At 41.7% G+C, this 288,358-nt stretch overlaps 9 protein-coding genes and 1 long non-coding RNA gene across 22 annotated transcripts; 5 read left to right on the top strand and 5 right to left on the bottom strand.

Annotated features, from left to right (window-relative positions):
* The first annotated feature begins 21,238 nt into the window (after positions 1–21,238).
* On the top strand, positions 21,239–52,210 carry PDLIM3 (PDZ and LIM domain 3). 3 transcript variants are annotated; one of them, XM_061404186.1, is made up of 8 exons: positions 21,371–21,561; positions 31,044–31,195; positions 32,435–32,519; positions 40,222–40,289; positions 45,887–46,150; positions 47,634–47,764; positions 49,969–50,080; positions 51,498–52,210. In XM_061404186.1, the coding sequence occupies exons 1-8, from the start codon at positions 21,469–21,471 to the stop codon at positions 51,685–51,687; spliced, it is 1,095 nt and encodes a 364-aa protein (XP_061260170.1). In that variant the 5' UTR covers positions 21,371–21,468; the 3' UTR covers positions 51,688–52,210. The 3 variants fall into 3 exon arrangements, with proteins under 3 accessions (XP_061260171.1, XP_061260170.1, XP_061260172.1); XM_061404187.1 differs by lacking the exons at positions 40,222–40,289; positions 45,887–46,150 and adding an exon at positions 39,669–39,856 and having other exon boundaries at positions 21,239–21,561; XM_061404188.1 differs by lacking the exon at positions 45,887–46,150.
* Positions 52,211–60,842: 8,632 nt separating this feature from the next.
* On the top strand, positions 60,843–76,243 carry CCDC110 (coiled-coil domain containing 110). 3 transcript variants are annotated; one of them, XM_061404182.1, is made up of 8 exons: positions 60,853–60,964; positions 61,287–61,391; positions 68,208–68,263; positions 68,697–68,762; positions 69,907–70,017; positions 70,113–70,172; positions 70,849–72,934; positions 75,749–76,243. In XM_061404182.1, the coding sequence occupies exons 1-8, from the start codon at positions 60,955–60,957 to the stop codon at positions 75,769–75,771; spliced, it is 2,517 nt and encodes an 838-aa protein (XP_061260166.1). In that variant the 5' UTR covers positions 60,853–60,954; the 3' UTR covers positions 75,772–76,243. The 3 variants fall into 3 exon arrangements, with proteins under 3 accessions (XP_061260167.1, XP_061260166.1, XP_061260165.1); XM_061404181.1 differs by lacking the exon at positions 75,749–76,243 and adding an exon at positions 73,236–73,301; XM_061404183.1 differs by lacking the exons at positions 69,907–70,017; positions 70,113–70,172; positions 70,849–72,934; positions 75,749–76,243 and adding an exon at positions 69,526–69,849 and having other exon boundaries at positions 60,843–60,964.
* A 204-nt stretch (positions 76,244–76,447) lies between these two features.
* On the bottom strand, positions 76,448–91,484 carry CFAP96 (cilia and flagella associated protein 96). Its single transcript, XM_061404192.1, has 8 exons — positions 91,142–91,484; positions 88,546–88,731; positions 87,231–87,450; positions 85,718–85,855; positions 85,548–85,623; positions 83,761–83,940; positions 78,289–78,455; positions 76,448–76,689 (listed from the first exon to the last, which is right to left on the bottom strand). The coding sequence occupies exons 2-8, from the start codon at positions 88,643–88,645 to the stop codon at positions 76,641–76,643; spliced, it is 930 nt and encodes a 309-aa protein (XP_061260176.1). The 5' UTR covers positions 88,646–88,731; positions 91,142–91,484; the 3' UTR covers positions 76,448–76,640.
* Positions 91,485–91,572: 88 nt separating this feature from the next.
* UFSP2 (UFM1 specific peptidase 2) lies at positions 91,573–111,082 on the top strand. 2 transcript variants are annotated; one of them, XR_009734021.1, is made up of 12 exons: positions 91,573–91,671; positions 94,587–94,665; positions 97,558–97,741; positions 97,823–97,889; positions 101,623–101,780; positions 102,178–102,370; positions 103,738–103,884; positions 104,592–104,756; positions 104,955–105,079; positions 106,574–106,650; positions 107,548–108,290; positions 110,916–111,082. XR_009734021.1 is itself a non-coding variant. In XM_061404185.1 (12 exons), exons 1-12 carry the CDS (start codon positions 91,669–91,671, stop codon positions 111,000–111,002), a joined length of 1,410 nt encoding a protein of 469 aa, XP_061260169.1. In that variant the 5' UTR covers positions 91,573–91,668; the 3' UTR covers positions 111,003–111,082. The 2 variants fall into 2 exon arrangements, 1 of the variants encoding a protein (XP_061260169.1); XM_061404185.1 differs by having other exon boundaries at positions 107,548–107,672.
* A 62-nt stretch (positions 111,083–111,144) lies between these two features.
* Positions 111,145–113,897, bottom strand: ANKRD37 (ankyrin repeat domain 37). Of its 3 annotated transcripts, none has more exons than XM_061404195.1 (5): positions 113,616–113,897; positions 113,241–113,393; positions 112,349–112,440; positions 111,626–111,829; positions 111,145–111,376 (listed from the first exon to the last, which is right to left on the bottom strand). In XM_061404195.1, coding segments are annotated over exons 1-5 (477 nt in total). In that variant the 5' UTR covers positions 113,643–113,897; the 3' UTR covers positions 111,145–111,375. The 3 variants fall into 3 exon arrangements, with proteins under 3 accessions (XP_061260179.1, XP_061260178.1, XP_061260180.1); XM_061404194.1 differs by having other exon boundaries at positions 112,349–112,521; positions 113,616–113,817; XM_061404196.1 differs by lacking the exon at positions 112,349–112,440 and having other exon boundaries at positions 113,233–113,393; positions 113,616–113,814.
* A 106-nt stretch (positions 113,898–114,003) lies between these two features.
* On the top strand, positions 114,004–145,719 carry LRP2BP (LRP2 binding protein). 2 transcript variants are annotated; one of them, XM_061404190.1, is made up of 11 exons: positions 114,004–115,555; positions 120,711–120,837; positions 121,696–121,808; positions 126,796–126,909; positions 135,782–135,924; positions 136,005–136,110; positions 136,992–137,215; positions 138,599–138,773; positions 140,375–140,487; positions 143,104–143,133; positions 145,366–145,719. In XM_061404190.1, the coding sequence occupies exons 2-9, from the start codon at positions 120,732–120,734 to the stop codon at positions 140,438–140,440; spliced, it is 1,047 nt and encodes a 348-aa protein (XP_061260174.1). In that variant the 5' UTR covers positions 114,004–115,555; positions 120,711–120,731; the 3' UTR covers positions 140,441–140,487; positions 143,104–143,133; positions 145,366–145,719. The 2 variants fall into 2 exon arrangements, with proteins under 2 accessions (XP_061260174.1, XP_061260175.1); XM_061404191.1 differs by lacking the exon at positions 114,004–115,555 and adding an exon at positions 120,023–120,292.
* SNX25 (sorting nexin 25) lies at positions 143,716–235,460 on the bottom strand. Of its 5 annotated transcripts, none has more exons than XM_061404175.1 (20): positions 234,894–235,458; positions 211,090–211,174; positions 207,484–207,700; positions 203,105–203,277; positions 201,213–201,399; positions 183,667–183,737; positions 174,003–174,184; positions 169,618–169,749; positions 167,638–167,910; positions 165,093–165,257; positions 163,698–163,829; positions 160,540–160,680; positions 158,998–159,111; positions 154,248–154,412; positions 152,432–152,549; positions 151,687–152,244; positions 148,279–148,345; positions 145,386–145,579; positions 144,827–144,927; positions 143,716–144,303 (listed from the first exon to the last, which is right to left on the bottom strand). In XM_061404175.1, the coding sequence occupies exons 1-20, from the start codon at positions 235,251–235,253 to the stop codon at positions 144,223–144,225; spliced, it is 3,516 nt and encodes a 1,171-aa protein (XP_061260159.1). In that variant the 5' UTR covers positions 235,254–235,458; the 3' UTR covers positions 143,716–144,222. The 5 variants fall into 5 exon arrangements, with proteins under 5 accessions (XP_061260159.1, XP_061260161.1, XP_061260160.1 ...); XM_061404177.1 differs by lacking the exon at positions 234,894–235,458 and adding an exon at positions 220,667–221,713; XM_061404176.1 differs by lacking the exon at positions 160,540–160,680 and having other exon boundaries at positions 234,894–235,460.
* A 13,482-nt stretch (positions 235,461–248,942) lies between these two features.
* Positions 248,943–255,341, bottom strand: LOC133239885 (uncharacterized). The gene is made up of 2 exons (XR_009734022.1): positions 254,334–255,341; positions 248,943–249,097 (listed from the first exon to the last, which is right to left on the bottom strand). It is a non-coding gene; the product is annotated as an uncharacterized LOC133239885 (long non-coding RNA).
* CFAP97 (cilia and flagella associated protein 97) lies at positions 248,980–267,692 on the top strand. The gene is made up of 4 exons (XM_061404184.1): positions 248,980–250,015; positions 258,324–258,589; positions 263,252–263,402; positions 264,516–267,692. Exons 1-4 carry the CDS (start codon positions 248,980–248,982, stop codon positions 264,644–264,646), a joined length of 1,584 nt encoding a protein of 527 aa, XP_061260168.1. The 3' UTR covers positions 264,647–267,692.
* A 4,001-nt stretch (positions 267,693–271,693) lies between these two features.
* Positions 271,694–275,698, bottom strand: SLC25A4 (solute carrier family 25 member 4). Its single transcript, XM_061404193.1, has 4 exons — positions 275,439–275,698; positions 273,665–274,151; positions 273,019–273,159; positions 271,694–272,138 (listed from the first exon to the last, which is right to left on the bottom strand). The coding sequence occupies exons 1-4, from the start codon at positions 275,547–275,549 to the stop codon at positions 271,981–271,983; spliced, it is 897 nt and encodes a 298-aa protein (XP_061260177.1). The 5' UTR covers positions 275,550–275,698; the 3' UTR covers positions 271,694–271,980.
* Positions 275,699–288,358: the final 12,660 nt, after the last annotated feature.

Here is a 288,358-nt window from a genome sequence, read left to right as displayed (position 1 = left end):
AGAAGGGTGTCTGGAGGATGGATCCAGACACAACAGTGGGGCCTAGGTAGAAAAACTGCTGATCCCCAGCCAGGAGTGTAGCTGATGCTCCAGCCACACTGTCCCAATGTGTGTGCTAAAAGGCAAATGGTACTCATGGTAATGGAAAGAGATGTGTCATTAGAGCTAGAAGGCTTTGGTGTTTTGTTGTCAAGGAGGTTTGTTGTGGGATATTCTTGGCTGAATATAGGCTTAAGGAACCACGAGGAGTAAAAAGTCCAGTCAGTCCCCTTGGGAGGCAGAGATGCTGGTGACCACGGAGACCAGAAGGTGCCTGGACCAGAAGTGCTAGCATCCAGCCCAGAGGCTCCATCATCCCAGGAGCCCCATGGGTCTACCTGTTATTTAAACACCATCACTTAAGTACCAGTGCCTCCTGGAACAAAACAGAAGCAGGTGTTTTCTCAACACCTGTATAAGGACTGCCTTCACGATGAAAGGAAGAGACCAAGAAAGAGCAAATTGGCCAGATTGGTCCTACTGTGTTGAGGGTTAGTGTCTGAAGAAAAGAGACCCAGGCCCACTGCAAAAATAATAACATTAGAAACCTTGGCGCATGTCTGCCCCACATTCTCCCAGCGACAGAGGCCTGGGGGAATCGCTCTCCGCGGACTCCAGCAGCACACTAATGCCAGTGAGAGGGAAGGGCCCCAGGGCACCGGAGCCAGGGGAGCGAGACCCAGTCCTCTCTGTGCTGGGCATCTGAACTGACTTCCCATGGAGTCTCATCTACGTGGAAATTCACATATATCTATTCATTTTCAACACTGCTCTCCTGAAGTTTATAAGTTTATGACTTTATTCTTGACTTAGTCATAAGTACAGTCTGTGCTTATCTGGCCAAGTAACCCCCTCAAGAGAAAAAAAGAAAAAAGGAATGTATGTACTTTCCAGTTTGGAAAGGAATATGTACTTGGTGTACATTAGTCTTATTTATCATGTTTGCTGGCTTTCAAGCCTTTGCTCAGGAACTATAAAATGGGTTTAAATAAAGCAAAAAGGAAATTGAATTCCATCAATCAATACTCTGAAACACAACCAAAATTAGATGTCATAAGGTTATACCATTTCATCACTAATAATTAATATTGTCTGTGCAGGCCTCTTTTGAGAAAATATTTATGTTTTGTTTCATTTCCTAAAAAGAAATTCATCTTCTGGCCTCCCCACAAATTGAAAAGTTATATTGTGAGCTAGAAAAAAACCCGAAAACTATTGTAGCCCCATTTGTTAATTTTAAAGTAAAATCTCTTACAGAAAAATATTCTTCCATCTGAATAGTCAGAAAATAAATTGATTTTTAAGCTTTCTATTTTTCTTCATGAAAAAATCTGACTTAGAGGAACTATAGGCCATAGAACCACTATTTTGCTGAAATCAAAATTCATATTAAACTAATAGTTAAATCAGGAATAATTAAAATGTTTGATGTGCACTTTTTTCTTTTTCACTAAAAATGATCATTTCTCAGAAGATAATAGTTTTTCTTACGCTTCCTTCCTATATGTTAAATAGGGTCTTTGATTCACTCAAGGAATTACAATATTTAGTGATGAGAGACAGGAATTGTGTGGGAACCCAGGAAGGTAGAGCACAGCGAGGGGCCCTTGGGACTAGACTGAGAGTGGTAGGCAGAATCCTAAGGCGGCCCCAAAGACTCCCACTCCCCGGAGTACACACCCTGTGTAATCCCCTCCTCTTGAATGTGGAGCAGTGAGTATGGTAAGACAGTCACTCATGATTACACTGTTACATAAGACACTGAGTAGAAGACTGGAGTGAAATCCCCATGTAGGGCTTGAAGAAGCATACTGCCAAGTGCGGAGATGGCCATGCAGCAGGGAGTGGCAGGCAACTTCTGGGAGCTGAGAGCCTCAGTCCTACAGCCACAGGAACTGAATTCTGCCAACAACCAATGAGCCTGGAAGACCCTGAGCCTCATCTAACCATAGCCCTGCCAACACCTTGACTTCAGCCTGTGAGAGCCTGAGCAGAGGACCCCGCTAAGCTGTGCCTAGACTTTTGATCCACAGAAATCGTGGTAAAATAGATTTCCTTGTCTTAAGCAGCTGAGTCTGTGCTCGTTTGATATTCAACAATAGAAGACTACTGTGTTAGTTACCGTCTTGCCCCTCAGGGATAGCAATATGACGATGCTACCAACCCATGTGCGATAAGCAGCCCACATCCTTGACTCTCTGCATTTTGGCTCCTCGTACTCATGGTTTCTTCAGGACTCTCCTACTTCATGCCCACATATCTGTTCTACTTACGCTCCCACTCATAAGTGAATGCCTCTATCTCATAGAAGCTGGACAGACAAAACAATAAACGTCCTCAAAAGTGCCTTACCTTACTGAAGCACCTTCGTAATGTCAACTAATCCTCAAAACAGCCCTTTGGGGTGAGTGCCATTATTATTCTCACTTTTTTTAAATAAACCAAGGAGTTAGGAGACTTGAGTGGAGATTCCAGGCTCAAACCCAAGACATCCTGCCTGATGTCTTGGACACACAGATACTGAAAACTTCCCAGGAGAGTACTGATAACGTACACTGCATTCTCTCCTCTTGAGACAAACCATGGACAAGCTACTATGGAACCATCACCCAGCTTCTCTAATTATGTTGCTTTTGCATTCCCAGTAGTGCCTGAGTCAGGAAAACCTAGGTATAAATATTTGCTGTCTCTATGACCATGGAGAATGAGTTACTTCGGTGAGCTTCAACTTTCTCAGCTGCAAGATGAAGCTATAGCAGAACTTACTCCAAAATATTTCCATAACACCAACACCAAGACAAGGGCAACCGCCATGTCTTACACCTCTGTAGCTTAACAACAATTAAGCAACCTCTACGTAGGACTCAGACGAATAAGCTACTTAGTTAATTCATATTCTAATCTGAATGGATGTCCATGTGGGTGAGGGAGTTCCCATGAAAGAAAGAACTGACTCTTTTTTATTTGGGAAATAATTTCTCAAGAATTTAAGAGCAGTCAGAAGTCCTTGAAAGAGCATAATAGGAGCGGGTTTGCTCAAGGCACAGGGCAGTCCTACTTTTGGAACTCTATTGAGGGGCCAGCTCATCACCATGAGAAAATTTCCAGAAGGTTCAACATCAAATTTAAACTATGTATAGAATCAAGGTTAAGATAAGAGCATGGACTTCAGAGTTGCATCTACCTGGATTCAAATCTTGCCTCTGGGTATCCCTTGGTGACTCAGTGGTAAAGAATCTGCCTGCCAGTGCAGGAGACAAGGGTTTGATGCCCAATCCAGGAAGATCCTACATGCTGCAGAACAACTAAGCCCACATACCACAACTACAGAGCCAGCACTCTAGAGCATGAGTCTCAACTATGGAGCCCAGGTGCTGCAGCTGCTGAAGCCCCAGGGCCCCAGGGCCCCAGAGCCCATGCTCCGCAACAAGAGAAGGCACCACAATGAGAAACCCCCACTCGCCACAACTAGAGACAAGCTCACGCAGCAACAAAGACCCAGCACAGCCAAAAATGAATAAATTATATTTTTAAAATATCTTGCCCCTGCCATTTATTCCCTGGACTTGCCTCAATAAGTACTTAACATTTTTGTGTCCTGGATTCCTCATAAACAAAAGAAGGATATTAAGTGTTTTCTTCATGGTGTTACAGAGAGTATTAAATGAGTTAACATATATCTAAGTGCTTAGAACAGTGCCTGGATGTGGTAAACTCCTATATATGGCTGAGCGCTGAGAATACAAATGACAAAAAAGGAGGAAGAAAAAAATTAATGTTTATTGAGTGTTCATGAATAAACCACTCTGATAGTGTTTTACATATATTCTCTTAATAACTTTTTATTAGAGACCTTATTAAGTAGATACAATTTGCCCTGTTTTTTAAATGAGAAATAAAGACAGATTAACCATGTTTTGTAAGGCTATAGAGCTAACATGTGGTAAGGCAGGGACTTGAAGTCAAAACTAGGCTTAATCCTGCTTTTGCTATAAACACAAGCTCTGTCCTTGAAGAATGAATAATCCACAGTAAAGGTTCACAAGTAAATGACTAAATAAAATAAGATGTAAGTGCCAAGGTAGAGCTGTATACTAAGTAGAGATACTTATCTACAGGAGTGAGGAGTTCCTTGGGGTGTCAGAGAAATGACATTTGAAACATGAATAGGATTTCTCCAGAAGAATGAGGGCTTTCAGGTGGTAGACGGGGAGAGGAGTGAAATACTCACAGATCGAGATGCACAAAATAATATCTGAAGTGTTGGAGGGCCAGCAAAGAAAACAACCAAGACTGCTGTCTCTGTGAATGGGGACTTGGGTGGCAGTTCAGCGGCCAGCCCACGCAGCATGCTGCTACTCACAGTGATTCCAGGAATTCATCTCTGCCTTCAGTGTCAGCACTTTCTAACTGTAAGCACCAAACTGCTTTGTGTCACTGCCTCTTCCCAGCAGCCCAACCCCAGGCCAACTACACACCTAAACTGCACACATCTTTAGGGTGTTTCTTCTGTCCTTGACTGCTAGCACCCACTGCAATTTGTGTTAGAGCGTGCACTCCTCTCATTGTGTCTCGATTTCTGTTATTCTGCAACAGCTTCCAGAGCCTGCTTCATCAGTTCCACCTGCTTAAGAATTTCTATTTTCCAAAGATTTTTCAGCCCTGCCTCTATTCCAGGCAAAATGAATCTTCTGTATTGTTATTTCCAACAGACCTTTATTATGTTGCAGTGACTGTCTATGTGCCTCTTTACCCTAATGTCAAGTCATTAGAGTAAGCAATGGGTATGTTCATCTCCGATGTCTTGTCCAATGCCTCACATATAAACATTTGATAAATAAATGAACAAATGCATGAATAAGTAATAACTCAAAGGCCCCTGAAGACATTGTAAGAACCTCCATCAGATGGATCCATCCATTCTATCCAACGTTTTCTTCCAATAACCTTCACAAGACAAATTTTAGGCTGGTCTTCTTACTCAGTCTTTCTCCTCCCACTCCAACCATTTTCCAAGCTCCCCACTGCCTCTTCTTTTACCTTTAATCACACAAGATGCGTTTTTCCACCTACCTAGTAGTTTTTGTAGTAGTTCCACCACCTAGTAGTTTTTGCTAATGTTTACCAGCCTGCAAAGCCAAATCTTCTCTTCTCTGCCAACTAAGATCAAACATACTCTTCACAATGTACAAAACACCCAGGAATCCTTCCCTGACTATTTCCCATCCTTGAGACTGTTGTTCAGAATTGTCTTTAACTTTTGAAACCACTAACACTCATTTGACCCATTTACTGATCTCAAGTTGTTTTGTACAACCATATGTATCTTCTCAAAGACAGGGAATGTCATCTTACATTCCATTTTTTTCTGTCATTATCCAATGCGAGACACATAGGAGTTTTTAAAATAAATGAATAATCGAGAAACTGGCAGATTCAGAATGGCTGCTTAAAGGCTAATCTAACACAGTATTATCCAAAATATTTTCAGCAGGAATAATAAACTACTATTCCAATTAAGTATGATATATGGACAGGGAATTTTATGAAAAACCAAGCTAATTTTCTTCTGCTAAGAGAACTGAAATATGACTGACCTTTGCCATGTGTAAGTATTTTCAGAGGAGATGATGCAACATACCTAGATTCAAGGCCATGCAATTGTTCCATGAGCGGATTTTGCTGGCTAGAGAGCTCAACATTTGCTCACAGGCACATAGGCTCCCGAGACTGTAGATTCCATCCACACTCCTGGGTCCAGCTCACATTGTACGTGAACTGCGGCCCTTGCTCTGATCCCTGAAGCTCTGGCTGACGGCCCACCATTTCCATCCAAATCTTCTCATCTGGAATGAGCAGATCCATCTTCTTTGCCAGAATAGGCCTTAGCCCTAAACCAAGTCAGGGCAGCTGTTTGCCAAACTTGGAGATGACGTTTGATTCTAACGATCAATATGGCACTGAGCCACTGAGGAGAAAATGACAGGATGGAAAATAATGACGCCCGATTTCCAGAGGAACAGCCATAATGTATTTTTAAAGGATCTATCTAGTTGGCTTTGGCCGGTAGGGCTTCAGTAAATCTCATCCTCATTTATATTCTTTTTACACGTGTGTAAAGAATGTAAACAGAATATTTAGTTTTACAAAAGTTTCTTTCAATGTAAAGTTAAGTTGGAAGTTTCTTGAAATTAAGCAAATTTTAAACATTTCTAACAGAAACAGAAGAAAGATGGAAAAAAAACAGGAACTGAAGGAATGCTTTATAATTCTCCCTTCTCGATTATTCACTGGTTCCCTCTAGATGCCTAAAACTTCAAAACGTAAGCTGATTATCTGGCCCAAACTGGTCAAATCTCATTCTCAGGTTGCTTTAATCTGAGATTAAAAAGAAGGCCACACTCAATGGCAGGAGACTACTATGTGACTCTGCCCCCACGACTGGGCAGTCCTCCCAGCTTCCCTGTTCTCCCCAGGAGTACCTCACTTGTACACCATGATGCCTTCTTTCATGGTCTGCTTCCTAGAACTGTTTACACTGAAAATGACAGCTTCTGCCAATGTAACATGACGAAGTCAAAACCACCAATGCCCAGAGAAGCTGCTATCACTCCTGCCTATGCCCACTGAGTCACTGATCCAAATAACAGTTCCAAGAAGAGTGGGCAATACAGCTACACCAAGTCGACAATGTGCTTGCTCCCTCCCAGAAGCAATGATATTACTGCTAATGTCTACTTATGTTGTTGGGCCACCAGTCCCCAGGAGTGAACCATGCCCAGCGTTGAGGGTACTGCTGGCTAATGACGTTGCCCTCTGAAGCTACCAGTTTGTTCACACTAGAGTAACTGTCAGTGGTTGTTGTTTAGTAACTAAGTCGTGTCTGGTTCTTCTGTGACTCCATGGACTGTAGCCTGCCAGGCTCCTCTGTCTATGGAATTTTCCAGGCAAGAATGTTGGACTGGGTTGCCATTTCCTTCTCCAGGGGATCTTCCTGACCCAGAGATCAAACCCATGTCTTCTGCATTGGCAGGCAGATTCTTTACCACTGAGCCACCAGAGAAGCCTGTAACTGGCAGTATGTGTCTTAAATCACATTGACATTTTCATGAGATCACTCTTTCTCATTCTTATAACTTCTTGCCTTAGGGCTTTGAAACCCATTGATACATGTTTTGATATTGATTAGTGTGGCTGACCTGAAATGATAACTACTAAGTACAACACCCCCACCCTTTTAAATTCTCCAAGCCAGGCTTCAGCAATACGTGAACCGTGAACTTCCAGATGTTCAAGCTGGTTTTAGAAAAGGCAGAGGAACCAGAGATCAACTGCCAACAACCAATGGATCATCGAAAAAGCAAAAGAGTTCCAGAAAGACATCTATTTCTGCTTTATTGACTATGCCAAAGCCTCTGACTGTATGGATCATGGTAAACTGTGGAAAATCCTGAAAGTGATGGGAATACCAGATCATCTGACCTGCCTCTTGAGAAACCTGTACTCAGGTTAGGAATCAACAGTTAGAACTGGACATGGAACAATAGACTGGTTCCAAGTAGGAAAAGGAGTATGTCACGGCTGTATATTATCACCCTGCTTATTTAACTTATATGCAGAGTACATCATGAGAAATGCTGGACTGGAGGAAGCACAAGCTGGAATCAAGATTGCCGGGAGAAATAACAATAACCTCAGATATGCAGATGACACCACCCTTATGGCAGAAAGTGAAGAAGAACTAAAGAGCCTCTTGATGAAAGTGAAAGAGGAGAGTGAAAATGTTGGCTTAAAGCTCACCATTCAGAAAACTAAGATCATGCGATCCGGCCCCATCACTTTATGGCAAATAGATGGGGTAACAGTGGCTGACTATTTTTCTGGGCTCCAAAATCACTGCAGATGGTGACCGCAACCATGAAATTAAAAGACGCTTACTCCTTGGAAGGAAAGTTATGACCAACCTAGATATCATATTGAAAAGCAGAGACATTACTTTGCCAACAAAGGTCCGTCTAGTCAAGGCTATGGTTTTTCCAGTAGTCATGTATGGATGTAAGAGTTGGACTATAAAGAAAGCTGAGAGCCAAAGAATTAATACTTTTGAACTGTGAACTCTTGAGAGTCCCTTGGACTGCAAGGAGATTCAACCAGTCCATCCTAAAGGAAATCAGCCCTGAATATTCATTGGAAGGACTGATGCTGAAGCTGAAACTCCAATACTTTGGCCACCTGATGCAAAGAGCTGACTTATTGGAAAAGACCCTGATGCTAGGAAAGATTGAGGGATGGAGGAGAAGGGGACGCCAGAGGATGAGATGGCTGGATGGCATCACCGACTCAATGGACATGGGTTTGGGTGAACTCTGGGAGTTGGTGATGGGCAGGGAGGCCTGGCATGCTGTGGTTCATGAGGTCACAAAGAATCGGACATGACTGAATGACTGAACTTAACTTATGGACTTGCACCAAACCTCTGAGTATTATCCAATTTCTTATTCTCTCTTGCTCTGGGATCAATTTCTTCAGAAGGGGTTACTCACCACAACTACCCAACAGGCTCCTCTGTCTGTGGAACTCTCCAGGCAAGAATACTGGAGTGGGTAGCCATTCCCTTCTCCAGGGGATCCTCCCAACCCAGGGATGGAACCTGGGTCTCCTGCATTGAAGACACATTCTTTACAGTCTGAGCCACCAGGGAAGCCCGAACTACATGCAACTACTCTTCATTTAAAAATCCACATAGCACCTAGTAGACAGCAACTAACACTTCAGTGCCTGGTCAGCTCATGAGTCCTTTATATATGCAGACAATCTGGAATTCCATGGCCTGCCTGCTACAACTATGTGTTTTCTTTTTTTAAGAGTATTTACTTCAAAGACAATAAGAATTGGTCTTATCTTTATTGATGCCAAGTGGTGGACAAACCTAGAAGTTCAAAACTTGAGTTCCAAAAAGCATAGGCTATGGACAGGGAGGCCTGGCATGCTGCAATTCATGGGGTCGCAGAGTCAGACACAACTGACCGACTGAACTGAACTGAACTGAACTGAACCAGCTCAATTTTCACTACTGGGCAATTTTGTTTTTCTTTGTTTCTTTTGTGGGTGTCTCTAGAAGTAACTTCACATCTTCTTTAAAGAAGTTAAAACCTGTGTCCTAATTCTGAGAAAACCCACCAAAACCTTAACAGAATATGGTACAGAAAGTTAGTATCAAGAAAAGAAGTTTCGAATTTCTTACAATTCATTGAATACCACAGTAATTAATTGGAATTTGAATTTCATAACCAGATATCACAATGTAAGGATCACAGGACAAGTCTGTGACAAGTCTCTTTGACAAGTCTGTGATAAAGAGTGCTTTTCTAATTTGAGGGTCACAGAGAAAGACCCACAAGAAGATACACTGCTGTCAGATGTGGATGCCCTGCTTATCACTGCTCCACCCACTCCTCATCACAGCTGGAGGACCAGGCGATATGAAAGCCCCCACAGACAGACTAATTCTTCGTCATCTATTTTAAACTGTTTGGTAAAATGAAATCAGACATGCCTGCAATTCTAAGAATGCCTGCTAAGCCTCCCACCAACCTCTCAAGTCAATCACCATTTCATCCACCTTCAAAAAATATTTAGCTAAAGGGATATCTCGCTTCCAGTGGGGCCCTGTGTTATTTAAAAGTATACCATAAGCTATGGGTGGAGATGTGCTAAATTTAACCCAGGAAAGAGAGAGAAAAACTACGGTGTTTTCCTAGGACAAAAGGGTATGTCTCCACTAAACAGATGAGCATGTAAAATATGAATGGCAGGCAGTTTTTATAGTAGAGTCTCTGTGACATCCACAGATGCAGTGTTTTCTTTTTCGTGTTGGCTTCTTTTAAACGTCATGCTGCCAGGTAAATGTACAATTCATTATTTATGTTTCACTTGCAGACTAGCATAATCAAACTGTTTCACTGAGATTTTTAAGAAATACACAATCTTACGAAATATATATATATATATCTTAAGAAATACACAATCAACTAACATTTTTCAATATTTGACACATTTCAAAATAGCTTTTAAATCCTTTCATGGTTTCATTTTCAGGAAGCTTTTAATCTACGGTTGGTCAATTTGCTAGCTGGAGGGTAGAATTTAGGGAAATATAAATCAAAGGATTCAGTTGCCATATTAACAAGCTGGCTATAATCTATTTCATGCCCTCAGACCACTCCATGAGCCCAGCCAACCACCTAAAGTATGCACATACCCAGTAACAGGGAAATTAGACAAAATGTATGTACAGTTTCCCTGATGGCTCAGCAGTTGGTAAAGAATCTGCCTGCAATGCAGGAGATGCAGGTTCGATCCTCGGGTCGGAAAGATCCCCTGGAGGAATAAAAGGCAGCGCACTCCAGTATTCTTGTCTGGGAAATCCCATGGACAGATGAGCCTGGTGGGCTACAGTCCATGGGGTCACAAAAGAGTCGGACATGACTGAGCATGCATGTATGTACAGAACAGCAAAAATGCATAACCACTGATAGAAAACTCCCCAAAGCCCATGACCTCTTGAAAGGAATTCATTTTTTCACCTAAAGAAATGCATAATTATATCTACCTCTTCTAACTTCTAAGAATATAGATGACCCCAAGAATAATGCTACCTACCATTCATTATCCTGAGAACAGAAAATGTTCACCAATTTCATGTGCCTCATTAACTTTCAAGCAAACAGCTCCAAGAAGATAGTACTCCTTGATGTAGGAATTCAGAAAACCTTCAAAGAAGACTACAGACTCTGGCTGAGTATCAGAGTGGAGAGTTTAACAAAAGCATGGAAGAACTCCAGTTGCCTCGCTCATCATCTTTGGTAAGCTGATTAATGACATGTGAATTATGGATCTGATCTCGTTCATGATTCAAGTTAACTTTTTTGTGTGGTAAGGACACTTAATACGAGATCTACCCTCTTAGCAAAGTTTTAAGCGTACAGTATGGAATTGCTAACTAGAGGCACAGTGTTGTACAACAGACCCAGAACTTATTCACCTTACATAACTGAAATGTCACTCCCACTTAACAGCAGTTCCTCATTTCCTCCTCCCCTCAGGCCCCTGTTTCTATGAGTTTCTGTGGGTTTGACTATTTTATCTCATCTAAATTTCCCTCATGCCCTCATGGCTCAGCTGGTAAAGAATCCTCCTGCAATGCGGGAGACCTGCGTTCAATCCCTGGGTTGGGAAGATCCCCTGCAGAAGGGAAAGGCTACCCACTCCAGTATTCTGGCCTGGAGAATTCCATGGACTAGATAGTCCATGGGGTTGCAAAAGAGTCAGACACGACTGAGCAACTTTCACACACAAACACACACACACACACACATACACACACACACATCTAAGTAACATTACATAGTATTTGTCCTTTTGTGACCGGTTTATGTCACTTAACATAATGACATCCAAGTTCATCCAGATTGCAGATTTGGTGGCAGTAGGGGCATTCTCTGTTGTACAATCACCACCACTATTGAGTTCCAGAATCTTTTCATCTCCCCCAAAAGGAAATCCTGCACCCATGAAATAGTCACTCCCCGTTTCCCACAGTCTCCAGCCCCAGACACAACTAATCTGCTTTCTGTCTCTATGGATTTGGCTGTTCTTAATATTCAGATAAGTGGAATCATACAACATGTGGGGAGTGCTCATTACTTGCAGTGGCTGAGAGGAGAAGGGGAGCCAACACCTAGGTCCAAGCCTTGACTAGGAACATTGGGGGTGCTCCTCACCAGAATGGAGGGGAGAGGAAGAGAAAGAGGCAGAGGATTCAAAGTTTGGACAAGCTGAGCCTGCCTTTCTCTGAGGGAAAAGGTTAACAGACACTTCGATATATAGCTCTTACATCCAGAAAAAGAAAGTAATGACAGGATATATATCTCATTGGGGGAGACAGACTTTCATTTTTGTTTCGAAACTCAATTATTTATTATTATCACTCTAACACTTCCTGTAAGTTTAAAAGCCGGGGTACTGACCAGAATTTTAATCTATTATGAGGCCGTATGGTTTATGGTGACACCTCAATTTTCACCTCCCTCTAGGGGCTTACAGGGATTCTCTGTCACCTCTAGAGCTACTCTGCACACTGTCTGTGAACCCCTCCTTGTCTAAGCGTAGACAACATGTATAAGTGCACCACAGGGATACCACATGTACACAAATACTTCCCAGGCTTTGCCTACCTTTACCATGGTCTTGACCCAACACTCTATATCCATGGAGTTTTGTTTGCAATTATAGGAGTACACTAAGCTCTTTGGGGCTTCTGCAGTGGCTCAGTGGGTAAAGAATCTGCCAGCAATGCAGGAGACTCAAAAGATGCAAGTTCAATCCCTGGATAAGGAAGATCCCCTGGAGGAGGAAATGGCAACCCACTCTGGTATTCTTGCCTGGAGAACCCCATGGACAGAGGAGCCTCATGGGCTACAGTCCATGGCGTCGCAAAGAGTTGGACACAGTGGAGTCTTCATTCATACATACATAGGTTCTTTCAGATTTCAGAAATGATCTGAAAGACTTGGTGAAAACTGACCCATCTCAGAAGCCTCTGATCAGAAATCAGTTCCACATTGAGCGCATGGCTTACCTACCCAGAAGGAATCAACCATGCTTCCCATGGCCCCACTCCACCCCTCTTACACATTGGTCATGATGCCTGTAGTCCTTCTGCACATTTATTTCTTAAACATCTACCTTTTAAAAAAAAATTTTTTTTTGACATGCATCATTTTAAAGTCTTTACCAAATTTGTTACAGCACTGCCTCTGTGGTTTGCATTCCAGTTTTTTGGCCTGGAGGCATGTGGGATCCTGGTTCCCCAACCAGGGATCAAACTCACACTCCCTACATTGGAAGGCAAAATCTTTCACTGCTAGACCACCTGGGAAGCCCCAACATCTTTCTTTTTTAGTAGTCTATAAGACGTATACCAAGACCCATGTGTTATTGCCCACTGTCACTCTACGTTCTCATATAGGGACTAAGTGAGTAATTAATCACACAACTGTTAGTAATGTGGCCTAAGAAACTGATTGGTGGTGGTGGTGGTTTAATTGCTGAGTCGTGTCCAAGTCTTGAGACCCCATGAACTGTAGCCTGCTAGTCGCCTCCGTTAATGGGATTTTCTGGCAAGAATACTGGAGTGGGTTGCCATTTCCTTCTCCAAGGGATCTTCCCAACCCAGGGATCAAACCTGTATCTCCTGCATTGCAGGAGGATTCCTTACCACTGAACCACCAGGGAAACCAGAGAAGTTGATCAGATACATAGAAAAGGGTATAAGTTGAACTTGGGACTGAGACCGAGAGAGGAGTGAAGGTGAGTGAATGAGACAAAGACGAAATTGGAACTTATCCAGTGACCATCCCCACCCACCATAAACTACAAAGGCATATACAGTATATAAATATATCTTTTTCTATTAAAAAAAATATATATTTGGAAGGAGGTTCCGAAGCGACTCCAGCCCATTAACCCCTGTCCCTGTCAACGTTTTCTAAACAAAAAGGATGTTGCTACCGCCCAGTACCATGGTTAGTAAACACTTGTGTAGACTAGCCAGTATCATTCTAGCTCAAAATAAAGACTCTTCTTGGGGCCTGAAAGTAGATTTTTATAGGGGCCCAGAGGGCAAGAGGCAAGCAGTCAAGAAACAAAGACAAAACAGAGATCTAGGGGACTTCCCTGGTGATCCAGTGGTTAAGCTTAGGGAATGCAAGTTTGAGCCTTAGTCAGGGAACTGAGCAGAGAAGGCAATGGCAATCCACTCCAGTAATTTTGCCTGGAAAATCCCATGGATGGAGGAACCTGGTAGGGTGCAGTCCATGGGGTCGCTAAGAGTCAGACAGGACTGAGCGACTTCACTTTCACTTTCATGCATTGGAGAAGGAAATGGCAACCCACTCCAGTGTCCTTGCCTGGAGAATCCCAGGGATGGGGGAGCCTGGTGGGCTGCCATCTATGGGGTCACACAGAGTCGGACACGACTGAAGCAACTTAGCAGCAGCAGCAGGGAACTGAGATCTCACACGCCATCAGGACAACTAAACCTATGCACCACAACTACTGAGACCCCTGAGCTCTGGGGCCCACAAGCCACAGCTGGAGAGCTCACACACCCCACGCACAGCCAAAACACACAATAGAACTCAATTAGATACTGCTGCTAAAAATAAATAAAACAAACAAACAAACCCCAGACATCTGCAATAGTCAGTCATGCTAGTTAAGAACTAGGTGCCTCACTCAGGCAGGTACAGAAGCTGGAGGCAGATGGAGAAGCCTATAAAACCAATGTCTGAGCACTCACCAGAGATGCCTCGTTTGATAAACACCATGGACGTCCACCTGGCTATAGCCATTATCAGTAGATAGGCTCAGCTAGCAAGGGCCCTCTCTGCCCCTCAAGAACTCCTGACCAGTGAGGAGCCCTCCATGGTCTCTGAGAGTGTCCGACTCCCAGGTGACAAGAAGCCCTGGGTCCGAGCCGGGCCGGTCCTGAGCGGTCACCAGGCGAGTGGTCCGCGTCCCCTTGGCCGCCCTGCCGTCCGGCCCTCAGCTCCTACACGGAGGTCACCGAGCAGAGGCCCAGGAGCCGTCCGGGCAGGTTGAGTCCCCATCTGCCATGAGGAGATGGTGTCCGCGCACCACACCCGGAAGACAGACACCGGTTTCACCCTTGACCCGGCCAACCTGACCCCTCGGTCGCTGCCTGCACACCTGCGCTCAGAATGCTCGCTGGGGCGGGACCAGGTACCATGCGGCAGGTGCTGGAGCAGAGGCTGCGCCTGGGAGAGCCCGCGGCGCGGTGAAGCCTCCTCGCTTGTCAGGACACACCCAGCCCTCGGCGCAGGCCTTGCGGCACCTGGACTGCTTTTTCCTCCTGCGACCTCCCTCTAGCACCTCACAACCCCGCGGCCTCGCTGGAAAAATACTGCGCCCGACCTCACAGAGCTGAGAAGTTTCCATGCGTGCCGAGAAGGTTCCCGAAGGTTCCTTATGTGCAGAGGCCTGAAGGGGTCGGGGGCCGCAATGTACACAGAGGGTATCCATCTCTTGCCGCAGCCCCTTGGGTTCCAACTGTTCCTCCTCCACCTCTGGTTTCCGGTCACTCCCTTCCCCAGGTTTCCAGCTCTGCGGAGCCCATCTCCGGGCCCTCTCCCTCCATCCTAGCTGATAAGGGAAGCCAGACAGCCATCCAGAATTTTTTTTTTTTTTTTTTTTTACATATGCTATTTTTAAAGTCCTTATTGTATTTGTTAGAACATTGCCTCTGTTTTATGTCTTGGTTTTTTGGCATGTAGGGTCTTAGTTCCCCAACCAGGGATTGAACCCACACCCCCTGCATGGGAAGATGAAGTCTTAACCACTGGACCACAGGGAAGTCCCCAGACTTTAATTTTTAAGTAGGAAAAAAAGCCACAGGCTTTTATAAAACCTCACAGTGAGATTCCAGACCATGAGATGAGCCTGGAACCACTGACATTTGAGAGGCAAATATGGAAGGGGACTTTTGAAGAAACTCAGGAGCTTCCAGTGATACGTGTCAGAAAAAAATCCAGAAAATTCTGGTATCACAAGGTCTAAGAGATGCACAATTTTAACAGAATAAGTAGACCAGAGCCTTCACTGAATTGGTTTTAGTTTGTACCAGGAGCATCCAATTCTACATCTAAAACTTAAGAGGTTTCATTATCCTGGAGGAAGAGCAAGTGTGTGTTCTTTGCAATGGCCTTCCTGTAGTGAGAAGGCTTTCCTCCAACCACAACCGCTTGGCCAGGACTTGGAACCCGGAATGTTCATTCGTGTGACCAGAACACTGGGACAAATGGGACAGAAGTACTCATTTTCCTCCACTCCACACAAGAGGAGGCTGAGCCCATTATTCTAGAACAGCAATAACATTGTCCAAATAATATAAACACAGGTTGTATATACTAATTACTCACTAGTTATTGTCCCCATTTTTCATCTTAAAAGTCTTAAAGAATTTTAAGAAAAGAAAACTTGGGGCCACTAAGATAACTGTGTATGGAACCCAGTTCTATCTGGACTAAACTGATATACCAAGTACAGAACACACACGTTTTATTTGTTCAGACAACAGTCACGCAGCCCAGTGGTGAAGCAGGTGGAAACGCTCAAGGAGATGGCCAAGGCGTCTGTGATAGATTAAATTCTAGCCTTAGTGCTTCCCTTCAAACCTTCTGGGTGACTAAATCCAGGCCAGGCGTCCAGCCATCCAAGTCTAGAGCTCCCTGTACATTTCCCCAGGGTTCCCACTCACTCTGTTCTCATCTGAAATGTTTTTATAGTGATGATAAACTGACTCCAAACAGAAAAGCCCCAAAACACATGGTCTCTGTTACCGAAGCATGGGTTCCAATGTATTTCTACTATAACTATTATCTTGGCTCTTCTAATGGCTCATGAGTGTGTTAAAAAGAGAAATCTAGATAGAATCTGAGGGCAGTTAACCCTACCAAGTAAAATACCATTTGACTGAAGATTAGGTCTTTGATTTCCCAAGACCCATTTAGGCAGGAATTTCTAGGGACCCTGAAACATCAAAAACAGGTTGTGGTGAGCAATATCAACTTTCTGAGGAGTCCTTTTCCTCTGGGATTTGTGACTCCACCTAGGTCCCCAGGGAAAACAAGCTTCTGGCTTCTAAAAGACCTCAAACCATGGCACTGAACGGCCAGTAGAGGTTGTTAGAGGCTCTCTGGGTTGGATAAACCCTAGCAAAGGTGAATTAAGAGGCAACATGAAGGGACTTCCCTGGTGGTCCAGTGGCTAAGAATCCACCTTCCAATGCAGGGGACATGGGCTTCATCCCTAATCAGGGAGCTAAGATCCCACCTGCTGCAGGGCAACTGAGCCCATGCACCACAACTACCGAGCCCACGCTCTAGAGCCAGGGGCCCCCTAACTAGAGAGAAAGCCTGTGCACCACAGCAAAAACCCAGAACAGCCAAAAAGAAAAAAAAAAGAAGCACTATGAAATAATAGAAGAAGCAGGAAGTGGCCGAAAGGGACAGATCTACGCTTGAATCCAACTCTGCCACTTATCAGATATAAGATCTTAGGTAGCTTCCTTATCTTCTCATAGTCCCTATTTCTGAATAATAATTTCAGAATAATATCTATTCTGCAGGATTGTCTTAGGAATCAGAAATAACTAGCCTGTTAAATGCTTAGCACAATGCTTGACACACTCTTCTGATCAAGTTCACTTTGGCAGAACTAGAAACAGGTAAGTAGTCCACAAAGAAAGAAGCTTCTTCCTCAAGCTGCCAGTGCCAGGAAGCAACCTACCCTCACTCGGCTTGAAGTCCACCCAGAAGACAATCTAATAAGGATGGAAATACCCCAGATAAGCGGCTTCAATGGGAAAACATGATAAAAAAAAAACTCTCATGCTCTGACCAACTCTCTTTCTCTATGTGACACTGCAATTTGCAAAGGCCCAAGCATGCAAACGGCAGCCACCAGCAGTAAGAGAGGCTGGTACCCAGAAGTCGCCCCTCTTTGCTGCTCAGCCTATAGTGCCTCAGTTCTTATTTCCAGCATACTGATGAGTCTCTTGATTGTTATTAGTTAATTCAGTACAAACAGTGGGAAAACTCAGTGACATTTCAGAGGGGAATACCAAATGAACTTGAGCTGAACCATCGCATGGTCCCAAGGAGTGTGACGACGTGGGAATGAAACAATGGAGGCTCCTGCCAGCACCGAGGGCAGGCATAGAGCATGGAATTCAGTGTGGTTAATTCTCCAGAGGAGATTTCACAAGGGCCCAAATCCTCCAAAGCATGAAAATCACACGGGCTCTTACCAAAGAGGAAGTCAGATACAATGCAGGGAAGGGCTTGGGAGCACTGGCTGGCTGCCCGGGCCCCTGGATAAGTTGGTTTGTGTGGCCCATACCAGCAAAGACACGCAAATACTTCACCAGCAAGGTAGGGCTGGGGAGACGAAACCCTTGTGAACAATGAGCATAACAGAAGCTGTCAGGGAAGGTGCTTCTTGGTAAGACTATTGTGGAAGGGAGAATCAAGAAGGAACATTGAGCTTCCCTAATCCAACCAATTCCAGTCAAGACTAAAACCTGCTTCTACCTATGGAAGATCCCCTGGAGGAGGGCACAGCAACTCAGTCCAGTATTCTTGCCTGGAGAATCCCATGGACAGAGGAGCCTGGCGGGCTACAGTCCATGGGGTCACAAAGAGTCGGACATGACTAAAGCGACTTAGCACATCGCGGCACACTTATCAGTAATTACGAACCACCCCCTCAAAGCCCTGTACTAGATGGCAGTTTTGGTAAATTCCAATGAAATAGGATGCCTGCCCTGGAGGAACCTATTGTCTGGTTGGGAATGCAAAATAACTCTCAGGAAAATGTCAAACTTGGGACTCCCCTGGTGGGCCAGGGGTTAAGACTCTATGTTTCCAATGCAGGGAAATTCTTGATCCCGGGTCAGGGAATTGAGATTCCACATGCCAAGCAGACAAAAAATAAATAAATAAAAGTAAAACATAAAAACAAAATAAAACATCATCCTTGGAAGATTATGTGCCTGTCAAAATCCAGACTCATCCCTTGTCCCTGTGTTTAACCCCAGCATCCATCACATTAGCAGGTGCTTGGTTATATTGGAGAAGAGCTGAATTCAAAATCAAGATATATTGACAAGAAATAAGAGTTAAGTCAAGAAAATGTCCAGGGAAGATGCTGGTGGCCAATCAAGTCTTCCCAGAAAATGTGGAAAAGCAGTGGGCTGTGATAGAGAAAAGAGGACATTTCCAAATGGATGAACCACACATATGAAGCCACAGTATAAGACATTAGAATCCTATGTGTTGATTTACTTTTTCTTACTTCACGTGTGGTCCACAGACCACCCACAGTGGATTTTGGCCTGAGCAATTGAATTCAGATCTCTGTAGAGTGGAGCCCAGGAGTCCACGTCTCTAATAAGCACCCAGGCTGTCTTGTGCTATGTGCTGTGATGAGTTGTTCAGTTGTGTCCAACTCTTTGAGACCCCATGGACTGTAGCCCACCAGGCTCCTCTGTCCATGGGGATTCTCCAGGCAGGAATACTGGAGTGGGTTTCCATGCCCTCCTCCAGGAGATCTTCCCAAGCCAGGGATAGAACCCAGGCCTCCCGCGTTGCAGGCAGATTCTTTACCATCTGAGCTACCAGGGAAGCTCCCCAGGCTCTCTTAATGCGCATCAAAATTCAGAACCACTGACTGAGGGGTCTCAGACTTAAACACATACTCTTCCTTTAAAGACAGAAAGAGAAGTAGGGAAGGAAGAAAGGATGAAAGAACTGTTTGGGACCAGAAAACACCTATCCGCTAGGATTTTATATAACCCGCCACAGTGGACAAAGTAGTTCCAACCCAGGATTTGTGATTTACATGATTTCTGGGCTGGTTGACTTTGCTCTCTGCTTCCTGAATCTGTCCCCTCTCTGAGTCTTAAAACCACATACAAACAGACTAGGCTGCTAATAAAGCATACTGCAGCTATTCTTACCTGAAGTGAGACAGCCCTGTTGTACTGGGCATGAAGTCCAAGATACTCATCCTTGGGCTTTTTAAGCATTTCATACTTCTCCTCCCTTGTCCCTCCCCTTCTCTTTGGGAATCAGAGCATCCTGGAATATAACACAAGAAATACCCGATTCCACACGGAGCCTAGGCAGGACCCCCCTCAGACTATCCTGGTCTTCAGACCTACACCAGCCACACCCTGGAGTCAGGCAGACCTGGGTTTGTGATCACAACTGTATCACTTATTAGCTATGTGATCTAGGCAAGTCACCTCTAAGAAATTACTTCTTTACCAGAAAAAAAATTGAGAAGAAAAAGAGCAATCTGATGGGCTTGCCATGGGGACGAAGAGGACAGGGATAAAGCAATCAGCGCAGCACCTGGACAATTAAGATGTTCACTGAACACCCACCCCCCCCTCTTTCTCTATACCCAGTTTCATCCTGTTCAGGGGTCCTCTTGCATGGCTCACACAGGACAGTATCAGCTCCTAGGTTTCTGTTACACTCGCCAGCCGTGTGTCAAAAACATAAGTTTACAGACTGAATTTGAGGGAAGTACAATTACTCCAATCAAAATTAAACGATACTTTGAGTATACTGGGGTTCCCTGGTGGCTCAGACAGTAAAGAATCTGCCTGCAATGCAGGATACCTGAGTTCGATCCCTGGGTGGGCAAGATCCCCTGCAGGAGGGCATGGCAACCCACTCAGCATTCTTGCCTGGAGAATTCCATGGACAGAGGAGCCTGGCGCAGGTTACAGTCCATGGGGTTGCAAAGAGTTGGACACGACTGAGCAACTAACCCTTTCACTAACACTTTGAGTATACTGACGAATTAGCTTTTCATATACACTTTTAGATGACCCATTGGATTGGATACCTTTGCATAATATTTTCACTTTTAGATTTCTTCGTTTTTTAAAAAAATAGAAGTTTAATATATTTATATTATCATAGATTACATAAGGGCTTCCCAGGTGGCATTAGTGGTAAAAAAGAAAAACTGCCTGCCAAGGCAAGAGACATAGGAGATGTGGGTTCTATCCCTGGGTGGGAAAGATCTGGAGTAGGAAATGGCATCCCACTCCATTATTCTTGCCTGGGAAATCCCATGGGCAGAGGAGCCTGGTGGGCTAGAGTCCATGGGGTTGCAAAGAGTCAAACTTGACTGAAGTGACTTAGTGCACAGGTACACACGCACATGCGGTGCGGAGCAATGTGCAGAAATAGCTCATTTAATTCTCACAGCAACCCTACCAGAGAAGGACCATAATTCCCTGCAGGGGAAACTGAGGCTTAAGAAATTAAAGTACCTTAGCCAGGGTCACACACTAGTAAGCCATCATTAAAGAACTCAAAATTGCTCAATAACCAATTGCGTTGATGATGCTGGTCTTCTTTTAACTTGAAGTATAGAGGCTGTGGTTTAACTGCTTTTAACTTCCAATGAGGTTCCCTGTGGCTCTCCAAGCAGGAGATAAACAGTAGGACAGGTGTTACTTTAAGAGAGGGATGGGAGTTGTAACCCGAAGCCTCCTCCAGCCTTAAGCCCAAGAAGTCTGGGAGGCTGCGCCCGGGCCGGTGCGTCTGTAAACTCCCGCGGGTCTGGCACGTCTCTTTCTTCCAAAGTTGGAGCTCTCCTTGGTGGGAGGGGGCGGGGAGGAGGGGAGGCCAGTGACGTCACACGGGAGCGGGGATAAAGCTCCCGGTCGCGGTCCAGCGAGGACACTGCCCCGGGAGCGGAGTGGGCCGTGCCGCTCGGGGACACTCGCTGCGGCCCCGCCCGAGCAAGGCCGTGCCAGGAGGCACCATGCCCCAAAATGTGGTCCTGCCCGGGCCGGCGCCCTGGGGCTTCAGACTCTCGGGGGGCATAGACTTCAACCAGCCTTTGGTCATCACCAGGGTAGGTGTTTTCCATCCTTCGGCTGCAAGTCGGGGACTCTGGCGTGCCGGGCCCCCTCGGGAGAGGAGAGCGGCCAGTGTGCCACTGGGGTGTGCTGGGTGGGTCCTGGCTTCGGGTTCACAGGTCGAGGGACGGCAGCATCTTAGCGAACAAAGTTCGGAGGATGCGGAGCGGCTTAGAGAATTAACCACGTCCGCCCTAGTGGTCTCTGTCTGCAGCCTCTTGACCTCCCGCAGTTTTCCGAGGAGGGTGAACTGGCTGCGTGGTTTCCCTTCGAGGTGGGCTGCCTTCTCTCTCTCGACGCCAGGTTTCCTTTCAGTAACAAACGAGGTGGGGATCAGAAAAGCTTTGCTGGAGAGAGATGCGCGTCTGAATGCTTTCCTTGTCTGGATGAAAAGTTCAGGGCGCTGTTCGCAGGGCACCACCTGGGCTGGCCAAGTTGGAATCTATCATATCAGCCCAGACAGGGGAAAAGTTACTAATTTGTATTACTAGGTTTCCAGGCATTTTGAGTAAATACTTTCCAAAGCTGGAACTTGGCTTAGAAATCATCACCTATAACTCAGACTACAAAGAAAACGTGTCGGATAGTTTCCTTCACCTGATGGAGAGCCATCTTTCAGACTAGTAACTCTGAAGATAATACCTCATTATTAAAGCCAAGCTTTCCTTAAACTTACTATTTTCTAAAGTATTGTCCAATTAAGAAAAAAGGAAGTGAAAAAATTCAGGATCTGTCCTGTCAGTAAATTCTAGTTGGTCTAGTTGATTTGTTTCTAACATCGTCTTAACAGAAAATTGTTATTATTTCAATTATCACATATAAATATATATATATATTAAACCTAATTTTAAAACATAAACTTTCAGCATGTTTATATCTTTACTATGCTTTATTTTCTTCCTTACTGCTCATACTATATTTTATAAATGTATACTTTATAATCTGACTCACATAGACTTTGAACAAAGAATTCTAAATTCTGTTCTACTTATGGGTTTTAAGAACCAATGGCTTTTAAAAATATCTCAAAACATACGGATGCATGGAACATTTCAAGCTTTGTTTTACATTTTTTGAAAACATAAACACATCTGACATGTGTTTTCATATGGACATAAGAACTTAACATACTCCCAAAATGTTCCTAAGTAAATTAGGCAGAAAATGGTTCAATGATCTGGGCCAAGCAATGCCTTTTATGGATTTACCAAAGGAAACAATTTCCATTATCTCTACAGAGAAATATTTTTAAAGTTTCTGAAGTATAGTTTTTGAATCCTAACAAATCCTATTTATATTATAAATCCTAACAAATCATATTGTAGTAAATCTTATGGAAACAACTTTGTCACAAAAATCCTTTCAGTGATTTATAAAAGAAGTATTTTTTATTACTATTGCTATACTTGGAATTACTTGCTTTTTACTTGCTATTACTGTGGAACATATCAATATGATTAATCTTATGCTTGAAATGTTGAGTTGTTGACTTTATAAACAATGTTTATTTCAAAGCAGAACTTAACATTTTGCACTTGACTGCAGGAGCTATCAGTAAATATATTTGATATAATGACAACTATTATTTGGGAAGCCAATTCTGTTTGAATTTTTAACTCATAATTAATTTGTGTCACTCACAGTGACACTTGGTTCAATAACAGTGCATATGAACACATACAATTATTTCATTTGACTACTGATTTTCTCTTCAATTAATTTAACTCAAGGACAGCAGGTACCACTACACTGCTTTGTTTTCATCCACTTAATTCATTTCATCCACTTAATTTACCTACAACCTCTTCTTACATCACACCTTATACCACAATTGTTTTAATACACCTGTATCCCAGATTGCATGTTCCCCCGCTTAGGACAACAACCAGCAGATTTAGGGGGCTACTCAGTGCCAAGCACAGTGTCTAGTACCTCTTATGTTACAGAATAAAAGTAGACATGATATGAGTGATTAAGTCATTCACTTTTGAGATAACTTTATAAATGTATCCTAATTGGTGTACCTTTTATTATTCTAATAGGTGTACACTTTATTATCCAAGTGTACCCAAAGCCATTCACATGGTAGATTCTTATTCAATAAATGAAAACATAGTCACTTGAACTTTTTTGCCTTAATGAGCACCTAATTGAGAGTACTTCCACTGAAATTATTAGAATACTAAAAATCATTTGGGGAAAAAGACTAAAAGATATGAACATACTTATCAGTATTACAATTAGGTGGCAGAATAATTGTATTAATTTCATAATTTTTATACTGTGTTAAAAGGTAGTGGATGAGGTTGTGTGTGCATTGGTATACTTTTGCCTGCCATGCACTCTTCTAAGCCTTTCATACCCACTAACTCACTTGAATCTCACAATAATCCTATCAGAGTAGTAGTAGTAGTAGTAGTAATATCCCTTTCTGCAGATGAAGGAAGTAAGGCTTCAAGAGATTTATAACCTGCTGATGACCACGAGTGGTGGGATGGACTTTGATGCAGGTCGACTTGCTTCCAAAGCCTGCATCCTCCAAACACATGAAAGATTCTGCTTATTGTACAGATATTTCCAAAGAGGTACTTTGTGCCATCCAACTCATCACCAGGCGACCTCTTTCAGCTCTACCACTTTCCTCTTTTTCTTCCACTGTCCCCAGTCAAGAGTTCATAAGTTGAAACCTAGTTGTCTCCCTGCTCGATTCACCATGCATATCCTCACCAGCCATCTCTGAGATGGGTGCTGGTTGATCCTATCTTCCCCATTTTTAAAAGTCCTTCAGTGGCATCCCCAGTTTATAGAATAAAATGTGTGGTTTTTAGCATGACATTCACGGCTTTCACCTTCTCTCTCAAGTGTCCAACTTCATTTCCTCCCTCTCTTCTCTCTCCTATCTTCCTCTCACTCCATAAATACATAGTGGGGCCCATACTCGGGACCGCTTATGATTTCTCTAACATGGCTTTGCTCTTGCTATCATTTTTCTCCAGACTTCTCTTCCCCACCCATTACACCATCCTCTGTGCCTCTGGAAACCTATTTAAATACCACTCCTCCAGCCTGATTCTTGTAGCCGTCATTTCATCCACTTAATTACTGTAGCTCTTGACCTACATCTTACATTACTCCTTGTACCACAGTTGTTTGAATATATCTGTATCCCACAGATTGCATGCCCGCCTCTTGGCAACAACCAGCAAATTTGGGGTGGGGGGGTGGCTATTCAGTGCCAAGCACAGTGTCTAGTACCTCATATATGTTACAGAATAAAAATAGACCCAATATGAGTTATTAAATTGTTCACTTTTGACATAATTGTTTTCCTAGTAGGTGCAAGTTATGTTCTCAGAAATATCCCACAATAAATAAAAAGGAAAACTTTTATTGTTCATTGATTTGTTTTATGTAAGTTCTTAAGCACGCAAAGAATTAAAACACCAGTGCCTGTACTGGACACCGGACTAAGTCCCATGAATGAGATATGCTCCTCAAGGCAATTCAATTTTTATCCTACAAGCAATGCCCTCCCTTCCCTTCCTCACACTCTACAAAAGCAGATGATAGCAATGCTACTTAGACAGTGGTCCTCTGCTCCAGCCTCTGCTGGGGAGCATGGTTTACAAAATAACTCTTTCCATCAGTTGAAATTACAATTCACAAAATTAGGACAAAGGGTCCCCACCCAATAATTGTTTACCATCCAATTAATCAGCCAGGTAAAACTCTGTATCATAAAAAAAAAATAGAAGTAAGATAAATTGGGGCTTCCCTGATGGCTCAGATGATAAATCAAATACCCGACAATCTCAAAAAATTTTTTGAGCAAATTGGTTGTGATCCGATTTGTCGGAAAGTAGTTTCTAGGCAAAGGTGCTCTTTACTTGGTGCAATGTGAATTTAAGTTGCGGATGTTTAGCGTGGGAGGCCATCATTACTGCAAACATTGTATACAGCTGGCCTAGGTATTTCACAGAAGTTTAAGGTTCACATCTCTAAGTGAGCAGCTTTTCTTTTTCTGGCAAAAGTTTCTAAGAAATCTCTCTCTGTCTTAAATGTTTGGACCACCCAGAAGGTGGATCTATTATCACAGCCAAGTTACAGACAGTTTGTTTTCACAAATGGTCCAGTTTGGAATAAAGCACAGGCTTCTTTTGTGTACATGATGTAAAATGACTGTATACATCTCCTGCCAGTATGTCTCTTCCCACTGACTTCCTCTTCCCTCCTTTGTATACCGAGCACACCCAGGATTGAGATCACTGTGACTGAGAATGCTGTATATGGACCTGGGTACCAACATGGAAAATGTTAGGCTTTAACACGGAAGAGTACCTTAATATAAACTATATTGGAAATTTGAACTTTAAGAAAGAAATGTTTACAGTTGAATGTGGTCTTTTGCCACGTATCCCTCGGTATCCTTGAGGAATTGTTTCCAGGACTCCACCCCTCTCTCTCTCCAGTCCCCATCACCCCTCAAGGATACCAAAACCCCAGGATGAACAAGTTTTTTTATATAAAATAGTATTTGCACATAACCTAGGTACATCCTCCTGTATACTTGAAATCATCTCTAGGTTACTTATAATACCTAACACAATGGAAATACTATGTAAGTAGTTGCCAGCATGTGGCAAATTCCAGTTTTGCTTTTTGGAACTTTTTGGAATTCTTTTTCAAATATTTTCAATCCTTGCTTGGTTGAATCCTGGATGCAGAACCCACGGATTTGGCGAGGTGACTGTATTTAAGTTTGTTCTAACAGAGACGTGTCTGCATCCAAGCACGAGTTCTTCTGTTCCTGACATTCATACACCCCACTAGGATCTACCAGGTGCAGAATGTATTGTTTGTGTAAAGCGCTGTGGGGGATACAGTTATAACTTAATGAGTTTCTACCCCTCTGAGAAGTTCATGTATCAGAAGAGACATGTACACACACTACCACGATACAACTTGTCCAGGATTCCATGAAAGAAGTGTGACCAAAGAGACAGGAGGAATGAGAGAAGAGAGAGTACCTGCAGGGGTGGCATTGTGGGATAGTGGAGGAGCTTGAGCTACAGAGTTAGAGGAATTTCAAATTTTCACTGGATGTGTGACCCTAAGCACATTTCTTATACTTTCTGAGTATTCATTTTCTCATCTTAAAAAAGACAAATACCAATAGTATAACATTGTTATAATATATAACATAATTATATATAATATAATATATAACATAATTATATATTATATAATATATAACATAATTATATATAATATAATATATAATAGTATAACATGGTTCTCAAACATGTCTGCACGTTAAACTCGCTCAGATAATTTTTGAAAATATCCATGACCAGTTGCTACTTGCAGAGATTCTGATTGAACTAGAAATGTAGATTGCAGCCAGGTGCTGTGGAGGGCTTTCAGACATTGGAGTTTATTTGTAGGCAGTGGAGAACAACTGAACAATGGGATTTCTCACTATTTAGATCCACGCCCCCACAGGACAGCCTTTCAGTATACACTTGTCTTGCTCCATAACCGTTTCAGTCATTTTTATTCTTAACACAAAAATCCCATCAGAACCAAGGACTTCTTTCATGTCTCCCACAGTTAACAGGACCTTATAGATGGTTTACCTGTGATTTAGTTTTTTTTTTCCCGAACAGACCCAAGTAATATATTGATGTGAAAAATAGGAATCATCTGAAGGACTTGTTAAAAGCACAGATTCCCTAGTTCCTCTGTTAGAGCTTCTGCTTCACCATTCTAGTCTTCTGGATTGGACTGGAATCTTTATGTTGAGTAAAGACTCCCCCTCTCCTCCCCCCTACCCAGTGATTCTTCTCATCAGACAAGTTTGAAACCATGTGTTCAGTGACTGGCAGAAATACTGTTTCCAATGATCTCTTGAAGGCTTTTGACTTTTGAGACACTAATGAAACTGAATAATAATCCCCTGAAAACCTCTTTGCCTCATTTTACCTCTCTCTTCTCCTAATTTGGGAAAATATTAAACTATAAGCAGTAATATAAATGAAATGCAAAGTAATAATATAAAGTAACACTGGGAAATTATAGATTCTTGTGATTAAACAGATCGTTTAACTTCCTAAAACCAGGCCAATTTAGGGGTCACTTGCTGATCACTAGCCTTGCTGAACTTGAGACCCAAGAAGAAGGGACGATCCTGTTTTTTCCTTCTCTTTCATCCATCTCTCGACACACTTTTTTTCTTTCTTATCAACTCTCACCTTGGAGGTCCCAGGAAATCAATGTCCAGGTTGAATGCAAAGTCAGACTCTGGTTCCGGCTGCTGCTAAGTTGCTGCTAAGTCGATTCAGTCGTGTCCAACTCTGTGCGACCCCAGAGAGGCAACCCACCAAGGTCCCCCGTCCCTGGGATTCTCCAGGCAAGAACACTGGAGTGGGTTGCCATTTCCTTCTCCAGTGCATGAAAGTAAAAAGTGAAAGTGAAGTCGTTCAGTTGTGTCTGACTCCTAGCGACCCCATGGACTGCAGCCTACCAGGCTCCTCCGTCCATGGGGTTTTCCAGGCAAGAGTACTGGAGTGGGGTGCCATTGCCTTCTCCAAAGAAATAATGTTAGGCTTTTCTAAACCAATATTGAGTATTATATGTAAACCAAATTTAAGTATATTAGAAAAGCTAGGAGAGTCTTTAAAAGCAAACACATTGAGCCATGCTTTCTCATATTTTAACTCAAAGAAAAGCATTCTGGTCTTAGAAGTTTAAAAATAGACTGTATTGATTTTGATGAACTATAGCTAAATAAAATTAAAAGTTTGAGGTTATTTTTATCTCTACAAGCCACACTGGGGATGGAAACTCTTATTCTTCTAACAGTTGTGAGTCTGGGAGAATTTCTAAATGGAAAAATGGCATGTCTCTCAAAAGTTGAGATGTAATAATCTCCAGTTGTCTTCACCCAGGGCCCCATTATCTGTCCCTACTGGAAAATAATCATGATTGCTACTGTGAGATGATCAGAGACATGAACTACGTACAGTAAACATTTTATTGATGAGACTGAAGATCTAGGACACATGAGAATTTGTTATTTTCTTCTTATGAATATAAATTTATATGAATTATTCACTTATACAGGGCTTCCCTCATAGCTCAGTTGGTAAAGAATCCTCCTGCAATGTGGGAGACCTGGGTTCGATCTCTGGGTTGGGATGATCCCCTGGAGAAGGGAAAAGCTACCTATTCCAGTATTCTGAGCTGGAGAATTCCATGGACTGTATAGTCCATGGGATTGCAAAGAGTCAGACACGACTGAATGACTTTCACTTCACTTCATGCAATTATGTGAATCATGGATCTCTCTTAGAGCCATGAAGTTAAATCAATGACTAGTTATATCGATGACTAGATTAAGCAAGTGGAGAAAAAATGAAATAATGACTGATCCTCAGTTAAACATTAGGAATGATCTAATTTATTCCTGGAGCAGTTTGAGGTTTAAGTCAAGTTCCACATATTATCCAGGCTTCCTGTGTAGCTCAGTTGGTAAAGAATCCTCCTTCAATGCTGGAGACCTGGGTTTGATTCCTGGGTAGGGAAGATCCCCTGAAGAAGGAAATGGCAATCCACTCCTGTATTATTGCCTGGAGAATCCCATGGACAGAAGACCTGGCATGGACAGAAGACAGTCCATAGGGCCGCAAAAGTCGGACATGTCTTAGCGCTCTTTCTTTTCTTTCTTTCCACATATTATCCTGCTCTAACCAGTGGGAACTTTCAAAAGGAGCAGTGACAGATTGACATTAATAGCCATCATCTTTGGGTGTGTGAGGACTAGTTCTTTTTTGTTTCACAAGCTCTGATTAAATGTCCATTTCATTCATCTTTCAAGTAGTTATTCATCAGTTCGGAACACTGAGTGTACACTGGGAAGCATTAGGAATATACATAGTATTGTCCTTCAAGAAGTTGAGGTTGGGAAGACACAATACACAAGTAAATAAACAAACATGCAAGAACAAGTTGTCTTCATAGAGGGAACGAATGGAGCGTCACAGCGGAAAACGATGGGGAGGCGCTGGAGACGCTATATCAGAGGTCTGGGGAGATCTCTTCATGATGTTTAAACCTAAACCAAAAGGATGAGAAGGAGCATCAGGGTGACAAGCACGCGGAGCATTTCAGGCAGAAGGAACAGTGTGTGAAAGCCCAGAAGAGGATGCAAGCTTGGCCTGTCTGAGGAGCTCAAAGGAAATCTGGCCGTAGGGCAGTGGATGAAGAGGAGCAGAACGTTGTGAGACCACGCTAGAGAAGTAGGCAGGGTGACACCAAGTGAGGACTATTCGTTGTCAGTTGGGTTTACCCAGAAAAGCTGGGAGTGGGGATAGCAATCAAAAGCATCATTACGCTTGCTCCTTGGAAGAACAGCTATGACGATGTAATCAGTGGCACAGTTTAATTGAAAGCTGCCGTCTTATTAGTTGTTTTCTACTTATTCCATCTCTTCTTCGTTTATGGAGAAGAGACTGTAAGTGCACACAAACTTCTCTTGTGTCTGTAGTTCCCAGGGGTTCTAGACTCTCACTGTTTAACTCATACTTGGCCTTTAGCAATTTGTTCACAATTTTAGCTAAATTCCTCTCAATAGCTTGTACACTTGGCCCCATCTTCCTCCGTGCTCTGGTACAAGTGAGCCCGTACTTATATCTCGTCTTTCCTTGGAGATGCCCATCTTTCCTTAGATTCCAAGCTAGTTGGTTGCCCTGCAACTTCATTCTCTGGAGTCCGTGAGAAGTTATAATTTTGCATATTATCTGGCTTCTTATTAATACAAGAGTGATTCTCTTTCCAGCTTTCTATATCCCACCCAAGTGCATTATAAGGATGCTAAAGCTGTTTTAATTCAAATATAAAAGCACCCCAAATATATTAATAGTAAAGTTATATTCCCAAATAGAGAGTTTGGGGTGACCAAAGACTCTAAGAAAGCAAATTTTTATTTAAAGCAAAAATATGATTCAAACAGGGAGTCATGGAAGATGTTTTCAAAGAGAATTAGAAATGTCACGATGGAGAAAATGTGGTAAGAAGTGGAATTATCTCACATAGCAGGAAAATAGAATACAATTGGCCAATTAAGAATTAAGCTAGATATGATATTTTCTGCAGGGGCCTTCCCAGGTGGCTCGGTGGTAAAGAATCCACCTGCCCATGCAGGAGCTGCAGGAGACTCAGGTTTGATTCTTGGGTCTGGAAGATCCCCTGAAGGAGGAAATGGCAACCTACTCCAGTATTCTTGCCTGGGAAATCCCATGGATAGAGGAGCCTGGCAGGCTGCAGTCCCTGGGGTCACAAAGAGTCAGAGAGGACTGAGCACAGCGTTTCCTGCCCAGTGAAGCATTTAGAATGTTACCAAGGTGAAGTACAAATGTCAGGCACAAAACTCAAGATGCCGCAGGGTGTTGATTTTTAGCTATGCGATGATTTCTTCCAGATCACGCCAGGAAGCAAGGCGGCAGCTGCCAACCTGTGTCCTGGGGATGTCATCCTGGCTATTGATGGCTTTGGGACAGAGTCCATGACTCATGCTGATGCACAGGACAGGATTAAGGCAGCAGGACACCAGCTCTGTCTCAAAATTGACAGGTGATCTTTAATTAATGGGGGTAAAATTTGATCTGTTTTGCAGGAGAACCTGAACCAGAATGATAAATGACTTCATCCTCCCAGTGAGGAAGAATATTGCAGGACCCAGAATTTTAACTGGCTTTTTTATATGTTGGCCACTTTGGTCTGTCCTTCACTGAAGTCAGTCTGGTGGCTGTTAACAAAGGATTCCTAAAAAGAATTCTCTGGAATGTCAGAATAATGAAAAAGGCTAAAAGAATTTTTTTTCCTTCACTAACCCAGTTGGTCGGCCGAGAAAATATTACTGGCCACATAAACACTGAATAGCATGTCTAGCTACACTGCTGTTCTAAACATGGTAGAGAATGGAATGGAATATCCCAAAAGAATCTTCTGCTTGCCAAAGTGTGATCCTATTAAAATCTGGTTGCTAATGTCCTGTATGCTGTTTTCTGTTTTGTACTAAATTCAGCCCGGAAGAATCTCACAAGGTACGAGAGGACATGGGCACACGAGGGTTTTTAGACAAGGAGACATTTCTGATCAAAAACAATATTAGGAATCGAACCTGATCTTTTGCCATCAGACCCGAGATCTGGGACCGAATTCTGAAAAGAATGATTTGTTGCCGTGATTAGCAAGTGTGTTTATCCTGCTGCTGTTGTATCCACAGTTTTCCCTGCTGTGGTCCAGAGGACACAATCCATCGGCCAGTCTGCCATTTCATGGGGTGAAACTGACCCTGTCCCTGAATCTGCATCACCTGTGTTCCTGCCAAGCACATAGTTCCGTAGGGGCCACACGACCCCAAGTAGATACATGAGAAGAGCTGGACGGAGCCCATTTCCTTGATGCCAGCAGCAAATCCACCTGGCACATCATTCACTGCCTCCTGTGGTGCCCTACATAGGACAGGAGGGAAGTTGAGGAGATCCAGGGGGGTTGCCCTGTGGTCATCTGCAGGGCAGGTCGCCAGGATCTCCCTCTCCCGTATGCTTCCCGCATGCATGGCAGACCCGCTTTCTCCAGAAACTCTACGGTGTCCTTGCCTTAGTTCAAGTTGCTACAGTCGAATACCATAGACTGGCTGGCTTAAGCAACAAACATTTATTTCTCACAGTTATGGAGGCTGAAAGTTCAACATCAGGGAGCCAGCATGGTTGGGTTTTCAGGATTCACAAACACAGGAAATTAAAGTGTATTAAAATTAGAAGTCCCATTAGAATTTGGCTTTACGAATTTTATTTTTATTTACAGGGCAGAAGCTCGCTTATGGTCTCCACAGGTAACTGAAGATGGAAAGGCTCATCCTTTCAAAATCAACTTGGAATCAGAACCACAGGTATGAATTTTGGAGTTAAATTAGGGGAAAAGAGGCTTTATCTATGTACAGTCTGCTTATTTTTTCATTTTTCATGATGGACGTCTGCCAAATGACCATGAGGTAACCCAAGAAATTTAAGATGTTAAAACAAAGCAAAACAAAAAAAGGGTCGACCATTTGAAACAGGTGTCTCTAATCTATTAGTTGTTGTGACCTTCAATTCCTCAAGGTCTTCACCCAGCTCTTAGGTTACATCCTTCTTTAATTATCAGTTCAGGCATTCTATAATTAAGTTTACTCTAGGAAGAGAGTTTTGCATTATGTAATCACAATAATATTCTGCTTATGCAGCTGAATTACAAAAGATAAAGGATTTTCCCTTCAGGCAACTCTAACAAGCTAAATTAATCTAATAATCTGATGCTTATCTGACTGTCAACTTTCAAAATTTCCAAAAAAAAAAAACAAACCTGAAATTAAACTGACCCCCTATTGTGTTGTGTGGACAGTATAATCAAGAAAAGGAACCTCTGCTTGGTTAGATGCTCCCCACATTTAGAGAGACAGACAGACATAGTTTGAATAGTCCCTTTTAAAAAAGTATCACTACTAAACTGATTATATCTAATGAAAATGAACTGAAAATATAATTTATGCTTCAGCAAGGTTTCCATTTTCAGGATCATCAACTCCTGAATTTGTCCCTCACATTTTCCACTTGAGGGCCTAAGCCCCCATTCATTTCATTCTTGGTGAAATACATAGAGAGTACATATTACATGTGTCTCATAGGGCTTCTAAAGATTGAAATAGAATAAGATATAAAAATAACTTGGCATATTGAATTCCTCTTAGAGAGATTCAATTCAGTGGCGCTCTCATTATTACTGGCCCACCCCCTCCTGCCAGGCTGCGATCAGAAGGGCTCCTGGCCTTTCCTGACAGTGAGATAGGAGGCTGCCTATGTGACAGAGGCTGAAGGCGGCTTAGCCTGGCGTCAGAGGTGGGTGGGTGAATAACACCTGTCGTCAACATCTTCTTTGATAGAAGAAAAGGTTGGAAGAAGGAGTGAGAGCGAAGTCCTCTAGGCAGAGCGGTCACTTGTGGACAGCCCTTGGCAGTAATGCCCAAACCCACCTGCTTCCTCCAACCCTCATCAGCTCATCACTTAGAGGCAACACAGGAAAACAGAGAGCATGTGGTGCTTTAAAAAACAAACATAAACAAACAAAGAAGGAAATTTAAGGTTCACATACATGCATATATCTACACCCCCATCTCCTATTATCACTAGGGCAAACTGGATAGAATTCTGAATTTCCTTGATCCATGTAGAGGACACATCGAAAATTGTACGGCACCCTTCTGCACATTTCTATTCAAAATTTCTCCTAATTTTTTAAACCCGATTTCATTGATACTAAAATAAGGGACCAACTACACATGTTTGACCAAAGTACCAAATCCCTAGTGATCCCTGATCGTGTTGGAGCACCCACGCAGGCACATGGATGATTCGGCAAGTATGGATTTTATTAAGTACAGGGTAAGCTGAGAGCTTGATGTAAGCCTGCGTTTTTCTATCATCTCCCCAGACCAGACTTGGAGCTTATCTGACCTTTATTCTTTATTGCAGATCCATGAGTTTTAATTTATGACTATGGTTATTCCAAGACTTAATTTTAAAAGATAATCCAAATGTTAAATACCCTGGCCTCTTGTCAATCATTTGTTAGCACATGTGTCCTGCATTTTGGGATCAGACAATATAAATATTTATGATACTACACATGGGGAAAAGATAAAGAATGGGATAGTTTTTATTAAAAAGAAAAAAAAAAAGAGGTGAAGACTGAGTTAAGGGCTACAGAAGTCAGTCAGATGGAGCCTTTGAACATTCCATTAGACTGAGTCATGACTAACTTCTTACTTGCACCCTCTCTCTAAGAGGCTGCTGTTTGAAGAGCTCAGAGATAAGGACCATTTCTGTTCTTCCCCTAAAGGACCAAAATATTCCTACTCCTTATGACCCTCAGCCAGATTTCTGCATGACCAACTCACATAACTTGGCACTTCAGGAAAGACCTTTCCTACAAAATATAGCTAAATTTCAGCATAACCTCTGCTATCTGAAAATTCCATGGCACAAACTGGAACAAAATGTAGGGATAAGTATCAAAGAGTGAATTAACTTGTAGACTGAGACTGAAGAACCGGCCAAACTGTGCTTATGTTGTCTTCTTTTTCTAAAAAAATTAACACAAAGTTATGCAAAGAAATATCTTGCAAACAGATATATTTTCTTTCCCCAAATGAGAACTCTACAAATAAAGCAACCCCTTCTGAGCAATAAAGGTGTGTCAGTCTGAAAAACAAATGCCAGTAAGTCTTTAAAATGGCATTGTATATGAATGGTAAAATGTTGCGTTTGAGTGATATACTAGTTGAGTTCTTGTTTCTCAACCCAAGTCAAACTTCTGTTGTAAGTTATGTGACCTTTGCTATTGAACTAAAACACTATTTTTCATTTTAAAGGCAATATATATTCACTGGTGGGGTGGTGGTGGAAACCATGACACCCTACCATGCAAGTACAGCCACAAATAATAAAATGTTAAATTATTTTTTTTTCAGCTTTTCCCCCTAGGAATAGGTTTAAGCTTTGGAGACTTTTTCTTATACAGTTATAGTAATAAATGATACTAAATTTTAACATCTAGGTTTTTTTCGTTTTTCCATGCTATTATTAAATAGCTAAATTAGCTAAATTTTTATTTTATGAATTTAGACTCCAATCTTAGGCTTAAAATAAACTTTAGAGGTTGTTTAGATCAAGCCCTGGCCATTGGATAAACTCCTTCTAGACAATCCTGAACATGCCTATGAGCAGATGGGTGCATTTTTCTATATAAAGTATAGAAAAGGACAAAAGGTATGTGTTAGAGTTCTTTGTCCTTCTTCAAAGGTTACATTCTCCAATAAGGCATTACCGTCATCTTTGTTTAATATTAGCTGAACTATTCAAAATTATAATGTAGTTATCACAAGACAGGAAAGATGCTTTTCAGAAATAAAAATGCTGTTTTCTAAATGAGAAAAGACTGCATCTGCATCCTTTCCATAAAAGGCTTGACAATAAAAACATACTATCTGCACAGCCAAGTAGGGTACAGAAGTAGGCTTGAAGTTGTCATATTTTCATGAAATAACTTTATTCTGCAGTGTTTTGATAACTGGATGGCAGCCTGCCCAAAACAAGGTTTCATAAAATCCTCGTTTCCCCAAACTCCTCCCCACTGACTTATGGGAGAACACTTGAAACGGATCACTGAAGTGAAAATATGAGTGGTTTTGTTTTTCATTTAAAGGGTGAGCATGAGGATGGGACAGGGATTGTTGATAAATTTCAACCATGATAAAATACAATTATTTACTAAGTGTACCTTGATCTGAGCACTTGCTATAGTTTGTTTCCTAATTTTGCCACCGTTTTTTTCTTATAAGCAGCTCTGCATACTGTCACACATGTATCAGGCATGTTGTGTCAAAGCTGGTTATTGCCTCAGTTCTCAGACCAAATATTTATTCAAGTAAGAGACTGAAAGGTGAACTCTTTTTGAATGACAACATCTCTGAGGTAATTTCAAGGCCTGGGGAGATTGCTGTCAAGAGCTGCATTCTCCCAGTGTCAGCAGATCCCTGTCAAGTTACTTAGCTTTCACTCTGGCAGCTCTAGCATTTCATTAATTCAAAATATTATTCTTTAATATGAAATCCTACCATTTAAAATATTGAAGAATCTAATTAATCGCAATAATTACTTATTGAATTCCTAAGAGATAAGAATCATTTAGATGCTTTTGTCTGGGTAGAAGAAACACAAGAGCTGGACTATATTAACTGCTAGATAAAATTTTTACAGTATTTTTCCATTACTAATGATTTTCCAGGAAAATATAAAAAGGAATTAAAGTAGAATAGCAAGCTTCTAATTGGTCTTATCTTTTGATTCTGTTTGACCATCGATAGTGATGTAAGACTTGGATAGAATGTTGCCTCTCTGTGCCATATTTAAATTTTTTGTTTACCTTTAGTGCATACACTTCATTGTGCTTTTTTGGAATAACTCCAGCAGCCCATAAACTAATGCTTTGCAAAGCCTGAATACAAATGTTTGAAGCCTGTATTAGAAACATTTCCTTTTAGGATCTGAGTAAAAAAGAGAGAGGGTTTTATTGTTTCATTTTAACAAATTACACTTTTGTGACATTTGCAATATATAACCAAAACCGAAAATAGCAACGAAAAGCTTGGAGCTAATTAACTTACGTGCTGCTTTTTGAAGTACTACTAGGGGCTATTATTGCACAAATATTTTCAGAGAAGATGCCTCATTTATAGGTCAGTTGCCATCCATGTTTATTTATCGTTTTAAGACTAAGAAATAAGGGCAGAGATTTTTTTTCCTCATAAAGCCACCACATTATGTTACCTAATTTTTTATAAAATCAATATTACATACCAAGATCTCTCAGGCATATCATTCTTACTTAAAAAAAAAAAAAAAGCTAAATTCCACAAAGCTTGAGTCCTTCAGTACTTCTTTATATGCTCTTTTAATTAACCTGAGAGATTTATAATACACCAAAACTAAATTAGGCAAATAGCCTTCTGTCTTTTTTCATATCCAAAGTAACAAAGGCTTGAATCATGTCTATTGTCATTATTTACAATTATTTCTTTCCCATTTACTTTTTTTCATGCCATAATAATGATTAATCATAATGGTTAATCATAAAACACAGCCAATCCAAATTCATTATTAAATCAGTCAAAGCAATCAGATGGTACCACTATATCAATCTTTGCACACGTTTTCACATGTTCTGGGATTCAGCACTCTTCTAAAGCCATATTTGATTGTTTCAATCATGCTTCTCTCTAATATCAGCAACTACATTGTCACTCAACCAACTCCTAGGCAGTGACCCATTATTCTGGAGATTAAAGATTGAATCAATAAGATATGAGTCAAGTCAATCATACTATAGAATCACAGACCTTCAAGTTCAGGAGGCTATTAAACTATGCTGTCCAAAGTAGTTGAGAGAAAAGCTCTTATTCACCACACTACAGATTTTCAGGTATCATGAGACTTGGGGCAGTTGGAGTCAAAGACTCTGTTAGGGCTAGTGTTTGAAGCTGCACCCCATTTGTCTTGTCATCAATGGCACCCCACTCCAGTACTCTTGCCTGGAAAATCCCATGGATGGAGGAGCCTGGGAGGCTGCAGTCCATGGGGTCGCTAAGAGTCGGGCACAACTGAGCGACTTCACTTTCACTTTTCACTTTCATGCATTGGAGAAGGAAATGGCAACCCACTCCAGTGTTCTTGCCTGGAGAATCCCAGGGACGGCGGAGCCTGGTGGGATGCCGTCTCTGGGGTCCCACAGATCGGACACGACTGAAGCGATGCAGCAGCAGCAGCAGCTACTTTGTAAGTGGGCTTTTTCCAACAGGCCTAAGTGGGGGAACAGGGAGTGTATGTGATGACTGCCTGCTCAGGAGAACCAAGAAGAAGCATTGTTCTGGTTGGGTCCCTGATGTAAGTTGTCGGCCTTCCCCGAAATCCATGCAAAACTGTGGCTCCACCCCTAAGAAAGGAACACAAGCTTTTTTCTAAAAAGCACACTCCCACACCTTACTCGTCTATAATCACAAGGGGAAAATGACACAAATAAGAATATTACTCGATGTTTTTAGTTTTTAAATCAAAATAGTCTCCATTAACATTTCAAGTAATCATAAATGTTTGTACTATTTGAGATCTCTGTGAAACACTGTCGGTGACGTCACAAAAGTAAAGGAGGTTGATGTGAATGTGTGAGTGAAAATAATGTAATGCTATGCTATGCTAAGTCACTTCAGTCGTGTCCGACTCTGTGTGACCCCATAGATGGCAGCCCACCAGGCTCCCCCGTCCCTGGAATTCTCCAGGCAAGAACACTGGAGTGGGTTGCCATTTCCTTCTCCAATGCATGAAAGTGAAAAGTGAAAGTGAAGTCGCCTAGTCGTGTCTGACTCTTAGCGACCCCATGGACTGCAGCCTACCAGGCTCCTCCGTCCATGGGATTTTCCAGGCAAGAGTACTGGAGTGGGATGCCATAATGTAAAGACGGATCTTAACTAATTCTGCCAAATGAGAAAGTTTGAAAGAGAATCAGTTGTGTGTCTTTTAGCATTGGTTTTTGGTTTTCTTCTGTTGCTTAGAAGAAGAAAAAGTTTAGTGACTTGACAAAATTATCCATCTGTATAAAAATTGGAAAATTTGATTCCTACATTGAAAGATAATAACAGAGTTTCAGATCATTCAGGCATGTTTCAAACTCAGAGTTTTGGATTGAAGTTTGTTCTTTTTCCCTGAGCAATAAAGTGAAAATGCTTCCGTAAATCACCTACATTCACTGTCTCTGAATTGCTGACTGAAGTCTTTCTGCAACTAGAGTAAACTTGAACCCACAACATGGAATCAGCACAATAAAAAGGGAGGGTTTTCTGTAAATGTTTTTCCTCTTTCATAATGGAAGTCCTTTAGTTTCTATTATTTTTTCAACATTTAAGGTTATATCTCAATGCAAATTAAGAATGTTGTTTGTTGTAGGAATTAAGAAAAAACAGGAAAAAAAGACTTGATTAGTTACAATGATGCAGGACAGTTATTCATAAATGTTCACTCCCTTCTGATTGATTTAGTCTCCCATTTCCTAAAATGGGGGAAATGTTAAGAGAAATTTTATCTAAGTTCTACTTAAGACAGTGTTACATAGAATCATTTTTCTAAGCCAAAAATCTTATTTTTGACACAAAATTTCTGGATTGAAATGAGTCCTATGAGACTTTCTTAGATGAAGTCAGAAGCGAGCAGACAGGTACAATATTTGCATTATTTTATACTTCAAATAATATCAGTTCCTTTGCACCTTAACATATGGTGACGTTCACAACACATATGAAGTTCATGGCAAATGTAGTCCTCCTTTAACCCTGCCATTAATCTCGTAGTGGATAAAGAAGCCTTGATTAACAAGAGCGATGCTGTTGGTTTGCGCGCTAACGGCTTTGTTGTGCATTCTGTGGCTTTTGTGTATTTTGTCTGCCATTGTACAGGAGTTCAAACCCATTGGTGCCGCACACAACAGAAGGGCCCAGCCTTTTGTTGCAGCAGCAAACATTGATGACAAAAGACAGGTAGTGAGCGCTTCCTATAACTCACCCATTGGGCTCTATTCAACCAGCAATATACAAGATGCACTTCACGGGCAGCTGCGGGGGCTCATCCCTAGTTCGCCTCAAAAGTAAGTATTCCACTTGGTTTCTGGCTGCCATGCTCTCAATGGTGACAGTAAGGCTGATTTTCCTTTCGAAAGTCCAGCTCTTGCTGTTTGATTTTTACTTTCCTGAAGGCACGGATCAGATTTTTCTTTTAAAGACAAGCATCTAGAACATGGTTCTAGGGTCCAGTCTGCCAGTTCCTGAACGTTTAGTGAATAGATGGTTGAGAGGAAGAAATCGCTCTGGCTCCATCATCACCCTTCTTACTCATGTCAATATCTGGTGATAAATAATCCTTTCTGTACAATTGTGCATTTAAATTTATCTAAAATATATATATATCTATTAATCCTACACTGAGGGGCTCTCTAACGCTTTGTTTTTACAGGATGTGAACTACTTTGAACACAAGCACAACGTTCGGCCCAAACCTTTCATAATCCCAGGCCGAAGCAGGTCATAAGCTTTAAGATGGTGAAGTGTGGAGTGCATGCCTCCTTAATAAATCCTACTAATCACCAAGATACATAACTCTTAGGTGTTTGGAGTGACTTTTCTCTTTTTTGAAGCTTACTGCAAAAGCAAAAGAAACAAATTCACCTAGCAGAGACTAGCAGCCAACTCACCTCCATTTCTGAGAGTAAATACTGACAAGATTATACAGCTGTGAAATATTATGCAATCGCTGTGTGTATTTATAACTGATACCCCGGCTGCTCTGAGAATCCCATCCAGAACACAGTGACCTTTGAAGTTAGCAGACATACCCTGTCCCAGGGCAAGATGGCCCAGTCAGCAGGAACAAACATGAAAACCAGCCCCCAGTTGCGAGTAAGGAAGCAGGTGAGGCAAAGGTGGAAAGGCTGGTGCAGCTTTCTGTGTTTGATGCAGTCCATTCATCCCATCTCAGCACCTAGTTCTCACTGTGTCATCAGAGCCTGCTGGGTAATCCCACTCATTCTAGCTCTTACATAAAAATAAATTTGCATTCTTATGGATACTTGTGTGGCTTCCCTGGTGGCTCAGCTGGTAAAGAATCTGCTTGCAATGCAGGAGACCTGGGTTCAGTCCCAGGGTCGGGAAATCCCCTGGAGAAGGGATAAGCTACCCACCCCACACTATTCTTGGTCTTCCCTGATGGCTCAGATGGTAATGAATCCGCCTGCAATGCAGGAGACCTGGATTCAACTCCTGAGTTGGGAAGATCCCCTGGAGGAGGAAATGGGTACCCACTCCAGTATTCTGGCCTGGAGAATTCCATGAACAGAGGAGCCTCGTGGGCTTCAGTCTATGGGGTCACAGAGAGTCGGACACAACTGAGCGACTTTCACACATGGATACTTGTGTGGCTTCCCTGGTGGCTCAGATAGTAAAGAACCTGCCTGCAATGCAGGAGATCTGGGATCAATCCCCTGGGTTGGGAAGACCCCTGGAGAAGGGAATGGCCACCCACTCCAATATTCTTGCCTGGAGAATTCCATGGACAGAGGAGCCTGGCAGGCCACAGTCCGTGGTTCCGCAGAGTTGGACACACTGAGAGACTAACACACATACATACACACACACATACACATGGATACTTGCAAAGGAAGAGGGGCCACTTGGAATGTTTCCACTTGGGGAAAATAAGTATAAAGAGAGAGTTGGTAGGGAGGGAAATTTACTGGGTAACCCTCATGGATAACTGTGCATAGACTGGAATAATAATGAGCAAGATCTCTTCTTGTCTGTCAGAGAAACAGATCATCGTCAGACGATCCTTTACAAATCTTCTCTAGAGACTAAATTCCAACTTACGAGGAAAGAAATGAGCCTCCTGTATTGCCACATCAGGAAACAGTGACTTCAGGAAACCTGAAGTCCTCTGACCTCAGCTCCATCAACCAGCCCAGAGGAAGGAAGTGGGGGTTAGGCTGGATCAACCCTAACAGATCAGTGAACAATGATCTACATCAGGTGTCCCAATTGCTTGTCTGTAGGTGGAGTCAATTCACAATGTTTTATTTAACCCTCCTGTTGTTTAAAAATACAGAATTTAGGTCAGTGCCTTAAGATGGAACATCTACTCTCCATCTTGGCAAAATACCCTTAACTCCCAAGCATATGACACCTGGCCCATTTTCATATATGTGTGACCCTCGTGGCCCCTGGAGACATCTGAGTTTATGCTGCTTGCCATGTATGGTCAGTCATCACTTGATATATGATTTCCATGTGCAGACCTTTCCATGAGCTAGAGTCAGGGCCAGAAAATGACCTCAAAGTAAGCCAATTTTGTGATATCAGACTCAGAAAGAGGAAATGGAGTAAAAGAGCTGGAGAAAGATGCTATTAATAATAAGGCAATGACTACTAAAGACATCTGACCCCGCTAGAATATAAACATATTGTATCTCCACTACCAAGAAATGAGGCTAGGACAGTAAATGCTCAGCAAATGTTAATTAAATAAAGGAACAAAATCTCGAGAGTGCCTAATTAGACTTCCTGATTAGCAAGAAGAATCAGGAGCTGTTATTCCTCCTGCATACTGGCAACTTTGAACAATCCTTTTTGGCTTCTTTTAGTTTTTTCCTCCTTCATATTTCATTCTCCTCTACATCCTTCTCTATTTCCCCACATTCAACAGTTTTCCAACCCCACTCTCAATAACATAAAAAAAAAAAAAAACTGTGTTAGAAGTTAAAATGCTCTTTTACTATTGAATAAATATATATACATACATCTTCCTAAAGAAGCATAGTAAAACAGATATACTTGCATTCTTTTGAGGTTAACATAAATGTAAGCTCACTAACATGAGCTATAGAACTACACGAGGCTTGAGTAAAATGATACATTAGAGTAACACAAATCTTGCTTCTGCTAAAGACCAATTACATTTAATAGCAAAATTCAGGGTAAGTCAGAGATTCAGGCACATAATGCCCTTCTTTAATATTTTCATTTAATTCAAACATGGTGACAATGACAAGCTACTCATAATTTTTTTATCGTAAGGTGCCTTTCAATCTAGCTAAGTTTGGAAGAGGGGAGAGGAAAACCAGATATGAAAGGATTTGCTTAAAAAATAGGTACCAGTAAATAAACCTTAAAAAATTCTAAAATAGCTTCTATTATCCTCCCTGTCTTCCTGTGGCCCCTCACTATTTGCTCTAGCTTCCGAATTTCTTGTTCTTGCCAAATAATTCTTCATCAAGGTGGAATTTTGAGTGGCTTCTTATCAAGCAAGAAGTACACCATTAATAAACAACTTTTGAATCAGATGTAAGTTGGAGATACCAATATAGTCATCTCCCTGGGTCTTAATACTAGTTGCTGCTGCTGCTAAGTCACTTCAGTCGTGTCCGACTCTGTGTGACCCCATGGACAGCAGCCCACGAGGCTCCCCCGTCCCTGGGATTCTCCAGGCAAGAACACTGGAGTGGGTTGCCATTTCCTTCTCTAGTGCAGGAAAGTGAAAAGTGAGAGTGAAGTCACTCAGTCGTGTCCAACTCTTAGAGACCCCATGGACTGCAGCCTACCAGGCTCCTCCATCCATGGAATTTTCCAGGCAAGAGTACTGGAGTGGGGTGCCATTGCCTTTAGGGTTCTTTTCATGGTTTCATCATAACTGACCCATATTAAAAGAAAAGTATTTTAATATGAAAATATGTAAATGTTTAAAGCCAAAACTAACATTAAAAGTTCAGCAAGGCATTTTATAGATCCAAGTGATAAAATACAATCCCGTTAGTGGTTTTTGGACAAGCTACATCTAGAAGCATGTCCCCAAAAGTCCATATACACAGCAGGGAAATGAGTTCTGTGTCTAATGATCTATCCAGTTGTATGATAGTAATTGAGTGTATCATCAGCCTTACAGGTTGCCAAGTCAATAGCTCAATGTCATGAAATTTCAGCAGTATCTACCTTTCCAAGTCACAGGAATAGGTCATGCTGACCCATGATCATCTCCACAGTAACTGGAGTCCATGAACACTATTTTTTAAGCATCAGTTCAAGAGCTCGTTTAAAATCGTTCCAGAAATGTATAAAAAAGATAATTGTCATTTGCTTAGGTTTTATTTCCTATGTGAATAGATAGACATGAGCCCTTAAATAGAATGATTAAGAAACTAGGAAATAGAAGACACAATCTCTGCTTAAACAAAATTATATACACAGACATGCATGTATATAAGAACACTAATAATAGGGGGGAAATTATATTAATTAAAACTATAAAATAAGTTCTATCTGTAAGTTCCGAGTTAACCATAGTTTACATCTCCACTATCTAACACCATGCCTGGAACACAGTAAGGTCAGGGTAGTTATAAAATGCTTGTGGAAAAGGTTCACTATTTTAAGCTCCAGTCTCCCAATACTGAAATTCAGTGTCTCAAACCCCTAAATTACAATTTAATAAACTTCATTATACTGAGGTCAAATCAATATGATCCTGACTGAATTGCACTCTAACTGAAATTTCATTTCTACTCTTTTATCAACTGAAGTCAATTTCAGCAACCAGTATAGTGTTAAGCCTATGAAAATGGTGAATAAACCACTTGATATTTTTGTGTGTGATCAACCAATTTATTGACTGAGTTTCAAACAGGTTCTCAACAGCCAGGAAGTGAAGGATCACGTTCATATTAACCTGCTTCATTTAGTCTGTGCAGGTCAAATTGGATAACACAACACAAAAAAATTTTTTGTAACTTATTTAGTGACATGGGTTGCCCAGACTAACCAGGCTGCAACACTGATGAAGCCAACAAAATCAATCTTCAATATATTGGGTTTGGAGTTTTTGCTCTCTGTATGGGCCTGAGGTTGACATTAATAGCCCTGAAGAGTAAATGCAGGCAGGGGCCATACTTGAGCCCTAAGGGAACACTGACTGAGATAAACACGCCATGTAAACTGTTCTCTGCCTTGAGTTTACAGCAACACTAACTTGCAGACATGATAGAAGCTGACATCAATACTAATGTTTCCTTTGGCTTTGTCTTAAATGACTATGCTTTAAAAAAAAAAAAAAAACCAATATATTCCATTTCTCAAAAAAATGCATTTGTCATGCTGCATTTAAAATGCATGTATAAAAATGACTTTTAGTCATCAGCATGTCAGTTATAACTAACCTCATATCTGTAGAGAATTCTATTCATAGAGTATATGAAGTTTCTGTAGTTCTTCTTAAAATTGCATGACTGGCCTTTCTGATGTTTTAGTAAGTTCCTTTGACTTGACTTTAAAAGGAAATGAAAAATATGCATGAAAATATATATGTGCTTTCAAAATTTTGCAAGAAAATAGCTATGTATTAAAGAAATATATATACATATCTTAGCCCTAAGTTGCATCCAAAGAGTCTGAGATCACTTTATTTGCTCTCTAATTATTAATTTCAAGGTGACAAGCATTTATTGGCTATTTCTAGGACCTATATTAAGTCACCAATTTCTTAAAGTGTAGTCTTCACAAAATTAGAGAACTAAATAGAAAAAGTTAAAATAGTAACAAATATTTATAAAATGTCGTAAAACAGAATCTTTACCAGATAACTTCAAGTTGCCAATTACTTTGAATTAAGCCCAACTATATTTCTGAAAATACTTATTTTGCAATGTTTAGCCTAAATATTTGATTGGATCTTCACACTGCATATTCATATTACTATTTGTGTAGGATCATTCATTAATATTTTAAATACTGCAGCTCAGAAATGTAAAAGGATTCCAGCTAATGCAATTCCCCTGTGCCACTTCCTTTATACACAACTCTTTTCCCATGAAGCTTTCACCTAGCAGAGCATATTTTATAGTACAGCAGAGCCAAGAAATGCGGTATCACCGGTATCTTAATTCTGTGAAACTTTTCTCAATCGTGAATTTTTAAGTGTTCCCTTTCTAAAACAAATTCTAGCCAGAAACAAACATTTCTTTTCCATTTGATTTAATTCACCTCTTACTTTTAACCTCTCTGTACTTGTTCTCTGTGTTCCCCTGTCTGGATTTTCTGGTTCCCGTGTCGTCTTGTGTGTGACGTGGTCATTAACACAGTGGATGCAGCACTCCGTCCGGTGTTGATGGCGGCAGTGGGCGTAGCACCCCTTCTTCTGTCAGTACTCTTAGTACTATTTGCCCAGGTGACTTGAAAGTTGCTGCTAAGATGGCCCCTAACATTCCTTTGGAAATGGAACTTCCTGGTGTGAAGATTGTACACGCTCAATTTAATACTCCCATGCAGTTGTACTCAGATGACAATATTATGGAAACACTTCAGGGTCAGGTTTCAACAGCTCTAGGGGAAACACCCTTGATGAGGTAATAAGAGCCTTTCTGAACCGTGGGCATATTAACTAAACACATGGGCAATGTCGACTTTACTGTTATCTTGTAGCATTGTCTTAATCGAAAGAAAGCTTTAGGCCTTGTGATAATGGTGATTTGAGAAATTAAGCAAGCAGAGTTTTATGTGACAGCAATAAAATGAAATCATGGCAGGACGAAATGTACATGTCTTTTGAAAAACCACAATGTACTTTGCAAATGTCTGGTACAGTACTTCTCAAAAGTGATTTATAATCTGGGATACTGTGTTTCTTCTTTGGGTATCAAAAACTGGGGAAGGGATGGGAGGTTCAGAGAAGTTTTAAAAGAAATGATATCTTTTGTCTCTTCTAATGGCATCTTGTGGAAGAGTTAATTATTTTTGCCATGAGTAAGAGTTTGTAAGTAAATATCTCAGGCTACTAATATAGATATCTAATTTCCATTGGTCTCTATTTTGACTAATTTTTTCTTTATTCATATTTGTTCAAAGTACTTTTCAATTAAAAAGATTTATTAGAAGATAAAACCTTATTACTTCTTTCAATATTATAGAACCATTATAAAGTATTATAATGCTTACAAGTGTTATGTAACAATATCCCAAAGATAGTCCTTGGGATAAGATAATAATAGCATAATGTATTTCAAAGCCATTTGCAAGGAGCTTCAGATAGGTAAGATGATTATTTCCAAATATGATATCGGTAATAAAAATTTGTGCAAATAGCAACTACCTTTTCTAGATAATGCAATTAAATGACAAAATAGTAAAATATTACAGTGCCTGACATGTATTTTTATTGTGGCATTTTTTATTGTTCAACATGAATATATTTGTAGAAAGTTTATTAAAATAAGTCATCTATCATTTTTGTAAATGAATTATAATGTAGCTATTTAGTAGCCTATACAACTGACTTCTGTGTGAAAGACACTATATTATGCGCTTTCAAACACTGGGAAGTTGAATTCTTCCATTTACAGGCAAAATGTTACCTTGATTCAAGAGTTAACAAAACTAAACCATACACTTTTGGTTTAATATCAAAAATGAATCTGAATTTTATTAACATCTTTATGACTGAGATAAACTGGGCTCACTCATGCACTTTCTATCACACGTATGTGGTCTTTTATTTCTAAAAGGTTAATTTTGTTCATATTATAATTATATATCCATCAGACGCACGCATTGTTTTTTAAATTACTATTTCCTAACAACGTTTCAGTTGCCCTCCAAAAGGATTCTTGCACATGGAGAAGTGCTGAAGTGACCCCAGGTTAATCAATGATATTTTTTAAGGCAACCCGTGTGAATTCACATTATACTTAACTGTAATAGAGATTAACTTGAGAATACGGAATCTCTGTTGGGGAGATGCTGTAAATACAGCAGTCACTGCTTATTGATATCTTGTGTCTTCCTGCGCATATGCACGCTCCTGACGCGGCTTCCCGCGGCATGTTGTTTCAGTGAACCCACAGCCTCCGTGCCCCCCGAGTCAGATGTGTACCGGATGCTCCATGACAATCGCAATGAACCTACCCAGCCTCGCCAGTCGGGCTCCTTCAGGGTGCTCCAGGAACTAGTGAACGATGGCGCTGGTGAGCAGTCCGTGAATGTCTGCTGAGACGTTGTTGACAGAGGTTATTGCAAGGGTCAGGGGAGGGGAGGGCAGCAAGCATAATGGGAATGAGAGTCTAAAAATTGATTTTCATCAGTCATCAAATGACTCTTTGCTGTAAAAGGATTTGGTGTTGCCTGGTTTAGGAGGAGAACATCCAGAGCATATTTAAGGAGCCACCAACTTGATGGTAAAAGAGCATCAAAGATAAATCCTATCTCAGTAGTCAAGGGCTAGTTCAGCTTATTGATCATAAAATACTGCAAGATTTCTCAGCCTCCCCCATATCCCAGGCTATCATAATCATCAAATTTTTAGACAACACTGGAATGAACAGCACAGTCCCAAATCCTGTGCTGAGCTGCTTTTCACATGTGATCATTTAATCCCCACAATAACTTAGTGAGGTAGGAGCTGTTATTTCCCCTATTTAACAAAAGAGAAAATGAGGCATAGAGAGGGTGGATTTGCACAAAGCCACACAGCCAGTAAGAAACAGAGTTGGGTCTCCAGCCCACTCCTGGGGTCTTCAGAGTTTATGCTCTTACCAATGGTTTTCCATGTCCAAAAGATATATACTGTCCTTCAGAAGTTGCACAGAAATGCAAAATGCCCCATTAGTATAGCCATTATCAAACAAATGGAAACTAAGTGTTGGTGAGGATGTGGAGAAATAGGGACCCTTGTGCACTGCTGATGGGGAATGTGAAATGGTGCAGCCACTGGGAAAAACAGTATGGTGGTTCCTCAAAAAGTGAAACAGGAGAATTGCCACGGGATCCTGCAATTCCATTCCTAGATGTATACTCAGAAGAACTGAAAGCAGGGACTCAAACCAATACTTATGCACCAGCATCCACAGAAGCATTATTCACAACAGCCAAAAGTTGGGAACAACCCAAATGTCTATTTACACATGAATGGAAAAACATCATGTGGTATATATCCATAAAGTACACTATTATTCAGCCTTAAAAGGGAATGAAAATTCTGATATATGCTGCAACATGGATGAACCTTGAAAACATTCTGCTAAATGAAATAAACCAGGGACATAGAGACAGATATTGCATGATTCCATTTATATGAGGACCTTAGAATAGTCCAGTCATAGCAACAGAAAGTATAATAGAGGTCACCAGGGTCTGGAAGGAGAGTGAAATATAGAGTTAATGTTTCCTGGTTACAGAGTTTCTGTTTTAGATGATGAAAATGTTCTAGAAATAGGTATCAGTGATGGTTGCACAAAATTGTGACCATACTTAATGCTACTGAATTACACACTTAAAATGGCGAAGATGGTCCATTTTATGCTATGTATCAGTTCAGTTCAGTTCAGTCACTCAGTCGTGTCCGACTCTTTGCGACCCCATGAGTCGCAGCACGCCAGGCCTCCCTGTCCATCACCAACTCCTGGAGTTCACTCAGACTCATGTCCATCGAGTCAGTGATGCCATCCAGCCATCTCATCTTCTGTCGTCCCCTTCTCCTCCTGCCCCCAATCCCTCCCAGCATCAGAGTCTTTTCCAATGAGTCAGCTCTTTGCATGAGGTGGCCAAAGTACTGGAGTTTCAGGTTTAGCATCATTCCCTCCAAAGAAATCCCAGGGCTGATCCCCTTCAGAGTGGACTGGTTGGATCTCCTTGCAGTCCAAGGGACTCTCAAGAGTCTTCTCCAACACCACAGTTCAAAAGCATCAATTCTTCGGTGCTCAGCCTTCTTCACAGTCCAACTCTCACATCCATACATGACCACAGGAAAAACCATAGCCGTGACTAGACAGACCTTTGTTGGCAAAGTAATGTCTCTGCTTTTGAATATGCTATCTAGTTGGTCATAACTTTCCTTACAAGGAGTAAGCGTTTTTTAATTTCATGGCTGCAGTCACCATCTGCAGTGATTTTGGAGCCCAAAATTTAAAAAGGAAAGATGCAAAATGTTCTCTGTTCCTTTGGGCATTTTGTAACAGCTCCCTACAACAACAACAGTTTTTTAACTAATTTCGTTTTGTAAGGTCCCATTTCAGAATAAATTATGCTTGAACGAATCCTGGTTCTTTCCAAATGATATTGTGGGTGAAGGCTAAGAATTCCTCAGGTTAAAGTGCACACCTTAAAATAGAAGCAAAGTATAAACCGTAGCCAGCTGCTCCCTGGCCATAAATGGAAGCACTTTGTATTTCAGATGACCGTCCTGCTGGAACTCGGAGTGTGAGAGCTCCAGTTACAAAAGTCCACGGCGGTGCTGGCGGCACGCAGAAGATGCCATTCTGTGACAAATGCGGGAGTGGCATCGTGTAAGTTTCATTTTCAACCCCAAATTCACCACCAGTCTTGGCGTCAGTTCCCTATTTCCTCTAAAAGAGACTTGAAGTTTTACAAAAAACAAATTTCTATTCAGCGAACTGAAATATAAATGTCCACAACATTTAGGGCAGTCTGACCAGAAATCCTTTAGGTGTACCCCCAAATTAGCATAGAATGTGAGGTGGAAATCCTGACTTATAATTTCAGGTATATGTTCATGAAAGGAAACTGCCCCAGAAGTATATCCTAAAAGTCATTTCCGAGAATCATGACTTCACTTCACAAAGCCCTCCCTTTGTTGATGCATAGTCTTTGAATTCTTCCTTTTCTGTATAAACCCAGGAAAACAAATATGGGGGTCATCCAGTTGTTCATTAAAACACATTATCCTTAGTCGATTTCTTAAAGTTGCACAAATACTGAAATATGATTTTTTAGACACAAAGTCAGCTTCCATTTTAAGGGGCTTTAGGTGTAAATAGCCATCCTTGCTAGTTTCAGATCTTCAGGTGAACCAGATCATTTCAGTCCCTCCACCTCCTGGCCCGTGGGAGCATGTCTTCCATCCCCTTTTTCTGTTCCCCTGTCACTAGCTCTCACACTGAGGAGCTATCAGTCGAGTCACCCAGGAGGCATCCCAGGAGGGTGGGGGAAGGAGATAAGCCTGCTTATAGCACAGAGGGGGCTGGGAGACAGAAACTAGCAGGACAGGGGGCTGGGGGCAGAGAGGACCTCGTAACACAGGACAGGTCGTGATGTTACCTAAAGCATTGGGGTGGCCAAGAAGTTTGTTTGGGCTTTTCCATACACCGCAATGGACAAACCCGAAAGGATTCTTTTTGGCCAATCGAACAACTGTTGCTCCAAAGTTGGAGTACACTCTTTTAACAGTTTACTGTCAAAATGCAAGTGTACCCACCCATGAAAATTCCATCTCTGCCCTTTGATCTGTTCTGTGTTCCATAGAGTGGACGCTGGACCACCAAGCTAGACAGTTTAAGCAGAGGGACTTTGGTTGTATAGACAACAACCTTGGTCACAATCCGATTCCTTTGCAGAGGATTATCTGCATCATCTCTCCTGCTTCCAAAGAAACAATGGGGAGAGATCATGAAGTAAGATCCTATCATTTCTCTAAAAAAAAAAAAAGAAAAGAAAATTTGTTTGAAAAAAAAAAATCTGAAAAACATTGACACGTGAACAATGGAGAGAAAGCCATGAAGATTTATTGTTGTCTTGGCTCTCCCTGGCAACTGCATCAGTTCCACAGCTGCGCCCAGTTTTATAGCTGTTCTTTCCTGAATGTGAAACACCTGCCTTATCTATAGTGTTGTCTCCCTTTGGGTCATGTTTTTGGCTCTATGTGTGTGTTTGTGTGTTCACGAGGGTCTCCTTTTTCCCCACCAGTGGTGCGGTTGTGAAAGCGCGGGACAAATACCGGCATCCGGAGTGCTTCGTGTGCGCCGACTGTAACCTCAACCTCAAACAGAAGGGCTACTTCTTCGTGGAGGGGGAGCTGTACTGTGAAACTCACGCCCGGGCCCGCATGAGGCCCCCGGAGGGCTATGACACAGTCACCCTTTATCCCAAAGCTTAAGTCCTGGCAGAACGAGCTCGCACACACCCACGCGCACCCACACAGGCTGGTATTAATGGCTTTGGGGCAGATTTATAGCAAAGTGCTGACGCCAAATCTAGAACCAAGATTTTAGACACTTACTGTATTTTTAGGAGAAAGAATGGGAGGTACCTGCCTGCTGTAACACAAACATGCATTCAACTGTTTGGGGGGGAGCTTAGCAATAACTTAATGGCATTTAAAGCAATAATTTTTTCTTGTCATTCTCCACAGTTTACATTTATATTATTATGACCATCAAACATGTAAACATCAACATATTTGGGGAGTCCAATTGTCTTTCCTTAACCAGCTGATTTTGCAATTCTAGTAAATACCAAATGACAATCTTGTATTCTAACAAAACCTGTAGTGTCTGTTATTTGTTTCAACAATTACAGTGCATGTCAGGGAGAAATTCTCTAGATCTCTCTAGTTTCATATTCAGTCATACTGCTGAATGCAACATAACATAATAAATACATAAAATATTTTAAAAATACCTAATGAAGTGGCACTTGCTGAATTCAGATAAAATCAACATTCCAATGAGGGAACCCAGTCCTAACTTGCCATGTACAACTCAGGTTGTACATGAGTGACAACTCGGATATTTTCAGGAAAAAAATATGGTTTCTTTAATTTTTTTTTTTTTTTTGGTTTCTTTAATTTTTATAACTCATTTGCTCTTTCTTATGAGCCCACAGTTTCTGCTGATTGGAGGGGAAGTTTTAAATTTGCTAGTTAAAGGTGATACAGTCTCAGATTAAAACAGTTTCTGTTGCTTTGAAATAGTCTCTTTCATTTTAAATGTCTCTCAGATAAATATTCAGACTCCATCAAGGCTAGTTCTTTATTCTCAAGGCTCACCACCACCATCTTCTCCTCCCAAAGATGGCACCTCCAAGAGGAGACATTCAGGGGACCCTCTGGGGAGGAAAGGGGTTGCTGCTCTCCTGGGGTCCTGCTTGTATTCTCTGCTGAAAATCCATGGTTCCACTCGTGCTGTTTTCTCAACATAGTTGGAACCAGGCAACAAGCCCAGCTTTACCACCACCTCCAAAAGTCTCTGCTCAGCTTTCTGTGGAGTCATGGTTTCTTTGCATCTCAGACACGAACCCCATCTGGCCCCTGGCTCAGCTCAGGCACCTTGCCCTTCACCATGGTGGTGCCACGGCAATGCCCCCTGACGTGCATGTCTTACCTACTTCCCAAGCTCGTCCCTGGGGACAAAGAAGATGTTACGAAACCGTCCTCTCCAAGTATAAACCATGGGAACCAGCAGGCTGGGGAGGTGGGGACGGTCTTGTCTCACCCCCTTGTCACAAAGCCATGTCTACCCGACTGCAGCTGCTGCCTCTGGGCTGGGAGCAAGGACCCTCCTATTGTCCCAGATGGAAACCAGGGCCTGTGTTGTACTGCTCTGGGATTCTCCTACACTTCTCTGGTTATTTCTGACCCTGACCAGTCTGGGGTTTTGAACTAGTGACACAAGACAGAACAGCTGCCCCACCCCTCGGGCCATTTGAGATGGAAACTGGAACCCCTGCACCAAAACACAAATTCGTTCAAGGAGCAATTCCAAGAAAATAGAAAACGATGCGATCAAAGATATGACTGTATTCAAACACATTACTTTTTTGGTTCAGATGTTATTTTTAAATTTTTTTTTTTCTGGGAAGGATATAATCTTAAAAGTTTGGAAGCTAGAGAGCAAAGGAGTGGTAACTGATTTAGGAAACCTGAGAAAGTTAAAATCCAAAGCAGCAATGGAGAAAACTGAAGACTCAACCCAGAATCTTGAAAAGGCGAGGGAACTGATAACATAGGCATTTCTAGACTAGAGGATAAAGGTGGGGTTAATGATAAGGAGGGTCATGGACAAGCTGTTTGAGAAGCACTTAATCCCCACTGTGTCTCCTCTCTGCCCCTCTCTCACACACCCATAGCCTTTCCTAGTGGAAGTTTGCCTCGTATTATCTGGAGAAAGTAAAACAGCATCTCTGGAGTCAGGAAGCAAAGTTGAAAAAGAAGTTAAATAAGAATGAAAGACTCATGAGAAGAAAAGTGTACATTAGACATTATGCTATACATTAATGCATACTTTATGTTAGGTATCAGACAGTATTTTCCTTAAAATTATATTTTACATATTTTATAATGAAGTTCTTAAGTTCAGATGTTCAATAATGAGGGGGAAAAGTAGTACGGTTTGAAAAATAGTAGTAGTATGGCTCTAATCTGAAATTCTGCAGCCATATGGCTTAAAGCTGCTAATTCAGTCTATGTGACTAAGGTCTGTGATTATTACTGTTTAGTCACTAGGTCGTGTCCAACTCTTTGCAACCCCGTGGACTGTAGCCCATCAGGCTCCTCTGTGCATGGGATTTCCCAGGCAAGAATACAGGAGTGAGTTGCCATTTCCTCCTCCAGGGGATCTTCCTTACCCAGGATCCAACTCGTGTGTCCCGCATTGGCAGATAGATTCTTTACCTGGGAAGCCCCAAGGCTTACGAAGCAAATTCTCAAATCGCATGTCCATTATTTTTAATTAAAATTATTCTTTGATGATTAAATCTAGAATTTGAACATAAAGATAACTTTATGACAATTAACCCATAGAAATGAATGCAATATAAAAATCATTTTAAAACATACAAAGTACAGGGTGAAAATAGCAATGTTATAATGGAAAGGAATTAAAACTTCTTAAAAAAGTAAACAAATAAGAAAGCAATATTTCTCCCCGTACTAACACTTTGTCTTTCAATAATGAATTCACACCTGGGCTTATATAGGAATTCATGCCACAAACAAAGAATGCCAACCCGTTTTTATTTAGCTCTCAGAATACTATATCTTTGGAGAAAACAGATTAGTCACTGTTTTTATATTCATAAGCTTATTAAAACCAGCAGTGATCAATGAAATCATCTGTTTAAGAACTCTAGGCTCATGATTAACTAAATTGCTCTTTTTTCAGAGTAAACCCAGGATAGAGTTGCTACACCCTCTACCAATGGGACAACTGTTTGAATAAAAAACAGTTCTGGTTATCACATACATTTGCACCTGTGTAAGCAAAGTAAAGTTAATGGCTAATATGATATGCAAACAGTTTATTTATCTCTACATAAGATAATCTAAAGTTTGTCTATCACAGGAACATTCCAAGATAGGCAGGATGGAGCTTGGGGGTTCTTCTACTAACAACCTGAGTTGCAAAAGTTTGTCAAGCTGTCCTTTAAACAGATTTGATTCTAGCCTTGAGAAACTACTACTTTATAACCATTACTCTTTATTACCATGTCATCATGGCCTAATGTCCTTTCTTTTGCTTTTTTTGTCCTTATGCTGTGCTATCTGAATCTTAAACATCAAAAACAAAATTTGAGAAAGATTGAGAGCATTCAGATAATTCAAGCAAATAAACCATTTACTTGATCTACATGAATATTTCAAAATAATTGTCTTAAGCTTCTATTCATGTTGGAGAGCACTCAATACTTGGTTGACCCGCTACCAAGTAAGATATGTTGACACTGAACCCAACGAAATGGATTTTTGAATACATTGGCTATATTTACAAACTGACATTTTCAAGCTAGCTAGAATGCTTCATGTGATGAAGGTTAAAACAAAGCACCTATAAGAAGTGGTTGCTTTATCATAATTTCTTTCATTCAAATGTTGTAGTAATGTTATTAATCACACTTCAGAAGAACATAAAATGATTATATACAAATTGTTTCTGTGCCAAGGGCAAGAATATGTTGCAGAGTTTCAGACCTACCTCTTATGAGATCAAATTCCCATTTTATCTCCTTTCCTGAAGTGGAGGGGATTGAAAAATTACCTGTGAATTACCAGTGTGAATTACCTGTCGTGTGTATATATGCCAAAGCGCATGTGTATCTGTGGTTCACTAAAGCACCAAGCTTATGCTACCAATGTTGCATGCAAGAGCCTGCTTTGTGTACCATGATGCCTGGGGCACATGCTGTTCCGCCTACCCCTTCACACATCTGGGCTCCAGATGCGGCTGAGTTCCCGAGGCTTTCAGCCTTGACCCTTCCGGAACCCTGCTTCATGTCTCAAACCTTGTCGCTCCTCCACATGAAGACAGTCCTTGATTCCAGCGCTGCTTCTGCCAGCCAATGGAAAAGACTAATTGCCGCTAACAAGTACTATTAATTTTCTACTGCCCCCTTTATGTCAAATCGAATACTTGTGTTTTGTTCTGAAGACAGCCCTTTAATCTAAAAAAAAAAAAAAAAGACTTCAAGGGCAGGAATTCTAGATATATGGGAAAAGAAAGTTGGAAAAAGAACTTGAGGAATAGAGTAATGGGCATGATCTGGACCAATAAGGACCAAGTCTCTCTCTCTCCTTTTTTTTTTTTTTTGACTATGCTATGGACAGAGGAGCCTGGTAGGCTACAGTCCATGGGGTTGCTGAGGGTCGGGCACAACTGAGTGACTTCACTTTCACTTTTCACTTTCATGCATTGGAGAAGGAAATGACAACCCACTCCAGTATTCTTGCCTGGAGAATCCCAGGGATGGGGGAGCCTGGTGGGCTGCTGTCTATGGGGTCGCACAGAGTCGGACATGACTGAAGTGACTTAGCAGCAGCAGCAGGTCTTTGTTGCTGCACATGGGTTTTCTTTAGATGCTGCGAGTGAGAGGGGACTACTCTATAGTGTGGCACATGGGCTTAGTTGCCCCAAAGCATGTGGAATCTTCCCGGACCAGGGATCGAACCCATGTCCCTTGCGTTGGCAGACAGATTCTTAACCACTGATCACCAGGGAAGTCCGGACCAACAGTCTCTTTGACCTTAGGAAGGTTTGTCCGATCTGTAGAGATGATGATACTGAACTTGGCTCTCTGACAGAGGCTGAAGAAATAGAGAATGTACTTTCTCTGAAATGAGGCACTTCCATTAGATAAGGCTGTGTTTGTGCATCTTACAGAGGGTGCCTGTTTTTCCCACTCAGTCTTTCTGTGTCATGGACTCCTCAGCCTGCATGCATGCTCACATACTCTCCACCATGCTAAAACTCTCTCTTTCCCTTATATCTATTCCTTCTCAAGCTCCCTTGATAATCCTCTATCTCTTTAGTACAGGCAGATCAACTCCACTTTCTGAGTGTCCCCACTACACCACTATTTGTAAGTCCCCTAAGGCAGCAATCAACTTCCTAAGAGCCAAAGCTACTGGCTATTCTTAGTGAGTTGTGGGGTTTATTCTCCTATATAGATGAAATCAGGTTAAAATTAACTCTAAAACATAGCTAAAGATGGCTGTAGATTTGCATTTGCACGTAGTAGCCTTTGAGATGGTCCAGTAGCCATCCAAGACGTAAGTTCCCCTGACCAAAGCACTAACTGACCAAAGCACTAACCTTATGACAATTGCCCAAATTTACCATGTCCCTTGTGGCTCAGCTGGTAAGAATTCACCTGCAATGTGGGAGACCTGGGTTTGACCCCTGGGTTGGGAAGACCCCCTGGAGAAGGGAAAGGCTACCCACTCCAGTATTCTGGCCTGAAGAATTCCATGGACTGTATAGTCCATGGGGTCACAAAGAGTTGGACAGGACTGAGTGACTTTCACTCGCTCACTTGGTCACTTTTTCAAACTACTACAGACCTCAGCTATGATTAATGATAGCCTTGTGATCTCAGGTTTTTAAAAAGCTCTTCTGGAGCTAAAACCCCAGAAGTATTTCAGTCTGGTAATAAATTGCTAAGAATAGATTTGACTAGCTTGTTTTTGTGCAAGCTCTTGAATTTGTTCCAGATTCTTGATTCTGCAGCTGTTAGTCAACAGGTGAAAATGGATTCTGTAAGAAGAGCTACTATTTGAAGATTCTTAAATATTGTGACTCACAGATTAAAAAAAAAAAAATTGGCAGTACAGATTTTAATTCCAACCTTTAGCAATGAGCTTCACAATAAAAAATAAATAAATAAATCAGACATTTTCACAGCAGTTTTCTGGACTGACTGACATGTATGGCCAGAGAAGGCATATCCCCTGACAGAAAATTCTCCACTCTCCACATGATATGAGGTCAAATGAAATAGGAACAGTCTCACCATACTTAGAAAATAGTACAGGTGACATGTGACACCATATCGGGGAAACAAACTTTTAGTTCTAACATTAATATTTATACCTCCTCTATACTTCTGTAAAATTTAGATGAAATGTTGTCCTATATCATAAAACTGTGATTTGCTATGGGTAAAAAATAAATAAATAAATAAATTTGTGGCAAAACTAGGATTTCAGAATCAAGAAGTCTAGCACTGACCAGTTAGGAGAGTTTTTGAAAAGTTCCTAAACCTTCCCATGTTTCAGTTTTTCCCATGCAAATCTGGAAAATAACATTTTTCCATGAAATTCCACACTTCTCAGTACCATGAAGTATAAGCTAAGAATATTTCACCAAAAACTTAATTATTGGGGCAATAATTACACTAGGGAGGGAAAAAAATTGAGCATCCCTCAGAGTAAGTGTTTTGATTCTAAACTTTGCTCACCAATTTCAGCTGGGATGATCAACCTTTTCAGTGTCACAGGCCCAGGAACTATGATAGGTGGGGCCACGAATAATCAGATAAGACTTCCCTGGACATACATTCACAAATGCAAGCAGATCAGATCAGATCAGTCACTCAGTCGTGTCCGACTCTTTACTCCCAAATGTGACCAAATACATCCATTTTTGGGGTGACAGTTTCTCTCCTTAACCATCCAGTTTCTCTCTCTCACCAAAGAACAGAGTCTCCGTGTGTCTCTTGGTGTGAAGCCCTCACAAGGGGCCGCTTCTGAGGGGATACCATTCATATCATAGACACTTTAATTATTAAAGATATTTTTTAAATGTATTATAACTTTGTTGGCTCCAAAGATGAGCTTGTTGTATATTAATGATAATGATTTTTGGACAAATAAATTATTTTTAAAAGTTATTCTTTAGTTTGCAAAAGAGAAATGAATCTTGTAACCAAATGATCTTTTTGCTGCTGCTGCGTCACTTCAGTCGTGTCCAACTCTGTGCGACCCCATAGACGGCAGCCCACCAGGCTCCTCCGTCCATGGGATTTTCCAGGCAAGAGTACTGAAGTGGGTTGCCGTTGCCTTCTCCGAAATGATCTTGTTGACCTAACATCTAAAATCAACTGAACTTCTAAGTAAAGAACTGCTGCTCTCATTGATGAATTGATTGGGAAGTATCTTAAAATTAGAGTAGACATCTACTGAAATTAGCACACTGGCCAACTTTGAGTTTTTGATACTGTAACTCTTATCATCTGCTTTTTATATCCTGTACTGAACGGTATGGTTGAATCATCCCATTTAAATCCACAAGTAATTTCTGTGTGTACATCTGCCATCCTAACCCACAAACATTACACAGACAAATCAGCTATTGTAGAATATTACATTATAGTAATTATCACATTATTAGATATTAATATTTGCTGCTGCTGCTAAGTCGCTTCAGTTGTGTCCGACTCTGTGCGACCCCATAGATGGCAGCCCACCAGGCTCCACCGTCCCTGGGATTCTCCAGGCCAAGAACACTGGAGTGGGTTGCCATTTCCTTCTCCAGTGCATGAAAGTGAAAAGTGAAAGTGAAGTCGCTCAGTTGTGTCTGACTTTTAGCGACCCCATGGACTGCAGCCCACCAGGCTCCTCCATCCATGGGATTTTCCAGGCAAGAGTACTGGAGTGGGGTGCCATTGCCTTCTCCGAGATATTAATATATGATGTTGCATAAAATAAACTATTTTATAGTAATTTCTTATTTGTTATGGAAATTTCATTAGTATAGTGATTAACTTCCTAAAATGTGATGCTTTTTTATGTACATTCTTCCTTCAAAATACTGAAATTTATTCAGAAGAGTAATTTGACAGATACATTGATGAAAACGTTTGCAGCTCTTCAGAAAAAGTTAACTTTGTCACCGTCAATCATCAGTGGAGAACCTAAGTTCTCAAAATTACAGTTTGCTAAAACTGTCTACAACACCACAAGAAAGACTGCCAAATCTTCCAGAGGCCATTTCTATAGGCTAGGAAACAAGAAATTTACAGCTAGCAAACAATGAAACTATGATAAAGAACTTCATTTCCATGAAATCGAGGCACATAATTATTACATAATAAATTATTCCATCATGACTTAAAATTCCTTACTGTGACTTAAAATCTGAACTTTCAATTATTTTATATTCCATCTGTAATGGCTGTTATCACAAAATAATAACATATACTCATGTAATAGTTTCACTTAAAGAGCTCCATTTTCTGATGGGCAAGGGGATTGACTGTGGCCAGAGTCAGCCCGATCTTTACTTGAACAAGCCCCCGTTTCCAAGGCAACAACCATCTTTTACAAGTGGTTTACCCAGGTTCACAGGAAAGCAGCATGCTCTACAAATGAAGATTGGCGCCTCCGCGACAGCTCTAATGTGTACATTTCAATACGCTGGTATTGTAAGTTCATTACTGGCAATAGAGGTCTTTTAACCGCAGCAAACAGATGTCCCTAAGATAGCTTGAATCCCAAGTCGCTGAAACTGACCTGACAGATGGGTTGAAACAAGAGGAAGAGAACAGAATAAAACAATGAAATGGCAATCAGAGAGATCAGAGCAGGCGGGGAGTTCCTAGGTGTCTGTGTCTCTCCAAACACCCGACTCTGTCCACACAACTTAGGCTCAACAGGTGCTGCGTTAAGTCAGAGTCTGATCAATTTCTAGATGAGCAGGGGAGACGCGGGGGGCCGGGAGGGGGGCGCCCTAATGAGTTTGTCACTGGATTTGGGGGGCACAGCGAAGGTGGGTGGAGAAGGTAATGGCAACCCACTCCAGTATTCTTGCCTAGAGAAGCCCATGGATCGAGGAACCTGGTGGACTGCTGTCCATGGGGTCGCAGAGAGTCGGACACGACTGAAGCGACTTAGCAGCAGCAGCGAAGGTGGGACCTTCCCAACACGCGACCGTTGCAGGCGCCGCTCGGGCGGGGCGGGCGTTTGGGATCCGGGGCCCCAGACCCCAGCGCGCATCTTCCTCCTTCCCACCCCCACCGCTGCGCGCGCCCCCACTGCCCCTCGCGTGGTCCCCGCCACCCCGTTGCCAAGCAACGAGATGTCCGGGCTAGAAGCAACCGAGCAGAATGCCTGGGAGGAGGGAAGGCAGTTGGGAAGAGGCCTTGAGTAGCAGAAATGAGCCCGGGTAAGGGGGTGGGACTGGCCTTTGAAGGGGCGCCCTGGGAGGTGGACGGGTACTGGAGAGCGCCGCCTCCCCGACCCCGGCCCCTTCACCCCCAGAGCGAGTCGGGTCTTGGGTGCGGATCTGCAGGACCAGCCGCGCACCTCCGCCGGCCAGGAGGAAGGCATCCAGGCGCCCGCCCAGCCTCCGGCCCAGCGCGCCCTCCGGTGGCCGCTCTGCGCGCCCGCGCCCCGCATCCCCAGGCCTCGTCTCCCTCCTCCCCAGGCCTCGTCTCCCTCCTCCCGGCAAAGCCAAAAGGCTGAGGCCCAGTGCTGTTTTGTTACAGAAAAGCGTCCTGAGGAAGAGGATGAGGTTGACTGCGTCCTCCTTTCAGCATCCAAGATCCTAAATTCTTCTGAGGGGATAAAGGAAAATGGTAGCAGTGAAACAGGTAAAAAAACCTCCGCCAAGCTCGGCCGCAGCAGTGTTTCTGCCTTTTTACTGTAGCAAAACTACAATAAATGACGTAGCAACCCGTACGCAGCCTAAATCCCCGGGCCCAACTGGTGTACTTCCGGTAACTGTTCAGCTGGTACTAACAGTAACTAACACGGAACATTTCCTTTGGGCCACGTACGGTCCTGAGCACTTAAATGGATCAACTTAATCTTCACAACAACCTTATGAAGTAGGTACGACTGTTCTTCTCATGTTACAGGCGAGGGAACTGAGTGAGGCACAGAGAGGTTAACTAACTCCCCCAAGGTCACACAGCAAGTGACAGAGCCAGTATTCAGCAGGGTAGCTGCAAATGTCCAGGCCTTAACACACCTGCTACACTCTTCTGCCTCTCTGAATATCAAATAAGAAGTTGCTGATTTTTATGGACAATCACTAAAAAGGATTCTTTCCAAAAGAACTTTTTATGGTAAATATCTGCGGACTACTGGAAGGCTGTATAGGGAGGGTGTTTGAAATAATTAAAGAGCTGCAGTTTTCAAGCTCCATATAAACCATGAATAAGATGTGTGGGGGTGGGGTGGGGCATCCGAGCACACTGAAGTTGGAGTCTGGCTTCCTCCAGAGAGGCTGGAGGAGGCTCCAGGGCTCTCAGAGGGGCCTGGTGTTCATGAGAGATGTCAGGTGAGGGGCAGAGCGCTGGAGGCGGGAGGCCATCTGTAAACTGATGGGCCACCTTCGGATCTACAGTTGCCCCTAAGCCACGTGGGACACGTGGCCATCCCCACGCAGAGGGGCTGGGAGAAGTAACCGGAGATCTGAGGTCAAGAAGGGTTTGTCCACCTTCAGAAACCAGGGACCTTCACAAAGGCTTTGTCAAGGGCTCTGAAAATAGGGCTGGCACAGCCACACCCTTGTAGACAAAGACAGTGGGATGCCCGTGACCACCAGGATAAGCCATACCTCAGTGGCCCCCACGGGAACAGTGGGCTGACCTGACCCCTCTCCGCTCTTCTGAGCACCGCCCATCTTCTGGGGGGAGGCCAGGCAGGCACCCTTGTGCAATGTGTGGGTGGGTGGGGGTGGTTCCAGAAGTCCTGACCCAGGGAGAAGTCCTCACAGACTGTTTAGACAGTTCCACACCACAGGGAGAGCATGTAAGGTCAGAAGAGACTGAAGGACTTGAATTTGGCAAGACTGTGTGTTCTCTAACGTGAGCGAGATGCAAGGCTCTGGAGGAAAATGCCAGGATTCACAGAAAATGACGTTGCATACAAAATAGCACATAGGCTTGGCTGAGAGATCCTGTCTTACTCACTAGAGCATGGTGCGTATAAGGGCAGGGGCTCAATCAGTGAGAGATATTCCAAGTCAGATGTGATGAAGGATGGCAGGGATCTTCTGCCTAAAGCTAAAGACGAAACTCGGATGTGTGACCCTGTGCCCTGCCCTCTTTCTGTTCTCTTAGCTACATTTCATCATCACCAAGAGGTCTGTTCTTTGGGTGCTGACCAACAGAACATTAACGTGATTTGCATAAATAACACCGAATTACAATGCCCTGCAATAGTTCTCAGGTCTCTGAACTTAAGTAGTTAATATATGAAGTGGTGGAGTATATGGAATGTCAGAGGTGGGTGGGGAGTGGGCAATTTTATTTCAAACAGGATGGGAGGAGACTTCATTAGCAGATGACATCTGAGCAAAGGCCTGAAGGAGCTCAAGGAGTTGTCAGTGCAGATTTCTGGGGAAAGAACATTCTGGGAAGAGAGAACAGCAGCTGCAGGGGCCCTGAGGTGGGAGGAGCCCTGGTATGTTTGAGGAATAGCTAGCGACAGGGGCAGAATGAGCGAGGAGGAGGAGGAGGATGGCAGGAGGGTTCAGAGAGGAAACTGGGCTTTGCAGTTCCATGTAGAATGAGAGGGCTTGTTCTGAGCAAACCAGGAAGCAGTGGAGAACTGGAGCAGTCATCCCTGCTCTCCATCTCAATTAGAAATTTTAAATTTACCAAACCATCATCATATTGATAACATCCTTGCTGCTACAGTAATATTAGTCAAGTTTTCTTGAGTACTTACTGTATACCATGCACTGTGTAAGGCTTTGCCTAGAAACTAGACACTGAGCCCTCACGGCAAGCGTCTGGTGAAGTCAGGCTTCCAGCCCAGGCAGCCTGGCTGCAGAGCTCCCGGGACAGCGCCTTGTGCAGGGACATACCCTCCCCTGTGCCCTACATTTCCCCATAGGAGTTACTCCCGTCCTACACACTCTATCCTCTGTGCCCCTCACTAGAAGGGAAGCTTCACATGGGCAGAGATGTTGCATGTTTTGTTCAACTGTAAGATCGCCAGCACCTTGGACAGTACTTGATAGATAGCGCTGTTCAAAAACAGTTGTTGCATGAATGAATGAAGGCTTGGATGGAGCAGCTCACAAGGCTTCAGAAAACAATTCCTTCTAGGAGTGAATGGGAATTGCCGCAGCAAAATTCAGTGTTTGAACCTGAGAATTAAAAAGCTTCAATTACAGAGTATCTAACATCATATATAGAATTATTACCACATCGCATTTTAAAAATTCATTTGTTCTTCCTGCTCCGTTAGCTACAGCTATGTCCTTAAAACTTTCTCTATACGTTGAATGGGCTGGCCTGGTGGCTCAGTGGTAAAGAATCCACCTGCCAATGCAGGAGACTTGGGTTTGATTCCTTGGTGGGAAAGATGCCCTGGAGAAGGAAACGGCAACCCACTGCAGTTTCTTGCCTGGGAAGTCCCATGGACAAATTTGGTGGACTACAGTCCAAGGGGTCAGACATAACTTAGCAACTAAACAACAAAAATATGTCTACTATGACATAAGCTCCTTTAGACTTTAGAATAAATTCCCCATATCTTTACCTAAATTATCTCAAAAAGCATCCTGTTGCAAACTATCTTGTTTTTAAATTCTGACATTTAAATATGAAACAGCTAGAGAATTTAAATTGAATCTAATCTGAATAATATTTCTTTCAATCTGAATAGAGATTAAGCCTCTTCAGGACTGGCACCACATCCTCTACTTAGTCTAAATACTTCCCAATATTGTACATTTAGCAAGGACTTAATTAAACTGTGACGTGTGATTCTGTTCCCTCTCCTGTGCTTCATTCATAACTTCTCTTCCAATTCTATAATCACAAAATCCTATGTGGTTCTTTAAGTATTGATGAATTTTAAAATTATCTTCCCGTTGGGAGTAAGGGGCAGCCAGTGTCTCTGAAACTCATAAGAAAAATAAAAAGTTCTTTTGATAGCTTTTTAAAATAAATGACTCTCTCTGCCTACCCTGTATCTTCACTGAATCATCAGAACTTTGGTGGAGACAAACACTCACTCACTGTGTTTTACTGTGGTCATACTGTGGATCTCAATGCTATTTGGAAAAGTTACATTATTTCCCCAGAAAACACTTTATCAAGCCCTCTGCAAGATAACTGTTTCACTTTTCTTGTTTTATGAAATCTCCAGCACCTCTCACCACTACCTCTCAATGGGCAACATGATCTCATACTGTATGAAAAAATTAGAAGCAGTCAGACCCAAACACCCTGACCCTCAACCTTAAATTCTGCTAAGCTACCTGGCTGTGTCCCGCATTCTCTGCTGCCCCCCGCCCCCCGAATTCTCTGCTGCCCCCACTTCCATGGGAGGACTGTCCCTGCTCCATCACAGGCCATTCCCTCCAGATTGTATCTCTCCTGGAATTCTGTAGTTCTTAACTTTGGCCTCATTCTCCAGAATTCTTCTTCGTCTCCATTTCCACTACATGGTTTCCATAGCAAGCAGGTAGATTAGACTCTCTCTAGTTAAAAAATTTCTTGGACCTTTATATCTCTTCCCCCAAATGCCTGTCCCCGCCAGGCACCTTATCCACTGCCAAAGTAAAACCAGAAAATGCTGCATATATATATCCAGTGCCACAAACCTCCACCTTCCACAGGGGAACAAGACGGAGGGAGGGAGGTCCATGTAGAAGCCGTCTAGAAAGGCCATGCTCTTTCCTTAAGATCTTCATTCACTGTATCTCTTGAACAAGTCTTTGGATTTCTTTTTGCCCCACATTTCTTACTCCATCTTAGCAAAAGGAGTCCTTATATTTAGCCGTAAACTTGCAAGTCCTAACAAGACAAAGGAAATCTGTGCAGAAAAGGGAGACTGTTGCTGCGGGTGCAGGAAGAGATAAAATTGTGAATAGGAAATCCATTAAGAATAAAGCCAAAGGTTGGGAATATTTACAACAATAATATCTTATCTTTGGGTTGAAATAGTTTTGTGAGAATTATAGTTACAGAACAAAGTGTGAACATCATGAAACGTGAAAATAATATCACTATCAAACATCATGACAACTGGGGAGGAAGGACGAGGCCAATTTTTTCATCATTTACCCCCTTTTTTGGCACGGATGGAGTGAATCACACTGAATATTCACATCAGAAATGTATGTTATTTGCAGGCGGCTTCTTTACCTGTTGAGCCATCAGGGAAGCCCCACTTAAAACATAAAATTTCCAATCTCTTAATCTGTTTCATGACCCATTTCCAATATTTTAGAGGGCTCTCATAAGAAATAATCTCTCATGTAGTGAGTAAAAATCTGAATACTAGCAATAAATTTGACTATTTGCGGTTTTATCAAATATAAGTCTAATATTATTATTTAAAAGTAGAATGCATAATATGATCCCATTGATTGAAAATCATTTGTTTTTTTCCATGTATGTGTCTAGAGAGCTGACTAAAGGGTGGGTACCTAAAATTTTGTTGTTGTTGTTTTTCAGTCGCTAAGTCGTGTCTAACTCTCTGTGACCCCATGGACTGCAGAACACCAGGCTTCCCTGTCCTTCACTGCCTTGGAGTTTGCTCAAACTCATGTCCATTGAGTCAGTGATGCTATCTAACCATCTCATTCTCTGTCACCCCCTTCTCTTCCTGCCATTAATCTTTCCCAGCATCAGGGTCTTTTCCAGTGAGTAGGCTCTTTGCATCACGTGGCCAAAGTATTGGAGCTTCAGCTTTAGCATCAGTCCTTCCAATGAATATTCAGGATTGATTTCCTTTAGGATTGACTGGTTTGAGCTCCTTGCTGTCCAAGGGACTCTCAAGAGTCTTCTCCAGCACCACCATTTGAAAGCATCAGTTTTCCAGTGCTCAGTCCTCTTTATGGTCCAACTCTTTCACTCATACATGACTACTGGAAAAACCATACATAGGTTTGACTATACGGACCTTTGTCGGCAAAGTGATGCCTCTGCTTTTAATATGCTGCCTAGGTGTGTCATAGTTTTCCTTCCAAGGGGCAAGCATCTTTAATTCTGGATGGTGGGATTCTAAGTGATATATTCGGAGAAGGCAATGGCATCCCACTCCAGTACTCTTGCCTGGAAAATCCCATGGATGGAGGAGCCTGGTAGGCTGCAGTCCATGGGGTTGCTAAGAGTCGGGCACTACTGAATGACTTCACTTTCACGCATTGGAGAAAGAAATGGCAACCCACTCCAGTATTCTTGCCTGGAGAATCCCAGGGACAGAGGAGCCTAGTGGGCTGCCGTCTATGGGGTCGCACAGAGTCGGACACAACTGAAGCGACTTAGCAGCAGCAGCAACAGGTGATACATTCTTTTCTCGTTTGCATTTTGATCTATTAATATTTGAGTTCATCAGAAGAGGTTATTTTATTTATTTATTTTTAAAATTTATTTATTTTAATTGGAGGCTAATTACTTTACAATATTGCAGTGGTTATTTTAGAGTTTGAAAAACTTTGGGATGCCTTACAGGACTGGTCCAGACCTTAACTTGAGTTCCTTTTTTCCTCTCTGAGACGAACATTTCTGACTACCATTTTATTCCCAGTAAGATGCAAAGCTGAGCAGTAACCAGATGGACTCACTGTCCATCCCTGCTCTGTGATGAAGGTGGGATTCTTCAGTTGGCCAAATGACTCCAGGTTGTGAACCAGAGCTGCTCTCTCAGTGATAAGGGCCAGATTGGGACGGGATGGGAGGGAAGACGCTTTGCAACCAGTTTCTATAACATCTGGCAGACTTTCATTCCAAAGGAGCTATGCTGAACTCTTTAGAAACCTTCTCCTAAATATCAGAAATTGCCAGCCTAGGGGGAGCATTCTAATGTAACTCTCATTTCATTCAGGACATGTTTTTAAAATTTTTTAAATAAAAATTTTGCATTTGTCATGAAACTTGCAAACATTATATAGTCTCTCCTCTACTGCAGATCTATGATCTGTTTTTTAGGAAGGAACACACGGATGTTTATATAGCACTTTGCTTAAGAACACAATAAGACCTATGTTCTATTAATCCAAACTGTTTTCCAGATTAAGGAAGAAAAACATCACATGGCTGTTTCATAGACACTGAGACCCATATAGTACTTTGCCAAGGGTCTCCCATCATATGAGAATTGTTCATTTTTATACCAAAAAAATATAGTTTATATCCCTGAAACAAACAAAGATATCTAAGTTTCAGAGTATTCTAAGTTTGGTGTTACAAGTTAATGATTTATTATAAAAGTAAAACCACTGTTACAACCTCAAGTAGGTGCAGTATTTTAAGTCAGATGAAAATTATTTCTTAATTCGCTATACTGGTAGCACTGGGTTTATCCTAATGTGAACATCAGTCATCTCATTATCTCTTTGCCTCACCATCCAAGAAAGCTAAGAGATTGCTTTCCATTAACATTGTTTAAAAATAACAATTAAGAATTAAATCACATCATTTTTCAATTTTACTTTTTAGAACACGGCTGTGTATCAGAATCAGAAAATCAAATCCAACCACAATCAGCATTGAAAGTGAGTATATTTCATTTTATTTTCTCAGAAAACCTGTGTAAAGTCTGATCTTTCTCAGAATACTTGAGAGTGAGCAAGAATGATTAGTAAGCCAGCCACCTGACCCTCCACATGATCCCTGTAATAGGCAACTTTGGGGGATATTTTTTTTTAATTCTAACAAAGTGTGCATTCATGCGTGCTAAGTCGTTTCATTCGTGCCCGACTTTGTGCGACCCCATGGACTGTAGCCTGACAGGCTCTTCTGTCCATGGGATTCTCCAGGCAAGAATACCAGAGTGGGTTGTCATGCCCTTCTCCAGGGGATCTTCCTGACCCGGGTCTCCTGCATTGCAGGCAGATTCTTTACCATCTGGGCCACTAGGGAATCCCATAACAAAGTGTATGTTCACCTACAGATGTTCAATTCCATCCCTGTATAACTTTGTTATAGGCCCTTCAGCAACAACTGGAATCGTTTCAGGCTCTCCGAATACAGACTCTGCAAAATGTTAGCATGGTATGTTTCTTTTAATTTACATAGAAAATATGCAAACTGAGGATACCATCGTACATGTCTAAGCTGACAACCCCTAGCCACTTGATTACTTGAAACTAAATGTGATAAAATAGAGCTGCAATCTATTCTAGACTCCAAATTTGGAGGAAACTACATTGTTATACCTGTATTTTTTTTTTTAAGTATGTTTAAACTGCTACCTATATACAGTCTAAAAATAGGAACTCTCGTCATAAGTGATACAAAATCTAACTCAAAGTAAGGGGAAATTGCACTTTGTTAGATCTGGCAATGAAAACCCCAGGGATAGTGCACTTGGGGATGGCTTTATCTGTGTGACCAGGACTACATCATCCAAGAACCAGCCTCCCTCCTTATCATGGTTCTGCTTTTGACAGTATCGGATTCTCAGACTCCAGGTGGTAGCAAAAGGGTTGCTAAAAGTTCCGGCCTTTATCTTTCCAGGCTCCAGTTAGAGAAGAGACTGTGCTTTTCTCTCTTAGCAGTTTGTCCTGATTCTGATGGCCCCCTATGCATTCTTGAAAGCAGTCCCTGTTCAGAGGGAGGCAACGCCCTAACTGGTCACATGCTCACCGCTTGGAGCTGGAGGGGGGTTCTCTACCACCGCCAAAGGCACAGGGTCTTTATCCAGAAGAAACAAGGGGTAGTGTTAACAGGACAGGGTGTGGATTCTGGGGGTACAGAACACAACACATACAACTGGAGGCCCTATATAAACTTCACCCTGACATTCCTGTACTAGAAGCAAGAGCGGGGAAACGGGAAGAGAAGACAAAAGCCTCCTGAGGCTGACACAACAGAGTCCACTCTGATGACAAAGATCAAGGATCTCTGATTTATTCAACAACATAAAAAACAAACATCTAAAGTTATTTTAATTCAGAAGATTCTGCTTTCCTCAGTTAAGCCTTTCTCATTTTATAATCACATAGTAAAGGCATGCTTTTCTTAAAGAGTCCTTCAATAGAGATTACAGTAATTTTAATTTAATTTATATTTTATATGATGGTCAATTTTTATGTGTAGGAAATTTAAAGATATCTTTTAATTATAATATCTATTATTCTTGTGCATTCATAAGTTTATAAATCAAGGTCTGATAGTCTTAATTTGTCTTTTAAAGGTACAGTCTGAAATCAGTGAAATATTGAACAAAAGTATCATTGAAGTAGAAAACCCACAATTTAACCCAGAAAAAAATCTAGTATTCGGCACACACAATGAAACGGCTTTGGTATGTTCTTCAACATAGAATCATTTCTACATTTCGGTACTTCAGAAATGTTACAACCTTTGATCTTCATCTTTACATTCTCCCCTTCTTCACAGGGTGACTGGATTGTCAGAGGTGAAAATAAGGAAACTCCTGTCCTGAAAACCCTGAAAGATGTATGTTTTCCTCCTCCATACTTCTACAATTTTCTTGTTTCTCTTAGAAGAGCATAGGAAGGGCATTTGACTTAGTCCAGATATCTAAAGATTCCCAAGTAAACTGAAATGCAAGGCAGCTTTTATAGCCTTTCTGTCCACTTATGAGTTCTCCTACTTTTAGGATTGACTTAGACCTCTGAGTTCTCTAGAACAGGTCCAAACCAGACTCACTGTGTGTCTCCACTTATTAGAACTCACATTTCCAGAACAGTCACAGCCCTAGATACACTTGAAACTAGGAAGACAAGCTAAGGTTGACATACAGAAGGAATGAAACTTTTCATTTTCTTTAAACTTCCCTTTGAACTATGGCTGCTGTCTTCCCCATCAAGGTATGATGGTCTCTTGAGAAATGTTGGATTTCTATTTCTGAAATTGAGGGGTTGGCCCTGCTATCTCACTACTTAAGAAAATAAGTATAATTTCTAAGCAAACTGTGAAAACCAGAGTTACAGGTCTGTAATAAAGGTAGAGTTTCCTGTAGAAAATGAACCATACTTGTTAGGCTTCTCTGCTGCAGAAATGGAGAAAATGTTCATTCTGGTTGTAAAAATATATCCTCCCCAAAATATTGTCTTAATTTGTTGGTCATGTGGCGAATGATAGTACATAGTATGATTTTTATTTTTACTAGCCTATAGAGAATCAAGAAGAAACCCTTTCTACAGAGAAAATTCATCATTTTGAGGATTCCAGAACTCTTCATTCAGCAGAAGAAAAATTCAGTAGTGATAGTATTGACAGTCTTCCTCAAAGTATAGATGTTCCATGCCAGATACATTTCAAGGACACATTACCTCTAAGAATTTCGACAGATAATTCAGCTTCAGAAAATTCTGACAGGTTGAAGAATTATAATAACTTTTATAATTTTCTACCTAATGTACCTCAAAATGGGATGTCTCAAGCTGAGACGCTAATTCTGGATAAGTCCAGAATGACAATGCCTTTTCTCAAGAATGGATTTTGTGAAAATTTAGATGATATTTGCCATTCCATTAAACAAATGAAGGAAGAGCTTCAAAAGTCACATAATAGGGAACTGGCACTTACAAACGAACTGCAGACTTTAAAAGCTGTTCCAAGGCATGGGAATTATGACCTGCCCCCCGTTCACAAAGAAAAAAACAATTTCATTAAGGAAGAAAATATTGAAAGTAACTTAAGTGAAGATATAAAATCAAAGAGAATTTTGGAATTAGAGGCATTAGTAAACAAATTGCTCCCACTTAGGGAAACAGTGTCAAAATTCCATGTGAATTTTTGTAGGAAATGTAAAAAATTATCTAGGAGCGAAATACACAGGGGAAAAAGGAATGAGAAAAACAATAAAGAAATTCCTATCACTGACAAGAATATTGCAGATTTAAAACTCCATTCCAGAGTCCCGAGACATACATTGGCATTCACTGACCCAACAAAATATGAAATGAAAGACAAAGAAAAACAACCATTTACAGTAAAACAAGGATCAATAATATTTGAAAATGAGAAAACATCCAAAGTCAATTCTGTTACTGAGCAATGTGTAGCAAAAATTCAGTACTTACAGAATTACTTGAAAGAATCTATGCAAATACAGAAAAAAGTAATGAAACTAGAGAATGAAAACCTAACCCTTAAAACAAAAATTAAACCTCTTGTCTTTACCACACAATCTCTGATACAGAAAATTGAAATGTATGAAAAGCAACTTAAGACACTGGTTGAAGAAAAGAATACTCTCCAGTCCAAGTTAACTAAAACAGAAGAAGATGGCAAAGAATGTCTTAAAGAATTGAAAAAAATAGTTAGTAACTATAATGTTCTCCAAGGACAAAATAAAACCCTCGAGGAAAAAAACAGTCAACTTTCTTTGGAGAATCAACAAATCATAGAAGCATTAGATCAACTAAAAAGCAAGGAACACAAAACTCAAAGTGATATGGCCATTGTCAATAATGAAAACAAACGATTGAGCATAGAAATGGAATCAATGAAAACAAATATTCTATTGATACAAGAGGAAAAAGAAATGTTAGAGAAAAAAACTCATCAGCTTCTAAAGGAAAAAGGGGCACTGGAAAATGAACTGAAAGAGACCTGCCTAGAGACAGCGCAGCTGAAAGAGAAAGAAAGATTGGCAAAAATCGAACAAGAGACACTTCTTCAAATAGTAGAAACAGTTAAAAATGAAAAGCTTAATCTTGAAACCACCTTACAAGAATCTACTGCTGCGAGAGAGATGATGGCAAGAGAAATTGAGGATATTCAAACATACCAATCTACTGCGGAAGAGAATTTTCTGCAAGAGATAAAAAATGCAAAGTCAGAAGCAAGTATTTATAAGAATAGTTTGTCAGAAATGGGCAATGAATGTGAACTGTTATCAAAAATGTTAATGGAAATTAAGACCGATAATCAGCTTCTAAAAGAGGAACTAAAAAAAAATAGTCAAGAAAGTATAAAATTTGAAAACAGCATCAGTAGACTTGAGGAAGACAAAATACTCTTAGAAAATTATGTAAGAAGTATAGAGAATGAAAGGGACACCTTGGAATTTGAGATGCGGAATCTTCAAAGAGAATATTCAAATCTAAGTGAAAAAATCTGCAGTCACCATATTGACCTCTCAAAAATGGGTCACATTTCAAGGAAAGATAAATTCCATTTTGACATCTATGATATTTATGAAGACACCTCTAGTCCTGGGAATAGGCCTTTAGCCCTTGGTTTGAAAGGTATGTATATCTTGGTGGATTCGTAGAAATGTTTAAAATTTCTTTTGTCTATCAGGCATTAGCCAGAGGACAGTAATAAGAAGGTGAACACTATTTTTGTAAGATTTGTATCCAATTCATTACATAGTCGAATTACTTAGAGATTTTGGTCCTTTGATGAGATGTGTTATTTATACGACTTCTATATATTGTATATGGCTAAAGCAACTTTGGTAGCAAGCAGGAAATTTTTTTAATTATTATTTTTCCACAGTACACTTAGCAGTCCCATCTTTTCAAAAATTCTTTTTTTTTCCCCCAGGAACTCCAAGTAAACTGTATCAACTGCTTCCATCCAAGACATGTAAATAAATTTCTGAAAACAATATTTCAAAATCTTTCATCCAGGTGCTTTTTTCAACAAAAAGCTTTAAATTTACCTCCACATATGATCATGATTACCTTATAATTGATTGGGCTAGTTTTTAATTAGAAATTGGAATTAGGTATATATTCTCATGCTGTCAAGAACTATAAATACCTTGAGACTCTATCCAGTTTGTAAGCTAATAATGTGTTATAGCCTGACGCGGTGTCATGGGTTCCAGTGGAAGACATGAGAATCCTGGATCAGAGACAAAGGAGCTTCTTGCTCACAGCAACAGCAGTAGGCAGAACTTTCCCACGGGTTCTTCCAATTCCAACAGGCAACATGAAAAAAGTCACACAGTGGTTAGTTCAAGAGAAAACTCTGAGCTTTTCCTTTAAATACAATAACAAGTCAAATAGCCATTTTAATGTCTTTATTTGCTAATTCCATCTTCTCTACCATTATGGGGTTCATTTCTATTGACTGATTTTTCTCCCGGTTGTGGGTTACATTTTCCTGCTTCCTGGCATGTCTAGTAGTTGTGTTTTGTTTTTAAACTGGAAGATGGATTAAAAAAAATAATAATTGTATTTACTTGTTTATTTTTGGCCATGCTGGGTCTTTGTTGCTGCACAGGCTTTTCTCTAGCTGCGGTGCGCGGGCGACTCTAGCACATAGGCTTCAGCAGTTGCTGCTCGCGGGCTCCAGGGCACAGGCTCAGTAGCTGTGACATACACAGGCTTAGTAGCTCCATGGCATGTGAGATCTTCCCAGATCAGAGCGCGCAACTGTGTCTCCTGTATTGCCAGGTGGATTCTTCACCACTGAGCCACCAGCGAAACCTGGATTTTTGTGAATTTTACATTGTCGAGCGTCTGAATTTGGTGTCTTCCTTTACAGATTGTTGGACCTGGTTGTGCTGGGTTGTGCTTACTTCTGTTGGAATTGGTTGTGCTTAATTCTCTTTCAGTCAGATCCTTATGAGCCTGGTTTTTTAGACTTTTGTTAGGGTGGGTGGAGAGTAGCCTCTAGCCTAGCCTAGCAGCTCTGGAGCCACCGCTGAATGCAGAGAGATGGGAACACCTTAGCCTTGGCTTGTTTGGTGACATTTATCACTATGTAACTTAATGAATTTTTATTCATTTATGTCTACCTGGAAAAAACTTAGCTACTCTGAGACAAATGTATTCCGATCTGAGGCTCATGATACCCCTGATACTGTCTTTGAGATGTTCATTCCACACTGTCCTTTGGATAGGAAATAAAAATCTTAAATATTCCTTTAGAAAACTTTTTTCAGTCTTTAAAAATTTATTCTTTTAGAAAAAAAGTAAACAGTGATGAGGCATGAAATAAAAATATACGTTTGACAACAGGAAAACTTCTCTGTACCCTCTGAATCCCTTTCAAAAGTCACATGTGTATCTGGATTGACTTGGCTTCTCCACCGTTAGAAAAAATTGGGTCTAGAAGCAGAGCACTGCAGCCTCTACACATTCTGATTTTCCGCTCTGGGAGGCCTAGAATGGCAGAGGGACGAGTACTAAGAAAAAAACCATGAATCAAAAATAACTCCTCCAACACATTGTACTAATCAGTTCAGTTCAGTCGCTCAGTCGTGTCTGACTCTTTGCAACCCCATGGACTGCAACACGCCAGGCTTCCCTGTCCATCACCAACTCCTGGAGCTTACCCAAACTCATGTTCATCAAGTCAGTGATGCCATCCAATCATTTCATCCTCTCTCCTCCCCTCTCTTCCTGCCTGCAATCTTTCCCAGCATGAGGGTCTTTTCAAATGAGTCAGTTCTTCACATCAGGTGGCCAAAGTATTAGGGCTTCAGCTTCAGCATCAGTCCTTCCAATGAATATTCAGGACTGATTTCCTTTAGGATTGACTGGTGTGGCCTCCTTGCAGTCCAAGGAACTCTCAAGAGTCTTTTCCAACACCACAGTTTAATTAATAGATACTGTAAACTTCCCTTTTATTTTTTTATTTTTTTAATTTTATTTTTAAACTTCACATAATTGTATTAGTTTTGCCAAATATCAAAATGAATCTGCCACAGGTATACATGTGTTCCCCATCCTGAACCCTGCTCCCTTCTCCCTCCCCATACCATCCCCCTGGGTCATCCCAATGCACCAGCCCCAAGCATCCAGCATCGTGCATCGAACCTGGACTGGCAACTCGTTTCATATATGATATTCTACATGCTTCAATGCCATTCTCCCAAATCTTCCCACCCTCTCCCTCTCCCACAGAGTCCACAAGACTGCTCTATACATCAGTGTCTCTTTTGCTGTCTCGTACACAGGGTTATTGTTACCATCTTTCTAAACTTCCCTTTTAAATACCACCACTACCCCACCCCAATTGAATGAGAACTATTGAGAGATACCTCACTATGAATTACAGGAATGTATTTAAATCATAACTTTTAAGAACAGATTTTTTTTTTTAAGTGATAGGGCCAGTGAAGAGGTAACATGGGAAGGAAAAGGATAAGACCTCGAGAAGCAGCTACAGAGGAGAATGAGAACACAAGGACCAACTTCATCCATTGAAACCTGGCCATTTTGTATAAGATACTGAACTGAAAGTGCATCCCCAGTCTCCCATCCCCCACACCCCCCCCCCACACCCTCACCAACCCTGCTCAGCCTGGGGCTGCCACTGGCAGATCAGATGCTTTATATAGGATATACATAAAAGGCACCATACCACATTAACCGAGCTATCTGCCTCACTATACAACGCATGTATATGAGAATCTATTAAATAAGACTGGATCAGTACTTCCCTGATGTTAAGAATGCTTTAATGGACCGAGACACTTGGATAGCTGTCAACTCAACCTCCAAATACCTCCGAGAAGGAATAGCAAAATAAGAATCTACTGTAAAGCAACTACACTCCAATAAAAATTAATCTCAGAAAAAAAAAAAACAACAGAAAAACGATACCACTTAATAGAAAAATAAGCATTCATTGTGCACGTTCTACCCCTCCAGTCCCCATTTTCATACCTACCCTCCAACTCGGCAATATTCTTAATGTTAGGAGCAAAATATGTCAAATTAAAGAGTACACTTTGAGATTTTATAACAGTTTCAAACAGTCCTAAACATCTCCTCAGAAACACAGATCAAGAAACAGAGCAATTATTAACAAATACTAGTCATTTATTGATGTAACAGTAGGAAAAGAAGGAAGAGCATTAGAGTCACAGCCTTAAATTTCTTCTAAATGTTTGAGCTATTTGTTCCACACATCTTATATACTTTTTCAAATAATAAGCACTTGATAGTGTATTTTTGGTAGTCAGGACCTGTAAGGTTATTTGTCTTCCAGATGCTAATAGGACTGTACTGAAGCAGTCTTGTAGTTCTTCGTATTTAGTGCCCTAAAATTGGAAAATAAATGCACATTTAATTTGATAAATCTGCGTATTCTTGTAAAAAAAACATTTTGCAATTAAAAGTTAACAATCCAAACAAAACCAAACTTTCTCACTAAAGAAAAAGCTTCATGTATATCAGATATACTTTTAAAATGTAATATAAGAGGGAAAAAATGGTTTATGAGACTAAATACTACTACTACTTTTAAATACTACTTCTCAGAGTTTTAAAATTAGGCTAAAAGAAGCTAAAACTTGATTTAGGATAATATTTGTGATAATGTAAAAAAAAGATATTTTAATAAACTCAAAATACTAAACAAATGATAAACTTCTGAACAATCGATACTTTTTTCCTTTGCTTTAAACATGTGTGCTAGAGCATCATAGAATTTTCTCAGCTCTGTTCTCCGGATAGCCACACAACTTGAAACCACACTCCTCCCCACCCCACACAAAATTCCATTCATTTGAATGTGAGTGTGTTGAGGAAAATTCTAACTTTACTGTCAGTTCGGTTGTCAAAGGATAAAGGTCAAAGGACATGGAAAAAAGGCTCCACATCTTTGTTTCCCAAATGAATCCTCTACCAACTAGCCTGCAAAAAAATATTCCTATAGACAACAGTTAAACTATATAAATAATGAAGGGCAGCCTTACTTTTGTGACTATAATAATGATGTTCTTACAATCATTATCTACAAGTAATAAAGATGCTAGTGTTTCTACAAAAGGCATATGAATTTGATGTCCTTTTCCCAATCCATTGTATGATTACAATGAAGTTAGAAATATGTAAGTCAGTCAAATTGGCATTAAAACTTTTTTAGTGAATAGGCAGAAAGGGAATCAAATGAATTATTAGTATTTATGATCTTTCACATATAACAAAAGAATGACAGGCTGTCCTTTTCTAAATTATATTCTGAACTTCTAAGAACTTTTCAGTTTTGAGAGTGCTCAAAACCTAGGAAAGATATGAGTTTTATGATACGTGAATAATATACATATACTTTTCCTCGAAGTATTTTTAATTAATCAGAATATTTCTAGTTCTCATAGAGGGTTATTTAAAAGTTAAAGACAGAATAAGTGTCATTAAGAGTCCACACAATTACTGAGAGTCTGGGGCCTATACAGAGATTAACAATTTAATGAGTCAAAAGATCCTTTTAAGAAACAGACAATGTTAATATGTACTGCTAAGTGAAATATATATATATATATATGCATGTATGCATGCTAAGTCACTTCAGTCATGTCTGACTCTTTGTGACTCTATGGACTGTAGCCCACCAGGCTCCTCCATCCATGGGATTCTCCAGGCAAGAATACTGGAGTAGGTTGCCATTTGCTTCTCCAGGGGACCTTCCCAACCCAGGGATCGAAACTGTGTCTGTTTGGTACAGATAAATTAAGCTTTTTCAATTGGGAATTTCAGAAGATGGGAAAGAACTTCTACAGGGGAGGGCAGGTATAAAGAAGCAGCTGAGATTTCTAAAGTCACCCAGATTTGTCAACTTTTAAAAGTATATATAAATAAAAGATATTACTCTGAAGAAATCTAAAAGCAGGAAATAATTTATGGGCTAATATTACTACCTTTTGACATTCAAAGCCATTATACTTTCAATTGGTCTGCTTTTTGGTCCACCTGGCGGATGGAAAACCTTAGCACTTTTGCTGGATGGGCTTTTCAATTTAACCACGTAAGGGTCAGCAGAATGTGAAGGGTAAGGATCAAATGTTCCTGCCTTCATTCCACCAGCCTACAAGTAAAAACGAGACAATTTAATGTGGTTCTGTCAAAATGCTTCTGACAAAAATTAAATGTGAAAAACAGTCATACATATTTGTGTATTGTACATGGAGCTGGTTTTACATTTAAAGAAAACTGTTTATTCTGTTTAATTCAAATACCATCAAAGGGTCTTCCTACCACCAATTTTATGGGTTAAGACACAATAATTCCAAAAGTTCTCTATTAAAATGCATATAGTTATAAGAAGGTAATATTCTAAACTATTGCCAACAGTTAATATATTAGTGAGTTTATCAGATCAGGCTATGAACTACACAGGATGTGAGTCCATTCCTGAGGGAGTGAGAGCCAGGTCACATGTATTTTGATACAGGAAGAAGTTAGGGTTCAGAACCAGAGGACAAAAGATGAGGCCAGAAGTAAGGTTTATCCAAAAGGAAGCCTGGCACAAGACAAGTTCAGTAAACATCAGTAAATGATGGGGAAGATACTGAAAAAAAAGTTTTTAATAAAAATAAAGGAAAAGCACATAGAAAAAGAGAGTAAGAGGCAAACATAACCCACAATCAGTCCTCCACACCAGCAAGGTCTGCATCCTCAAATTCATCCAATCTCAGGGTGAAAATATTTTTTAAATGAAGAATTCCAGAAAGTTCCCCAAAAGAAAAGTTGAACTTGACATGCACAGGAAACTATTTACATAGTATTTGCATTGTATTAGATATTGTAAGTAGTCTAGAGATGATTTACATTATACAGGAGGATGTGCAAAGGTTACACACACATACTAGGCCATTTTATGTAAAGGACCTGAGCATCCTTGAATTTTGGTATTCTGGGGGTAGCGGGCAGTGGTCTTGAAACCAATCCCCCATTGATACTGAGGAATAACTGTACTATACGTTGTACTTTTCTTATAATCTATTAAGAGAAGTCAATCATTTTTGACCTATATGCAAAACAAACATTTACTTTGACTTTTTAAACTGATACATATTAACAGGATTTTCATCATATATGGTCACCAAGAAAAGTCTATTCAATCACAATAATCCATTTAATTAGGCATCCTTTCTCTTACAGTGTCTAAGCCAGATATATAAGAAAATGTGATTTATTTGAAAGATACGGTTGTTATTTTTCAAGTTATCAAGATTGAGACATATGGATTCGCTTAAAAGCAACAAATAATAAGGAATCTAAAGAAAATACAGTTGATTAATTAATTGATGTAAAAGCAAAACAGATGAATAGAAAATGGAAAAATATATATGGTAAGTAAACCAACTCACCAGATGATGCTTAAAAAATTAACAGGTAAATCTATATTATAAAGATTGAGAAATAGGTGGAAGAAATCTATACATACATGGAATATCAAAAACTGTAAGATAATATTTTTTTACACCTCTACATTGACAAATTTGAAAACCTGAATTAAATGAATGGTTCTCAAAGAAAAATATTGTCAAAGTGACTCAAAGAGAGGACACCTACAGAAAATAGATGGACATCATGTAAGAAATTAAGCTCAGAACATTTACTATGAGAAGTCTTTGAAATTTTCAAGGAAAAGATATATTTGATGCTATTAAACTCTTACTTTAAGATGCTAGCATCTACTTATATCAAAATAGAACAAGGAATGTAAAAAATACAGACCAGTCACAACACTTATAATAATTGATGCAAAAATACTTAATAAAATATTAACAAATAAAACACAGTATCACACTTAAAGATTAATACAACACAGTCAAGTGAGAATCACTTCAAGAAATATATTACTTTTACTCACCTTATAATAAGTTAATGGAGAAAAACATAGATGGTCTAGATAGATTATACTAAAACATTCAATATAATTCTACAAACATTCCTGATTTAGTCTTATTTATTTAAACATGAACGCTAGAGGTATTCCCATGATCCTCATGTCATGTCTAAACACTGGGCACAAGCATGACATGAGAGAGAGAAATATTGGAAAGGAAGGAGCAAAATTATTTGCAGATAATATAATCATATATCTAAAGATCCAAAGAGAATCAATGAAATAACTATTAGAATATAAAATTTAATAAAGTGCCAGTTACTTTAAAAAAATCAGATGTTTTAATAAGAACAAATAATATAAGGAGATTGATGGGGAAAAGAAACTATTGACCAGGACCTTAAAATAAGAATAAATATGATACATAAATCTATGTGAAACAAAATATAAAAATCTACAAGACAAATAAAGGTTTCTGTAAGTAGCTTAATTCTAGATAAGAAGATTCAAAGTATAAAAATGCTAATACAATCTAAAATCTAAAGATCTCAATTTAGAGCTAAACACCAAAGGTCTTTTTTCCTCAGAACTTCACAAAATAATTCCAAAGTTCTAAATAATACTACTGGAAAACAGTCATATAAACTTATTTTAAGAATAAGAAGAGACTAGACCACCCAATATTAAAATGCAATAATAATTAAAAATAGTTTGGTACTGATAGAAATAAATATCAATTAAATAGAATGAAAATTCAGGGGGAAAAAAACACTAAAACTGGGAATTTTGATTTGATAAAGTGGCATTTCAAAACAGGGGTGTTAATTATTCTATCTGTGAGATCAGGAACAATTGGCTCTTTAAAAAAAATTTTTACTTAAGTCCAAGTATAATAAGCTGCACCCATTTTAAGTTTACAGATTCTGTGAGTTTTAACAGATGTGGTTTTTCCAGTAGTTATGTATGGATGTGAGAGTTGGACTATGAAGAAAGCTGAGTGCTGAAGAATTGATGCTTTTGAACTGTGGTGTTGGAGAAGACTCTTGAGAGTCCCTTGGACTGCCAGGAGATGCAACCAGTCATCCTAAATGAACACCCTGGGTGTTCATTGGAAGGACTGATGTTGAAGCTGAAACTCCAATACTTTGGCCACCTGATGCAAAGAGCTGACTCATTTGAAAAGACCCTGATGCTGGGAAAGATTGAGGGCAGGAGGAGAAGGGGACAACAGAGGATGAGATGGTTGGATGGCATCACTGACTCAATGGATATGAGTTTGAGTAAACTCTGGGAGTTGGTGATGGACAGGAAGGCCTGGCGTGCTGCAGTCCATGGGGTCGCAAAGAGTCAGACACATCTGAGCGACTGAACTGACTGACTGATACACCCTTGAAACCACAAAGGCAATCAAGCTATGGAACACATCCTCCCCTCAAAGCATCCTTCTGTCCATAAAACTGAATTTTGAAAAAGATAAAAGCTCGATCCTTACCTTGTTCTTACCATCAAAATATATTCCAGATGAAAATTTAAATGCAAAAAGATAAAACTAGTTAAGAAATCAAGAATGCATATTTCACTAACGTTGCTGGGAAGGAAAGTTATTCTGAGAATGACACAAACTCAGCACAGAGGACTGACAAAATCATTATTTTATGTGTTTTTATCATTATAAAGTTTATATTTTATAATGATAAATCATTATTGCTATTTCTGAATAGAACAGAATATTATAACCAAAGTCAAAGACTCAACAGACTAGAAAAATTATTTTCAACAAAAATGATAAAACAATATCCTTAATATATGAAAAGATCTTACAGATCAATATGAAAAAGACAAATATCTTAATTGAACATTTGCAAGAAAAGGAACACACAATTCACAGAAAAAAAAAACTAAGGTATAAACTAAGTCTATAAACTATAAGGGAGATTTTGATTTTTATTCACACTTGTAAACCTCAGCAGAAGGGAGACACTTCATTTTAACCACCCTTCAAAAACTAAAGATGGCCTAACTTTTTATGGTTTTGAGAAAAACTATACCTAAGATATAGACAGGTGCTTAGAAAATTCATTGTAAATTAAAATACTTTAGAGATGAGTAATAATTATTTCAGCAATACATGAACCGTGAACTTCCTGATGTTCAAGCTGGTTTTAGAAAAGGCAAAGGAACCAGAGATCAAATTGCCAACATCCGCTGGATCATGGAAAAAGCAAGAGAGTTCCAGAAAAACATCTATTTCTGCTTTATGGACTATGCCAAAGCCTTTGACTGTGTGGATCACAATAAACTGCGGAAAATTCTGAAAGAGATGGGAATACCAGACCACCTGACCTGCCTCTTGAGAAATCAGTATACAGGTCAGGAAGCAACAGTTAGAACTGGACATGAAACAAGAGACTGGTTCCAAATAGGAAAAGGAGTACGTCAAGGCTGTATATTGTTACGCTGCTTATTTAACTTATATGCAGAGTACATCATGAGAAACGCTGGACTGGAAAAAACACAAGCTGGAATCAAGATTGCCGGGAGAAATATCAATAACCTCAGATATGCAGATGACACCGCCCTTATGGCAGAAAGTGAAGAGGAACTAAAAAGCCTCTTGAGGAAAGTGAAAGTGGAGAGTGAAAAAGTTGGCTTAAAGCTCAACATTCAGAAAACGAAGATCATGGCATCCGGTCCCACCACTTCATGGGAAATAGATGGGGAAACAGTGGAAACAGTGTCAGACTTTATTTTGGGGGCTCCAAAATCACTGCAGATGGTGACTGCAGCCATGAAATTAAAAGACGCTTACTCCTTGGAAGGAAAGTTATGACCAACCTAGATAGCATATTCAAAAGCAGAGACATTACTTTGCCAACAAAGGTCCGTCTAGTCAAGGCTATGGTTTTTCCTGTGGTCATGTATGGATGTGAGTTGGACTGTGAAGAAGGCTGAGCGCCGAAGAATTGATGCTTTTGAACTGTAGTGTTGGAGAAGATTCTTAAGAGTCCCTTGGACTGCAAGGAGATCCAACCAGTCCATTCTGCGGAGATCAGCCCTGGGATTTCTTTGGAAGGAATGATGCTAAAGCTGAAACCCCAGTACTTTGGCCACCTCATGTGAAGAGTTGACTCATTCGAAAAGAGTCTGATGCTGGGAGGGATTGGGGGCAGGAGGAGAAGGGGACGACAGAGGATGAGACGGCTGGATGGCATCACTGACTCGATGGACTTGAGTCTGAGTGAACTCTGGGAGTTGGTGATGGACAGGGAGGCCTGGTGTGCTGCGATTCATGGGGTCGCAAAGAGTTGGACACAACTGAGAGACTGAACTGAACTGAACTGAACTGAATAATTATTTCATAAGGGCATCATTATTCCTTATGGTATCCACACTCTATGACTTATCATAATTTCATCAAAACGGGTTCCATGATTCATGGCATGAATATAAACAAATGGGAAATGAAATAATATGACAGCAAGAGGCAACATTTCTATATGATGCTTAATATTTTTTCATTCTAAAAACTTTAACTTGCCTTTTTGCCAGGAGAAGAGGGCTTAAAAGGGTTTCCAACTGTTTCTTTCTTCTCTACTTTTTTAATTGGTGGTAAAGGTTTCTCAGACATGTAAGGATTGGTATCAAAATATTCCCTTGGGTAAAGATTTAATTTGAAAGCTGTCCCTTTAAGTAAACGACGATGTTCTTCATTCTCTTTCTGTAAATTAAGGAGTTTGAAATTATATTAGATAGCAAAAATCACTAAACACTGCAAGTAACATAAAGTTAATTTAACTTTAAATTTTAATATAAGCATGTAGATTGTTTAAGTATATACTGCTGGGTTCACTTTTTTAAAACATTCCTTTGCTATGTTCTATTTTTATGATACAAAAGATATGCTTAGGAAGAAGCACAGCTATGATTGTTCATCTTGAATATAAACTTATTTGATGTATATAGATATATCACTTGAGCAAATCTTTATTAACTTTCTATAATATGATATAATGCATTAAAAATAAAAGTCAGTTTCTAGTTCAAGCCCTAACTCCTTCCTGCTTTCTAGCATTTCCCAGGGACACTGGGAAAGTTACTGACCCTTTCAGTGTCACATTTTCTTCAATTATAAATGACGATCGTAACATTCCCCCGACCCTTAATGCTGCGACAAAGATTAAATGTGATTATGTATTCAAAGTACCTGGCACACGGTAGGCCTTCAAAAAAAAGTCAGCTTTTCTCCTAAGAATAAGGAATACTTACTTTTTAAACTACAACACTTTTATGTTACAATATTATTTTAGGAAATTCAGGGACATAAAATTTCTGACTTATGAATAGTAAGTTCTAAATGTGGAATGAAAGAGTTTTATTCTAAAGAGAGAAAAGTATCTTATATCCATAAACTTAGGATGAAAGATTAATTACTAAGCTATTGATAAAACTGCCTTGTACGTATTTATATCTTAGGTATCATTCCTATAGAATATATTATTCTATTCTATGTAAAAAGTAGTTTACATAGAATCTTATATAAAGTGAAGAGTCCATACTAGAAACAAGAGATGACTATTTTCAAATGACCAAGGTTTATCAATTTAACAGAAAACTTTTCCTGGGTTTGGACATGCCCATTTGCAAAACTGGCCACCAGCCTTCTATCTCGTGTGTGCACGCATGCTAAGTCACTTCAGTCGTGTCCGACTCTGTGCGACCCTATGGATTATAGCCCGCTAGGCTCCTCTATCCATGGGGATTCTTCAGGCAAGAATACTGGAGTGGGTTGCCATGCCCTCCTCCATCTATCTCACTGCCATTTAAAGTCACCATAGCCAAAATTATTGAAGACTGCATGCTGAAAAAAAAATGAAAATTTAAAAGCTTATATCCTTCTCTAGTCTCCACTTCCTCCCTTCTCCCCAACACTCTTCCATTCTGTTCACTCACCATAATGGCCTGATCAGCCCAAAAGGACTACCACTACTTTCTTAGGCGCAAAATATTAGGGTGTGTTGGGAATACAGCTAAGGATTAGGATACAATGCTTAGAATCAAAATAGAGCAGAGTTGATCAGGCCACACTGACAGAAGTCTCACAGCTAGTTTAGAGAGATGGAAGATAAACTATGGCAGGAATTAAAGCTCAGCCAGGGAATCTAAAATCAAAATGGTAAAATTATTACAATTCCTAAACATCAATCTGCCATTGCCCACATAACACAAATAGATAAAACAAAATAAACCCTAATTGGATCACAAGTGAATTCTCTAAGTCAACTAAATAAGAGAAAGATTGAAATAAGTTACAGGAGATTCCTTTACCTTGTTATTTAGTTTTGCTGCATCATAGAGATCAGAAGAGTGTGAAAACTGCTTACCTATGGTAATATTTGCATAGCTAAGGAAGGAAAATAATGATGATGACTTCAGGGTTCAGAAATTAAATTTTTTAAATTCAAAACAAATGATATGAAAGTATTGGAATATCTTACCCATATCCAGTTCCTTTCTTTCCTGGGTTTGTGTATAAATTCTTTCCAGGTGGCTCATATTTTTCTTTGGGTTTAGACTGAGCACTGAAAAACGGGACTGGTCCCCCTATGGTTCCATAGTAACTTCCTAATCCACAGCTTAAATACAGTGTAATGAGAACAAAAATAAGCAAGTTCAAATAGTGAACTTTGTGTTATATGTATTTCACCAAAATTTATAAAATATTATTGAAAGAAGAGCAAAATATACGCAGTAGATTTGACTTGCCTAACTTTGGTAAGAAAAAAAAAAAACTCTTTTGTTATTTTTTTAATCTACTTTTCCCTATTATTCAAAGTCAAAAATTCCATTTTAAATGTTCTACATAAACAAGGCTTTAGTAATCTCTAGGAGGTTAGAAGAGTTTACATTAGTTCAATTAACCACAAGAATAAATAGACCCTTTGTGTGTTCTTCCGCTGTGTTTTTTCTAAAGTTATTTTTTATGTAAGCATAGTTTATTGACAATATTATATTAGTTCCAGGGGATGGGAAAGTTGAACACAAAAAAAGTTGTTTAAAGGATAAAATACATATGTTACATGAAAAAGAAATAAAGTAGTAGCCCCAAAAATACACATTGGAATTTACATCTACGAAGAAAAGAAAGAAACCCAAAAAAAGTAGTAATAATAATAATAAATAGTTCACACTTCTCCAAAGTGTACAAAGGTAGGAAAAGATAAACTATAATAACAGAAAAGAAGACATTCTCTACTTTTAATAAAGACAATTTAACTTGGAAGACTGAAGCTTTACTAATCTCAAAATCACAAATAAGCACAAAATTATTTTTCAACTAATCCTCATCTGTCATAAACTCTAGATTGAGAGTCAATGTTACTGAGTGTGAATTAACATCATATTATAAAACTCAGCTATAGTATATCATATAGATTATATGATTTTATCAGTTTAAGGATTTAAAGGTTAAAGAAAAAGAAACTTATCCTGACAATTTTTACAACTAAAATACCGTTAAGCCCCTACATGTAACTTCATCATGATTTTTAAACAATGTACCTTTGATAAATTATCCTTTTTACCCAAAAAAGATTTCTCCTAATTTCACATTTTTTATTTATACTTTTTTAAAGTTTTAAAAAGCAGAAAAAATAGTCAAGGCCACAAACTTGATGACCCAAGGCAATTTTTTTTCTAGTCTGACTATTGCAAAATTTTCAACTAAAACTTATTTTCATTATTTAGTTGGTTTTATTAGTATAAACTGATAGAAAATAGTGACATAGATGACTAAAAATTTAATGTGACAATGAGAATCTACTTAATCAATTACCCCGCAACTTAAATCACCCAATATAATTGTCTCCATCTAACACAAACTTAACCTAAAAGTCACACTTTAAAAAATGAGTCATACATAAGTAAGTCCTACAGAAAAATCAATAATTTAGGCTGGAGGAGAGAGAGTGATGCAGGAGATAGTTTTAAGATTTTCTCCCCAATACTTACGGCTTTTTCTCTCCATTACTAGGGAGGAACGCTTTGCTTAGATTTTTCTTGGCTTCTTCCATCACGTACCGTCTCCTCACTTGATTCGGATTGACATAGCTTTCACCTTCAAAAATCCTTACAAAATGGGGGTCAAAATAACCTGCCTGGAGATTGGACATTTCTTTGGATCCCCCGGGTAGAATCTGTCTATTTTTGCTTGCAGATTCATTAAAAGGTCCTTTAAAGATAAAATAGGAATATGACAATTTTGAGCTCACCATTAATAAAAGGACATGAAAAATAATAGAAAACTTTCCTGATCCTTGCCACTAGAACACCAGGGCAACAGAGAAAAGTTTCATAATGTGACTCGAGCCATTGAGTTTTGAGCTCTTAAATGCTGTTTCAAAATGGTCACTGAAAGATCCATATCAAAGGCTTCACTGACAGTAAGAACTAAGGCATTTCCATTAAAACATTTTAATAATTAGATTGAGATTCTCTTAAACTCTGAATCTGAGAGCTGGAAGAGGCCTTACAGGTTACTGAACCCAATGCTTTCCCATAGGAAACTGTTTTGCATCTTGCCTTTTTAGCAATTTATCTTAGAGATGTTCCATATCAGCATATTCTTTTTTATTGTTTTATTTATGACTCTTCTAAAAATCTCTCAGGTATTTATTTGGCACTTCATTTTCAAGAAAGTGATCATGGATGGCCATTTTAGATGTAAATGTAAATGCTATTTGTATAGTAGTGTCCCAACTAAGGGAAAAAAAAAAGCCAATGGTTCAGTCCCTTCATGGTTGTGATTCCCTTTTTGGGCTTTTCAGGTAGGGTGCCAGTGCTAAAGAATCTGCCTGCCAATGCAGGAGCGACAGGAGATTGGGGCGATTCCTGGGTCCAGAAGACTCCCTGGAGAAGGAAATGGCAACTCACTCTAGTATTCTTGTCTGAGAAATCCCACAGACAGAGGAGCCTGGAGGGCTACAGTCCATGGGCTTGCAAAAGAGTCGAACACAACTTAGCGATTAGACAACAACAAACAAACAAACAAAAATTCTGGAAGAAAACTGCCAGGCACCTTGAAAATAAATACAAATACCTATGAGGAGAATATATGAAAGTAGGATAGTCCAAGAAAACGAGCTTCCTGATCTTACAAAAAAAAAGATCTCTTACCGCTACTAAAATTTCACAGGTGTTTTCAACTTTATACCTAAAGCTTTAAAATACAGACCATTTAAAAAGATCATTTAACAAACATTAAAATCAAAATTTTATAGAGGGAACATCCACTCTTAGGCTGTAAAGAAAACCAAATTATACTTACGATTAAACTGTGACACATATTTATCCCCCACAGTGATATATTCCATCTCACTGAAGAGGCCAATCCTCTCCATATCCGTCTTCCCTCCTTCCGCAGGCATGGCTGCTCCCTGTTGGCTGGGTGCTCTATGCTGGTGACTTCAGCGGGTTTCTTAGTGCTACTTCTATAGCAAAATTCTACACTACACTGAAAAATACAGGAGAAAATTTAGGGAAAAGGTGATTCTAACTTTCAGTCCAAAATAGTTTCAGTCCAAACTATGAGTGTTAACATGCACATAGTTACATCATAAAACAACAGTCCCAAGCTATACATGGGGAAAGAATCTACTTTGTGGGGCCGAGGGGGAATAACAGAGACTCAAAATTATCACCACGAACCTTCCCCTTGAGTCTCCAGCTGAAATATCCACAAATTACAAAGAAATGTTTATCGGTGGCACTGCCATTCATCCGTCACAAACAGTAATATTATGACGGTACAGTGTGGTATAAACACTGTATAAACAACATCCTTCTTTTGAGAAGTTCAAAGCTGACTGAAAGATCTTAATTATATAAGGCAGTCGTTTTTAGTTTAAACCCTTCTATCTAAACATACTACATTGTCCCTTGTATTAAAAATTATAACTTACTTTTACAGAATGTACAACACACCTAGGCATTACCCTATAGTTCTTGAATTTTTTCAAGTTTAAATGTATATAACAAATGTGCCACTTGGCAAAATCAGTTCACAACGGGGATAGGAAGAGAGGACAATTGACTAAGCAAGATAAACACGAAGAACAGCAAAACAAAAGCTACAAGGAATTCAGAGTATTTGTTATAGAGCAGACTGCAACTATGAGTTCTTGAAATATCACTCTAAATATGCAACTACGTTTTCAGATGTTTCCTTTAATTAGATACGTTCTAAAAAGTTGGACCAATGAGCTAAGAATACTTGCCTCCATTTCATGGTAATATTTTTGAAGCCAACTATATCTAGATACTGGACACATAGGTTGATGATTAAAACAAACATTGGTTTACACTTCCCAGTTTATAATCCAAGGTAAGAAACTTCTGCCTTGAATTTAGAGCAAGCTGTTTCAATGACAGGATTGCCTATTTGAATCTGTGGCTCATCCTCTCCTCCTCCTTGCCATCCTGCCTCTGATCACCTATGCTTTAAAACTAAAAGTCAGTCAGTTGGAGGGCACTAATTCAATTTGTTTCATGTTTCAAGGCTCCATCTCCACTGCAACCTTAAAGTCTTCCTGTGCTGCTACAGGGGCTCAAATCCTTTAAATGGCTCATAAGGCCACTATCACCCTCACCTGTCACCATGGGAACCCCTCTCCCTGGAACCTAAGCTCCAACTGTCTTTCAGTTCTCAAGTCGGCCTCTCTCCAACCACAGGACACTAGCACATGCTGTTTCACTTTCGGCAGGTACTTCACTGTGCCTACCCCTTTCCTTCCTCAATAAATACTGATCCTTCTGATTGTTTAGCTCATTCTTCACTTCCTTAATTCACTTCATCATAGCGCCATGTACTTCCCTCTCCAAGCCCTGATCATGGATGCTTATTTTATATTGGGTTATTTTACATTCACCTTGTAGGGATCTTAAATTAACTGCTGTTTTCCCTCACTTGGTTTTTCTAGTGGTCATGTATGGATGTGAGAGTTGGACTATAAAGAAAGCTGAGCACCGAAGAATTGATGCTTTTAAACTGTGGTGTTGGAGAAGACTCTTGAAGTCCTTTGGACTGCAAGGAAATCCAACTAGCCCATCCTAAAGGAGATCAGTCCTGGGTGTTCATTGGAAGGACTGATGTTGAGGCTGAAACTCCAATACTTTGGCCACCACATGTGAAGAGCTGACTCATTGGAAAAGACCCTGATGCTGGGAAAGATTGAGGGCAGGAGAAGGGGACAACAGAGGATGAGACGGTTGGCTGGCATCATTGACTCGATGGACATGGGTTTGGGTGGACTCTGGGAGTTGGTGATGGATAGGGAGGCCCGGCGTGCTGCAGTTCATGGGGTCGCAAAGAGTCGGACATGATTGAGCGACTGAACTGAACTGAATTGTAAGGATCTTGAATTAACTGCTGTTTTCCCTCACTAAATTGTGGGCTCCAGGAAGATAGGAACCACCCAACGAAGTGTGACACAGAGGATAGAAAGGAAAGGGAACAAAAGGGGAGTTTTTGCCTTGAATTTTTCCACTACAGGGAGGCCTGGCGTACTGTGATTCGTGGGGTCACAAAGAGTCGGACACGACTGAGTGACTGAACTGAACTCTTCTTGAACAGCATTGGCAAAATCACTCATTCACTTATTTAACGTTTTGCAAAACCCTCCTGAGTAGGGCTTGCTGGTAGAAGTTATAAAACTGAGATTTTAAAAGGCATAGATACTGCTGTTAGGGAGCTTATCTTGTCTTAGACAAGGCAAGTATAACACAGTGGAACACGGCAAGTACCCTTCCAAAGTTATAGATAAAGTGCCCTAGGGGATGAAGGAGGGACAGAAAACTTCTGGGGAAAATGATGTCCCATTAGGGAAACAGAGGTTCAGAGTAGCTAGGTATCTAAAAGACAGTACCTGATGGCTGCGAGTACCAAGTCGCCTCGGAGAAGGGTACAAAGATCAGAGATCAGATTGTCCCAGCTCCAGTCCAAGCCAAGCTGCAGGAGCGACCAGCGCCACGAAGCAGCCCCCGCGCGAGCTATTCCCGCGCTGGACCTCGCCACGCAGCCGGTCCGCACGCTCGCCTAGCCGCGGAGACCTTCTGCGGCGCGTTGCCCCGGCTACGGGAGAATCCATTCCGAGAATGAATGTTGCGGGAGGCTCGGTGGAGGGTTCGCATACGGATCGAGGAAGACACAAACAGAAAGACGTCAAGAAGATGCGGAGGACCTGCATCCATCATTCGTTAGGACTTTCGCTCCCCGCCCCGTTATCCCCCCGCGAGATCTGGCGTGGTGGTACGCCCCGTGACGCACGCCGCAGGGCATGTTGGGAACGGTAGTCGGCCCTCCCAAATCCCGCCCTCCGGCGGAACCACTTCCGAGCCAGCTTCCTGAGCGGTGGGCGAGCCTCTGCGTTGCTGTCGGCGCCGCGTAGCTGATATGGTGAGTATTCCTCCCCAGCTCGCCACCGACTCCTGCGTGGTCACCTCCGAGCTCACTAGCTGCCTGCAAGTGGGGCTCTGCGGCCCTTGAAAGAACTGGATCTGCCGGGGACCGGTGGTCCGGGCCTTGGTCTGGGCCTTCTCGTCCTCGGCCTGGCCCCTCCCGGTAGAGCCGGAGGGAAGCCGCCCCCGGACGACCTTCGACTCCCCGGCTCCACCGTTCTCCCTGCACCTTCCCTTGTGCGTGCATTTTGAGAACGAGGGAATCATAAGAGGTTTTTAAAAGTTTCGAAGAAAGAGTGGACCTGGAAAAGAGAAGAGTAACTTTCCACATACCTCTTGTTCTCTCGGCAGTGTGGTGGTAACACTTCCCTGGTTTCCCCCTGACTGCTCAGGCAGGTTCTGCTGCAGTCCGGTATCCCTAGATGTGTGTTCAGTACTTTTCTTTACACCCTGTGCTTTCTCCAGAATTTGTATCTCCAGCTTAGAGATGTATTCTGAGCTCCAGAGCCGCACATCTACTAACTCTACCTCCACTTGGTTGGCCCATATATATTTTAAACTCAGCAAGTTCAAAACTGACTTAACCATCCCCACCTCACCCTGCTTTTCCTCCAGTGACCCCATCTCAGGTCATTGCGCCACCACCCACCGCACCGTTGTTCATGCCAAACACCTGGAAATCATCCTTGACATCGCCCTCTTTGCAGCTCCTGAACATCTATGGAATGTCCCAAATACTATGGAATCTACAGGGGCCTCCCTGATAGCTCATTTGGTAAAGACTCCACCTGCAATGCAGGAGACCCCGGTTCCATCCCTGGGTTGGGAAGATCACTTGGCGAAGGGATAGGCTACCCACTCCAGTATTCTTGGGCTTCCCTTGTGGCTCAGCTGGTAAAGAATCCGCATGCAATGCGGGAGACCTAGATTTGATCCCTGGCTTGGGAAGATCCCCTGGAGAAGGGAACGGCTACCCACTCCAGTATTCTGGCCTGGAGAATTCCATGGACTCTATAGTCCATGGGGTCGCAAGGAGTTGGACAGGACTGACCTCTAAATGGTTGTCAGTCATCACAGTCTCTAACTATTCTTGTCCTTGGCACCATGAGATCTAACCATCTGCCATGGTGTCTTAAGTGGTCTTGTAAGCAGGCCTTCACCAGTCAGAGCCCCTCCGTTGGAAAGGTTCAGCCACTTTCACCTCTCTCTTTCCTTTGGAATTTTGGAATACTATTTGGAATATTTCCATTGGAAATACTCTTATCTATTTACTGCTCAGATCTCAGTTTAAATGTTATTTCTTCAGAGAGTCTCAATTCAGAAGTGTAAGGAGATTCTAGTGTATTCACATAAAATCTCTTATGGAACCTTCAGAACAACCCTGTGATATTTTTCCAGTATTACAGAAAAGACACACTCGAGTGAGTTACAAGGTCATACAGAAAGTAACAGTGAAATGTTGCTCGTACTTTAATCTTCAGTATCTTTCAGTGCCATTAAATATTTTTTATTCAAATAGGTACATAGCATTTAATCAACTTCTTATACTTAACAGATTCTTATTGATAGCATTTTAGGTGGGATTTTTTTGTTTGTTTGTTTTTTGCTGTGATGAACAACAGTAAGATAAGTGGACAGCATTCAAGCTAACTTTGTCCTGAACTTTCCTGATTATTTCTTTAGGATAAATTCCAAGAAGTATAACTGGGGCACAGGGCATGGCCTTTCAATAGGTTATACTTGGTGGAAAATAAAAGCAGTCACCCTTGGAACAATGTGACAGGGATTATAAATGAGAAAAATAGTAATGGTACCTATTTTGAGTATCAGAGTTAGTATATGTCCAGTCATTTAGCATAGTGCCTTCTACTTTTTAAGAGCTCAGTAAATGTAGTACTTACTGATTTAGTTAAAAATAGGACTCTTAGTGTGTAGTATAGTTCTTCATCTTGTTCGGGGCATATTTTAAGAATCTGATGAAATCTTTGAAACCTTTTCCCAGAGGTTGCCTTTCTCTTTCCCACCCTTCTCCCCAAGCAAAATGACATATCTTTTGTCATATGTCATCAACTACGTGAAACTCAGCATATGGACCCAAATTAAGAACTGCTAATAATTTCATTTTACAAGTGCTTTTTTTTTCCCCTTTATAAGTTGCAGGCATTTTCCTACAGCATTTAATATTCACATAAAGCATGATTTTTCATTGCTGTATAATGTTTGTAATTATTTAATTGGTTTCCTCTTGTTGACAAGCTGATATTCGTATACACTAATCTTTGTGTGTTTTGCAGATTTCCTTAGATTAAATATCTATATGCAGAATTACTAGACCAAGAATACGAATGTAAGGCTTTTGATTCTGTTGCCATATCACCCTATGATGAATTCTAAGAGTTTATACTCCCACCATCAGTGATATATTAGTTTCCTCTCATTGTCTTGCCCACCAGTTGTTATCATAATAGGTTTAGTGTTCCTGTCCCATTCTTAAACCATTTCTTGACTGTTAATCTTTTCATGGCATTGTTAAACCCTATGATTGTGAAGACTATAATTTAGAAATACTGTCCCAGAGCAGTGTGGTCCTCAACCTTTTTCCTTTAGAATCATTGACATAGAAGAGTTTTTAAATATCCTCCCCAGACCAATTTATCAGAATCTCTGGGAGTGTAGCCTAGGAATGGGTACTTTAAAATCCTCAGGTGATTTCAGTGTGGAACAAAGGCTTAGAACCTCTAATATAGAATTTATGGTGTTGTGTTTTTCTCCATAAAGCAAGGAATTAATTCATAAAATAATTTGAAAAGTCACAGTTAATTTATGCCTTAATCTAAATTCAGTTAGATTCTAATTTATATAAGGATGAGTTTCTTTTGTTTTACAATGAAATTTTGCTTTTGTTTGTCTTAGGTTATTTCAGAGGCTATGGATATACTCTTCAGAATAAGAGGTGGCCTTGATCTAGCTTTTCAGCTAGCTACTCCTAATGGTAGGTCTTCCAAGATACTCCTTTTTTACTATAAAAGCGGCAATGAAATATGGTGAGATTCTCCCCATTTTGAAAATGAAACTGAGTGAGAGGGTGAATAAACTGTCTAAAGTCAAATAGAAGTGATATGAATTGGATTTAAACTTAGACACTGCGTTCCCCACCACTGCTAGGCCACGGGGCTCCTCTGCACATTAAGGTGTCCCCTTAAGAAACTTTACTGCCCTCTCCAAGAAAATTGCGACAATAAATATAAATATCCACCCTGAGCATAATGTAAATGAGCAGCTAGACTTAGACTTCGCAGGCTTAAATAGTACATCACCGTAAGACTCCAGAACCCATTCTCTTGAGGTCGTGTGATTTAGGAATGGCAGGCAGGTTCTCTGGGAGAAAAATCAGTGTTGGTATAAACCAAACTCTAGGATGTCTTCCTGTTTCTGACTGCTGCCACAAACCAAGCTAAAGGATATCAGAGGAGGATGACAAGGAGCTGTGTTTGAGATGTGTTTCATTTGAAATGCCATAGTACATCAAGTGTGAATTCCCAGCTGGCAGTTGGTAATTTGAGTCTGAAACTTGGGGGAGAGTGGTCAGAATTGGAGATAGAGAACTTAATGTATCCCAAGGATGATAGTTAATGCCTTGTATTAGATGAAATCACTCAAGAAAAGTATGATCAAGGGTGTCAGGAGCCACAGATAAGTTCAGAAAGGTGAGGAATAAACAGTGTCAGAGTTCCTCCAAGATCACCAGCTGATGACTATTTACTGGCCCCTTGGAAAGAGGAAGAGAGAGAATGCAAGATGGTCTTTCTGACCCATGCCTTCATATTAAAAAATTGTTCTCTGTGTTGGTCCACATTCTGACCCCCACTCCCCAGCCAAATAAAGTAAGTCTCAAGGACAGAGACTTGGGCATCAGTAAGTTTTTTAGTTGATTCTCTAATGTGCAATCAAGATGAGAATCATTTTGCAAGAACTAAATCAAACTCATTTTTAGGCCTGTCGTATCAGTAAAGTATTGTTCCTTGGGCTTCCCTGGTGGCTCAGTGGTGAAGAATCCATCCGCCAATGCAGGAGACATGGGTTGGATCCCTGGGTTGGGAAGATCCTCTAGAGAAAGAAATGGCAGCTCACTCCGGTATTCTTGCCTGGAAGATCCCATGGACACAGGAGCCTGGCGAGGCTGTAGTCTATGGTGTCACAAAGAGCCGGACATGACTTAACTACTGAGCTCCCATACAGGGTGTCACTTTTGTGGATAAAGCCTTACATTTTACAACTCGCTACAAATTGAAGTTATCCTTTGCTATGAACTTAACTGCAAAGTGTAACTGATCTGTCAGTCAACAGACATAATGATGTAATTTCAAATGTAAATAGGGACTGCAGATACTTTTTACCCAAATAATTGATGTATTTGAGCTTGTTTTCTGACTTAATAGTATTCCTCCTCCTATACCCAACTCTTTGAAACACTCCTTGAAGGGAATCATTAATGAGGAAATACTGAGAACGGAGGTGTTTAACTTTAAAGACATCACAATTATTTAGATATTTCATGGTCTTCAGGGATGGGCAGAAGGTAATCCAGGAATTATGTTTGTCTTTTGTAGTGAAACTATAAATCTTTAAATTTGGATTTCTGAAACATATCAGGATGCCTTTATATCTGACTTGTTATAAGTAATCTTTCTCTCCCACAACCTCAAGGTATTTATTTATCAGGGTATCGATGTGATAGTTAAATATTTTAACCACAGAGTTAAACAGGTTTAGGATTTAGGAGTATAAAACTGGGACAAATATTTAAATATTGTCTTTTTCAGATGTATCTTTTTATATAGCTTTGACTTTGGAACCATGAAAATGTTTTTTATATTCAAAAAATTCTGTTAAGTAAAAAGGAAATCATTGAAGTCAGACAAATACCAGGTTTGATGACATACCACATAGAGGAAAATGAACATGACTTAAGAACACAATACTTTGTACAGTCTTAGTGGGATATAGTTTGAGGAAGAGAACTAGTAAGAAATTCAAATCTCACTCCAGAGTTTTATTTCTGTAAGTAATATGGTATTTTGAGAGTAACTGGAATCCTCATCCATTGCTGATGGGAGCGTAAAATGATGCGGTTGCTCTAGAAAGCAGTCGGACAGGTCCACAAAAAGAGAGTCACCATATGATCCAGCAGTTCCTTCTGGGTTATTACCTAAGGAATTAAAGACATATCCACACAATAACTTCTGCACACATATTTGTAAAACCATTATTCATGATAGCTAAAAGATAGGAACAACCCAAATATGTATCAGTTTACAAATGAATAAACAGAGTATGTTCTGTTCATATAATGGAATATTATTCAGCCATAAAAAAGAGTGAAGTGCTAATTCATGCTAGGGATGGATTCACAGTTGGTTGATTCTTGAAGATATTAGGCTGAGTGAAAGAAGCCAGACACAAAAGGCCACAGAATGTGTGATTTTATTTATATGAAGTGTCCAGAGTAAGCCAGTCTACAGAGACCAAAAGTAGATTAGTGATTGCCATAAGTAAGTGCGGGGGGATGGGGAATGACTCCTGGGAAGTCCAGGGTTTATTTGGGGGTGACGGAATGTTCTGGGATTAGATAGTGGTGATTGCAAACCTTGTGGTATACTAAAAGCAACTGAATTGTACACATTAAAAGAATGGATTTTCTGGTCTATGAATTTTATCTCCATTTTTTTTAAAGACAAAACAAACTTTTTGTACATTATTGAATCTGAGGAATGGATATTTGGGGGTCACTTTTACTGTGCTCTACTTTGGTGTGCTTGGATGCCTTCATGTTGAAAAGTTTGCAGTTTTTTATATAACTTCTATTTGTGTTCTTTTAATTTAGAAATTTTTATCAAGAACGCACTAAAGCATGTACTGAGTGACCTGTCAACAAAGCTTTCTTCAAATGCCCTTGTGTTCAGAATTTGCCATAGTTCAGTGTACGTATGGCCTAACAGCGACATGAACACCACCCCAGGAGAGCTGACCGACAGTTCTGCCTGTACGGACATAATGCGCTTTATTCAGTGAGTATGCTTGAAGATTGCTAGAAATGTTTTTACAATATCATTTCATATTATAAACATCTCTGTGTGTTAAAATTTTAGATTTGAACAGGAAGAAGATACAAAACGAAAATTCACAAAGAAGAAAGATAAAAAGTTATCAGACGTGGTAAGCAAATCACCTGTCTTCTTAGTGATAAAAATTTTCAGTCCTTGAATTTGGCTTTGAGTGAGATCTTAGAAAGTTCTTATTTTTTTTTTTTTTACAGATCAGATGATTCAAGTCCAGAAAGATTAAGTGACATGCCCAAGGTTATACCTCTGTTTTATATATCTAAACTGTTGTCCTTGAGTATGTTTACAGATTACTTAAAAAGGGATCATTCTGAAACATGACAGTGACACATTATGCTATATGAAATAGTCAATGATAAGTGATTTACTTTTCTTCACAGTTTTGGTTCTGTTGATTTTTGAACCAGTACTGTTGAGTATCTGCCACATGCCACAAACTTTGCCAAGTGTTAGAGATAAAAAACAGAGCAGCTACTTCAAGGCAGGAAGTTGTACAAAGTTAATATTTAATATGACTGTAGCATTTTTCCAGACTAGTGAGAATAATAGAGTGGACATGAGGTTGCAGATGTGGACAGAGACCACTCAGGGGAGTCTGAACAAAACCAGTAGCTATAGTAATAAAGAGAAGGGAATGGATACAAGAAATATTTAGGGAATGAAAAGGATTATACTTGGAGACTAATTGGATGTGGGATGACCAGCTTCTTGCTTGGGTAAAGATGGGAGATGGGGAAGACATGAGGTCAGTACTGGTCATACTATGTTTGAGACACCAGTGAGGTGTCAACCTGAGCTGTGAGATTTTTAAATGTGGAGTGTACAAAAAAACTATGGGCTTTGGATAAGGATTTGAGAGTTACCGGTCATTGGAGGTTGACATCTTGAGGGTTACAGGTCAGGTATTCTGTAGAATGTTTCTCAGATTGGGTTTGAGTTTGTTCTCAGCCGCCTTATGGTGGGTTCAGGTGGTCACTGTAGATGGGAATCCCAAAGAAGCAACGTGTGTCCCCAGCACGTCGTGTGAAAGAGGCATATGCTTAGTTGGTTCTCGTATCAATGACGTTAACGTTGATCACTTAATGTGGTAACTGCCACTTTTCTCTACTGTGAGGGTCCTATTTTTTGCCCTAATAATTAGAAGGTATCTTGCGGGAAGATGCTTTGAGTTTATGTATATATCCTATTCCTCATCAAGTTTTTACCCAACACTTCTAACATCAATTGATAATTGTTGTCAGAATCTAGCATTAATCTGATGGTTGCGAAGTGGTGATTTTTTTCTAAGTCTCTTGTTTCCTTTTACATTTACAAGATGCCTTTGTACTGAAAGGAAGAGCTTTCCCTTTTTGCTGTGTATTAACTGCGTGGAAGCATGGATTCCTGTTTTATGCAATGAGTTGTCTGTTAGCTGTCATCAGTTATTTTGATGCTCGTATTTTCTGCTTTGGCCAAGAGAAACTTCATGCTGGCTCCAGTGTCCTCTTGCTACTGTACTTTTGAATACTTCATACTTTCTTCCAAGGATGTTCCAGGTTCATGTACTTTTGCTATTTCATCTCAGGAATCAGCCATTTCCCCAAGGAAGGCAGACATTTATGCACACATACTATACATATATAATGCACACATCAATATTTACCCGTGTAAATCATATACCCCCAGTAATACTTCAGCCTCACACAATTCCTAACCTTCTCCTGGTGAGAAACCTGGCTTCCAGTACTCTTAATATTTTGCTAAATTTGTTTAATACACAGAAAGCATTTTCATAATTGTTTTTCCATACCACTATCAAAATCAAACCTTCTAATAGAGTTCATTATTAGTATGTCTTTAGAGCAGAGGTATATAGTCATAACATATGTTTAAAAGTTGTCTTGATTTGTTGTATTGTATCTTGTTTATTCTTTTTTTTTTTGAAAATTTTAAATCTATACAAATATAGTACAATGAACCATCAGATCAGATCAGTCGCTCAGTCATGTCCGACTCTTTGCAACCCCATGAATTGCAGCATGCCAGGCCTCCCTGTCCATCACCAACTCCCATATTTCACCAAGACTCATGTCCATCGAGTCAGTGATGCCATCCAGCCATCTCATCCTCTGTTGTCCCCTTCTCCTCCTACCCCCAATCCCTCCCAGCATCAGAGTCTTTTCCAATGAGTCAACTCTTTGCATGAGGTGGCCAAAGTACTGGAGTTTCAGCTTTAGCATCATTCCTTCCAAAGAAATCCCAGGGCTGATCTCCTTCAGAATGGACTGTTTGGATCTCCTTGCAGTCCAAGGGACCCTTAAGAGTCTTCTCCAACACCACAGTTCAAAAGCATCAATTCTTCGGCGCTCAGCCTTCTTCACAGTCCAACTCTCACATCCATACATGACCACAGGAAAAACCATAGCCTTGACTAGACGGACCTTTGTTGGCAAAGTAATGTCTCTGCTTTTGAATATGCTCTCTAGGTTGGTCATAACTTTCCTTCCAAGAAGTAAGCGTCTTTTAATTTCATGGCTGCAATCACCATCTGTAGTGATTTTGGAGCCCAGAAAAATAAAGTCTGACACTGTTTCCACTGTTTCCCCATCTATTTGCCATGAAGTGGTGGGACCAGATGCCATGATCTTCGTTTTCTGAATGTTGAGCTTTAAGCCAACTTTTTCACTCTCCACTTTCACTTTCATCAAGAGGCTTTTTAGTTCCTCTTCACTTTCTGCCATAAGGGTGGTGTCATCTGCATATCTGAGGTTATTGATATTTCTCCCAGCAATCTTGATTCCAGCTTGTGCTTCTTCCAGTCCAGCATTTCTCATGATGTACTCTGCATATAAGTTAAATAAACAGGGTAACAATATACAGCCTTGACGAACTCCTTTTCCTATTTGGAACCAGTCTGTTGTTCCACATCCAGTTCTAACTGTTGCTTCCTGACCTGCATACAAATTTCTCAAGAGGCAGATCAGGCGGTCTGGTATTCCCATCTCTTTCAGAATTTTCCACAGTTTATTGTGATCCACACAGTCAAAGGCTTTGGCATAGTCAATAAAGCAGAAATAGATATTTTTCTGGAACTCTCTTGCTTTTTCTATGCTCCAGCAGATGTTGGCAATTTGATCTCTGGTTCCTCTGCCTTTTCTAAAACCAGCTTGAACATCAGGAAGTTCACGGTTCACATATTGCTGAAGCCTGGCTTGGAGAATTTTGAGCATTACTTTACTAGCGTGTGAGATGAGTGTAGTTGTGCATTCATCTGCACTCATTCCAATCCCAAAGAAAGACAATGAACCATAGTGAACTTTTAATGCTTCTGGATACATGATCAGTCTGGTTTCATCTTCATTTCCCACTCACTGTGTGCCTCTCCTCAGATTATTTTGAAGCAGAGAAGAATTTTTCTTTAAGCTAAGAATTGTGCTTTTAAATAATTTACTGTAATATAGTTTGCTGCTGCTGCTGCCGCTAAATCACTTCAATAGTGTCCGACTCTGCGCGACCCCAGAGACAGCAGCCCACCAGGCTCCCCCGTCCCTGGGATTCTCCAGGCAAGAACACTGCAGCGGGTTGCCATTTCCTTCTCCAATAATGAAAGTGAAAAGTGAAAGTAAAGTAGCTCAGTCGTGTCCGACTCTTAGCGACCCCATGGACTGCAGCCTACCAGGCTCCTCTGTCCATGGGATTTTCCAGGCAAGAGTACTGGAGTGGGGTGCCATTTCCTTATATATGTCATTTCCTTAATATAGTTTATATGGTCCTTAAAAAGTCCTTTTACTTACCTTTTATATTATTGTTCAGTGTGCTTTAAGTTAACTTACTGTTTATCTTTGCAGCATCAAATAGTAAACATAGATCTGATGCTGGAAGTGTCAACCCCTCTGGCCGCCGTAACGCCCATTATTGAAAGAGAAAGCGGAGGACACCACTATGTTAGTATGACTTTACCAGTTGATGCAGTTTTATCTGTTGCTCCAGAAGAAACGTGGGGAAAGTAGGTATTTTCTAATACTACTGCCACCGTTAAATGAGGACCCTCCCCCAAAGTAATCAAAGCCCATTTTTAAGTGTCATTGAGGCATATCTAGGGTGGTGGTGGTTCTTTTTTACTGTGATTTACTCCCTGTTTATTATTAAACTAAGAGTCATCTAGTAATTCAGTGTTTATTGAGGAAGTAGGATAATATGCAAAACCTATAGAATTTTCCATTTATCTGCATAGGGGAAATTTAGTTTATTTAACATTAACTTTTTATTATTTAGACTTACTTTAATAAACCCAGTCCTATCAAGGGCATATCAGGAATATATTGATACATGAAACTTGACACTTTCATGTATCATAACTATTATAACTTTTGTTAATGCACTTGTATATTTCCCCCCCACAGAGTTCGTAAACTTCTAGTTGATGCAATTCATAATCAACTAACTGATATGGAAAAATGCATTTTGAAATACATGAAAGGAATATCTATTGTGGTTCCTGAACCACTGCACTTTTTATTACCAGGGGAAAAAAATCTTGTAACAATTTTGTATCCATCAGGAATTCCAGATGGTCAGCTGCAGGCCTATAGAAAGGTAAAACCAATTCATTCTTAGAAAAATAAAAATATTCATTTTGTATTTAATTTTGTGCTTCTAATAAATAGCGTTTTGTGATTTAATTTTATCAGGTGTGGATGCACACTATTGGCTTTACATCTTAATGTCTATTCTCATGTAACTTTTTAAAGTCTTTTTAAAAAAATATTATGCTAAATTATATATAACATTTTAATTTCATATATTCAGTGAAGTTCATATGTTATTTTTCTATAGTGAAATTTAATAACGAAAAGATGCTTACATGCCTAGAGAGGCTGATGAATGCTATTTAATAACTTCCTTTTCTTTCCCATTAGTTGCAGATTTATAAAAGAGACAAGATTACAGTTAGAGAAGGGAAATTAGATTTTATCTTATTTCTAATTAGGATTTGTAGTAGTCCATCCCCCACCTCCCAGGATCATTTGGGTTTTTGAAGAAAACATGATCAGCATTCAAAGAAATGAGATTTATTGGCAAACGACTGGTTCGATAGTGTGTGTATATATATATATTTTTTTGTTAGTATATATTTTTGATATGTGGCCTTGCCTAGTACCCATCAAATTATACCATGGAAACATCTTCCCAATCTGTGTTCCTGAAAAGAGATGTAACACTGTAACCCTCTGTGCCTCTCTCTAAGTGCCAAATGAATTGATTTGCAGAAGCAACAGTTACACAAGCTAATGATCTCATTCAAACTGTTTGAATACATAGGAGATATCAAAAAGAAGATGTCAGACTTTCAGAGTAACTATTACATGTTTTTATACATTCAGGAATATGTTGCCTTTTAAACATATATGTTTATTTTTATTTTGATGCCATATTGGTCTTTAAACCACCAATTCCCATTCTGTAATCTAATCACTACCCCTTATATTTGTTAAATACTCTAAGCATGATTTTTAAAAATGAAAACCTAAGCATGATTTTTTTGGTATAGTTATATCATTGTTAATTACTCATTTACAAGACTTTAAAAACTAGTCTTTAGCCTGGATTTGTTTTAGCAGACTGTGTTACAATAAGTAATTTTAAATTATCTCAGTTCTTTCACTGTAACAAATTATTTTCAATTTTCTATATTCTCTTCCAGTTTCTATCCATATACATAGATAAACAAAAATCCTTTTTGGTTTTAGTTATATATAGATAAAAATAAATTCTTTTTGGTTTTAGTTTAAATCTCACCGTCTTTGACCTTCATGAATTAAATCATAAGTGTCTGATAACTTGTATACCCAGTATATAGTAAATTTTCTGTTTTGTATCTAGTTTGGGTTTATTTATTGACTAGGAATCTATATCATTTAACCTTTTTTCTCTTATTTGCTGTTGATTCTGGTTTTATTTAGGAATTACACGATGTCTTCAATCTGCCTCATGACAGACCTTATTTCAAAAGGTCTAATGCTTATCATTTTCCAGATGAACCATACAAAAATGGTTACATTAGAAATCCACATACTTATCTCAATCCACCTAACATAGAGACTGGTATGGTGAGTTTAGTAATTATTTATACGAGTTGGTTGATCATTAGTGTCATTGTTTTTTGCTTGTGCCCAGTGGATATTTGATTATGATTAATTATTTTTTTATTCTCTGCGGGACTTAGGTTGCTAATATTTTGTTAAGAATTTTGCATTTATGTAATGATATTATCTTATAATTTTATTTTCTCATACTGTTCTTACTTCACTTTTGTATCAGTAATACACTGATACACTGAAAGAGTTGGAGAGTTTTTTTTTTTTAATTTTTATAAGGCACTAAAAGTAACAATCTAGCTCTGAAAAAAGTAAATGACTCGAGCATGTGTATGTATATAGTGTTATCTTAATAGATGATATACGTATGTATACATAAAATATATACATCTGCTGCTGCTGCTGCTAAGTCACTTCAGTCGGGTCCAACTCTATGCGACCCCAGAGACGGCAGCCCACCAGGCTTCCCCGTCCCTGGGATTCTCCAGGCAAGAACACTGGAGTGGGTTGCCATTTCCTTTTCCAATGCATGAAAGGGAAAAGGGAAAGTGAAGTCACTCAGTCGTGTCTGACTCTTCGCAACCCTATGGAATGCAGCCCACTAGGCTCCTCCATCCATGGGATTTTCCAGGCAAGAGTACTGGAGTGGGGTGCCATCGCCTTCTCCAAATATATACATCTACAGTTAATATTTTACTGTGTTTCTTCTTTTTATATAGGTTTATGTGGTCCAGGGCACATATGGTTACCATCATTATATGCAGGATCGAATAGATGACAATGGCTGGGGCTGTGCTTATCGGTCTCTGCAGACTATCTGCTCCTGGTTCAAACACCAGGGATACACAGAGAGATCCATTCCAACACACAGAGAAATCCAGCAGGTACATAACATGCCATTTTGAATTATATGGATGTTTCATGAACCCTAATATACCATTAAATAATTATACCTACCTCATGGTCCAGATGACTTCTGTTTTGAAGGGAAAAAACATATATACTGGTAATCAAGGGAAATGCCCTATACATAATTTTTAATAGCTATCTTGTGCATGATTTTTTTTGTATTTTTAATAAAGGCTCTAGTTGATGCTGGGGACAAACCAGCAACATTTGTTGGATCACGGCAGTGGATTGGATCTATCGAGGTGCAGCTGGTGCTAAACCATTTGATTGGTGTGACTTCAAAAATACTGTTTGTCAGGTAAGGAAACTTTAAGAAATTTGAGAAATCATTTCAAAGAGAGTTTGTCACTTTTATTGAAAGAAAAAAGTGCATTTTTCCCCCAATTTGTTTTTGCTCTTTTCTCTTTCTCCACCTTGCCCCCTTGCTTTATAAATCTCATTTTTTCCAGTCCTAAATTTTTTTGCTGTTATTTTTTAGAAGATGTTTGTCAGTAAACTTCGTGATATGTACTTGTACGATCTAGGCCTAGTCTTAGTCTGGAAGAGGAAAACTTGGAAATATGTCAACTTTGAGTAGTTACAGAAGGTCTGGTTTTTTAATGGAGAAGTCATTGAATTCTTGGAAGGGAAAAATCAAATATTGATCTATGACTGACCTTTTTGTTTATTCCTACTCTTTTGCTTCCTGAGATTTTAAGAAACTAATCATGTATCCAAATATAATTTTATCTTTTCCTTATGTATTATAATAGGAAATTTTATATAGGAAATAGGAAATTTATAATATAGGAATATAAAATTTATAAATAGGAAATTTATAATAGGAAATTTTCTTTTCCTTATCTATTAAAAATAGAATATTACTATTGTAATCACACTTCTAGTATTAAAATATGAGCAAATATTAGATAAGATTGATTTCTATGACCATCTCTAGCTTACTCCTTATATATGAGCTTATGTTTTTAATACATTTATTATGACAACCTTGATAACTGTAATGTCATTATCCTTATTGTCCAAGTACTTTAGTACATCTGATTTCACAGTTGGAATTTGGATTGGATATGGAAGTCAGTGCTAACAAATAAGTAATAGATTAAGTAGTGAAGTAGATGGTGATTAAAAAGTGAAAGTTTTGACACATGAAAATGTTGCTTCATACATTCCTCACGAAGCAAGAGCAAAGGGTTAGTTAGCACCACCTGGCACCTCCATTCTAAAAAAAAAAATTTCATCTTTTCTATTCTCAGAAGTAAAAATTGTATGATATTGAAATATTCCCTAAAAATATGTTGTACTTGAAAACGTTTTGCAGTTTTCACACTGGCTTCACAGACATTGTCTGTTTTAGTCCTGGAATCTCCTGTCACATAGAAGGGCAGGTATTTTTGGTCCCAGATTAAAGATGAGGAATTACAGATGAGTTTGATGGTAAGAAGACAAAATCCCAGGATTTAAAACCTATCCTTCTGAAAGTAAATCCACCCATAAGAATCCCCTCAGTATCAAAGTGACCACTTTCAATCTTGGGTTAAAAGTCCAGAACCTTCTTTATGCAGTTCTAGAAGCAAAGAATCAAGATCTTCTTTCCTAGCTCATTTAGTGACCTTAAATATTTAGAGGTTGTATTTCTTTCAATTGCTCTGAGTTCCCTACCACTTAATTTTACTTAAATTTATATCTATATTTTTAATAACCAAAAAAGAAACCAAAAAAGTAGAAAATATTATTTCCCAAGCTCATTTGATCTTCAGAATAGTTCATCTGATAGAAACTGGTTTCTTTCTAGCCAAGGTTCTGAAATGGCCTCTCAGGGACGGGAACTGGCTAATCATTTCCAGAGTGAAGGAACTCCAATAATGATTGGTAAGGTGTTTTGGAATCTTGTGTTCTTTTGGTAGATGGAGAGTATGTGAAACTTACCGTTAATGTAAATACATAATGGCACATAATATCAGTCCTTTGTAAATGTATTAAAATTAGCTTTTACATCAGGCATACTGACCTCTGGATATTTTTTTAAATTTCCAAGGTGGGAGGAAAGTTATAAAAAAGATTGTAATAACTAGAAGAGTAAAGGCTAAGAAGAGATTTGATAACTGTGTTCAAATAGACATCAGAGCAGAATGGAAAAGAGACAGTGGTCACTCAGTATAGCATCTGTCCTGGCTGTCAGGAACTTGGCTTGCTGTGTGACATTATGCAAATTGCTTAACCTCTCTGGGCTTTCTTTGTAAAACAAGAGAATTGGATTAGCTAATCTAAAGATTCACAATTCTATGAGAAATAAGACTTGCCCTGGATGACAGAAGGCAAGCTAAAGACTGGTGTGTAAGAAATGCAGGTAGACAGATGTCAGCAAACTACAGAAAGTACTGACTGAGTAGACAGGCTGCACCATTAGAGGTACTCAGAGCAGAGAGAACACGGCCTGTCTGCTGAGAGAGGTACCAACAGCAATGATTGTTACCCTGTTGTGAGGAGTTTAGACCCTCTGACCCTTTTTAAATCCAGTTTAGGTAATCCCATGAATAGTAAAGTGACCTAATATGATTATAGATGTGATTGTATCTTTTCTGTCTTAAAGATGTGATTTTGTCTTTTCAGAGTATATTTGATGTTATGTCTTTTCCAGTTTAGGGCAATCAATTTTAATATTATGTTAGATCAATTCATAGGCAAAATAATCTTTTTTCAACTGAAATTGAATGGGAAGTGGAGAGTAACATATGCCCTCTCATTTCTTTATTTCCTCTTCTATAGGGGGAGGAGTTTTAGCTCACACAATACTAGGAGTTGCATGGAATGAAATTACAGGACAGATAAAATTTCTGATTTTAGATCCACATTATACAGGTGCTGAAGATCTGCAGGTTATTTTGGAAAAGGTAAGTGTCTGTTTAACAAATAAATATAAGGAAAAGAACCCAAAACCAGGAGGGAGAACCGGAAGCTAACAGAAAGATGGATTGTAAACTGAGAGCAGAGATCCTCACTGTAAGGAAGGACTCTAAGCCTGTGATCAGTAACTCTCTCTAGGTATGAAGGGCAGGGGGGAACTAAAGTAATAGAGTTTGAAACTCATAAATATATTCCTTTGGAGACTTTACAGCTTTTTGTGAAAATAGTGAGATTTATCAATGCCTCAAAAAAGAGTAAAATATATAACGTTTATAATTTTCAAATTAACCAAAAATTGGCAGTATGATGGACATTATGGAGACTTGACTGCTTTTATATATATATATATATATATATATATATATATATATATATTTTACACATAACTTAATCTCATTCTATGAAAGATTTGAATTTGAAACAAATTTAAGAATATTTGTTAATGCTTAAACTACCAGCTGGAGAAGGCAATGGCACCCCACTCCAGTACTCTTGCCTGGAAAATCCCATGGACGGAGGGCCTGTTGGGCTGTAGTCCATGGGGTCGCTAAGAGTTGGACACGACTGAGCGACTTCACTTCACTTCAAACTACCAGCTAAAGGAGGTATAAATTTACGTTAATTTATAGGCAACTAATTCAGATTTAGTACTGAGTTTTAATGAGAAATTAGTACTAAATTTCCATGAAACCTGTACTAAATCTTTTGGAGGCAAGTGTTATAATACACACTTGAATTTTTTAAAAGTTTTATATTTTTTGCCAAATAAGTCATTAGTACCAATAAAAAAGATTTCTTAAATCAGAAATCGTAGGGAATTCTGGGGAAATGGATGGTTTAACATTGAAATTCACTTATGAGAGATCTTCAAAACTGAATATAGCTATATGAGATTAGTAAAGCCCTATGGATGAGATGTTTATGTAAAGAGTTTTTAGTATTTTATGTAGCTGAACTCTTTTATCCCCACTTTAGTAAAGTCTTTTGCCAATTATTGGAGCATCTATAAATACTAACAGAATATAAACACATTCTTAAAATTTTAAATGGCACATACACACAATTTTCTCTTTCAAGGCATTTGGACTTCTAAGTCTATGACATGTTCTTGGCTGGTATACATATCTTCCTGAAAATAGGAGCAATTTCTGTAGCAAAGTGTTCATTCATTGGACATTCATTAAGTACCTAATATTTACCATCCACTATCCTAAGCACTGAGGGTATTAAAATGGATCTTTAAAGAGCTCTTTGTAGAGAAGGACAAAGAAGGAGAGTCCATAAAGGACTGCTGCTGCTGCTCCTGCTAAGTCGCTTCAGTCACGTCTGACTCTAGGCGACCCCACAGACAGCAGCCCACCAGGCTCCTCCATCCCTGGGATTCTCCAGGCAAGAATACTGGAGTGGGTTGCCATTTCCTTCTCCAATGCATGCATGCATGCTAAGTCGCGTCAGTTGTGTCCGACTGTGCGACCCCATGGACAGCAGCTCACCAGGCTCCTCTGTCTACAGGATTCTCCAGGCAAGAATACTGGAGTGGGTTGCTATTTCCTCCTCCACAATAAAGGATTCCTTCCTCCCAAAAATATGGTGTCTTCGGTGGCACTTACAAGGCCGCCCCTGCAAAGGGATTACTCTAAGTGAAAGGGAAGCTGGGCATGTTCTGAGAACTGTGGCATTTTTAACATGACTTGAACTGGTGGAGAGAGGTGGCTGATGACTGGAGGGATCTGCAGAAGCTAAGTCAGGATGGCCACTGAGAGCCAGGCTGAGATACATGCGTTCAGATTTTATCTTAAAGGCACTGAGAAGCCTTACAGGTGCTGTAACAGAACACTGTAGAGGGGGCGGCTTATAGTAGCGGAGGTTTATTTCTCAGAGTTCTGGAGGCTGGGAAATCCAGGATGGAGGTGCCGGCTGATTTGGTAGGCCCACTTTCTAGTTCAAAGACGGCAGACTTCCTCACTGTCTCCACGTGGTATAAGGGATGAGGAAGCTCTCTGGGCACTCTAATGATGGCTCTGTTGTCATTAACGTAGTCAGCTCCCAGAGGCCCCACTTCAGATGCCAGCACATTGGAGATTAGGGTTCATCATACAAGTGTTAGACACATTCAGTCAATGTCAGGGGCCGGAGGGACAATCCTCCCTCTGCCTGACCTCTCTACCCACTTGGGGAGCTTTCCTGTGTAAGTTCCCTAAGCCAGTCACCTCAAAAGAAGGACGTCTGGCTCCTCTCCTTACCCCCACAGTTGCTGGTTTGGGCGCTGTCTCTACCCACTTCTCTTGAAAAAAATTTGAGACCAGTTACCTAGAGATGGCCCACATGTGTGAAAGATTAAAACAGAAAGTGTAAGCCTTTTTCTATCGTTAAGAAAACAGATTTTAGGACATGAAATTCATTAGAGAAAGTTTTGCTGAAAAAATGAGATGATAAAAAGAACTTATGTAAAGAAATGACTCTCAATGGAAATAAACGAGACTTAATTGGTGGTATCTGTAGGTAGGGGGAACAGAACTGGTAGAGGACTTTTTAATTTTTACTTTCACCTCATTTGAATTTTTTTATGTGTATCTTATTTTTGCAATCAGAAAAACAATAAAGACCTAAAGAACATCTCTATTCAACCCTCTCCCCTCCACACTGAAAAACAGGCTAACAGACCACCTTCCTCTGTAGGAACTATGACCTTTGTCTTCAGGTCCCTGGCAGGATGCCCAGCAGCCTCCTAGTTAGGTGGGCTTCCCTGATAACTCAAGTGGTAAAGAATCTGCCTACCAATGCAGGAGACACAGGAGACTCGGGTTCCATCTCTGGGTTAGGAAGACCCCTGGAGGAGGAAATGACAACCCACTCCAGTACTCTTGCCTGGAAAATCCCATGGACAGAGGAGCCAGGCGGCAGTTAAATTATCACATGCCATCGACTACCAGAATTATAAAACCATACATCTTAAAAATCAATAAAATATGACATTGAGTAATAGTACCATAATGAAGCTTTTCCTTTTTTAAATGATTCCTATGATTAAATACAGAATTAAAATTTTTAAATTCTATCTGAAATGAACCCAAATAAGTTACTTTTCTGTGCTTAATAGGAATTCAGATACTTGCATTGTATAGGTATTTACAGTCTTCCTGCAAGATTCAGTTGTAAAATGTTACAATTTCAGTTATGTAGTCCTGTAACTTTGTAATAGGTTTTCCTTTCCCTTCTCCCACATCTAGGGCTGGTGTGGATGGAAGGGCCCAGAGTTTTGGAACAAGGATGCTTACTATAACTTATGCCTCCCTCAGAGACCAAATACTATTTAAAATATCCTGGACTCAAAGACTGTATCAAAATTGTACTTTGTAACTTTGTTGATAAAGAATAAATTTAATTTCAAATTAAATCCTGGGGGTAGTTTGATGGTTTTTATGAGTTTTTCCAAAGGTTGTAAATATCACAAAACAATTATTCTTTAGACATTCTTTTAATAAGTTACGAGACAAAGCATGCACAACCAGAACATTATAGGCATGTAAATACATGTATTCTTGAACATTATCTTCGCTTAGAAGAAAGGTTTCCTCCTTCTTAGAAGGAGTTTAGACACACTTGATGAGCCTGAAGCCACAGCTTGTAGCTGAGCGGTAGACCTGCATGAAGCGAAGACCTTCTCCTCACCTCTTCATGACCAATACATCTGTTGTTGAAAAACATATTGACATTAAAACCTTTTTTTAAAAAGTTTTCCTCCCCAGTCTTCTACCATGCAGGACAATTTTTGGTCTCTAAAGTCTAGCAGTAGTTACTACATCCAGTATTAAAATGTGTTAATGAGAATGAAAAGATATACAAGACATAAGACTGGCAATATTTAAATGAAACAATAAATTCTGTTTTAAATAAGAAATCCTTAAGGGAGGAAGAAGGAAGAAACTGAATTACTTACCAACACTTCCTTTTCCCACTTGTATATTCCTCACTTCCAAAACTTCGTTTCAGTCTGAGCACTTGAACACAATGATCTTTATTGGGTTGTTCCCTTGATTTTATTGTCTGCATACATTTAATTGTTGTAAGAAACTTGGCACATTCTGGAAATCCACATGACCAAGCAAGATCTTCAGCTGTTTGCCCATTCTTATTACATAAACTAAGACAAAAAAAAAAAAAGTATTCAAGTAAAAGTTGACAGTTGTTTTTAGCCTTTTAAAAATATATTTCTAATAAAGGTGCTTTGGGCTTATACAAATGTTGGTTGCAGAATAAAAGAGGTAAAGGAAGCATAGAGGAATTCCATGTTTGCTCACTATTTGTCCTTAGCACAAAGGACAGCCCAGAATGGGCACTTCATTTCTACACAAATAAGTATTCTGTTTTCAGTACAATGAGTGAGTACACAAAGGAAATCAGTGAGAACATCTATAGAATGGATTTTTAAAAACAAAACTAAGATGTAATACTGCCATGACACATGAAAAGAACTGCACCTCTGATTGTTTAGGATCCATTTTTTAATTTACTTGAATAGTATCAGATAATTTAACAGCCTAAGTTAATATTTAAATGGTACCACTACATTATCAATTAGGCAAGCATCATGTAATTGAGCTGCAGGAGTCTGATTAACCCAAGAAAATATAAAATTTGAAGTCACTGATTCCATACTCACTCAATTTGGGCATCACTGGCTACAAGCAGACTGAGGCATTCCATGCTTCCAACTCTTGCTGCCTTGTGTAGTGGAGCTTCTCCAAAAACATCCTTACAGACAAGACAGCATATTTTAGTCTCCCCAAAACACTCTTGTGGAAGTTGATGAGTGAGCTTTATTGCTTGAGGAAGCTATTTGAGGAAGTAGGGTTAGAACTGCATTGTACTGGACTGAATCTTTTAATTCTTTTTTAAAGTAAAGTTCACTTGGTGCCCTATTAAATATAGAATTGTCATTAATAAAAGCATGTGCAGTCACAGCTACATACATTAAATTTTAAGTGATTAAAAGCAAAATAGAATCCTACAGAAGTAAAAATTACAATTTAAAATTTAACATTGAATGGAAGATGCAAACTACCTTAAGTTCTGTAAGGAATTATATTGATTGTGAGCATGTCTTACAAGTTGTGCTACCCTGAGACTTAATTTTGTAATGGAGCAGTTCCTTTGGAAATGAATGGTAGACCCTGGAAATGTCCGATGTAGTAGCCAGCAGCCATCTATCGGGCTAATGAGCACCTAAAATGTGGCTAGTCTGAACTGAAATGTGCTGTCAATGTAAAATACACGGAGGGTGAGGAGGCATATCCGATATATTTATATATCAGTTATGTTTTATTGATTACACATGATAATTTTGATTGTGTCAGTTTACTAAAATGTTTCGCTTCATTAATGTGGCTACTGGAAAACTAAAGTTACGTAGTGTCTCACACTTCTATAGGCATCACTGTGCTAGTCCTGTTTCTAATAACTGAAACGACAATATCTTGGTGTCTAAGAAATGTTTGTGTGGATTTGGGGTGAAGGGGAGGGTTGCACACAGCAACAATCAGTTACCTAGTTACCTGCTGGTTGAGGTCAGCGCCCGTCTGCAGCTGCCAGAGAAGAAAGCAAGCAAGGCCGCCACCTGCAGCCAAGTGGACGGGCGACTGCTCACAGGGATCCGGGGGTGCGTTGACGGAGGCCCCGGTCTCCAGCAGATGCTTCAGACTATCCACCTGCGAGAAAAGAACAGCTCCAGTACCCCTTCTCGCCTTTGTCCAGGCTCCTGCCCTCCGGAGATTGAAGTCCTCCGCCACTCCAAAAACCCTCCAACTCTGAAGAGGCTTGACTTAGCAGCAGCGCCAAGTGGTCAGTACACCTTCACCCTATCTAGCCCTCTATAGAAGACAGACATCTGTACGCTTAAGTCTGCCGGACAAAAGCAGCCTGAATCTCACCTCTGGGTTGCAATCGAGCAGCAGCATCTCCCGCCTAAAGTAGAGGACAGGAGTCCTTGGGAGAGCTGAGCAGTGCGGCACTCGCTGCAGACGGACAGGTTAAGAGTAGACAGGCCGCCCGAGAGCCGGAGAATTTAAAAGATCACCAGAGCTAGGGGGCCAGCCCCTCCCCGCCCTGCCTCAGGGGCGGCTCGGCCGGAGCAGCCCAACCCTAGGAGGCCCGCCTTTCTCCGCCCAGCAGCAGCCGCACGTACACAAACAGTAGCACGTGTAACCTGGAGCCCAGTGAGGCTGGCGGGGGCGGGGGTGAGGAGGAGGCAGCGAGGATGCGCCAGCTGATTGGCCAAGGGGAGGTGTCAGGCCCGCCCACCTCGGGGCGGAGCCCTGAGGCCGTTCCCGCCCAGGCCCTGTTGCGCATGCGCCATGAAAGACCGGCGTCAGGACTGCCGGGTTTCACCCGCCGCCATGAGGCGCTGAGAGTTCGGCACGTTTCACGCTGCTTGTGCCCAGCTCAATAGTCCCTCTGGGGAAGCGGAAGTCGCGGGTGGAGGTTTTGGTTTCTGCTGGCGCGCACGTAACCAGGAAATGAGGGAGCTACCAGGATCTTGATCTTGGGCGGCAGCGCAACCTTTGGAAGCTGCTACTGCGCTTGGTGCTGGACCCCCGCGGCCCCAGCCTCTGGCTCCTCAGGAAAGAAAGTTCCTGAGTCATCGTGTTCAAAGCCGCCCTAGGCTTGCCTCTGTCCCTCAGGCCCTGGACATTTAGGAAAGCTAGAGCTTGAGGGGGTTTGGGGGGGTAGGGGTGGTGGTGGAGGGGCGCCTAACGTGAGCTAAGGGGCTAGGTTTTCCCACAGGACTGCTTCACCTTCACCCCAAAATGACACTATGCCCTTTCCGGGAGTGACGTAAAGTGAGCCCGCCATTGTAATGTGGCCCCTCAGAGACAGGTCAGGCACAGTGCTGGACTTGTTGCCTGGGGAAATGCTGGTCCCAGCTCTTAGCCCTGAGCTCCCTGAGACGGGAGCCCCGCACTCTTCGTGAGGAGTTAGTGGACAAACGAAAAGACCAGGCCATGGACGTTATGACCACTGGCGCTCTTCCCCGTGGGCAGGGCTGACCATACCTCAGAAAACTGTAGAAACAAAGACATCCTGACTTCAAAGCCACAGCCACTGACTATTTTATCTCTGGACAGTTCCTAAGCAGTTTTTTTTTTTTCTTCTTCCCCAGGTTAATCTAGCTAAAAGCTAAAGTTCCAACCATGTATTTATTTTCCCTAATATCTTAATCTGTTCCCCTCTGTGTGCTGGTACCTTTTGAGAGCAAGACTGAAAGTTTATTCTTTTTTTGGAGAACAAGCTCAGTGTCCTCTGAAAATAGATGGGTGGCCTTTTTGTTCTAATTTTGGATACAGTTTCTTGTTTATTTTGTAATAAGAGCCGTAAGCTAATTTTACAGTAATTTATATTACTAGATTTATGCAGTTGATCCAAGGTGTCAACTTAGAGAAAAATGTGCTGCATGAGAGCTGTGAGTTAAAGTTTATTCAGGGTTTTACTGAGGACTGTAGCCCAAGAGACAGCCTTCAGATAGCACTGAGGAACTACGCCAAAGAAGTGGGGGTGGGGAAGCTAGTTTATATGTGATTTTTTTGATGTTAGGGAATACATGCAGTCAACTTGTATCTTGGTAAAAAAATCACTGCTAGTTACAGAGAACAAATATTCCAAGTTAATGATTATAGTGCTTTTCTATGTATGGAAAGCAGAATTCATTAAAATTCTTCAGGAAATGCATTTAACTAAGGGCCTGGTTGTCCAAAGCACAGAGCATCCCCTTTTCATCTTTTATTTCCTCTGTCTGAAGCACTGAGTGTACCTCCTGTTACCACCTTAATCTCTTCATCTGAAGTATCCAGTGCCTTGCTGCCTCAAAGACTTGGTGAGCAAAATTCTCTTTTCTTTTGTTTGCAAAGGGGTAGTTTTAAATATCTTTGTTTATATGTGTACTTAAACATAAGCGCATATATATATATGTATACACACACACACTTATATTCAAACATGTATAGAATCGTGCTTGTGTTCTTTTTTTAAATTTAAACTATTCACAGTACTTTTTATGCTGTTTAAAGAATGTCAGAAATATATGAAAACACATGTCCATATTTCCAGTTTTCCTTTTCTCGTGTTTTTCATCTAGATAACCACTATTTTTCAAGACATATAATTAAGCTTCAAGTTTGCACAGATGTTCATTTTCAAGAATTCCTAACTAATACAAGGTGTCATCGAAGAAGTCCTTAGAGTTCTAAAATATATGTTTTGCAGTTAACATATGAAATGGGATATTTCTGTGATACATGCACCTCCACGTTACATCCTTTTTCTTGAAAACAAGATTCTGTTCAGCATGCATTAAGTCTGGTAATTATTGTTAACTTCCTGTGACATATTTAAATTTCACAAGGAAAGGGAATTTTGTAAGTAGTTTTTAAAGCTTTTGTCCCTTTAATCACTGCATACTTGTCCATAGCTCATAATGTTTCCAAACAACTCTTTATGTCTCAGCTATGTATCTGATTTAGAAATGGGCCTAAAAGCTTTCTGAAAACTGAATAGAGCTGGTGGAGTACAGAAGTATACAGGATAAATACATTCAGAGAACAATATCTTTTTTTCTTTTGTTTTTCTTTTTTGTTTTTTTCTTTATTTTTAAATTTTTATTGGAGTATAGTTGATTCACAATATTGTGTTAGTCTCAGATATACAGCAAAGTAAATCAGTTACATATATACAGATATCCACTCTTTTTTTGTTTCTTTTTCCACATGGGCCATTAAAGAGTATTGAGTAGAGTTCCCTGTTCTATGTAGTAGGTTCTTTATTATCTATTTTATATACTATTTTATATCTATTTTTTATATATATATATTTTATATAGTGTGTGTATACTACAAGCCCCATCTCCCAATTTATCCCTTCCTCACTTATCCCCTGGTAACCATAAGTCTGTTTTCTAAATCTATTACTCTACTTCTGTTTTGTCAATTAAGTTCATTTATACCTTTGTGTGTGTGTGTGTGTGTCACTGGGGGACAGTATCTTACTGGCAAGGGACTGGAGTTTTTACAGAACATACAGCAGGTGGGATCAATTTTCTAAAGTAGTAGATGGTCTAAGAAGCATATGGAATAGTCACTCTTCCAAGCATTGCCAATTCTGCTTAGGTGTAGCTTGCTGGTAGTTGTGTTTCCAAAAGGGTGCCATTTAGAGTGAGTTTAAAAAAAAAAAAAAAGGTTGAATGATGACTCAGTGACCAAATGAGTGAAAGATGTGTGGACTAAGACTTGAAGGGTAAGAGTTTGCTAGGTCATCCAGAAGAGGAAGAGAATTTATAAGAAGTGTTAAATATCTTCCAGTGTTGAGAACTATGTGTAATTCAATCTGGTTGCCATATATGTTACACATATAGCAGTGATGTGAAATAAAGATATACAAATGAGAAGTTATATTAAATGACCACTAATATCTATTCCAATATGTTATTGTGTTGAGGTACATTGACATTAATTGGGCACTTATTATGCCCCATGGTTAATACAGATAGGAAAGGAAACTGATAGGGAGATTTCTATAATTTATCTAAGATCAGATCATTATTAAGGAGTGGAGCTGGAACTCAGGCAATTTGACTCTAGAGCCCACATTCTTATACCTATATTTTAAAGAATTGTGGTCATCTTTGGTAGTTCAAAGCTACTAAGATTGACTGCTTTAAAGCAAAATGAATCCTCAGAGAAGATTACTACAATCCATTGAAAAACACTTTCATTTAATGATGACTTAATGTAGCCTTGTTTCTAGAACTGAATTTCCCACAGTGCTTAGTCCAATGCCTTCTATTCAAGGAGTTCCTTTTTAATGAATGAATGAATATGTGCCAATTGGTGAAAATTATTAAAGTATTTGGTGGACAAGCTAATTAATTAGAATTAGGCTAATTTCATCTATTTTCTATTTGCCTTTATTGGCCAAAAAGATGACTAGAAAACATTCCCTAAATGCATAGCATTGAAAGGAGGAGTAATTGGGAATACCTTCTAATCCCCATTTATCACTATTGTATAATATTTAATTATATTGTATACATTTAGCAATAATGCTATAGAGAAATTTAGCTCTAAAGCAAATGAAGAAATATAAAGTAAAACTAAAAATCTCAATAGTTGACTTGGTTTCACATGTATTATTTAGATCTCTTGAGAATTTTATAACCCCCAAACATATTCAATATTCCTCAGACATTTCTGAATATGATGTTTCAATTATTTATTGCCAACTAGGTGCCCTGTTATTTATATTAATGTTGACCAGATTCCAGTGAGTCTTAAAAGTAACTAGATATTAATTATTAATAAAGATGTGTGGCAGATATATTTCTATAGCTCATACACTGAAGATAATATATCACTGCAAATAAGAAAACTTTTCAAAGACAGAAGATGATAGCCAGAGCTGGAATTTCAATTAACTGTTCTTTGATTTTTAACAGTTTTTTTTTTAAATCCGCAGATTGAAAATTACTTGAACTAATCAATATAATTATGACCTTCATTGGCATAGGCAGTCAGGAAATCCATATATGATCCTAGTATGATTGTAAATGGAAAAGGAACTGGCAGCGCACTCCACTATTCTTGCCTGGAAAATCACATGGACAGAGGAGCCTGGAGAGTTAAGAGCCCATGGGGTTGCAAAGAGTCGGATACCACTGAATGACTAGCACACGTAAAAGCAAAAGGATTTCCCACAAAGAAATTCTTCTTGTGCCTAGTTTATACTGTATAAACCCTTCCAGCCTTGCTTACTCAAACTTCTTGGGAAAGATGATAAATTATATAGCTATTCTAAACAACTACTGCTCCAGGATATTATGGCACAAAGAATAGATACTGGGTTGGTCAGAAAGTTCGTTCAGGTTTTTCTGTAACATCTTATGGAAAAACTCAAATGGAGTTTTTGGCCAACTCAATAGATAACTGATAAAGATGGATAGATAGGGAGGAAAGGAGTAAGGAAAAAGACAGCTCTTCTTTACAAAAGCATTCCAAACACATCGTTTAGACATTCCTCACTCCAGGAAGTAGAGGTTAATCCTTACCTCACCCCATCCTCCTCAGTGTGGGCTCTGCATTAATGACTTGCTTCCAAAAAGTAGAGTATGGGAAGTAAGGGGAAGTAACTTCACAGTGGAGAAACCTGTGAAACACTGCACTGGCCAAGTGTTTGTTATTATCATCAGTAATAAGTTATGCACCCTTGATACGGTCTGCCGAAAAGATACTTCACCTCTGCATCTTCCCAAAGTCCATAACTCAAGTCTAACCATGAGTAAAATATCAGGTAAACCCTGATTGGGAAACATTCTACAGGATATCTGGCCAGTACAAAACTGTCAAAGTTGTTAAAAACAAGGAAAACCTGAGAATCTGTCATAGACCAGAGGAGGCTAAGGAGACATGATGACTATGGGATCCTGGAACAGAAAGAGGAAATTACAGTAGTCCCCTGTTACCTGCATTTTCAATTCCTGTGGTTTCAGGCCCATCATCATCTGAAAATATTAAATGGAAAATAACAGAAATAAGCAATTGATAAATTTTAAATTTATGCTGCTCTGAGTAGTGTGATGAAATCGCACTCCATCCCTCCTGGGAGGTGAATCACCCCTTTTGTCCAGGTTAGTCGCCTAGTAGCCACCCGGGTTATCAAATTTACTTGTGTTCGAGTAACCCTTATTTAGTTACTGATGGCCCCAAAGCACAAGAGTCAAGATGCTGACAATTCAGAGATAACAGAAACATGCTGTGAACATCATCATATTTGGATTGTCTTAGTTCTTCTAAATACTTCACCTAATACTGCTTCACCCTAAAGTTCTTTGGAAACTTCTATATTTCCTGGTACAACCATAGGTTTTTGGAATCATATAATCCAAGAAGTTTACATATCTAGGAACAGATATTTTGAAATCCTCTAGTTCAAACTATTTGTAATCCAAACTACAGATGAGAAAATTAACTCTTAAAAAAAATGAAAATCACAGATAGTTTGGTGATTTTTTCCTCTGGTATACTGATTTATCTCCCTTTCTGCACTTTATTCTCATTGTGTGTGTGTGAGTCGCTCAGTCATGTCTGACTGTTTGCGACCCCATGGACTGTAGCTCACCAGGCTCTTCTATTCATGGAATTCTCCAGGCAAGCATAGTGGAGTGGGTTGCCATTCCCTTCTCATAAACAAAGCAATTTATTGTCCAAAATAGTATCATAGAATTGTATGATTGTGGCTTTCCAGTCATACTAAAGATCTATTGAGTTCTCTTCACCACCAATCAGGAAGCTTTACTGGAAGCTTGTTCCTGATTGGTGAGAGCATGCTGTAACAGTGGAATTCCATGGAGTAAACAAAAAAGCGTAGCAACAACTGAGTTTGCGGTCTCACTACCCTCAGCCTAGGCCAACCTGGACTCCTTCATCCCACATGAGGTGGCCTCTACATTTTATATGAAGGCTCTGATTTTCCATTCAACTGTGATCCACCTTATAACATGGAAACCCATTACAGATGGAAAGATAAAACTGAACAACACAGTTAAAGTAAAGTGTATTCCCAGGTAAAATAGGTGCTTTCATTTAAAATGGATTAGTTTGATGAGCTTCAGTTAATGGAAAGGCACTGGTGCACAAGAACTGTACCTATGAGCAGTGTCACCAATTCCTACTAGTGGCAGCAGCTGTGGTGGGTGACATGACTTGCTAGAGCATGTATTTCCCAGCCAGAGAGGACTTGCAGATAGCCCTGATCATTGACTCCATGCGGTGGGAACAGACATGGACGAGGGCTTCTCTTAGCTCTGAAAGGTCCTAGTTTCCTAAGAAGGAGTGCTCATATACCAGGGCTGTTAGTTTGGTGCCCTATCCCTCAGTGATGAGGGGAGGATGCTCTTTCTGTCAAGTGGAAATGGAATCTCTTGGTGCATTTTCCTGGAGGAAGATATTTCTACCATATTATTATTTTACTCTCTTTTACAGAATACCCACTGTGGAGACAGGATGAAGTTGACCAGTGAAAAGTTGCCCAAGAACCCCTCATATACTTCTCTATCCCACTTCGCTGCTAAGAATGCAAAAGTCTTCCAGTGGAGAAAGGAAAAGACTGGTACAAGTCCTGATAGTATTTTCACTTAAAGTTAATTATGTACACCAGAGCCAAAGAGACAAGAAATACAAGTCTTATTGCTGGAGAGGAAGTGGTTAATTCTTCCAGTGGAGAAAGGAAGAGACTGGTACAAGTCCTGATGATATTTTCACTAAATGTTAATTACGTACACCAGAGCGAAAGAGACAGGAAATATGAGTCTTATTGCTGGCAAGGAAGTGGTTAAGTTTACAGTCCTTTCTAGCTTTTCTGTAAGAATTTGTGGAATTGCTACCCAGCTTATCTGGTAGCAGATCATCAGTGAAGAAGTTTCATCATGAAATCCTGCTCCTGGTTTTACTCTCAGGACTTTAGAACACCCTTCTTGAAAAAAACAAAGCCAGATGTCACTTCTGTTAGAGAGGACAGTACCATACTTTATTTGAAATAGGCATTTAAAGCTACCATTTCTTTTTCTATAGACCTAAAAAAAATTAAATTGGGGATGGTTAGATCATTTAGTTAGAGTAGTTCTAATTAAGACTGAAATTAAGAATTTCACACAAAGGCCAGCTTTGTTTAAAGAATTCCACACGGACTACATTGCTAGAGCTCCTGCCTAGTAGGAAAGAGGGTTAGTGTGACAGCCCACCAATACACTTCTTAATTATATAAGGTACAATGTCTGGTGTGATAGTGCTTTCTTTTTTCTAAGGTGGTGCTTTTTCCTTGAACTAAGGAGGTCAGTTTTAGGAATGAGAACTAGGAAGGAAGCCAGTATAAACAATGTCAGATGAATTCTATATACTTTATTACTTTAAGAGAAAAAATTCACATTGTATGGGTAAAGATGGAATTCTTTACTTTTTAAAAAACCAGATCATTACAGCCATGCTAATTTGGTGGATAAGGCCTTGCAGCTCTTGAAAGAAAGGATAAGAAGAGGGGATACTATGGCATATTTTCTACGAGGTCAACTGTACTTTGAAGAGGTACCAGTTTTTGTGGGTTTATTTTCATTTCATATAAAGCCATTGTTAGATCTTCATACAAAGTTTCCTATAGAGTTCCTTACCATTGTTAAGCCAGGGAAGTTCTGTCAAATTCCCTAGATTGTGTTTGTGGCTTTGATCATGATACGCTGGTCCCAGCTTACAGAGCTATTCGACCTTTCTCCATAAAAGTCATTCTAATGAATGTCATTTATGGGAGTCATTTTGTTATGAAATCCATTTGCACATAATAAATAAAAAGTCTAATTTTTATATTTTGCTAAAATATTCAGTGTTATTTGTAAAGTATTTTATTATTAACAATTAAAAATCCTGATTCTTATCAATTAATAGTACTGAGAAGGCAATGGCACCCCACTCCAGTACTCTTGCCTGGAAAATCCCATGGATGGAGGAGCCTGGTAGGCTGCAGTCCATGGGGTTGCTAAGAGTCGGGCACGACTGAGCAACTTCACTTTCACTTTTCACTTTCATGCATTGGAGAAGGAAATGGCAACTCGCTCCAGTGTTCTTGCCTGGAGAATCCCAGGGACGGTGGAGCCTGATGGGCTGCTGTCTATGGGGTCGCACAGAGTCAGACACGACTGAAGCCAGTTAGCAGCAGCAGCAGCAAAGGTAGCTTTAAGTAAGTTTCTGTATGGATCAAGGAGAGAATTTCCCTCTTTATCCACATTATGCTGAAATTTACAAAGTAGGTCTAGGTAGACCTGTGCAAGATATCACTCCAGCTTCAGCAGTATAGCTTCAATTGTTCACTGAACCCCAAGGGAAGATGCAAAAAGGGATCAGCTGTCCCCTGCCCCTCACTATCTCTTGAATGCTTGGGCAACCCTTCACCTATATCCCACTTACTAATCTCTTTATGGCTCCTTCCTTCATTCTGGCAACAAATATTTGTTGAGGACTCATCACGTACCTGTCACTCTGAGAATCACGTAGCATAATGTTTAAGAGAATGATCTTTCAGCTTTGAACATAGGTTCAATTGTGGTTCTGTTGCTTGTTAACTATACCCTTGGGCACAAAGGCTTAACCTCTTAGTGCCTCAGTTTCATCTCTGCTGCTGCTACTGCTAAGTCACTTCAGTCGTGTCCGACTCAGTGCGACCCCATAGATGGCAGCCCACCAGGCTCCCCGTCCCTGGGATTCTCCAGGCAAGAACACTGGAGTGGGTTGCCATTTCCTTCTCCAATGCGTGAAAGTGAAAAGTGAAAGTGAAGCCGCAGTCATGTTGGACCCTCAGCGACCCCATGGACTGCAGCCTTCCAGGCTCCCCGTCCATGGGATTTTCCAGGCAAGAGTACTGGAGTGGGGTGCCATAGAGCTATTATGAGGATATGTTAATTGTAAAAATACTTACTAATAGGGCCTGCCACTTAATAAGTGCTTTATAAGTATTTGCTACTATTATGCTAGGTACTAACTCTACAGTGGTGAGGGAATTAGAAAGGTCCCCATTTCATGGAGCTTATAGTCAAGAGGAAGATAACAAGTTAATACATGATTACAAATACGTTAAAAGTACTGTGAAAGCAATTAACTGGCTACTCTGATAGAGAATAACTTAGGGGTAGGGCAGAAAGACCTGTTGTTGAAACTGAAATTTAAGGAAACAGGCAATGCAAACAGCCACAGGGAAGTACATTCCAGGTAGAAGGGAAAACAAATGCAACGTTTCTGAGATGAAGAAGACTTTGGCGAGTTCTACAATGTGAATAGAATGCAAAGTCAAGTGGGCCTTAGGAAGCATCACTACAAACAAAGCTAGTGGAGGTGATGGAATTCCAGTTGAGCCGTTTCAAATCCCAAAAGATGATGCTGTGAAAGTGCTGCCCTCAATATGCCAGCAAATTTGGAGCACTCAGCACTGGCCACAGGACTGGAAAAGGTCAGTTTTCATTCCAACCCCAAAGAAAGGCAATACCAAAGAATGCTCAAACTACTGCACAATTGCACTCATCTCACATGCTAGCAAAGTAATGCTCAAAATTCTCCAAGCCAGGCTTCAATAGTACGTGAACCATGAACTTCCAGATAATCAAGCTGGATTTAGAAAAGGCAGAGGAACCAGAGATCAAATTACCAACATCCACTGGATCATTGAAAAAGCAAGAGAGTTCCAGAAAAACATCTACTACAGCTTTATTGACTATACCAAAGCCTTTGACTGTGTTCAGTTCAGTTCAGTTCAGTTCAGTCGCTCAGTCGTGTCCGACTCTTTGCAACCCCATGAATCGCAGCACGCCAGGCCTCCCTGTCCATCACCAACTCCCAGAGTTCACTCAAATAGCATATTGGGCACCTACCGACCTGGGGAATTCCTCTTTCAGTATCCTATCATTTTGCCTTTTCATGCTGTTCGTGGGGTTCTCAAGGCAAGAATACTGAAGTGGTTTGCCATTCCCTTCTCCAGTGGACCACATTCTGTCAGACCTGTCCACCATGACCCGCCCATCTTGAGTGGCTGCACAGGGCATGGCTTAGTTTCATTGAGTTAGACAAGGCTGTGGTCCTAGCGTGATTAGATTGACTATAGTTTTCTGTGACTGTGTGGACTACAACAAACTGTGGGAAATTCTGAAAGAGATAGGAATACAAGACCACCTGACCTGCCTCTTGAGAAATCTGTATGCAGGTCAAGAAGCAACAGTTAGAACTGGACATGGAACAACAGACTGGTTCCAAATCGGGAAAGGAGTACATCAAGGCTGTATATTGTCACTCTGGTTATTTAACTTATATGCAGAGAACATCATGAGAAATGCTGGACTGGATGAAGCACAAGCTGGAATCGAGATTGCCAGGAGAAATATCAATAACCTCATATATGCAGATGACACCACCCTTATGGCAGAAAGTGAAGAAGTAAAGAGCCTCTTGGTGAAAGTGAAAGAGGAGAGTGGAAAATTTGGCTTAAAGCTCAACATTCAGAAAATTAAGATCATGGCATCTGGTCCCATCACTTCATGGCCAATAGATGGGGAAAGAGTGAAAACAGTGACAGACTTTATTTTCTTGGGCTCCAAAATCACTGCAGATGGTTACTGCAGCCATAAAATTAAAAGATGCTTGCTCCTTGGAAGAAAACTTACGACCAAACCTAAAGAGCATATTAAAAAGCAGAGGCATTACTTTGCCAACAAAGGTCCATCTTGTCAAAGCTATGGTTTTTCCAGTAGTCATGTATGGATGTGAGAGTTGGACTATAAAGAAAGCTGAGCGCCAAAAAATTGATGCTTTTGAACTGTGGTGTTGGAGAAGACTCTTGAGAGTCCCTTGGACTGCAAGGAGATCCAACCAGTCCATCCTAAAGGAAATCAGTCCTGAATATTCATTAGAAGGACAGGTGCTGAAGCTGAAACTCCAATACTTTGGCCACCTGATGCGAAGAACTAACTCATTGGAAAAGACCCTGATGCTGGGAAAGATTGAAGGTGGGAGGAGAAGGGGATGGCAGAGGATGAGATGGCTGGATGGCATCACCGACTCAATGGACATGAGTTTGAGCAAGCTCTGGGAGTGGGTGATGGACAGGGAGGCCTGGCATGCTGCAGTCCATGGGGTCACAAAGAGTTGGACACGACTGAGTAACTGAACTGAAGGGCTCTAGACAAACCTTGTTTCAAAAGTAATGAGAAGCTCTAGGAAGTGTTTTGAGACTGTGATGAATGGACTGGAAGGGAAGCATTAAACCAAGACCAGTTTAGAGAGAAATTATACTAGTTGGGGCAAGAGAGGATGGTGGTCTTGACCAGAGTGGTAGCAGTGGAACTGGGTCCTGGATTTATTTTGGAGATACAAGTAATGGTGGCATGGACTGAAAAATGGAAAAGTGGGTGAGTTTTGAGGAAACCATCAAAAGTTCAATTTTGGGACATTTTATGTTTAAGATTCCCCTTCGTCATCCAACTATAAGGTTTCAAAGTAGAAACTACATGTGATACTCTAGATCTCAAAAGAAAAGTCAGAGTTGAAAGTAAATATATATCTGAGATTTTCCAGCATGTATGACATTTAAAATCACGAAAACTGTAAGGTCCTCTCTTCTCTTTCTCTGTATAAGAGTATTCTGAGTTTTCCAGCCTTCGTATCTTGGCCAAACATTAGCCAGAAAATAGAATGAATCTTTACAAGTCATTTACTTATTGTTAGCATTTTGATGCAATTTTTATTACTTTTATCAATTTGTTGATTAATTACAGTTTAGGAAAAGAGAAATTCAGTAGTTTCTGTGTTTTCCAAAAGTTGTTTTTGTCAGGCCTTCTCATTCACTGACCTTTCAACTCAGAGACTCTTTTTCCACTATTACAAATGATTTAGTCTTTAATGTAAGGCATTTTCCATGGGGGACTAAGATACAAGCTCCATGTTTGTTCCTTACACTTTAGCATATTTCTTATTATATCCTATGATGCTAAGAAGCCTTAAATGAATGACTTGTGACATGGAGGTTTCTATAGGACATATGGGAGGAAGATAATTTTTGAGAATCACACATTTGCTTTTCGGTGTCTTCTTTAGCTAGAAAATGGCAAAACTGGAAGAGCCATATTAGAGTGGAGATTTAATAATAATGGATGTCCTGATGCTTATCTTTTCTCAGAGACTTTGGCCCCAACTCTGAAGTTTCTCAGATTCTGGGAGTGATGAGTAATATGGCAGGCTGGGATGAGCACCGAGCTAGGCTATCATTAGAGGGTAGTTCAGTAGTAGCCAAGAATAAGAGTGCAAGTCAAAGCAAGTCCCTCCTAGGTTCCTCCTTGTTACCTCCCTCAGTTGCCATGTTTAGGTTTGTTTTACTGATTTTTATAGTGTGTTGTTTGTTGTCAATGGCTCACTTGTAAATTCCATAAATTTGTTTCTGTCTTTATTTGGTGCTGCTAGCTAGATTTAGGTGGGAACTAAGTATCTGTGATTACTTTAAGATAATAAAGAAAATAATTCAGTATTTCCTGGGAGCTTACAGGGATGGTATGAAGAAGCATTAGAACAGTTTGAAGAAATCAAGGAAAAGGATCATCAGGCAACTTACCAGCTAGGAGTGATGTATTATGATGGCCTGGGGACAGCTGCAGACTCTGTAAGTTATTGTTTTGTTCAGTGTTTAAGATTTCATGGTTCTGGATTTAAAATTATTTATATTTTAATAATATATATCTGTACTCATATTTAAATAATTATCTGTTCTTTCAGCATTTACATGAAAACAAAATTTCTTTTTGCCCCCTCCTTGCTACCACTAGCCATCAATAACATTTATGTTTTAAAATGTTTTCCTTTGTTCTTAAAAGTTATTTTAAAGCTACATGAACATAGAGAGAAGTTAGAAAATAAGCAAAATTAAGATCACTCCAAATTTTCCTATCAAATATGAAGTTATTATAGTTATTACTGTAGAGTTATTCTTTCATGTATTGCCCTATGCAGAAAAAAATTATATGTGTGTATACACACCTACATTTTAAAAATATAAGACCAAGTATACATTACTGTTTTGTAATCTTTTTTTTCCACCTGTGTTTTGAATGTCCTTCATTGTCAATAGATATAGTCTACATTTTCATTTAAATACTTGTATATCAATAGTATTTTTAGGCCTCATATTTTTGGCATGCTTGAAGATGAAAGAATAAGTTAAATTATGAGATTTTGAGATCAGTAGTACGATTTTCTCTATGCTATATGGTTTTCATTTTTTAATTATTTCCCCTTTTTTTGCCTCATCTTACAAAGAAATTTCCTATGAAATTTATTTTTTAAATTTTCAAAGATATTTAGAATTTAGTTTCCCTGTATTCACTTGCAAGGGTGTCCTGTATATACAGGTCTATTACAAATTCTAAAATGTGAAAGTACACAGGCTTTCAAATTTTGGCTTTACCACTGGTTTCAAATCTTGGTTTCGCCACCTATTAGCAGTATAATCTTGGGAAAATTATTTCTAGCTTTAGTGTCCTTATTTGTAAAGTGAAGATAAGTAATCTCAGAAATACATCTGTCATTTCCCCCTCTCCTTTGGTCATGGCCAGCCTTGATGATTGATCATAACCCAATCAGCTACAAAGAAGTACCTAAGTCCAGACATAGTCTCAGAACTTTTATCAGTACAAAGCTTTAAGGATACATTACCAGGTTAATCCATTGGAGGCAGCATAAAAAATAAAACTCATTAACCTAACTCATATAGTTGTTAATGAGATTGGATGACAACACATAAAAATAACTAACACAGGGCACATGGAGTAAGTGTCCAAGAAGCATTTTCCTCCCTGACTTTATCTTGTATAAAGTTAATAATGAGGACCATACTCTTAATTCCTGAAATTCTTCATTTTTCCATATTTATAATCATTGCACCCTATGAAGAAATGAATGGTAAAAATAAATATTTGCATTAATTGAAAGATACTCATTGTAACCTACGTATAGTTTAATTTTTGAAAGTTTAGTAACCTGCAGTATCCATTACTACATTGCCTGCATTTACTCCAAATTTAATACAGCTGACCATACCCTCCTTGCAACACCCTCCCCCCTTAGCATCTGAGATATCTTTAGTTCATCTGATTCTCCCTCATACTTTGCACACATCATTCTACCATTGTTTGTATATTTGAAATACAGTTTTTTCTGTTTGCCTCTTCACAGCCACTCCTCAGACCCTTGTGCTAGCTGCTTCTCTCCCATCTAATGTTGAAATATGTCAGAACCTTGGCCTCAGCCCTTCCTGCCTCCTTTCACTCTCTCCTTGAGTAGGCTCATCCAGTCTCATGGCTGACACTTATCTATACATACTTTCTAAAAACTTTCCGATCATTGTCTTCATACCAGAAACGAATTCTGAGATCCACATAGCCAGCTGCCTGCCTCTCCCTAAATGATGAATCAGGTAAATTCACAGATTTGGTGTTACTTTCCATTTTTTCTGTTTTCTCAGTGAAATAAAAGTGAGGCCATGTGTTTGCTTTAGCAGCATGTATGCAGAGCCTGTGCAAAGATGACACACAAACTCATGAACTGTTCCATACTTTTTATAAAAATATTTTAAGAATCAAAGCCATGAGCTGAGACTGAGGAGTGGGAGCAGGGAGAGCAGAAGTTTGAAGAGAAAGAAGGTTTGAAATAGTATCCCCTCTTCAAGATAAGTGGGAGAGACTACTGTTGAAACAAATTGATAGAATTACTTGTGAGGGCTGAGAGCTTGCTCTGAAATTTATAGTCATAAATTTTAAGAAGGACCTGTTAGCATGGTTATTTTTTTTCTAGCCATGTTCAATGGTTTTAAGTACAGCAGAGTAGGGAGAAATAGGGTATTTGCCTCATGAGTGAGTGTCATGGAGGGAAGAGGGACAAAGAGTACAGTGACAGATATAGAATAAATTGATAATGTGGGAAGAACATGAAGGTGTGGACAGATCAGGAAAATTGGTAGATTCAATGGGTTGGGATATGGCAACTCCACAAAGTAGAATGACTTCAATGTGATTACATATGGAGACCAGAGGAGCAAAAAGGAAGATGGCTTCTGTAGGTCTCTTCAGTTAACCCCAAGGTAAAGGAGCAAAGAGCAAATTCTTTTAATTTTTATCACTTTATAAATTTACTGAGTTGTTCTTGAGACTAATTTGGCCCAAAGTCTGGTTGAACCAAATGTGCTTTGTGTGGTAGACCTGAAATGTCTTGAAATTTACATTATAAACCCTCAAATACAAAATAGTTATGTTTACTGTAATCATATATCTTTGGAAAGAAATTGAGAGGAAAAAATACATACACACCAGTATGTATATATGTGCCTGTGTATCTTTTATATTTGTACATATTTACCATGTCTGGGGCTTTTCAGTCCTTCCTATCAAGGTGGGTTCCCATTTGGCACTGTATTCCATTTCTTTCCAACCTGAAAAACTTCCTTTAAAGAGCATTTTTTGCATAATGTGCAGGTGATGAGTTATCTCCAATTGTGAGTACCTGAAAATGTCTTCAGTCTACCTTCATTTCTAATGAATTGTTTTGGGGTTGAGCTCTTTCTTACTCCACTTTAAAAATGCCATTCTAAAATCTCCTGGCTTCTCATGAGAAGTCAGTCTCTGTATTGTGTGTTAGTCGCTCAGTTGTGTCCGACTCTTTGTGACTCCATGGACTATAGCCCATCAGGCTCCTCTGTCCATGGAGTTCTCCAGACAAGAGTACTGGAGTGGGTTGCCATTCCCTTCTCTAGGGGATCTTCCCAACCCAGGGATTGAACCTGTCTCCTGCATTGCAGGCAGATACCTTACCATCTGAACCACCAGGGAAGCTTTGTATTATGTTTCCTGTATGTAATGTGGCCTTTTTCTCTGGCTGCTTTGCAAGGCGTCTATAGCTTTCAGCAGTTTGACTATGATGTGTGCCTAGGAGAGGGTTTTTATGTATCCTCTCTGGGGTTTACTGAATTTCAAGGATCCCTTTCGGTTGCAGTTTTCAAGAGTTACTCCTTTTCCAGTTTATGTTTGCTTTGGTAAACTTCCTAGTGCCTTTAAAAAGTGGTTCTATATGTTTGGTCCCAGTTTAATCACTGCCATCTGTGGGAGGATTTGCACAAACACGTCACTCTACTGTGGTTGTACCTTAAGTTCTCTCTTACTAACAAGCTGGGGTGGAATGGTAGACACCTGCTCACACACTCACAGAAATAGATCCATGTGATCTGGGACTCAGTAAAACACTTTATTTTCTCATCTTTTACTGTGTTGTTTAGCCAAGAACAGCATTTTGAGAGAGCAGTGAGGGGTAAAAGTTAGAAAGAAGCATACACAACTGTACATGACATTAAATATTATTTTTTTCTTTGGAGTGACTTTGAAGGTTTTGAAACTGAGGATTAAGTCCATTTCACCTGCCTTCATTTGTCAAGGTTTTTTTAAAGCTAACATGCCCTCCAGGCAGCATGAGCATAAACCATAAACCATTGCCCAAGTGGTTGTCTAGAAACTGGGAGTCAGCTGCATCTAGTTTGAGCAGCTGGTTGAGACTGGGTCGGGCCACCCACCCTCCAGCTGGGCATCCACAGGTGTCCATTGCTTGGTGATCTTTTAAATGTGCAGAAGCCTGTAGCTTAGTTACACCTGCGCAGAGCGATAATTATCCACCAGTCACCGCACCTTTCCCCATGCCCTCCACGCTCCCTACATCTCCAACTGCCATGCTGCGTTATTCATTATCCTGTGAATACCTGAAGCCACTTGCCTTGGGAAGCTGGTTTGAGGTTTGTTCTTCCTGTCTTCTGGTTTGACTGCCTTGCAAATAAACCCTCTTTTTGCTGCAGACCTTGGTGTCTCAGTGTTTGGCTTGCAGTGTGTCTGGCAAGACAAATCTAGTTTGGTAACAGATGTGGTGAGGCAGCCAAGAGGTAAGTAAAAATAAAGCTTTCACCTGTGGCTCGTTGGCCCCTTGCAGGCACTGAGGACCTGGGGACGAGCAGACCCTATGGCTCTCGCTCCCCATCCCCACATCCTCTGCCTGCCTTTTGTGTGGAGAAAAACTTCAAAGAATGAATTCAGAGAAATGAAGGTGTTGAAGCAAAGGAAAACAAGACAAAATTACACTACTTCAGCCATTAAACAAAGCCAAGGCCCTTTAGTTCCTCCTCAAGGGCTACAGATAATATTCTAAACCACATCCTTTGAGCTGTTTTTAGCCACCGAAACCCCCACCAGGTAGAAGAAGTTAAATATATGATGACCAGACTAGCCATGAGAACTGGCCCCAAAGAAATGGGAACAAACAAACCCTAGAACCAAAGATTAAGTGTACTTAATACAATCAAGATGACACTGATCAGACCACTTCACGACCAATTTCAAGATGACTGTCAGAACTGACGGTGCTGTTCTGCATGCAGCGCCTTCTCCAACTATAGAAGTTCTTGCCCACTGATTGTCAGTGAGGAGTTGGCTTTCAGACTTGAGTCCACCGTTCTCTCCCATTGCTGGCCTCCAGAATAAAAAACTTTCGACCAGACTTGCCTCTCAAGTATTGGCTTCTGAGCGGTGAGCAGCCAGACCTGATTTGATTTTCAGTAACACATTTTGGAGGTTTGGGGCTTTTGGGTTTGGAAGACTTCTTTTGGGTGAGTAACTTCATTAAAGAAACACAACTATGCCTTGATTGTCTTTGCAACCCTGAATGGATGATGGACCAGAGGCCCACTTGGAGGGACTTTGGCAGACAGTACGGAAGGTTACAGGCCTCTGTATCTGGGTCACAGGCCCAGGGCCATGGTTTTGTTTTAGTCTTGCTTGTCCATGTATGTGTGTGTCTGACTCTAAATGTTAGGAATTGGCTACTGGGGATTGAGCTGAGGTGTCCAAACAAACCTTGAAAATGCTTTACCAGGAGCTAGACTGTCAGATGGGGAAAAGCATAACTTTGTACATATGCCTGAATGTCCCATTCCCCTTCTGAGAGATTTACTAAATACCAGGGTTACCTTTGCCCCTGGGCAAATGAGCATTAAAGTACCACCAGAGCAGGCTTGCAAATTGCAGGCTGTACCCCAAAGAGAAGAGCCTGAAGCTATTCCAGGAGAGATTGCAAAGAGGAGTCCAGAGGCCTGGGTGGACGAGAGATCAGCAAGAGCAGAGAGCTAGGCCTATATAAGTTAGGGCATCACCTGAGGTCGGCTTATACAGGATTTAAGAGCAGTCAGATTGTAAAAAAGGCTCATGGGGCAGTCCCTAAGCCCTGCACTGTCACTGATCTGTCCGCAAAGTGTGGGTCTCCTGTATGAGAGCTGACAGATGCCTTTTCTTGCACTTCTTTGTTTTAAATCCCAAGAGTTGTTTGCTTTCAAGTGGGAAGATCTGATGCTAAGAGTTAAGCAACAGTACTGCCAGACAGTACTTCCTCGATTTAAAACTTCACCCATCATATTTGGAGAAATCGTGGCAAAAGATTAAGGGACCCTGAACTAAATGAGGAAGGTAGGATGGTATTCAGATTACCAGTAAGACAAAGGACACTTGAGACCAGAATATGATTTTTATTTCTTTATTTTTTTTGGCTATGCTGGGTCTTCGTTGCTGTGCAGGCTTTTCGCTAGTTGCGGTGAGCAGGGGCTCCTCTTCGTTTTAGTGCTTGGGCTTCTCGTTGTGGTGGCTTCTCTCGTTGCTGGGCATGGGCTTTAGGCATGCGGGCTTCAGTAGTTGCAGCTCCCAGGCTCTAGAGCACAGGCTCAATAGTTGTTGGCACATGGGCTTAGTTGCTCTGAGATGAGGGATCCAACCTATGTGCTCTACATTGGCAGGCAGGTTCCTATCCATTGTACCACCAGGGAAGTTGCCAGAACGTGATTTTGATTTCAGCCTTTTTGGTTGAACAAGGCTATCAGGTATCCAAGAAAAAGCAGAGTTCTCAGCCCTCTGGTAAATATTTGGGTTTTGAACTCTCACAAGGACAGAGACTTGCCCTCTGACAGAAGGGGAGCTCTAGGCAGAGCTGCAGCCCCCACCAAGAGACTGCTGCAGGAATCTCTGGGAGTGGCCGGCTTCTGCATATTTGGGTCCTCAACTTTGGATGCACAGCAAAACCCCTTTCAGAAGTTCTTAGAGGAGGAGATAATGAACCTCTAGACTGAAGTTGTGGAGAATAAACATTCTGAAGCCCAGTTTCATCTTCAACAAACAGGACCTTATGAGGAACTGGCCGGGAGAGGGAAACCACACTCGGGAGGAATATCAACCCCAGCTGCTCCCAGTGGGCCAGTGAACCCCCCACAGATCTTAAGTTTCTATTGAGGAAGGAGCCATGGGAAAGAAAGGTGAATGGGGTTGCTGTGGTGGTGGGCTTGAGAAAGTAAAATTCAGAGAGCAATTTAAATAACTCATTAGTTATCAGATTGTTTTTTGTTCCGCTTTCTCTTTGTTTATAACCTCCCAGGCTTGGAAGGACAGTTCAGTGATCAGAATTTTTCAGCCTTTGGCAAAAGTAGGTAATTTCTCTACCTTTTGGCTGTCATCCAAAACCTTCTGTATTTGATCATGCTGACCCCTTAGTTGTGCTTGGCATTAATTGTTGACCATCCCTAACTTCACTGTGACTTCAGGTGTGACTGTTGAATTAGGCTAATCAGTAAATTTCCTGTCCTTTGTATTTTCTTGACTAAGTGAAAATTTGGTCTTCTCCTCCTGTCCTCAGAATAAAAAACCAAAACCAAACCTTTGGCATCTCCCCTTGCTAAGGTTCTGTTTGGCGAAGATATTTCAGAAACCACACTTAACTTTCCCAGCCTGTGTCCCTTGCATATTATCTGAGTGTTTCCGTCAACTGATAATGATCAAGACACTCAAATAGGTAAAAAGTATTATAAGACAGAGATCCCTGGCTCACAGTAAAGTAAAATCCCCAAGATGAGAGTCTTAAGTTTTAATATGTCTGGTATTCTGTGTGCCCTAGAGGGTACATAGTTGTCCCCGCTCCCAACCTGGTACATATTTATCTACAATTTTTATTACCAGTGTTGGGCCTGTGAATACCCTGACAGCTGGTGCCTAAGTGGTATTTGTTTGGGATCACAATGTTAACTTGAGGGACTTGCCTGGTGATCCAGTTGAGATTTCTCCTCCCAGTGTTGGGGGTGCGGGTCTGATTCCTGGTTGGGGAGCTAAGACCCCACATGCCTCCCAGCCAAAAAACCAAAGCATAAAATGGAAGCAATGTCATAACAAATTCAATAAAGACTTTAAAAATCATCCACATTAAAAAAGATGCTCACTTGAAACCAGGAACATATTCTCAAATAAGTGCTTAAGAGATTGATTCAAGCCCATGTTAGGCCTTATCAGCAGGAATTAGCCAGAGCTGTCCTTGCCCCTATTCCTCAAGAGTGAGAAATGGTCAAAAGGTAAAGTGGGGACAGAAACCCACGTTCAAATCCATTTTGATTGCCTTCACTAATCCAGGTGCTTTTAAGACTGGTATGTCTCCCAGGCAGCATGTAGCCTAAACAAGATGCTTGCCCAAGCTCCTTTTAGGAACCTGGAGTCAGGCATGTCTACTTTGAGCTGAGCTGGTTCAGACGGGGTGGAACCATTGGCCCTTCATCTGGGCATGCACAAGTGTCCATTGCTTGGTGACTTTTTGAACATGCAGAGCCCTCCGGCTTAGGTACACCTGCACAGAAGACTCCCACACCTTTTCCCAGTCACTTTCCCCCTGCTCCACATGCTTCCAATGGCTGCTTTCTTCATCCCATAAATACCCCAGACCCCTTGCCTTGCAGGGGGTAGAATTTGAGATTTGTTCTCCCATCTACTTGGCTGCCTTGTAAACCCTCTTTGCTGCAAACCTTGGTGTCTCAGTGTTTTGGCTTGCTGGGCATTGGGCAGGAGGAACCTGGTTTGGTAAACAGTTCGTGTCTGGGTTTTCGGAGGCAGGGCAAACCTTTTATTAGCAGTTAGGATGTCTTCTGTGTTTTATGACTACACAGACATCATATGAAGATGAGTGTAGTAAGATATAAATTTATCACTGAGCACAGCTAGGGAAAGTGTGCTTAAAGAAAGAAGACAGGGTTTAGGGCTCACAGGCATCCAGTAAGGGTTAAAATTTTGAGTGTCTGGTTATTCTTACACTTTGACAAGTTCTAAGAACTGTGCTGATTCAAAATAAGGACCATGAGAAGAGACAAAGGCACTCATACTGAGAGGTGATGCAATTGTGGAAGCTGTAATATGGGAGAAATGCCTTACATTCCCAGAGCTCCTAGGAACGCTGACTTGGGAGATGGACTTTTATTTATCTTTAGCCCTGCAGACTCCAGGACAACCACACTGTTAGGTACAGACTTGAGACTACATCATGTCAGAGCGTGAACGCTTCGTGGCATTATCAGAAAACTTAGTTTGGGTAAAACTAAACTGGGATTTGGGTAAAACTGAACTGGGACTTTCTTTCTTGTTCTTTTGTGGAAGGAAAAAGGAGTGGAATATATGAAGAAAATTGTTGATTCTCCATGCCCCAAAGCAAGACACTTAAAATTTGCAGCAGCTTACAACCTTGGAAGAGCTTATTACGAAGGAAAAGGTGTTAAACGATCAGACAAGGAAGCTGAAAGGTAATCTGGCCTAAGAACAAGATTTTGTTTTCATCAAATATTCTAAACAAAGAATAACTCACCTTCTCCTTCTCTTCTAGACTGTGGCTTTTTGCTGCAGACAATGGGAACCCAAAAGCTAGTGTGAAGGCTCAGAGTATCCTAGGATTGTATTACTCAACAAAGGAGCCCAAAGAGCTTGAGAAGGTAACAGTGGTCCATTTGATAAACTAGCATCATGTGTAGATTAATATTTGGTTCACTATTCCTTCTGTGAATGGAGGATGGTGAGGAGTAAGTATGTAGTCCTGTATAGCTCATAATTCTTTAAAATGTAAAGAAAACTTACATATTAGGATCTCCAAGCTCATCTCGCCCTTTCCTCAACTATGAATGCTGCCTCCTACCAAAGGAGACCACAGATGTGAGCACTTTGTGTGCTGTGGAAAACACACCTACAAAATACTCTACCATAAAGGTAAAAGAGGAGGGTGAGTTAGTACAGTCTCTTAATCATCAGCGATGGAAGCTGTTTCCAAGAAATCTTATAGGGAGGAGGAAATGAGGCGTTCAAGGCAAGCTTGTAGGAGGCACGTAACCACCAGCACCCGCTCCCTGCACCCCCGCCCCCCTAGATCCTTGGCAGAAAGCTGAACAGCTACCTGGAAATCCCTGTCAACTCAGACTCACAGGGCGGATGTGCTTGGACCTCATGCAGGTGTGTATCCTTGGTTGTCTTTGATCCTATCAGAGCTCCAAGTGGGCCTGAGAGATGGCCGCCATCTAACATCATCAGCTGGTCTCCTTGCTGTGCCACTTCACAAAGCCTTTCAGACACTTGGTTCCTGTTTCCCACTTTCTCTGTGCTTCCTCTGGAAAACTTGAAAATCCCAAAACCTGAATAGCTGAGCTCAAGCCAATGACCTGGCCTGCACTGTGGGGAGACAACAGGGGAGCCTCCCTCAGCACCCTCTCTGAGGCCTGTGAAACTGGTGCCAGCCTGACCTGTGTTCAAGAGGCGGGAGCTGTGTCCTAGAGATGAATTAAATTCTACCTGGTGAATACTATGGAATTGTGCTTTTTCTTAGGCATTTTATTGGCATTCAGAAGCTTGTGGCAATGGAAACCTGGAGTCCCAGGGTGCCCTGGGGCTCATGTACTTCTACGGACAAGGTATCCGCCAAGACACTGAGGCTGCCCTGCACTGCCTGAGGGAAGCAGCGGAGCGTGGCAATGTCTATGCTCAAGGGAATCTCGTGGAATATTACTATAAGATGAAGTTCTTTACAAAGTGTGTTGCATTTTCCAAAAGGTGAGTAACTGGATAAAAGTATTTACAAAAACTTACTAGATGTTCTGTGCCTGGTCTGTTTAGTAGAACTCACTGGAGTATTGGAAATGATGGCTGTTGGCACTTGCAAAGTGGCCAGTGCAACTGAGGACTGAACTTGTAACTTTCAATGGATTTTAATTTAAACAGACACACACAGCCCAGGGCTACTGTATCAGATAGTGATTGATGAAACATCTGTGCCATCAATCTGCATGATTTCAATGCTCTTTGCTTTATATGCCGGCTAAGTGATCTTAAGCAAATTTTACTTCTGAGGGCACCGACTGTTCTTTTGCAATCTTGCAGAAGTATTTTCTTCTTGATTAAAAATAATAGTGAATATAAAGCATGTAACATAGCTTGGCACATGAGAAATATTTTTTCTTCCTATACCCTCAGGCACAGGTTCTGTAACTGCACAGTTACACTGTAGCTTGATGACAGCAAATGAGAAAGGTTAAAAGACTCAACACTAACATAAAGGATATGGAAATTTGTTCTGAGGCCGTGTACTTTGCCACCTTTATCCACAATGCACAAATGCAACATGCCAGGAGAAAGAGACTGTGGTGTCCTCTAGAATGGCTGTAAGGCCATGCTGACATCGCCCTCCCTACACGCCCTCCCATAGAGCCCACAGGCACCCAGTGTGAAGTGGACATCTACACTGGAGGATGAAGGAACGCCTTTTGCCCTCACCTCCCCAGCATCATGGGCTCCAGGCAGCAGGCCACTTGACAGTGTGGTCTCCAGTGTCCCAAATCTCCCAAGTGCCCATCTGAGTAAAACTAAGACTTCAAATAGTCCTTTAAAAATCTTTGGAACTTTCCATTATTGTCCATGTTCCTGTTTCCTACAGTATCACAGCTGACATGGAATGGACTCTTCCATATAATTGTCCATTTCTGTATCTGGGTTATAAAGAATGACTTTTTATTGCCCACTAACATAGATGTGCAAGTTTCTCAATGTGTTTTCTGGTCCTCTGTGACTGAAGTCCAAATTCAAGGTTGATGTTTAAATACCCAGAGAGATAGAAGACTGCTTTTCTCTCCATTGTTTAAATCTGCAAAGTGGTAAGAGTTTTGGTAGTAATATTTTAAACTTAATGTTTTCTAGTGGTTATTAAGCCTGACAAGCATAATCCTAGAGGGGCTGTCAAGTAACCACTGTGGTTAGTTCCTCTTCCACTTGTGTTAGTTGACTGTATTTACCCTTCCCCACACAGCAAACAATTCAGTTCTAAAACTTGTAGAAATGCTAGGGAAACCACTTGGGGCACAAGGAGAATTTCTGGATGTATTTATAAAAATGTAAACCGTAAGTGATAGTGTTTTTAAATCTGACGACTGGGTGTTGCAGGATTGCCGACTATGATGAGGTTCATGACATCCCCATGATAGCCCAGGTCACGGACTGTCTCCCGGAATTCATCAGCAGAGGCATGGCCATGGCCTCTTTCTACCACGCGAGGTGTCTGCAGCTCGGCTTGGGGGTCACAAAGGATGAGGCGACAGCCAAACGCTATTATTCTAAAGTAAGCCCTATCGCAAACATAAATGGACTCAATTAGAATTTCTAGGTTTTTAGTTGAGACTTGAACATTTTATAAAGTAGTGTTTTTTTCTTACTTACTATGCAGATAACCTCTGTCTACCCAGAAGTTGTTAGACATGCAGCTTGTTTGCAGACAGTTTTCTCATTCTTTTTAACATAATTAAGCTCAGATGGTAAAATTTCTATTTTTGATGCAAATTATTCTATTTCACTATCTGCAGCCTAAGGCTCAGCACTAAGACCTTAAAGCCTGAACAAGTATGCCTTAGTTCACCCAGAAAAAGTGTGAATCTCTGTTTCCTTCTGTATACATTAGAGTACATTTCATTAAGGTTTCTTTATGCATGACATCTACTACAGCTAGTTAAAATAAGCCTTTTCATGTTTTAATCTATGTGATCAGTTTATTTCTACCAAATAGATTTCACATCTAAACGCAACTGTTAAAAACTGTAGAGGAAGTGAGAAAGGCAGTCATTATGAATAGTAACTGCAAATTCATTTTTTTAATAAAAAGAAAGCAAAAAATTGCACACCTGACATCCATAAGTCCAAATTGGAATTAGATCATAAAAATTTACATAATACACAAATTGTTCAGTTGGAGCAGGGGAACAGAGCAAAGAAGAATTTTCTAAGTCCCCTGCCTAAAAATCTGATTATGTTATAGCAGTGGTTCTCAAAATTATTTGCATGTTAAAATCACATGGGTATCTCTTAAGAATTCCAAAACCTAGGCCTTATTTCAGAACAATTTCATGTCCTAGAATGGACACGGGCAGATTTAAGTTCCCCAGGAGGTTGCAATGTGTCACCAAGTTTGGAACCCTAAATTACTTTGTTGGAAATTAAATGTCCACAGTATTAAACCCATATCAACACAAATATCAGAATATGGTACAAAAATACAACTAACCTTTGAGGTATCTACCATTACACCATCTTATCAGTATGAGTAGCAGCTGTCTTTTTTAAAATCTAAACATTCTTTTATTTTACCAGTTTCCAAACCAAGTCAGTTTTAGATTCTGTACTAGGTATCCTTTCCAAGTAGACATAAGCAAAGAGAACTCTGGGTGAGAAATATCCAGAAATGTGATACATGTTCATCCTAAACAAAACAGCGTAATAAACAGGTACGACTGTAAAACTGTTTTCCTTAGGTTGGGAGATAATACAGACCCATCACTCAGTTTTGGTCACTGGATTTTATGGGAGATACTTCCTCTAACTTTTCTGCATTTTAAAAGTATACCCGTGAAGGGTCTGGAATCACGTCAGATGAGGCACAATAAGGGAAATTCTAAGTATTTTACTCCAAGAAAAAGGACTTGGGCTTCAGTGGTGGTCTTCAGCAGACTGCAAGGAGGGCACTGAAAATTCTCTCTCCCCCAAATGATAATAGCATGGTTATTTTTAGTATGATCTATTTTTCGTAGGTTAACTTGAATTCCCCTAATTAAGCAATTAGAGTAGAAATGTATCTTAATTACAAAATTCCCTTAAATCACTGTACTCTTCTTAAAAACAAAAGGTTTAACAGTCCAAAATATGTCTAAATAACTTTCTTTGAATTTGAAGGCTTGTCGTCTGAATCCTGCATTGGCAGATGAACTTCACACTTTACTTATTCATCAAAGAATTTAGATCACAATGCACTTCAACAAAGATCATCGATTCTAACAGCTTAGAATGTATGTATTTTTATAATTTTTATAACAGCTATGTTTTCTGCCTCGCACATTAGATTAACCTGGGTATTTTAATGGTGGCATGGTATTTTAATGGTGGCATGGTAACCTGGGTATTTTAATGATATCATGATGGCATGATACCTTCATTCTTGAATTTGTATAATACAACTTGAAACCTAGCTAACAAGATCAAATTGCAGGAAGAGTCCTCAGAGATCCAAGTCTTAGTCTAGAGAGTGGCCCAGATTGTGTCAGGTATTGAAAACTATTCTATAGAGCCAGTGTTTTTTTCCATTCTTAAATAGTGTCCTGAAATACTTGATGCAGTCTTAGCTTTAATAGTATAAGTGCTACAAACTTACCAAAAAAATGACAAAGTTTAATTCTTTAAATTTCTTTAATCTTTACTTTTGTGAATTTTTAATAATTTTATTCAGTCATCTAAAACTTTAAAAATTCCAAATTGAAAGGAAAAACCTGAAATCTAAATTTGAAAATAAGTGGGTTTAAGAAGCTGCTTACAATTTTGCCTCTCTATATCTTCCCTTAAACATCTTAGTGAGTAAAACTACTATATTGAAACAAGATGTCTCTTTGAACTTCAAATCCTTGTCTATATTTTAAAACCCTCAGTGTATTTCAAAGATAAAATCTCAAATCATCTACCAGTATAAGACCTAGAAATTGTTAAATCAGCAAGAGACTTTCCTTATCCATTACATCTACAAAGGCAAAAGCCGACAGAAAAAATAGAATCCATACCCAAAAGATTTTAAAGGAAATACACATCTGTAAAATAAATATTGAAAGTATCGTTTAAGATACCCAAATGACACCTTCTTTGTAAATGTTTTGGCTTTATTTTATAAATCACACCCATCCTTTCTAAAGTGATTTATAAGAACTCAGCACTGCTAAGTCACTTCAGTTGTGTCCGACTCTGTGTGACCCCATAGACGGCAGCCCATCAGGCTTCCCCGTCCCTGGGATTCTCCAGGCAAGAACACTGGAGTGGGTTGCCATTTCCTTCTCCAATGCATGAAAGTGAAAAGTGAAAGTGAAGTCGCTCAGTCCTGTCCGACTCTTAGCAACCCCATGGACTGCAGACTACCAGGCTCCTCCGTCCATGGGATTTTCCAGGCAAGAGTACTGGAGTGGGGTGCCATCGCCTTATCCTCATCTTAGCACTGCTGCTGCTGCTGCTAAGTTGCTTCAGTCGTGTCCGACTCTGTGTGACCCCATAGACGGCAGCCCACCAGGCTCCGCCATCCCTGGGATTCTCCAGGCAAGAACACTGGAGTGGGTTGCCATTTCCTTCTCTAATGCATGAAAGAGAAAAGTGAAAGTAAAGTCACTCAGTCGTGTCCAACTCTTAGCAACCCCATGGACTATAGCCCACCAGGCTCCTCCGTCCATGGATTTTCCAGGCAAGAGTACTGGAGTGGGGTGCCATTGCCTTCTCCGATCATAGCACTGGTAAAATACAATTAATATGTAGGCGCTGGTCACTAACGAAGTATTAAATGGCACAAAACTACCTGCTTTTGTTTCATGTTCTGGTTTGTCTGTATTACTTGAACTTCATTTTGTCTTAGATAACTTAGATAACTAAAGGGAAGAAATTTCAACAAACTTTAGGCCATATACTTCTCCTTAAATCTCTTAGAGTAGAAACTTAAACCATCCCTGAAAACCAGTCCTTTGCTTTTTGGATCTCTACTGAAGACTCTGTTCTTCCCCAGGAACAACTTTTCCATTTCTCTAGCCCACTACAAGATTTCATAAAAACCTAACTTAAAGCATTCTACAATACAAACCCACTTGCTTTGCTCTTGTTTTCTTAATAGCATCCATAGAACATTCCTTCAGTTTATGAAGATCCATATTCCCAACTGGTATTTTCTTCTCCACACTCAGTCCATTTCCTTGAGCCTTTAAGAATCTTAAAACAGAAATGCAATAAAGCTGTGTATAGGGACTTTAATTGCACTTTTTAATAGGTCACTCTTCAGTCTCCAAAGTGAAGACCACTTTAACGGCCATTAGAACACAGGTCTGAGAAATCCTAAGGGTAGGAATGTGACATGTCATATTTTGTGATATGCTATGCTTGCATGTCCTAAGTGAATCCAACACAGAAGTTAAAATCACAGTTTACTGTAGTTACCATAAGGCTGGCACGTCTAGCACAAGTGAGCCCCTGAAAACTATTACTACCACTGCCACCAGCCATGATGCATACCTTGACCTGTGACTGGAGTCAGTCTTTAAGGGAGGTGAAGCTTCAAGATCATTAACTGTTTACAAAAAAAGAAAAATCAAAACTTCGGTTAAGTCCTTATAGGTGATAACTTACGAAGAAGTAAGACTTAAGATTGAGAAGTCATAACAGCTCTGGTTTAATTACAGAAGATGGGCACTTCGAGTAATTGCTGTGAAGTTCCTGGGCTTTCTGACCTCACTCTGCTTCTCTTCTCTGAATGTCTTTTCTATGTCGCTGTGAATGATCATTCCGAAGTACAATATCTTGGTTTGAGAAAAGCATCAAAGAGCTGTAGCTAACAGAATCTCAGAGATAAAATTTGCTTTACTAATTTTTAATCATTTCTCTTTCAGAACTTATGTTTTATATCAAGAACTTGGCAGGTATGCTCTAACAATGATATAATCAATACCATTTTAATAGACATTTACATAGTATTTTTCTTTCATGGATTTCAAACTGAATTTCTGCTTAATTAGTTTCTTTCAGTATTCCTGGAGGGTAGAAAGGGGAAGTGTTTCCTTATCACTGCATAATAAATGGTAAAACCCAGGAAAATTAAGTCCCTTGTCCATGCCCTACTACTGAAAACAAAGCAACGTCTGTACACCTGATGCCCGTCCTAGTCCCCAAGACTTGATGACACAGTCAAGTCATGAGCAGCACGAAGTAACTTCCCTCCTCTTTGTTTCCCCATCTCATTCCTGCCTGTCTTTCAAAATTTAGCTCCCATCCCACATGCCGAATACAGCTTTTTAAGCACCCATTTGGCTCTTCTCACTCAACTAAAAATCATATTTTTCACATTCATTCTGGGAGAATGGCACAACCTTTATACCTCCTTACAGAAGAACTCACATGCACAACATTTTCTGCAAACAAGGCACTTGATATATATCTGAACTGCCTTCAGTGTTTCAAATTATTTTTTGAGAGAAAGATACAAGCATCTTAAACATCAGAGCTCTGATTCATTTTTATAATTTATTGCTTCAAATGCTTCAAACTATGGGAAATCTTTGGTAAAAATAAAGACAGGAAAATTTTCACAATAACTTCACACAAAGCATTGCACAACAATATTCAGTACACACAAACAGAGGAATGTTCAGAGTCCTCAGCGAGGAGATTAACTGTACAATGTTCAGAGTTCTTCATTTAAAACAAAACTTCATAAATATTTAAAATATTTCCTAGGTTCTTATCACATATCAACATTTATATTTCAAACAGTATGTTGTCCTTTAAAGGATTTATATTAAAATAAAAATAATTAACAAGTGTTTTTTTTTTTTTTCTGTTGCCTAATATACAGCATCAAGTTTCCTCCCCAATTCTGCTTCATTCACATAAAACTAGAGGGAGGTAACTAGAAGTTCAGTGTGGGTCTCAGTCAAGCCCTCTGTGGAAAAGAGGAAAATGTTTCATGTCTATTAGTACAGACATTTCTCTGGTGGTTTATTTGTGCAGTCTCAAACCTGACAAGCTTTAAGTTGATCTAAATGAGTTCTCAGCTCAGGACACAATTCAGTTAGCAGCAGTTCCATCAGCACCTGAACCAATAAAGAAAGAAAGAAAAAGTCTTTTTCTCTGAAGATTTATTCAGATATCTACATCTAAGACTAAAATTTAATTTTAAGCCTGAGATGCTTCTCGGTGAACAAGTTGCTCTCCAAAGGAATCCATATTCTATAAACTCCATTCAGATTGATTTATTTCATGGTCCATTAACCATCATCAGACCATCAGGGTATTTAATATTGCTCACTATTACAAGACAGACAGCTAGGAAACAGTTTGCTTTGTTGAAATAACAAAGCAAAGCAGTCAGGCAGAGATGTTACAGCACAAGAGAGAAACAACAGCAGGCTGGGAAGAGGAGGTGGCATCCACTGGGAGTGGTTTTTTTTTTTTTTTCTTAAAGCAAATTGAACAGACAAAAATAAAGCAGAGAAAATGGGTTCAGTTATAAGTAATAAAAATGATTACGAGTATAAAGAATTAAAATCTACCCCCATATGTGAACAGAAATGTACAACTGAAGAAACAGTGAATCCTCTGGGAGGCTTTACTCACGTATAGCAGGTGCTTATTGGCTCTCTTTTCTTGAAGTGCATTGAATATTTTTATTATACCATAACGGGCATTTTGCTGTCCAACAAGGCTCTGAAGCATATCTGAAAAATTAAGTTTATATTCCAAGCTGCTACTGATACAAGTGCACCGTGCACAGACCTCCAGTGAGGCCCTGCCCTGCGCACCCAGCACATAAAGGCGCTGAGGAACGTGAGGGGCAGGTTCTTGCCAGCGTTTCAGGAAAAAATAGTTTTTTGACAGGCATTTATACAGACTATAATTTTAATACCCCAATTAAAACCATAGCTCTCAAAACGGGGGGTTTTAAAGTATAAAATTCTGTTATCTAAAACATTGTTCTAGTGAAATTATAACCAGTACTGTTCTTTTGGGGACTCTTCAGTATAATTTCTTAGCAAGGGACAAGACATGATTTGAAAGAAAAAAGTATGATCACTTTTTTTCACTGTAAATAATGTTTCCTAAGTGGCAGATGCCTTAGTGGGGCTGACGACACTCCCTTTCTGTCCGACTTTCAGGAGCAGAACCCAGGCCTCACCTGGAATGTTCTCGAGCAGCTTCTGCTGGGCTCTCTGCTTTGTTTCCTGGCTGCGCGCACGGCTTTGTTCTTGGCGTGGGATTGTGTTTGGCGGTGCCAGCTTCCCATTGGGCCAAAAAGCATCCCGGAAAAGGTTGATGTAGTAAACCAACATTTGCTCACTGAAAATCCAGTTCACTGTGTCCCGAATTTGTCTTTTAAGAGAAAACTACGTCTCAGATGAGGTTTTTAAAAATTGTATTCTCTGTTTCTCAAAAGGCATTTATCAGTGGGTAGGTTAAGATACAGTGTGATCTAGGCGTTTGATGAATAAACTAGGAATTGGATTTTTAAACACTGACTCTGAAAGTTATTTTTCATTTTGGTAACACTGATGGCCATTCATTCCTGCAGCTCACATTTCCACTGTTACTGACTTCTCTAAATGTTTGCCACACGGTGTCTTTCAATTTTGAAAGGCAATAACTGAGAGGAGATGGATTCATTTGAAGTTGGCAACTACTCTAACTGTGCACGGTACTTAACATACTAATTTCTCCATAAAGTGTTGCAAGCTGAAAACATCCATCCATGTAAAGACAGCGAAAAACGGCCTGAAGACCTTCCTGAGCTCTGGCAGTCCCGGGGAGAAGCAAGCTTCTTCACTGGTCGTCCCTTGGGGCTGCTGTGGCAGGGGGTGCTGGGCGGAGTTCTCCAACCCGGGAAGCATCTCACAGGCTCACGAGGCAAAGAGGGGAGAAGATACCCCTTTCCCCACAAAAGGGAACACTCTGAGAGGATACACTGCTGCCCAGCCACTCCAACCTCCCACAGGAATAAAGACCGACAGACCCTGACCCGCAGAGTTATAAGTGGCTTTTATGCCCGGTCACTCAGGTCTTGCATAACGCCGACTTCAGCAGTCCAGTTCCAACCACCCACAGGATTGCTGCTGTCAAGAGACCAGCAGAGCTCACGGGAGGAGCAGTCCTGAGGGTGGCGGGAGGTCTCTGCAGGAAAGGGGAGCAGAATCACCTTCCACTCTTAGCACCAGGAAGGCCTGAGACTTCAAACTGAATTTACAAATAATCAATCAAACAGCCCTTTAAGAATCTGACATCCCAACCAGATTTTTAAAGGGACGATGTCTGGTTTTCAAGAACAGTATCTGAAATAGATGTTTCAAGCCCAGCACTGTGCACAGAGTAACCCAGTCACCAGTGAAGTCCAGAGTCCACTATGAGTCAGAACTGTGGTAATCCTGTAACTGCATGTCTCCTAAGACACTTCCCAGTACTGCTTAGACTAAATCAAATAATTTTATTAGTTCAGTGGGACTTCTGCTTTAGGAGAGAACGTGCTGACCTGCCTAATAAAATCTACATCACAAAACAGTTTGTCTTGCCTGGAGTCTTTAGGTTACCCACTGAGTGGGCACTGCATGAAGAAATGAAGAATGAAAATTTCAATTCGCAACTTAGAATTAGGTGAGTGGCTTTTCCCAAAGGCCATCTCCTACATATCTTCTATCAATTCAAGTCTGACTTTGTATTAGCCAAAACCGTAGGAAGCTTCTGAAGCCATTCTGGAACATGAAATGACAGTCAGTACCAGGCAGGAGGCACATGGAGCTGCTGCCAAACTTCATGGTGTGGCATTGTCTGCCTGAGGCGGAAGAGCAGAGGGCGGGGTGCTCCGCCACTTCTCTACCTGAGGACAAGCCCCCTGAGCCAGCAGCCTGGAGATGCCTACCCGGTGCCCCTCCCCCGGCCAGGAAAACCACTGCCTAATGTGTTCACTGCTGTCAACCCACGGCTGCTCATCTTAGCATTAAGAGCCAACATCATAAATCGAAGCAAGGAATGTATACGTGACTTTCTGAAACTAGAAATGTGCAAGTCTGGAGTTCTGAGAAAAATGGGGCCATTCTGAAAACTTTATCCAAGGCCTTCATCAGACTGAAACTGTAAGTTAAACAGGGCATTTTTCTGTTTAAAACAAAAGCCCACGATACTGAGTCAACCAAACAAGTAACTAACACCATTAAAAAAAATCTTAAACAGAAGTAAATTCTGGTTTATCACCACAAAGGAAATATATTCTATTTGCAAATGAATAAAAATATAAAGTGTTCTTTATTATGTTTCCCACAAAATTTATAATATTTGTGTAATAAAACTATCACTTTAGCCTTGTACACACATTTGACAACTAAATTTTTCACTTTGAAAAATATCTGATAATCATCTTAAATGTATTTTGCTGTTAAATTGATTTCCCCCTCAATTTTAGCATTTGAGTCTCAGTTTTTCTTGTGTGGGAAAGTCATGTTGCTGACAGTTGAAGAGTGCTGAGTATATGTAACCTTTATGTATATGGATAATGTGCTACAGTTTAGAATACACATATGGCTTACACAGCAGTGTAACAGGATATACACACCCCTCATGGATACTCAGGTTTCATCTAACAAGAGAATATACTATTTTAATGCCACCTCAACCCTAAAAAAAAAAGTATGGTTTGCAGATCCTTCAAATAAATACTGGCCATGTGCTGCTCATCCTACTTTCCTTTGGCTCAAGAGTCTAAGCCTTTAAACTGAACCCCATCATGTGACATAAAAATGCTGCACCCACGGTACTAAAACCAGCCATCAGGGTCAACAGAGAACTTTACAGAACAGTCTTCCGACCCTCATCAGCCAGCCAGTGGGAGCATGCGCCAGCTTCTGTCATCTGGTGCACCGTGTGTTCTGGGGGAGAGAGTCTTGCAGAAATTTGCTTCCCTCTCCAGTCTTAGAATCATATCAGAAATACAAAGAGAAACTAAGAGACCCTCATTTGTGGAGGTAATCTGACTGTTAAGGCAAAAGGTAGGGCATGAATTCAAATACTAATTTCGTGCAACTTACTTGTTGATGGTTCTTCCAAAAGTAACCTGAACGAGAGCAATCAACGTTCTTCTCACCCATTTAAACACTGAAATATAAATCAGAGGGAAAGCATCACCACAGGCTATCACAGTCGTGACGTCTTCACAGCAGCACAAAGCATAAATCTCACGATGTCATTCAACCTGAGTCCTGACACCAAGTCAGGGGCGATGAGTTCCAGAATTTGCGTCCAGGTTAGCAAACTTCGCTACCCAGGAGAATTCTAATAAGCTTTCATTTTCTACTTAGCAACTGATGAAACCTACAGTTTTTCTTTTTTTCAGCTTTTCAGTGCCTAACAACAACTGAGCTAGCGAGTGGAACTAAAAACTTCATGAGTCCTTGGGCTGTTGACGTCTTGTTTTCCACTAGCGGACAGTGCAAACCCAGACAGAAGATTTCTGTCTGGCTTCTTGAAGCCAATGTTCTAACAGTGCTGTGAATGAGAAGCATCTGTGGTCAAATGTTGATGAATATTCTGAAATATTTATGAACTGCTGGACCTAACTGCTCCCTTTGAATACTGCTGTGTAGACCAGGGGCTTTATATATTTTATGCCTGTGGGGGAAGAAAGGGGAACTGGGAAGACCCAGGATCCCGAGTGAGCCATGGACCCAGCACTCCTGCGCCACTGCCTGGAGCAGGCGGCCGCCATCCCCTCCTCCCAGCCTCTGGCGCCTCACCTGGGAAAGGGCAGTGTTAACACAGACTTTTTTTTTTTTTTTTTTTTGCTCAAAGAATTGCGTCAATATTTTGTGTCAAAGAGTTTTGTGAAGGGTGCTTCCTACAGACCTAAACTCTTAACTATTAGCATTAGATTAGGAGACACATTGCTTTAAGTGTAGAATATGAATATAAACCAAAAGAAGGCAAGGAAATGCTGTGAGGATATTTTTGACCTGCAAATTATAATCAAAACCAAATATTCCCTTTATATATTCACCTCCGTGAACAGAAATGTTTAGCTCCTGACACATGGCTTGGCTATGATAGAGCCAGGAGTTCAGGTCTCCTGCACCAGTAAGAAAAAAATGAGTAAATTCACAAACACCTCTGTACAAACATCAATAGCAGTTAACACAGACTTGGAACTAGGCTTGAAAACATTCTCAAGTCATTTCTAACTTTTAAAATGTGTCCAGGTGCAGTAATGTCAATCCTTCAAGCAAGAGTCCTGTCTTGGAATCAGAACCATGCCTCAGAAGTGCCCTTCATGTTTGATGGAATTCAGAGCACCCAGGAGGCGTGTGTCTGTTGGGAGGATCACCTGTGCACCTTCTAGGGCAGCAGAGAGGTGGCCACACCCAGAGAGGGTCTAGGACACGGGCGGCTCCAGGAAGGATGCCTGACGGCCGAGTGCCTGGTCATAAATGTTTAAAACAGCTGTATTTCTGGTCCCTTTTCATAAACTGAACTAGAGCAGGAACCAAAAATAGCTCTGCTACAAATTCTCTCCCGCCACCAATTCCCTTGACTCTGCTGTGTTTTCCTAACCTTCTCTAGTCCCCCAACACGCACACACACACCCATTATTCCTTCCAAGGACTCATCCCTTCAAAGCCACGTGGCAGCTGCAGCAACACTAGGATTTAGCTGATGGCAAATAAATCACATCTCATTATCAATGATGTTCTATTTATTGCCCTCTGAAATGTCACTAGCAAAACCAAACATTCTTCTGAGCAGGCACGAGGAGGAAGTGCACGCCGCGGAGACAGGACTTGGGGCCTGACTCCTGGCCTGACTGCCTCTGACACGTCCACCTCTCTCTCAGTCTCCCAGTGGCAGAGAGAACACACTGACCAAAGGTGAAGATGGTGCTTTCTCACTGTTACCAGCTCTGGAGGAGTCACGGTTTAACAGACCAGATTTCACTGAGGAAGAGTCAGACTCTCGGTGGGTGGAGGACAGGTTTGTTCTGCCTATACAAACATTAGCAAACATCTCAAAGTGCCTAAAATATAGACCAGCTATAGCTTTTTCATCGGAAAGGATCCTTCATACTTAGACAGTACTCCATCATGTGGATAGTTCTTAATTTACCACCTGTTTCGGAAGTTTGACTTAGTTCCAAATTTTCATTATTAAAATTATGCTCAAATGAACATCCTTATATATAAACCTCTGCCTGGAGTTTAGAATTTAATTGTGTCTGTTGCTCAATGTGAATTACATTTTGGGAACCCTTATACTGTAAATTCACTGAAGGAAGACTCTACCTCTGAGATGTCTTTGTTTCCCCTATGGAGTTATAGCTAAAACATAAGTTTCTGAAGTGTCTGCTGATTATTTTAGATTTGGTTTAGAGGAAGAAAGAAACCACTGAGCTTCTCCAGTGGCTCAGTCAGTCAAGAATCTGCCTGCCATACAGGAGATCCAGGTTTGATCCCGGGGTCAGGAAGATCCCCTGGAGAAGGGCACGACAACCCACTCTAGTATTCTTGCCTGGAGAATTCCATGGACAGAGGAACCTGGTGGGCTACAGTCCATGGGGTCGCAAAGGGTCAGACACGACTGAGTGACTAACACACACATTAGAGAAAGAAAAACTTAAATGACCAAAGCAATCCCAGCACTATAAATTTTCTTGCCTCTTCATTCATCTACCCAAGCATTTTATTGATCACCTACTATGGATCACAGATGAGGCATTATAACAGACACTGAGGATTAAAAGACAAAGATGTGCTCAAGTTTATAACAGCCCTTGGAAGTTTCTTCATCTGCACAGAATTCTTTAAGTGGCATGTTAAGGGGTATATAAGTAAGAAGCTACACACAGCCTACCTCCTGTGTAGGACCAACTCTCAGCACTGTCTTTGCCCCAAGGGAAGAAATGCTCATCCAACGGGACAGAGGCCTGGACACTCTCAGGGCAACACGTACTGGCTGGCGGCGTGATATGCCTTGTGAAACCTGGCTCCTCCCATGTCTTCCTTTTCTAGGCACTCAGGTGTGCCTTTAGGCACCTGTAGCACCTCTAGCTTGGAGAAGGCAGTGGCACCCCACTCGTACTCTTGCCTGGAGAATCCCATGGACGGAGGAGTCTGGTGGGCTGCAGTCCATGGGGTCGCCAAGAGTCAGACACGACTGAGCGACTTCACTTTCACTTTTCACTTTCATGCATTGGAGAAGGAAATGGCAACCCACTCCAGTGTTCTTGCCTGGAGAATCCCAGGGATGAGGGAGCCTGGTGGGCTGCCGTCTGTGGGGTTGCACAGAGTCGGACACGACTGAAGCGACTTAGCAGCAGCAGCACCTCTAGCTAGCACACCTCAGGCTCCAGGTGTGCCTGAGTATGCTGGCCTCATGACTCAGAGCAAGGTGAGTGTGGGCAGAGGGTCCCACTCAGGAATAGTGACAAGAGCCAAGCAGTGCAGTCTGACCTTTGACCCAGTGCTGCTCTGGGACAGGCGCCCGCGCAGGTCTGAGCAGAACAGTCTCCTGATCCTCTTGATGCTCGTTTCTTTGAAGTCCATCTCCCCCAGGGGCCTTCAGAGGAGGATTTCTCAACGTGGTACTGCTGTTACTCGGGTCAGGAGAACCCTGTGTTGTGGGGCTGCCCAGGGCTCTGGGGGTGTAGATGCACCAGCCCTGGCCTCCACCCAGAAGATGCCCGAAGCGCCACCCCACAGGCTGTGACAGCCAGGAATGTCTCCAGACACACCCAGTGTCCACCGGGGACAAAAGTCCCCCATGCCTCCGTGGATGACCACTGCTCTGGGGCAGAGAGGTGGCTGAAAGCAGACTTGGCCATCCCTGCGTCCCTGGCCACATACTCACCTTTAACAAGTGGCTCTTCCTCTGCTGCGCAAAGTCAATTTTTGTATACCTTTTGATGATAAAGCCATGAGGCTGTGCTAAGTCCCATGAAAAGAAATTCAAAGCATTCTGGCTTTCTGTATTCAGAGGAACAAGGTGCAGGGAAATCAGGACCCTGCATTCTAGGAGCACAGAGATGAAACCTGTCTTAAGAGCCGACCTTGGTGTCTGGCTGGCCTGTGAAAGTATTTGCTGAATGGATATAAATACGTCTGCTTCAGGAACAAAGGCATGTTAAATATACATGTGTCCACGTGTGTACAGCCACTTAACCTGAAAACACCATTGAATCGTAACAAAGAGGCTTACTTCCTCGAAGTTCAAAAATCTCCCCTATCAACATGAAACACGGTTCAGCCAAGGCATCCTTCCTTCCATCTGCGTCATCACCATAATCTGATAGGTCACTGTCCTCCTCTGCCTCCTCCTGGGGGAACAGAAAAGTCACGGAAAGCAGGTCACTCACCCAAGACAGATGCAGGCGCCATCCCTCTTGCAGTGTCAGTTCTGAATGATGTCCTCATGGTTCAACCTCAGACAGTCCTTCTACTTCCCTACATGCAGAACTCTAGGCCTTTTCCAAAAAGGTCAAAGTGTATCTAACCCCAAGGAAAAGCTTGATCCCAAAGCCTTATTCAAGCTCTAAAACAATTCTGAAAAGCCTCTGTCACTGCATTAATGAGGAGTGAATTCGCAGATGACAAAATAGTTGTCTAACCATTTGGGGTTTTAAAAGGCTTTTCAGCTTAAGTGATTTTAAATTCACTGTGTTTTACAGGCATGTATCATTAAAGTAATTTTTTTTTAAGGCTCTGAATCAAGCTGTTATTCTGTATTTCAGCTAGTCTCATTTCCTGATCTTCATATCAGCAACTTTCAGTTGAAAACTCATTATATGCCAGGCACCAGGCCAGTGCAAATGAGTATGACGCGGCACTGGACTTTGAGAGGCCCTGGACTCTCTGCGGAGGTGACCAGGAAACATGCGGCTGTTTCTGTAGCGGGGTGCAAAGTGGAGGCAGGGGTGCAGACATCAGCCAGAAGATGACAGCCGAGGAAGTCCATTCTGCTGTCTGCAGAGGGAGCAGCTGGCACTGTGGGACCAGGGCTTCGGGGTTGGACAGCAGAGGAGCAGCCGGGAAGTCTCAGAGGAGGAGTCCCCCCACCACCAGAGGCTGCGGACAGCAGGGAGGACCTGCGGCCTGAGGGCAGATTTCAGAGGGCAGATTCCTGCAGTGGCTGGGCCACAGGGGACATGGTGAGAGGTTCAGGGATAAACGGGAGGTGGCAGAGGTGAGGGGCCAAGTCGGACCGGACACAGCACATGCGGCCGTGAAGAGAGGCAGGGAGATGCTGGGGAGGCAGGTGGGCACGGCATCCCCTGTGAGCTCCGCTCCAGCTCACGATGTAGCAGACGCTCCTTCTGCGGTCACTTCCTTCTGTCCAAACTCATTAAACCAATTCCAATGAAGAGGTGGAGGGGTCCTTCACTGAACTACAGAGATGCCAGATTTCAGAGACGGGCTCGGATAACTTCCCGGAGAGCCAGGTGAGGGTCGCAGCCCGAGTAAGGAGCCCACTGGAGGGAAGCCTGAAGCCCGGGTGTGAGATCACCCACGTCTGCTGTCTCCCCTATTCACTCCTTCACCCACTCAGCACTGCCAGGTTCATCTGGCTTTGGAACACACCACAGCTTTCCATCCCGAGGATAAAGCTTGAACCCGCAGCCTGGCACGGCCTTGCCCCTCCTCCTACCCTCTGCCTCATCTTCCATCAGCCCCCTTCCCAGAGCCATCCCCCAGTCCAAGACCTGCTGACTGTTCCCTAACACATCCTTACGTCCTGAATCTCATTATCAGCTCCAACTCCTCCAAAGTGAAGGTCCCCATCCTGGGGAACAGCCAGGCCGCCTCCCGTAGAGGGGCTTCTGCAGAACCTCGGCTGCATCCCACCCACCTACCTGCTTACCCGTCCTGTCCCCCAACACGACCGCAATGGGAACTCAAGGGGGTTGCTTTGTCCCCACGTGCAGCAGGCCTGCACCAACACCTGCTGCTTCACACAGCCTGCAAGAAGACGTTCGCTTAAATACGTTTCAAAGACATACAACGTTTAGACAGCTCACCTCCTGATGCGAGAAGAAGTCGCGAGGGAGTCTTTCCAAAAACGAGGCTAATGAAAAACTGGCTTTTTTCCCCTGCACGTCAATAACCTTGAGGTAGTCAGGAGAAGGGCTCAAAAAGGCATAAAGTGCTTCACTCTGACACAGTCTTTCATCCGAAAGCAGATTCTGTGGGAGAAAGAGGATTAATTCTTCCTACATGGTAGGAACACGTCTATGCACTGGGAGCCCCCAACATCAAGATGAAGAGCTGGCTATCTCAGGAAGTGTACTTTCCTCGCAATTCTGAATCTAAAACCATTATCCTTTCCCCCTGAAAGAAAATGCATTAGCCCAATTCTCACTGATGTCAATGGCAAACAACTCTGGGGAGGTTGACTGGAGCTCCCTTATCATTCTGCTGGTGGGAGATACTGGCCCACAAGAGAACTCATGGCTTGGGGCAACAGAAAAGTCTCGCTTTACAAACCGCCTGCAGATTTAGGGGCCACCACCTTTCAAAGTCAACTTAACTGTCGCTCGTCTGTGTTGGAACAAGGTACGTATTTGCACAGCACACCAGGATCTCATTCAACCAGTTTCATGGCTACCTGCGGACTTTGCACGTCAGCTGAGCAAAGAGCTCTGTGCTGCCACAAGGTGGTAACTGCCTGCCAGGCGGCAGCTTTCTGTCCCTGGGCTGCCACACGCCCCAGGTGGTGCGTGCTTACATAATTATGTAACTTTTTATTGGCCCCTAAACTGGAATTTTCCTTGAAGTTCTCTATGTGCTTGTCTGGCCTTAGGAGAGAAGAAAGGAGGACATTGTCAGGTTCGTTTCTGTGCAAAGCAGGTGCTCCTGGCAAGATAGAAAGTCAACGATGTGACCCTAAGGATGTGCAAGTGTCTGGTACTCACAGACTCAGGATTGCGGGATAAACGAACCAATGAGAAATCCTGCCCCACGGATGGGGTGACCCCCTGGGGGATGGAACTCGAATTCTAAGGGCAGAACCCTCTCTGCTGGGAGAGGAGAAGAGAGGAGCTGCCCCATGAGGTTTGCGTTATCTTTGTTCAGATGCAAGTTGACATCTGATAAACCCTATGACCCTCCCTGGAAAAGCCCCTCTGAGCATGCCCAATACTGCCACGCTGGGGATTGGGGTCCCAGGGGCACCCCGCCCCCAGCCCCCCACATTCCAGCGGTGGTCAGCTCCCTGTGTCCTGCAGAAGACTGGCCTGAGGCTGGAGGTTCTGCCTCAGGCGTGGGAAGGAGACTGCGGGCACGGGCCGCTGGACTCACTACTGCCTTCCCGGCCCCTGAGCGTGTTTATTCCTTTCACAGAGCCTTAAATGCTCAGCGGTACGTGAGCGTGGATGAGCAGGAGTGAGGTATTCTCCTTCCACCTTGATTTCCTGGCTAATCTACACTCTGACACTCCTTCATAAAGTCATAGGAACGGGTAACTAATGGTAAGCCTCAAATAATACAACAACCATAAACATGGAAGTGATTCAGGACGTGTTAAGTGTTTGGACTAAGTTATATTCTATTATGAAGGAAAATAAATTAATTATGTATGAAAAGTTAGACATGTTCTCAAAGACTATGTCCATGGGGGAAGGTATAATTGGGATTTTATCACATTTTAATGCTGAGAACAGAATCCCAGTCCCAATCCTTACCCCCGAGGGCTCAGAGCATGTCACTGCATGTGGCGGAGAGTGGAGGAAGGCTGTGGATAGGAGGGGACGAGTGTACAGGGTATTCCGGGAAGAGCAGACAGCAGGGTCACCCCCAGAAGCAGGTGCAGCGTAGTTGGGGGGACGGCTGGAGTAAGGCGTCTGCGTGTGAGGAACAATCAGCTAGGTTACTAAATATCTGTTATTAGTTTGCCTCAACAGGGACCCATATGTAAATATTCACATAAACACACACTCAGTGGAAATCGTCTTTTCTAGAAGGTCCTGTGGACCTAATAATATCTGCCTTTCAGACTAAACCTTTTGCATTTTGCTTTTCCCATTTGTGGGATGATATTATGAAACTTCAGTCGGCTGTGTAACCTACCTAAATATATCAAACAGTGAGCACTTTCAAATAAAGTCTTTGAGGAAATGAAAAAAAATTAAAACAGTTACTTCCTGACTTACAGTCCTCCTGGTGGAAAGACAAGCCGTCCTTGGGAAGTTGTTGCGCTGTTCAGGCAGGTGGTTCCCGCCCTCCGCCTCATCCGCGCCACCTAGTGGCAGCGCAGAGCACATGCTCCTCTTGGCACCAGGGCGGGGACCACGAACCTATTTCCATCACCAGCAACCCAAGAGGGGCAAGCCTGGCCCCTCTCCACATCCTCAGAAGTTCAGGGGTGCCCTGGTCTCTGAAGCACAGCTGGAAAGGTGGCTGAAAGGCTGGCAGCACCAAACAACCCTCCCTTCCTGGAGACCCTCCCTTCCCCAACAGCAGAGGCTGCAAGGAAATGCAAGTGTCAGCTGGAGGGGCCCAGAGCCTGGTTATATTTCTGTAAGAGCACTTAAACATAAATGATTCTCTATCCCACTTCTGCCATAATTAAACTTGGAAAGCTTTTCAAAGATGCAACTATTTTATTTCCTGATGGACACACACACACAAATTTATATATTTATAACAACACATACATGTTATCTTTAGAGAGAAATGAATATATGAGAGAAAAGCAGAAACTGATTAACACCTGTAAGGGAACTCTAGCTAAAATTTACCTAATTTAACTATGATCTGTACACCTGATTCAAGTGATTATAATATAGCCTCTATTGAGAATCTGCAACATCTATTAAGTCCCAGGACTTCCAGCTACTTCTTCATTGGCAAACAGTGTTTTATGAGGTGAAGGTTCATGCCCCCTGCCTCTGAGAACTAGGACTCGGCGGCCCATGGTGTGAGTGACTTAATTATAGTCTGAAGACAGAGGCCCCAGCTAAGGAAAAAATAAATAGTGGTTGCTACTGGAGACAGCATAGCTTTGTCCAGTCTTATTCTCTAAACATAGACTGAAGGAAAACAAGTGTTTAGAGGAAATCAGGAGACTATCTTTAGGACCATGCAGTAGGCAAAGAGCTCAAAAAGCATTAAGCACAAAAAGGAAAAAAAAAGGACAGATTGGACTAAAATTGAGAATTATGCTCATTAAAAGAACTCATTAAGAGACTGAAAAAGCAACCCACAGCACAGGCTCCGACAAGAGACTTACATGCAAACCACACACCCAACTCCTGCAAAGCAATGTGGAGAAGACAGGTGACATGACAGAAAAGTAGACACAATTTTAACTTCACAAAAGAAAACGGTCCAGTGTGGAGCGACCAGAACCCTGCATGCTGCTGATGAGAGTGTACAAACTGCTTTGACCACTGAGGATAAATGAAAACCCCCAACCTCCAGGGACCCCCCAGCAGACATTCACCAAAGACCAGCAGTGGCAGCTTCAGCTTCGCTCCCCCGCACAGTCTCTGGCTGCAAACTCTCTGAACGCCCATCAGCAAGAGCACGAACGGACTGCGGCGGGTGCGCACAAGAAGCCCATTCAACAGAGAAAACAAGGAAAAGGAAATCAAAGATGGTCTGCAATGAAGAAGTTCGGGACCATCACCCTGAGTGAAAGGAGTCACACAGAAGCGGGTCCACACCCTTCATTCATGTTCAAAACCAGCTGTAACTACATGGTTGAGAGTCAGGACTCTGGTCCCCTGTGGTGATACTGGCAGGACAGGAGACATCCTGTCTCTGGGACCGGATGCTAGTTACAAGGTGTCCAGCTACAAAACCGGAGAAAGCCTTACACATGGTATCTGCATATTCTATATCTGTACATCTGGTCCCATCACTTCATGACAAACAGATGGGGAAAAAGTGGAAACAGTGACAGATTTTATTTTCCTGGGCTCCAAAATCACTGCAGATGGTGACTGCAGCCATGAAATTAAGGCCACTTGCTTAATTTAAGGACACATTAAGCAAGGACACTTGCTCCTTGGAAGAAAAGCTGTAACAAACTTAAGTGTATTAAAAAGCAGAGGTATCAATTTGCCAGCAAAGGTCCATAGAGCCAAAAGCTATGGTTTTTCCAGAAGTCATGTACAGATATAAGAGTTGGACTGTAAAGAAGGCAGAGCACCACCAAAGAATTGCTGCTTTCAAATTGTGCTAGAGAAGACACCTGAGAGTCCCTTGGACTGCAAGATCAAACCAGAAAATCCTAAAGGAAATCAACCCTGAATATTTATTGGAAGGACTGATGCTGAAGCTCCAATACTTTAGCCACCTGATGTGAAGAGCTGACTCTGGAAAAGACCCTGATGCTGGTAAAGACTGAAGGCAAAAGGAGAAGGGGACGACAGAGGATGAGAGGGTTGGATGGCATCACCAACTCGATGGACACGAGTTTGGGTAAACTCCGGGAGATGAAAGACAGGGAAGCCTAGCGTGCTGCAGTCCATGGGGTCACAAAGAGTTGGGCGGGACTTAGCGACTGAACAACAACAATAGTTTAACTACCAAAAAAAAAAAAAAAACCACACACATACACACACACACACACAGAAAAACAAAAATAATAAAAACAAAGAAGGAAAAAAACCCCCAAATACCCCAAACCCTAAACCAAAGATATTTTGAGGATCTGGCATGACATGTGAGAATAGAAGGCGAACAGGCAAACCCTTAGAATGGAGTCAGTTTAACCCCAAGTAACTAATGTTTCCTTCCACATCCAAAAAGTTTTCAGTGGCTTACCTGTAAAAACTTATTTAATTGATTCTTTGACTTTTCCATAAACTTTTGATCTACAGATTTGAAAGGCAGCTTGCTAAGAGAAGGCAACTGGACTTTTTTTAAAGAAGGGAAACACTGTGAGGGAAAAGAAATAAATGTTAGTTATCTCAAAATTACATTTAAAGCTTTAAAAATTTATTTTAGATGTTTAATAAGAACAAACCAAGTAACTTCCTCTTGTATTCATTTCCTCTGAGACTGAACACCTTGAAAACCTACCTGTTCTAACCAGGCTCAAAGAATATGGAGGAACAGGACATGTGACAAGAAAAGCTAAGACTCGTCCCTAGACTGACAAGCGCCTGGAAGCTGGAAATCTTGGAGCCAGGCTGGGAAGACGGGTCTGCACAACAGCACAGAGCACAGGGTTCTAGGTATGGACAACTGACTCATGGCAAGAGTTTTTCTCTTGGAATGTGTTTTGTTTACAACACATCTGCAAAACCTTATCACGGTTGACAAAAGTAGAGCCTGGGAAGAACCAGCTTTATTACTGCCTTTCAGGGCAAAGTGCAGAATGTAAATATATTAATAATAATAATAATGGATGTCAATAAATAATAACAACAGGCTTTTCTTTGTGGATTAAATCCTGTGTACTGCCAGACACTGTACGAGAAGTACAGCTATGCATGTGTTTAGCTGCTCAGTCGTGTCTAACTCTTCACGACTCCACAGACTGTAGCCCACCAGGCTCCTCTGTCCATAGGATTCCCAGGCAAGAATAGTGGAGTGGGCTGCCGTTTCCTCCTCCAGGGAATCGTCCCAACCCAGGGATGGAACCCAAGCCTACACTGGCAGGTGGATTCTTTACCACTGAGCCACCAGGAAAGCCCACTACGACTGTGATTACTACTAATAAAAACAAATAACGTTTGCCACGTGCAGCACATCCTTCTAAACGCTCTGTGCGTGGTTACTCCTTTTATTCTCACAACAGCTCTGGGAGGCGGCTGAGATGGCACTTCGTATCTGTGCCCATTGATGAGGGCAGAGAGGCACAGACAGACGGAGCGGCAGGGCCAGTCACGAGCTGGTGACCGGGGAAGCGAGGATCCAAACTGGAGGCAAACTCCGGCAACCTGGCCCCAGAGTCTGTGCCTTCGAACACCGCACTTCACTGACCCACTCCTTGGTGTGATGCAATGCAGTATGTTCTACTCTCTATTGCTGTGACCCTGAACGGATCCCGTTATCCTCTAACGGGTCACAACTGGCAGCTTTGAAACCACTGGCCAGAGATACCCTCAGCTGTCCTCCAGCTCTGGGGTTCTGTTGGGTTCAACGGAAGTCAGACAGTGATCTGTGTATTCAAAGACTCAGACTAGACTAGACGGTTGACCCACAAGTAAATTTCCAACCACCAGGCTGAAAATACCACTTTTCCAGTGTCAACAGCAAAGGGGAAAGAGGGACCAGTTTCCCTGTGTCGTTAAAACGGAAACGGGCCCTGAGATCTCTTCTCGCTCAGTAATTCTAAGCCTGTGCCACAAGCGTTCGTACCTCACTAAGTCTCCGGTGTAAATTCTGAAACTCACTGAGCCTCCTGGGGACCGTCCAGTTCTTGGTTTCAACTCCTCCAACTTCCTGTAAGCTTACTGTGACAAAGTAACAGGGCATTTGCTCGCCGTTCTCTTCTGTGACCTTGGAGAAACAGGTGAACACAACAGCAAGAAAGAGCACGGTGAGCAGACGTGGCAGGCAAGATCCCTGCACCCCTCCAGACGCCCTCTCCCGGGCGTGCAGGTCCCGCACGGTCCCCAGGACTTGAAAAGGACAGGCTCTGCTCTGGCTTTAGGCTACCTTAGAGGGCACAGCCCACCTGAAACTGGGCCTATCCTAACCTCAGGGGCCCTTGCAGAAGCAGAGGGATTTCTTTGGTGAGAAGAAAAAGAATCAGAGGAAGCACAAGAAGGATCTGACATGCGGTGCTGGCAGAAAGATGGACTGGGCCACGTGGAAAGATATGGAGTATTTCTAGGACCTGAGAACACTGCCAGGCTGACAGCAGGAGAACAGAGACCTCAGCCCCACTGGGAACTGGATTCTGCCAAGAACCTGAATGAACTTGGAGGTAGACTTCCCCCAGATTCTCCAGACAGGAACTTAGTCTGGCTAGCCACCTGACTTCAGCCTTACGATATAGTGAGCAGAGAATCCAGTCACGCAGCTGGACTCTCAACCTGCAGAATTGTGAGCAGAGAAGGATGGGGGGCTTCCCCAGTTTAACACAGGACCCCACACACCGTGGTTTCTGTTTTCATGAAATTTCACATTGGGAGACATGATTTCCTCTACCTCCCAACTGAAGACAGCTCTTAAGCACTCACACACACACCCTGTCATAATTCAGAAAAGGCCACCATTGCTCCTAATGTAAATGGATTAGAGAAGAAACAAAAAGGAAATATGCTGAATTGAAGCTTGATTTAGCGTCATGAACCGAATTAGAGACAAAGAGTAAACAGAGAAGCAAAGCAAAGGGACGCAATTCTGCTGAGCACCAGCTGAGCCCCAGCGGGGAGGAGGACCACCGTCCCTCGTGGGAGGCAGGAGGTAGAGCACAGACAGCCCACGACTGTCCCGGGCGCGCACAGCTCACGGCGCCTCGCCTGGCTTAGAAAGCCGGAGGGGAACACCTCCTCCACCGTTCTCACGGGGCTGCTTCGTGGATGCTGGGCGGTCAGATGACCCCTCTGTGTCCACTGCTGTTATCTTTTCAGGGACCAAGGTCACAGCAAGCTCCTGAGTAACAGCTGATGACCAGGGCAAAGGGCCTTGTGAGGGTTTTTCCTCCTTCCCTCCCCTCCTCAGTATCTGCCTTTGGAAGACAATTATAAGCAACTGTGCAATGCCAGAGGCAGCTCTGAGCAAAGCTGGGGAGGTAACAGAATCTGTACCCCATCCCCAGGGGCTCCTCTTTTATACCTTTTGACACCACATCCCCTGAATGCCCCTTCCGAGACTTCCACACCAAAGGTGATTCCATCAGCAGTGAGGAAGTGTTTCTCACGGTGTTCCAGGCTCTGGGCAACCTCCCCTGACCCGCTGTCCCCCTTCCCCTCAACAAAGGCACCCGGCTCTGCACCTTAATGGGAGGACAGCAAGCACCAAAGGCACACTGAGGGCACTTGGTGAGCACTCACGCGGCATGGCTTTCAGGCCGGCACCTGGAGAATGTGCATGGTTTTGCTTCCTAAACTAGAAGTGAATTTCAGATTTGTGAATTCTAAGCCTTTCCCCAAGAAAGAGTGTCAGGCCACTGATGATGGGAAAAGCAGGGACGGACACAGATAAGTTGGGCAGATGGGCCCTTGAAAATCTCAGGAGTTGAGTACTGGTCCAGACATATGAAACAATGATGGAGACCAACAGTCACACTGAACATCAGTAGAGAGTGTGTGTGTGTGTGTGTGTGTGTGTGTGTGTGTGTGAATTGTAACCTCCTAATTTATACCCCCACCACCCCACACCTTTCCCCTTTGGTAACAGTAAGTTTGATGCTCTTGAACTGTGGTGTTTGAGAAGACTCTTGAGAGGCCCTTGGACTGCAAGAAGATCAAACCAGTTAATCCTAAAGGAAATCAGTCCTGAATAATTCATTGGAAGGACTGATGCTGAAGCCGAAGCTCCAACACTTTGGCCACCTGATGCGAAGAACTGACTCACTGGAAAAGACCCTGATACTGGGAAAGACTGAGGGCAAGAGAAGGTGAAAACAGAGGATGAGATGGTTGGATGGCATCACTGATTTGAAGGACATGAGTTTGAACAAGCTCTGGGAGTTGGTGATGGACAGGGAAGCCTGGCGTGCTATGATCCATGGGGTTGCAAAGAGTCAGACACAACTGAATGACTGAACTGAACTATAAGTTTGTTTTCAAAATCTGTGAGTCTGTTTCTGTTTTATAAATAAATTCATTTATATCATTTTTTAAACTCACATTCCACAAGTGATATTATATGATACTGACTTTCTCTGTTTAGCGTGATAATCTCTAGGTAGGGTGGACCTGACTTTCTTCTCCAGGTGTCAACAGTCGGTTAGATGGAAAGGAAGTTTACACTAATGATATAAATGTATAAAGCATTTTTCCATCAAATGAAATTATTTTTACATACAAAAACAGGGATATGGTGTATTCTGAAAACTACTGTCCCATGTCCCTCAGAGAAGAGCAAAATATTTTCTAATTCCAGGAGGAAATATTCATTATTAAAGATCTTAGAGCTACTGATGTTTGAGCCACTGACATCAGCAGGATGGATCAATCAGAAATACATTAAAATTTTTTCATCTCCAAATTTCAAGTAGTGTTTTCCATTTTTTTCAACCCTCAGTAGAAAAGGAAATTGGTAATTTGAGGATATCAACTGTTTCTATCTGAAAGTTGCTTACGATTCGTGAACGAGGACAACTTTCTGTCTCAAGGGGAGGGAGACGAGATCTATACCAGGCAACCCAACAAACAGCTCCCGGTCAGGAAGCAGAACGGAGATACGGAGCGAGTAAGGCAGGACCAGTGCAGTCCAGAAGGATGAATATAAGCGTTTGATTCCCAACCCTAATTCTTTGGTACAAAATCTAATCTGATAAAGTCAAACTTAACACTCTGGGAACAAATACGTAATCAACTGGGAAGGGAAGCAGTCATACCTACCTCTCCACTGGTGATGGAGGCTTTCCACAAGCCCAGGTTCTCACACCACCAGTCTGTTCGCGCCATGTGCAACTGGAGGTCTGTGCGTTCTTTCTCTATTAGAATTATCTCCTCTTTCAATTTAGAAACAATCTGTCACAGGGGAAAACATCCTGGGAGTTACAAAACCATCTAAAACTGTGCAGTTCACGAAAGTAGCAGGTTACCAAATCAACACACACAAGTCAGCTTTGTTTCTATATACTGACAATGCATACTCCAAAAAGGAAATTAAGAAAAGTTCCATTTACAATAGCATAAAAAAAAATCACAAAATACTTAGGAAATTAACTTTAGCAAGGAGGTGAAGGATTCCTACGATGAAAACTACAAAGAAAGAAAGAAAGACATTACAGAAGACACAGATCAAGGGAAAGACACCCTGCAATTTACACAACTCTATTATGTGAAGCCAGTATCTCTGCCTCAAAACTCTCCTGATCATGCAGTCCACAAAGACCTGTTCCTTCTTGAGAGAGCCTGCAGCAAGCTTGTCCTGCACTGTGTCATCAGTACGGGCTGTAACTGTTTGATCTTTGGTTCCACTGTCAGCATGTTTGCGCCCCCCGCCCCCACACCGCCCCGCCAGGGCAGGTTTCTCTGTTCACTCTGTTTCTCTGGTTCTTCATCCTGCTGCACTTACTCATCACTGAGGCTTCTGAATGCACCTACAGAAGGTGCCAGAGGAGATCAGGTTGGCAAAGCAAAGAGCACCAGCTGTAGCTACATTAAGGGAAAACCCCTTGTCAGACCCACGAAGCAGGAATGCAAACCAAGAGGCTGCACCACTGCCTGGGTGAGATGCTGTTTACATTTTTTTTTAACTTTCAAATTCTCTTCGTTTCTAGCAAAACAATCCTTTTTTTTCCCCACTTTTTTGCCACACAGCATGGCATATGGGATCTTAGTTCCCTGACCAGGGATCAAACCTGCATCCCCTGCACTGGAAGCAAAGTCTTAACCACTAGACCACCAAGGAAGTCCCCAATCTATTTCTTGCATAATTCTATGAGACGATCTAAGTTGTGCTTGGAGCGTTTGAAAGAAAAAATATATATATATTAAGATTGTCCCTGCTTAGTTAACTCACTTCCAGAATCAACTATGTCACAAGGGGCAGTTCAGCCCCTTTCCCAAAGGCATGCAGACAAGTCAGATAAAAGACAGAGTTACAGCTGAGGGTGGAAAACACAAACCAGACCCTAACAGATAAAAGACAAATGCCCCCTAATTCTATACTCTAAGCAAAAAAACCCAAACCCATAAAAACAGAAAGAGTGGAACTTACAGAATTTCTATCTATCAAATTAGAAAAATGGCAACTTTTACAGACAACCTTGAAAACGGAAGAGTTACCTTTTTGTCGGGTTTTGGCGCATTTTGAATAGAATTTAGAGCTTGCCTTTTATACTCAAGTTTCTCGTTTAGTTCTCGTAGCTTGTTTACAGCAAAGCTGGCTTGTTCATTAACCCGACTGGAGCCTTCATCCACAGCTTCCTCACCGACCTCACTTCCCGAGTCCTGCGGGAGAACGTCACGTGAGCCACCGTATCCCAGAAAGATGAATTTTCCCTCAGTATTACCTACACTACAGGCTCTAGGGCATGACAATGCACCGCTCCAAATCACCGGATTCCACTAAGGAAAGAACCATAGTAGAAAGCCTAGAAGCAGCCTGCTTTTTCTCAGCAAAGTGAAAAATCACAGTATTTAGGACCAAAGGAACTGGTATTTGGAATTGCAGTGAAAAAAGAAATATTTAATAGCCTAAAGAAAGGAGAAAAGAAATTTCATATTGCTATCTCCCAAATGGGAACCTGCATAGAACAAGGGAAGGCAACTGAGTTATCTTTCCAACTAAACCCAGATGTTCTGTGCCTAAACTCTGCCCCCAAAATGCTGAGACCTGGCTTGCTTGCTTTTGGTCTCCTAGGATATTATGAAAAATTCATGCGAGTCTCTTTAAAATCAGTTCAGTTCAGTTCAGTCGCTCAGTCGTGTCCGACTCTTTGTGACCCCATGGACTGTAGCACGCCAGGCTTCCCTGTCCATCACCAACTCCCAGAGCTTTTGAAATAAAATTTCCAAATTCCCACTAGTGAAGGTATTTTTAGCATACACTTTGCTCAGTCCTTCTTTTAAAGATGTATTTTACTAATCAAGAGGTAGATTATTTTACAAGTTAGATGGCTAGCACTTGAAAGTGACTTAAGAAAAAAAAAAAGAAAGTGACTTAAGATTCATAAAGAACTACATAATTTGGGAAACATCTGAATAGATTACCAACAAACAGCATGTTAGTAATTAGATTCATGAGCAGCAAGAGCAGGAAGAACTGCTCAGAACTGTCTTCTGGTTCGTTTACTCCTTAACTTTCTTCCAGATTTTTTTCTTCTAGTTTTTCTTACTTGTAACAAACAGTGAAAAGAAAAAATGTCAAAGGAAAATATTAATAATCATAGAACACCAGGCTATTTTCATTTTTATATATTCTTCCTAATTCTTGTCCATGAGTATATGTATTATGACATTATTCTATGCCCTTACACGTTCAAGAGGGTATTCTGACTTTCTCATAAAATATATTACTACAGTGCTGCATATTTGAGGGTACTGTAATCTTCAAAATTATAATTGCTATGGCTGCAGAGTATTCTATGAATTGATAATAAACTGAGGCATATTCCTATTGCTACTCCTGCTGAGGGTTGATTCTGCTTTTTTGCCATCCCAGATGTGTTAAAATAAATTCCACAGTGCATAAACCTTTTCCCCCCTACATTTTAATTATTTTCATAGGATAAATTTCTAAAAGTGACTGTACTAGAACAAAGAATAGGAACTTTCAAAAGGTCATTGATACATGTCACCCTTCTTTGAATCCTAGGTGACGCTGGACATTTTTCATGTTTGTTTACGATTTACTACCTATCATATCAACAGTCATTTCAAGTCTTTATTCAATTGATGTGTTGGATATTCATGCTTTTACTAATCTGAATAAACTGCTCACAACATTTACACATCAACCATTTTAATTTTTGAGCTAGAGATAAAGATCAGTTTGTTTTAGCTGTGCTATTCTAGAAATAAAATGCAATGAGTAATGACCAATTAGTTTAGTAGTTCTGCTCACTGAAAATGTAGAGATCCATAACAGAACTTTTTTTAAAAAGTCTGAATGAAGTTCAGAGACATCCACTTCTAAAACTATCATGAAGAAGCACCTGATTCCTCAGGGCTTGAGACATAGTGAAGTGGACAGAAAGAGAGAGAATCCAAGATAAATTACAATCTTTCTATGTAAAGTGACTCTAAAACACTTTTTCTTTGTACTTTCAAAACCTTCAAATTCATATAAATCATTAATAGTGAAAGGGAGATGGCCACTGGGCTACCCAAAATGATCTAATACACTGTAAGAAAATTAGACTTCAGGTATGGTTGGACAAGGTTTGTTTCAAAACATCTTAATTTCACCTGATTGTGTTTAAACTCCAAAATATTTCCTGCAGGTCTTCCTACATTCTCTGCCTCTCATCTTTTCCCCATCCTTTTGGTCTGGTCTCAGGCTAGACTGTCCAGCTACTGATTCTCTTACCCGGCCTAAGTCGCAAATGTCTCCCCCACCCTCCAAGAGTCCTGCCCTCACTTTTCAGGCATCAGACTCACATGTGTCTCAGGCAGGACAAGGAGGTCTCTGACTCAGTGCTGGGTAGCGGTACCCAGCCGGTCAGAAGGACAAAGAAAGCAGCACTGACCAGAAGCAGTGAGGTGCTTCGAAGTTCTGTATGTTACAAGATGAAGGCGCACACCATATATGACTCCCACAGTCTGCCCTACCTACTCACGTTCAACGCGTAACCACTCGAAAGGCAGGAGAAAGGTAAATGAGACTCACCACTTCATCCTTGTTGGAAACCAACTGTGAGACATGTTTTTCTTCCTCTTTCATCATCAATTTCTCATACAGGTCGCTGACAATGAATGAAGGGTAATACCTATCCTTCAGGGTCTCATAAACATCTCCCTGGATTTTGCAGAACACTTCAATCCCTTTATTGCCCACAAGACATTGCTGGATTTCTTTGTAAAGTGACTTTTCCACTGATATTTCTTTGCTCTCCACAAAGAAATTTTGGTAAATTTCACCAACTAATTGTGGGATTTCATTCTGAAAAGATGGGAAGATAAGGAAAGAGAAAGTATGAAATACTGTCTCTGAGAAAAACTATTTTCTTCCGAATTCTCTGCATTTTAAAGGTGGAAGGAAGACCTGGAATGTGGGGTGAGTGTGCAGCTTTGTGGGCATGTTCAGGGCCAAGGGGTGAGCATCAGACCTTGAAAAAACCAGTTGAGTCCTTAAAAGGAACACTTTACATTGAACAGTTAACAAATATAAATTCTTTTTAATGCTGGAAGGAAAAAACAAAGAATGAGAACAGTTCTCTTCTTGCACTGGATTCCCTTCTCATAAATCTCAGTTTCACAGGAATATAATTCATCAGCTAAATTCAATTTGACTTTTCCATCTAATATAAACAGAAGTGCCAACTTCCTACTCCAGAAGAAAGTCAATATAATAATTGTGGAAGTAAGAGACATATTCTTCAGAATGATGACTTACTACAGTGTAATCAAGCTTGGTCTTAAACACGACACTTAAGTCACAGTGATCCTACTTTGAATGTGCAAACATCTCTTACATCTGATTAACAGAACCTTTGCATTTCTGCTAGAGACAACTCTAGGAATGACGCAAAGTCTTTAACAGTAGCAATAAAATGAAGACAAACACCTTAATGAATACTATGAACATAACAACATCATGGAACTTTTACATCCTAATCAGTGTTGCTAGATCAAATATAGTTATTTGAGGAAGCTATACCCTCCTCTTACTGTACTGACATTTTTCAACTTGTTTTTAATAGTTTAGGAAATTTTTTAGATTGCTCTTTACAGTAGTCCTCTGATAGCAGCCAAAGCCAAGTTTGTAGTCAAGTCTGGTAGATAAAATACGTAATAAAGCTGGCTAGTACAATATTGAGTAAAATGAGGTCATTGGTGGCTTATAAATTAACACTGAAAGAAATTCCTAAGATTTCAAAATGCTACGAGACTGGATTTAGTTCCTTAACCAACACAGTCTATGATTTACAATGTATTCTAAGTTGGTGTTAAGCTCTAGCAACATTCATATTAAGTGTAAATGAGTAATTTAATGTAGATAGTGCTCTTTGGGCTTATTTTAATAAGCCTCTCAGAATGTATGTATTATATATGCTGTATATATCATTATATATGTTTGTTGATACAAATGCACAGATATGTATTTCACATTCTTCAGCTTAATTCTTAAATATATATTGAGAACTTGCCGAGCACAAAACACAATGCTCATTATTAGGTTTTCCTCTGTAACAGACATCTGTAATCAAGAATTATTTTTTGTCTTCCTTAACACAATCATTTTAAATAAAAGGACAGTTAAGTGTGCACATTACAATATTATTAAAAATAACAAGGTTATGAGAATGAGGTACAGGTGATAAAACCAAACTTATAATAGCAAAGTGGGTAAGACGTGCCTTTTGATAATGAATTACAAAATAACTACCTGAAATTAAATTCAGTAACTGGGTACATTTGTAAATCTTTTCTCCTTGACTACACATTTAAAAGCACTTTCTATAAAAATAAAATCTAATTTTATTTACCATTGTGGGCTAGAACATAATGCCAATAATATGTCTGGTTTAAAATACTCTTTTAATGTATAGCTTATCTTACAGCTTTATTGAAAAACACAGATACACTGCCTAAAACGCAAGTTTTCATCAGCCAGTGATTAACATTCCTTTGGACCTGTATATCCTACCTTGTTAGCATTCTTTAAGTACTCCACAGACTCCCAAAAACTAATTAGAGCTCTCTTGTCCATCCTTTCCATGTACATTCGAAACTGCTCTCGGTAGACAGTGTTGGCCAAGATATCTTCGAACTGAAGAATCTATGAAGCGAATGTAATTAGGAGTTTTTAAAAATCTAAATTTAAATATCAGTTCACTTTGACTTACAAAGGATTCATTTTCACACTCAGGGAAAAAAAATGCCTCATTTTCTAAGGTCATAGAGTGCCTGTTTCACCTTCCTAAACTTTAAATTGAAAAAGCTTACTGAATATTCAAAGTGCACATATTCAAAAAATACCAATTTTCTATTAACCATTAGCTCATTCAGCAAAGGATTTATTTGGCTTCTACTCAGTATCAGGCACATTTCTAGGAAACAGATAAAAATCCCTGTCTTACGTGATGGACTGCTGAAAGCAACCACGCTCATAGTAGAAAAAGTCAAGAGAGATGTTTAAAAGACCAGGTAGCTGGACTCCAATAAATTGGTATTTTTGTTTTCCATCCTATTTTCATATAGGTAAGGAAATCTACAAATGATTTCATACCTTGCCTTTTTGTTTATAATATCACATTCATTTGAAAAAAATCTCTTGTATGTATCATATGATTTTAATTGACCCATAAAAGTCCATTGTATGTCTAGCATTCTATTCACATAGAATAGAATGATTCCATATAGTGGAATCAAAATGTCATAAATTCTTTAGTTAGGCAAAAATTCATAAGTTTTCTAAAACATACATATCATACACATTATTTACATGTAACAAAAACTTCTCTACTATGCTTGATAAAGGCTTGAGATTTATAATTTTAAATAACAGATATGCAACAAGCAACAGATTTACTGTGTAGCACTGGGATCTATAGTCAATATCTTGTAATAATTTATAATGGAAAATAATTTCAAAAATAATATATGTGTATATGTATTACTGAATCACACAAAAAAATTCTACTTTTTGAAATTAAAAAAAAAAAGTCCAATGTATGGAAGTTTCAAAATTACCCCTTCATTTACCATTTTGAGTGCTTACATCATAAGAAAAACCACTACCTGAAGACACAGTGCGATCAATCCTGAGCACAGACCACTAAAGAAAAAGTGGATGACCTTTATAGTAATTCAGGACTTAACAAGGAAAAATGCCGCAAAGTAATTTAGAAGGGACTTAACTCCTATATCCTTAGTTATCTATTTAGTAATAAAAATGATGTCTAAATATAATGCGAAGAGGGCAATGGCACCCCACTCCAGTACTCTCGCCTGGAGGATCCCATGGACAGAGGAGCCTGGTGGGCTGCAGTCCATGCCGTCGCTAAGAGTAGGACTCACTGAGTGATTTCACTTTCACCTTTCACTTTCATGCATTGGAGAAGGAAATGGCAACCCACTCCAGTGTTCCTTCCAGGGATGGGGGAGCCTGGTGGGCTGCCGTCTATGGGGTCGCACAGAGTCAGACACAACTGAGGAGACTTAGCAGCAGCAGCAAGTATAATACAAGAAAAGGAAAACTTATATTTAAGATTCTTAAAACTAATATTGTAGCAGGTAGAAAAATTTCAGAAATGTTATCCGTGAGATTTTTCTAAAATCAAGTGCATATGGTCAATGCATGTTCACCTCCTCTGCCATGCACAGTAAGTCTTCAATCTGTTTTGTGGGCAGAAACGGGCAGGCATTTTTCTAGCAGCTTTTGGTAACTAATTAAAGGAATGACCATCCCTTGCTACAGATCATTAATACTTAGGATGTAGTGTACTAACTTTGGGAAATCATAGAACGTATCCTCACTTCAGGTAAACCTACCAGTGAGGCATTTTAAAGTAGAAGTCCTAACTGTACAGGCTCCAAAGAAGTCTGAAGGCTCCGATAGCAACTCTGATAGCAATGACAGATTACTCGGAGAACAACCCATTTTCAACACAGGGAGGAGCTGAGCAGGAGAGAGAGCCAACAATTCTAAGGAAGTCTTCCCAGTCTAATCTCATAGACTGAAGTGAATTCCAAATTAGATACAAATTCTTGATTTTGCAAAATTAAGCCCAAAACATCTTCTAAAATATTAGCCGCCTTTATTCTCTTATTGTGTCTTATGAACACTCTTAGGTTTAGTTCTAAAAGTGCACACATAAATAAATGGCAGGAGACCTATCTCAAGTCTAATTTAACATCTGATACACCTCATATCTCAGCTGGTGAATTAACCTTTAAGTTCTCTACTCCAAGTGTTTTGTTTTTGCTTTTAATTTTCTCTTAAAGCCTTCATAAGCCTTTCACTGAGTAACGCACACTAACGGTGTGGGTCTGGGTGACCAGGATGAACAGATGGCACACTTTTGAGTCAAATATGTTAGCGTGAGATGAACTCAATCTCACTACCTTAATCTGAGATGAGCAATTCTCAGTAATTCTGAGACTCCGTGCAGAAGTGGGAAAGAGACCACTGGGTAGGTCAAAGTGGACACTACTGCTCAATAGATGGTTTAAAAATATAAGTGTATATACACAACATAATGCCAATTACCATTTACTAAGGGCTTCCATACAGCAAACACTATGCTCTTGTGTTAATTTCCTCTGTTGGATTAACACATTTCTTTCTGTCCTAAAACCGCTGGTAATTCTGGGAGGGGTGCTGCCACAGAGAATCTCTGGGCAGAAGACAAAAAACTGTCCTGGTGGATGTTCCATGCGCCAAAGGCCATGGCGTGCTTCAGGCTGGAAGGTGCCCTGTGATCACTCTTTATTCCCCGTCAGGGATTTTTATTTACTTCTTTTCACTATGTCCCAGTCCCACTGGATCTGGTTTCATGATGCGTATGCTATTAACTTAGTTTTATGTTTTGTGCGTGTTGTTTCTTAACCCACAGGCTAATTTTTCTATAGGAAATACATCCCTATAGCACTCAAAAGGACCACAAGGCCTAGAATAGTAAATAAACGTTCTCCTAAAACACCCAACATGTTACCAAGAGGGACCCAGGCCCAAGATTCTCTGCCCGTGGAATATCCACAATATATTCCTGAAATTGTCTATATCAGACTAAAGAGAATGTGGAGAACTAGGATCCTGGGAATGATGTTTTATCCTGAAAGGAGAGTTCACAACTGGATTCCTCTTACAGTTATGACATCACTAAAACATACCCCCAAATAATTAATGCCAGTTACAACAGATGTTTATTGAGTGCTCATTATATACCGACTACTGTGCTTATCATTTTATGTGCATTATTTAATTCCATAATTATCATGCCCTGTATGGTCTGTGCAATTATTGTTACTTTACAAACAGAGTACAGACAGGCTAACTGACTTGCCCAAAGTGAATCCCCAGTGAACTTGGGATTTAAGAGTCAGGCTTTCTGACTCTGTAATATAACGTTTTTGTTGTTGTTGAAACTTTTTATTTTATATTGGAGTATAGCTGATTAACAATGTTATGATATTTTTCAGCTGGACAGCAAAGGGACTCAGCCACACATATACATGCATCCATTCCTGCCATCCAGGCCTCCACATAACACTGAGCAGAGTTCCCTGTGCTCTACACTAGGTCCTTGTTGGTTACCCATTTTAAACAGAGCAGTGTGTACATGTCCATCCCAAACTACCCGTTCCCCCTATCCCATAATAAAATACTTACTCTTCTTAAGAAATTACCTGATTTGATTTCAGGCCAAAAGATTTAGCAAACTAAGAACAGTACGGAAGTCAAGAAGGAAAGGTGGGTTGAGAGCTCTGTAAGAACTTCAGGAGAGACAGAGCCAGGGCGTCTTTTCCATTCAAGTGCAGGGTCCTCAGCTACACTCAGACTTGTGAACCAACCAGATCCGGGTTTTTATATAGTTCTGTCTCTTCCTATCCACATGGCCTTACTAGGTAATTTACTTACACCAACTGTTTCGTCATCTTTTGTAAAATGGAGACATGGAATACATATTCATAGCACTGTGGTGAGAGCTAAGTAAAATAACCTCTAAGAGACATTCTGCTTCACTGCCTGTAATTTCTATCCAATTAGTAGTGAGTAATCTGATTGGGCCCTTGAAAATATAAATACGCTCCTCTGGGATGGCGGGAGGACAAAAGGGAGACAGGAAAACACACACAGGCGTGTACACACACACACACGCATCTCACACCTCCTGATCACACCAATTACCACTCGCAGAAGGACGCCAAGAAGTGTGGATTCTTGACTCCTAAAAGTCAACATGTGAGTTTATGTTAGGGAATACATGTTTTAGGTTAAATACCAAGAAGTGAAGGCACTGTCCGTGTGATGACATCAGCGTTCATAACAAACACGAAATGGCAAAGCAAGAAACCGCCAAGTTCTACCTTCTGGCTCTGAGCCCCTTCCCCCTCGTCAAAGGCCCCGTCCTCTTGCTGGTCATAGGCAGGGCCTCCCAGGACTCTGATCCTCTTCTCACACTGCTTCTTTGCCACGGTTAGCTGGTTAATATACCTTTTCATGTTCCTGGCCCTCAGGAGGTCAGCCTTCATGGCGGCAGTTTCTTTACCTTGAATGAGACAGATAGGCGGTAGGCAGTCAGAGGACAAGGTGCCAAAGAGGGAGGGAACGTGGTCACGCTGGGCCAAATCTGGAAAATGTGGGGCTGAAAATTTGCCATTTGTGACATGGATATACCTGGGGGTCATTATATTTAGTGAAGTCAGTCAGAGAGAAAAAAAATAAATACTGTATGCTTTCACTTATATAAGGAATCTAAAAAAAAGAAACAGACTCACAAGTAATAAACTAGTGGTTACCAGAGCGAAGAGGAGTGTGGGGAAGGTCAACACAGGTAAAGGGGATTAAGAGGTACCAACTGCCAGGTATAAAACAGGTAAGATACAAGGACAGAACATACAGCACAGGAAACAGAGCCAATATTTTACAATAACTATATGGCGTATATCTATAAAACAGTGAGTCACTAGGCTACAGGGCTGTCTTTGGATCTGCCTCTCCTGGACTCTACATGGTCTCTGGTGACCAGCTTCCTGAACACACTGGGTAGCTTCCTGTGGGGCTTCACTATCCATTATCTCAGCAGACCCCCCAAGAATCTGCCTGGCTCCGTTCCCTGTCCCCTTCAGGTCCCTAGTTCAGGGCTCAGCTAAGACATCTCTGGTCACCCTCTTTGTACCTGCAACCTCCACCCTAAAACACCAGTCTTCTCCAGCGCGGCTTTATACCTTCTCTATAGCAGGACTGCCATACCACCTATTTGGTTTACTTATCCTCCAAGTATGTCCTCATAAAAGTAGCATTTTGTTTGTTTATACACAGCTGGGCCACCAGCACCCACAACAGTGCCCAGCAACACCGTCAGGACTCAGGGAACACGCTGAGCGGATGCGTGATCTGTGTCAGGTGTTACCGAGGGTTCAATATAACAGAGCTAATGTTCTGCTGAGTCCTCGATATGCATCAGGTACTCTGCTCTCTTTCGAGCCCTGGCTGTGAAAGAGGGAACCAGGGTGAGACTCCTCACCTCCCGCTCTTCACCTTACTCCAACATGGCATCTAGCCCTCCCTGCCACCAATTAGCTGTGGCCAAGACCACGAGCGGACAAGTCCTGTGGACGGCTGTCAGTAGAGTCTGGAATCAGATTAGAATTTGGTCTCTGCCACTATGAGCTCTGTGGTCTCAGGGAAAATTTTTTAAAAATTTAACTTAAAAATATTTACAATGGTTTGCTTCCTTAAGCTGACATTATGTAACTTAAAGCAAATGCAAAAAATTCACACAAAGTTAATTTTTAAAAATGACTAAACATCGAGCACCTCCTTGTGGAGAAGGGACTAGCTTTGCACACGTAACCTGCAGGCAGGGAGGGGCAGGGGTTGAGGGCAAGCTTTTTTCTTTTAAATGGGTGAGAAATGAGCTGGTTTTAATGCTGGTGGAAGGAAGCAGTTAAGAAGGAAACAGGCTACAAGTTGGGAGGGTGGTACCCAGTAGACAGTGAGGAAGGAGGCTGGCTTTGGGGGAGGCCACTGGAGAAGGAAATGGCAACCCACTCCAGTGTTCTTGCCTGGAGAGTCCCAGGGATGGGGGAGCCTGGTGGCTGCCGTCTATGGGGTCACACAGAGTCGGACACGACTGAAGTGACTTAGCAGCAGCACCCCACCCTGTGGCGACAGGGAAGCACAGGGATGGATGCGGACACCAGCCAGTCTGGACCTGGTGTTGGGAGCTGCAGCAGCTCCCCTCCTAGGGCTCTGCTGTCTGGAAGCAGAGAGTGAGGTTATCCGCTCAGAGAAGTGTTAGCTGCTCAGTCGTGCCTGATTCTCTGTGATGTCATGGACTGTAGCCCACCAGGCTCCTCTGTCCATGGAATTTTTTAGGCAAGAACACTGGAGTGGGTAGCCATTTTCTTCTCCAGGGGATCTTTAGACCCAGGAATCGAACCTGCGTCTCAAGCTAGGCCAGCAGATTCTTTACCACGGGGCCACCAGGGAAGCCCTCATACACCAAGGGAGACCTCCAGTTCCCCAGGGTGGTCATCACCACCCTCAGGTCACAGAGTCAGTCTGTGCAGATGCTGACAACCATGTCTGGACAGGCTGCACACGTCCGGCAGGAAAAGCTCAGGCAAGGACCACAAGGCACGGGATCTATCAGAGCAGCCTTTTCCGACACGCATCACCAATGGTCACGCGCAGACTTCGGGTCAGCAGTCAGCCCTGTTCAAGGGGGTCTGTCATGTCACAGGTGTTTTCAAACATGTAACTGAGGAGAAGGGAACGAAAGAGGATGAGATGGTTGGATGGCATCATTGACTCAATGGACACGAGTTTGGTGATGGACAGGGAGGCCTGGTGTGCTGCAGTCCACGGGGTCGCAAAGAGTCGGACACGACTGAGCGACTGAACTGAACTGAACCAAGGAGGCATTTTCATCTGACGGCAATGATGGGTTCTCAGTGCGTCCTGTGCTTGGCTGACAGGGAGGGCCTGCTCGAAGAACTGAACTCAGCGTCTCAAGAGGAAAGCAGGAAGATAAACGTTTGATGTATGGCAGAAACCAACACAATATTGTAAAGCAATTATCCTCCAATTAAAAATTTTAAATAAAGTAACTGTTAGTCTGTCTCCAAATTAGCATACTGCAAACTGAAATTATTTGTGGGTGTACCTGAAGAAATACTTGCTTGGAATTGTGACTTTTTCAGAAAACTTTTCATTCGTTTTTTTCTGCTTCCAAAACTCACGTTATTTCCATTACACTTAGATAAGGAGCTTAAACTCCCACAGTTGCATTCCACGCTTCTGCACTGATTACATTTATTTTAAAAAGATTTAAAGCATATATCCTTACACTAGTTTGCATTGGTTACATTTATTTTAAACATGCTACACATATATTCTTACATTTTAAATTCTGTGCATAATCTTTAAACTACTTTAAAATGCGAGGACAAAGAGTTGCCTTTTATAAAATAAACCTAGACTGCAATTTTAACTTTGGGTTAAAACAGGCTAATTGAGAGAGACAGAGAGGAAGAAACTGATATACACTTAACAACAAACACATTCTTCTCCTGAGAAGGCTTAAAAGTCTTTCTAAAAGGACAAAAACAGGCAAATTCCAAAGGGAAGGGAGAAAGAGAATAAACCTTCCCCTAAAACCCAGCTGCAGAGCTGAGGAAACATCCCAGAGTCCCGCTGGAGTGTCCCCTGCTCGCGTGAATGCCTTCTGTTTGTTGAGGGCCAAAGTCATTGTCTGATCACAAAGCTTGTTGCTAACAAATGCAACGGCAGTTTGTTGCTTAGACAATTCTGTTTATTTTTTTGCCTCGGAAAACTAATGCCACGTTCAGGGCTTAATGCCTAACAGGGCACTGCTGCAGTGCGTGCAACTATTGTGCAAAAATCCTAGGAAATCCAGCGAGAGAGATGAATATGCTTCTTTGTGACCTGAGGACCCGTCCAGCCAAGAAATCCTCTCATCAAGAGAAGCGCGGGCCAGGGGGTGGACGACACACTGCCCGTTCGTGCCAGCCTCCTGCAGCCGCGTCTGCTGAGCCCTAGGTAACGCCGTGTGCTGTTAAGCCGGGTGAATCACACAGTGTTTATCCAGGTTAAGGAAGAAGGCCGAGACCACAAGCGGTGGCAGGTGACGCAGTGGGTGGCAGCGGCTCTTTACACGGGTGCCAAGAACACGTGAGTGCCCTAATCGTCTAAAACAATTCATTATCAGTGTTCACTGGCTTCCCTCCTAGCGAGTCCAGATTCTGCTGAGGTAAGAGCAAAAGGGAAGGGGGTCGTTTGCTGGAAGAGAGATCTGCGTCAGACCTCGGAGGAACCCCCTGCGGGCACTGCAGGGGGCCGGTGAACTGCGTCACAGAGCCCTTTGGGCCGCAAGCCTTCCACCCACGATACAGGTCCTCCTTTGAGTAAAGTGCTTTGCTGCAAAACAGAAATACCAGGGACAACCGCTGGGCGCTCCCTCCAACGTGGCAAAGGGCAGCGAAGTGACTTACAGTGCAAACCGAGGGCCCTGAAGCGGCACCAGCGTGGCTGGGTGAAAACGGCACCCCCGCGTCTGCCAAGCACTAAGAAGCACCCACAGCAGAGTGTTTCTTTTCTCATGTCAGACTGCAAGGCGCAGCCTAACTGCCACAGCCTCGGCGGGCTGCCTGAGGAATCCCATGGAGGACACACGGTCTCGGAATCAGTGACCTTCCGGGTGGCTAAACCTTCCCTGTGGGGCTGTCCCGTGTGTGGCGGAATGTCTCATAGCATCCCTGGCCTTTACCACTAGATGCCAGAGGCACCCCTTCCTCCTGGGTAGCAACCAGAAATGTCTGCAGACCTTGTTAAATGCCCCCTGTCCCTTGGAAGGCAAAACTGTACCCCCAACCACACTCAGAGTACTACAGTGATGCAGCTCCTAAGGGGGTGCAGGAGGCAAGCCTGTGATTGCCCACCCCCAGGGGGCTCCCCAGCATGTGGTTCCGCCCCCCATGATGCACAGGTCTCCTCAGGCCCCCCAGACAGTGGAGGGAAGGGATTATCGGGGCTCCTCGCTGGCAGAGGTCAGGCCTCAGTCCACAGTGACAGGCTGACAAGTCTGAAATCTCTCCTATACACTGAAACAAATGTTTCAGTAAAAGGTCCTGAGATGGGGGTTCAAGAAACGGGTGTGTATTTATTTAGGGACTAGTGAAGTTTCAGCAGAGAAGGTAATGGCACCCCACTCCAGTACTCTTGCCTGGAAAATCCCATGGACAGAGGAGCCTGGTGGGCTGTAGTCCATGGGGTCGCTGAGGGTCAGACATGACTAAGCGACTTCACTTTCACTTTTCACTTTCATGCATTGGAGAAGGAAATGGCAACCCACTCCAGTGTTCTTGCCTGGAGAATCCCAGGGACGGGGGAGCCTGGTAGGCTGCCATCTATGGGGTCGCACAGAGTCGGACATGACTGAAGTGACTTAGCAGCAGCAGCAGCAGCAGTGAAGTTTCAGCAGGAGAAATGCTGTTTCCTTCTGAATGCAGAGCTGACGGCAGTTCTCGGCAGTTACCGATCATCACAGATTTCCTCAAAGTTATCTGAAGATCACCTCAAAAGTTGCCCAGGAACTAACGCAATATTTACCTTACTTTCCAACTTAGGGTCAGTATGCTTTAAAAAAAAAAAAAAAAGAACAAGTGGGATTCTCTTATCACAGCAAACACCTGAAGTTTCAGAGTCGAGTGTGCCACTCCCCTTCAGTAGGAAGGATACTTAAGGAATGAGCAGAGGCCCCAGCAGGAGCTCCCGGCGGAGCTTCTCCTGTTATAGCAGAGAAGCCGACAGAGGCCTCAAGGGCCAGGCGAGGCCAGGGGCCTGCAGCACACCTTTTATTCGTGTTTCCTTCCTTAAATATATCAAGTGCTGAGACTTCCAGCATTTTCCTCGGTTGAAGGCCCTCCAACACGCTTGCAACAGATTTTTAAAGTAGTAAGATCCCATCAGTTAAATCCACATGCCAGATTACCAGGAGAGGCCTGCTCCCAGATGAGAATGTGACTTAAGCAGAGAGGAGTCAGAAACCGAAGACACAGCTCTGGCGCATGCAGCTTCTGAGTTCAGAGCGTGACCCTCAGAGCACCGAGTACAGGATACGTGGGTTCATGCCCCAGATCAGCACATGACTGACCACGCACTTGCTGAAAACCTCTGGACCTGAACTTTACTTGAATAAATACAGGTTCTTAGGACATACGATGACTCAAGTTTTTTGTGGGGGGAAGGTGGGAGCTGAGTTGGATATATAAATTATGAGACTAGAAAGCCGCAATGCAGGAGACCTGGTTTTGACCCCTGGGTTGGGAAGATCCCCTGGAGGAGGGCATGGCAAACCACTCCAGTAATTTGGCCTGGAGAACTCCATGGACTGTGTAGTCCATGCGGTCACAAAGAGTCGGACACGACTGAGCCACTTTCACTTTCACAGGGGCTTCCCTGGTGGCTCAGACGGTAAAGAATCCTCCTGCAAGGAGGAAGACCTGGGTTCGATCCCTGGGTTGGGAAGATACCCTGGAGGAGGGCATGGCAACCCACTCCAGTATTCTTGCCTGGGGAATCCCATGGACAGAGGAGCCTGACAGGCTACAGGCCACGGAGTCACAAAAGAACTGGACGTGACTGGCTTAGTCACTAAGCCACCACCACCAGAGGGCGCGTGATGGAAACGGCTGAGCCCTTGGCCACAAGGCAGCGACGGGACGGGCCTGCGCTGGGTGCTGGGGAAGGGACTGCAGGCTCGGGGCACCGCCGCGCTCAGGGTGGGAGGGCCGGGCAGAGAGAAACCCTAGCAAAGGCCCTGCAGCAATGGGCTGCGGTGTAAGTTTAGGTCATTCATAAATTAGAAACTGTGTCAAATTACTGCAATACCACAAAAAGGACTCTGAAAAGTCCTCTAGAGTCTACAGAATAGCTCCTTCCTTTAGGCAGGGACACTTTTAAATCCAAAATCAGATAAGAAATATGATTCAAAAATTATTCCTAAAGGAAATCATTATGGTTTTTATCAACAAGTAACTGTGTATGTGTGTATACATATTCAGTATATTCTGAAGTTCTTCTACAGTTCTGCTTGATATACTCAATTCCAAAACTCTCTACTTATCCTCTAAACAAGGCACACAACCGGCACGGCACCCCCATGCGGGCAGTGTTTATACAGAGCAGTTTCTATTAGACCCAGATCAACAGCCTGTCCTTTGTTGCAGTCAGCTAAATAAATATTACTTTTGAATCACTTTATTCTTGCTAACATTTCAGAACCCAGAACAGCAGTGAGGGAAAGAAAAAGCCTTAAAGGGAGCTGAAATAGAAAATAATAATTTAGGGTAACACACAGGATACAATCAGATGTTCTGGGATTTTTCTTTTAAGTTTCCCACTAAATTGACCTCATACCCCTCTTAACGGGCTGACAGGTTTTGCTCACTGCAGATGTGACAGGAATAGGGAAAAATAAATTACGGATAAAAAGGGCTCCAGGCATTGGGGAGCTATGGTTTCTCAAGCAGCTGTTCTAGTGGTTAAAGCCTAAATGTCCACTCTCTTAATGATATGTCTGAATTTCCAAAGCAGGATTCTGATTCATCCCTGTTGTTACGTGTGCTGACAGGATCCACCCTTCAAAACCACTGACCCAGGGGCCAGGTCTGGGGCGGGGAGTCTCCCACCAAGCAGCCCCGTGGAGACCCCCCGCCCCCTCCACTGCCTTGCAGGGTAAGAGACATCAGACTAGACACCAGGACAGTAAATCCCTGTTGCTTAAGGAACTGTATGGTGATAACTCGGCTGGCTTACACACCTAAGAGAAGCCCATATAATTTAAAATAAAGTTGCCAGTCAATTAAAAACTATTAAAAAAAAAAAAAAAAGAGGGAGCTGAAATACTGGGCTTATTCGCCTTCAACAGTAAAGAAGTCGTAGCATATGTTCCATTACTACTAGAATGCCGGCACTTGGCCAGTGTCTTAGTTTGGGCAGCTATAACCAAACACCACAGACTGGCCGGCTGTAAACAACACAAACGTGTTTCTCACAGTCTGGAGACTAGGGCGCCAGGGTGGTCCTTGGTGAAGCCCCTCATGGGGGAGGTTGGGGATCTCTCTGCAGCCTCTCTCATAAAACACCAAGCCCATCCATGAGAGCTCCACCCTCCTGACCAAAGCAAACTTCCCAAATTCTGTGACCATCAAGCAGCTGATGGGATTAGTGGGTAAAAGTCACACTTCAGTCAATATGTTTGGCCAGAATGAATGATAAAATAAGGTCAGAGGCAAGGAAATTTTGTGAGCGCACTTAAAACTTCTGAGACCAAGTGCTTCAAAAAATTTATAAATTGTGCAGTATTTATAAATTTGCTCTAAGAACCTGTTTCTCCAAATATTCCTAATTTTTCTTTCTCACAGGACAAAGATCTGGGTTCAGATCAGATCAGATCAGTCGCTCAGTCGTGTCCGACTCTTCGCGACCCCATGAATCACAGAACGCCAGGCCTCCCTGTCCATCACCAACTCCCGGAGTTCACTCAGACTCACGTCCATTGAGTCAGTGATGCCATCCAGTCATCTCATCCTCTGTCGTCCCCTTCTCTTCCTGCCCCCAATCCCTCCCAGCATCAGAGTCTTTTCCAACGAGTCAACTCTTCGCATGAGGTGGCCAAAGTACTGGAGCTTCAGCTTTAGCATCATTCCTTCCAAAGAAATCCCAGGGCTGGGTTAGATGGTCTCAAATTTTGTTTTTCTTATTTCTATGATTACTTAGTTTCCCTAGAACAGTACCAGCAATTAAACTAGTTAAGACATTGTAAAGAATTCAAAAACCATTTGATACCTTATTTCTTAAAAACATCAAAATTCCAAAAGAAAAAAGCCACCAAAAATCAAATTAAAATTTCTACATTGTTAAAGAGAGTAATTTGGTCTTCTACTATGAACCTGAAACATTCTCAGAGTGCTGTGTGGATTTGCTGGAGTTTATTGAAGCCTTGGAAGCCTTATTTGAACATTCCTGAATATACAAAGAGGTCCTCCCAGCCCTCCTGTGTTATCCTGAGAAAAGTCAATGCAGAGTCAGCTAGTTAATTCCTTAAGGTTTCAGAGGGCACACAATTGGGTAATTTCTCCCCACCTGTTATACAGTATTTTCTCCCTTTAAATCCTCAAAATACTTCCACAATTACATACCAATTCCTAATCAATGAACAATTATAATTGAAAAAGACTTGCCTGAAACAAACATATTTATATGTAGCAACAAAATTATATTTCAGCATATTCATTCTACCTTCATTTAAAAAAGAAAAAGTTCTCATCTCTAGTTTGCATCCCAAGTATTCTTAGGATCTTCCATCTGTTCATTTTTTTTTTTAACACTTCTTCAGTTTACTATTCACAAAGAGAACATGAAACGAAGGCTAAGGAGAAACAACCCTGGACATGAAATTGCTTAGAGCCGCACACGCAGCCTGGCAGCATCGCTACATGGTCACTTCGAGCACAGCCCGACTGTCCAGCTTTAAGGAAGCAGTGCGGGAAGGTGGGGCGGCGGGAAGAGGTTAACATCCAGACGAGGTGCTTCCCAGATGCTCAGCCCGCCAACACGCTGACCAGATCGCACTCTCTCTAAAACAGAGCTCTCCAAAAACTAACAAAACAATTCTATTTGGGGGGAGCCTTTTAATATGAGGAAAAACTATGAAACTATGTTTAGTATGTAAACAGAACAGCAGCATGATTCTACCCACTGACTACAATATTCTAAAAATTATGAACACAAAGTTTATCAGGGAACACAGAACTACAAAGGTTTTTGTTAGGATGAAACCATACTTACTTTCTCTTTTGCTGATATAGCAATATTTTAACAAGTTTGAAATACTTAAGTGTATACTCCATACATGTCAAAACTCTGACAGGAGAGAGAAGACGGGGAACTAGACCCAGGACCTTCAGGACGTAAAAGCAGAGAAAATGAACTGGTCCTCACCTTTGTGCCTCTTCAGCTGCGGGAAGCTGCTGATTGTTGTTGCCTGGATTATCTCCACTACAATTTGATACCTGAGTATTGAAGAGAGAGAACAATTAAAGATCAAACAGGAAGGTAAGACTATTTTCAGGAAGAATTTCAGACTTTATTTGTAGTGATCAACTGTAACACGGTGAATCCTGCATAAGAATCATGAAAACCATCCAACGCAGGTGAAGTCAGCAGGCTGGGTGCTGCGCCATGGGCTACTCGTTCCTGAGGCCTGAATGCAAGAGTCCTAAACGTACCCCCACCTCCATTCCCTGTACAGAAGCGTTCCCACCTGCCCCCCGACTGAAGAGGGAAACCCTGAGGTCATGAGCGACTCCTCCCCCTCTTACACCCCTCACCAGCGCCCTCCCTGACGCTGGTAACCAGAACCCTACTGCTTCTACCTCCCAGACCTGCACTGTCCAGGAAGGTGACCATGAGCCACGTGGGCTACTTAAATCACAATTTTATTCCTCGTTGCACCATCCACACTTGAAGTGCTGAGCCACCTCACGGACCTCATAAACCACAGTGGACTGTGCAGATAGAACACTTCCATCTATAACCTTTACTAGAGATAACACTCAGGGAATATTGCATCATTATAGGATATGGTGGTTCATGGGACGTTTTCCCCCAGGACTTGGGATTGTGTCAATGTGAGGAAGCTGTGGGTGACGGACGGCTCCAGGAATATGTATGTGTGACTGAGAACACCTCTGCTTCAGGAAAAAGAAAACCTTACATTTTTAGACCAAATATAATCCTAGAACGATGGCTATTTTGAGCATGTTCATGTCAGGTAGGTTATAAACCCAAGTTCTCAGGGGCTATTCAGTTATTATTAAGTATTTCCCTAATGAAACTCATTGATTCTGAGTGTTTCTCAGCCCTTAATTATACTAAGAATCTGCCTGTAATAAAACTATGTAACATTAACTCTTTATCAGAACACAATCTTAGCAGCATTTTAAGATTTAATGCTACATCTGGCTGGCTTTTTTTTTTTTTTTTTTTAACCCGCCACCTGGCTTGCTGGATTCTCATTCCCCAGCCAGGGGTTGAACTCAGGCCTACAGCAGTGAAAGCCCCGAGTCCTTAACCCCTGGACTGCCAGGGAGCTCCCTTGGCTGGCTTTTAGAGCACAAAATATGTTCTTCTGCTTTTCAGCTAATTCCTGGATGACTCGAATTCATCAGTCATAGCTCTTCATGGGTTCAGATTCACATCTTTTTATTTCTTCCTTTGCGTCATATGAACATCGATGCTACTACCCCACCCCTCAGAGAACGGGCTGTCGGGAGCGCTGGCTGGCGGTTGCCTATGGCAGACTGCTGGTTGCCAACACCCTTCATCTCCTTCTCCCCCACTAACTGGACCACACTGATCAGGGCAAGCGAGGCCCCAGACAAAAATGCTAACCTTATCTCAAGCAGTTAGGGACGGCCATCTGAAATAGTTCTAGCTGACGAGACATGAGCGGAACTGGCCGGGAGGGGGTTCCAGGAAGGCTTCCTACAGGGGCGGGCTCCACGGGAAGACCCCTTTGTCTTTTGTCCCTGACTTTCCTTAGTTCTCCTGCCTGGGACAAGGATGCAGCGGGATGGAGGCGCAGCACCCCCAAGGATGAAAGCCACGCAGTGATGGGAGAAGACGGGAGAAGCTCAGGTGTCCAGAGACACCACTAAGCCATGACTGCAGCCCCAGCCTGGCCATCTCAGGACTTTCTGGTATTGAGGGTCATAAAGCCCTGACTTGTTCAAGTAACCATGCGTCAATGTGTCTCGTGGCCAAATGCCACCTGACTAGCAGAGAACTTTCTGAAGTTTCCATACATGGAGAAGTTATCTCCAGGCTGAACACACTCAGGTAATGTCCTCCAAAAGGAAGCCTTGCTAGGACATTAATGACCATTACAGTTGTGTGATAGAGCCACCTTCATTCCTTCATTAATGGTAAAACACAAAGATAGTTTTTCATGTGATTTTTCCCGCCAGTTACTGAACAGATGAGGAAACAGCTTATAAGAAGCATACACAAACCTGGAATCATCAAAGTCTAACACTCCCTAACCAAGTCTTTATTTTAACCTTGGACTTAGTAGGTTCTATAAGCAAAGAGCACTGACTTCTTCCAGGCAACTCAAATGCATGTCACCAAACTCCATAGGCTTGTTGTAGCAACTTCTACAAAGAAAAAGCACAAGAATAATCTATGTGGTCAATATGCTTTCATTAAACAAACACTTGTTAATCGTTTCTTAGGTTCTAGACACACAGAAGTGAGTAACACCAGCATGGTGTCTGTTTTCAGAAAGCTCCAGGGATATATCAGATGGAGAAAACAGCCTATAATATCTGTAATTATGAAGACTACATAATAGATATTAATGATTCTAAAATGCAAAATGGCAGGTACATTTACGATTGCTGGTATCTAAATACGTGGGTCTATGAACCAGGGCTACAGTGCAAAACACAGATATAAAGGAAGGAACAACTGTGTTAAAGTGGTAGAATTATAAGTCATCTTAAAACTGTTCCCAAACTACTTCCCTATCTGAGCCAGTCCACACTAGACTTACCTTCCTTCCTGCACAGGAAGCTTTCCTCCCCTCTCCGTTTCTGCACGAGACCCATCATTTCTATCCTTTAGGCTCGAAATACCATCTTTGATATCCGCCCTCCCGTAAATATGAATCTCCAAGTCCTGAATCTTTGAACAAGTTCCTCTTGCCCTCTTCCTCTAGACACCACCCTTCTCACCTGTGGGTCAGCTGCATTCGCTGGACGGCCTGTTTCCTTCACGTCAACCTTTCTATCTCCCACCCAACCCACGCTATGCAGTGCTGTCAAAGCCCCTTCCTCAAGGACCACTCTCAGCACCTCCTCCTCTGGGGAGGTCCCTGGAGGAGTTGAGCCTCCTCTTCGGAGGAGGACCCCTCTGCTCCAGCCTGTGAGTCCCTCAGCAATCGGCACTGGCCCCCTCGCTCAAGCCCCATAGAAACCTGGAGTGAAGTCAGGATGGCTTCCACACAGCTCTCCTCAAACTGTAGCCACTTGCCAGGCTTTGGCTTATGCTGTTTCCTTCTGAAAACAACCTCCCTTTTTGGCCACCTAATCAGATCTTGCATATATTATTTCTTCCCTCAGGTTATCCTCAATCCCTCTCATTCACATCAACATTTCTCCTCTCTGAAACCCTAAATTACTTCTGCTCTATAATATCACCCATTTATCTACTATTTTCCACAAAGAATGTTGTAAATGAAGAAAACGGTGTGTCCGGGGCTTTGGGGGCCTCGCCCTTCTTTTTAACATGGTAACAAGTCTTGTACTTAAAAAAGTAAACAGTGAGCCTAATGCCATCTGAGGAAGAAGTATGTTCAAACGAATCCATGGAATTCTAAAGTAATATCAGCTAACAGATTCATCAGGTACCAGGTTACCTAACTAAATACTTTATTTTACATATCGCATTTAATCCTCACAAGGTACTATAATGAACCCCACACTACAGAGGGAGAAACTGGAGTTCAGGGGGATTAGGAAATCTATACAATATTAACACATTTTTATGGAATTCAGAAAGATGGTGATGATGACCCTATATGTGAGACAGCAAAAGAGACATAGATGTAAAGAACAGACTTTTGGATGCTGTGGGAGAAGGTGAGGGTGGGATGATTTGAAAGAATAGCACTGAAACATGTATATTACCATATGTGAAATAGATTGCCAGTCCAGGTACAATGCATGAGACAGGCTGCTTAGGGCTGGTGCAATGGGATGACCCAGAGGGATGGGATGGGGAGGGAGGTGGGAAGGGGGTTCAGCATGGGGAACACATGTACACCCACGGCTGATTCATGTCAATGTATGGCAAAAACCACTACAATACTGTAAAGTAATCAGCCTCCAATTAAAATAAATTAATTAATAAAAAATTCTATATAAGGTCTCACTGCTTTTAAGTACAAGTAAAGCCTAAATCAAAAATGTTGGAGCCTAAAACAAAATTGTAGCTTTGTCTATGAAAAAAGATATGCTGTTTTTAATCTCCAACTAGATCAGAACCCTCTTGAAAATAGGGATTGAGTCTTGAATTCTTTAACAGAGTCTAACTTGGCAGTAAATATTTCGGGGTGCCAGGGACGGAGTGTGTGTGTGTCCCCTGCAGAAGTCACAGGTGAAGCCTACACCCCAGTGTCATGGTGTTTGGAGGCAGGACCTCAGAAAGGTCATTAGGTCTTGAGGGTGGTCCACGCCCATATTAAAGAGACCCCAGAGAGCTCTCTCTACCTCGTGAGGACAGAGCGAGAAGACTACTGTTGAACCAGGAAGCAAGACCCTCACCAGACACCCAGTCTGACTTCCAGCAGCTTGATCTCAGGCCCACCAAACTCCAGAACCGGGAGAAAGAAATGTTTGTTTTTTGAGCCACCCATTCTACGGTGTATTTGTGATAGCGGTCCAAATCAAAGAGCTAAATTCCTAAGTGTTAACATCTGTAACAGTTAACAGGTGCACATAATATCCTGAACAATCTGTTCTCTGGGTGTTCTCAGTGATTCACACTCCGGAACAAATAAGTCATCAGTGGTACTGACAAAATACATGCCATCTGAGGAAGAGGCATGTTCAAACAAGTCCACAGAATTCTAAAGTAACATCAGCTAACTGACTCCTTTCATCGGGTACCAGGTACCTAATTAAATACTTTACATTACCTCATTTAATCCTCACAAGGTACTGCAATGCACCCCACCCTACAGAAGAAGAAGCTGGAGTTCAGGGGGTTTAAGAAATCTATACAAGGTTTCACTGCTTCTAAGTACAAGAACCAAAATGACAACCTAGGGCTTGATGATGCTAAAGCTTAGCCATTTTCCAGCTTCCCTAAAATTCAACAGGTTAGTGTTTAGCATGTCTAAGGCCCTTCACGGCTTATCAGCACGGCCAAGGCCAGACCATCTTTCCAGCCAAACTGCCTTCCACATCCCTCTCGGATACCATTTTCCGAGCAAACCAGGCCACATGCAATGCTCCAAACACACTCCAGCTCTTTCTTACCAGCCGGGCTCTGCTTCGTTTCTTCTCCCTCCTACACCTCACCTCTCCTCTTCACCTGCTGAAATCCTATTCACTCCAAAACATTCAAGTCTCAGCCAACTCCTCTCTGAAGCTTTCTAGATCCCGCTCACCTACAGCAGGAAATAGGTGCTCCTACCCACTTCTTTAGCTCTTCACACTCTACCTTTGGCCTGATTGTCTTACTTCACATTTAGCGATTTACATCCACAGGGGTCTTCTGTTTTGAACAGCAAACACCCTGATGACCGGGGAAAGAATCGAGGGTCCAGAGTCAATTCATCTTTACAGATACCAGACCCTCCTCACATGGTGCCCAGCACACAGGAGGCATCTGAAGATCCTGACTGAATCTGCAGAACTTACTTTCACTTGACACCAAAAGGCAAAGCAGGAAAGGAAGGACTTTTCATTCCAAATGCTCCAAGTCTGATGGCACAGCCTTCCTGGTTGTCTGAGGAGCTATCGGGGATACCTGGTGCTCACTTGGCCCGTCCCCTCCAGAGAACGACACAGCCTTGCTGGTGCCAAGTTCAGTTCAACCACTGGGAGGACTATTATTTGTAGGCTTACTCTTGATCAGAAGAGCAGAGATTGTTAGTATCTCTTCTTCCGAAATGATGGTGTAAACTCAAGTCTTAGGAGGAAGCAGTATAGTAAGAATTCAGCTCTTTCCAATCCTCGCAAGGTCCTACCCAGAGCATCTTGTCTCAAGGATAATGAAAAAGTCACCCAAAGCTTGCTGGTGCCTGCCACTGAGGCGCCACCTCACCTCCCTTCACTTTTTTATACTTAGCTAAATTAATAAAGACTTAGACCAAGATTATTTTTATGAACTCTCCCCAATGATCTTAATCTCGCCTGAATGCTACACAGTCCTTCAAAACGTGTGCTCGGTCACTCAGTCACACCTGACTCTCTGTGGCCCTGTGGACTGTAGCCCTCCAGGCTCCTCTGTCCATAGGATTTCCCAGGCAAGAATACTGGAGTGGGTTGCCATTTCCTGCTCCAGGGGATCTTCCCAACCCAGGGATTGAACCTGTGTCTCTTGTGTCTCCTGCACTGGCAGGCAGACTCTTTACCACTTGCGCCACCTGGGAAGCACCAGCCTTCAAAATAATTACCTTGGAAATCAACACTTTCTACTATCAAATGTTCAGAACAGCTTTGGGATCCTATCAGACTTGATTTCAAAATTATTTAGAAGCCAAACCAAAAAAGTTAGTCTCTCTACTTCATTAGGCACATCTTTGAAATATGACTTTAGAGCTGTCTTGGGAGTGTACATGCTGGAACATCTTAGCAGTGTCAAAGGCTGTGGACAAATTCAGCTGCACAACATGGTAAATGGTTTAAAATACCATCTTGTATTAAAATGAGCAAGGATCTACCATGGAACAGAATATCATATACATACAAATGTTTAAGAAGAAAATCAGAAATTTTAAAATAGTGTTTCAGAACTGCCGCAGGCTACTCTATATCAGGCTAGAGATAATATTTCCATTAAAGAGACTTCATGTAAAGTGTTTAAAAAATGAAGCCATGGTGATTTCTGCTAGCTAAGCTGGCGCCGTCTCCCATGTCCACGACACTACCAAGGTCTGCTGGATAATTTAGAAAGTGTATCAGAGTAGTTAAGAATGTGAGCTCTGGGGACTTCTCTGGTGGTCCAATGGCTAAGACTCTGTGCTCCCGATGCAGGAACCTGGGTTCAATCCCTGGTCAGGGAACTAGATCCCACATGCTGCAACTAAGACCCGGCACAGCCAAATATTAATATATAAATATAAAATATAAAGAATGTGAGCTCTGGCACCAGATGGGCTTTGTTCAAATGCTGCTTTCAATGCTTACACTGTCACCCTGGGACAATTTTTCAAGCTTTTAAAACTCAAGAGTCCTCATTTGTAAAAAGAGGAATAGCAGCATTTTTCCTCATAGGACTTTTATGAAGTTACATGAGAGAACTTAAAATATCTGGAACTGCATCTGCCTCACAGTGAGAGTTTAACGACTATTACAATTATTGTCCTTTAACACTGCCGCTGACTCTTTAGATGTGTGTTGTTTAGGGGGATGGTGTGTGTGTGCTTGTAAAATATACATAGAAGCCATTTTATAAAAAGTAACCTCACTTTTTTTTTCCTATGAGAGTCTAAGCCTGATCAATTAAAGACCACCAGGGTCATTATAGTCCCAGAACATCAGGCTTCCTGACCCACTGCCATGAACAAGAGGAACCATGGGGCATCTCCCCGGAGAAAAAGATAAAAGTTACCATAGGATTCTGGGGAAAGGCAGGGTGTGGATGAAATGTAATTGAAGCGGTGCTGTGACAGGCTCAAAGCAGGGCTTGTCAAAGGGTCAATTTCAGATGAACCCAGGGCCCTACTGCCTTGGAAACTACAAAGTTAAGGTCAGTGTAGGATGCTGAATCCAGAACCCCCTATCTGCAACTCTGGGTTAAAATGGGGCTGCTGCTCTGTGTCAAAGTGGCTGATACCCTCCAGGCAAGAGCAGGATGTGTCATTCCTACTGATACAATTTCACGCAGCAAAGTTTCTGATAAAATTTAGAGAGCCGTGCTTTTCAGTGAATAAGAAGCAGGGGTTGCTCAGAAGGGAGTATCATCATGACATTTTACAGCTGTGTTTGGAAGAAATACTACTTCCTGTTAACTTGGTAGCTGGTTTTAGTGTCTGCTCCCACCAGCCTGATAAATGGACAGGCAGATTTTACTTTCTCGGTCTGAGCCAATTTTTACTTTCTCTGAAGTTAACGCTGTTTCAAGAAAATGAGAAAATACACAAAGTACGACATTCAAAGTTAACTGCTATTAACATGTGGTATCTTTATGACCCTTTTTCTATGCAAACATGGTTTTCTTTCTGTTTTATAAGATTGAATTTTTGCTATAAATACTGGCTTCAAGCCTCTTTTTAAAATTTATTTATTATTTATTTATTTATTGGGCTGCACAGGTCTTATTTGCAGCATGTGGGATCAACTTCCCTGAGTTGGGATCAAACTCAGGTCCCCTGCATCGGGAGCTGGGAGTCTAAGCCATTGGACCACCAGGGAAGTTCTCTGTAATTTATAAATCTATGGTTCAGTTCAGTTCAGACGCTCAGTCATGTTTGACTCTTTGCGACCCCATGGACTGCAGCACGCCAGGCTTCCCTGTCCATCACCAACTCCTGGAGCTTACTCAAACTCATGTCCATTGAGTAGTGATGCCATCCAACCATCTCATCCTCTGTCACTGCCTTCTCCTCCCGCCTTCAATTTTTCCCAGCATCAAGATCTTTTCCAATCAATCTTTTCTTTGCATCAGGTAGCCAAAGTATTGGAGTTTCAGCTTTAGCATCAGTCCTTCCAATGAATATTCAGGACTGATTTCCTTTAGGACTGACTGGTTTGATCTCTTTGCAGTACAATAGTTACTGTCTCCCAACAGTATTAAATATTCTGTTTCCACACTATTATTACATGGCAATCCACTGTACAGGCAAGCCAAAACTTTTTTAACCGACCCTTATTGTTAGATGTTTTTAATTATCTCAAGCACTTCTCTATTTTAAATAAAATTACAAGAAACATTCTTGGAGAAATCTTTCCTTATATTCCTGATTATTTTCTTAAGATAAATTCTTAATGAATAATGAATCTATTGGAAAGAATCCATATTTTGTGCCCTGTTGTTCAGATTATAAAAGCTGTAACAGAAAGGACATAATCTTCTCAGGAGGTATATTTAATGGTCTTAAGCAGGAAGTACCCAGGAGCCTGGTAGGCTATAGTCCATGGGGTCGCAAAGGGTTGGACATGACTGAGCAATTTCACTTTCTTTTCTTTTCACCCAGAGCTATAGCACAAACAAGGGAAATTTTCAGTTAAGATTCAGGAGTAAGAGGCACTTTTTTTTTCCCCACTTTTCCGGTGTGCAGAAGGCGGCTGATTCCACAGAGTCTAAGGCACGTTTCCCAGCCTTTCCCATTCACAGCACACACAGCGAGTGACAGCATCTGATCAGGACACGGGGTGACCACCATCCCAGCCACCTCGTGCGCCGAGGACACCTTCATCCCTGCACACCCACACACTGTACTTTAGTCACACTAGCTAGAAAGTTCTGCACCAGAGCAGCCTGAGGAATCCAGAGTATATGTAAACACACACACACACACAATTCATGTTATACATACAGAAATAATCTGGAAACGTACATGTCAAGTAGTCATAGTTTTATCTGTCTGCAATAAGTAATTTCTATTTTCTTAATCTTGTTTGTATCTTTTAATCTCCCTAAAATAACGATTATATATTCATTTGCTAGTTCCCAGAGTCTACAGAAATTGCATGTTACAGAAGCAGCCAAAGCTCTGTCACGCTGGCCAGCTGGGGCCTTCGAGTTAACCTCAAGAATGCCAAAGTTTTCCTCTGCTGCCAGTATCTTGTTTCTACTTGTGTTCCTTGTATTTTTATGACATTAATATTGTTATAAAGTATTTACAGATGTATTTATAGCACCACTGCTATATGTTCCATTCCCAAATTCTTATATAAAGCATTTTCATTGAGAATGTCTACCACGTATCACCTCCAGTTGCCTAGTTTTATCTTCTATACCAAAAATGTCCTAATGACTTTTCATACGTTTTGAACCAAGTTTTTCTGCAATAAGACATACTGTGTCATGTCATCGCCTCCATTAATCGTGTTCAAGTCAGGACCTGACAGTGTTCCTCCTCCTCCTGACAACTGTTATTTTTTCAGCTCTTACCGGGAGCCTAGCATGCCCTGCCTTATGTGCCTTATCTCTTTTAATTATCACGACACCCCTATGCAATAGGAACTATTTTCTCTGTTTCACAGTTAAGACTGAGGCTCAGCGTGGAAGCGACTTGCCTCCGGCCATGCACTGGGCAAGCAGTAAAGCCACAGTGCAAACCAGGTCAGTGAAGTCCAGGCCTGTCGGACCCCCGAGCCGGTGTTGGTGGCCAGGGTCTGCCTCGATGCTTCATGAGACGCTGACCTCTCATGTTGTTAACCCTCATCTGCCTTTAGAAGAACAGCATTTCTGTCAAGTGCAGGACATAGAAAGATAGGACACGCGTGGCCACGACTTACTCGGTGCAGGGCTGGAGTCAGCCCACCAGTCCTGGGCTGGCTCTGGAGAGCTGGCTGCTGTGTTTCAGAAATTAAGCCCACCATTATTAAAATTAAATTACACAAAGTCATGTATGGATGTGACAGCTGGACTATAAAGAAGGCTGAGCACTGAAGAATTGATGCTTTTGAACTGCGGTGCTGGAGAAGACTCTTGACAAGTCCTTTGGACTGCAAGGAGATCCAACCAGTCCATTCTAAAGGAGATCAGTCGTGAATATTCATTGGAAGGACTGATGCTGAAGCTGAAGCTCTAATACTTTGGCCACCTAATGCGAAGAGCTGACTCATTTGAAAAAACCCTGATGCTGGGAAAGACTGAAGGTGGGAGAAGAAGGGGACACAGAGGATAAGATGGCTGGATGGCATCACCGACTCGATGGACATGAGTTTGGGTAAACTCCGGGTGTTGATGATGGACAGGGAAGCCTGGCATGCTGCAGTCCATGGGGTCGTAGAGTCAGACACGACTGAGCGACTGCACTGACTGAGCTGACCATTTTTTTTAGGATTAAAAGTACTCAAAACTCACTGGTTCCTAATGATTTCATTGATTTCTTATCTCTGCGGGAAGTTCTTTACCCACTGGGTCAGTGTACTGGAAATGCTGCATGAACACGTACTCTGTGGGTCTCCTCCCAGCTCCGCATGTGCTGACATCACACTGGTGGCTTTCCACCGGCGTGCTGGCAGTGTGGACACCAGAGGAACCACCAGATGCTGCAAGTCAGGGGTAAGAAAAACCCTACCCCCACAGAAACCAGCTGCTCACAAAGACCAGCAAACCACCTCCACCAGCCTTCACCACTCTTCACTACTCATAAATCACAAGTTCTTTTGTTCCCCCAATCATCTGTAAAAAAAATTTTTGCTTTCATTTTTTGTGCCACACTGCATGGCGTGTGGGATCCTAGCTCCTCCGACCAGGGGTTGAACCCCCTGCAGTGGAAGGGTGGAGTCTTAACCACTGGACGGCAGGGAAGGTCTGTGAGCACCACGATATTTGTCTCTGTTTTGTTTTTTTAAAGAGACAGGCAGTACCCACAGATCTCAACCTACTCTCAAACCCTTCATGTTTAAAGTCCAAGAAGCTCCACCCCTGGCCTCTCTCCATCTGTCTCTCAGTCCTCTCCTCCCCAGACGAAGAGGCTTTTCACGTGATCACAGAGGAGGAGGAACTGGGCAAGTGCAGTGCGGCCCTCCCGTGCCCTTTCCTCTCAGGGGCATCTGTTCCTGCCTCCAGGGCGGCGGCAAGTGGACCACGCCCGCCAGGGATGAACAGGCACAAGGAGAGGGATTCCAGTCCAGCAGTGCTGGGCAGGAAAGAACGTCTAATTCGGAAACTCAGTTTTGGCCAGTGTGCTGCCCACATACGTAAACCACGTTCTCCATGATCCATCAGTAATAAAAGTGACGCTGAGGTCTTCATTTGCCCTATGCCTTTACCCTAAGATGGACCAGATTTCAGGATGGACAGGACCATTGCTATTGCTGTTGTTGTTGTTCATTCGCTCAGTCATGTCTGACTCTTTGCAACGCCATGGACTGCAGCACACCAGGCTTCCCTGTCCTTCACTATCTCCCTGAGTTTGCTCAAACTCATGTCCATCGAGTCAGCTGTATCATCCAACCGTCTCATCCTCTGTCATCTCCTTCTCCTCCCACCTTCAATCTTTCCCAGCATCAGGGTCTTTTCCAATGAGTCAGCTCTTCACATCAGATGGCCAAAGTATTGGAGCTTCAGCTTCAACATCTGTCCTTCCAATGAGCATTCAGGGTTGATTTCCTTTAGGATTGACTGGTTTGACTTCCATGCTGTCCAAGGGACTCTCAAGAGTCTTCTATAGCACCACAGTTTGAAAGCATCAATTCTTCAGCGCTTAGCCTTCTTTATGGTCCAACTCTCACATCCGTACATGATTACTGGAAAAACCAAAGCGTTCACTGGATGGACCTGATCATGAGAGCTCCTCAAACCCTAAGATGAAATGCTGCATCCTCGCAGGCCTTGAGGAGCTGCCCAGTCTTCACAATGATATTAAGTCTATCTGCAAGCCGTGGTCTAGTGATTACAAACAATAACAATACTAGTACCAGCTAACGATTAGAAATAGGCAGGTCCTGGGCCAAGTGCTTTACATAAACTGACTTGGGGTTCTGTCATTCGTAAAGCAGGGAACACTTACCCACACCTAACCCAGCGCCAGAGCTGCTCCGAACACAAGCACATAACAGATCCTTTACTTTCAGCGACAGCATCAACTTCACACCAAAATCCCCCTTCTCATATCACATTTTAATTGCTGCCAACACTTAATCATCTTGCCTCCTAAATAAAAATAACTTGTGCCCTCGGGTATGTTTAACTCCCACCTCAGTGCCCTCTGCTATTTCTCAGACACTAGAAGGAATCATATTCTCAAGTCAGTGTACTTTTATTTTTCATAAAACTGAAAGATCTTCTAGACACTTTTCATAGGCAGTCTCACATTTTAATGTGTGTTTAAAAACTAAATTTATATTCATTTATTCTTTTCATAAAGATGTGCCAGGCCTCTGTTTTACAATTTGCATTTCCATCTCCCTGTCCGCCCACACGAGCCTTCCTTAGCGGTTTACACATGTTCACTGATTTCTGATACGCTGCAATGGGTTGTCTTAAGTATGCTCGACTTCTTTTTTTTCTTGTTCCTCTATAACGTGACCCTATTTACTGCTCAAGATTCACATTTTCAGAATCCTGTTCAAAACACTAAACATTCAAATAATTTGAGTTCTTCTACACAGCAGCATGAGATTTTAAGAATTTTATTATTTTTAATATCTTATCTTCATGTGCAGATGTGCCTAAAATGATTCCGAGTTGAAAAATCCAATGCATTATGATAGCCAAAGAAAAAATAGTTAGAAACCCTTTCAGTAACCCATGCTAATGTTAGTCACGAGGTCTTCAGTTAATCCAGTTAGGCCCACTGCCTCTTGCTTTAGTAAAACTGAAAACACCACACCAATCTCAGTATGTGCTAGATAAAAGGTTTCCTTCTCTTCTCTAAGCTAAATAATCTTTAATTTTAACCTTTCATTTATTATTAGAATTTCCTCTCTATTTTTAGGTTCTCCACACTGCTCTCTAAATGAGGGTCAGAAATAAATACAGAACTGAAAAATCTAATAAAGATCAGGCTGGTGGTAAACAAGATTATGGCAGTGACAGGCTGCTCTGATTGACTGTATTACTCCTCGTTTCTCTGGCGGTCTATCATTGTCTTAATAAGAGATAATGGCGCTTCTGATGGTTATCGCGTGGGTTATACCCACACCAGGGTCAGTGCCTGCCAAGCCCCACCAACAGTAGAATCATCTCCACGCCGGCAGGCAATCCCACAAGACTGGGGCCGTGTCTCACTGCTGTTCTCTGCCCGCCTGGCTGGCAGGTCACCCAGCTCTACAAATGGGGTGTGAAGTCAGACAGACCCGAGTTCAAATCCCAGCTCTGTTACTGATTAGCTTTGATCCAGGGCAAGTCGCTTTGCTCTCCTCAACCAAGCCATGAGCAACACGAACCTATTGTACACGGTGGTTATAAGGATCAGATGATTATCATAAAGAATCTTGCATTGCGCTGGATATACATTAGATTGTCAACAAATGGTAGCTTAAAACAAAAAGAGCTTTCCTTTCTTGAGCAATTCCTCGGCATCTCCTTAACCCTGGCGAATGTCCAGGCCAGGAAAGCACCTTCCCACTGCCTGTGTGGGAAGCAGTGCCGCTCTGCCTTACTCTAACCCACTGCACTTAGAACTGGGGCAAACACGCCTACCTGCCTATTCCGTGCCCATTCTTTAGTCTTCCCTAGTAATAGAACCCTCCATTTACAACTAAGCTTAAGGGTACCCAGAAAAAGACTACTTGTTTTTGTCTCAGTTGTTTTGACCAACCCAACATAAACAAAAGTGTCATGTAGCAGCTTCTAGAAATATAAAAGGCAAGACAATTTAAATTTAAAATTCAAATTTAAAAGACAAGACAATTTAAAACTTAAAAGACACGCAGTGCATGCGTGACCTATGCCACCATCTTTCCTGGCCTCCCTCCCACTTCCTGGGATGGGGATATGACGGCTGGCATCCTAGAGAACATCCTGACCATGAGGCCTCTGGAATACAGGAGGGCAGAGCAGTGAGCTAGGAGGAGCCTGGGTCCTTCTCAAGGACCTGGGTGCTCCAGACTTCTGTATAAGGAAGAAAACACCCTCTGTTCTGTGACAAGTCGTCATTATTCTGTGGGTTTTCTAATTTTCAGCTGAATCTAAACCTAATATAAGACAGGGCTCCCATGTGGCACTAGTGGTAAAGAGCCTGCCTGCCAATGCAGGAGGCAGAGATGCAGGTTCAATCCCTGGGTCAGGACAATCCCCTGGAGAGGGCATGGCAGCCTACTCCGGTATTCTTGTCTGGAGAATTCCATTGTCAGAGGAGCCTGGCAGGCTACAATCCATAGAGTTGAAAAGAATCGGGCACGACTGAGGAGACTAAGCAAGCATGTACAACATAAGTACAGTATCTCCAAACTGTTCTTGCAGTTACACCAGTGGCTCTTAAGCAGGAACATTTTTGTCCCCAGAGGACACACGGCAATGTCCAGAGACGTTCTGGGCTGTCACAGCTCTGGGGGTGCTGCTGGCATTCGGCGGGTGGAGGCCAGGGGTGCTGCTTATGTTCTACACTAAGTTGAACAACCCCCACAACAAAGGATCATCCAGCTCCACGTGTCAGTTGTGCCAAGGCTGAGAAACCTCAGGTTAATCACGCACGTCTCTGGGGAAGGTCAGGGGTAAGATGCCCTTTGCTCGTGACAGTAACCCTGGCAGAAGACTGAGGGGCCCGGATCAGTTAGTATCCCCCCATCAGAGTTACCATGCACCTCATACAGTATAAGTCGTTTTCAAAGAATCAGAATAGAATGAATTACATGACAAGACATCTGGCAAAAACTTCAGACTGGCAGCAGGTGAGAGGATATTACATTTAAAAGAGATACCACATTCTTGGGGTCTTAATCACATGTTATGATCCCCTGGGAAGTTGATGCCCGAGTTCCACTTCAGACCAGTTATAACAAAGTTCCTAGGGGTGAAGCCTAGGCATCTGTACTTTCCATGGAGGAGCAAATAATTTTCATTAGAGTAACTTTTCACAAATAACCTTAAGAATTTCAGAAGGCAGACAGCCCTGGATATGCCAGATTCCTGGACCACAACCTGCCTACTTGTTTACAAAAGGTTCCATCGGGGCCTTTCACTTCTCCTTTGCTTAATGTTCACTTCGACACCTGCTTTATCTTTAAAATAAAGGAACATGCGGTCTTTTCTCTAGAGCTGTGACTGCCGCATTTCACGAGTGGGTGCATCTTAGCTCTGAATGAGACTCTCTGCCTTTCCTTGATGGTGGCCATCACCCCACCAGCCACTCTACCACTGGAATCTAATCAGCTGCCCTTTAACATCCTGCATCAACACGACATTCAGATTACTGGTTCCTGTTTTGTTAGCAGAGCTGTTTACTGCTCCTACTAGAAGATCCAGAAAATTCAAAATATTAACCCAGTCTAGCTCCCATATCCTCAGTTTGACATCTTGGAGGCTAGAGAAGAAGAACAAGGAAGTAGCCTCAAAGAGACAGTGGGATCTCAAGCTGTAATTTTTAAAAGTCTGGTTGATTCTAATATACAGCCAAGGGTGTGCCTGCTGGATGCACTTCTAGCTCTATAATCCTACCATGAAAACATCTCATGCCTACTCAGAAAAAAAGAAAACAAAGTTTTTTTTGTAGTTCTACTGCAGAACTGCAAATAGCACATTCAAGGATTTTTTGCTGTTGTTTGTTTATTTTTAATGCATTCTAGTCTAGCAGAGCTGAGTGACTATTTCCTTTAGAAAATACTCATCTTTCTTCCAGGCTTCCCAAGTTATACAGTGGTAAAGAATCCCCCCGCCAAGCAGGAGATGAGGGTTTGATCCCTGGGTCGGGAAGATCCAAGAGAAAGAAATGGCAACTCATTCCAGTATTCTTGTCTGGGAAATCCCATGGACAGAAGAGCCTGGAGGGCTACAGTCCAAGGGGTCACAAAGAGTCAGACACGACTGAGCGACTAAGCACGCACATGTGCATCTTTTTTCAAATATGTATAAAACAAAGATGGCTTTACTTAGTCGAAATAAGATGCAATTCCTGCTTTAGGCAGCCTATCCCAAAATTTTACTGGGGGCAGTTTGAAGACAGGGACCTAAAATGCTAATAAAAGTCAGAGAGCAGAGTCCTCTAACTGTACAGGAAAAACAACGGGACAGTTGAGATTATGACTGAAGAAAGCAGCTCCATTTGAGGCTGATGAGCCTCATCTGCTGATGAGCCTCATCAATGTGGGTTTCAGACAGAAGTCTGATAAAAAGCAATTCCGTCTGTCAATACGAGTGGGCAGAGTTGACCCTTGAATAAGAGGGCAATATTTTTTTTTTTATCGGATGAACAATAAGTAGCTAAGTAACAAGATACTTTATGCCGCGTCACCGCCTCTTTGAGCAGAAAGATCAATCCCTGCCATCGTAGAGTTGTTCCTGGAGCCTCTCCAGTACAAGAAGCAGAGGGTAAGAACTGGTCCTCAGGTCTGTGCCTCAGATACAGTGAACAGGGACAACCACCCCGAGGATGAAACACACCAGTGCCGCCTCAAGGAGAGCTGCCCGAGATGCCAAGATACAGCAAAGCCCAAGGAACTCTCCCGGTCACAGGTCAGGGAAGGAGACTGGACCCTCCTATGAAAGAGACTCCTGGGGTGCTATTTCCAATGTGTTTTCTCAAGACAATCAGTCAAGAACCCCTTTATTCCCCAAACTGGGCCTGTGTGTTTTCTAAGAAAAAAGAAAATCAACGCAAATGTTCTACGCTGTAATTTTAAACACACATCAGTTCCTTCCACTGCTTTCCCCAAGGACGCATCTGAGCAGCTACGCAGGTTCTAACAACTGATCGACTTTCTGTTATAACCTAACCATTTGAAAAACATGTACTTTGAACAAATGAACTCCACTACTAAGGGAGAAGCTCGATAAATTTTGTTGTTACTGATTAGGGAGATTTATGGACTTCCTTTATTTCTGCTTCCCTGACAACCACTTTTTTTTTTTTTTTTAACCTAACCAGGCAGAGAAGGATAATTAGTAGCATTGTCATGCTATAATTAAAGACCAAATACCTGAGCTGCTTCAGGAACTCAACATCAGAGTTGCTGTTAATGAGCTTGATGAACTCTTCATAGGAAGGCGCGTACGTGTAGGCTCTCTTGTGATGTTCGTTCATGTGCTCCCTGCGCTCCAGCTGGGCGAGCAGCATCTGGTTAATGTAATCCGGGTTACTGAGCAGCTCCACCACCGGTTTCAAGACTGTAGGACAGAGAAGAGAGCAACACTGACAAGGCCTTCTCCTTCAGAGGAGTTGTGTTCATGCTTCTATAACTGAAACTGCACGTGGCAAACACTGTGAAACCACCCAAGTGGGCCGCACAAGTGTGCACACACGTGTACACACGCAACACGCACATACACACGGACCCATCCCTCTGGGTCTGCTACCAGCTAAGGCTACAACCAAGTGGTCATTTTAACTAATGAGTTACATGGGAAAGAATGATGAAAGAAAGCCATTTAGAACCCAAGTGGTTAACAAAGCTATCAAAATTAAATACATTCATTCTTTTTTTCCTTTTATTTCCATTATAAGGCTCAACATGCTTCGTCTGCCAAAAGGTTGAAAGTTAACATTCTCCCAACTGGTGAAACAGACCTCAGGGAGGAAGTTGTGAGAAAGCCAATGATACCATGAAAGAGTCATCCTACAAACTTCAGGTTAAAAAGGTCGCCTTCTCTTTATGGTTGGCGGTATCAGCTAATAGGCAGAGCTGGCTAATCCTGAGATAATAAATGAGACATTAGATCAATGCATATAAACACAACATTCTTTGAGATTCTGCGGTAGGAAAAGTTTCTCTTTAGATGATATTTTCTTCCATTTTTCTTATCCTAGCTAAGCATTTCCTTGGATACACTTTTTTTCTAATAACCACAGCTCCTTTTTTATGTATTCTGAGTCACATATGTTGGTGGTGGTGCTGTGCTTAGTCGTGTCTGACTCTTTGCAACCCCATGGACTGTAGCACGCCAGGCTCTTCTGTCCATGGAATTCTCCGGGCAAGAACACTGGAGTGGGATGCCATTTCCGACTCCAGGGGATCTTCCTGACTTAGAGACTGAACCTCCATCTCTTGCACTTCCTGCATTGGCAGGTAGGTTCTTACCAATGCTCCACCTGTGAAGACCTAAGTCACATATAGTATTACCAATGAATAGTGCAGCAAAGGTATTTTAAATGAATGCATACTAGACCTTGAGTACAATATTCTTTTGTTTACGCATATAATGGATGCTACATTGTGAAGGGGATAAGGACTGGTTGCTGCTGCTGCTGCTAAGTCGCTTCAGTCGTGTCCAACTCTGTGCGACCCCACAGACAGCAGCCCGCCAGGCTCCCCGTCCCTGGGATTCTCAAGGCAAGAACACTGGAGTGGGTTGCCATTTCCTTCTCCAATGCATGAAAGTGAAGTTGCTCAGTTGTGTCCAACTCTTAGCGACCCCATGGACTGCAGCCTACCAGGCTCCTTTGTCCATGGGATTTTCCAGGCGAAAGTACTGGAGTGGGGTGCCATTGCCTTCTCCGAAGGACTGGTTTTAAATGTCACTTGAAGAAGACGTCACTTGGCCCTATGTGATAAATTTTTTTTTTATATAACATATTGCCAAATACATAGTCCATTTTTTTTAATAATAGATAAGGACTGGTTATCTATTATTTTAAAAAATGGACTATGTATTTGGCAATATGTTATATAAAAAAACTTATCACATAGGGCCAAGTGACATCTTCTTCAAGTGACATTTAAAACTTGATCTTTTGAAAATACTTTAATTCCCATACATCCCACAGTATACAAGCCGGTACAGGTATTATATAAAGTGTTCTCACACTCGTATGGAGCACATTAGTTTGCAGTAAGTATCGCATTAGTAATATCAATTAGTTATGAAAGTCTACCTTTTGTTGTCAGAATTTCTGCGAGCATTATGCGTAAGCTGAGAGACTGGACATTCTTCGAAGGAAGGAGACAGAGCACCAGAACCCGAGAACACGTCTGCAGAAATCTTACTTCATCATTTGAGTTCCTCAAGCAAGAATGCAACACAAAAGGCCTTGGCTGCTCTTCATGTCTGAAAAAATAAATACATGAACAGAGGGAAAAGGAAGGAAAGAAATTTCTAGAAACAATTTGGTCATGTACCATTAGGTTAAAAAAAAACTTCAAATGGGCAACACACTCAGTTTTAACAACTATGTTCACTCTTAGACTATCAATAGTCAATAATTTTCTCAACCACAGATTAATCTGGAAAAATGGGCTTTTAGGATTTCTAACCTTAAGTAGCATGAACGGTTATACAGAACTCCCAAATCGTAGCAACAACTACCCAGAAAGGGGTGAGTGTCTCTTTAATTAGATTTTAAAATCTTCTAGCTCTCTTTTTAAATGTCATCTAGAGTTTCCTTTAAAAAAAAAAAAAAATCTAACAAAGCATAAACCAGGGTCACCAGGTCCTGACAGCATCCTTCTGCCAGAGTCCTTACCGCAATTCCTAGTACTTACCTCTCGGTTCTCGTCCCTTGAGTAAGCAAAAGGACGTTAACCTTCCATACATTTCATATGTGCAGTATTACTTAATCTTCCCACCTACATCAAGAAGTGTATATTATCATCGCCATTTTACAGATGAGAATATTAAGGATCTGAATGATCAAGTGAACAGTCCAAAGTCACAGAGGTAATTAATGGTAGAAGTAATTCAAGTTCTGCTCTGACTCGCACATCCCCAACTCTTTAACACAAGCCAGAATTAGAGATTAAGATGAAAAGGAAAAAAAAAAAATTCAGAGATAAAGAGAAAAATATGTGAAGAAAAGCATTATTTTGTCCCTTAAACAGCATGCCTGGGCTTTGTGAGTAAAAAGAATACACAGACTGTAAAAAGGAGGCTATGAAATTAAAAATGCTATTGATTTAACAGCATAAAAACAATCATTTTTAAATTTCCCTGAAACATGCTAGAACAAGACAGATGGGGCAAAGAAAGAGGAAACAGGCAAGAATTAAGTGTGATCTGGATTGACTTAGAGCAGCCAACAGCATGCTGGCTGGGAAATAAACACAGGCTGACCGGAAAGCTGCCGCCACACAATTGCCCAACAGTCAACCAGAGGATGTGTTGCTTTTATTAACGCAATTTATTATTCTCTTGCCTGACTGTGGCCAATTCAACTGGGTGCCTCCTGGCCGCCACTGTCATTTTGCAGTCAATGGAAATCTGCACCCCAATGGCGATTTCCAGGGCGAAGGCACAGTTTATCTGGGGCAGGTGAGTGCAGAGATAACCACAGAACCTAGATGCATTTCTGCCCAGTCTCATTGTGTGATGTGTAGAAGGTGATGCACAATCAGATATTAGATCCCCAGCATTCACCTCCAAGGCACCACCATCTATATGCAAAACACCAGTGACCTACTGGCACTTTTCCAAATATTCATAATCTCAGAGAACAGTGATAGAGTTCCTTCCTTTAATAAGAATCATCAACTAGAGCTTCTAGGCACAGCCCAGACACCAATAAATCTATCCTTGGCACAAGAAAACTGGAGGTCCAAACATAAGGCACTTCTAAAATGCAATCAAGTCTCTGTTTCTATTATTCTGATGCTTACTCATAATATCTTTATATAATCCACAAAGGCAGTCATTTCGCAAGCTGGTAAATAAATGTCTCAATGAAAAATATATTCTCATGTTGAAATCAGATAATCATAAAAACACTCCATTTCTCTAACCACTTGCTCTTCTCCCAAACCTAAATTCATCAGTCTTCTAACTGGAATAAAACAATGATCTAAAAATACTGTCCTTTATTGAGCCATAATTTAAATACCTTAAAATGAGCTTCCACTGATAATAGTATCCACCAGACAGAACTAGGGAGCGCTTTATGAAGCGGATGCCATAGCCGATTAAGTGCTGCACGGGGCTCAGAACACTCAGAAGGAGAGGTTGAAGCTTCTGAGACTCCAGCGAGGTGACCCTTATAACTTCCTCATCGGTTCACATACCCCCTCCTTACTGGAAGTTACTTTCTCTAAAAACAATGGTTTTCAAAGGGTGGTCTGCAGGCTCCCGTGTGTCCCCCAGACACTGTCAGGGGGTCTGTGAGGTCCAAACCCTATTCACAGCAACGAAACGATTCCACGTGTCTCGCCTGCTCTCACAAGTTGTAGTGGAGCTTCCCAGAGGCAACAGGCTGTGTGGTGACCTTGTCACTCTTGACGGTGAGTGGAAAGCATACTGTGCATTCTTACACTTAAAAAAAAAGTCTTAGTTTAATATCTGATATGATAAATATTGACAGATACGATGAGTGCTGAGCTGGTAAATGTTTAACAACTGGCTCTGCAAAGGGGAGAAAAGCTCCCATTTGGAGCATTTGCCCCATTTCACGGGGTCAGTACTCCCGCCGTGGCCAATTACAAAGTGACAAGGTAGTGCTCACTGACCTCAGGGTTGCTCCTGCTCCAGCACAAGCCGGCCCCGGGACCCCACGGCCGTAACCCACACAGACTAAAGCTCTTTCAGGTCCTCAACAACCTTCAAGAGCACAGGGCTATTCTCATACCAGGAAAACTGAAAACCACTGCTCCACAGTAAATTTTTCAAACTGTGGATTGGGACTCACAAAGAAGAAGATAAAATTTAATCTCAGATGCCATTTTTTAAATGGTAAAGAACCAAAAAAAAAAAAAGAAAATCAAAGTTATCATAAGTAATGAGCATTATTTGATGAAACTGGATCATAATATAAAAAGTATTCCCAACTCTCACAATATTGTTAACCCGCTATATTGTAATACAAAATAAAAAGTTTAACAAAATTTTTTAATGTATCCCCCGTTTTATTTTTAAAATCTGCAAAAAATGTGGACATGTACACACTGCTCTATTTAAAATGGATAACCAACAAGGACTTACTGTATAGCACAGGGAATTCTGCTCAATGTTATGTGGCAGTCTGGATGGGAGGGGAGTTTGGGGGAGAACAGATACATGTATATGCATGGCTGAGTCCCTTTGGTGCCCATCTGAAACTATCACAATACTATCAATCGGCTATACTCCAATGCAAAATAATTAGTTTTAAAAAAAAAAAAGTTTGCAAAAAACACTGGAGGCAGTGAGTGGAAAAGAATAGGCATATGGTGGCCCTGTGGATTCTGGCCTCGTGAACCTAAGCTGGGTGAGCGTGGGGAGAGAGATGACTCCTGGACAGCTGCTGTCTCACAACCCCGCTTAACAGCCAGGAGCCCCCACAACCTCACAGGCAGGGCAGCAAGTACTCGCAGACCAATCCACAAGACAGGGCTTCTTAAGGGCTTCTTAAGGAAGGAGGAGAGCTACCACCTGCCCGAGGAGGATGCCTCTGCTTCCTCATCCCCTTACATATTTTGCAAATACTTTCTCTTCTCCCCTAAAATAGAGGCAGCGCTGTATCAGTGAGAAGAGGCCCCAGAAACTGCTGGGAACCTGCTCCTACTCCAACTGAGACTGTATCCAGTAGGCAGAAACCTACTCGCTGCAGTGAGACTGCTCTTTATGGCCAGGTTAGAGGTGCTATGAGTCGTCATGCTCTCACTCAACAAGAGTGAGACAGACGTTTAGGATCCTATCAGCAAACCTAAGGGAATAACGATTTGTTATGAGCACTGAGGTCTTGTTGAAGTCTTCTTCCAAAGGCAGAGTCACTTCTCAGGCACAAACTTTTCCTGGCTAATAGTACAAAAGGCTGACAAGCCTGAGTACTGGCAATTTTCACATGAAAACACCTTCTCTAATCATGGCCTGCATGCTCCAATACAGAGTTCCTTTTAAAAATCAAGTTTTGGGATACTACGATGCAACAGAGCTCTTAACACAGGACTCACAAAAAGAAACATGAACTTTATTTAAACTTTCTCGAAAACTGAAAACTCACTGACACTCTTCAGAGTGTATAACAACTATATTTAAATGTTCTGTTTCTAGGCACCTTTAACGCTACTAAATAAATTCATGATAGTGCTGGCTCTGTAAAATTAATCTCACTGCTTCAGCTATTTACAAAATCAAACAGGTCTATACAGTGGTTTTCTGGTAAAAAAAAATTTTTTATTTGCTCTATCAGAACATGATAATGATTCCCCACAATGTCAACATTTCCAGCCAAGGACCAAAAAGAGGATGAATATGCTAGAGTTCTGTCTAGACTCTGACCCCTTTTCTCAACAAGGAAAATACTTCAACGTGAGTAAAGGGAGGAGAGGCTGTTCCCACTGTAACAGCTACCTGCCACTCGCCGCCTTCAGGTCACAGAAATGAGTGAGCAAAGCTCGCACGACATCGTTGCAGACGACTTTGACCATGTCCACGTGGCTCAGCCGGTGGCGCAGCTGTCTGGCGACTTCCCAGAAGTCCTCGGACAGCAGGTGGTAGAGCTGGCCCTCGTCTCTGCTGAGGTTTCCATACCAGGACAGGATGTAGTCTCTGTAGCTGTAGTCAAACACTACCAGGAAGAGAAAGGCCGCGCGTCAAACGCGGGCGAGGGCCACAGACACTGAGAGAGCGCTCCTGCTGTCTGCTGCTACTTAACAGTCGCTTTAAAATATAAAGAGTGGAGAGCAAAACAAGGGAAGACACACTGTTTCCTGAAACCTTTCAAAACGAGGGATTCTTATCTAACTCGAATTTTGGGGGTGTGGAGACCTGAGGTACTAGATTTTCTTGGATAGCCCAATCTTTAAATAGTCTATCTTGGTACCCAACTCCCTGATTGGGTGTTTAATTTCAAATTGCTCTAGATGGGTGGAAATCACAAGGAAGTTGCTTTTTTCTGTTCAACACAAGCAAGAGCTGAACAAAAACATTAAAATTGTTCGAGAGATTGCCATATCAGATGATGGATGCACCATCATAAGAAATTTCAACACAAGCAGAGCATTTAATGGACAAGGATGACATGGAAGAAAGTACTTCCTGAGATGGTAAGCTGGGTTACATGACCTCCAGGCTTTCACATCCTTTTATCCTCCTTCTGGGCATCCCAGTGCCAAGCAGCAAGAGCGTGATGACACACACTTTGCCAATAAAAACACTGCTAAGTTCTTCATGCGCAATTCCTTCTCTCTTACTCTTCTATTAAACTAAAAGTTTTCACGCCACGGGATTTTTAGCTAATAACAAATAAATCTGCAAACCGAAGCGTTTGGAAAATAGAAGCATTTTTTTCTTTCATTAAAATTTAATTTCAAATTAAAGCAGGAAATTAAGAGCAATTATAAGAGACTTAATACTTAAAACTAAGATCTTTTCAACATGCTAAAGGATTTATGCGAAGGCCATATTCACCTATATAATATTTCATTACATTTGTTAACCATATTGCATATTCTGATTACTGTAACTCTAAAACACTCCTTTTGATAATACATTTTGGTGAGAAATGGATAAAAACAAATACTGGCAAAAATCTGTACTTAGTAATAAAGATATGTGCTAGTCACAGGTGTATCTTCTTTCAATAGTTCACCAGCACCCGTCTTCAAACTAAGTATCATAAAAATACAAAAGTACAAAACAAAGACACGATTCTATGTGTTATATAACTACAGACACTCATTCATGCAAGTACAAAAAAACCCAAAATATTTTAAAATATATCATCTGTGTCAATTCAAGGAGACAGAGAAATTCATGATAGTAAAATCATTTTATGTTCTTCATTAAGAAATATGCATGAGTAATGTAACAAACCACAGTAAGAAATGAAAGAACACTTATTCTCACTGCCAAGCAAACAGCTTTTCTTCTAAAGGCGTAACAGCCAACAAAAAATTCAATGCTGTTATGACTTAAATACATCTATTTTCTAGGACTGCTCTTCAAGAAATAAGCAGGTAAGAGGGGATCACAGAAGATTAGAGAGAATGGAATAACATGATTAGAACTTCAGTTTTAGTTAGATTAATCTGAAAAGACGATTTAGGGTAACAAGAGAGAAATACTAGAGGTGAGGAGACCAGTTTAAAAGCTACCGTTTAGTCTAGAAAATGTTGGAGAAGGAAATGGCAACCCACTCCAGTGTTCTTGCCTGGAGAATCCCAGGGACGGGGAAGCCTGGTGGGCTGCGGTCTCTGGGGTCGCACAGAGTCGGACACGACTGAAGCGACTTAGCAGCAGCAGCAGCAGTCTAGAAAATGTGATGTTAGGTAAATCTCTGTCTATAAATGTTCAGAACAAGGAATGACTCCGTCTAAGTAAACAGTACGAGAGAGAGAGCCATTTTCCACCTCTGCCTTCTCCCCACGGTAACTCAGGCACAGTCTTCCATGCCCAAGAGGGTAGAGCCCCACAGGTCATAAGTGGCCCATGACCAGAGTCTCTTGGAACAAAGAACAGTCATTCAACCAGGAACTGCCCTAGTGATGATGACAATAACAACAATTCCATTGATCACACAGATGTCCCTCTGTGGTTTGCAAAGTTTTCAAAAATGCAATTAGTAATTACTCTCCGTGTGCAGAAGAAAAGTCATCTTCTGGGAAGATCTGAGGTTACTAGCTTATGTCACTGGTGCATCTACTGATTTATTCAAGAAAAATGAACACGTATTTCATACCACTGGGTAAAGAGACGTGAACTAGATAAGTGGAGCCTACAGAGAGGGGGAAAGCCATGCTCTTTGAGGTACCAGCTATGCTTCTTTTGTGTCAGCATCTAATCCTTGGACAGTTGGAGTTCTACTGAGCAAACAGCAGGTACTTGATAATTGCTGAATTACATTTCCTGCCCACATTACTGAGATAATTCAGGGCAGTCCAGTGAAAATTGGGCTGCAGATCTAGTGAGATTTAATAGTAAGTCAAAAAGACTTTTAAAAGTCTACCTTCTGCCAGTTTTCCAGGAAATGTAACTTGAGGAGAAAAACTTTTAAGGGTATCTGATATAGAAGAGTAGTTGCCAGTTCTCTCCTAACTTCATACTTAACACTGTGTATTTTCATCTGGAAAACCTCAGACTTTTTTTTTGTATATAATAATCAAAACTGTCAGTTTTTAGAAATTTGATTTTTAAAACATATTTTCAAAACTTTAATTTGATCAAAATATAGTCTCTTTTAAACTTTAATATGTGTAATTACACTTACTCATCCCCATTTCCAGACATATAACACTGTACCCGCCACAGTCCCCTTTCAATCATCTTTAATACAAGTTCCACATCTCTGTCCTTCATTCTTTTGTCAAGGTTGGCCAAGATCCCTTAATTTGGTTAACTGGTTTGTCCATGAGCAAGCCTGAGTGCATTTATTCCCAACAAACTTTCTCTACGTATATCTATTAACAAAAGAAAAAAAAAAAAAAGGCCTCCTGACACCTACTTCAAGTAACAGTGAACAACAGATTCTTGCTTCATATCGTGGAAGTACCCCACTAAGCTGGCTAGTTTCATGCGATCTGCAAATTCCTGCTTAATCAATGTTTAGATCCCATTCATTTAACTGAAACATGGATGTATTGGGGGGCTTCCCTGGTGACTCAGTGGTAAAAGAATCTGCCTGCCAATGCAGGAGACATGGGTTTGTTCCCGGGGTCGGGAAGATCCCCAGGAGAAGGGCATGGTAACCCACTCTGGTATTCTTGCCTGGAGAATCCCAGGGACAGAGAAGCCTGGCGGGCTACAGTCCATGGGGCCACAAAGGGTCAGACACAGTTTGCTGACTAAACAACAACTGGATGTATTTACTATGTCTTCAAGTAAAAATTCATGATGAAAAAAATCCAAATGGCATCAAACAGAGAGAGGATAGATAAATTTGCTGGAAATTACTATTTTCCTTTTAGAACATACTGAATTGCTTCCCGTAGTGATTATATACCCTCACTTAATCCTTACCTTCTTTCAGAGCTTTGTCCATATTATGAGAAATGACTACCCTTCTAGACTGAACTGACTCATTTGAGTTTCCATACACAGGACTCTGAAATATAAGAAGAAAAAAAGATACAGATTACTGAATAAATCACATAAATATAAAACCAAAAGTATGAAAAACCATTTAAACAGACGTTAAAATATTGCTTAACAGATTATAAGGTTCTTCTGGAAAAGTAAATACGTGCTTAAGGTTAAGAAATTTTTGAAAAAGAATTAAGGAAGGATTTTCCCTAGCAGATATCAAGACAGTGTGATGCTAGTGTAGAAATAAACAACTGAATGGTAGAAAGTACAAAAACATCTATACAGAAATGCAAATATATGAGAATTAAGAACATAATGAGAAAAATACTTCATATATTAATAACTCCAAACTGATTAAAGAGCTAAATATTTTCTTAACTAAAAATGTATTTAAAGGAAACAAAGGAGATGCTGTGTTTAATCCTGGGATGGAGAAGCCCTCTCCAAAATAAGACACAAAAAGAGTTATAAAGGAAAAGAAACCTGACAAATACAACTACATAAAATAGGAAATCTCTGTTTGACAAAAGACAACTATAAAATATAACTGACAGACAACACCTGCAAGATGTATAACAAAGGACTATTATTTCATATATACAGAGATCCCAAAACAAGAAAAATAACTCTAAAGAAAAAACCAGGCAAAGAAATTAAAAGAGCAATCATAAAAGATAAACACCAATCAATTTATGAAAAAAAAATTGCACCCTCTTTTTTCAATGAGAAATGCAAATAAGTGCAATGAGACACCACCAGACTGACAAAGCAGTGGCAAAGTGTCATCTAACCTAATGTTGGCAAAGACATGTGGGAATGGCCATTTTCATTCATCGTGAGGGGAAACGTCCATTTCTAAAAGCTTTTAAGAAAACAACTGAGAGCATATCAAAATTTAAAAGCACTCTGTTTATTCAGCAATTCTACTTCTAGGAATCCAGCTAAGATAAAATACTTGCACATTTAAAAAAAAAGTACACATACCAAGACTTTCACTGCTATAGTGACTCTAAGGGAAGAAATTGGAAATAAATCAAGTGTTTCAGTTCAGTTCAGTTGTTCAATCATGTCCAACTCTTTGCAACCCCATGGACTGCAGCACACCAGGCTTCCCTGTCCATCACCAACTCCCAGAATCAAGTGTATATCAATAATCAAAGAGTTAAATTGTGATGGTTCATGTTTTAGAATATAATGCAGCCATGAAAAAAGAATGAATTAGGGACACATATGCCTTCATGAAAAGTTTTCCATGATGGAAAATGTTTGGAAACACATATGCTAAACAATTAAAAATGGTTTCTTCCTCCATATATGTCTGTATGACACAATTTAAAATTTTAATTATAAAAAGGTACTAGTTGGCAAAAACAGAGAGGCAACATGCAGGATTTAAATCCCACTATCAGGCAGCTAAGGGTACTTTAAAGAGAAAAGCTTTTTAATTGATCACATTCCAAAGTGATCCAAAGTATATGTATATTGTAAGCATATGCTGGACCATGAAGAAGGCTGAGTGCTGAAGAAATGATGCTATAGAACTGGGGTGTTGGAGAAGACTCTTGAGACTCCCTTGGACTGCAAGGAGATCCAACCAGTCAATCCTAAATGAAATAAATCCTGAATATTCATTGGAGGGACTGGTGCTGAAGCTGAAGCTCCAATACTTTGGCCACCTGATGTGAAGAGCTGACTCATTAGAAAAGACCCAGATACTGGGAAAGAGTGAAGGTGGGAGGACAAGGGGACAGCAGAGGATGAGATGATTGGATGGCATCACCGACTTAATGCACACGAGTTTGAGCAAGCTCTGGGAGATGGTGAAGGACAGGGAAGCCTGGCATACTAGAGTCCATAGAGTCACAAACAGTCGGACACGACTGAGCAACTGAACAACAAATACTGCATTGGGTGTACTTATTGGTTTCAGGGGCTTCCCTGGTGGCTCAGTTGATAAAGAATCCACCTGCAATGCAGAAGACCCGGGTTTGATCTCTGGGTGGGGAAGATCCCCTGGAGAAGGAAATGGCAACCCACTCCAGCCTTTTTGCCTGGGAAATCTCATGGACAGAGGAGCCTGGCAGGCTACGGTCCATGGGGTTGCAAGAGTCTTACAAGACCTTGTAACTACATCACCACCACCACTGGTTTCAGAGCATAAAAAGAAGCTAGTTATTACTGGAACGTAGAGAACTTTTTTGTGCATGGGAAATATTACAAGTGCTTGACTACAGAGCCACCATCACTCAGGAGGTCTAAATGGCTAAGGGCCCTATCAGCTTCATTCAATAAGTGAGGGTGAGGAAAGCCCTCCGTTCTCAGGCAGCCACCCCAACACAGCTGCAACCAACCCCTGGCCCTGGCCCACCGAACCCTGAGAGCAGAATTTCCAATGCTTAGCTTAGTTTCACACTATCTGTGGGTCAAACGCCAAGACTATCATCCACTTTTGTGATCACTGTTACTAAAAAAAACTCTTAGTGTTAAGATTCCTTAGTTGAAATACTTTTAAAAGCCTTAAGATGTATGTGTTACACTCAGAAAAGAATCCCTTTAGGCTACAAACTGGGCTTCCCTGGTGGCTCAGATGATAAAGCATCTACCTGCAGTGCAGGTGACCCGGGCTCAACCCCTGGGTCGGGAAGATCCCCTGAAAGAGGGAATGGTAACCCACTCCAGTATTCTTGCCTGGGAAATCCCATGGACAGAGAAGCCTGGCAGGCTACGGTCCATGGGATTACAAAGAGTCGGACACGACTGAGTGACTAACACATATATACAACACTACAAATTAAGACATAATATTCAACACTTTCTCAAGGAATCATTAAAAAAAAAAGACAAAACCCTTAATCATAATCGTATAGACAAAAGCCATTTTATCCTAAAAGAAATACACTCTCATCTATCAAAAACTACTTTCTAGTTTCTGAGTAACTTGTTATAAAATTAAATGGTCAAGACATTTTACCGTAATTTTTAAAATTTTAGTTCATGAAAGGAAAAGATGGAAGAAATGAGAAGAATTTTAAAATTCTAGTGCTTTTTAGAACATCAGGCAGGTATTTAAACAACTTAATACCAATAGAGCACTATACTGATAAATAACTTTAACCACAGCTTCTCAAGCCTTTGGCGAACACTCTGGTATAGTTTTCCAAATATAGGTACAGCAGTTTCATGCACAATACTAACCAGATGATGAAATCACAGCCAAATGACGCTTAATTGAGAAGTTCCTGAATTCGGGTTCTTAAAATGGAAACTGTGTTTAAGGGCTGGGAGAGAAGCAGGTGTGAATATGACAACACATGCCTGAGCATATTTTGTACTTAAGTGTCTATCTTTACAGCTTCCTTCAGAACAATTTTGTGCTTATTTTTTACCTTTCCTTTCTCTCCCTAGTTACAGCTTTCCCAATTCTTACCATCTATCTGCACATTTCTTTTCTGTCTCTGCTTCCCACTTAGACATAATACCTACAATAAACATGTTTATCCCTACTCACTGTATTTGAATTAGGCTTTTATGTGCTTTAACTTAAAAAGTTTATGAGAATAACATTTTCTATGTTGCTTCTTTCTCTAAAAGCATTATCAGTTTTCCAGTCTGGTTCTGGAATTCCCTGCACTCTGTCCCCCAGGACCCTTATTAGGAGATAATAAAGAGTTCTTCAGCCCTGTCACCCCACAGCCTGATTGAGAGCCTGGAAGTAAGGAGAACAGGAAGATCAAAGAAAACATCATGGGCCCAAAGTAACTGGGTAACCACACATGGAAAGTCCTTTTTTTTAAGGATTTAATATTTCTGGAACCAGAACCTCTTCATGACTAAACTACAACACTAGAGTAGATTAGTCACTGCACACGCCTTTTCTTTCAGGTCACAGAGGGATGGGATTCACAATCAGTCATCATCCCAGGGTGGAGAGAGAGGAGAGGAAGCGGGGAGAAGGCCGGCAGCTAAGACTCAGGCACGTGAGCACAGCTGTGGCCCAGAGGGCTGTGAGGCGAAACCTGCCTTCTCTCTCCTTCCATTTATAGGTGTGAAAATAGGAACCGCTCACCACAGAGACTTCCCCAAGAGTTGTGTTCCAGCGAATGCTCGCCCCCGGCTCTGCACCTCGCAGTCCCTGCCCCTCCTCAGGGAAAGCCTGCGTCACGCAACCGCTTTCCCAGTAACGCTGGTGCTGGGGAGTGTGAAGCACGTGCGCGCTGTCCTCAGCCCTCTGCCACAAGGCGTAAGTGACAGGAGGCTTCACCATTCCATCCAGAACTGCGGACTTCGAGTGTCGTCTGAGCGGTCAGCCCTAGCCTGGAGCCTGCCATCAGTATCCCAATACGGGGCTTCCCTGGTGGCTCAGATGGTAAAGAATCCGCCTGCAATGCGGGAGACCTGGGTTCGATTCCTGGGTTGGGAAGATCCTCTGGAGGAGGGCATGGCAACTCACTGCAGTATCCTTGCCTGGAGAATCCCATGGACGGAGGAGCCTGGCGGGTTACAGTCCATGGGATCACAAAGAGTTGGACACAACTGAGCATGTGCCAATACTAAGATAGAGGAACATCTGGTGAACCAGAATCCCTGCTATGTAAAAAAGATACACCTTATTCTCCATTTCATTAAGATAAATGAAACTTATCTTCATTTTAAGATTTAAACCTAGCTTGGACCCTACTTGTTGAGGTCATTCTAATCACTCAGTGAGTTCTCTGGAGAGAGAAAGTGAGAAGCCTCAACAAATAATTGCTCATTCTGAAAACGTTCTCCAAAGACAGGGCAAAACCTGAAGGCTTTGCTCCGATATACGAGTCTCAGCATCAGAGAGCAGAAGTCGTATCAACAAGTGCTATCCTGAGTACCTACGTATCAGCTTTCTGTTTACTTCTGGATGTCAGCTTTTAGTCTACAGCCATAATATGCTCCAACTGTCTTCGTGTCAGAATTAAGACACCCTCTCCTGAGGGAACAAGATCTGGAGAGAGATTCCACGCAGACAGTTGGGTACCCTGACACTATTAGCAACGAGACAGCCAGGGGTGACCTGGAACCCAGCTGAGACACACACCTCATTTTCCATTGTTTATGCGGACGACACTGCTTACTGTGTTGCTTCCTGTGGGAGCAGAGACAGGGCTGGTAATTCCTTTCATGCCTATTACCTGGACGACTCAAATAAACAAGTATCTTTCTCCTTCACTATATGCTTCTATAATAAAAAAAATTTTTTTTATGTATTTTGGTTTATTTAAAAAAAAAACTGTACAGAGTTAATGGCGTGATGGGCATAATTTCCTGTAAAGCTACTGAAATGGTGATTTATCTTAGGAAAACAAACACAAAACCCCAACCATCATTAACCACACATTGCTGTCACATGGCCCAGTCTTCCCAAGTATTCGCAGCATCAGACAATCTACTGGGATCTTGTGACTAATATTTTCATTCTTAAGCTATGTTATTCTCAAAACCATGGCTCCTTTCAAACCAACCGTATTCTACCTCATCCTCAAAAAATCATGTAATCAAAAGCAAAGAAACAAAACGACCCACACAGATTCCTTCTCAGGAAGACAGGAAGGGACTGAGGTATGGAAAGGCCACCGGACTTGACTGAGACCCTGATGAAAGAGCGTGACGTGAGTAACAACAGCCCCTCCAGCAATGGCGTCCAGTCTGTAACTGCTGGCTTGAAGAAAGCATTTTGCAGAGTGCCTGGCACCTAGTGGCTAAGTACAACTATCATCACTAATAAAACTCAAAACAGGATCAACTTTCAACACACTGAGGCTAATCGGTTGGTTGGTTTTAACAGCTGATTGGATGGTTTTCTGAAGGGAAAAGAATTGTGGAAATGAAAGCAAGAGAGAAGGATTGAAAGTTAAATCACCAAAGTTAACACACAACTTAATAGAACATACTGTTCCTGAAGTATTTTTGCCTTTGAGGATGTACTTTCCAGAGAGGAAAGTGTCCGTTTCCTGGAGACGTTCTATCGTGTATGGGCCTTTATATTCTCTGTTACTGGTGAAGTATTCAAGTGTTCAAACAAAACCTGGTTTGATCAGAACCAGTTTCTTGGATTGTGCTTTATAATGTTTAACTGTGAAATAAAGAAGGTCTGGTTCACCTTATCAATAGATCAAACTGTATCCAATATATACTGAAAGGTTATCATTTAGGGAGATTGTACTGATACAAAGTACTGGTTTTTTGTGTTTTCCCCCCTCTTAATCGAGTATAATTTCTGTTTTAGATAGAAGAAAGAAAAGCTACTCTCCGAAATTCAAACCTACAAATGTTCTCATATGCTTCAATTTCTTTTAAAATTGCTAGTTCTAATATATCTAGAGAGGGACACATTCTATAAATGTAAAGAATTAAAGCAGCCTATTCACACCATTATCCACAGATAATCCCTACTGATATTTTGGTCTTTTTCCTCCTAGTTGGTGAGGCCATTTCTTACCATGTAACTGTGGACAACTTACTTTCGTAAGGGCCTCAAGGGCCTCATCCGTAAAAGAAAGATAACAATGGTACCTACCTCTTAGGACTGATAAGAGCATTGAATTAACACATGAAGTGTTTGAAACTGTGCCAGGCAATGTATTATTAATTATAAATTACTCTTGGTACTTTATTTTCATATACTTTGGAAGAAATTACAACCACCACATTCACAGATTTCTGCACCTGGTTTTTCACACTCAGTATTTTATTATGAGCATCTTTTATGTAATAAAGATTTGGAATGTTTTGTTTTGAATGACTTACACTGTATTTTAACCATTCTCTTATTACTGTATTATTTACTTGGTCCTCAACACGTTTTTCCAATTTTCCATGAAAAACCTATTCATTTCCATGCTATCGACCTAAGTGTAGCATTACCAAAACTGTTCTAAACAATACTGGAAATGTCTATGAACCACACAGTAGATTTGAACTCTGACTTCAAACAACTGTGTGCCTCAAGAATGCTGTTCTTATCTTTAAGGAGAGTCCTCTACCAGCCAAGGAGAAACTGATCGAACAACAGGGCATGGTGTGTATCGGATGCTGTGAAGCACAAATTACGCAAAGGTGAACAGGAACAGTCCCTGTCAACCTTTTGAACCGATAGTAAGTAACCTACATGCCTTGAAAGTCCAACACTGCGGGGTGTTTCCAGATGGGAAAACGAGGAATGGCCACAAGAGGCAGGTGCAGGTCAGGCCTTCTCTATCCTCGGGGAGCAGTAAAGGAAACCACCCTGTCCTCCAGAAGCATAAATCCCCACCATGATTTCACCTGAAATGAACTTTGGCAAGAGATGAATGGTAGATTACATGGTGAGCAGCTTCCATAGCTTAGTACACACCAGTTATTGGAAGTATTGTTGTGTTCAGGCTCAAGGCCAACCCTGCCTGCACACAAATGTAGGAATCAAGGTTCTGTTTCTATTTTTATAAAGATAATCAGTTAGGTTAGCTCCTGAGACCAGATCCTATGACTGGGTATGAAATCAATTAGATCTTTTCTCTGAACAAGTATGAAACTCAAGTGTGCTTCAGGCTAGGGCACAATCCCATTATTACTACTAGGGCAAAAGCATATGACATCACATGACAGCAGCAAGGCTTAATTAAGACCCAGAAAAAAGTTGGCTACAGTCGATTCTTTGCCATTTTCTCGCTGTGTTATGATGAATATGTCCATTTCTCTGAGATTCAGTTTAAATAATGTCTGTCCTATTTATCCTAAAGGATTGTTATGCATCCCAGAAGACAATGTGCGTGAAAGGGTTTTTTAAAGTGTAAGACTCTTAGTCGCTCAATCGTTGTCAGACTCTTTGAGACCCACGGACTGTAGCCCACTAGGCTCCTCTGTCCATGGAATTCTCTAGGCAAGGATACTGGAGTGGGTTGCATTTACAAAGCAGTATTCAAATACAGATCATTTTTACAATGCCAAAAGTCATAGTTCAAATTTTTTGCAATGTTAATCAAAGAATGATTATTGTTATATTACATGTGATTAGTGTTATGACATAGCATACTTTCAGACTTGACTATCACAAGCAAATTCCTTTAATAATGTTTCTTGGTTATTCATCTACTAAAAAAATGATTATTAACGCAAAGGCAAAATCTCTATTAACTAGTCAACAGAGGTATTTTTTGAGACAGGTTAACATACTAAGGGTTGTTTTTCCATTCAGTTGGACAAATTAGGTTCATGGGAAGAAAAAAAATGTGCTTCATTTCTAATGTCAAGGACTCAGATCTGAAGCTCCTGAGAAAACACACTCCACTTGATTACAAGAGAAATGTAAGTGTATTTCAAACCAGACACAGATTTAGAAACTGAAATTATAACATGCAGTTGACAGTACGCAGGCAGACAGCAGTATGTCTGAACTGGCAAGTAGAGAACAAGAGACTAGGCTGGGGGAGAAGAATGAGGAAAAAGCAAACTGGCTTAGGAAAGATCACTGATGACTGGCAGCAGCTTTTGCATTCCTACAAAGATTTGTGTAAGAAAAATTCTGCAGCCATTTTATCACTGGCTCACACTGTAATTGTGAGCTCATGAGGGAAATCAGAGGTTTTCACATTTCCATCAACTCATTCAATCATCCAACACGCAATGAGGACTCTGCGTCTGCCGCTTAGTTGGGTTCCAGAGACAAAAGTAAATACATTCTCTGTGCTCAAAGGGCTTAATCTATCCCTGATGGAACAGAAGCTCATAATCGAATAACTGATGAGCTCAAACACTGTGGGAGGCTCTGCTTAGGAATTCTAGCGTTCTTCCTATTCTAGGCTCTCTTCTACATTTCGCTCTCCAGCCCAGGTCACGGAAGAAAATCTACTCAAATATGCAATCAATCCAAGAGATCATTTCATAAGAATTCTGAAGTTCAGACACAGTGAATTATAAAAATTATTTTCATAAGAGTTCTTACTGAAACCACTGAATTGAAATGGAGACGATGCCAGCATGGTTGCCCCCGCTTCAAAGCTATCATGTAACTCAACAACTGGATGAGTCACACAGAACTGCTTTTTTTCACAGAGATGCTTTAATGAAAGCAATCACTTTTTTTTTCTTCATTACTGTCCCAAATACCCATAATACCACTCTTATTAAATTTGTTGACTAGCTTTTAAATGAAAACTGGTGATAAAATATTCAGGATCTAGCTGGAAACACATCACATTGGTGATTTGATTCAGTGAGATTTCTAATATTTTCATAGCTCCCTTGAAGCAAAAAGCTGAGCTCCAGGCAGTGGCTTTGATAACATACATGTACTAGATACTGATACGCGTGAGATGGATTACTGCCATAAAAATACTAGATGCAAAAAAAGAAAATACAATTCAATGGAATCTACTCAAAGAGACGGACTTTCACATCCCTTATAACTGGAGGGTAAAAATTATCTACCCCAGCCTAGATCTAGATCATAGAAATTCTTCCATTTCTATATAAAATAAATGTATAGAAATTCAAAGAATAAAACCTTCTCCTTATGAGAAACATGGTGTTAAAGATAAGCTTCAGTGCAGCAGCCACTCCACCTCTGAGCAGAGAGGACAGGTGGTGAGTGTGGGTCCACAGGACAGGGCCGCCGGATACAGTTCCCAGTCTTCTCGGTCTCTGCTGACCTCAGGAAGCCCCCAGCCCCTGCTTGGAAACACATTAACTCATTTTCGAGACTCACTTGGGGATTTTGTTCTAATGCAGATTTCGAGATCCTAATTCAGCAACTATAAGGCATGCCTTTGAAACACAGCATTTTTAGCAAGAATTCCTAAATTATTTATGCACCTTTAGACCACATTTGGCGAAACACTGCTAAATGGTAGTGATGACAAAAGATTATGACCCCTGAGAAAAAGCTAGGAAGTTTTATTTCTTGGAAGATTTATTTTAATACAAGAGTGAAAGTGAGAGAAAGTGGAGTTGCTCAGTCATGTCCAACTCTTTGTGACCCCATGGACTGTAGTCTACCACACTCCTCCATCCATGGGATTTTCCAGGCAAGGGTACTAGAGTAGAGCCATCGTTTTACGTCAATTGGGACAGAGTCACAAAAGACTCACGGAATCTCTTACCACCTCAATAAAATTACCCTCGACACATCCTCCTCCTCACTATCAGCAATCAATCTGCCTCCCACTTACCAAGAAAGTCGAGGTGACCCAGTTTGAAACATCTCAATTCCCTGCCAGCCTCACGGCCTACGAGCCTCTCTCCCTGCTCCTGTTTCTACCTCCTTCCCGTTAGTCTCGAGCCTGAACCCTGTGCCCTGACCCTGTCCACCCAGACACTGCCCTAGCCTGTTAGCATCCTGTCTCTGGGATCTTCAGGCTCTTCCTCTCTACTTTTCAAGATTTCTCTTTAACCCAAAACTGCGGTTAAATCTCTCAACTACAAAACTGCCCAAAGCACACCCAGCGCATACACACCTGTGAAGGCTGCCTTCTCTCCTTCTCAGCCAAGTTGCTAGGGGGCGCCGTGCACCCCATCTCTGCTTCCTCAACTGCCCCTCACCCCTCACCCAAGAGGATCAATGCCATGTCTGCCCCGTGTCCACCCTGCCCTCCCAGATGCCACCCACATGGTCTTCAGTGTCAAACTTGGGGTCACTTTCCCCGCCTCTTTCCGGACCACTAGCCAGGGAGAGGCAGGCCCACCCATGGGGAGGGCAGAGCTAAGACAGACAGAGAGGGGTGGTCCTGAGGGGGTGTGTCCACACGCAGCCTGACCTCCTCCGCGACTCTCCTACCTCTGGGTTATGTATCCTTTTTTAAAATTTTTTAAGAGCTTCAAGAAATTATTTAATAACCAAAATAACTCTAGGGATATTGAGAGAGGTGGATCCAGGTTTTACAGAGATTGGAATTTACACAGTATTGAAGGCTTTCTTAGAAAAAAAAAATACACAATTATGAGCACAAAGTTAGAGACAGAGATGGATGCTTATTCAGAATCAGGAAATAAATATAAGAAACTGAGCAGCCCGTGCAGGTGAACTCAAGCTTCACAACCTCACCTAAATCCACCTCCAAGATGTAGGTGTTCTCCTTAGCTCCATGTTTATAGATGAGATGACCGAGACCTTGGTTGAGTAAACCAATGTATCATATCTTAAGATAATAAATCTCATTGTTTAAAAAAAAAGGGGGGGTGGCATTTACAGGTATAAGTCATGTTTAGAAAACACGTTTAGAAAACACCAGGTTAAAAAAAGTTAAATGGGTTCCTTCACTTGGATTTCTCAGAACGTTAGTACAGCAGTACACAGTAGAAAGCTTCAAGAACTTACGTCTTCAAATTGATGTGACCCGCCCCCCTCGACAAGCCTCTCCTTGCCTCTTCTGTTTTTGCAGTGTATAATAACTAAAAGCATCTCCTAAATTAAGTGTCTACGGGTCACAGTTTAGAGAACTCTGATTTTTCCCAGAACAGAAGAAAAGAACGTATGACTGTTTGGTACAGTATAGACAGGGCAGAGTGGGAACCCGGAGGCTTCACTGCCGTTCCACAAGGTTCTCACACAGAATGGCAGGTGGATCTCACGTTATATGCCAACTAGTAAAATCTTAGTAGCCTCCTGGAATGTTACGTTGAAAAGGATTCTGACGCTTCATCCGGACTCGGGGGGCGGGGGAGAGAAGCAGCCTTACCTGCTCAGCAGTGACTGTCATGAGCACAGAAGGGGGCAGTTGTGACGTCATTCTGAGACCTCTAAAGTGACACTAATTCCTAAACAGATCCTAGAACCATCCCAAAGATGCTCAAGTTTTCTAAAACCTGAATCAGGCCAGACTAATCTTTAATAATTAAATCTTTCTTTAATAATTAAATAATTAAAATAACTGTACAGGCTCCAAAATAAGAAAGACTTGGGTTTAATTTATTCTTCCACTTGCTCTGGGCACATGCTTTAGCCTCTCTAAACTTCAGTTTGGCCTTCCCATGGGGCTCAGTGGTAAAGAATCCACCTGCCAAGCAGGAGATCTGAGTTTGCTCCCTGAGTCAGGAAGATCCCCTGGAGAAAGAAATGGCAACCCACTCCAGTACTCTTGCCTCAGAAATCTAATGGACAGAGCAACCTGGCTACAGTCCATGGGGTCGAAAAAAGCGATATGACTGAACGACTAAACAGCAGAATGGCAAACCTCAGTTTTCCCATTTGTAAAATGAGATTAACTGTTCCTACCTCACATGGAAGACGAACATTTAACTGGGTAATGCATATACATACATACATACAGTAAATGCAATAAACATTAAGTTTAGCTATAGCAATTACTAAGGTATTCACTTTATGGCATTCACATTATGACTCCCGTGGTACATGTGTTTGTCCACTATACTCAGAGCCATCGGTTACAGTAAAATGAATCAAATGTCAGCCATAGAAACCATTTTCCAGAACCCAATATCAATGTCAATTTATAGGCTATAATAAGCAAATGGCAAAGCACTATTCAAAGTAAGTGTTACCTGCGTTGAAGGAGACAGAGTACATAAATCTAACTACTGAGTGGTTATTCTTTGCAAAAGACAGATCTCTTAACATATTTTTTCCAACCTCTCCATAGAGAAGGCCAAGACACAATGACCAAACCAACAGCAATGAGTCTCCCTAACACCTGGAATGAGTCTCCCACACCCCCGGGGGCATAGTTTTCGGTGTGAGAACCATGACAGCCCTGAGAAAACAGGGACAGCTGGTCACCCCACAAACAAATGATCAGCTGAAGTCCCAATAGCTACGTCTGAGTGTGGCTGTGCTGCTCACAAGTGAGACAGAGTGAGTTCTTGAAATACTATTTCCCCTTAAAAGATATCAGGGCTCTTTGTGGAGACATGGCTAGTTCCAGGTGTGAGCAGAAAATACTCAAAATGAACCTGGTCTATTTTGCTATACCAGATAGCAAGAAAACTCTCAGACTTAGTGGGGTCATAATAAAAGGACTAAGGAGTCTACTTGAAAAGACTTCCACTGGCCAGAGATGAGACTGCCTTCAAATAAGAAATTATATAACAATAATTACAACTAATTGGAACCCATAAAATATATTCGAATTCATGAGTTCACAATATTTTTGCAAACACATAACTAACTGGTCACCTTCAGAGGAAGAGGGGGAACCAACTCATTATCTTGGAAAACTGATAATGGGAAAGAATCTAGTATTTATCCTGCTTTTTTATATGAACTGTACCACTGTGCAACCAAAGAGCAGATGATTGGAAAATGTCTCTTTCCAAAAAAATTCAAACCAATAAATAAGAAATGACAGAATTAAAACACCCCTATTGTCACCTCCAACAAATTAACAGATCCAAGTAACTGAGCATCAACAGCTACTAATAAAACAAACAAGCAAAAAATAATCAGATATTATGCGCCTCCTGATGAAAGTTCACACACCACCTACAGTCCTGCCAAAGGGGTCAAACACAAGTCTGATCTGGACAACAGGCAGGACATACAAAGGAAGAAACAACAAACTGAGCTGTATCATTCATGCTGCTGCTGCTGCTGCTGCTAAGTCGCTTCAGTCGTGTCCGACTCTGTGCGACCCCATAGACGGCAGCCCACCAGGCTCCCCCGTCCCTGGGATTCTCCAGGTAAGAACACTGGAGTGGGTTGCCATTTCCTTCTCCAAAGCCTGAAAGGAAGTCGCTCAGTCCTGTCCGACCCTCAGCAACCCCTTGGACTGCAGCCTTCCAGGCTCCTCCGTCCATGGGATTTTCCAGGCAAGAGTCCTGGAGTGGGGTGCCACTGCCTTCTCCTGTATCATTCATATATTGTTGTTTTAGTTGCTAAGTCACGTCCGACTCTTCTGAGACTCCGTGGACTGTAGCCCACCAGGCTCCTCTGTCCATGGAATTCTCCAGGCAAGAATACTGGAGTGGGTAGACATTCCCTTCTCCAAGGGATCTTCTCAACCCAGGGATCAAAGCTGTGTCTCCTGCTTGACAGGTAGATTCTTTACCACTGAGCCACGTGGGAAGCATTCATATGCAAACAGCAAAATCCAGATTACAGGATGCTACAAGACAAATGCTCCAGGTTCTTCAACAGATAACCCACAGGGAAAAGAAAGGATACAGGGAAGACAATTTTTTTCAAATGGGCAAGACTAAACTATAACATCCACGGACGCCCATTCGACTGATAAAACTATAACAACACACAAGGAAGTGATTATTATGGAGTCAAGATGGCATTACTTAGGTGGAAGGGAAGGGGCTGCAATTGGGGTGGACATATAGGGGAGCTTCGGGAAGTTACAAGAGTATTGTCTTTATAATCACTCACCCAACTATACATTCATTTTGTATAATTTTTTTGAAGCTGTATCTTCAATCTTATTTTAAAGGGTTTTTATTAAAAAAGGTAAAAGTGGGTAATTCCCTGGCAGTCCAGTGGTTAGGGCTGAGCACTTTTGCTGCCAAGTCCTGGGTTCAATGTTGAGTTGAGGAACTAAGATCTCACAAGCTGCATGATGCAGCCAAAAAATAAATAAATAAAAAAGGTAAAAGTGTAAAATCCACCATTTAACACCTTCTAATTCAAAGCACTTTGACAAATACCAGTATTTGTATCTTCAAATACCACCACATTGTTCCAAACAACCTCTGAAGGTATTTACTACTTCCACATTTCAGATTGGCAGACTGAGGCTTAGAAATCTTAAGTAAGCTGCCCATTGTCCCACCATTATCAAGGCAGAGTCAGATTGAAATTCAAACGTCTGGCTGACTTCAGGACCATTCTCTGAATGCCTGTGCTCTGCTGATTCCCAGCTATTCATTTACTCAAGAAATGTTTACTGCCCACCTGCTTAATTATGCTAGATGTTAAAGAGACAGAGAGGAGTTTCTGCCTTCATGGAGTTCAGGGGTTAGTGAGAAGGACACAAGGAACCGTGCAAGTATCTATAACTGAGCCGAATACAGTGAAGGAAAGGTGCGTGGTGTCATGAGAATATATGCAGTTGGAAGACAGGGAGAGCTGCTCTGAAGAAGTGACGGCTGAAGCCCGAGGAGAAGTTAATTAGGCAAGCAGGCATTGGGGGCTAGAGACAGAGCAAGCAATACTCAGAGTTGACGTCAACAGAGCGGGCTTAGCACTCTGATGCCTGAGGATGGAGCATGAGGAGTAAAGGTAATTATGACAGGAGACCAGGCTGGAGAGCTATGAGGACCAGGAAGCTGCTGAGGGCTTTTAATTAAACATGGTGTGGAAGAGGGATGGGACTGGGCTTGCATCTTTAAGAGAATGAATTGGAGGAGGGACAGGGAGGCAGACAGAGATGAACTGAGGGGCTACTGCGGTCACCGGGGAAGCACACGATGATAGCTGGGACCAAGCAGGAGAGATGGGAAGAAGTAGGCGGACGTAAGATACTCCAGAGGTAAGGAGACAGGTCTGGAGGATGGGACTGCATGTGGGAAGGAAGGAGGAGATGTCAGGAAGGCCTCGGGCTTCCGGATGGAGGACTTGCAGAAGGTGCCAAACACTGACACAGGAGCAGTGGGAGAGGATCGGGGACCCAATCACAGGACACATGAAAACTTGGACTTGATGGTTTCGGGCCCCACTGAGAGCACCAAGTGAAAAGATCAGGGTAAGCAGTTGAATGAGTGAGTCTAAGTCTGAGCAGATGGTTATCTTTGGGGGGGCGCCCAGGGTAAGACTGCCTGAGAGCCAGATACTTCCACAAATGGGACCTCAAGAATGATCAAAATTCAAATGTAGGAAACAAAGCAACTTCCTGTGCTTATCTAGGGGTTGAAATCTCAGAAAGGTTCAGTGAGGTGGGGAAAAAAACAAATCAGAAGGAACAATACGAGATTAACAGCTGCACCTCAGGAAAAACCCACTGCAATTTCTGGAATGTTTAGGATGTTAATTTCACGTCAAACAAGTTGGCACAATCTGCACAACTATATCTGCATATGAGGAGAGGCCTTCAGAGTAGTGGCTCAAGGTTGGAGACTCGAGAAAGCTCTTGACCCCAGGGGCTGCTCTGAGCCCGGGATACGCCCAGCCGCTCAGTCATCTCTTTTGCAGGGATAGAGAGGAGGGAGACAGAGGTGATGGAGTATCTTCACAGGAGATGCAAACAGATGTAAGCTCCTCTCAGCTTCCATTACAAGGTAAAAACTAAGTTTAATTATACTCGGTGAGAGAAACAAGGCTATACTGTCAACTTCCTTAAAGCACATAACATGGCTTCAGCTCAGGAGGAAAAAAAAAGAAGGACCAAGCCCTCCTGGATCTCCAGTTTGAGGGAACTGAGAGAGCAGGAGCCAAAGAAGAAACACGCTTTTTCACAGACTGGCTCGGGTGACACAGAGGAGCTTCTCTCAAATGTTCTGCAGTCACCAGGTACAGAAGAACATAAGTGAACACACTCATGTGTGCAAAATCCTGCCTGTGGGCTGGCAGAAATAAGAGGAGGACTGCAGGATGAAGCTCGGCGTGAGCAGACAGGAGCAAACTCACCCATACCTACAGGGTGGGTGAGAACTACAGCAAGGCAGGTTATTTTAGAAATGAGTACCTGTTAAAAATGCATCCAACTTTCCAAGAGGTGTAGTCTACACTAAAACAGAAAGCTTACTATTAAATAGATCCTAGTGACCTAAACAAGTTCCAATGTCTTATTCTAAAAGTGCACAGTTCTTTCTGGCTTCCCCCTTGGCCTTGGAGCCATTTTACTTGGAGTCACCATATTCATTTTTCTCTACGTCCAGCTCACGGGTGTTCATACATGGAAGCCCTGGGCTGGCTGACAAATGGACTGGGACTGGCCAGTGCCTAGCATCACTAATAAGCACGGGCCAGCCCTGGGGACAGAGCCCACACACGTCACCTCCTAAATGCATTCTCACAAAGCATTATTCCAGCTGAGGAGCCCACCAAAATGCAACCCAAAACCCACTGGGCTTTCTGGAAAGCTCCACTGTGTTTGGAGAAACTAAATAAGCACACACACCAGGACTAAAGGAGGGTGTAAGAATGATTAACTGAACCCAGCCCCCAGGGTGCCCAGCAGAGTCCCCAGGAAGGGCTGTCTATCTACCCCTGTCTTTGGTCACTTCCATGCAAACAAGCAACCCTCATTTAGAAAGTCACCTAACAGTGAAGTTGGTAAAAAATACAAGCTCCAAGTTTGCAAGTTTTTCTTTCAAAAGCAAAGCTGTAATTAAAAAAAAAAAAGGCAAGTTTGTATGTATGTCATGATTTTAATACTAACAGGCTTCCACAGACATTTCCTTTTCTAAAACCTAAGCCCTCAACACCAAACTTGCTGAGTCATTTTTTTAGTACAAGTGTGTGCACTATTCTGACTGCACAAGGGCTCAAACATTCTAAGGAAAGTAGGGCACTTCCTACCCTCAAAATGATAAGGTTGGGAAATGAAACCTAAGGTATCTTTAAGAAGGCAACATTTAATTAGGAAAGCTGACATTGTAGCATGTGTCCAAAACAAAACTGGCTTAAGATTCAAGGGAATTAGAAATAAATCTCTTGCGAATGATCAGAATTTAGGCTCCAAGTAGACTGCTCAAGCTTGGAGACTTTGGTCTTCACACTGTGAAGAAACAGTAGGACCCTTAAGTTTGGGGCTGAGTTTATTATATAAAGAGAATGTTAAGATGCTCTTGAGAAGATTCTTGAACCCATCTGTAATGATAACTACCCATAATTATCATGAAAGAAATCTCTCACAGGAAAGTCACCGGAAATTTCGCCCATCATGACATTAACATGAAAGAAACATGAAAGTCACTCTTGGCTGTGATCTCCCTTCACACAGCCTCCGGCCTCCATTCACACAACTTCCGGCCTCCATTCACACAGCTTCATTAACTCTTTTTTTTTTTTTTTCATTAACTCTTACTTTGTATCACTGCAACTGATTAGCGCTTCTCCTCCAGTATCCCCTAATCACATTTCCATTTAGCATGTCCATAACCCAGCTTTGATGCCACACTCCAGAGTCCAAAAGGTATGAGGAGCTGCCCTAACAGCAGACACAACCCAGCCCTACTCTCTCACAGCTGCAGGCTTCCACAACCCCGCCCAAGCCACCTCTGCAATCCCGCCTCCTAGGATTCATCTGATTACACTCACCAGCAACTCAAACCCGGAACAGTACATGTATTCTGTCTCTAAAACAATTTCCTAGGGGGTGCTTCCCAGGTGGCTCAGTGGTAAAGAATCTGCCTGCCAAGCAGAAGACGCAGGTTCAATCCCTGGGTCAGGAAGATCCCCTGGAGAAGGACTGGAAACCCACTCCAGTTTTCTTGCCTGGGAAATCCCTTGGACAGAGGAGCCTGGCAGGCTACAGTCCATGGGGTTGCAAAGAGACAAGACTTAGCGACTAAACAACAACAGGGAATCATACTCAAAATCTGGTAATAATTTAGGATACAATATGAAAAAATACAATTTTCTGGCTTTGTTTTAAGTGAAGTGAAAATCGCTCAGTTGTGTCCAACTCTTTGCGACCCCATTCCATACAGTCCATAGAGTTCTCCAAGCCAGAATACTGGAGTGAGTAGACTCCCTTCTCCAGGGGATCTTCCCAACCCAGGGACTGAACCCAGGTCTCCCACATTGCAGGCAGATTCTTTCCCAGCTGAGCCACCAGGGAAATCCTTTTGGTTTTGTACAAATTGTGAAAATATATATATGCCTCCTTCAGACAGCTTTGCTAAATTCAAAAATACATGTTCATCATTTCTTAGAATACATTTGCTGGTTTCGATGACCATTTTTTTAATGTTCCAGGTTTAATCATGAATTGTAGCTTACTACTTTGAAGTTATCACTCTTCATATGTAACTTCTGATGTCTACTAACCCTAAGAAATAGTTCCTTCATAATAAAGATACATAAAATAATTTTCTTTTATGTGTAATCACTGTTCATATTGTTTTTGAGTATGTATTTGTATTTGCTTGTATATACATAATACATATCTGGAAGAACAATCAACTGTTAATAATGGCCGCCTATAGGGGAGATTTATTTTTTCAATGCATATCCTTTTATATGTTTTCCTTTTTTCTATTAAAGCCATGTGAATCCATAACCTGCAAAAAAAGTTAAATTTAAAAATTATGAATAGATGAATTTAAGGTAAACAATTCTTACACTACAGTTAGATTTAAGGGGGTTTCAAAAGCCATCTTGCTCAAAAACATTTTTCCCAGTAGCCACCCTGACTTAAATCCCCCGGTCAAAAGACAACCTAATAATCTGAAGACAGTAAGTGTATTACCCCACTGTCCACTATCAAATTATTGAGGATTAGTTTATCACATTAGCATAATAAAGGAGCGTCACAAAGAGGCTGTGTATAGTCTCCCTACATCTTGGTTCTTTTCCTTTTTCCCTTGAGTAACTAAATCGAGTTTGTTTTACTCAAAAGAACTTTTGTATCAGTAAAAGAACTCATTTAGGGATTCTAGAAGTCCCACCCAAGCCAAGTGGCGCCTTGGATTGCTGTGTGAATGTTTTTACTGTCTCTATAAACATCTGCCCTCCCCTCCAGTCCTCCCTATCAATCTAATCTACTCAGCCTGAGAAGGCAGGGACAGAGGGCATCTTGTTCATCTCTGGATCCTCCCCAACACTGAAAACACTGCCATCCACTTAACCCAAAGCAACTATCGAAGTTCTCAGTGACACTTACCTTGAGATATTCTTGCCTGGGAAATCCCATGAAGAGAGGAACCTGGAGGGCTAGCCCACGGGGTCCCAAAGAGTCAGACAAGCCTGAGCAACTATACACCGCAAGACTATGATCCCTTCTCTAGGGAACTGTGGCTGAAATTTCAAATTTAAAAATGTCAGTCGGATACTCAAGTCTGCTCTCATCTCAAACAATAATCCATTCATTAGGGACAAAAATCCATCCGTAGAGAACCTACTATGTGCCTAGCACTGACATTTAGCAACTAACTAGGCCAAAATGATCTCCCAAGATCGGAAAAGCAATATGCAGCAGATATAGAGGAAATGCTTATGAGCTTTGATGAACTCCTTGAGCTTTTCTGTCTAAACTTGGAAAAGTCTTTCACTAATACTTTCTTCACACAGCAGTGGACTTTAGTTTCCCATTATGCTACTAAGCACCTTTGTGGACTTTCTTGTATCAGGCCCCCAGTCTTCATTTGTCCAGTGCTCATTTTTAACTTAATGGTATAAATCAAGTGTAAATCAAGAAACATCTAATAATTTACCATGTAAAAGAGAAAAATCCATAAACTATGTGAGTAACTGACATCTTAAAAAGTTATTCCTTATTTTTATCACCAAAATGTAAGAAATTATTCCTTTTTTCCATCAAGATGCACTTTGTACCACTGGTCTAGTAACGAAAGTAAGGTTTCTAAACTATTGATTCATTATTCCCATGTTTTTCTTGCTGTTGCTTTGGTTAGATCATGTGCTAGAGTCAGGTAACCACAGCTAGTGAATCTGAGGCCTTTGGTCCACGTGAGCTGACAGGTCTGGCACAACACCAAACTACAACCTTGGACTAAGAAGCACCACACTACGGCAGCCTACTCAGCAAAGCAGGGCTAACAACTGTTGCCCCAGGAGCAGGCCAGCCCCAGAGCATCTCAGCTCCAGCCAGCTGGCCTGCACCAAAGTTCAAGTTTTTCTAAAGTGAGGCCCAGAGAGCAAATGTCAAGACTTAAGCATCAACCTTCCTGACCTTACACAAAGCTTTTTTTTTTTTTTTTGCCACCTGAATATACCACTGGATGTTCTTTCCACCTGAGTTGAAACATCAATTTTACTACTTTAATCAGTAACGATTGCCAGCCAAGTAAAATAAAATTCCTTGCACATACGTGATGCTCAATAAACACTAGGTTAACTGAAGGGGGAAAGCCCTCAGCTAGTGACCACAAACTGACCTAATTTTTTTCATTATCATCAGCAAACAGTTTTTGGAGCTCCTGCAAGGTACAAGGGATAACAAAAGATATCAGTCAAGGATCTCAACCACAAAGAATTATGACAGCCAACAGCTACCTTATAAAGCATGCAGGAGCATTTGAACACGTCTAGACATGAAAATACCTACTCCCTTCTAGTTTAGTGTTCTCTGGTTGCCTACTTTTAATAGTGTATCCATTTTTTTCCCTCTAGAGAAGAAAGTCAAGAAGGGAAAAAAAAAAAAAAAAGGATGGACAGATAGGATAGATCCTAGTGTCTGACACGCTCAGCAGATTCTAGAAGAACCTGAAATATACAAGAACAAATGAGGATTCTTTTCTTAATGCTGAATCACAATTTCTGTAGTAAAGTAGTCACTGTATCTTAAGAGACACCATTTGGTTCACTACAAAACAGCCTCCCCCTCCACATATGTTAGATGACCCGTGTGGTCCAGCTCCTACCCCCACAGAACTGACAGATATTTTACACTACACCACATGCTTATGCTTCCATTCATAAGGAGCATTTTTTTAAAAACCTTAAGCATAAGTTATTGGAAATACAGCACAACGAAAGGCTTGAGTAAACTGCACTGGTACTGTAAATATATATAAATAATTTTAGACATGGGCTTGATCCCTGGGTCGGGAAGATCCCCTGCAGGAGGGCATGGCAATCCACTCCAGTATTCTTGCCTGGGAAATGCTATGGACAGAGAAGCCTGGCGGGCTACAGTTCATGGGGTTGCACAGAGGTGAACACAACTGAGTGGGCACAGACATATGAATATCATATGTGCATACACTTTAATTCTAGGTAACAGAAAGTAAACCTCCTAATGTACTTATTTTCCTACTTAATGCTGTAGGAATCTGAATTCAAAAAGAACGACCAATAGTCGCCTGTTCTTAACTTACACTTATACCTCTTCCGCTGCCTGAAATTTTCAGGTAGTATACATGAGAGATCACATAAGCTGCTTCCTTTTCTGTCACCTCTAATGTAGTATTTTCTCTGCTTCCTCTACTAAAGCATCTTTCTGGATGATAACCTAAGTTTTCTCAGAGGTACAAGTGAGCTGGGAGCTTTGGGGGAATGTATTTTCCAGGAAAAAGGGAGGTAAACCACCCGTGAGGCTTCCAGGACAGAGTGACAATACTAAGGCTTAGACCCTGACCCCACCATCTAAACTTCCTGCCCCCACACACCAGGCACTCTTAATCACTTAACTCTTAATTACTTCTGGTTTCATAAGCATTTAAGCATTTATCACTATCCAAAAGCAACACATTTCTTTGTTTAATGCCTGATTCCCCCATAAGTATATAATCTCCAGAAAGCAGGGCTTTTGTTTGTCTTGTTGATTCAACCCCAGCTTCCAAAATAATACCCAGTTTCTGTGAAAGACTCAATAAATACGATTAAATACACATGAAATAGATTACAACATCTTAAAATACTCTAAAGAATTGTAACGTCATTCACAGATCAACAGTAAAATTCTGGGGTCTTTTATCATTGTAGGGAAAAAGCAAGACGAAAAATACACCTACTCACCAACTCTTGCTAAATTAGATATAATAGCTGGGTGAAGGTTTTTAAGAAAAATAAACACAGCTAGTTTGGGGCTATTTATGAAAACTGAAGTTCCTTTTCCTCAACATACTGAACAACTGCTTAACTTAATGGGGATGGGCGCCCCTTTACCTACACCTCTTTCCCCATTATTTCAGCTCTGCTTTCTGAACTAACACACTGAGGAAAGGGTCCTTTTGGCGAAGAGAGTGAGATTAAAAAAAAGAAGAAGCAGCAGGTCGTATTATAAACAAACACAAAACCCAGGGAGTAATAATGCTTCTAACAAAATATTCTTACGAAGTTGAGCCACAGCCACTTCTCTTACTACAGAGTGAGCAATTTCAGGTTAATGACAGAAGAGTTCAGTCAAGAGGTAAGTCAAGCTACGACAGAACCGAGTTTCTTTTCAAGGGTTGTGAAAGTGAAGCTGCTGGGAGGTAGAGAAAAAAGCAGCGGTTTGGCACTAAGGAAGTGGAGAGCTCATTTAAAACACTGTCTTTCCCTGAATTCCTTAACCACCGTTCTCCACTAGATCGCCACACCCCACTGATGATAACGTTCCTTTCGATGCAAACGACAGTGATTTCGGGCAAACGACAATGATTTCGGGCACCCGTTTCCTAAATCACTGAAACTGCGATACTTATCCACACGGCGGAAGACAGGACAGCGTGATTTAAAAAAAAAAAAAAGCGTACCCGGGCTTTCGGCATAAGGTGTAGCGGGCGGGGGACCTAAGCCAAGTCAGCCCCTCTGCGCCAAGTTTCCCGGTCTGTAAAAGGGCACAAAAGTTACCTCCCACGGGGAACGGTTACCAGAACCCAGCGTGACGACCGGCCCCAGGCGCAGCGCCTGCGTACAGAGGCCGCCCCGCTCCCCAGCGGCAGGGCCACAGCCAAGATCTGGAAGGATTATTCAGCTCCCGAGCCTGGGACTGAGGATGGAGTCGAGCAACTAAGTACATCACCTGCTAGCGTGCATCTCGGCCCGCCCCGCGCCGAGCCCGGAGCCCGCCCCGAGCGGGGGCCGAGAGGACGCGAGCATCTATCTCCCCGCCCGGCCGGCCCGGCCCAGCCCAGCCCCCGCTTCCCCGAGAGGACCGGCCCGCCGCGACCCCCGGCCCTCCCGGAGCGGGCGGTCTGGGCGAGGCCGTGGGCCGGCGCCCAGTACTCACCTCCGGCCGGTGGCGTGCGGCCAGCCGTCTCCAGGCGGCGGCGAAGTCAGGCGGCGGGGCTCGCGGGCTCCGGCAGACCAGGGAGAACACGGTCCCCAGCAGGAAGGCGGCCGCGGCGCAGCCCAGGTACAGGCTGAGCCTGAGCAGGACCGTGCCCGGCCCCGCGCCTCCCGCCGCCGCCGGCCACCAGCCGGCCAGCAGGCAGGAGGCGCACACGGCGGCGAGGGCGGCTGCCGCCACCCACCGACTCCCGCCGCCGGGCGCCCCCGGGGCCGCCGCGTCCCCCCGGGGCTCCGGCCGTCGTTCGCCCGGGGCGCCCGCGAGGCCGGCGCCGCCGCTGTCGGAGGGATCGGGGTGCATGCTGCTTGCTGGGCCGCTAAGGACAGGCACATCTCCCGCCCCGCTGTCCCCCGGCGCTGCCCCGGACGGTGGCCTCCGCGCGGCGCCTCCTACCCTCCCCGCTCCCGCCGCGCCGGAGGCAGGAGTCCGCGCTCATGCCCTCGTCGGCGGCCCCCGCCAGAGGGAACGGCTCTCACAGACGCCGCCGGCCTGCGCCGGGCCCGCAGCTGCCCGGCCGGGCGCGCCCCAGGTAGCCGGACCGGGATGGGACTAGCGCTGGCGGAGCCCCGGGGGCGGAGCGGGGGCGGGGGCGACCCGGAGAGCGTGTCGGGAGGGGGCGGGGTGGGGGGGGCGGGGAGCCACAGCGACCCGCTGAGTGACAGTCGGGGAGCGCCCCGCCCCGCCCCGCCCACACCGTCCTGCCCCGCCCCCGGCGCCCCCGCTGCGCCCCCCTGCCCGGCTCCGCCCCGGCCCCGCCCACCCGCCGCGGGCGCCCCACTCCCGGGTAGGGGGCGCCGCCAATCACGCGAAAACGGCTTTCCTGCGCTCCTGTCCCCGCCTCCCCCAGGATACCGTCTGTTGATGGAAAATTCTGCTGCAGGTGTCAGAAGCGTTTGCAGCTCTCCAGCTCAGGTGATCCCTTAATCCTCGGCCCGCTCATCTCTTGACAAGTAACCTCCCCGTGGGTGGGGGTTTAACAGCCCTTCCTTCAAAATTTCTGCCTCCTTTGCACCTGCTGTTTGAATAGGCAACCCTTCTTGATACTCACTTTTAGCCCAGTTCCCCTGACAACCTTCCCTTTTTCCCACCCAGCCGCCTCCGGGACGGGACCAAGACAAACAGGGAGCAGTAAATGCTGCCTGCAAAATTCCTAGGTACAGAGAGGTCCCCCCGAAAAGTCTGCCTGGCGCCAGGGGGCGTGCACAGTTGCCATCCTCACTGTGGCTCCAACTCCCTGTATTTTTGTCGCCAACGATTCAGTACAAATGCCAGTGCCCACACGCAAGTGAAAGTGCTCCAAGTAATTTTGAGAATACATATTTTCTTCTCGTACCACGGCCCCCGCGTTAATATACAGATAATGCTTACTGAGAAGATGCCAATATGCTAAACACTAGAAATTACTAAGCCCAACAAAACAGATGTATCTTTAATGAATAAAGGAATTCTAAAGGAGATGAAGGGATTGGAAAGAAATTAATGCTTACTTAAAAGGGGGTGATAGAATAGAAAGGGCAAATCAAGAATAGAAAGGGGAAGAAGGGGAAGGGGGTAAATAGATGAGGGATGCCATGGAGGATGTGGGAGACGGACATCAAAAAGCCAAACAGTTTAAAAGCACTAGCGTTTTCCAATAAACTGAGTTATAGGCTGCTTCCTAGGAAACTAAGTATTAAAATATATTTTCAAATACTGTGACTATACTGTGCTTTTCTATAAGGAATCTCTATTGTTTCAACTGTGAAAAAATACAACATTCATACAAAGTAAACTAGTGGATATTTTATTATTTTATTTTTTTAACTATTAAAATATTTATTTGGCTGGGCCGGATCTTCATTGCTGTACATGGGATCTCCAGCTACGGCATTTGGGATCCAGCTCGCAACCAGGTGATCGAACCCGGGCCCCCTGAATTGGGAACGCAGTCTTGGTCACTGAACCACCAGGGAACTCCCTGTTTATTCTTTTAAAACAAAGTATTATCCAAGAGGTTATCATTCAAACGAAAAAATACTAGTGTCCATAGACATACAAAGGCCACCCATGTATTCATGGTTTTGTAATAAATTTCCCTGGAATGGCATGGATTTCAAGTGGGAGATGAAGTAGGAGGCAAAAAAAAAATTATCGCTAATATTAAGCTCTAATAAAACAGTACAGAAATGAATTATTTTATGTATCTATATAAAAACAAATATGTTCACATTTGTCATTTTTAAAAAGCTGATTGTTTTAAATATTAGTATTCATGGACCACTTTATTCTCATTCCTTGTAAGTCAAAGACAAGGAGATAATGAGTGCCTTAGGCCAGATATGACTTTGCCATGCCTAGGTGATGACAGGGGATGACTTTAAAAGTAGTTACTACCTTCCTGTCTTCCTTGTCTTCTCTTTTTTATTTTTAAATTAAGCAGTGTAACTGATCTTGAAGGAGCCCTTTTGCCCCTAAAATAGTTAATATTCATCCCACTGGGGGTCCTCAAAGTGTACCCTACAATTCCAAATTATTTCAAATAAAGCACGGTAATTTGATATTACCAAAAATAAGATATATTTTGTGTGTGTGTGTGTGTGTGATCCTTTACATGCAGGGGACAGCATGCTGAATGCTTTACATACTTTATATATATTTAAAATTTTCCAAAATATGGGTTTACTGCAAGTTGACAATAATAGTAACTAATTGAGCACTAACTCTGTCAGATACTGTTCTAAGCACTAGACATGCTTCATTTGATCTTCACAATCACCCGTGAATGTAATCTCCACCTATCCGTGAAGGCAAAATAATTTGCTTAACTGTTATAGAGTTATCAGACTTTGGTTTTATCACACACCTGCTCTGGCTCTAAGGCTTGTGCATTTAAGCACTAAGTCATGGTACTTTCTAAAAACTCTATCTCTTTTAGTCATCACATATGACAGACGAGAAAAAAACAGGGTTTAAATCCATGAGCTTAGTCCCTGTATTCCATGCTTTTATAAGTGTTTAGTTTTGTTGCTTTTTGAGTATGGCTGGTATCTTAGCCAGCCACCCGACAAGTGCAAAGTGATTTATAGTAATCACTAAAGTCGGTAAAATCGTATAATCAATAAAGAGGAAACTGTCTAACATTTACTGAGAGCCCTGGTCTATAACTCATGATCTTTCCAGCACACTATATATTGTTCCCAAGAATGAGATCTGGAGAAATGTACACTCATGGTCAGGAAACTGCCTTAAAGCAAATGTCATATTGCTGTGAAGTCAGCACGGGCAATTCAAACATTTACTTAAAAGTAGTAGTTTGGTTTCTACCCTGTGCAAAGTTTGAGGAACACTGGGAGGTGGTAAGATATACACAGGAGTGCCTGAGATCAGGAGGTATTGAGGGAGATGTCAGGTATTAAATTAGAATCCAGGAAGTCAGTTCCTTCTGGGAAGTCAGTGCTGAGTCCTCCCAGGTCTAAGTTAAGACCAAATTAAGTAGAGATGCCTTATTTATTATATTCCTTATGGCCAGCACATTCTGACAGGTTTGTAATTAAACACTCCATGGGCTATCTTCATTATTCTCTTTGATAAGCTGGGAATGGTGTCTGTCTGAATTCATTGGGATACTATAAGGATAAATTAAGTGAAAATTTGACATTTAAAGTACTAGAGTGTAAATAGGTATACAACACCCATTCTCTGTCGATAATATGTAATGAATCTTCTCCTCCACTACTTAGTATGTGCGCTAGCTGCTCAGTGATGTCCAACTCTGCAACCCCATGAACTGTAGCCCACCAGGCTCCTCTGTCCATGGAATTCTCCAGGCAAGAATACTGGAGTGGGTTGCCATTTCCTTCTCCAGAGGATCTTTCCAACCCAGGGATTGAACCTGGGTCTCCTGCATTGTAGGCAGATGCTTTACCGTCTGAGGTACGAGGGAAGCCCATTCACTAGTATGCTGCTGCTAAGTCACTTCAGTCGTGTCCGACTCTGTGCGACCCCATAGACGGCAGCCCACCAGGCTCCGCCGTCCCTGGGATTCTCCAGGCAAGAACACTGGAGTGGGTTGCCATTTCCTTCTCCAATGCATGAAAGTGAAAACTGAAAGTGAAGTTGCTTAATCGTGTCCGACTCCTAGCGACCCCATGGTCTGCAGCCTTCCAGGCTCCTCCATCCATGGGATTTTCCAGGCAAGAGTACTAGAGTGGGGTGCCATTGCCTTCTCCACTACTTAGTTTCAGTTCAGTTCAGTTCAGTCGCTCAGTTGTGTTCGACTCTTTGCGACCCCATGAATCGCAGCACGCCAGGCCTCCCTGTCCATCACCAACTCCTGGAGTTTACCCAGACTCACATCCATCGAGTCAGTGATGCCATTCAGCCATCTCATCCTCTGTCGTCCCCTTCTCCTCCTGCCCCCAATTCCTCCCAGCATCAGAGTCTTTTCCAATGAGTCAACTCTTCGCATGAGGTGGCCAAAGTACTGGAGTTTCAGCTTTAGCATCATTCCTTCCAAAGAAATCCCAGGGCTCATCTCCTTCAGAATGGACTGGTTGGATCTCCTTGCAGTCCAAGGGACTCTCAAGAGTCTTCTCCAACACCACAGTTCAAAAGCATCAATTCTTCGGTGCTCAGCCTTCTTCACAGTCCAACTCTCACATCCATACATGACCACAGGAAAAACCATAGCCTTGACTAGACGGACCTTTGTTGGCAAAGTAATGTCTCTGCTTTTGAATATGCTGTCTAGGTTGGTCATAACTTTCCTTCCAAGGAGTAAGCGTCTTTTAATTTCATGGCTGCAGTCACCATCTATTTAGTATACTTCTCCTTAAAGCCCCTGGATCTCCTTAAAGGTAGCCGTAGGGTTAGAGAGAAAAACACTGTATTTGCCTTTGCCCACTTTGGGTAAAATTGTGTATAGGTATTAACAGAAATCAAAATACCTAGATATCATTATAGTTTCTTCTGCTGATTCACCACAAGAACATAACAGGTCTTTAACCTAACTCTCTCTCTCGTAAACTTTCAAGCAGAGTGTAGTTTACAGAAAATACGGTTGTAAGTGCGGCCAAACTTCAAAAGGAGAAGTGAAAAAATTATAAAACACTTTAAAAACAAATAGTAGACTGCTAAAGCTTAAAGGGAACATACTATAGCATTTGGAAGAGGAAAACTAATCTGTGAACAAAATTTTAGGACATCGATATATAAATTATGCTGAGTGGGCCTCTTCAAGTAAAAATATTCATGTTGGGAAACTTTCAGGCAGAAGTGTCTTTGTATTAATCTTCAAAGAGAAATAGAATTACAAAGGAAAGTACTGTACACTGAATTAGTTGGTATCAAGACAAAGAATTGAAAAGGGCAGATCCCCAAGAGAGGATAATTTCAATTTATCCAAGTTTTGACCTGAAATTTAGGGAAATAGAGTATGTCAATTATCTACTGTCATATAACAAACTACCACCAAATAACAACCACTGGATATGCTTATGATTTTGCAGGTCAGTCAATGGTCTGGGGTCAGTTGGGTCAGTTCTCTTCTTGCCTGAACCATTAATGATGCTGTGATCTCCTGGCGCACAAGCTAGGACTACTCTGGCTATGGAGCCTCCATTAACATGGCTTGTCTCTGCTCCCTGAGTTCTCATCCTTCAAGAGATTGCTTGGGTCTCTTCACATGACCATGTCAGAGATGTGATATACAAGTTCTTTTTAAGCTTTTGCTTGTGTTACATTTGTTAACATTCCATTGGCCAAAGCAAATCATATTGGCCCAGTCAGGAATTAAATGAGAGGGGGCCTACATACACGTGCGCTCAGCCTTGTCGGTCGTTGGAACCAATCAATTACATCTCTCCATGTTTAAATCCATGTGAAGGCCCCCTCCCAGGTGGCACAGCAGTAAAGAATCTGCTTCCAATGCAGGAGACTCAGGCGCAGTCCCTGGGTGGGGAAGACTCCCTGGAGGAGGGCATAGCAACACTCCCTGAAGTGGTGCAACCCACTCCAGTATTCCTGCCTGGAAAATCCCACGATCGGGGGGAGGTTCACAGTCCACAGGGTTGCAAAGAATCAAACACGACTGAAGTGACTGGGCATGCATGATATGGCTTACCAGGCGTTCCTTTCTCTATACTTTTACGTAAAAAATATTGGGTACCTATTGTATTAATTTCCTGTTGCTGCTATAACAAATTACTACAAACTTAGTGGTTTAAAACAACATGAATTCATCTTACTGTTCTGGAGGTCAAAACTAAAATTAAAGTGTGACCTGGGCTGCTTTTCTTCTGGAGGCTTCAAGGGGAGAATCCTTTTTCTTCCCTTTGTCAAGTTTCCAGTGCATGACAAGTTGCTTCATTGGTGTCGGACTCTTGGCAACCCTATGGACTGTAGCCCACCAGGCTCCTCTGTCCATGGGGAATCTCCAGCTTCTATCAAATATACAGCAGGGATTAACTGTAGTCACCACGGTGTATACTACAAGCTCTTGCTTCCATCCATGGCCATGTTTTGTTTTTATTAATGTCCTCAAATCTCCTGTCTCCCCTCTTATAAAGACCCTTGGGATTACATTGACCTCACCTGGGTTAACCTAGGTTGATGTTCCCACAGGTTTGGGATTAGCAGGCCGGCATCTGTGGGGTGCCACTGCTCTGTCGCACCTACTATGTGCTTGCGAGTTCAAACACGAAAAAGGGCTGCATTCAATACAGTGGACGGAGATCATTTTTCTCAGATTGTTTGAACTACCCATCTCATTTACCGGTAGTCAGAGGACTTTCTCACGTGTTTACCAGCCCCTGGGCCACAGGGCTGTTTAAACTGAACTTTGCTGATATAAGCATATTTATATTAGCTGCCTCCATATTTATTATTACAGTTGCTGTTTGGGTACAACATCACAAGACCATCAAAGCGGCTTTCCTCGTTAGCAGCGGAGGCGGCAGCAGTTAACACCTGGGCGGTGCAGGGCACAGCCGAGGGTCCGGAGGTCACTTTCTTCCCGCGTCCCTTTCCATCCGAGAGGGGGCCCGCTGGCCAGGCTCGGGGGCGCGGGGCGGGCCCGCCGCGCTCTGTGACGCCCGCCGCGAGGAGCCTCCGGCACCGCCCGGTTCCCGCGGGACCAGCGGCGCGGGCGCAGGCGATCTCCTTTCCCGTTCCGCTCTCTCCGCCTCCGGAAGCTCGGGCGGCCTCCGGGGCCGCGTGGAGGGGCTGCAGGAGCGCGCGCGCGGGCGCACGGCCGGGACGCCGGCGGCGCGAGGAAGTTGCGGCTGCGGCGCCGGGTGAGCTGCGCGCGAGCGACCCTTCCTCCGCGCCCCCCGCCCCCCGTTCGGGATCCGTTTCCCCTCTCCGGGGCCCAGGCCGCGGCGAGCGCACAGGGTCGGTATGCGGAAGGCGGACTGGCCGGGCCGCCCCCCTCCCCTCCCCAGTCCTCCGGGCCCCGCCGCCTCTGCGGCCCTGGCAGCCGGTCGTTAGGCGGGTGTAACCCACACGGAGGCGTCCAGGGCTGGCGCGATCGCAGGGCCAGCGCCCCTCGTCGGCCGCTCTGGGATGGCCGGGCCTGACCTCGGGCGCGTTTGCGGGTGGCGTGGGGTCGGGGTCGGCAGTGAATTAAGATGTGATAGCCCCCCGCCCCCCGTCCCGGGAGATCCTGGCTCAGGTCTCCCCCGCTCACCTCCGCGGAACTTGACCCTGAACTCAGGGGAGGGAGGGGGATGTCAGTTATCCGCTACTTCGTGGGGTCCGGAGGGGGTAGTGTAAGGAACCTCAGATCCTGGAAGACAGGTGTTTCCTTTGGGCTGAGATTTTCGGGTATCCAATAGGTTACCTTCTTTGGACCAAATCATATGTCTTCACTACAGAAACGTCATGTCCCAGTATCTAAAATGACAGTTAAAAATGCCGGATTCCTCTGTGTGTTTTCCTGATGTAAGGCGAAAGCGTTGGTATTTGTATTGCTGGTTCTGCAAGGGCTCTACGAATCATGGGTGTGTAAATGACTCCTGGGCAGCTTTGGCAAGTTCTTGTCCTCATTGAGTATCAGCAGGGTTATTGCAGCCTAATGAACTGTCATTTGATTTTTACGCTTTCCCAATATGTTATAAAGAGAAACTTTACTATCTTATTAAGTCCATATTTTTATTACTCTTTAATGTAAATTGAATCTCACTAACTAAAGTGAAGGTTATCAAAAGGACTGCTTAGTGGTTGGGACAGTTGGATATTTTTTCCTTTCATTAAGTCACCTGAATGTTTCAGTTCAGTTGCTCAGTCATATCCCAACTCTTTGCAACCCCATGGACTGCAGCATACCAGGCTTCCTCTAGCTTACTCAAACTCATGTCCATCAAGTAAGTTGCTGATGCCATCCAACCATCTCATCCTCTGTCATCCCCTTCTCCTCCTGCCTTCAATCTTTCCCAGCATCAGGGTCTTTTCTAATGAGTCAGTTCCTCACATCAGGTGGCGAAAAAATTGGAGTTTCAGCTGCAGCATCAGTCCTTCCAGTGAACATTCAGGACTGATTTCCTTTAGGATGGACTGGTTGGATCTCCTTGCAGTCCAAGGGACTTTCAAGAGTCTTCTCCAACTCCACAGTTCAAAAACATCAATTTTTTGGCACTCAGCTTTCTTTATAGTCCAACTCTCACATCCATACATGACTACTAGAAAAACCTGAAGTTTAAGTCCTTACAATAACCCATGTGTTGGATGTTAGGAACCTAAATCTAAACCTGAAAAGTCTCCCAGACACTGATCTCTGCACCCCTTCTCATGAACTGTGACCATGTAGGGAGACAGATGCTTACAATTGTTGGGGACTACAGGAACCTTGTGGGGCTTCCATGGTGGCTCAGATGGTAAAAAGTCTACCTGCAATGCAGACCTGAGTTCGATCCTTGGTTGGGAAGATCCCCTGGAGAAGGGAATGTCTACCCACTCCAGTATTCTTGCCTGGAGAATTCCATGGACAGAGGAGCCTGAAAGACTTCCGTCCAAGGGGTCGCAAAGAGTTGGACACAACTGAGTGACTTTCACACTCACAGGGATCTTGTAAATGCAGATAAGGGGATAGTTGCTTCTAGTGTGTGGGGTAGGAAGGGAATGAAGGACAACTATGGAAAACTATCCAGGAAAAAAACTCAGGTGAAAGAGGTGATTTTTCTGCTTACATAGTTGGCTGTGCTCAGTCATGTCCAACTTTGCAACCCCATGGACTGTAGCCTACCAGGCTTCTCGCTCCATGGAATTTTCCAGACAAAAATACTGGAGCAGGTTGCCATTTCCTCCTATAAAGGGATCTTCCCAACCCAAGAATTGAACCCATGTCTCCAGTGTCCCCTGCATAGGCAGGCAGATTCTTTACTGCTGCGCCACCTGGAAAGCCCTACATAGCTGGCTCAATCTTAAATCTCCTAACTCCAAACTCCTTCATCAGATAAACATTATTTGAATATCTAATATTTGTCAGGTCTGACTTTAGGCGCTAGGATATAAAGATGAGCAAGGTACCAGGAGTTCCCAGTTTGGTAAGAAGACAGGAAAGGTGGGAAACAGCTATGAAAAACAGATTTCGAAGAAGTATCTGTAGTCATTTGTTTTAGGGATAGACTTTGGGATTTAGACCTAGCTCATGTTAGGGTTGGAAAAGGTCATATCCTCCATACACACAAATTCCCTCTGCAGCACCCCAGCAAATAGCCATCTGGTCTTTGCTCCAACAATATCTAGTGACTTGTGGCTAGATGACTTATGGCTCATAATCCTTGAAGGGAGCTCATTCCATTTTTGAGCAATTCTAATGTTAAACCCAGAACAGCTTTCTTATGCATTCTATTTGTTGATGCAAGTTCTGCCTCTGGAGCTGCAAATAATAGCTCTCAAGTCTGTTTCATATCACTACTCTTCAAGTATCTGAACACACCCTTTCCCTTAGTTATTTCTTTTATTTCTGTGAGCCCTTGGTCGGTAAACCATTAATCATAACTCAGGTTCTAGACTCTGCCATAGTACTCAAAGCTAAGTGCCATCCAAAAGGTGGTTTGACCAAGCAGAATATGATGCAAGTTGTACGTTGCTACCCCAGGTTTGTCAATCTCCTTGCCAGAAATACCTGGGAAACTCTTTACTGTCTTTGGAAAGGTGGTTTGATCACAAGCTCAGTTTGGGATAGAGAGTCACAAGTCAGTTCAAAGTTCTGAATCCTTATTACCTAGGTTAACACTTAAATTTACCTAAGGCTACTGGTTTATGGCAGAAAGTGAAGAAGAACTAAAGAGCCTCTTGATGAAAATGAAAGAAGAAAGTGAAAAAGTTGGCTTAAAGCTCAACATTCAGAAAACTAAGATCATGGCATCCAGTCCCATCACTTATGGGAAATAGATGGGGAAACAGTGGAAACAGTGGCTGACTTTATTTTTCTGGGCTCCAAAATCACTGCAGATGATGACTGCAGCCATGAAATTAAAAGACACTTACTCCTTGGAAGGAAAGTTATGACCAACCTAGACAGCATGTTCAAAAGCAGAGACATTACTTTGCCAACAAAGGTCCGTCTAGTCAAGGCTATGGTTTTTCCAGTGGTCATGTATGGATGTGAGAGTTGGACTATAAAGAAAGCTGAGCACTGAAGAATTGATACTTTTGAACTGTGGTGTTGGAGAAGACTCCTGAGAGTCCCTTGGACTGCAAGGAGATCCAGCCAGTCCATCCTAAAGGAGATCAGTCCTGGGTGTTCATTGGAAGGACTGATGTTAAAGCTGAAACTCCAATACTTTGGCCACCTGATGCGAAGAGCTGACTCATTTGAAAAGACTCTGCTGCTGAGAAAAATTGAGGGCAGGAGGAGAAGGGGATGACAGAGGATGAGATGCTTGGATGGCATCACCGACTTGATGGACATGGGTTTGGGTGGACTCAGGGAGTTGGTGATCAACAGGGAGGCCTGGCGTGCTGCGGATCATGGGATCGCAAAGTCAGACATGACTGAGCGACTGAACTGAACTGAACTGGTTTATTCAGTTTGTGATGCCAGTGAGATTTGTTCCAGATTATTTTGCTAGAGGAAAACTACTGCATGGCAAATATATCCAGCAAAATGTGTGGCAAACATTAGCATGTGTATCTAATTTTCACTGGGCAGGCCATCCTTTTTTGTAAAGAACTGTTTCTAAAGCCGAACTGCTAAACAAGTCCCACTTTCTCTTAAAACTCCCTACCACGGGAGGGATTATTTTACTATCTTGGCCCCTGTTTACTGTCAAATAAATCATAGATATCACAACGATGTGTTTTATAGTTCAAAGAAGGAAGGTCTCAGTTTTTTTTCTTTCCATAAGGCTAGGACCACATTTCTAAAGCAGAGTAGAACAGTGGTTAGTCACGTGATCCTCAAAGCTGCCCGCTTTAGAGTCCTGGTAGGCCACGTAACTAGCTGCGTGGCTTCAGGCACGTTCCCACATACGAGAGAGTGACAAAATATCTTAAAAGTTGTTGTCAAGAGTCAGTGAGTTAGTACTTCTTTTACACTTAGAACAATCAACCCTGAATATTCATTAGAAGGACTGATGCTGAAGCCCCAATACTCTGGCCATCTGATGTGAAGAGACTCATTGGAAAAGATGAGGGTAGAAGGAGAAGGGGACAACAGAGGATGAAATGGTGGGATGGCATCACTGACTCAATGCACATGAGTTTAAGCAAACTCCAGGAAATAGCAAAGGACAGGGAAGCCTGGTGTGCTACAGTCCATGGGGTCACAAAGAGTTGGATGTGACTTAGCGACTGAACAGCAACAACATGTAAGTACTCAGTTAATGAGTACTAAGTTAATGTTTTAACTATTATTAGTAGTAGAATAACAACACTAATACAAATGAGACTTAGGTTAGTAATTTTATGCCCTGAAAAATGTAAACAAGTTTAGTAGAGGGGCAGAAGTTGGAATAATTTGGATGATTTGTTTTTTAAAAGATTTGTGTTTTAAACTGGCTAAGAAAATTTGCTCTGGGCTGTGCTATGAAACTGTTTGATTTTAGAATTTGAAAAAACTTGTTAAAAATTTTTTTAATCCTTAAAGGCATTAAATAGTGGGATAAAACGGCTACCACAGTTCTTTTATTCCTTGACGTTTTAAAGTGTGAATTATCTTACAGAAAAGGATAGCTTTGGGGAGAATTTAATGACTATTAATAAGCACTGTCCAGCATTCAATAGCTTATTTGCTGTTTTTCTCTTTGAACTCAGGTGGGCAGAATTAGATTGAAAACGATCAGTCATACCTTTTTATATTTGTGATGACCCATGATCACAGAAAACCGATTCTTAATTCTTCCCCTTTGTCCCCTTTCCCAACTTCATTCCTCCTCCCACCTTTTATAGGCTCATACTCTTAGACATTTAATGCATGTCTTCCCAGGCCAGGCTGGTAGCATTTTATGTATATGTTTGTCCGCTTGAAGAGTTTAGTGTTGTTTTGTTTGTGTGTGTGTATGTGTGTTAAGTTTTTCATGATTATGTTATCATTCAATTCCACTCTCTTGGTAGACATGATTTTTGTGGCTCTAAGCTCATCATTTCTGACTGATACACAGTATATAATACACAACATTTCTCTTCTCTGTTTTCCTCTGACTGGACATTGAGTTTTTCCCTCAGTCAGCACTGTTGCAGACAGGGCTGTGAAGCACCTTCTTGTCCATGTGCCCAGGAACACACAACTGAGAAGCAGGTGCACCAAGTTTTGAGCCTGGGTATCTGACCAGTTGGTTCTTTTCACTGTGCAGACTCCCTGTCATCACTTCCTTGCTTAGTTGATTACATGAACACTATCACAATAACAGTAGTGGAAATATTAAAAATGCAGGGGGATTGTTGATTTTTCAACTCTTCATTTTTTTGTCCAAATGTCTAAATTGTATTATTAATCCAGTGTAGCCAACAATTTTATATTAATGCATTTTTCACACTGATAATAGCACCAACATCAGGGGGCCACAAAGGATCCATTGGTAAATATTTTAGGCTGTGTGGGCCCTGTGGTATCTGTCACAGCTACTTAACTCTGCAGATGCAGTGGGAAAGCTGTCAGAGACAGTTCTTCAACCTGGGAGTGGGGCTGTGTCCCAATAAAACTTTTTTTACAAAACAAGTGGTGGGCCAGATTTAGCCCATTCACAGCAGTTTGCTGACCTGTGATTTAAATAATGATTTTAATGGGCTCAAAATATTCCTCTATTCGTTTTTTTTTTTTTTTCAGTATTAAAAGTAATGCTGTAATTGCACATTCATAGCCACTAACCATCAAGGAAATGATCTCTCTCTAAGACTGAACCTCAGAAAAGTGGAGAAGGGCATGACTGGCTTTAAGACTGTGAGCCTGAAGCTGTGACCTGTGACTGTCACACGGGTTAAGCAAAAACTCCATAATCTATGGATGCCACACAAAAGGACAACAAAAAGTTTAAAAACTTAAGAGCAGTAGCTGAGACTGTTGCTAATGCCTTAGATTTTGATCACATCTCTCATCTTTTAAACTGAGTCCGATTGAAAACTGCAAGCTCCAGGTGGAGTTCTGACTGCTGGGCCATCCCACCGAACTGGGGCTTTCATAACTAACCTTGAAGCTTCAGCCTCCCCCAGAAATGTGAGTCTTTAACCGGCCAGTCTACCAGAATGATGTCTGTTTGGGCTGGCTTAGCATTCTAAACTCTAGCTGTACTTAATTTATGGAAGTCAGTTTTTCCCTGTCATTCACCTACATATCCACGTTTGTAATATGCTTGCCTTGATGATCTCTTATTATTGTTCAGATCATTGGTATAACTTGTTATTACCCCTGTAGCCCCCATTATCATTTCGCTGAGTTACTGTTTTTATGGTAGGTTTTTTTCTTTTTCATATTTCTCTTTATATATTACCCAGACTTCTCAGTTTGGGAAAATTTGCAATTACTGTATAAAAATAAAAAGAGTAATTTGGAAAATACTCTTAGTCTGATGGTTACACTTTCCTCCTTTTCAGATATATTTTTACCATCATGGATCGGTTTGACGATATATCAGAAGGTGAAGTGGACCATTCTTTCTTTGACAGCGACTTCGAAGAAGCAAGGAAAGGTGACAGCAGCTCAGTTTTTGACAAGCAGGATGATGACGCTGAAGAGAGAACAGACAAAGATACGGAAAATGTAAACTTGAAACTTGGACTACAAAGAAAGGAAGATGATCTTACTGAGAAGGGAACGGAGAGCAGTGGGAAAACTCCTCCAGAGGAACACCCTGTAGAAGGTGATAATGCACAAACTGGAAATTCCTCGTCCTCAACCACTTCTTCAAGATCAAAACTGGGTAATGCTAGAGTAGAACATAAAATACACTTGCCCACTCCAAATAGCCTTCCCCAAACTGTGAAAGACGGTGAGCACGACTACTATACAGATGGAGAGGAGAGCACTGATGATGAGAAAAAGCATCATGTCAGGTCCAAGTCAGCTAAGCTGCCGAATAACTTCAAGAAAAGCCTAAGTAAAAAGTATTCCAGAAGCAGCTCCTCTTCGTCTTTGTCCCTCTCATCTTCAAGTTCCGATACAGGCTGTTCAGATACCGGATCTGATGTCGGCCTGTCTGATTCATCTCCATCACCGAAGAAGCATCTCCCTGGCGCCACCCACTTGTCACCCAAACTGAAATATAAACCAGGAGAAAAATCACCAGGAGCCCACGCTTCAGGTACAAAACCCAAGGTTGGTGATGACACCGAAGAATCGGAAGACACCGTGACGGACGTCACTCCTTTATCGACCCCGGACATCAGCCCGGTTCAGTCTTTCGAACTGGGTGCCTCAAGCGACCGAAAAATGAAAGTTAAAAGGCAAGAAAATGTGAGGCAAGAAGTATATGAAAATGTTGAGGATTTGAAAAATAACTCGAAATCTTTGAAATCAGCCAAAAAAGGGAAGGAGAAACATGAACCCAGTCTCACCTCAAAGTCAACAGCGTTGGATTCCAGTTTAGACCACAGATACAAACAAAAAGTCTTACATGACACAATGGACCTGAATCATCTTTTAAAAGGTAATTTTAAACACTGTGTTTGGAATTTATTTTTTAAATCACTACATCTGGAGATAGGGCCTTTATTTTATAATTTATTTTTGGCTGCATGGTCTTACTCTAGCTGTGGCAAGTGGGGGTGGCTACCCTCTAGTTGGCGTGCACAAGCTTCTTATTTTGGTGGCTTCTCGTTGCAGAGCACTGGTTCTAGGCGCCTGGGCTCAGTAGTTGCGGCACATGGGCTTAGTTACTCCATGGCATGTGGAATCCACCCAGACCAGGGATCGAAACCCTGTCCTCTACATTGGCGGGTGGCTTCTTATCCACTGTACCCCCAGGGAAGTCCTGTGTATTGAATTTAAATATTAAACCTAATATTATATTGAGCTTAATATTAAATGCTATGAATTTGCCTTGATTTTTCAAGTAGGTGTGTTTTATTATTTGAGATCATGGATATATTATTATAATGTAACCAAATTATTTCATTTAAAGATACCTGGAATATCATTATTTATATTACTGCAAAACTGATCAACTGGGACTAGAAAGTACTTCACAGTGATTCTTAGAAACTCAAAATGCCTGGAGACCAGATAAAATAAATGCAAGAAGGGGAGCAGATGTTTTCCTATGTTTGATGGAGACATGGGTGTAAGATATATTTCACTTTCTTTAAGAAAGAAAGCACGAGCACCAAGTTTAAGGGAAGGTGGCAGGAATGCTGGCAAATTAAGAGAGCTCAGAGTAAACTGTAGGAGACAATTCAGATTTTAAGTTAAGGCTAGAGAGAATTACTGGAAAATAATTACCAAGTTGATGAAATAGCATGATTCAAGTTTCAGTTACCTTTAAGATAGAAGGATTTAAGAATTAAGATAATCTTGACTACTATATTTCTGTCTCAATTTATTTATACCCATTATTTAGTTTGAAAGGAACAATATATTCCAGGTGAAGAAAAAGCAACCTGAAACTTCATTTTTGACTAGTTAATATAAAATTAGAAATATTGAGCTTGCAGGTTAGGTTTTAGGGCAATTGAAGATAAAGTTTTTAAGTTGTAAGTAAGACTCTCTTGTCTTCATTTGTTTGAAATGTTAGTTGAAAGAATAAATCTTCAGCTACATAATTTACATATGGTGGCCTGATAGAAGGGCATAAATAAGTCCCTTATTTGGTCAAATGAGTCTCATAGATTAATAAAATGTATTTTGGAGCAACTTATACTTGTGAATGTCCCCTCTTTTATAGGTTTTCTTTGATTGTTACTCATTGATTGTTTAATTATTTAAAATATCAATAGTATAAGGAAGAATACTCAGAAAGTAAAGTCTTGAAAAAGATATGCCAGGCTGGTAAGAAAGAGAAAATAAAGTATCAATCTTGTTAGTACACAAAGTAGAATTCCCAGATTCTTGGCATTGCCTGTTACCACCTAGTGGCTAAGCCTCCACTCAGCATACCTTTCCTGATAAATACTCATTCAATCTCTTAAAACTTTCAAGACTGAGTTTTCTATTCTTGCCCATCTGCTTCTTCCCCTAACAATGGGAATGATCTTTAAAAAAGTAGATCAGACCTACAAGTTTCCTTCTTAACTCTTCAGAAGTGGGCTGACTCTTAGGTTAAAAATAAATACCAAATTTCTTACCATAGGCTAACAGACTATTTCTTCAGTGACTCTTCACCCCAGGGAGTATGTGAGCATCTCTTGGAGAGCTACTCAAATTATTAAAACAAACTATTAAGTACTGATGCTTGGGCTCTGCCGTGGAGAGCCTGGTGCACTTGTCTAATATCAGTTAAAGTTGATGAGCCATGGCTCGCCATCATATGCTGACTACCTTCAGCTCCTCTTCTCTCATTACCTCTCAGTCCAGTCACAGTACTTCCTTACTGTTCAGAGAATGTTAATACTTTGCACTCGTGGAGTATTTGCGCTTGAGGTTGGCCTCTCTCTCTGTAGAGGCCACTTCAGTCTTGCTCGGCACTCAGCTTATCCATCACCTTCTCGGAAGTACTCTTCCGAACGTGCTGTGCAGAAATTTCACACCCACCCCTGCCTCACAGTCACAAAAGCCCGTTTCCTTTCAGGAGACTCTGGAGTTAGTGTAAGCAACAGGAGGGCAGGAACTTATTCCTTGCTGGAATCCCCACAGTAGACACTATTTGTTACCTAAAGGACTATGGGACACTTCTGTCCACAGTGCTAACGGTCAGGAAGTATGCATCTTACGTTTCACTGAAATTGGATTTTGTAGCAGTTACCCACTAGTCTTAGGTTTGCCATCTGAAATACATACAGTAAGTCTTTGCCTCCTGTTTCTACCATATAATCTTATCCCGTTTTGACTCGGAAACAGAGCTAAAATGGGGCTCAGTCTCTAGCACATGGACTAGAGCTTTATTCGGTCTGCTGCCCCCTGGGGATCCCTGACCCCAGGACCTGCCCACACGGTACCTGGTGCTCAGGGTTAATACAACCCCAAGAACAAAGCGGCGCTTTTGCCCCTTGATGCATCCGTTGTTGGAGTCACCAATATAACCCACCAAAGACTCTTTATAGCAGTAGAGTGTGTTTTAAATACTAGTTGTGGCGATCAATCTATGTATACGGTGCTTCTTGAGGTTTCTCAAATTATTATTCCTGCTGAATTTGCCCAGTGAAGGCTTTCAGATCCAAGAATATTTTTTGTTTTTCTTGTTTTCATTTTCCCCATAGAGCTAAGCCATGGACATGTGAGATGTGACGTGTACGTGGCCGAGCTGTGTCGCTCTGGCTGTCTTCTATTCAGGCAGGCAGTAAAAGATTGCAGAAATGTTCAACTCTGCTTCTCTTCCCACTAACTATGTTATTTTTATAAAATGTGATATTTACATAGCACTAGTTTATTATTTTCAGATGAATTCACAGATATCTTTCAATTTTTTACCATTAATTTCTAACATGGTAAATATTGATAGATATAACCCACATAAACATTATGTGGGGTCCTCAGTAAACTTTTGGTGTGAGGTCTGTTTAAGAACTTCTATTCCTGAAGAATAATCTATTAGATTTATAATCTATTAGAGAAAAAATAAATTAGCATAGTCTTCAAAAAGGGGGAAAATGGGGGAAAAGAACAAAAAAAAAGCATTTTTTTGTAGATATAAAATTGTGAGAAGAGATCAAACAATACAAGTAAATTGTTTTGACTTATCAGAAGGTATTATCAGAGGGGATAATTTTTTTTTATCAAATCCAACCTGCAAAGATGTTTAAAATATCAATAGTATAGGAAGAATGAAAATAAAGGCTTGAAAAAGTTGTGCCAGGCAGATACCAAGGAGAAAATAGAAATATCAATTTATTAGTACACAAAATAGAATTTGAGATGTGAAAATCACTGAAAGGGACAAAGAAGAGTATTTTACACGAACAAACTGACCAAGTACACTAAAAAGATTTAACAGCCATTGATTTGAAGTGTTTGATAAAAGCAAAACAGAGCTAAATGATGAAATTGATAAAGCTGTAATCACTGTGGAAGATTGGTAGATGTTAGACCAAAAAAAAAAAGTATGAACTACCTACTTATGGGCTGCACTTGGCCCATGGGTTTGTTTTTGGTTTTTTTTTTTGTCTATTACATAATATATTTTTTTAAGTGATGAAATAGCAGTTTCTATTGCTACATAACAAATTACCCCAGTACTTAGGGTATAGTCATAGTCGCTCAGTCGTGTCCAACTCTTTGCGATCCCATGGACTAATGTGGCCCACCAGGCTCCTCTGGTCCGTGCAATTCTCGAGGCAAGAATAGTGGAGTGGGTAGCCATTCCCTTTTCCAAGGGATCCTCCTGACCCAGGGATCGAACCCCAGTCTCCCACATTGGAGGCAGATTCTTTACCGTCTGAGCTACAACTACCCACTTACGGGCTGCACTTGGCCCATGGGTTTGTTTGTGGTTTTTTTTTTTGTCTATTGCATAATATATATTTTTAAGTGATGAGATAGCAGTTTCTATTGCTACATAACAAATTACCCCAGTACTTAGGGTATAGTCATAGTCGCTCAGTCGTGTCCAACTCTTTGCGATCCCATGGACTAATGTGACCCACCAGACTCCTCTGGTCCGTGCAGTTCTCGAGGCAAGAATAGTGGAGTGGGTAGCCATTCCCTTTTCAGGGGATCTTCCTGTCCCAGGGATCGAACCCCGGTCTCCCACATTGGAGGCAGATTCTTTACCGTCTGAGCCACCAGGGAAGCCCCTTAGGGTATAGAGAGAGGCTCAAAAGTGGGGGTGACTTGACAGGTGGGGCCTGGAATCATCTGAGTGCTGGTGTACTCACACATCAAGTGTCTGGGCTTGGGGTGACTTGGAGACCAGGACTTGCTGAGCAGAGGGCTCGTGCGTGGCCTCTCCCTGTGGTCTGGGCTTCAGGTACCGCAGCCTCAGTGCAGATGGTTCAGAGCTCCAAGGACAGCGTTCCAGGAAACAAGGCACAAACCTCACCACCTTTTATGACCTAACATTGGAAGCCACATGGCATCATTTCTTCCATGTTCTATTGGTTATACACCTTCCCAGATTTAAGAGCAGGGGCATAGACCCTCCTTCTTAATGGGAGGAGTGTCAAATAACACAGACACTCTGCAAAACTTCTTCAGTCCACCCTGTGGCCATACATTGATTTACATTCCTCCCAAGTGCAAAACTCTGTTCCCACTTTTCAAAGATCCTGCCCAGCTGGTGATCCAGGGTTAAAGCAAGTCCCAAGGGCAGCTGTGGCTCCTTGGGTGTGGTTCCTCAATTATAGCTCGAGTACTTTGAGAATCTTCTGCCAGGAGAGACTAGGAAGCCCAAGTAGTAATAATTTTGAAGCCCAAAAGTCCCAACTCTGATATTCTCTATAAATTCTGCTTGAAAACTGACCGATCCCTTTTTTAGTTCATCTGTTTTCTATACTGTCTTCTTATGATGGCAAAATAAACTATTAATACTTTAAAGATTCTTCCTGGAGATCTGCTTAGCAAAATCCACCAATGGCAGAAGGTATGTTTTCCATTTTCCTTGCTGTCATAGCCAACAGTGTTGCTGAAATTCTGCCACTTGATCATCTTCACCAGCAGTCTCCTCCAGCCCTTTCTAGCTCCACTTACTATCTGGTCTCAAAGCTAGTGCTCCAGATGTTAGGTTTTTGTTGCAGTAGTACCCAACTCCTGGTACTCTGTTTTGTGTGTGAGTTAACTATTGCTCTGATGACAGATCGCGATCTTAGATCGGTAAAGTGGCAGCCTAGGATGACCTGAAGGCTGGGATCACAGTGCCCCCGCCACACACAGCCCCTCTATGTGGTTTTGATGTCCTCACAGGGTAGTCAGCCTCACAGCCTCAGGGCAGCCAGACACAGGGTGGCCCAGGGCCCCAAGCACAAGGATTCCAGAGGCAAGGGGGAGGGCGTGGTGGCCTGCATCTGTCTCTATTTTTGCCCAGCCTTGGGCTGTACCGTGTTGGTCCGCGCCATCACAGACCTGCCCAGATGCAAAGGAAGGAGACCGAAAGAATGTCTCAGAAGTTCTCATCTGACAAGATGTTCATAAAGAAGATGAAGGAACTTAGTAAATTTAGTTATTATTCCTTGAATCATCACCTCTCAGTTACAAGAGTTGGGATTTAAAAAAAAAAAAAACAACCTTTGAAACATCATTTTAAAAAGCAAATATCATATATCATTGATTTTTTTAATCGGGATCGCAAATATGCCTACAGGGTGAATTTTTTTAAAGAAAAACTAATATTATGTAAATAAAGACATAATATGGCTTGGGATAAATTTTCCATTAATAGTATGCACATAAACATTTTAAATGCTGCCTGTATCCCAGTTTAGGTACAAGTTAAGCTGGTACTTCTAGTAAATGGTGTTACTGAGTCAAGAAGTGGCTCTAGTGATAATGGACATATTGAAATACTGTAAAGAGTTTGAGCAAAATTGTTTCATTAACGAAAATTAGGGAAAAGCAGTATTTCTTAAATGTGTCATTTAAATAATGTACATATTTATATTAATATATTTTTATCCCTGAAATTTTATTCAAATTAACATTTTTTTGATCTTAATTGGAAGACAGTGGATCATATATTGGAGGTTGCCTCGTACTAAAGTGTATAGTAGCCACTTTAGAAAAATGTGCTAATGATACTTGGCATCAGTATGTAAGCACTCAACATATACTTTTCCCATCAAGGGAGGTTAGAATGCTTTTTCGTTTTGTTTTTTTAAATGAATTAGTTTGAAATCCTTCCTTTATTTTATTTTTAGCTGTTGCCTTATTTTACTTATAAAAGCTTTTTATAAATGACATTAGGAAAATAGCTTACTTTTAATTCCCTCTAGAATTTAATTTTAAAGGCTAAATTAATCTAGAAACCTTATTCAATTCTACAAAATGGATATTTCTTGGAAGTAAGATAATTCAATTATATATAGTCTATATATATCTCCTTCTAAATGTGTTCCTATTCAGGTTTCGTCATTAGTTTGGTGTGCTTTTCAACAAATTACCAGTCATTAATTTCCTAATTTTTCCTATCAGGAAGTCACTGTTAATAATTTTTTTTAAAGTTTCCTTAATCTCTGATCATCTTTGGTTTAAGCATTGAGACGTAAATTTACAGTTTTGTGACCTTGCTCCAAGGATTTAACTTTTCTGCACCAGTCACATTTTTAAATGGGGTTAAAAATGCTTTTAACAGCATAAAATATTAAGCAAGTAAAAGAGTGTACTTGCTTAGTACAAGTACAAGATGGTGGTTGTTCAGTCGCTAAGTGCGTCTGACTCTTTGCAGCGCCATGGACTGCAGCACGCCAGGCTTCTCTGACCTTCACTATCTCCCGGAGTTTGCCCACATTCATGTCCGTTGAGTCCATGATGCTGTCTTAACGATCTCATGCTCTGTCATCCTCTTCTCCTTTTGCCTTCAGTCTTTCCCAGCATCAGGGTCTTTTCCAATGAGGAGGGAATGGCAAACAGCACCAGTATTCTTGCCATGAGAACCCCATGAACATAAAGGTGCTCTGATATAATGGAAGCAAATAATGGGGGCCTTCCAGTGGCTAAGACTCCACACTTCCAGTGCAGGGGGCCTGGGATCAATCCCTGGTCAGGGAACTAGATCCTGTATGCCTCAACTAAGACCCAGTGCAGCCAAATAAATGATTAATTTAAAACAAATAATGGTTACTTTAAAAAGATATTGTTAAAACAAATGTACCGTACTGTTAATCTGATATAATACATTCATTTGTAGCAGAAACTTCAGGTGAAACAAGCTTAATATGTTTAGAAATTTCTGATAACTGTTCAGTAATAATTGTGACTTGCTGAAAATTTTTCTAATAATATGAAATATTGATAATTTAGCATGTTGATAAAAATTTCATTTGATAATCATAGTATACAAAATATTTTTCTTGGTTAAAAGCTCTTTTTATATAAGGTATTCATCTGGCTTATGTCTAGTCAGGAATCATAGTTTGACTTTTGTAGTAGAAGTATTTGTTACAATGCCAGTATCAAGACCATAAATCTTGTATAGTAAAATTCTTTCAGGTTAAGTTGAAAGTTTCAGAATATTCTAGGTTTCTTTTTGCCATTTTCTGGCCATTGTTTGCATTGCTGAGAACATTTTATTTTTTGAATTATGTGTGTTGGTGTGCTCAGTCGTTCAATTGTATCCAATTCTTTGCTACCCCATGGACTGTAGCCGGCCAGGTTTCTCTGTCCATGGGATTTTCCAGGCAAGAAGACTGGAGTGGGTTGCCACTTCCTACTCTAGGGGATTTTCCCGACCCAGGGCTCGAACCCACATCTCCTGCATTGCAGATGGAATCTTGTGCACCACTTGGGATGCCTTTCTGACTACTAAAACCCATCTCAACTGAGTATTCTGTCAATGCAATCCACCAGAGGTTTCTAACTTTTAAGCTTCCTTTAGGAGAACATACAATGAACACGACAAAAGCAGTTTCCATAAATTATATCTGCAGTCTACAACCAGTGCCTTGTTCATTTCTTATTAAAGTATTTTCATGGTTTTGTGTATAGCATTTATTCCTAAAGAACCCAATGAGCATAAACCTCTAAGCTGCCTCTGAATTTTTTTTCTACCCTGTTGTAGCCTGGATGTCATTGAAATGATTCCATACATCCGTTACCATGAATTAATGTAGTTTCCGTTTATAAAAGTTAAAGCATATACCATTATGCCATCGTATTGCTGTTTATTTAGCCATTTTTCCTTTTTTGTTCACTTTTTTTGTTGTTCACTTCTGTAGCTTTTCTGCAATTAGATAAAAAGAGACCACAAAAACATCACTTTGATCAGCCTTCAGTAGCCCCTAGGAAAAACTACTCTTTCACAAGAGAGGAAGTGAGACAGATTGATCGAGAAAATCAGAGGCTTTTGAAAGAACTGTCCAGACAGGCTGAGAAACCAGGAAGCAAGAGTATGATTCCAAGATCGACTGGTCCTCCCCCTAAGTTGTATCATAGTGCTCTCAACAGACAGAGGGAACAACAAAGGATCGAAAGAGAGAATTTGGTAAGTGACTGATTTACATTTTAGTCATCAAATAAAGTGCATTTGTACTGATTTGTAAGCCCAACTTGCAGCAAACCCAATACAGCCAAATTTTCTAAATGATACAAAGTAGGAATAGGTTTGTGTGGCATAAAATATAGGGTGAGCCATGAGCCTGGAAGATAACAGTATGTGCTTTTTTATCCAGGAAACTATATTTTAAGGGAGTATTAAATGAAAATACTGCAAGGTCTGTTGTTTATTTGACTAGATCTGTTAAATTACTATAGCAATACAGGAAATGGTGTCCAAGGATTAGATAGCTACATCTGCGAAGTACTTAGTCACTAGCTAAATCTATTTTACTTCATTTTATCCTCAAAAGCTAAAATAATTTATATATCATTTATTTTAAATAATACACACATTTCAGGGAGGTGCCCTGCTGCTTGATGTATGAAAGACATTATTAAAAATGATACAGTAATAGTCCTTTGATATCCTAAGAAATATATATATGGAAACTGTTGAAAATCTTCACATTAAAAAAACTACTATTCATAGCATATCATTTTCTTTATAAAATGCAATTCATAATTGCTGATATTTACAGAGCTTTTTAATGCTGGGCATTGTTACAAGTGTCTTCTAAATATTAGCTGATTGAATCCAGACAATAATTCTTTCAGGGACGTACTTTATTTTTAGCCACATCTTACAGGTAGAATAATTGAGACCTAAAAGGGTTAAATAATTAACCCATGGACAAGTAGCTGCTAAGCAAGTGACTGAGCCAAGGTTTTAAACCCAGGTAGCATCTTCAACTAAAGTTAGACCCTTAATGAACACATACATTCAGAGTTAAAATAAGTGATAAAGCTGTTATTAAAATTACCAGAACAGTTCCCCAAATTCACCCTTATTATGTTTCATCATCAGTACAGTTCTACTTAACCTGAATTTGCAAGAGTAACTCTTATGAATTTATTACTATCACTAACACCAAGAGTTGGTGAGCTAGGGTAGTATATTTGCAAAAAATAGTAAAATATTGGTCAAGAGAGTTACCCTGAACATGGCAGGGAGTAGATTGCAGCAGAACAAGTTGAAATGAGCTTGGTGGGTGGTGAACTAGATGGTAACTTTCTACGTATCCCTCTAGCAAGTTCAGGATTCATTTACATTTTATGCATTTTCATAAACAGCTACAGCAGGTGGTAGAATCATATCCAGGTTTCCTCGCTTTGGGATTACTTTTTTCTTTTTAACATCTTTTTTGAGGTATAATTTACATGCCATACCCATCTAAAGTATATAGTTCAGTGGGTTCTGATAAATAACATGATTCATTTTTTTAAGTTATATATAAAAGTAACAAAATTTGCCACTTTAACTTTTTAAAAATTTCAATGTCTTCTTCATTATTATTTTGATATGTGCACACTGCCATGTTTATTTCTGATTCACTCCTGGCGGGGCTGTGTCTTTGTCGCAGCATGCAGGCTTTCTCTAGTTGCGGGGACCAGGGGCTCCTCTCTAGCTGTGGTGCTTGAGCTTCTCACTGTGGCAGCTTCTCTCGTTGCAGAGCACACGGGCTCTAGGGCACAGGGGCTCATCAGCTGTGGCTCACGGGCCGTAGAGCGTGCAGGCTTCCGTCGTTGTGGCGCACAAGCCCAGTTGCCCCACGGCCCGTGAAATCCTCCTGGACCAGGGATCGAACCTGTGTCCTCTGCATTGGCAGGCAGGATTCTTATCCATGCGCCACCAGGGAAGTTCGCCATTTCAACTGTTTTGAGTGATTGGTTCAGTGACATTAATTACATTCACGATGTTGTGAATTGTGAGTAAATACTACTTATTTCCAAAACTTTTTTGATCACTCTGTACAGAAACACTGTGCCAGACAGTAACGCTCTGTTCTCCCTTCCCCTCAGCCCTTGGTAACCTCTACTCTACCTTCTGTCTCTATTTGTCTATTCTAGATATTTCATATTAGTAGAATAGTAGACTATTTGGTCATTTTGTCTCTGGCTCATTTCACTCCATTATGTTTTCAAGGACCATCCATGTTGCAGCCTGTATCAGAACTTCATTCCTTTTTGTGGCTGAATAATAGTCCATGTATATATATATATATATATATGCCACATTTGGATTCCCCATTCATCTGATGATGGACACTTGGATTGTTTGCACATTTTGGCTATTGTGAATAATGCTGCACTATAGGTGTCTCTTCCCTGGGTCAGCTTCCCTGGTGGCTCAGAGGTTAAAGTGTCTGCCTCTAATGCGGGAGACCTGGGTTCGATCCTTGGGTCAGGAAGATCCCCTGAAGAAGGAAATGGCAACCCACTCCAGTATTCCTGCCTGGAGAATCCCATGGATGGAGGAGCCTGGTGGGCTACAGTCCACAGGGTCGCAAAGAGTCGGACACAACTGAGCGACTTAACTTTAACTTTAACTAACTATAGGTATCTCTTCAGGTCCCAGCTTTCAGTTCCTTCAGCTGTGTACCTAAGAGTGGAATGGCTGTGTCGTATAGTAATTCTATGTTTATTGTTTTGAGGAACTTGGGTTTACTTTTGAGAAGTTGAAACCATTAATGTCTAGGGACTATTCTAGATACAAATGAGATGAAAACTGGTAAGCAGCTTCTGTTATACGCCATATAAATTGTAAATTTCAGCTATTTTAATAAGCAGTGGGAAATTACCACTATTTTTTTTCTTTTTACTTTGTTACTTAGTAATTTGTATATGTGAGCAATATTTTTCTCCATTTCACAGTGGGATCTTGTTATACTCGAGAACAGTCGAACATAAAGTGAACCACATGTTTAATTTAAATTTTCCTAACAGTTATATTAGAAATATCAAAGAGGTGAAATTATTCTACTATAATATTTACCTGACTAAATAAAAAATATTACACTTTAACATGTAATAAATATAAAAAATTGTTGAGAGATATTTTATGTTTTTTGATACTAAGTCTCTGAAGTCAGTTGTATATTTTATACTTAGAGCATATCTCAATTTGAACTAGCCACATTTTAAATGTTCTGTAACAATATGTGGCTTGTGGCCTTGGACAGTGCAGCTCTGGATCAAAAGCTTAATTCACAAGAAGTAGAAAAAGTAGCTTAAAGCTACATGGTGAAATAAGCATAATTTATTATAAAAATTATGTTATTGTAAGGAATAGTAATTGTCCAGATTTATGCTTAACTCTTCTTTATTAAGCAAATATTTGCTTTATTAAGCAAAATAAAACTAATTCTATATATTGTAATATTTTTTTCTTGGCTGGTCCTTTGCATTTATTCTTCATAATAGCTAATTATTTTTTCTTTATAAAATTTTTTAATTAAATTTTTGTTGGAATTGTGTTGAATTTACATTTTAATTGCAGAGTGTTGGGCACTCTTAAAATATTACCTTTTAATCTAGAAATATGGTATGTCCTTCTGTTTACTCAAGCCTTCTTAACACTCGACTTTAGTAAGGTTTTGTAGTTTTCTTTAAAACTATATTTTTTATGTTATTGCCATGAAATTTTTCATTTTGTTTTCTGATTGGTTATTTTTGTAAACCATCAACTTTTGAGTATTCATTGTATAACCAGCCACGTACCAAACCCTTATATAGAGCTGCATTGGCTCAAATGGTTCTTCAGTGTGAGATGATACACTTTTTAAGCTGTTTGCCAGATTGTTTGTAGTCAAAACACACACGCAAGGGTGCACACGTGCACACACACAACACTTTTGTGTCCAATGTACTGCACAACCAGGGTCCATTACTTTGTAATTTTCATGATTCATAATCCTTCACTTGCTCCATCTCCAGTGATAGAGACCAGTTCACATGGCTCACAGGCATGATGACTAAAGCAATTCTGTTCTAGTTCCCTAACATCAGCTCCTTAGCAATCCAGAGGCTGCAAGCCTCCAGGCAAAAGGAGTGGTGCTGTGCAGAACAGGTGAAGAGGACAGCTCTCTCCAGTAGAGGGCGCACTTGCTACATACAGACCCAACTGTATTAGAACTTTTACTTCAAAAGGGGATAATTTTTTTTAATTCATAAAATTTGGAACTGTTCTTGTTAAACCATGTTTCCATATATTTATTTGGACACAATATGAATTCCGTTTTTAAGAAAAATTTCAAGAATAATCTTAGCAGAAGGAGAAGGGAAGAGGTCAAGGAGGGTACTTTGTAGTTTCCCATAGTATGGTTTATAGTTTCACTTTACTCGCTGAAAGAAATGACATTATTTCATGCTCTTAAATGTATGTATGTCAGTTCCTCTCTAAGCATATGTTCACGGTCATTTCTAGGGTTGAACACTGGGCTCGTAGCATTATTACTCCCATAATATCATTTCTATGAGAAAATAAGGTTTAATGTTTTTCACCTTACAGCATCTTTTCTAAGATTGTAACCTGATAAACAAGAGAGCTGTACCTACAATCAGTTGTTAAAATCATAGTGGTTTTGGTTAGCTATAGGACAGGTAGAAACTTTTAGGTTTTCCACATTATTATTGAAATAGTTTTTCTGCAGTGAGTTGAAGTCTTTTCTACTTTATTTTGTGAATTTCAGGTTCTAGAAAGTGTTTGCCTTTTAAAAAAACTATTGCGGTTTATCTAACGTTAGCTTTTAAATTGTTCATTTAAATGCAGGCTTTTCTGAAAAGGCTTGAAGCTGTGAAGCCAACAGTTGGCATGAAACGCTCAGAACAGCTGATGGATTATCACCGCAACATGGGTTATCTCAGCTCATCCCCGATCTCCAGACGAGTGAGGTCCACTCTCAGCCAGTACAGCTCGCTAAGTAAGCACACGCACACGGGTTTTGTACTTGTTTGTACCCTTTTCCCGTTTAAAAGTATATGACTTAGGTTCTTCTGACAGAGTTTTAGATGCTGACTTCTAGGATGCAGTCTGCTCTGTTTCACTGGCATGCCTTGCTTTGTGTTGGTTCACTTAACTTCAGGTTTCATTTTTTACAGTGTATAATGGCAACATAGGAAGGAAACCAGGAGGTTAAACAACTGAAAATATCAGTAGTCTCTTAGGTAATGGAGGGAGAGACTTTTAATTTCAGTGTGTTTATTAAAGGAAGAAATGGACAGATAGACTGTTTAAAAGTTGCCGAAGCAGTCTCTTCAGCCGGTGAAGAATTTTCAGTAGTATCTTCCGGCCCTAATGCATGCTGCTGCTTCTTCACTGGTAATTAAGACGAGAATTAGTGATCTGTAGTCCTCAGATCAATCCCTCTTAATGCTCAGTATATGATCCGTTACACACCCAGAGAATACAGGTGGGCGTGACCGCTGAGTGTTGGAGTGTACGACACACGGAAAGGCCAGACCGTTTTCCCTACAGAAGTCTGTGCTGTTACTTCATGTATATGTGCTAAGCTATAAAGTCTGTAAAAGCTAGTCCTAACAGAAACTTGGAACCACTTGTAGTCTTAAACACTCAGATAACTAGTTTAATTCCATTCATTCATCCGCCACACATCACTTCCTTGGTAGAGTAAGTGACTAAGACAGCGTCTTATTCCAATAACTCACACTTAATATCATGCCTTGACTGTGCAAAATTATTTGTTGAATAAATGTATAAATGGTTATACAAAGAGATTTTATTTTTCCCACTTGAATTCTTTGAGAGGCTTTTAAAAACACTTACTCCCACCCCAAATCTATTGCATCAAAATGCCCTTGTATAGAGTTTGGTTATGTTTGTTATTTTAAGTTCCACAGGGAATTCTGAAGTACATTCCTGGTTGAGAATAGAATTAGACTATTAAAAACACATGTGAGATAGAGAAGGCAGTTTTATTTTAATCTGGGCTTCAGATGAGGAAAGGAAGTGTATCAGATGATGATTTATGTATTTAGTGAGTTCAGATAATTTCTTGCTCTTTGTCTACTTTCAGAAGGCGCTTCCAGGACATCCAGCGCTACCAGTGGCCTCAGCTGTAAGAGTGAGCGATCTGCTTTTAACACAACTGGTGGTGGCCTGTTGCTAAGACCTAAGCCCCCGAATGTCCGTACAGCTTGGTTATAAAAACTCTTTTTACTTTAAGCATTGTTCATCCAGTTCTTAGTTGAAGTGCTCTTGTATAACGCTGTCATTCTCTGTGTAGACATCTAAATACTGGTTTAAGCAATTTAAGGTATTGTAATTAGATGCAAAATGGTTTTCAAAAAGACAATATAAAAATCAGTGTTTCCTGTGAGGAGGTGTTTATATGAGACGTGTATATATTTCATAGAGAAATGGTAGCATACCTGTGTCTTTTCTCAACATAGAAATCGGTTCAACTGTCGGACTGATGAGGCAGTTGTGATAGCATCCTGCACATTGGACCGAAATGTTAGCTATATGGTTCTCATTTAATGTGTTTTTTTGTTTTGTTTTCATTTTCTGTAAGTTTTATATAGTGAGCGTAGCTCCTGACTGACTTGGTTTTCTATTTGCTTCAGAACTTAGGTGGTGTGACTTATAACTTGATTGTAAGATAGTTATTATGAAACTAATCTTGAAATTTGTTCTCATTGGTGGCGCTGATTTAGATTTGAGGAGAAGACAGAAGCTTGCTCTAGGGCAGTCCTTGTGATTCACCAGAGGTGCCTACTACCTCTGTAGAAGTGTGCACTGAGTTAGATCTTAAAAATTTTATCAACCATTCCAGACCATTTCAAATTGTGAGTCTGAGAAAGCTCAACTTAGAAACTCCTCTTTTGTGTTTTTCAGGGGAAGTAGGTAAGGATTCTGAGAAGTTGGGTTTCTTTAGAGCTCCTGTGTTGTGAATAGTTCATCCAAGGACCAGATCCTCATAAGCAAAAGCAAGTATTTGTTGAATTAGCAAACGAGCTCCACCAGCTTGAGGAACCAAGAAGCAGATCCCAAGTTGTGTCAGGACAGCGTTTTAAGGGGTGTTGTTAATGGGTTGTGCTGTATTCAGCGTTTATTGTTTTAAGTGAGAGGAAATGCAGGAAACAAATGCTTTGTTCTACCCCTTTAGAAGTTCTAGCTACTGTTTTTAAGGGCTGACAAAGAAAAACTAAAAATATGATTGATAAAGGAGGAAAAAAATCCCGTATTTGTTGAAGCTATTTTATAAATGTCAGCCAATTTTTTGGTTTTGTTTTGGCCTTTTGTACTGAATCCTGGAAGTACCATTTTTGCCAGTTTCACTTTCAAAGACCTTTTGAAATTAGTGATGTGTGTGTAGGGTGTAATAGAGTTGACTCTTGAAATCAGAGTATTTTTTCTGTCAATCTGTAGGCTCTTGTACAACGAAGTATATCTCAGTCATGTTGCTTCTGCTGTTCTAGTTATCACTGTTTTCATTACTGGCCTTTTATGCATACCTTAAAATGTATTGGTAAGTTTCTATACTAAATGCCAAATCTGTCCCCCCCTTTTTTTTTTAGTGTGAATTTTTGATCTGTAAACACAGTAAGATTTGTTTTTTGCTTTTCTGGGTTGCTCAAGCTCTGTAGCGTGGACGCCAAACTTAACTTTTCTTAAACACCTTCGGTGGTAAGCCAAACTGCATTTTGCTGAACATCAATTCAGAATGTCTTGGCCTTAGTTTGTATTGATAGATTTTGTTTCGGGTAGGGCTTGAGAAGGGTGGGGAGAATGGGGTTAAAAAACTCATGGGAAAACAACCTGACCGTGAGATTTTTCTGCTGCTTTCCTTGAGTTATAATGTTCATTTGTTGTTGGATATTCTGGTGTATAGGTTTTTACATCACTTAGTGCTTTACTTCATACACTTTAGCTGTACTAAACCAAGATTTTGTTTTTTAACTTATTGCACTTTTCGATGTTTGTGTAACAACCTGTCTTTAAGGAGAGATAAGATAATGCTGAATTTAAAATTCAGCATTTGAATATATTCCCAGTAGTGAGTGAATTAGCCAATTTTTTAAAATTGGTTTTTAAGTTGTTAGGGGGAAAAAGAAACCTTTTATGTAATAGCATTAGTCTCTGAATGCATTTTATAGTCTTTGCTGCCATATGTCATATGCCATATGGTACAATTTTAATTTTATAGATAAAAGCTGTACTTTTTTTTTTCTTTGATCTTTAAAAAATTTTTTTCTCTGTACTTTGATTTTAGATACTAAATTAACGCCTTCAGTTTCTACTACTTAGGCAGGGGAGTTTCGTTTAAGTATTACTGATAACAGGGATTCAGCGTGAAGCAAAAGTCAGAACAACAATACTCATCTTTTCAAAGAGAAATTTACAACTGTTGTCATGATTAGTTTACACTGATCAGTATAAGCAGAGGGATAGGAGTTGAAAAATGTGATATTCTCCGATGTAAGTCAAGATGCCTTTTAAGTTGTTACGATTTAAGGGGTATTTTTATGAAGAAATCAGAAGTATATTATTTTCATTTTCAAGAACATAAAAAATGTGAAGGACTGTCTAGCACTACTTTATATTTGGTTCACTTGTACCTAAGATATATATTTTTAAGATTTACACGTGCAATTAGAAAGGATACTCATCCAAGGTCAGCAATTACTAGGCAAGGTTCTTACTGAGAGTGACTTTCATGTCTGTTAAATGTTATACTGGTATTACATCCTTCTTGATAAGATCCTATGAAAAATTTTGAATTATTAAAGTTGTTTCCTAAGGGTAGCAATTACTCTCATACTTCCCCTACTTCCTTTTCTTTCAGTCTCCATAAAAAGCTGCTTTCTTAGCTACTACCCCAAATAAAAGTTTTCTCGTTTGCTTGTAAATGTAGTGTGTAATGCAGTTGTTTTCAGCCCATTAACCCAAATGTCCAAAATGGATATCTAGGTAACTTTAAAAAGAGGTCACTGGGATAGATATCTGTGTGTACTTTCATCTTCAAATTCAAATCCTGCACACTATGAAAAGTATTATGACCAACGTAAAGTTGGGGACACAAGTTTAAGTTACTCTATTATTTTAATAATTAAATTCATAAAATGTTTAATATCTTAAATGCCAAAGTTGGAACCTATATAAATGATTGTAAACCATCCAAGAAAATGTGCTTCATGCTCATGACTACTTTATTTGTATGAATAAAGATAGTAAGAAACTTAAAAATCAACGTTCTTTTTTAATTTCCGAGTCTACCATAATGTCTTTTAGGCATGAAGAACTCATCCTGGGCACAGTGAAGAAAAGAATCAAAGATAACTGAGTTTTGATCCTGTGTCGGTCTCTCAAATGCACTGTCTTCCTGTTCCCATTGTAAAAATTAGAATAATAATTTTTACATGCCTCCATGACTAAGAATTAAGTGAGAATGAAATTGAAAAGAGGATATTAGTTATTTATATCTTTGGAAGTATGATGTTTATGTGGGAAAATGCTTAAAATTACACTCTCGATCATCTCTTTAAACCACATCATAATTGTTATGTTGCTACAAGTGTTGTTCAGTCGATAAGTTGTGTCCAACCCTTGGTGACCCCGTGGGCGGCAGCACGCGGGGCCCGCCCATCCTGCTCTATCTCCTGGAGTTCGCTCAGATTTATGTCCCTTTGAGTCTGTGGTGCTATCTACCCATCTCATCCTCTGCTGCCCCCCTTTCCTTTTGTCTTCAGTCTTTCCCAGCATCAGGGTCTTTTCCAGTGAGTGGGCTCTTTGTATCAGGTGGCCAAAGTATTGGAGCTTCGGCAACAGTCCTTCAGGAAATCACTCTTTTATAGCTTGAATACAGTAGACACTCTTATAGCTTGAATGAGTGTTTTTTTTAAAGTTCACATCAACATTCCATATGTATGATGTGTATTATGAATGATAAGAAATACTCTCTTTAAAACTTGCTGCTAAACCATTATGAATTTTTTTGATAAGGGTTAAATAACAATAGTGCCATTGGAGTAAATCACTGAGCAGTTCCTGCTGGTAGTATATTTGAGCTCTAGCAAATCAGACTACATTACAGCAGAAATTTGTACTTGGTTTTAAAATTCTGCTGACTGTTTTAATCTACTTAGAGATATTTCTGGAACCACCATAATACATACAGTGTTAATGTTCTGTGTCTCTATTCAGAATCCAGTTTGTCGGTCTTTTCTTGCATGATTAGTACTTTTCTAAATGTTGGATTTTATAAATTTTCATTTACCTGAGGACTTGAAAAAATGCTGTTTTATTACCTTCTGGAAATTTTACCTTTCACACTTAGATATGCAGTTCACCTGGCATTGTTGGTTGCCTCTTTTTCACTAATTCTGTTATCTAAGTTATTTAGTTCCAGCTTTATTCTTTGGGCTTAATTTGGTGTCATTTTTTAAAACTTGGAACGGACGTATAGTTCACTGATTTTCAGCCCTTCTTTTCTAATGTTGTTGTTGTCTTTTCTAATAAATGCATCAAAGGCTGTAAGTTTCTTCTGAGCATAGCTTTAGCTGTTTCCCACAAGTTTTGATAACATGGTATTTTTGTTGTTTAGTGATTAAGTCATGTCTGACTTTTGCAATCCCATGGAGTGTAGCCTGCCAGGCTCCTCTCTGTCCATGGGATTTCCCAGGCCAGAATACGACAGGATTGGGTTGCCATTTCCTCCTCCAAAGAATCTTCCCAACCCAGCAATCGAACCTGAGTCTCCTGCAATGGCAGGCAGATTATTTACCACTGAACCACCAGGGAAGACCCCATTTTTATCAAGGTCAAAACATTTTTGAATATCTCTTCTGATTTTCACGTTTTACTCTGTGGCTCTTTAGAATGTATTTTTATAGGCTGTTTTAAATTTAATTTGTGGTTTTGGTTATGTTTATATGAAAAATTGTAGGAAAAATTTGAAGCCCTAGATCAGGGTACAGAGAGTTACAGCCTGTTGGCCATATTCAGCAGCCCAGAGCCCATTTTTGTGGCCTTTACAAGTGTTTTTTTAAAATCAAAAGAATATTTTGTGACATGTCAGTACTCTAAGAAGTGCACAATTCAGTGTCTGTACATGAAGTTTTGCAGACCAGCCACCCTGGGTTCGTGTCTAGTCCAGGGCGCTGTCGCAATAGGACAGAGCTGCCCTATCAAAGACCATCTGGTCGACACAGCCTCAACTATTTACTACCTTGCTCTTCAGAGAAAAAGTTTGTTGACCCCTGCTCTAGGTGGTATTTTCTTCCAGAGATTTACTTTTGCTTTTGACTGCAGGCAGCAGGGGTGCTCACAATCTCCAGTCTCCTATATCCAGCTAAAGGGATGAGATAGCTGAAAGCCGGCCTCCAGGACTGCAGGGGCTGCCCTGTCCCTGGTTCTCTCTTCCTGCTTCGGGAGGCTACCCAGAGGTGTGACCCTTCCCTCCCCACCCCCCAGACACTCTCAGAATCACTCTCCAATTCTCAGCCTTCCAGCTGCATCTCCACAACTTTCACACACCTCCTGGGAGAATGGACCCTCAGTGAGGGGATTGAAAAGACAAGGCAGTCCAGGGAGGTGCTGCCCATCCAAGGTTGAGGGGCCTGGGGGCTCCGGGTCGTAAAGGAGCTGGGGTGAAGGCTGACTGCACAGGCTCCTTATACATCCATTCCTGAGGGCACGGAGGTTAACACTCATGGGAGAGGCTGACTTGTGGGTCACACGAAAAAGGGAGATAATCACACCATTAAGTAAATGTTGAATCCCCTTCTCCACTTCCTGTTCCTGCCAGAGAGGGCCCAGGGGTCTTCCACTGCTCGCACTGCCCACCTGCTTCCATATCGGCCCCCAACACCCCCACCCTCCCTCCCCCTGCGCTAACTTAGGGCTGACTTTCTCTAGAGAGCCACTCCACAGAAGCATTTGTCCTACTAGCCTGCCCTCTTTTCTCTCCATCAGCAGCAGAGCTTGGACTTTTCAGATCACCTTTAGGATAGAAAGCCAATGAGACATGTATCTAAAGGCCCCTAATGACCCATACTTGCGACTTGGCTTTGATGCGCTTGAGAGGCTCTCTGTTGGCCTTTTCTGTTGGCAGAGACAACTGCTAGATTAAGATGGATGTAACCTTGGATGTGGCAAAACTCAGACCTTAGCTACGGAGGAGAACAAGGCAGCCAATTTTTTTTTTTTTTAAACCGGGGAGGCAGGAATGAGAAGGTGGGAGAACTTGGGGAGGAGGCGGGTCAAGAACAGAGCATGCAGAGGCACCCCTCAGCCACCTGTCAGGACCGCGAAGGCGCGTGCCTGCCCTTCAGGCTTCACCCGACACGTAGGGGTTTGTGTACGCAGGTCACTCCCAGCAAGCGAGGACCCTATGAACCGTGTGGTCTTCTGGACGCAAAATGCTTACTTTCCATTGTGTAATTGTCCTTGTTTTCCTCTGGCTCACAGACTTACCAGAGTGAAGTCCCAAACTGACTTTTCCTCCAGGTCTTGGTAAATTGTTGCAGAAAAGAAGTGCTGGCAGAGATTTTCTACACCCATGTATCTGAGTCTCCTTATTTTCTCTCAAGGCCTATTCTATCCTTCCGCCCAGCTCCCTCTGGCTTCTAGTTCTCCTCAGCCAAGATTCATTGTACTGCTATTAAATGTTACACTATGTAACAATGCCAAGTCCCACCTCTCTCCTAACCCCACTTAAGCTTTTTTTTCCCAATGGACTTCTGCCTTTTTTCCCAATGGACTTCTGCCTTTTTGTATCTTCCACAGGATCCAACAGATTTCAGTGCCAGCTTGCTAACTGATTTCAATGACTACTGTCCACCTGTCATAAAATTCCAAGTATCACAGTTCTCTAAAGGCCCTGATAGCACTTCCTAACCATGCAAAGCTCCTGAAACTGTGATTTAAAGCTTTTAGTGGAATCTCAGAATTCCTGAAGACTGTGTGAAAATTGCATAAAATATGGTGAGATTATGGAAGCCACAATCCATGTTACCACTAAGAGGCTGTGCAGTATGGTGTAAGGTAAAGAGAAAGAACATAACCTATTTCAGTTTTAAAACCATAACTCTGAAGTACTCTAGGTGTTCACATGATAACACAGTGTAATAGCTGATATTTAGAAGCCTGTCCACTGAATTATATAAATGAGTCATGCTAGAAAATAAGATTTATGGTCTTATGCTTTTAATCCATTTGGCAGTTAATAAGAATTCAGTAAAATAGAGAACATGCATTAAGTGGTCTTTATTGACATTTCACATTAAGTTATTCATGATCAGTTCTTCAGTTAATTATATAAGTATGATAAGTTATCTTCTATTGGCTGTGGAAATTTAAATGTAAAATAAATACAAAATACATTTGTGGTTTAATGAATACTTAAGCTTTTTTTCCCCCCTCTGAGGTATTCCTTTCAATCTGGTTTCATCCCAGATCTTTCTTTTTACTTCCCCTTAGGAAGAGTCTATTAAACCACACAATGGATCTGGAACCAATGAAATCGAGTTTTAATCACATTAGACAAACTTTTTGATCTCATCATACAATACCAATACAAAAGCACCGCCCATGCCTCTCAATACGTTGGACCAGGCACCTTTGAAGAAAGCCTTGGGTCCTTCATCTTTTGCAATCTTCCTCCAGCAGTCCACTGTCCCAGTGTACATGATATCAGCTGTGGAAACAAACATTGTTGGTAAGGGCTCCATGATTCCGGAGGAAAGAGACTCTTCCTCTGAAAGACACCTGCAGAGTTTGTTTTCAGTGTTATAAAAGGTCACTTTGAGTCTTCTGCCCAGCTCTAAGCACATTCAATGGGACAGCGCCTCCCCTCGCATAACCGCTGGGGAGGGTCTCTAGATTCCTAGTTCAACTCAAGATCAAGTGAAGAACTGGGGCAATGAACCAGCGAATTCACATAAGTCAAAAAGAGAAACAGGAAGGGAGCACGGGGAAGCAGAAGTATTAAGCTGGGGGGTCCTGTTTATTATTGATGAGAACACTGAGATCCAATCTCAGATTATACTCTTACAAAGCAAGAGATACAATTATTAGGTTAAAGCAAATGAAACTAATTATACTCGGTGTTTCTTACTGTTACAATGGCAATTTCTTACGTTTCAACCTATTGAAGCCAAAACTTTTCCTATTGCCACAAACTTCTGGAGGCCATCTCTCCCCCAGCTAAATCACTCTCCCCAATAATACTTGTAAAACCAGGTAAGAAACATTTTAAAATAAACCAGCTGATTACTTCAATTTCTGCACCCAGGCTCTAAGGGAAAAAGGCCTAAGGCCTCTATGATGCTAGCTACCTAGTTAAGTTCACAAACCAGGTGAACCAAACCATATCCCATTTTCAGTGTTCTTACTTCTTTGATAAAAACAAACCAAATCTTTAAAGGAATAGTTTAGAACATTAGGGAGGATTCATCACAATCTTTCTTAAATTTTTATCTCAATTCTAACAACTGAGAAGAATGCAGGCTGTAAAGAGCACTGACTAGCGTTCTCCTTGAGCAGAAAAGTAAGATTCTCGTGGGTCTCGGGCTTACCCCCTTTCCGGCCAGACTGCATCATCATCCTACGGCGGACAGTGTCAAAGGGGTAGGACACGAGCCCCGCTACCGCCGTCACAGTCTGGGCGATCATCCAGCTCACGATAATGTGCACATTCTTGGGGTCAGGCAGCATCCCTGTGGGCAGAGCCAACAAGCCAAATGGCCATGACGCGATTCCTCCTCCGAGCAGCTGAGCAAAAAGCAGGTGGGGACGGAGAACAGGGCACCGCAACTCCACGCCCCACCTTTCCAGAAAAGCCTGCCCCGCGAGGGGTGCCTCAGGAGTAACCAAGCAGCCAACACAAGTTGGTGCTGCCAACCCTCCCTGGACCCGCAAAGCCCGAGTGGTGCCCCGCGCACAGGACGTGTTGAAGTGGCTCCAAGTTAAACTTGGTAACTGATAAAAGGAGCCAAGCACCCCCTTTGCCCTCTCCGAGTAACTCAAGGCCAGGGTAGTTCAGGAGAGGACAAGGAGAGTCCCCCAGCTATTGATCCCCACCTCACCACCTCCACAGTTTAGCCCAGGGACTAGGGGAAAGTGAGATTAACAGGACAAAGTCCTTTATGAGTTAGACACCCCTCAGGATCCTCTCTGCACACATCCTTCTCAGCTCTGCGCCCCCTGACACCCTTCTCTCACCCTTGGCCGTATCATAGACTCCAAAGTAGGCGGCTCTGTAGATAATGATGCCCTGGACCGAGACGTTGAAACCCTGGTAGAGGCCCCTCAGGCCATCAGACTTGAAGATCTTGGTGATACAGTTGCCCAGACCAGTGAACTCCCGCTGGGCGGCACCCTTGCCCACGTCGGCAGCCAGCCTGGTCCTAGCGAAGTCCAGCGGGTAGACAAAGCAGAGGGAGGTGGCCCCAGCTGCCCCACCGGAGGCCAGGTTACCGGCAAAGTAGCGCCAGAACTGCTTATGCCGGTCCACGCCCCCCAGGAAGATCTGCTTGTACTTGTCCTTGAAGGCGAAGTTGAGAGCTTGGGTGGGGAAGTAACGGATCACGTTGGCCAGGTTACCCCTCCAGAAGGAGAGAAAGCCCTGCTCCTTGGGGATTCTCACCACGCAATCAATGATCCCTTTGTACTGCTTCTCAGCACTGATCTGTTTGCTGGCATGCTGGACCTGCAACGGGAGAGGGGCGGGGGAGGAGGGGGATGGGGGGGACAGGGAGGGCCGAGAGAAGAGGGCAGGAGAACAAGAAGGTTTGTGCTTCCTGATTTCCTTGTTTAAAAAGTATGGGGAAATCAAATGAACAACTGAGTAAACTGAAGTCTTAGCTACTTGGACACTGAGTCCCCTAAACCCAGTCTTGCCTCAATTACCAGGGCATTTGAGAGAAACAGTTCTGCTCCAAAATACACTGAAAAGGATGATTTGATTACGTAAAGGGAGACATTGATTTGCTGCATTTCCCCTAGGTGCCAGAACTGTACTAGGGGTTTATTACTGGGAGACAGAAATAATTAAAGATCCCTGGCCCAAAGGACACCTGCTCTGATCTGACAGATATGATGGGCAGGAGGTGAGGATTTCTCCGTCTCTCTTTAGTCTCCCTGAAGACACAGTCTCTGAGTAGTAGGTGTTCCAACAGAAGAAGAAGGAATCCACTCAGCATTGGAGCCTGACATTTTCCAAGCATATCCAAATAATCAAGTATTGAGGGGTTTGTTGCTGAGGGCCATTTGTTGGGGTTTTTTCTTGTAATAACAAGATCATTTTGACTCCCAAATTGAGAATGCCCAATTCCTCATGGAGGGATCCTTGCTTTTTGGGCAAGTGAAAAAAAAGGGGGGGCGGTGAGATGATGAGAACAAGCCATTCAGAGATCAGGGCTGGGGAGGAAAAGATTTGGGGAAAGGATGAATAAGGCCATCTGAGTTTATTTTGAAAAGTGTTGGTCTCTCAAGACCTGTTTCTTTATGTGCAAAATGGGGGAAACAGTATCTATCTTACAGAGGTCATAGCAAGATGAATGAATAATAGAATAATGGCTACAGCATGGCACACTGGACACCGTAATAATCTTGAGTAGTTAATTATTTCGATGTTGTTAATCGTAAAAGGTGGATGCTGAGAAGAGGGTGCAAGGGGCTCTGAAAATCAAGAGGTGAGGCCGACCCAAGAGGCCTGAGTGCCCGCGCTGTCCCCGGAGCAGGATCTGGCTGGCTGCAACCTACTCGGGGTGGGTTTCCATATATAGACACCCGCACGCGGGGCGCCACCCGACACCAGGAATCCGCTACTGACGCTGGACCTGTCTGCGCAGAGGGCACCTTCCCCTTCGTGCAGGCCGTGCGCCGGGCCCGGGGCCTAGCGCGGATCTGGGGGGCAGCCCCGCGGCTCGCCGGGGCCCCGCGCGCCCGGTCTCGCGCGCCCGCGCCCCGCTCACCGCGCCCGCAAGGTCCTCACCTGCAGCAGCAGTTTGACCCTCTCGATGGGCGCGACAGCAGTCTTGGAGATGGCAGCGGCCACGCCGCCGGCCAAGAAGTCCTTCAGGAAGCTCAGAGCCTGATCGCTCATGGTGACAGCCGGGCGCACACCGCCTCCGCGAGACGCGCTCTCGCTGTCTCCGCCCGGGCAGCCCCGGCTTCCCCTGCTCCAGACCCTGCGCGACACGAAGGGGCCACTCGCCTCGCCCCGCCGCCCTCTTTATATAACCCGCCCAGGCTCTCGCGAGAGGAGGCGGGGGCCCGGGGCCCCTCGCGCCCCTTTCATTGGCTGGACAGATGCTCGGAACCCCGCCTCCTGGCCCGCCCCCTCTTCTGCAGAGGGCAACGGGGGCGAAGGCGCTTCCGGGAGGCAGGGGTGGGCTAGGGGCTGTACCTTTACTTGGGACATTTAAAGGGCAAATTCATGTTATCTGTCCCGCGAGTGCAGGGAACACCGTGTCTCTGCAGCATGTGGGACGCTGTATTTATAGCACAGGAGGCCTAGGCCGACCTGGACGCGGACACGGGACCCGCGGCCTCCAGCCCCGCTCGCCTTAACCCCGGGTCTGCACGCGACCCGCCCCCGGCCGAGGCGTGGAAGGCTCTCTTTTCTTCTTTGAAACTGTGTCCAGAGCTTCCTGCCTGTATGAGGGCCCTTAAAGAATCGTGTGCGCTCACAAATTAAGATCCGCCAGAATAAATACACTAACGTCACTTGATGCTGTGATTGCTTCATCTAATGTGGCAACCTGCTGAATCCCTTCTTCTGTCCATTCAAATCGTTCAATCATTCATTCCGCTAGCAAGTGTTTCTGTGCCAGGCACTCAGCGCCACCAGGGCAGGCCGAGTGGTAGGGGTGCCACTAGGTGAACACTTATTTAGCAAGTATTTAGTATGTGTGTGTCGTTTGTCTGTTCGATCTGTCTGTCACCCCATGATACACAGCCCCTGATAACTCAAATAAGGAGGACCTTATAGGTCTTTTTTTTTTTTTTAATCCCTTAAGGGTTTAATGTTCCACTCTGTTCTCAATAGAATCTCAGCAAATATTCTGGGCAGAATGTTCGCAGGCAGCTGGCAGCTTCTTGAGAGTCGGTGCTGTTACCCTTCCCATCAGAGCAGCTGGATGACTGGGGAATGTTAAGTAAGAGAAGGTCGAATGCTTGACTGCTTTTGCCTGTTTTTTAATAGACACCTGGCTTTGGGGAGATATAGTCTGTCTAGTCCTGGAATTGATTGCAATTAGTTTTTGTATTTAAGAAAATAAGTTAGTATGAGCTTTGATTTCCCTTAACTTATTTTTTGACAGTTCATAGAATCATACAACTTTTCAAATACAGCTGTTCCTTCCCCTAGAATGATTGATCTAAACTCTCTTCACTATCCAATCTCTTGCCATGTTTGTTAACGTTCCTTTGTACACTGGACAAAGTTTATTCTTTTTTTTTTTTTCCATGAGCTTGGTGCAGACAGACATCATGCTAGGCACTGAGTGAGCTGCAGCCATGTGTCATCCTGGGTTTGGAGGCTTCAGTAGAGCAGAGGTCACTTAGCTGGGTGCCAGCACCATAAAGGGTACACATTTATTTGAGGATGGAGCAGGCTAGAGTTCAGAAACCAGGTGAGCTGTATGAAAGTGCACATTTACCAAGGTCAGGAAGAAGGTCAAGAATTCAGCATAAACAGAAAAGTCATTTAGGCATGTATTCAACAAATACTTGAGCACTTATTGAGTACTAGGAACTAAGTTTGTCCCTATGGATTCAATATGGCTCAGTCCCCAAGAACCCCAAAATACATCCATGGCTGAAGTAAGTTCAGCCAAGGACATATTTGTTACTTGTTCAGATTTATCACAGCTTCACATACAGATTTCCATGGATCAACATAATCCATATATTAGTCATTTTAATTAAATAGTGTAGTTAATTACCTTCTGTTGATATAGAGCAGTTGTCTAAACCATTTTCTTTTAACTATGCATTAGAGATGTTTCTTGTTTTTATTATGAAAAGTAATGCTGCTATACAGATACTTCTGCACAGATTTTATTTTCCCCTTCAATTTTTTTGCTTATCATGTATCCCCAAGATGAAATTAATAGACTGAACATTTTAAACTTTTTTTTTTTTAGCTCCAGCTATAGATTGAGAAATTGCTCTTCAGAAAAACTGTACAATATGACTTTTATGTAGAATCTAAAAGTTACAGCAAACTAGTGAATATAGCACAAAAGAAACAAGCTCACAGATAGAGAACAAACTAGTGGTTACCAGTGGGGAGAGGGATGGAGGCGGGGCGAGAGAGGGGTAAGGGGTAAGCTACAAAATATGGTACAACATGGGGAACATAGCCAATATTTTATAATAACTGTAAATGGAGTATAACCTTTAAAAACTATGAATCACTATGTTGTACGTCTGAAACTTATATAATGTTGTACATCAAGTATATTGCTGTTCAGTCACCCAGTCGTGTCTGACTATGACTCCATGGGCTGCAGCATGCCAGGCCTCCCTATAATTCAATTTCAAAAAAGAGGAAGAAGAAATGTGGAGTCCACCAGCTATGTAAACAGGATCATTTCCCACAGATCCTCCACCAACAACGACTTAAAAAAAGAAAAGGATCTTTTTGCTATTTGTGACATTTTATGAGTTCTAATTTGCACCTCTTTAATTACTATGAACCTATACATATTCCACATGATTCAACTTGCTTTGCTAGCATTTGTCTTTTGTTTAAAATCTTAATCTTCCTTCACTACTTATGGCATGAAAGCAGAGTATTTATACTTACAACTAATCTTTATAGATTTGGGACAATAAATGTGTTTTGAGCATTTTTCATTTTTTTAAATATTTATTTTCTTGCATTGTTTTAATCACGTTATTTATTTAAATAGGAGCAGATCCAGAATGTGATGATATACTTCCTGTCCTGGTGTAAATTTATCTCTTTTGTAGATATAGTCTGTTTGCCCTAAATCATAATTAATCTATCTTCTACTTCTTTTGGTAGTCATTTTTAAAAAATATAACACTACATTACATATTATAAAGTGGTATAATCCAACTTCATTTTTCTCCATACATGCTTGGGTAACTGAACACTGATTTTCAGGTAGGTATTTTCTCCTCCCCATTATTTGTCTTACATCACTAATTCTAGTTTGTTGTATAAGTGCTTATAATAGCTTTAATTTAAGAAATCACCATACAGTCACTTATTTATTTGATCATCAGTCTTTAAAAACAACTGTTTTTTTAATCTATTAAGAACAACATCAGCCTATTAAGAACAACTTAATAGGTGATTCCACAGCCACTTAAAACACAAAAAGTTTTATCTGCCTGTATGCCTGGATTTATTTTTTACTGTCAGGGTGTTCAATTATTTAAATATAACAGACATTTAAGTTAAATTAGCATATTGATTCAGGAAGTTTTATCATCTTCGTTACACTTCATTTTACTGATGAGAATTTTTTGTATTTTCTACGTGGGAGATACCGTATTTCTCCTTGGCTTCTGTCAGATTCTCCTGTCACCTCGGGGGAACTGTATCTGGAATCCTTGACAGAGGCTTTTCCATGGAAATCCATACACTGTCCTTTCCCTCCATGGACTTTCTCAGAAAAGAGAGGCCTCAGATGCCCCCAGGAGCATGAGCTGTCTGTGGTCACAAGGTCTGGGTATCACTTTACACAGGAGGGGAGAGAATGGTGCTCAGCAGAACATGTGTCTGCCCGCCAATCCCAGTACGTGGTGGCTTTCTGCCAGCCTGAGAATGGACACGGCATCTGAGATAAGAGAGAAAAGTCTGCCTTCAAATGTGGCATGGTATCCTGGAGATTTGGGTGGGGTTGGGGGAGGGTTACATAGAAAAGAGAGTAGGGTATTGAGAGAATCTTTTGGATTTTAGTGGCAGCTTATACACACACACACATATATATTATATATAATATACAATATATAATATAAAATACAATATATAATATATATATTTAAAATTTCTGTCCACACCACATAGCACATGGGATCTTAGCTCCCTGACCAGGGATCGAACCCCAGCACCCCCACTTTGGAAGCGCTGGAGTCTTAACTACCGGATCACCAGGGAAGTCCCAGTGGCAGCTTTGAAAGAATTAGTCTTTTCTTTTTACCAAACTGGAGCTAGAGTCTGGGAGCTACTAAAGAGGAAAAGGACACTAGAAACAAAAACACTTAAGGACTTGCTGACAATGGGGCTAATGAATCGCCTGTTTGTAGGTATATCTCTAAAACCGCTAAGGATTAGAACTCCCTATTACTATTTGTTCACGTGGTAAACTTCAGCCCTAAGCAAAGAGGAATGAATTCTGAAAATTTATTTTTTGACCAAAAGACCATACATGAATTGCTGAATTTCAGTTGAAAGTATTTAGTAGAATTTCATAGCCATGCATTGATCCATTGTTTCAAAAAGACCAAACAAAACAAATGCAATATTTCTCTACCATTCTCACTTAGGGTAGCTCCTTTAATCAAAACAATACCTTAATTAACAAACTCTTTATAAGAATCTTAATTGTCAAGCCCTTAATGAAGGGCACACACACATCACATGCCTTCAGAAATCATGTGTATTCATGCAAAACACTCCAACTACCAGTTCCTAGTTAGCTCCTGCCAAGAAAATTATGCAACTACAAAATGTGTCTTTTTTTTTAACCCATTGGTTCACTGTAGAAACTTTTAACCCTTTAATGATAAACTCCCTTGGGTATCTAACTCTTCTCCTACCTTCATCCATCAAAATAGAAATTACCTGAACCATTCACACATCATTCATTCAAATTCACTTCCTTTACATCTTTCGACAAGCATTTTTGCATGCTTAGTCTAGACACCAAATACTGTTGGGCGCTGGTGATACAAAAATCAGAAAGGTAAGATCGCTGCCCTGAAGAAGCCCACTTGGCAGACGCAAATGTACATGTGCTGCCTGCAAGGCTGTTCCGACGTCATGGGACAAGATCCAAGTAGGATTTCTGAGTGAATGACTTTCATGTGCTACCCCAATCAGACTTGTGTTCTTAACATTTTAGGAATGCTTATGACACAGAAGTTTTGTTTAAAAAGATATTAGGCATTGTTATTTTTTTCCTAATCCATTCTAACTTGAAAACAGTTATTTATTTATTTGTTCTGGCTGTACTAGGTCTTCACTGTTGTGCATGGGCTTTCTCTAGTTGCAGCGAGTGATGGCAACGCTGGCAGCGCACAGGCTTCTCATTGCGATTGCTTCTCTTGTTGCACAAAGCACGGGCTCTAGGCGTGCAAGCTTCAGCAGTTGCAACACCCGGGCTCAGTAATTGTGGCTTACATTCTTAGTTGCTCTGAGGCATATGGAATCCTCCCAGACCAAGGAGTGACCCTGCATACCCTGCACTGGCAGGCGGATTCTCAACCACTGGATCACCAGGGAAGTACCAGGCACTGTTACTTAAAGAAGGTAATTTTGGAGGCCGAGGAGCTCCTGAATCATGAAAAAAGATGTTTAGAGGGATTTCCTCTCCAGAAGGCCCTCCACCCTGGAGAATCTGGCTTAGCAGTTGCTGAAGGCAGGGAACTTGCATGCTTTTAGCCCCAGCAGCCTGCCCCCCACTAGCAGGGGTGGGTATCCCCTTGCTAAAGAGATCCATAATTTCTTCTCACCCAGCCAATCATAGTTCCTTTCCTTTACTTTATCCATGACCCCAGTAAGCATTTTCAGTTTTCTGTAGTACAGTTAAACTTATTTCTATGATTGTGTAATAGTGTCTTCCAACCATAACCATCCACACTTCATTTTTCACTGACTTCTGGTTTCACCGAATTATGGCTTCTATGAATAAAGCCGCTACTCACCTAGAGTTGACTTGATGGTTTTCTAAGTACATTTGAGCTTGTTTCCCCAGTATTTAGTATTTCCTTATCCTAGGATTTTTTTTTTCATAACACTTGCTTTACTGCTGTTATTACTTAAATCAGTGTTTAATAGATGTTATCCAAGAGACCTTTTTTGTTCATCTGTACTATTGAATAGCAATATGTTGCTATTTTAATATAGGATGTCATTTTCTCCATATACCGACTTTTACCGACTCTTTCCTTTTTCAGTCAGCAAGACATTCTGCATTGTTACCTCCAAAAAAGAAAACATTCAGAAAGCAAAGAAAATAAGGAGTCTATTGTTAACATTCAGATTTCCCAAGGAAGAGAAAGAAATCGCATCTACACAGGAGATTTGGTAGAGTACCCAAGGAAAAGCAGAACTTCCTGCCCATCCCACACCTTTCCAAAAATTATATCAAGTTCCCAAACCTGGGGAGAAAGGAGGCGCTAGAGAGAACGCAAGGAGTGAGATGTTCATCTGGGTCTTGAGAAGACCGGGCCATGTACACTTCCCAGTCCAAGGAGGCAGCGAGCAGCCAGGGAGACGTGGCTGGGTGGAGTTTTAGGACACAGGTCAGAGACAGCCTTGCGGAGTTCATCCAGCATGAAACGGAACAGGAGAACACATTCCAGGCCCCTGCAGGTTAGCCTGCGTGCGTGAAGGACTCTAGAAAACCCCAGCGTGTTCCTCCTGCCCCTGCGTGGTGTGGGAGCAGCCCCAGAACATTCTGTAACCAAGGACACCAAAGTCAGCTGAGGCAGAGCCAGACCGGAAGAGACCCGGGGCTGGAAATGAGGCAAGTGTCGGGCGTGACCTTGAGGGGCAATGACAGGAGACTAGAAGGGAATAAGGAAGGGCCTGGCAGCTGGGGCCAGTGCCGGGAGATCCAGGCCACACACCCTTCCTCTGCAGCGTTGGCGCTACCGTCAGACATCCCTGGAATGTAGATGGAATCCATCCAAGGGCGGTGGAGAAATAAACGGGGACCCAAACTTCTTCCACCACTCGGCAGAATGGAGTCCGCTGAGTCTGTGGGGCAACCTTTATACCTACAATAGTATTGTCTTAGTTTTAAAAAACAATATACTAAAGGCATATCATGATTTTGGAAACCACTGAGGTTCGTCCCGTCAAACAGATTTCTTTAAGAAGGAGATGCAGAAGACTTAGTTGGGGGAGAGAGGACCTTCAGGGTGGTTTACTGTATAAATCTCTGCAAAACTCCAGCTTATGCCTTCCTTGTTCTTGTTGTTGTTTCGTCTGTAACTCGTGTCTGACTTTTTTGACACCCACCAGGCTCCTCTCTGTCCATGAGATTTTCCAGCAAGAATCCTGGAGTAGGTTACCATTTCCATCTCCAGGGGATCTTCCCGACCCAGGGATCGAACCCAAATCTCCTGCATTGGCAAGCAGATTCTTCTCCACTTCTCCATAAGGCCACCAGGGAAGCCCTTATGCATTTTCATTATATGGCTAAACTAAATAAGTGCAGTAACTGGCTCTTTTTAACACATAAGCTCCATGATGTGTTAAACATAATAATTGTTCAATAAATGGTTAAATGAATAGGGAAATAGCACACCTCAGTTTCTAATCCACTAATTCTTTTATCTTTTTTACAATGAACCTGTGTGACATTTTATTTATTTATTTTTATTGAAGTATAATTGATTTACAGTGTGTTAATTTCTGCTATACAACAAAGTGATTTATATAGATATGAATCACTTATATGTATATGTGTGTATATAAGAATACATATACTTTTTAACATTCTTTATATATTCTTCTCCATTATGGTTTATCACAGGGTATTGAATATAGGTCCCTGTGCTAGACAGTAACACCTTGTTGTTTATTCATTCCAAGTGTAATAGCTTGCACGTGTGTGTGTGTGTGTGCTTAGTCGCTCAGTCATGTCCAATTCTTTGTGACCCCATGGACTGCAGCCCATTAGGCTCCTCTGTCCATGGGGATTCTCCAGACAAAAATGCTGGAGTGGGTTGCATACTCTAACCTCAGACTCCCAACCCATCCCTCCCCCATTTTTCCCTCCTTCTTGGCAACCACAGGTCTGTTTTCTCTCTCTGTGAGTGTTTCCATTTTGTAGATAAGGTCACCTGGGTCTTATTTTAGATCCCACGTATAAGTGATACTATATGGTATTCACCTTTCTCTTTCTGTCTAGTGCACTAGCTCTTAAATTGGTCAATAATGGAGCACCTGGAGCCCACCCTAACTTCTGTGGAGCACTATGAAATGCAGGTAGTTGAAATTTCATCAATAAAGCAGGAGTAAACCAGCAGAAACACAATGTCTACAATGTGTGTCTGCTGTGCAAAATCACCGCCACTTCAGTGGTTGATTTGTCAGTTTCTCCTTGTAGTTCTGTCAAATTTTCCTTTATATATTTTCAAGCTTTGTTCTTAAAGACATACAAAATTTGAATTGTTATACCTTCTCAGTGAATCCAGCTTTTATCCTTAAGTTTCAGTCCTCTTTATCTGTAGTGATATTTGTCCCCTAAATTCTTCCTCTCCTATATGAACAGAGCATTGACTGATTCTCTTTGGTTTGCATTTGTCTAGTTTCTCTTTTTCTACTCCTTTTCTTTCAACCATGCTGTATGTTTGAGGTATATTTTCTTTTTCCTTTTTAAAAAAAGTCTAAATTGATACTTTTATCTTTTGGCTGGAGAGCCTGGATCCATTTCCATTTGTTGTGACCACTGGTATTTTTAAAATTTATTTTGAAATAGTTATAGGCTCAAAGGAAGTTGCAAAGGAATCACTACACATATTTTAAATTTTTATTTCTGCCATTTTATTTTATAATTTTTATTTGTCCTCCTTGTTCATGTCCTTGAAAGTTACAATTTACATTACTTTTTACCATGAATGTTGTATGTCAACCATTATATATGCATCTGAGTTACATCAGTTCAGTTCAGTTCAGTCGCTCAGTCGTGTCTGACGCTTTGCGACTCATGAATCGCAGCACGCCAGGCCTCCCTGTCCATCACCAACTCCCGGAGTTCACTCAGACTCACGTCCATCGAGTCAGTGATGCCATCCAGCCATCTTATCCTCTGTCGTCCCCTTCTCCTCCTGCCTCCAATCCCTCCCAGCATCAGAGTTTTTTCCAGTGAGTCAACTCTTCGCATGAGGTGGCCAAAGTACTGGAGTTTCAGCTTTAGCATCATTCCTTCCAAAGAAATCCCAGGTGCTAATAACACTATGCTGCTACTGCTAAGTCGCTTCAGTCGTGTCCGACTCTGTGCAACCCCATAGACCGCAGCCCACCAGGCTTCCCCATCCCTGGGATTCTCTAGGCAAGAATATGGGAGTGGGTTGCCATTTCCTTCTCCAATGCATGAAAGTGAAAAGTCAAAGTTAAGTCACTCAGTCGTGTCCGACTCTTAGCGACCCCATGGACTGCAGCCTACCAGGCTCCTCTGTCCATGGGATTTTCCAGGCAAGAGTACTGGAGTGGGGTGCCTTACTGGTGATTGATTATTTTAGGTGGCTACGGTTTTGCCAGGTTCTGAGAGTGCCAAGTTTCCCTTCTTGGTCTATTTAGGCACTGAGTATCTCTCTGGACCGTGATGCCAATTTACTACCTGCTGCAGGAAACACTGAAGTAAAATAAATAAGGAAGTGACACAGCGATCAAATATGTATAGCTTGCCATGAATAATAAACGCTCAGGAAAAATAGTTTGAATGTCATAGCATTACTCAATGTAGCCACTAGAGAGCGATCTCATACAGCTAGTACACCATTATGTTTGTGAGGGATGGCATAAGAAAATTCTTAACGCCACAGACTGCTTGGCTTAAATAATAAATGGATTTTCTCACAATTCTAGAGGGTAGGAGTCTCAAATCCAATATATCAGCAGCTTTGGTTTCTGATGGCTGCCTTCTTGTTGTGTCCTGATCACATCTCCCCTGGGGGAGGGAGTGGGCTGCACTCGGGCCCGGGGCGGCAAACTTACAGCCAGGGGTGCCGGGAGCCGACCTCCTGCACGCTTCGCTCCTCTCCGCCTTGCCAGGCCTCTGCCTCCGGCTTCTGGAGAGGCGATCCGCGAGGGCATGCTGGGGCTGGCGTGTTGCCGTGGCAACCCGATGCCTGCAGGGAGCGGCGCCCAGCGCCTCCGGGCTCCTCGGAACAGGAGAGCGGACTCCGGGGAACCTGCGGCCGGGCCGCGCGGCTGAGGGTGTGTGGTCTAGGGGCGCGGCGCGGCCGAAGAGAGGCCGGGAGGAAGCCGGTGAGAGAGACCAGCGCCTCCTGCTTTCTCAGCCCCTGGCTTTCAGCCCCAGGAGCCCCGCGCGCGGACTCCCGGCGGCGCCGCCTGGCCGCTGGGGAGCGCGGGTCAGCCTGGAACGCTGGTCCAAGATGCGCGCGCCCCCTTCCGCTCCCCCAGTGCGGTCTGCGTGCCGGACCCGAGCCGAAGACTGTGCCCGGAGGGCCTCGCAGTGGCTCCAGCCCTCCCTGGGGTGGGAGGAGGGTGCGGGGCTGGGGAGGCCCCCGGTGACCCCGGTCCGCAGGTACTGGCGTGCAATAGGCATCCCAGGGTCAGCGCCGCCGAGCTTCCGCGGCCCCGCACAGGATGCTCGTCCTGCATCCGTGAGACGCGGAAACACTCGCATCACGAACTTGCTAAATCCAGCCTCCTACCCACTCTAGTATTCTTGCCTGGAGTGTCCCATGGACAGAGGAGCCTGGCAGGCTACAGTCCATGGGGTCGCACAGAGTCGGACACGACTGAGTCGGTCGCACTGAGTCGGATACACATACACACACACACACTGGCCCCTCACTCGTGCCCAGAGGTTCCTTGATTCGGTTGTCGAGTCTGCCACCCTGCAGGCCATTGATCTCCCCCTAAACTTGATTTAGCCCTGACTTTGTGCAGCACACCTTACCTAAGCCTTTACAGCCATCATGGCATTTAATTCTTTCAGCAAAATCCAGGTAGGTGGTTCAGTTCATTACACTCGCTCAGTTGTGTCCGGCTCTTTGCGACCCCATGGACCGCAGCTCGCCAGGGCTCCCTGTCCATCACCAACTCCCGTTTTTACCCAAACTCATGTCCATCGAGTCCGTGATGCCATCCAACCATCCCACCCTCTTTCGTCCCCTTCTGCTCCTGCCTTCAGTCTTTCCCAACATCATGGTCTTTTCAAATGTGTCAGTTCAGGTGGCCAAAGGATTGGAGTTTCAGCTTCAGCATCAGTCCTTCCAATGAATATTCAGGATTGATTTCCTTTAGAATGGACTGGTTGGATCTCCTTGCAGTTCAAGGGACTCTGAAGAGTCTTCTCCAACACCACAGTTCAAAAGCATTAATTCTTCAGGCTCAGCTTTCTTTATAGTCCAACTCTCACATCCATACATGACCACTGGAAAAACCATACCATTGACTAAATGGACCTTTGTTAGAAAAATATTGTCTCAGCTTTTTAATATGCTGTCTGGGTTGGTCATAACTTTCCTTCCAAGGCTTCATGGCTACAATTGAAAGGTTGTTGTTGAATCACGCGAATACACCAGGATTCTTGGCCCCCGGAGGAGAAGAATTCAATCCGGGGCCAGAGACGAGGCTTGATCACTCAGAGCTTTTGTGTAATAAAGTTTTATTAAAGTATAAAGAAGATAGAGAAAGCTTCTGACATAGGCATCAGAAGGGGGCAGAAAGAGTACCCCCCTGCTAGTGTTTAGCTGGATGTTATATAGTCACTAGCAGTCTGTTAATGAAAGAAAGGAATGTCTTAAATACTCAGAATGGCACCAGGCCCCTCACCCATAAGATGCATTTTGGGATAAATGGTTTATCCTGGGCCATAAAATGATTAACTTGAATCTTGAAGAAGGGCAGACCACCATACAAATAGTTTCATTTACATAGATTAGGGGAACAATATCCATACTGGTTTGTCAAGTAGGTTCTGGGCCAAGAGGCGGAACCGACTTGGAGACAGAGTTTGTGGTAAAGGCATAGTACATTAGCATAGCTTAAGACAAACATTTCCATAAGAAAAAGGCATTGGTTATCTCTAGACTCGAGAATAGCTAACTTCAGGCGAAGCCGGGTGTCATTATGGCAACACAATATTTTAAGAGAAACCTCCCTTTAAATTTGTATAGAGAAGGAAAAAGTATTGCTAGTTTGTTTCCTCCTGCCGCTTAAGAGAGAGATAAAAATGTCTGACACTTGCAGGCTATTTCCTTTATTTGGAGACCCCTGGCCTTCCTGCCTGTTACCTTCTCACAATCATCAACTTCAGTGATTTTCGAGCCCCCCCACCAAATAAAGTCAGCCACCGTTTCCCCATCTATTTGCCATGAAGTGATGGGACCGGATGCCATGATCTTAGTTTTCTTAATGTTGAGCTTTAAGCCAATTTTTTCACTCTCCTCTTTCACTTTCATCAAGAGGCTCTTTAATTCTTCTTCACTTTCTGCCCTAAGGGTGGTGTCATCTTCATATCTGAGGTTATTGATATTTCTCCCAGCAATCTTGATTTCAGCTTGTGCTTCTTCCAGTCCAGCGTTTCTCATGATGTACTCTGCATATAAGTTAAATAAGCAGGGTGACAATATACAGCCTTGATGTACTCCTTTTCCTATTTGGAACAAATCTGTTATTCCATGTCCAGTTCTAACTGTTGCTTCCTGACCTGCATACAGATTTCACAAGAGGCAGGTCAGGTGGTCTGGTATTCCCATCTCTTTCAGAATTTTCCACAGTTTATTGTGATCCACACAGTCAAAGGCTTTGACATAGTCAAAGCAAAAATAGATGTTTTTCTGGAACTCTCTTGCTTTTTCCATGATCCAGCGGATGTTGGCAATTTGATTTCTGGTTATTCTGCCTTTTCTAAAACCAGCTTGAACATCTGGAAGTTCACAGTTCATGTATTGCTGAAGCCTGGCTTGGAGAATTTTGAGCATTACTTTACTAGCGTGTGAGATGAG

The sequence above is a fragment of the Bos javanicus genome, chromosome 27 (assembly GCF_032452875.1).
Source record: "Bos javanicus breed banteng chromosome 27, ARS-OSU_banteng_1.0, whole genome shotgun sequence".
NCBI classification, from domain to species: Eukaryota; Metazoa; Chordata; class Mammalia; order Artiodactyla; family Bovidae; genus Bos; species Bos javanicus.
The sequence above is the reverse complement of the archived record's forward strand: the minus strand, read 5'-3'. Positions and strand labels throughout refer to the sequence as shown.

Excerpts from the sequence above, each read along its gene's own strand:
- PDLIM3 (XM_061404186.1), top strand. The coding sequence starts at position 21,469 with ATGCCCCAAAATGTGGTCCTGCCCGGGCCGGCGCCCTGGGGCTTCAGA. Across the intron at positions 32,520-40,221 it reads ACTTGGAATCAGAACCACAG|GATGTGAACTACTTTGAACA; the intron begins GTATGAATTTTG and ends TTGTTTTTACAG. Across the intron at positions 47,765-49,968 it reads ACTAGTGAACGATGGCGCTG|ATGACCGTCCTGCTGGAACT; the intron begins GTGAGCAGTCCG and ends TTTGTATTTCAG.
- CCDC110 (XM_061404181.1), top strand. Across the intron at positions 61,392-68,207 it reads AAATGGTAGCAGTGAAACAG|AACACGGCTGTGTATCAGAA; the intron begins GTAAAAAAACCT and ends TTTACTTTTTAG. Across the intron at positions 68,264-68,696 it reads AACCACAATCAGCATTGAAA|GCCCTTCAGCAACAACTGGA; the intron begins GTGAGTATATTT and ends ACTTTGTTATAG.
- CFAP96 (XM_061404192.1), bottom strand. The coding sequence starts at position 88,645 with ATGCCTGCGGAAGGAGGGAAGACGGATATGGAGAGGATTGGCCTCTTC. Across the intron at positions 85,856-87,230 it reads AGTAATGGAGAGAAAAAGCC|CTGTGGATTAGGAAGTTACT; the intron begins GTAAGTATTGGG and ends ACTGTATTTAAG. Across the intron at positions 85,624-85,717 it reads AAGAAAGGAACTGGATATGG|CTATGCAAATATTACCATAG; the intron begins GTAAGATATTCC and ends TTCCTTCCTTAG.
- UFSP2 (XM_061404185.1), top strand. Across the intron at positions 97,742-97,822 it reads GACATAATGCGCTTTATTCA|ATTTGAACAGGAAGAAGATA; the intron begins GTGAGTATGCTT and ends TTAAAATTTTAG. Across the intron at positions 104,757-104,954 it reads CACACAGAGAAATCCAGCAG|GCTCTAGTTGATGCTGGGGA; the intron begins GTACATAACATG and ends TTTTTAATAAAG.
- ANKRD37 (XM_061404194.1), bottom strand. The coding sequence starts at position 113,642 with ATGCTGCTGCTCGATTGCAACCCAGAG. Across the intron at positions 113,394-113,615 it reads TGCTCGATTGCAACCCAGAG|GTGGATAGTCTGAAGCATCT; the intron begins GTGAGATTCAGG and ends CTTTTCTCGCAG. Across the intron at positions 112,522-113,240 it reads GCGCTGACCTCAACCAGCAG|CTTCCTCAAGCAATAAAGCT; the intron begins GTAACTAGGTAA and ends TTCCTCAAATAG.
- LRP2BP (XM_061404190.1), top strand. The coding sequence starts at position 120,732 with ATGAAGTTGACCAGTGAAAAGTTGCCCAAGAACCCCTCATATACTTCT. Across the intron at positions 136,111-136,991 it reads AGCCCAAAGAGCTTGAGAAG|GCATTTTATTGGCATTCAGA; the intron begins GTAACAGTGGTC and ends GCTTTTTCTTAG. Across the intron at positions 138,774-140,374 it reads CCAAACGCTATTATTCTAAA|GCTTGTCGTCTGAATCCTGC; the intron begins GTAAGCCCTATC and ends TTGAATTTGAAG.
- SNX25 (XM_061404175.1), bottom strand. The coding sequence starts at position 235,253 with ATGCACCCCGATCCCTCCGACAGCGGCGGCGCCGGCCTCGCGGGCGCC. Across the intron at positions 165,258-167,637 it reads TTTCCAACAAGGATGAAGTG|GACTCGGGAAGTGAGGTCGG; the intron begins GTGAGTCTCATT and ends GTTCTCCCGCAG. Across the intron at positions 145,580-148,278 it reads TTTGGAAGAACCATCAACAA|ACAAATTCGGGACACAGTGA; the intron begins GTAAGTTGCACG and ends TTCTCTTAAAAG.
- CFAP97 (XM_061404184.1), top strand. The coding sequence starts at position 248,980 with ATGGATCGGTTTGACGATATATCAGAAGGTGAAGTGGACCATTCTTTC. Across the intron at positions 250,016-258,323 it reads CCTGAATCATCTTTTAAAAG|CTTTTCTGCAATTAGATAAA; the intron begins GTAATTTTAAAC and ends TCACTTCTGTAG. Across the intron at positions 263,403-264,515 it reads CAGCCAGTACAGCTCGCTAA|AAGGCGCTTCCAGGACATCC; the intron begins GTAAGCACACGC and ends GTCTACTTTCAG.
- SLC25A4 (XM_061404193.1), bottom strand. The coding sequence starts at position 275,549 with ATGAGCGATCAGGCTCTGAGCTTCCTGAAGGACTTCTTGGCCGGCGGC. Across the intron at positions 273,160-273,664 it reads AGTCTATGATACGGCCAAGG|GGATGCTGCCTGACCCCAAG; the intron begins GTGAGAGAAGGG and ends CTCTGCCCACAG. Across the intron at positions 272,139-273,018 it reads GCAGTCTGGCCGGAAAGGGG|CTGATATCATGTACACTGGG; the intron begins GTAAGCCCGAGA and ends TTGTTTCCACAG.